Raw genomic sequence first — 288,358 nt, 5'->3', positions numbered from 1 at the left:
TTTTTTAACCAACACCATTCCTTTTATCTTAGGCCAGAAAGTACAAAGTATGATTTATAAGCAGGATTGAAACAAGTATACTTATTTCTAAATAAAGTTCGTCAAACAGGCAGCCATCAGTGACCTTCCCTACTTCCCTAAAGCTGGATCAGACGACACCACTTTGATGTGGCTAATTCCTGTCCTTGACATTACAAGTGCTTTCACACCATAAACTGATCCCACTCTCTAGTGGATGTGTTCTCTGCTTTAAATACCATACTCGGCCTATGCTTTGCCAGCTTACAACTGCATCTACATCGGATGGCTCCAATTTGAGAGAAATTTACATCAATATGATTGCTGGTATGGATTCCAGAGTCACTGACACTAAGCATTCCTGACCATTTTGATTTCTCATTTTATGAACAACAGCCCTCAATCTCAGACATCTAAATTACTTTGTTCTTGCCAAAGGCTTGTCTGTATAACTTGCTTTCATAAACTACTCTCTCCATTGCCCATAGCAAAGCCAAGTAATAATTCTTCTTCTTAGGCAGTCCCCTGGAGTCGAGGATGGCTTTCTTCCACACTAAAATGAGTTCTAAGGTGACTGATGAGACCAATGCGGGATCTACAAGTAAAAATGATGTAATGGTGAAGTGACAAATACATTATACTTCATTAGTTGGTTGTCCTCATCATTAAACTGTAACTATATATGTTGCACCGTCTCTTTAATTGCTCTATGCAAGAGTATTTGATCTCAAAAGTTACCATTTGTAATGTTATTTATAGGACAACTTGTGCAAAAGTGATGCAAATTTTTGGTGCAAATTTCTGGTGAAAGTGGAGTTTGGAACCTGGACTGTTGAAGACCATATTTATACTTTGGGGAGCTGGGGTTCAGGTGCTGGGGGGTTCCACGCCAACTCCAGGTGTGTTTCTACTCTGTCTTTAGAATTGATGGATTGCTAAAATTGGTGTACACATATGCCCTGAATATAATTAGGGCCTCACGTGAGTACCACGACTGGCATGGGAAATAGAAATTTGCACTGGTGCAGCAAAAGTGCTGTAGACATTGTCCGTGCTGTTCTGTTACCAACTATGAAGAGGTGAAATGGCCTTGGGTGGTTTGTACCAGATTATTCTCTTTCTCTGTGGGAACCTAGCAGGTCTCTGCTTCTAACCTCATAGATTTGAGACCCTCACCACATAGGAAGTCAAGAGTGTGAACCCTCATCCTAGTTCACTCTGTTAAAGTGTGGCAGTGCATTGATAGACCAGTCCAATGTGCCACCTAATCACAACATAATTGCTAATGATTAATTAGCATCTGTAATGATCACTGAGATATCCTCACCTTGACTCATTTCTATATGTTAACTAAAAGAAGTTTGTAGTGAGAAAACAGTGCAAAGTTTGTTAAAATACAATCTTTTGTAAAGATATACTTACTGGAATAGCCAGATGGATATTAAGGGAATCAAGGGATATGGGGATAGTGCAGGAAAGTGGAGTCGAGGTAGAAGATCAACCATGATCGCATTTAATGGCGGAGCAGGCTCGAGGGGTCGAATGGCCTACTCCTGCTCCTATTTCTTATCTTCTTATGTATAGAGGAAAATAGGTCAATGCCCCTCCCTCCAGAACCCGAGACATCGACATGATTGTATATTTACTGCTTCTATGAATTCTGTGTCTGTCCTATTCATGCTGGAAAGTGGGATTAGGCTGGACAGCTCTTGGTCAGCCGGCGCAGACAAGGTGGGCCGAAAGGGCCTCCTTCCGTGCTGTAAATTTCTATGATTCTATGCCTATCTCTGACCCTATTCCCCCAAAAACTGTTCTACCCCTGGTTGTTACTGGGATAATAGATACTTACTTTGTTTTAAAATGGTTGTAACATTAAAACCTGATGGTTAATGCTGTCCCACTGTATGTTATTGGAGTCAATGGGCCCAAGTTTCCACACGATAAAAAACAGGCGCCCCTCCGAGCTGGGCGCCCGTTTTTCGCGCCACAAAGTGCGCCTAAAAAAACCCTCCATATTCTCCACCTCCCTGCAGGTCCTCTGGCCCTCGGCGCGGCGCAGCAGGAGCTGTAGGGGGCGGAGCTAGGATCCTGCACCGAAAACAGTGCCGGGAGCTCTGCACATGCGCGCTACAGTGGGCACGCAAGTGCAGTAGCTCCAGGCGCCCGAAACTGTGTGGGAGGGGCCCGAAGCACGCAGCCTCTAGCCCTGGCCGAATGGCCTCACTGGGGCTGCGTGAATAAGGCTCCTCCCACGGCCAGCTCCTGCTTCCTGCCGACTCCCGCTCCTGCTTTCCACCCCCCCCCCCCCGGACTGGACCGGACCCGACTCGACCCGCCTGTCGCTGCCGCTCCTGCTTCCCCGCCGCTCCTGTTCTGCACCCCCCCCCCCCAACCCCACTTGACCCGACTCTACTCTCGCCCCCGGACTGGATCCGACCTGACCTCCCCCTACCCGACCTGACCACCCTCTCCCCGACCTGACCGCCCTCCCTCCCTCTCTCCCTCCCTCCCTCTCTCCCTCTCTCCCTCCCTCCATCCCCCTCCCTCTCTCCCTCCCCCTCCCTCTCTTCCTCCCTCCCCCTCCCTCTCTCCCCCTCTCCCCCTCCCCCTCCCTCTCCCCCTCCCCCTCCCTCTCTCCCTCCCCCTCCCTCTCTTCCTCCCTCCCCCTCCCTCTCTCCCTCCCCCTCCCTCTCTCCCCCTCCCTCTCTCCCTCCCCCTCCCTCTCTCCCCCTCTCCCTCCCTCCCTCTCTCCCTCTCTCCCTCCCTCCCCCTCCCTCTCTCCCTCCCTCCCCCTCCCTCTCTCCCTCCCTCCCCCTCCCTCTCTCCCTCCCTCCCCCGCTGACCCGAACCGAACCTCTCTCCCCGACCCGACCCAACGCCACCTACCTCTGGTGCTGGGGACGGGCCCTGCCCGAAATCTCGGGCACAGCCCATTCAGCCTTCGGTCCCGACGGCAAATCGCTTCCTAAAGGCCTGCCTGAAGAACTTTCACACAGGTAGGAACATGGTTTATTTAATCTTTTCTTTGCTTATAAATGTTTATTCAGGTTGGATTTATTTGTATAATATTTGTAGAAGTATAAATAAGGATTTATTGTAGAATTTAATGACTTCCCTTCCCCCCCGCCCCTCCCCCCACCTCGTTCTGGACGCCTAATTTGTAACCTGCGCCTGATTTTTTAATGTGTAGAACAGGTTTTTTCAGTTCTACAAAAATCTTCACTTGCTCCATTCTAAGTTAGTTTGGAGTACGTTTTCACTGTGGAAACTTTGAAATCAGGCGTCAGTGGCCGGACACGCCCCCTTTTGAAGAAAAAATTCTGTTCCAAAGTAGAACTGTTCTACCTGACTAGAACTGCAGAAAAAAAAATGTGGAACATTGCGATTTCTAAGATAGTCCGTTCTCCACCAGTTGCTCCTAAAAATCAGGCGCAAATCATGTGGAAACTTGGGCCCTATATTCCAGATCTAAGAGTTACAGCTGAACCATAAACCTTTAATACAGGGGATATTGCATTTTATTTGTTGTTTACTCACTCTTTTATAGTTAGTTGATATGAAAAAATGTAAAATAGAATTCAGCTATCAGAGATTCACAGAAATAAACAACATGAAGACTGCCACTTAAAACAAATCATGGGCTAGCGCTGTGAGGATATGGTAGCTTAATGGGAAGCATTTCGGCATATTACTGCTATCGACACAAATAAAAAAAGCTCTTAAAGGAAGCAATAGATCTTCATCTGCATGCTCAGTAATATGCATCTCTATCAGAGGATATTAGCTTTTGGCATAATGCTTCCATATTTCAACTAAAAATGTAAGGAGTATATTGATGGAAGATTATTTTCTACAATCACTTTCCAACAGTTCAAACTGAAATGTTCTGCTGCCTCTCTAAGGAGAGTAAAGATCCTCATATGTGTTTGAATAATCTATTCCTTTTATACAACATTAAGGTGATAAATAGTTCATTTTGAATCTTCAAAAGCAAAGCCACTTTCAGTTTAAGTAGCTTAAGAACTGAAAATAAAAGTTGCACTTCTATGCACTAACTATATTTTTCAGAGTCAGGTTACTAGGGTTACAGGTAGAGTTAGTAAGACATCTGTGTTTCTGCAGTGTCGGTTATAATTGACACACTATCCTCTTGTTTTTTCCGCTTTAATTTACATCTTTTACAAAATAAAAATTAATACAATTGTGACAATCTCGCAAGATACACAAATACAGCATCTACTTTAAAACCAGTCCTATGAACAAGGTGTTAAACTGAACAATAGTGCTCCTTGGAAAAAAACACCTCAGGAAATTAAGCATACTTGAAAAAGTATATATACAGATCTTTGAAACCTCTTCTACAGTCAATCACAATAGTGCTTCCTGTCAATCAAGGTCCATTATATCATTGCAAATCATATAATCGGTTTTGCCTTACACTTTTGAACGACCTGATCCGGTCAGCCCCAGGGTAAGGGTTAGAGCTTTCGATGGTACAAGTACCAAGCCTGTAGTGGTGGGTATTGAATTATTCCAGGTAATAGTTTCCTCACTTGCTTTTACTTGGTACTATTTAATTTTTCAAATATTTTAAAAATACCAGCTTCAATATAACCGTCTACACAAAGACAACACAAATGATCCCAAAATTGTAACACCGTTATAAATTCACTATTCCTGAACAACAACAACTTGCATTTATATAGCGCCTTTAGTATAGTACAGGTACAACGTCTGAAATCTGGAATCCTTGGGACTAAGTCCGTTCCAGTTTTTGGGTTTTTCTGGATTTCAGACAAGAAAATCAATCGTCTGAAATCCGGAATCCTCGTCCGAGTCTATGCCGGGCGGATTCAGTCGAGCATTCCGGATTTCAGACTTGATTTTCTTGTTTGAAATCCGGAATCCTCGACCGAATACGTGCCAGATTTGTGGTTTTTCCTCAAAAATGTCCGGTTTTCGGACAATAATTCTGGTTTTCGGACAATTCCGGTTTTGGGAGTTCCGGGATTGGGACGTTGCACCTGAATAACGTCCCAAGGCACTTCACAGGAGCAATTATCAATCAGAATTTGACACTGAGCCAAAATGGGAGATATTAGGGCTGATGACCAAAAGCTTGATCAAAGGGGTATGTTTTAAGGGGCATCTTAAAGGAGGAAAGAGAGGTGGGGAGGTTTAGGGAGAGAACTCAGAGCTTGGGGCCTTGGCAGCTGAAGGCACGACTGCCAATGGTGGAATGATTAAAATCGGGGATATGCAAGATGCCAGAATTGGAGGAGCACAAAGATCTCAGAGGGTTGTAGGGCTGAAGTTACAGAGAATGGAAGGGGCGAGGCCATGGGAGGAGTTGAAAGCAAGAATGAGAATTTTATAACTGCAGCGTTGCCAGACCAGGAGCCAGTGCAGCTCAGCAGGCACAGGGGTGATGGGTGGGTGAATGAAACTTGGTGCAAGTTCGGATAAGGGCAACAGAGTTTTGGATAAGCTCAAGTTTAAGGAGGGTGGAAGATGGGAGGTCAGTCAGGAGAGCATTGGAATGGTCAAGTCCAGAGGTAACAAAGGCATGGATGAGGGTTTCAGCAGCAGGTGAGCTGAGTCAGGGTGGTTTTGGGCATCGTCAAGTAGTTTGGGGGTTCATATTTTAAAGATATAGGGGTGAGGTTCCATGGGGGTTTCTCTGGGAGTTTTTGAGGATCTTCCGCCAAAGTTATGGAAATCAGGAGAATCCCCACGGAAATTCAACCCCTATATCTGACAACAGTGTCCCTGTTTGCTGGTTGTAAGAGTGCTATGTAAAATGCACTTGGACAATCTCAATCTAGTTCCTCGTGGGTGAAACTACTTCTAATTGACAGCAATTGACAATAATTTGGCAATCTCACGAAAAGAAGCCACAGAACAGCTGGTGTGACAAATGGAAAATATCAAGCTGGTGCAATGGGGATTCTCTTCTGAGATTAAGGCTGAGATATATTGTAGGGACAGAGTAGAGAGACTGTTACTCTGTATCTAACATTGTTACCCCTGACCTGGGATTGCTTGATACTGATACTGGGTGCCTGAAGTGGAAAGTGTTCCATTTTCTCATAATAACATTTCTCACCTTGATCGGCACAAAATTCACAAAAAAGTTAAAAAGAATGTGATATAGAGAGTTGGATATATACTTGAAAAGGAGAAATTTGAAGGGCTATGGCAAAAGAGCAGGGGAATGAGACTAATTGGGTAATGTAAGGAGCCGGCACAGGCATAATGGGCCGAATGGCCTCCTTCTGTGCGGTATGATTCTACGATTCTGTGAATTGCTCCTTTATCTTTATAGTGTAGAACTACTTATTAGAGGTCAATTTGTATCTGTGCTAAAGTATGTAAGTCACTCAGAGCTTTAGAAATGTGGCATCTTTATAAAATATATAACCTCATAAATGTCTTTCGATATAGAATTGATGGTAATATTTGTCTATGTGATTCCAGCAGCACTATGATAAGATATGTGCACTCCTCTGGCTTTGAGTACACATCGGATAGCTGTGAAATATTTTAGTCAAAGCAAATCCTTCTTTCAAATTCTGAGGGCTTGCCAAATCACATCCCTGGAACTTGGTGGCTGCTTTATTTGCTTCTTGTGCACTAGCAGGAAAAGATCATCATGCTGCCAAGGGAGATCTTTTTTCACCCCAGAGTGCTGTGCTGCATGTTGTTAGCTTTCAACTTTTTGTATGGAATTTCACAGTGTTTGCTAAACCATGGCAGGAAGTAGAAAAGGCTATCTTTGTGAAGTTGCCAGCAGTGGTTAATGAGTCTTCTCTCCCTTCCCAACAATTCACATAGAAGCAGTTGGAAACATTTTTATTTCTCAAACATTGAGATTTGAGGTACGAACCTCACATATGCCTGACATCTACGCAAATATCAAAATGTTAAACAGCACAAAGCCCATCCCTTGGCTTGCTGATTTGACTATTGTCCATGATTCCTTACCTTGGAATCTGGTGGCTTTGTAAGTACAAGAGTGTAGATTGTTGTCACAGCTGCTGTTAATGCCTGACTGACAGACACGCAGGCTCTTGATTACCTGAACCATTTTTACCAAACACCCGAGCTCGGTGGCAGGTGTGTGAAATCCAGTTATCTGATTCATTAATGGCAATTTAAACTCAATGCCCATGCTCATACTGAAGCCAGACGTAAACATCCAATATTTCAAATCCAAATCGTTATCACATAATACTTCTGTGAAGCGCCTTGGGACGTTTCACTACGTTAAATGCGCTATATAAATACAAGTTGTTGTTGTTGTTGTCTGCAACAATCAGGAACAAGGTGTAGAATCAATTTAATTTTTAGATGTTATTTACTCACCTCACAGCAGTTGTGATTCCCTGAATGAAGTTGGGGCATACTATCTGCGCCCCAGCTTATACAAATATAAGAGGAGTATTGGTTAACTTGCTCGCTGATATTTCTCTCTTCCTTTGAAATGTTTCATACATCTACCTAGCATTTCCCTGACAGTCCCGCAGAGCCTGGGAATTTACAGACGTGGAATTGTGGGGCCAATACCATCACTCCATGTAGAAATAACCACTACACTGATTTGCTGTACACTAGAATGCCTAAAATGTTCCCATGATGTTTCTGAATTATATTTAAGATTACTGTATGTTGAAATAAGTCTTACATTTATGAATGTTTGTAAATGTAATGAATGCATTGCACATTAGTCACCTCAAAAACTCCAGTATTTTGGGGGGATAGAATTTGTTATATGTTAAATTTTTCTTAGATTAAAATTACACAGATACATCAGTATTATAGAGAAACAAAGCTTCACCAAACCTGCAAGAGCAGCACTGTCATCAATGATTTCTGGATTGCAAGCCAGGAATTCATCAACGTCACTTGCTCATTCCATCCAAGGTAATTGCGTATGGAAAGTCTGCTCTGATTTTTTTTTTAAATCAGATAAATCTTACATTTTTAAGCAGTGCAGCCTTTAAACTGAAGCTTTGATACGAATGTCACTGTGCTTAACAATTATGATTCATTTTTTTGGCAGCAACCTTTTACAATTCTGGAACCAATTATAAAACCCAATATTGAAAAGTTGGGAGTCTTAAATCCACAGCTTAAGTTGCCATGTTCTTGTATGAATCAGTGATGTCATGAATCACAAGGTAATGAGATCAGTGTTTCAGACTCAGCTCATCCACAGTAGAATGAAACTCACGGTAAAACTCGAGTAATTACAGCATGGATTTCAAAGCCCTGAAAATTATAATTTTAATACGCAATCCATTCTTTCAAGGCTTTTTACACCATTACATCATTTTAATTTTTGGAGTAATACTTCACAAAACCATTAGTACTGTATGGAAAAAGCACCGTCTTTATTGAAAGGTGTTTACCAAACTTCTTTTGCTAATTTGCCAAATACTGCACAATGATGACACAATTTACATTAACGTGCCTCTATGCATTGTAAAAACATCACCAAGTCACTTGACTGGGACATTATTGCTATGACAATGATACATGACTGTTCTAGCAGCTGCCCCTCCACATGATACAGGCAATATCTCTTCAAAATTGTTAGGAGGGAAATCAGGAAGCAGTTTTTCAAATAAGTGTAGTAGAAATCTAAAACTTTCTCCCCCAAAAGTCTGTGGATGCTGGGACAATTGGAGCTTTCAAAACTGAGATAGCTAGATTTTGTTAGGTAAGAGTATCAAGGAATATGGAGCTAAGGCGGATAAATGGAGTTGAGGCACAGATGAGCCATAATCCGAGTGAATGGTGGGGCAGGCTCAAGGGGATGAATGGCCTATTCCTGTTCCTTTGTTCTTAAAATATATAATAGAATCTTTTATTTAATGACAAACAACCAGTTTAAATTAGCTGGAAGGAAAACTGTTTGAAAAAAATCATAATGTAAAGGTATGCGTTTGCATTATCAAATCAAGAATAAGTGGGCTTTTCATACCATTTGAGACCATGCTCTTTACTCTTATTTTTTTTTGCATACCAGTTTGTACATTACATAATAAATAAACAGTTTGTCTATATGTATAGAATCTTGTATTAATTTACTCCTCCAAGATTTACTTTAGGAGCACAAGTAAGCTGTCAAAACACCATTAATTCAGAATTGGAAGCTGAAAATATGGAACAAAACTGTCAGAACTCACATTCTCCAAGTGCTTCTGAACTATGTTTAGTAAAAAGTGTTTTTTGTTGCCACTCCAAGGGTATGCTTTGAAGTTTGGCTGTTTTAGTGTCACGGAACCTGAAGTCTCTCTTACTGGAATTCTCCTTTTCATTTCAAAGACAATATTGACGTCTAAACTTTATAGGCAGATGCTGTAAGATGAAGTACATGCTACTGACAATTGTTGAACAACTTCCAGTCAAAGAAAATGTACTTTAACTTGATAAAAAAAACAATTGATCCTCCTCTTTTGAACGATACCATTTAGTTAAGAAAAAAGGTGAAGACACATGACAAAATAAAAAAAGAACACCAAACAACTGTTAAACTAAATTTAAACACAGGACCTAAATGCACAAAGCTGGGTTGAACTCGGTTTCTTGTCCTTACATTAATCGGCTTTTCTGCACTCATCTCTAAGTTGATTCTAGGCAAAATTCCAAAATCTATTTTTTGCTGCACATGGGAGTAATTTTCCACTTGGGCGCCAAGTGGGCGAAATCTCGACGATGTGCCTGCATTATCCACCCATCGTGGCAATCGGAAGGCGCGAACAGTTTTTGGGCCTCATTAGCATTTTTTGGCACCAAACGGACCCTCCACTCCAGATCGCTGCTTTGCTGCTGTAGAAAATGAGCTGGCGCTAGCACGCAGCTGCCTGGTAGGTAAGGCCTGTTTGAAGAGTGGGGTTGTGGAGGGAAGAACAGGCTGACAGTGGGCCGGATGATTTATAAGGCCTGGAGGACTACTACTGATCCTCCTGGCCTCGCAAAAAATCCAAAGAACGTGGCTTTTTGGAGAGGTCACCAGTGGTCCCTTTAAGGATTAGAGAAAATGAGGTAGACTTTAACTTTCACTGCTGGACGAAAGTCTGATGGTGGCGGATTGGCTGCCCAGTTACACCCGGTCTGATTTTCCTTTTCATTTACTTCACAGAAAAGAAAATCAGGTGGGGTGTATAACAGGCGGCAGATCCACTACTGCTAGCAGTGAAGGTTAAAAGCTACCCTAGTGGGACTAGCATCCTCCATCAATTTCTCTACAAAAATTGCAATTGGAGCCCAATTTGTCTATTTAAAGGGTCTCCTGCATGTTCTGGGTGGGAGTGCTGGGCGCCCAATTAACAGCTTACCTGATGATTGATTCAGGCAGGCACATAGTAAGTATACAAGGTCGCCACCAGATTTTTCTCTGCTGGTCGACCATTTGTTTAGGCCAGAAATGGATTATCATCTTTTGTCCTCATTTTTCCCACTTTACTAATCCTCAGAAGCGATGTGCTTCCTGTTGTTGAATGCGCGCTGTTCAATTTTTCTTTGTCTCTGTTGTTGAAAGGTCAGAATGGGTGCCCTGTCCCTAATCAACAACCACTTATAACTTGAAACCAGAAGGCATGCAGGAGCTGCTGGTGGATGCTCTTGCTCTTGCTGTTGTTGAATGCGCGCTGTTCAATTTTTCTTAGTCTCTATATTGGAGATGTACTTCTGTACAACATCATGGCTCAGATCAGGAGCTCAGTGGAGTGCATGGTGTGATATCACATGATGTTGCTTTGATTCAGTGCGACATTTTGCCATCCCAAAATTCAAAATCATATAATCAAATATATCAATCCTTTTTATTAACCGCTTCATAGAATTTTTAAACAACATTTATATTATATTTATTAATAGATCTACACTATCTACTAATTACATATTGATTGAATATTAATTTGTAAAGAACTAAACATAAAATCACTGGAAAGTTAATCTTGTCTGTCTAAGAGGATTCTAGTTTTGTGTAAGATTCCTGTGTTCTATTCATTTTCAGCTGACCAACTACTAACTCTGAAGATCAATTGGAATCATGCTTATGTTAATAATGACGACCAAGCAAAGTACTGCGGATGCTGATGACGGACAGTTCAATTTTAAAGCAGAGTGCCAACATAAACTGTTTTAAACACACCAACCCATTATTCTTAGTATGTTTTTGTTAACAGTTTGAAAAGCCTCTTTCAGATTTCTGAATCTGCAATATTCCCTTTCTAATAACATCCTTCAGATGGTTAGCATTCATCATTATAAAACAAAATTAGTGAAAGACAGAACCATACAGCATTTAATCTATAAAGAAAGACTTGCATTCATATAGTGCCTTTCACGACCTCAGGACATCCCAAAGTACTTTACAGCCAATGAAGTACTTTATTTTTTGAAGTGTAGTCACTGTTATAATGTAGGAAACAAGGTAGCCAATTTGCGCACAGCAAGCTCCCAGAAACAGCAATGTGATAATGACCAGATAATCTGTTTCTGTTATGTTGATTGAGGGATAAATATTGGCCAGGACACCATGGCTAACTGTGCTGCTCTTCTTCGAAATAGTGCCATGAGATCTTTTACGTCCATTTGAAAGATCAGACGGGACCTCGATTTAACGTCTCATCCGAAAGACCGTGAGCGATATTAGCAGACCAAATCTGAGTTCTGTTTATACGTTTGTTTCTCTGCTCTTTAAAGTAGACATTAACCAATTAATTTTAAAAAGAGTAACTATTCCACTAAATAGCAGACAGAAGAATGTTACACGCGGTAAATGTCCATGTAATATCGTCAACAATAAGTTCCAAACTCATACTCTTGCAACAATAAATGTTTTATTATCGTCTTATTGCATTTGGGATGTTGCTACCAATTCAGTCTTCAATGGATTACTGTTTACCTCAGCCAGGTGCTGCTTTCTCCTGTTTTTATCCCCCTTCTAATTTCCTCCCCACTTCTCTTGAAGGTAATGACTCATGCTGGAGTACAGCTCCATGTGCACTAATCATTGTCTAGCACCTCACCCAGATGGCATGTCACACGCATGAGCCCAGACAGTCAGTGCCGATGGGATATTTTAACATGAAGGCATCAAACCTCAGTCCGATCCTGTCCTCACCTAGATGTTACCCACTGGTACTTCCCAGCAGATAGTGGTCAGGAGTGGGAAAGGCAGCCAATTAGTTTCTCCTATCTTTAGCCCAGTACTATGGGAGCCAACTGTCGCTCTGGCTGGAATCAGCTAACTCAGCATAGACACCACTCTTTAAATTGAGTTTGTCGTATGTAACAATAGGCAACAAAGTGATATCACTCACAAACATTTATTGATCATAGTTTCCCGGTTACATTCATCAATTTTCAATAGAGTATAATGAGACTTAACAACAATGGTTCAGCAAAAAAAAAATCACATCTGAAACATATTAGTGTTTATAGTCTATAGAAATAGAATGCTTTCACTGGAGAATTCAATACAACTTATTATTATGTGCTACATGTTCAGAAGGTAGATTTAATTAAAGTTAATAACGTGCGTTTGGACAGTTTGTTTTATCAAACTTTTGAAAGGCAGTCTGAAGAAGGATTGTGTTAATTTTTTAAGAATAAAACTGAACTGTTTACACTTAACTTGCCCACTTAAAGAAACAACTGCGTTGAAGCTCCTTCATATAAAACTATATTTTTATTGAAATAATGACACTTCTTGAAATAATGTACGTGAATAAATAAAAACAAAAATTCTTGAGATGCATCATTAAAAGTTTAACATGCTCTTTTAGTGAAATTAATACTTCTGGTTTCAGAAACTATTTTCTGGCCAAAACAGAATCAGTAATCTAGTATCTCTTAAAAAGGGACATGTCACATTATCGTATTTATTGAAAAAAAAATCATTGGGCCTCATTTGAATGAGAGTGTTGAGCTGCCAAATGGGCATCCCGAATTAGATTTCCGGTTAGGGTCCGACAAATTTCATCCGGCTCCTACGCCGAACTGGCCCACAGGTAGATCCGGAGAGACGGAAGGTGAGCCAGGCCCACCGCAGCCCACGGTAATTTTGTGGAACCTGGTGCATTAATCTTCTGGCTAATCGAAAATAGAACTTTAAATTAATTTCTTGAACCGCCTGCAGGGTTCTCTTTAAGCAAAAGCTCTGCCCACTTTAGCATGGACTTTGCATTATGGTCCTACAACCTGTGGTAGGACCCTGATTTGCATAGCAAAGTAGCTTTATGCCTTTTACAAGTGGGCAGGCTGCTCATCCATTCACAGGCCAGTCTGAATATGGTATCTGCCGGCCTTGGGAATCAATGGGGTCCATCCCGTCCCCCAATTTTCAACACCGTTTTTCAGGGGCAGAACAAATGTTGCATTTCCCATTTCAGTGAGCTCTCGTGCTGTAAGCTAATGTCCGAAGTTCACTTCTGATTTGTTACTAAGGAAAATAAGTATTTGTGTACTTGTGAAATCTGGAAGATATTCAGACAGCGCTACATTGTTGGGAAATCCAATAGGAAATTTGGGAGAAACTTCTTGGGGGAGAAATTCCCCAGCGCCCCGATTGGGGGTGCTAACCGATTCGGGGTGGGACTGCCGATGCCCAGTGTGGAAGTCCCGCCCTGGCTGCAAAATTGCAGTTACCGCCCCTCAGAGGAAGTGGAGCGCAATCTCGTGCATTCCTTCCTTTCTTGGGTTCTAGGGCACTACTGGGCGTGTTTGGTTAAAGGGCCGGGCCACTGCGTACTCTGCTCGACCTCTGATGGAATCCACTGGGTCACCTGGGCAGTGTGGTGCAGAGGCCACAGCCCGGCATCCAAAACACATTGCTGGGCTGCACGATGATGGCCCGGACCACGCAAGAGAGGCAGAAGTTGGGCCGACTTGTGAATTGCCCAAAGAGGTAAGATAGTGGCGTGGGGTGCTTCCGACCTCCCTTGTAACTTCCACCCCGCGAGCGGAGGTCGGCCGGGTTCAGGACCCGCGAGGTTGGTGCTGACATCGCTCATGACAGCCTTACTGGGTGAAGGGCATTATCTGCCGCGGGGCGGAAAGGGGTCAGTGCACGGTGCTATCATGGCAGTGCCTCCGCTAACTCCCGTGGTAGCGTCCCCCCCTCCCCCAGACGAAAACTGTTTCACGCCCCGTTAGCACCCCCAGAGGTGCTAATGGGCATCGCTAAACAGGGCGATTTTGATCCCCTTAATTCAGAGAATGGTGAGAATGTGAAACTCGCTACCACAAACAGTAGTTCATATGAATAATATTTAAGGAGAAGCTAGATAAACAAATGAGGGAGAAGGGAATCGAAGGTTATGCTGCTAGGGCTAGATAAGGAGCAGTGGAAAGAGACTCATGTGGAGCATAAAAACCAACATGGACCAGTTGAGTCAATGGCCTGCTTCTGTGCTGTACATTCTATGTACTTCTATATAATCACATAACTCTCAGTATAGGCAAAGGGGGCTTTTGTTCAGACTTATGGGCAGACACATACCCCAGAAAAGGTTAAAGTGACAACCCTAAACCATAGCCATTATAGCGACAATAAACTACCTCAATCAGTGAAGTAAGATGGTGGGAGATATACCCGACAGCACTCAAAGGCTGCAGGAAAAGAAATGAAAGAATTTTATATTTTAAGTCATGCAAAAAAATGTTCAGAATAGTTGAATTTTTTTTTTAAATTGAGCAGGTCTTGTGCAATTACATATTTTCTTTTGTGCACGCCTGAGCTCATCAAGCTGAGCAAACAGGCTGCACGCACAGTTGTTTGATCCTTACTGTTGTAACAGCTGTGAAGTTTAGACAAACTGACTTAATAAGACACTGAGTCAAAGACACAAAAGCAATCTGAAACAAGGACATCTTTCCACAACATATGGAAATGTTTGTGAAACATTCTCTATGCAACTTGTTTCCTGTATGCTTCAGTGAGGAAAAAAGTAATTTATTGAAAGCCCTACAGTAGAACCCTCTAATTTTTCAAAGAGATCGTGAAGCCCCTCAGGGTCAGGATGGTTTATAACACACCTATGGGTAATTCCAAATCAGCTCGGGCTCAGACAAAGCTGCATTTCTTGAAAGCTTCCTCTTGTGACATTGCCTTTGAAGGCAATTTTCCTCCATTCAAGCCTTTGTCGCAACATTGCTATACAATATCCATTTCCTTCTGATGACATTTCTATTTTCCTCCTAACACAAATTAAAACCTAAGAGGATTAAATGAAGTTTGAAGTTTAAAGCTATACATTGCAAAAAGGCATTGCTTTGAGCTACTCTAGGTGTTTAACCCTTGCAGCTTGCAAAATAAACACGATATGTTGGTAGTAGCTACAGTGGTAGTTCTGAAATATCAACGATCTCTGCTGAGGATTTCACAGTTCGCTGTAGGCTGATCCTGGGCAACTGGCCTTTGTCGAAGTGAGTGACTAAAAGCTGGCATTAAATAGCACGGGTATAAGTGCCCATCCCATGAACAAATAAAAGATATCGAGGGAAACTTAAGGGATAAAGTGGGGAGGGAAAGGAAACTGTGCAAAGAAATGACCATATAACATTTGTTTTAAAAGAAAAAGCTGTTTTCTATACATTTGTGTGCAACTTTTTCTAAAAGTAAAATTAGATAAATTGTGGAGCCATACACCATTTCTTCAGTTGCAATATTTACTGGACAAACTCCGACATCCATTAAGGTTAAGAAATAATCTGGACATTTTCAGCTTGTTGGAGAGATGGGGTTTGAGGAAAAGGATATGTTACTAAGGTGCTTCCTGACAAGCAAACAGGTGGGGACAGGGAACTTTAGAAAATCCATGTAATCTATATACACACATATGAGCCCTTTTATTCCCTTTTCGTTCTTCTTGTGTCTGTTTTGTTATCTTTAGTCTCTTCTTTCATTCCTTTTGTTTCTCCGCTCTCTTCTTTCATTATTCTGTCTCTTCTTTCTTTCAATTCTTTTTATCAGTCTCACTATTCTTTATTTGCTCTACCTCAGGATATCTGGAGATTTGGTTACTTGATCTGGTGAGTAGGAGAATAGGTTCAATATCTGAAGTCTCTGGCTACGAACTGGAGACTTGACACATAGAGAGGTTTACAATGAATCGTGCCTGTACAAAGCACATGTATACATGTAAAAGGAAATTGGCTGTACTCAGTAAGGCTTTTGAAATTTGGATAAGTAGATAAACGCGCTGTTTTCAACAAATGATAGAGACAAGAGGCTCAAGAAGCAACCAGCTTAGGAAATAGTCCTAAAGCACAATCTCTGATGACTGCTTGCTGCCCAGTTAAATTTCAAGGAAAAAAAGCTTTTCGTCACATCAGCTGGACCTTTAGTATCGGGTGATATAAACATTGTTGAAATCTGAAAAATGCATCATTGATTTTTTGGGAGCAGATCACCATAATGTTTGAATGAGTATGGCTATATAATAGTAGTACATGGGAAAGCCATCACTGAATTTTATACCTGGGTCAGGTACAGATTTATCCAAGCTCCACAATGCTAATAACCTCAAAATAAGTATTATGCTTAATTTAAAAAAAGGGTAGCATTGCTAGTTGGAATATTTGGCAGTTTTTCTCTTTCAAGATTCTCATCACTATTTCTGCTGTTAACAAAACACTAATGCGTTGTTGACTTTGTTGCACTGACTTGCGCTGGTGAAGTTATGTTGGCCAAAAATTTGCGGTGGGGATGACGCCGAATTGGCAGCATTCGCCATCATTCCGCCTTTGAAACTGACCACAACTTCAGGAGTTGGCTTCGCTGCTGCCCGCAAGTTCCAGGCCAATATAATCTAACCAATATAGAAGGAAGTTGAATATACACAGCACCTTTCATGAATTCGAGATATCCTAAAGTGCTTTACAGATAATTTTTTTGAAGTGTGGTCACTATTGTAATGTAGGGAAACATGACAGCCAATTTACAGCCAGCAAGGTCCCACAAACAGCAATGAGATTAATGATCAGATAATCTGTTTTGGTGACATTGGTTGAACATAACATAAGAAAAAGGAGCAGAAGTAGGCCATTTGGCCCCTTGAGCCTGCTCCACCATTCAATAAGATCATGGCTGATCTGCTCCTGACCTCAACTCTACTTCTGCACCCACTTCACATAACCCTTGACTCCCTTATCGTTCAAAAATAAAGGCTGGCCAGAACAACTGGAGGCACCCCTGCTCTTCTTCAAATAGTGCCATGGAATCTTTTACATTGACCTGAAACAGCAGACGGGGCCCCCTCAGTTTACTATCACATCCGAAAGAAGGCACCTCCAACAGTGTGGTACTCCCTCAGTACTGCATTGAAGTGTCAGCCTAGATTATGTGCTCAAGTCTCTGGGGTGGAATTTGAACCCACAACCTTCTGACTCAGAGGCAAGAGTGCTACCACTGGGCCATGGATGACACCTTGCACTTCCTCCATTTTGTCATGTTAACATACTGAATTTAAAATGGTTAATTAGAGCTAACAAAACAAAAAAAGCACTGTCACTCAAAGTTAGTGTAATTTGCCTTAGTTTAATATCAATAAAATATGGAGGATCTAAGCACAATGAATAGTATTCATCACAAGTCTAAGTTTAAATACTGTCCCCTGATTTGCACAAATGAGAATTCAGTCAACGAGTTTAAGTTTGAAGAAGTCACTGAGCCACATGACTGCTGGCATATCACTATGAATATCTGGCAGTACAGGGTACAGTACTCTTGTAGTGGCTTTTGCTCCCCCTTTATGGAAATGGGTAGAGTACTAGCAATGACAATCAAGGACCATTGCATGTTCCATGTTGTGCACGATATAAAAAGGCACAATTTCAAAATGATGGTGACATCCTAGGACCCAAGGAAAATTTGTCCAACAGTCTAATCAATCATGAATTATGAATCAAAATCAATTTGAAGTGAGTTGATCTAGACTGATTTCACAACCATTGGGATTTTTGCCCATTTTGGATCTGCACTATTAGGAAAATGAAAAGCGACATAAATTACGCAATTCTTTTGCAATATTTCGTCTGTTCAGTGAATGCGCGCACTACCAATGTTGGCAGAAACCCAAAGACACTTGGATGTGTTTATGTCTTATAGGATTCTAGTGCCAATGATTGAAAAGCAGTGAATGGCAGGCATTGTTAAAGTAAAAGGCTTGATTTTAGGAATTTATTTAGTCTTCTGTTTGTCTGTTGTAGTCAATTTAATTGCAACAGTTGTCTCATGGTAAATGTATTTGCAGGATTTATTTCTACAAGGGCTGTCCATGTAAATACTTCTATTCTCCTCATAGTGTTTTTATTAACCTCTCATTTTGGCTACAGAATTATTTTGTCTCAATTTTGCGGCTGAATCAATCTTTAACAGTACTCAGATATAGAATTATAACCTCCAGCGTACTTTTAAAAGCAATCATAGGGAACTTCAATGATGAGATAAAGTTAAAGCGGGAGTTAATGTACTTTTGTTTAATTTTAAATTTCAAATAAAAATACTAAAAGGTTATAAAGAAACCAATGAATCCTTGTTGTGTGTCTTTGCTTTCTTATTAGATTGAATCAAGATTGGTGAGTATAAATATGGGATTAAGAAAAGATGGTTCCAAAGGTTGAGCCACTCTCTCTGAGATATGCAGACTGAGCGTTACTGCTGAAATTGGTTATCTCAGCCAGGCAGTGATCTGCTGGTATGTGGCTGCGGGATGAGGGCATAAATCAGATTTGGCGGGGATGTCCCGTAGTGTTGGATAGTCCACTGGCGCTCTCTGTCAAAGCTCACAAGTGATAATGGCCACGTGGGTGAGGCACCGGAGGACAATTGCCACATGTGGACCCATAACTCAGTAAAAGGAGTCACAGCCTTCGGGAGAGAAAAACCAGAGAAAAGTGCATGCATTTCTGTACTATGTCTAGTGCTCACACACAAATTATACCCCGCTCCCCCTTCCACATGACGTAACAATATTTAGCATCTTGCAAATATTGATGGATGCCAAACAATTACCAAACCCAAAGGGTCACCAAACTAGGTAGCACTACGCAGTAATTGACAATTAAAACTTTATAGAAGAGCAGCAACAAGCTTGCCTTCCTATCTTTGAACTACTGCAGAAAGATGAGGATAGATGATCTCATCTGGCTACAGGCTGTCTGCCAGTGCATGTTCACAGATTCCTCTCTGGAGTCAGTCTGCCTCGCCACTCCAATTGTCCCCTGGTGCTTCATCTAAAGAAACACGTTGTTCACATACTGCTTTTGTGTTCCCCTTTGTCTGCTCTGACTGTATAGTCGCAGTGCCGGTATCTGCCTGTCCATCCACTCAATGCAAATAATACTCTCTGACAGCAACCACCATCTGAATCTGATCAGTGCTGCAATGCAGATTTCTGTCCCCTACATTAGGAAGGTAAAGACAGCTTTTCATCTGAAAAACCCTATCTGAGCTCCACGTTCATCTTTGTGTGTGATTAGGAATTTTCCCGATAAAGCTCCTTATCTTACAACCAGAGTCAGTACAAATTCCCCCAAAGATGTAGAGTACAGCATAGTTTAGAATTACCTTTTTACATATCAGATGCAAAACTGGCACATCAACAGGTAAGTCAGTGTTTTCTGCAAAGCAGCTTGTTCGAAAAGTCTTTATACCTGAAAACATTGAATTTGATTGTACTTTTACAGAGCGTTTTCTAAATTAATACAACATGGCGAAGTGATAGACTGAAGCTAAACTGCCAGCTATGGCCAGACATAACAGGACCAGTTAAATATAATGCTAGCAGAGAGCTGACAGAACAATCAACCCTGTTAATATATATATTTATAAAAATGATGTTAAAAAGACCCCAAGCGTGTAGTTTGTGCAAAGCTGAAGCAATTTGAGCTATTTCGTCAAGTATCACTTACTTAAATTTGATCTGGGTAACTTCTTACCCAAATTATACAATACAGTTTGGTGTAGTGCAACTGGTCCATGGAAAACAGATTAAAAAATATGAGTGGAGGGGAGGGGATTGTTGCAGTTCATGGAGAAATTGTGCGATAGGGCAAAGTCGATGAAAGTGAATCGACAGCCCGTTTTAGGTCTCTCCTGATTTTTATTTGCATTTCGCCAGAGAGGTGTAAAATGGGCTGCCAATTCACTATCACCTGTTTTACACTATCGCACAAAATTACCCCCTTTGTCTTTTTATTCTCTGCTACTCATCCAGTTGTAAAATGCAGCAAGTTCATGGTTCTGTTTATATGCTTGATATCATTGGAGAATGTACTTTACATATCAGAAGATTTGTATTCCTTTAAAAAGTAAGTTATAAATCAGCGTCAGTGAAAAAAAAATCAGATACCAAGGGCTCGAAATTCAGTATCGCCACAGTTGGGACGCTACCTTTTGAGAAGTTGCAAGTTTAGCGCCAGCCGCTAATCAATCTAGCTGCCTACTAAATTCAGTCTCAGTGCTCAAAGGGGAGCGATAAATCAAGCGCTAATGGCATAGATGAGTGGCGTTAGGCTCCAAGCAATAACGAATATGAGGTGTTGTGTAATCGGAAGTGAGCATTGGCGAAGACGCCTTCCAGCCATTAAAGGTGAGGGTCACTGGAGTCCGCACCCAGCCCCCAATGAGTCGGGGAGTGCAGAACGGCGATATGCTGTGGGATGAAATGCAAAGTTCTTTGACAGCCTGCTATTCTCCGGGGTCTAAGCAGCATTTATTTGGCTGCAGATACATCTTGCGCCCTCTGACACTCATAGCTGACCTTTTGGAACAGAACTTCCTTGACAGCTGGGGTGCATTGCTTTAAGTAGCACCCCTCCAGCAGGCTGGTTCATGCCTCCATTCCCTGGCGCTGTTGGCATGAGGCGGTATGGTGGGGCGCTACTGAAGTTTGCAGATCGGGCGTTCAGCAAGCGTTGCATGCTCGCTGACGTCACGATCTGTATGACAAAAGGTGCCAAGGTGCTAGCTGCTATCGCCAACACTATGTGGCCCTCACCAGGCGCTAACTGGGGGCGCTAACATGCTGAATTTCTCCTCCAAAGAATTATGATGAATTTTGACATCCTTTTGATTTCTCTATCTATTTCTATACTTCCAATAAAAATGTTTCTATATAATCAGTGAGTGTTTATGATATTGTGGCAAAACTAGTTCGAAGAGTAACTGCATGGAGAAGCTAATTTAATATTTGGACAAATGGCACCAATAGCCAGCGTACTTCAGTAATTGTGTTATTTCATCTGTGCCAATTATTTCACCTCAGGCTCAATATCTCCTCCAAGCCAGATCAGCCAAAAATACATAAGAACATAAGAACATAAGAATTAGGAACAGAAGTAGGCCATCTAGCCCCTCGAGCCTGCTCCGGCATTCAAAAAGATCATGGCTGATCTGGCCGTGGACTCAGCTCCACTTACCCGCCCGCTCCCCATAACCCTTAATTTCCTTATTGGTTAAAAATCTATCTATCTGTGATTTGAATACATTCAATGAGCTAGCCTCAACTGCTTCCTTGGGCAGAGAATTCCACAGATTCACAACCCTCTGGGAGAAGAAATTCCTTCTCAACTCGGTTTTAAATTGGCTTCCCCGTATTTTGAGGCTGTGCCCTCTTGTTCGAGTCTCCCTGACCAGTGGAAACAACCTCTCTGCCTCTATCTTGTCTATCCCTTTCATTATTTTAAATGTTTCTATAAGATCACCCCTCATCCTTCTGAACTCCAACGAGTAAAGACCCAGTCTACTCAATGTATTATCATAAGGTAATCCCCTCATCTCCGGAATCAGCCTAGTGAATCGTCTTTGTACCCCCTCCAAGGCTAGTATATCCTTCCTGAAGTAAGGTGACCAAAACTGCATGCAGTACTCCAGGGGCGGCCTCACCAATACCCTGTACAGTTGCAGCAGGACCTCACTGTTTTTGTACTCCATCCTTCTCGCAATGAAGGCCAACATTCCATTCGCTTTCCTGATTACCTGCTGCACCTGCAAACTAACTTTTTGGGATTCATGCACAAGGACCCCCAGGTCCCTCTGCACCGCAGCATGTTGTAATTTCTCCCCATTCAAATAATATTCCCTTTTACTATTTTTTTTCCCCAAGGTGGATGACCTCACATTTTCCGACATTGGATTCCATCTGCCAAACCTTAGTCCATTCGCTTAACCTATCTAAATCTCTTTGCAGCCTCTCTGTGTCCTCTACACAACGCGCTTTCCCACTAATCTTTGTGTCATCTGCAAATTTTGTTACACTACACTCTGTCCCCTCTTCCAGATCATCTATGTATATTGTAAACAGTTGTGGTCTCAACACCAATCCCTGTGGCACACCACTAACCACTGATTTCCAACCCGAAAAGGACCCATTTATCCCGACTCTCTGCGTTCTGTTAGCCAGCCAATTCTCTATCCATGCTAATACATTTCCTTTGACTCCGCGTACCTTTATCTTCTGCAGTAACCTTTTGTGTGGCACCTTATCGAATGCCTTTTGGAAATCTAAATACACCACATCCATCGATACACCTCTATCCACCATGCTCGTTATATCCTCAAAGAATTGCAGTAAATTAGTTAAACATGACTTCCCCTTCATGAATCCATGTTGCGTCTGCTTGATTGCACTATTCCTATCTAGATGTCCCACTATTTCTTCCTTAATGATAGCTTCAAGCATTTTCCCCACTACAGATGTTAAACTAACCAGCCTATAGTTACCTGCCTTTTGTCTTCCCCCCTTTTTTAAACAGAGGCGTTACATTAGCTGCTTTCCAATCCGATGGCACCTCCCCGAGTCCAGAGAATTTTGGTAGATTATAACAAATGCATCTGCTATAACTTCCGCCATCACTTTTAATACCCTGGGATGCATTTCATCAGGACCAGGGGACTTGTCTACCTTGAGTCCCATTAGCCTGTCCAGCACTACCTCCCTAGTGACAGTGATTGTCTCAAGGTCCCTCCTTCCCACATTCCTGTGACCAGCAATTTTTGGTATGGTTTTTGTGTCTTCCACTGTGAAGACCGAAGCAAAATAATTGTTTAAGGTCTCAGCCATTTCCACATTTCCCATTATTAAATCCCCCTTCTCATCTTCTAAGGGACCAACATTTACTTTAGTCACTCTTTTCCGTTTTATATATCGGTAAAAGCTTTTACTATCTGTTTTTATGTTTTGCGCAAGTCTATCTTTCCTTTCTTTATTGCTTTCTTAGTCATTCTTTGCTGCTGTTTAAAATTTTCCCAATCTTCTAGTTTCCCACTAACCTTGGCCACCTTATACGCATTGGTCTTTGATTTGATACTCTCCTTTATTTCCTTGGTTATCCACGGCTGGTTATCCCTTCTCTTACCACCCTTCTTTTTCACTGGAATATATTTTTGTTGAGCACTATGAAAGAGCTCCTTAAAAGTCCTCCACTGTTCCTCAAATTGTGCCACCATTTAGTCTGTGTTCCCAGTCTACTTTAGCTAACTCTACCCTCATCCCACTGTAGTCCCCTTTGTTTAAGCATAGTACGCTCGTTTGAGACACTACTTCCTCACCCTCAATCTGTATTACAAATTCAACCATACTGTGATCACTCATTCCGAGAGGATCTTTTACTAGGAGATCGTTTATTATTCCTGTCTCATTACACAGGACCAGATCTAAGATAGCTTGCTCCCTTGTAGGTTCTGTAACATACTGTTCTAAGAAACAATCCCGTATGCATTCTATGAATTCCTCCTCCAGGCTACCCCGTGCGATTTGATTTGACCAATCGATATGTAGGTTAAAATCCCCCATGATTACTGCCATTCCTTTTTCACATGCCTCTATTATTCCCTTGATTATTGTCCGCCCCACCATGAAGTTATTATTTGGGGGCCTATAAACTACGCCCACCAGTGACTTTTTCCCCTTACTATCTCTAATCTCCACCCACAATGATTCAACATTTTGTTCATTGGAGCCAATATCATCTCTCACAACTGCCCTGATATCTTCCTTTATTAACAGAGCTACCCCACCTCCTTTCACTTCTTGTCTATCCTTCCGAATTGTCAGATACCCCTGTATGTTTAATTCCCAGTCTTGGCCACCCTGCAACCATGTTTCTATAATGGCCACCAAATCATACCCATTTGTAATGATTTGTGCCATCAACTTATTTACTTTATTTCGAATGCTGCATGCATTTCGGTAAAGTGTTTTAATACTAGTTTTTAAACCATGATTTTTAGTTTTGACCCCTCCTGCAGTCCCTTTATACTCATACATATTGTCCCTTCCTATCACCTTGTGGTTTACACTTACCCCAGTGCTACTCTGCTCTGTTGCATCCTGCCTTTTGCATTCTTTCTTGGGGTCTTGTTCATCTGCGCTCTCACCCACTCTAACTAGCTCAGAGCCCTCTCCTGGGTTCCGAATACTCCTGGCATTGAGGCACCGAGCTTTCAGGCTTGCCTTTTTATTACACTTTGACCCTTTAGAATTTTGTACATTGGCCCTTTTCTTTTTGCCTTGGGTTTCTCTGCCCTCCACTTTTACTCATCTCCTTTTTGTCTTTTGCTTCTGTCTCCATTTTGTTTCCCTCTGTCTCCCTGCATTGGTTCCCATCCCCCTGCCATATTAGTTTAACTCCTCCCCAACAGCACTAGCAAACATATCGACTCTAAACATATCTCAGAATGAGAAAACAGGATTTGATGCAGCAATCCTCCCGCTTACACAGACTGGAGGTAATTAGCAACTTGCCACTTAGGTGGTAACCCTGATGGGGCAGATCCCCCATCCTTTATCGGTTCCACCTGATTTCAGTTCCATTGAAATCTATGACATGAAAATCAGGGGAGTTCTACAATAGTCAGGGTACCACGCAGGCAGAGAAATTGAAAATTACCACTGCTATGTGCAACCCATTACCTTCACTATGTATAATCCATTCTATCACTGATTCTACACATTCTATTACTTCTCCTGAACCCCAAAAGTAATCAGGCAAAACGCCAGAAAATTCATGCATCCTCATATCATCTTCATTCAACCATGGCTTGCTGTTCTCCACAAACACCTCCTTGCAGCAGAGAAACCAGCATTTCAAAACAAAAATAAATTAAAAATTGGCAGAAACAGAAAAAGGGTCAAGGTATATTAATCAGAATTTTTCTAACTATTAGCATTTTAAAAGAGTTTCTGATGGAGAAGGTCCCTCTTTAAACACATGACTGGAACAAACAAAGCAATGCTAAAATTTTTAATATATTACCAATCACTACAGGACTCTACCAGTTCCACTGAAGGCCATTGTTAACTACAAATACTATATATAAGAATTCAAACCTTTCCTATTATTCTTTAAACATGTGACAAGTTGGTGAAAACACCAAACTGATATTTCATATTTTGTAATATTGCTCCCCTGCTGTGATTATTATAACCATAGACGTGAGATTTTCACCACATAATTCCAGCTTTGAGAGAAAAATCTTGCAGTTGCTGCCTTATATTAATTGATGCATTTTATGAAGTTCTTCATTTTCTGGCAACAGAGTCCCAATATTGATAAAACCCACCACAACCTCAGACCTTTCCCATTTTCTTCCTGAAAATATAATCAGATCAGCATTTAAGCATCTTCCATGAGAAATGTTAATTCTGTCAATGCTATAAAATACAGGCCTAGAAATTTCTGAGTAATATTACCATCTGAATGTTTAATATGCCCATATACCATTTTTGAGGCATATACCCATTTATATTACCATGTTCTTAGAAAGTCTTGGTAAACCTTTATTTTGTATAACAAAGCACATAATATAACCACAAAAACCTCCATTTGTTGACTGTTGCCTAACAAAAGGTTTTCCATGCACATCTTCATATAGATGGTATCTATTTTATCATAAAGACAATCTGGGAGAGTAGGGTATGTGTAACGATGATGCTTTGAGGATAGAATGGCACAGAGTTAGACTGGTGGTTGAGTTTCTGAAGCTGTGGGTGTAGCGCAGGACAGTTTGTTATCTGTTGGCTGAGGGCTCGGAAGCAGTCAAAGATATTGGGGGAAAAATTTGCGTTGTTTATGCCTCCCATTAGCGCCCCCGGGGGGTGCTTATGGGGCCCAAATGACTTTTTGCCCGTGTACAATGCCGCTACCGACTCCCGGGAAATTTTGCAGGAGTTTAGCGGCGGCACCAACTGGTAGTGCCCCACTCCTACCGGTAGCACCCCGGGCTGCTGCGTGCAGCAACCCGTTTTCGCCCTGGAGCGAAAATTCGGTGGCGCCCCGTGAGGGCGCTCGTGGGGCGAAAATTAAAGGGGGGTGCAGCGCAGAAATTTTTTTAAATGGTCGACTTACCGGTCGAGGCCTTCTTCAGTGCAGATTGCAGGGTCCCTGTTGCGATCTTGCAGCCCGGTGCTCCGCTTGTGTGCTGGGCTGTTGCCATGGCACCCCGCTCCCTGGTGGTCCAGCGATGGCCCCTTCTCCCTCCTGCAGAGTTGGCAGTTTGGCCCTCCCCTTTAATAGAAGGGGAGGGCCCTGTCTTCCTGCCAGTGCTACGCACCCCTTCACATAGCGCTGAAAAATCTGCGTTGCTTAGCGTCCTTGGTCCCACCCCCAAGAGAAAGAGGAGCACGAGATTTTGCGCTCCACTTCCTCTCAGGGGCAATAAGCCCAATTTAGCTCATGGGGCGGGACTTCTGCGCCTGATGCAGGAATTCCTGCCTTTGGGGCGGTACGCAATTTTGCCCCGTTGTGCTGTGTGGTGGCTTGGTTTCAGTGCAGTGAGGCCACTGTTAGCAAGTATATGAAGTAGGCTTACAATAGTGAATTATTTATTGTGTTTGAAATAGATCTATAACTTATCACCCCCATCATATGTGATTAATTGAGATCAGAAATGTGAACCCTGGTATTAGAAAATCTGCACTGTCAGAACTGTAACAGATACTGAAAGGTTTAAACCAATAGAATCAGACAATTAATGGACTTAAAATCTAAAGAAAATTAAGAAATATTCTGCTGCTATGTTTAAGATAGCCAATTAAGTTATTTAAATTAATATCAAATTAATCTCTCTTGAAACATGAAACATGGTTAATAATAAATTTAATCGACTAAAATCTGAAAGTCTAATGATCCATATTCATAGAAATACTTCTGGTTTTCTCCAAGATTTTATTCTCCTTCACAAGGTATTTCTTGAAACCAAATTCCCCCTCCCCCGTCCTGTGTCTTCCATGAGGGTGTGGCAGTTCTGGCTGTGAGTATCTTCACAGCTGCTGTCAATGCTTCTGGGGAATGTAAAATAAGAGAAATAGAGATGGAAAGTGCCACTTCCCCTTCCCCTGCAGTGGAATACTACACCTCTGAGAAGCACTTCCCCAAGTGGTTCAGCTGAGAACAAATCAGAATCAGCCCTGGGGGCACACAAGGTTCAAGTATCAGGCCGAATCGAGACTTGAACCCACAACACCCTGGGCAGGGAGTCAAGTACTCAACTGCCTGAGGTGCCAGGCCAATCACAGGACATTTCTTAACTTCCTTTGTTCTTGGAATTAACTTAAAAACAAAAGTTCTGAAATATGTTTTCAATACAACTTTCATATGTTTGTCTTTTGAACTGTACATTACAAACAAAACAAACATTTTAATAAGGTGTGTACCAAAATCGCTATATTATTCCATAGTGTCAGCTGTGGCTCAGTGGGTAGCACACTCAACTATGAGTCAGAAGCTTGTGAGTCCAAACCCTACTCTAGGGACTTAAACACATAAATCTAGGATGACACCCCTGTTCAGTGCTAAGGGAGCGCTACACTGTTGGAGGAGCCGTTTTTCGGATGAAACATTAAACCAACGTCTGCTCTCTCACGTGGATGTAAAAGATCCCATTTCACTATTTCAAAGAAGAGCAGGGGAGTTACCCCTGGTGTCCTGGCCAATATTTATCCCTTAATCAACATAACAAAACAAATTATCTGTTCATTATCACATTACTGTTTGTGGGAGCTTACTGTGCACAAATTGGCTGCTGCGTTTCCCGCATTACAACAGTGACTACACTCCAAAAGTACTTCCTCAGCTGCAAAACACTTTGAGACATCTGGTGGTTGTAAAAGGTGCTATATAAATGCAAGTCTTTATTTATTTAATCCAAAAAATAAATCAAAAATTGTCATTTATAAAGCAGTAATGATTTGGAAACATGACCGTTAAACTCTTGATTGTGGTACAGTATTTCTTAACATTCAAAATGTCTGCTTGTAGTTTCAACTCTAACAAGCCAATTAAGTACAGAGACCTGCTTAAGGTGCCATGCAGATTGCAAACTGGAGTTATATTGCTGGCTCTGAATCTGGTTCTCGTCCAGGAAAATAGAGCTCGTCTTAGCCCAAAGATGGTTATATTTTAATGCTAAATAAGAGCCAATGGGATAGTTGAATCTGCTAACATTCAAATAATTATGTATAAATTTAAAACGTTTCTAGATCATCCAATGGATCAATGGCTTACAATGTGTAACACGTGATGACCGATTACTATCTACATAATAGCAGGGTGATCAAATAGCAGCTCTGTGGAGTGTTGTATTTTCCTCAGTACAATTAGCTGTGCTTTATGCAATATCAGAAGTTTGATATAAAAGCTAAGTGTTATATAGTCTAATGGGCACTGGCTGCTGACTTCATGTAGTTATCTAACTGTGTGCTTTTTAAGTGCTGTCACTCGCCAAAGGTGCTGAAGTCAAGGCTAACACTGTGGCATCAATTTGTTGGGAGTCTTTATCTTTATCTTAAGTAAAGCATGGAAAATAAAAAGCAAGCGGCTGTAATGGGGGAAACAATCTCTCCTTTACTGCATAAACTATCAAACCATCGGGTGTTTACAGAGATTTGCTGCCCATAATGTAATGTTCATGAGCATAATAGATTAATATGGTGGAAATTTTACATGCTGTTAAGCCATTAAGATACCAACTAGTTTAAACAAGAATAATAAACCCACTAAAAAGCAACTCCCACTTAATTCAGTCACATTGGCTCCTAATTATAGTACCATAATATACAAAGAAGCCTGTTAAGAACTTTTAATAATCAGCAAAACTAAAGTATCTCCTGCACAACTTTGTGAAACTTGATATTAAATGGAATTATATCTGTCACTGCTGCACGCCAACCCTGCCAGATCCTGCTAGCAAGCATCTGACCAACTGGGAATTATGATTTACTTTCATTTCACATGAACTGGAATTCCTTAATGGCATGTACAAATGAAAAAGACAGCAAACTCTACTGTCCCCAATGAAGCCACCATCAGTTGGAAGCCAGCAGTGACAGGAGCTGAATTCATCCACTTGCGAAATGTCACTTTTCACACACTAAAGTTTCAAATAACAAATTTTCAAACAAGTGAATGAGTTGGATAACATCAAAAAAAACTTCCCCCATCCGTTACCGTCTTCTCTGAATAAAGTAAACCAAATTATTTTTTTATCTCAGGGACAGCTTTGCGGCTTTTTAGACGTACAGTACAATCTCATTATTACAGACATGTTGGGGACTTGATAATAACTGTTGATCAGAACAGCAGCCAATCTTATTGAGGTTAAAACACCCAACCTGATAGAAATTTCTATTTTCAAAATTCTCATCCTTGTTTTCAAATCCCTCCATGACCTCACCCCTTCCTATCTCTATAATCTTCTCCAGCCCCTCAACCCCCCGAGATGTCTGCGCTCCTCTAATTCTGCCCTCTTCAGCATCTCTGATTATAATCGCTCAACCATTGCTGGCCGTGCCTTCTGTTGCCTAGGCCCCAAGCTCTGGAATTCCCTCCTTACACCTCTCTGCCTCTCTACCTCTCTCTCCTCCCTTAAGACACTCCTTAAAACCTACTTCTTTGATCAAGCTTTTAGTCATTTGCACTCATTTCTCCTTATGCGGCTCGGTGTCAAATGTTGTGTCTTATAATACTCCTGTGAAGTGCCTTGGGACGTTTCACTATGTTAAAGGCACTATATAAATACAAGTTGTTGTTATTGTTGTTGAGGGTAACCCCATCTTGCTCATCCCCATGTGTTCGTTGTGCGAACTGTGCAATTGCACATCAAACAAATCTTTGTGCCATACTGATAGATGCACTAGATACTTTGCCAGCTACTGCATGGCCTGTACATTATCCTCATGGTATAGAACAACAAACCATTGCAAAAATCTCATCAAGGCAATGGCAAGTTGTCCAAGAAACAAATTGGGAAAAGGTGGATAACATCAGTGCCTCCTTCTTCCCTAAATATTCAATATAACTATCCACATAATGCTCCATTTAAAAAGGACAGACAGAAGAAACAAAGACAAGACTACGGCCCTGAAATTATGCTGTGGGACACTATAAGCACATATGAGCACGTTTTAGATTAGATTTCTCTTTATTTTATTTTGTCAAAGGTGTTAAGCCATTTTGGTATAACACCTCTACTAATAAATTGGAGAATGGAATTTTAGACAAAGACATTAGGAAGATTTTCCTGGGTTTGCAGCCAGACACACTGGATCACCTGGGTACAGTGAGAATTGGAAAATTGGGCGTGCGCTCTGATCTGCCTGATTTTATGATGTTCGCTGTGCTCAGATGATCCAGTGCATCCGAGCTCCGACCCAGAAACAATCTGCCCTATTAGGCGCTTGTACATTAGTATCACATTGCGTCATTTCAATGCCTTTGAGTTTCGAACAACTCCGGGATTCAAACTCCTGAAAGTTCTGGTAGAAAGTCATGAACATTATTGAAAACATATAAATTATACTCTGCAGGTACATAAAATACTGGAGGCAAAATCTCTGCAGCTTCTTAACTGACATCAGTAAAGTGGTTACTTAAGAGTGGCACTTTATTGACTTTTATGTCGATCTACCCAGTTCTTACTTAATGTCAATTAAAGTTGCAGTCTTAAAGAGATCCACACCTACAATTTAGCAGAAGTATAGTAAACATTTTGGGGCCGAAATTGGTGAAACACATGATCCGCCCGTTTTACGGCGGTCCCCGGACGGTGCATCATTTTTTACCGCCCGGTACCGCTGGAGATGAGTGGGCGGGTATTTCATCGCACTTTTCTGTGCGGTAAGCCGAGCGGATTGCAGCGGGTGGGAGCAGAGCACAGTGGGCAGGAGCAGAATGCAGCCGGCGGTGTGTGGCGGAGGAGGCCTTTTGACTTGGGAATTTTCAGCTCCCGAGTTGTGCACACTCTCCACCTCCGCCTCCGCCCCCGCCCCCCCCCCCACCCCTCCAAGAGGCACCGACGAGAGGCCAGAGACTGCTGGCCTGACAGCGCTGTGGCGCGGCCTATCGCTGTGGGGGAGAGGGGAGAGATCGCTGTGGGGGGGGAAGAGATCGCTGTGGGGCAGAACAGATCGCTGTGGGGGCAGAAGAGACTGGGGGGGTGAGAGAGACCGAGGGGGTGAGAGAGACTGGGGGTGGGGGGGGTGAGAGAGACCGAGGGGGTGAGAGAGATTGGGGGGGGGGGGTGTGAGAGACTGGGGGGGGGTGGATGAGAGACTGGGGGGGGGTGGGGATGAGAGACCGGGGGGGGTGGGGATGAGAGACTGGGGGGGTTGAGAGAGACTGGGGGGGTGAGAGAGACTGGGGGGGGGTGAGAGAGACTGGGGGGGGGTGAAAGAGACTGGGGGGGTGAGAGAGACTGGGGGGGGGTGAGAGAGACTGGGGGGGGGTGAGAGAGACTGGGGGGGGTGAGAGAGACTGGGGGGGTGAGAGAGACTGGGGGGGGTGAGAGAGACTGGGGGTGTGAGAGAGAGAAACTAATATTTATATTAGTGTTTATTAATAAATGAGTCGTCATCATCATCATCATCATCATCATCATAGGCAGTCCCTTGGAATCGAGGAAGACTTGCTTCCACTCTTAGCATGAGTTCTTTTGTGGCTGTACAGTCCAATACGAGAACCACAGGTGAGGCAGATAGTCGTTGAGGGAAGGGGTGGGTGGGACTGGTTTGCCGCACGCTCTTTCCGCTGCCTGCGCTTGATTTCTGCACTCTCTCGGCGACGAGGTGTTCATTAATTAAGGAGTAAATATGGCTTCATTAGACCATTTATATAATTGCCTAACACGAGAAAATACTACAATCCATTTAAAAATACATCAAACTGTGGAGAACTATAAAAATCTGCGTAATATCAAACAAACCTGTCAGTTCTGTGTACATACCGCCCAATTGAGATCCACTTAAAAGCACCTTCTTCAGGATGGTATGTGTAAAGTCCTGTCCCTGCAGTACAGACTCACACGAGGCACATGCTGAAGTCAAGATCACTCAGGACCTGCACCTTTATTACACAGCTCTCGAATGCCACACTTGCCTGAGACCTGTCTTTATATACCTGTGTGGGACAGGTATATCCAGTGTCTCCTGCAAGTGCACCCCTGGTGGTAAGGTAAGCTTGTGGTTACAGGTCATATCTGGTTACAGTCATGTATAGCATGGTAAGATACAGTTATGTACAGTAGTGTGAGATACATGACATCACCCTCCCCCAAGGTCTTATTGTCTTTCTAGATTCAGTCTCTCAGGTGGTCTACGCTCTCGCGTGGAGCATCTTAGTTGTGGTTCAGTTGTTTGCTTTGTGCCTGTTTTTTGTTCGGTGTGATTGCTGGTATCTCGCCTGGGCTGTCTGTTTCGTTCAGTTTGATTGTTGGTATCTCGCCTGGACTGTCTGTTGGGATTGCCCTTTCCTCAGGTTGTTCCCTCTGTCTGTCCACCAGGTGTGGTGTGAGTTCCACATTGTAGTCTGCCTCTGATTCAGCAGTGTTGTTGATAAATCTACTTTTGACTTGGTCTACATGCCTCCGGCAGGTTTGGCCATTGTCCATTTGTACCACCAATAGCCTATTTCCTTCCTTCCCTGTTACTGTCCCTGCAAGCCATTTGGGACCCCTGCCGTAGTTTAGCACAAACACTTTGTCCCCTATCTCATTCCACCTCCCCCTCGAATTTTGGTCATGGTACTCAGTTAGCTTACGGCGCTTTGCCTCAACAATTTCATGCATGTCTGGGAGGATTAATGAGAGCCTTGTCTTTAAGGTCCGTTTCATCAATAGTTGCACGGGGGGTACTCCAGTTAATGAATGCGGACGAGATCTGTATGCCAGCAGCAGTCGCGACAGGCGGCCCTGCAGTGTGGGACCTTGGATTTTGAGCATGCCTTGTTTAATGATTTGCACTGCTCTCTCCGCCTGGCCATTGGAGGCCGGCTTGAATGGTGCCGCCTTAAAAGTGGTTTATGCCGTGGTCACTTATGAAATCTTGGAATTCTGCACTGGTGAAGCACGGACCATTATCACTGACCAATTTGTCAGGAATTCCATGCGTTGCAAACATAGTTCCAAGGCTCTCCACAGTGGTGGAGGTGGTGCTCGAGTTTAGAATAGTGCATTCGATCCACTTTGAGAATGCATCTACAACTATGAGGAACATTTTGCCCATGAATGGGCCCGCATAGTCTATGTGCACTCACGACCACGGTTTGGTGGGCCAGGGCCAGGGGCTCAGGGGGGCCTCCCTGGGGGCATTACTGAGTTGGGCACAAATGGTGCAACATCGGACGCAGAGCTCCAAGTCCGCGTCAATGCCAGGCCACCAGACGTAGGATCTGGCTATGGCCTTCATGAGAATGATCCCCAAGTGCTCGCGGTGGAGTTCCCGGACAAATGCCTCTCTGCCTGGCAGAGGCATAACTACTCAGCTGCCCCACATCAGGCAGTCTGCTTGTAGGGATAGCTCATGCATGCGTCTATGGAAAGGTTTGATCTCCTCGGGGCAGGCATCGCGAGCCTCTGCCCAGTCACCAGTTAAGACACATCTTTTTACTAAGGATAACATGGGGTCGCTGATCGTCCAGGCTCTGATTTGGCGAACCGTCATGGGCGAACCTGTGAACTCAAAGGCATTGATTGCCATGACTATTTCACAGTCCTGTTCATCAGACCCTTCCGTGGTCGCCAGGGGTAGCCTGCTAAGCGCGTCGGCACAGTTGTCTGTGCCTGGTCTGTGCCTTATGGTGTAGTCGTAAGATGCCAGCATGAGTGCCCACCGTTGAATGCGTGTCGAGGCGTTGCCGTTTATTGCCTTGCTCTCAGATAGTAGGGACGTGAGGGGCTTGTGGTCGGTTTCTAATGCAAACTTGGCCCCAAAAAGGTATTGGTGCATCTTTTTGATACCGTACACGCACACGAGCGCCTCCTTCTCCACCATACCGTACCCGCGCTCCGCTCGCGAATGTGACCTGGAGGCATAAGCTATGGGTTGTAATTTACCGGCACCATTGACATGTTGTAAAACGCACCCGACCCCGTACGCTGACGCATCACATGTGAGAACTAGCTTTTTACCTGGATCAAAGAAAGCCAAAACACTGTTGGAACACAGAAGGTTGCGTGCCTTATTGAAGGCGCGTTCCTGGGCGTCCCCCCAAAACCAATCGCACCCCTTTCTGAGTAGCATGTGGAGAGACTCCAGCAGCGTGGTTAAGCTCTGCATAAAGTTCCCAAAGTAATTGAGTAGCCCGAGATAGGCGCGCAGTTCCGAGACATTCCGGGACCTGGGTACCAGGCGAATTGCTTCAGTTTTGGACTCTGTTGGGCGGATTCCATCAGCGGCAGTCCTTCTGCCCAAAAATTCAACCTCGGGCGTGAGAAACAGGCAATTGGATTTCTTAACTCTTAGGCCGACCCGATCCAACCGCTTTAGTACTTCCTCCAAATTGCAGAGATGGGAGTCGGTGTCCCTGCCTATGATAAGTATGTTGTCTTGAAATACAACCGTCCCCGGGATGGACTTGAGCAGACTCTCCATGTTGCGCTGGAATATAGCAGCTGCCGACCTGATGCCGAATGGGCATCGATTGTACATGAAAAGGCCTCGATATGTGCTGATGGTGGTGAGTAGCTTAGACTCTGTCAGTTCTTGCGTCATATACGCAGATGTGAGATCTAGTTTTGAGAAAAGTTTACCTCCAGCCAGTATGGCAAATAGGTCCTCCGCTCTGGGCAGCGGGTACTGGTCCTGTAGGGAGACTCTGTTTATGGTAGATTTGTAATCCCCACAGATTCGTATGGATCCATCAGGCTTCATGACTGGGACGATGGGACTTGCCCAGTCGCTAAATTCCACGGGTGAGATAATGCCTTCCCGCAGAAGCCTGTCCAGTTCATGTTCAATCTTGTCCTTCATCGCATAGGGCACAGATCTAGCCTTGTGATGGACCGGTCTAGCATCTTGTGTGATGTAGATTTTGACTTTAACCCCTTTGAAGGTGCCCACACCTGGCTGAAAGAGATGTTCAAATCGACTTAGAACTGTTGAGCAGGAGGTCCGTTCCTCTGACGACATGGCGTGAACATCATCCCATTTCCAGTTTAGTTTTGCCAGCCAGCTTCTCCCCAGCAGTGCTGGGAGATCTCCGGGGACAATCCACAGGGGAAGTCGGTTCACTGTCCCTTTGTGTGTGACTGAGAGCATGGCGCTGCCAAGGACTGGGACGATTTCTTTGGTATAGGTCCTTAGTTTGGTGTCGACCCTTGTGAGTTTTGGTCTGTCGCTTTTGTGCGGCCACAGCTGTTCAAATTGTTGAGCGCTCATGAGAGATTGACTCGCTCCCGTGTCCAGTTCTACGTTGACGGGTATCCCATTGAGTAGGACCCTCATCATTATTGGAGGCGTCTTGTTGCAAGAGCAATGGCCATTGATCGTGTTGACCCACTGTACCTCTGTGTCCCGGGTACTGTCCCCACCGTCTTCTGGTCCGCTTTCTGACCCTTCCGATTCGTATCCCAGCCGAGCTGCCGTTTTTCTGCACATGCGGGCCAGGTGTCCTGTATAGGTGCAGTTTCTGCAAACGGCGTGCTGAAATCGACACTCCTTTGATGAGTGCCTTCCCCCACATCTCCAGCACAGACCGCTTCCATTGTTTCCAAAGGATGAGCTGCATCTGGCTGATCTACCTTGAGCTTCTCTCAGTTTGTAGTTGATTGCTCGCATTGTGGGTTGATGAGGTGTGAACGGCCATTCATGTGGCCCTTGATTGCTTCTGGCGCCACTGCCTGCTGTTGAGGAACTGCTCTCCTGCCTTTGTCTGTGTGTGGGGGTAGCAGCTTGTTTCACGCTGTGAACCCCTTGTTCCAATGTTTCGTTAGTTGTCGTACCCGCAGTGTAGATTAACCTCGTTTCTTTTTCTCCTGCCAAGAATGTCTGTGCAACCAGTGCTGCTGCCTCTAGGGTCAAGTTCTTGGTTTCTATGAGCTTTCGGAATATGCCTGCGTGGCCTATTCCTTCAATAAAAAAGTCTCTCAGTACTTCTCTCCTTAGTTCATCGGAGAACTCACATAAGCTAGCCAACCTCCGAAGTTCCGCCATGAAGTCGGGTATGCTCTGGCCCGCACAGCGTCTGTAGTTGCAGAACCTGTGGCTGGCCATGTGTAGGCTGCTTGCTGGCTTCAGGTGGTCTCTTACCAGTGTGCTCAACTCTTCAAACGACTTGCTTGCTGGTTTTTCGGGTGCCAGCAGGTCCTTCATTAAGGCGTTTGTTTTCGAGCCACAGCTGGTCAAGAGATGGGCTCTTCTCTTGTCTGCCTTATCATCGCCTAACCAGTCTTTGGTTACAAAGCTTTGCTGGAGCCTTTCTATAAAGTCCTCCCAATTATCTCCAGCATTGTATTTTTCATCAGAGCCATTGGTTGCCATTCTGTGGATTCTGTAATCCCGTAACTCGTCACCACTGTAAAGTCCTGTCCCTGCAGTACAAACTCACACGAGGCACATGCTGAAGTCAAGGTCACTCAGGACCAGCACCTTTATTACACAGCTCTCGAAATGTCACACCATCCTGTGACCTGTCCTTATATACTTGTCTGGGACAGGTATCCAGTGTCTCCTACAAGTGCATCCCTGGTGGTAAGGTAAGCTTGTGGTTACAGGTCATCTCTAGTTACAGTCATGTATAGCATGGTAAGATACAATTATGTACAGTAATGTGAGATACATGACAGTATGCAGTTCCGGTGGTATGTCAGTGGTATGTCATGAATTTTACACTTTTGGGTGGTATGTCGGCGGTCTGCATAGGGGGGCGGTCTGCATACCACCCGCTGGTATGTCACTGATGAATTTTCCGCCGGGTGGTATGTCGGCAGTAGGTGTTTTTTCATCAAAATTGCATTTTTGGGCAGTAAGCCGGCGGTATGTCGATGAATTTTGGGCCCTTTACATAGTATAACAATTCCTGTTCTTATAAAATAATGTATTCTTGACTTATCATGAGCAGTGGTACAGGAGATCGAGCCTCTAGTATAAAATGAACACTCCAGAGGTCACACATTGTTACACATGCAAAACAACCAGAAAGTGGCAAGCACCATCCAGTCTCTACAGTTCCCTAATCACACTTTGGTAGCAGAAGAATCAGTTGTGCATTACATGATATAACGCTCCTGTCCTGGTAAAACAGGGCATCCTTTGAGTTCCTATGAACAACGCCATGCACCTAGCACACTTACACCACATCATATATTCCAGAGGTGTCATGCCTCCAACGCTTTGTACGTCCATACGGCAAAAACATAATGGTTGGCTAAATAATCGCTTATATGTTAAGTTATTGATCAACTATTTAATAGACAAAATGTGAATGAATCAAAAAGTAGTGAAGAAAAAGTTAGAGAAACGAGTAACCTGCTGAAAACTGAATAGATTTCCCAAATTATATTTTTAAATGTGCCATTCATTAACCAGCAAGTACAGTCACTAAACTGACTAATCAAATAATTTATTCGCAAAACTTTTTGGTGTTTTTCTTTTTCACTCATACACTGAGCATATCTAGAAAGGCATTCTCAATGTAAATGCTGATGATTATGTGTGTGAGAGAGTGAGATAATGAGTGAGGAAGTGATGCATAGCGGGAGCGATAGTTTTCACCATGGTCCAGTAGACTAGAATACGTGTGTTTCACCAGGACAACTCCGTGTCCAGTAACAGCCAGGTAGCAGTGAACAGGAGAGGCATAGCTCTTAATAAAATGTTAAATGTGTGAGAGAGATGCAACATGAAAGTTCTAGTTTTCACCCTACTCCTGTGGAACAACACTACCCAGACAAACCAGGCAGAAGAATGATAAATAACGGAGAGATGTGAATAACATTGGGAAAAAAAATTAAATGTTTTTTTGAGCTTGCTATACAATTTAAGCCATTAACTAAAAATTCTGCACGAACTATGTTGTTTGGGATGAGTTTGTTTTTCGTGTTGCTGCGATATTTAGCCCGCAGTCAAAGGAGGATGTTTATGAAGTGCTTTAGTGGCGACCTCGGACATTGTGGCTGGCGTCAGTCAAGCAGCCAAGCCCAGACCATGGGGAATAAATAAAGGGCTTGCAACTTAAACAAGTCATGCAAACCTCTGTAAGATGTAGACCGAAAAACAATCTTATATGGTAAATAACTGAGAACATAAGGTTTCAGGGAAAGAATAACAACAAAGTGCTTGCATCTTAAAACATTTTCACAAAGTATTAGGTAAATAGCATTGCAACCATTAACTAAGTGAGACCTTTAACTTTCAGTATTAGTAAGGTGTGTGATATTTTTACTTCGATTCAGTCATGCAATGTATTGTTTTGGTAAAATGGTTATATTATAGCTGTTGCTACTCGGCTACAACTATTTTGGTAAGGGCACAAAAAAACACAAATTAACTAAATTAACTAACAAATATTAAAGGGAACCTTGACAAATCAAATTAAATTAAAATTTTCTTCCCTGTGAAATTATGTACTCCAGTCCCTCCGGTGCCCACCTCTCGCGGAAGGCCGCGAGCATACCGGTGGACATTGCGTACTCCATTTCCAAGGGCACCCTGGCGCAAACGTAACCGCGGAAGAGAGGCAGGCAGACAGGCTGAACGACCCCCTCAACTGCCCGCTGCCTGGACCTGTTAATGGCCACCTTGGCCAGGCCAGGAGCAGTCCTATGAGGAGATCCTCCGATCTGCCTGCGCCCCTCCGCACCGGGTGGCAACTAGGCTAGAGCAGGTGTAAACAAAATCTGTGTACTCTCGGGACTGGTCTACACAAGAGAAACACCAAGTGAGATCTACGGGCATATATTGACAGATATAAATGTATAGATATTTAATCCGTTTAATAATGACAATTAGAATTGGTTGTACTCCTTTGGGGTGAAAGTGCACTATGTGATGTCATTATCAACTTGTTAATGGATTCTGTCTGATATTTTGGGCCCAAGTTTCGGCCTCAGTTGCTCCTGATTTTTTGGAGCAAATGGTGTAGAACGAAGTAACTTAGAAATTCAAATTCTCGGCATTTACTTTGCTCCAGTTCTAGTCAGTTAGAACAGTTTCACTTTGGAACAGAATTTTTTTTCAAAAGGGGGCGTGTCCAGCCACTTACGCCTGTTTTCAAAGTTTCGTCAGTGAAAACTTACTCCAAACTAACTTAGAATGGAGTAAGTGAAGATTTTTGTACGCTCGAAAAAACCTTGTCTACACTTTAAAAAATCAGGCATAGGTTACAAATCAGGTGTAGGGAATGGGGGGGGGGGGTTTAAAGGGAAGTTTACAAACATTAAACACTTCAGTTTTACAAATAAAGAGCCATCATCAATAATAAATGATAAATACATCAATAAATCAACCAATAAATCAATCACAAAAAATTTATAAGAAATACATTTTTTTTTAAATCAATAAATAAAACATTTTCTACTTACCGACTGCAGCAGCGGGAGCCCTCCAACAGCGTGCTGGGATGCCCCACCCCCCCCCCCCCCCCCCGCAGTGTGTCTCTGTCAGTGTCTCTATCTCTCTGTCTGTTTGTCTGTGTGTGTCTCTCACTCTCTGTCTGTCAGTGTCTGTGTTTCTGACAGCGAGGGGAGGGGGAGGAGGTGGGTAGAGGGAGAGAGGGGGGGTAGAGGGTGGGGGGGCAGGGGGAGGGGAGGGAGTGAGGCAGAGGGGGAGGGGGAGAAGGGGGAGAAGGTGGGGAGAATGGGTGGGAGGGGAAGGGGAAGGAGAGGAGGAGGGGAAGAGGGGGGAAGGGGAAGGGGGGAGAAGGGGAAGGAGGGAGGGGGGAGAGAAGGGGAGGGGGAGGAGGAGAAGGGGGGGAGGGGGGAAGGGGGGGAGAAGGGGAAAGAGATGGGGGGGAGGAGGGAAAGTGGAAGGGGGGAGAGGAGAAGGGAAAAGAGAAGGGGAGGAGAAGGGGGAAAGGAGAAGGGGGGGAAAGGAGAAGTGGGGGAAAGGAGAAGGGGGGAAAGGAGAATCGGGGGGGGGGGAAAGGAGAAGTGGGGGGGGAAGGGAGAATCGGGGGTGGGAAAGGAGAATGGGGGGGGGAGGAGAAGAGGGAGGGAGGCTAAAACGGGCCCACGACTTCGGGCAGGGCCCGTCCCCAGCACCAGATTTACAGGTAGGTGGCGTTGGGTCGGATCGGGTCCGGTCCGGGGGGCGGGGTGGTGGAGGGGCGGTCGGGAACACGGGTCGGGTCGGGAGGGGGGGGGAGGAGGTCGGTCGGGTTAGTTTGCGTAGGGGGGAGGGAGGGAGCGCGGGACGGGTCGGTTCGGTTCTGGTCGGGCGGGGGGGAGGGGGCAGAGGGAGGTCGGGTCGGTTCGTGTCGGGGGCGGGGGGAGGGAGGTCAGGTTGGGTCGGGTCCGGTCCGGGTGTGTGGGGGAGGGCAGGGAGAGGGAGATCAGGTCGGGTGGGGGGTGGGGGGGGGGGAGCGCAGGTTGGGTCCAGTCCGGGGGTTGGGTCCGGTCCGGTCCGGGGGCGGGAGGGGAAGCGGGGGTCGGTGTCGTGGTCGGGTCCGGTCCGGGGGCGGGGGGGAAGCGGGAGTCGAGTCGGGTCGGGGAGGAAGCAGGAGCCGGGCGTGGGAGGCAACCTTATGCACGCAGCCCCAGTGAGGCCATTCGGCCAGGGCTAGGGGCTGCATGCTTCGGGCCCCTCCCACATAGTTTTGGACGCCTGGAGCTACTGCACATACGCGCCCACTGTAGCGCGCATGTGCAGAGGTCCCGGCACTGTTTTCAGCGCAGGGACCTAGCTCCGCCCCCCACAGCTCGTGCTGCGCCGCGCCGAGTGTCAAATGACCTGCAGGGAGCCGGAGAATCTGGAAGATTTTTTTAGGCGCACTTTGTGGCGCGAAAAACGGGCGTCCAGGTCGGGGCTGCGCAGTTCTAGGCGCGGCCCGAAACTTGGGCCCAATAATTCAAGCCTTAAATGTTTAAATAGCCATTGCTAAAATAGCAGTGGAATATCAAATGGAGACATTAAAATGTTTGCATGACAATATCAAAATTAAATTTCACCCTTCCTCTTGTTTACACAAATCTTTCTTTTTAGATTGCCTAGCCATTCACATTGTTTTCCATTCATGGGTGAAATCCTGATGGATTGTCGAAGGCCTGTTGTAAATCAGGACCTTGGGGAAATTCTTAATTTAAAACTTTCAGTTTTGAAAGCAAATCTTTTCTTAGCAAATCATACATTTAAAACTTTTGATCATGAGCAGTTTAGCAGGATTCCATGACAGAAGGTTGAAGTCAGTAATTCATCTGCAAGTGTTGCCAAAAGAAATCTCAAGGCCGTCCAGGCCTGCTCCTAATACACCTTAAAAACAATCCAGAATTTTTGGCCCCAAGTTTCCACATGATTTGCTCCTGATTTTTAGGAGCAACTGGTGTAGAACGGAGTATCTTAGAAATCGGAATTCTCGTCATTTAGTTTGCTCCAGTTCTAGTCAGTTAGAACTGTTTCACTTTGGAACAGAATTTTTTTTCAAAAGGGGACGTGTCCGGCCACTTACGCCTGATTTCAAAGTTTCGTCAGTGAAAACTTACTCCAAACTAACTTAGAATGGAGTAAGTGAAGATTTTTGTACGCTCGAAAAAACCTTGTCTACACTTTAGATTACAAATCAGGCATAGGGAATGGTGGGGGGGGGGGGAATTTAAAGGGAAGTTTACAAACATTAAACACTTCAGTTTTACAAATAAAGAGCCAAAATCAATAATAAATGCTAAAAACATCAATAAATCAACCAATAAATCAATCAAAAAAAATTAATAAGAAATAATTTTAAAAAAATCAATAAATAAAACATTTTCTACTTACCGACTGCAGCACCGGGAGCCCTCCAACAGCGTGCTGGGATGCCCCCCCCAGTGTGTCTCTGTCAGTGTCTCTATCTCTCTGTCTGTCTGTGTGTGTCCCTCATTCTCTGTCTGTCAGTGTCTGTGTTTCTGACAGCGAGGGGAGGGGGAGGAGGTGGGTAGAGGGAGAGAGGGGGGGAGCAGAGGGAGGGAAGGGGGAGGGATGGGGGAGAAGGGGGAGAAGGGGGAGGGATGGGGGAGAAGGGGGAGGGATGGGGGAGAAGGGGGAAGGAGGGGGGGGGGAAGGAGATTGGGGGGGAAGGAGATTGGGGGGGGGAAGGAGATTGGGGGGGGGAAATTGAGGGGGGGAGAAGGAGAAGGGGGAGGGAGGCTGAACGGGCCAGGCCCGAGACTTCGGGCAGGGCCCGTCCCCAGCACCAGATTTACAGGTAGGTGGTGTTGGGTCGGGTCGGGGGGAGCGCGGGTCGGGGGGGGTGGTGGGAGGGAGGTCAGTTCAGTTCGGGTTGGGGGGAGGGAGGGAGAGGGAGGTCAGGTCGTGGGGAGGGAGGTCAGGTCGGATCCAGTCCTGGGGCGGGTGGGGGTGGGGGGGAGCGGGAGTTGGGTCGGTGTCGGTGTCGGGTCCGGTCCGGAGGCGGGGGCGGGGGGGGGGTGGGGGGCGGGGAGTCAGGTCGGTTTTGGGTCCGGTCCGGAGGCACGGGCGGTGGAGTGGCACGGGAGTCGGGTCGGGTCCGGTCCAGGGACGGGGGGCGGGGGACGGGGGGGGGGACGGGGAGGCGGAAGCGGGAGTCAGGTCGGTGTCGGGTCCGGTCCGGAGGCGGGAAGCAGGAGTCGGGTCGGGTCGGGTCGGGAGGAAGCAGGAGCTGGCCGTGGGAGGAGCCTTATCCACGCAGCCCCAGTGAGGCCATTGGGCCAGGGCTAGGGGCTGCGTGCTTCGGCCCCTCCCACACAGTTTTGGGCGCCTGGAGCTACTGAACATGCGCGACCTCTGCAGCGCGCATGTGCAGTTGTCCCGGCACTGTTTTCAGCGCAGGGACCTGGCTCCACCCCCTACAGCTCCTGCTGCGCTGCGCCGAGGGCCAGAGGACCTGCAGGGAGGTGGAGAATACGGAGGTTTTTTTTAGGCGCACTATGTGGCGCCAAAAACGGGACTGCGCCGTTCTAGGCACGGCTCGAAACTTGGGGCCATAACGTCAATTTATCTATCTGAATAGTGGCAGATTTTTATGCTTCAGACTGTTGGATTTCTATAAAGCAGATGTTTTTTTTACAGACAGAAATGTTGTGATTTTGTATTGAGATGACAAGGGTTTTCTAAAAATGCGTTAATTGAAAATCTCATTTGTGCTTTCTTCTGAATGAATCTTGGCTGATAGATCCAGCAACAAGTCTCACTGACTAGAACACACTGTAGTGTACTGACAGGACGTGCCATCAGCGAACTGCAGCAGGCAAGACTCCATTCCTCAAAGATTTCAAGAAGATAAGGAACGCATAGAAAGTTATACTAGTCATTTTTGGGTGGGGGCTGCTTTCTTTTACTGCAGCAAGTCTGCACATCAAATGCCTTGTGACTTTATCACCAACTTCCAAAGAATGTATTTTACATCCTTATTGCGCCAATGTTTCACCGTCATGAGAACACTGCCACATTGAAGTTATGCTGGGGAAGGGGGATTAAAGAGAGAGCATGGTACTTATGGTACTTAGCCCTTTGGCTTGTACATTTCTGAGTTTTTTTAAGAGTCATCCTTTATATTTATTAGTATTTAAAATTTGAAGATGTTTTGAAAATGAGTTTTCATACTTAACCACAATTAAAATTTGGGAATTTTCTCATTTGTGTTTCATTAATCTCTTGTTTGAATTGATAACAGCATTAATTGTGAACGTTTTGTTGAGGGCTACAGTCCTAACTTGATGATTGACTGCCTTAAAATGAAGTTATTGTGACAGGTGCCTGGGACACAAGTGGTGAGTTGTATAATGTGTTGCTGAAGGCTGAAGCAGCTATACATTCAGAAAGTGAAATCCTTACCTATTCATGTAGGTAGTGGCATAGTTTGAGGCAGCGCAAAGGGCCATGTGGGTGCAATCTATAAACCTCTGGACTGGGAATCTTGCCACTCTATAAAGCAGCACAGTCCCCTCATACTACAGTCAATTGCCGATGGGAAAGGGGCTGAAATTGTGTGCCCAAGCAAACATAGCATTGGTAACTAGCTTTCCACAATAACAGACAGCTGATTGGATTAATGTTACCATGTCTCCATTGGGACCCAAAGCATTAAAGTTAAGGGCAATTCTGACTTTAACAGTCACTGGCAGTGCCATGCTTGTGCAGGAGTTTGGTTGCAGATCAGTTTGGAGCACCTGGCACATTTATGTCATGGAGTCCCCAAAGCTTCTGCGGGTACCGTTCCTTTGACAAATGGAGGAATGTGCACCTCTTCCGATAGTGTCAGAGTGGAGGCACTGGTGGGTGGATGTAGAGAACCTCTGGTGTAGCTTAACCTGCCTGGCATGCCTCCTCTTCTTCCTCTAAAAGGCACAGGTATTGGGAATTCCCAAGGGGAGACAATTGTGGCGCTATGCCAGCTGTTGGGAAAAAATGACTGTGCCATGACAATTGGAACAAAGACCCCATAATACCTAAGTGACAACAGTGGGAGAGAAAAAAAAACCCACAAGAAAAACATCAGAGAAATCGCCTGAATATTTGACAGTCTATCTGCTGGGGTTATTAAATTAACTTCCATATACAGCTCAGTCTTTAACAACCCTGGTAAACACGGGGTACCCATTATATTTGGGCAGGTAGATCACTCAATATTAGGCATGCACTAAAATCGAGAAAGTTATCAGGCTGACATTAAACTATTCAAGTTAAACTCCTGCCTATTTCAGATAAGAGCCTCCTGTGTCCATCAATTCCCCCACCAGAAATGCATGTGACACACAAAATGGTTGAAGATCTAAGGATAGAGTTTCCACGTGTTTCTGCTAATTTTGTGCTCAAATTGAAATGCAATCAGCCCAACCAGCGCAAAAGATCAGGGAATTTTAAATGCTGGTGAATTAGGCCCAAAACCACTTACTTTTATCTTTTCCGCGATATTTTACACTGGTTCAAGATTTAATTCACCTGAATCAGGCCCCGCCCACAAAAGTAGCCACGCCCCCAAGTCAAAATTGCGTGGTTCGGGAAGACTCTTCAAATTGTGCTTATTTTCTTCGATGCACAGACACTAGTAGGCACATTCTAAAAGTTTTTCATATCAAAAAATATTGACTTTACTCAGAGTCTTAATACTAATATTAAGCGTACATCAACGAAACTATTAAATGGTTCGGTATAGTTTCTTTTTAAGTCATTTTAAATCAAGTTACTCACAGGTGGAGGACTGGAAACCCTTATTAAAAAAGCTTATATTTGGTGATAAACCCATTGCAGCTGTATTAATAAAACTGCTCCAGGTTACCAGTCTTCAATACATCAAGGAATACTTATTAATGGAAAGAAAACAAAATAAACAATAATGTTCTATTACACTGCCTGATTGCACTGGTTCATGGAAGATTTTGGACGTGAAATTGCATACCGCTCCAGTTGGTGGTGGCAACAGCTGTGAGGCGGAACTTCCTGCGAAAGGTACAGTAATCCCACCCCGGCAGCGAAATTGAGGTTACCACCCCGAGAGGAAGTGGAGCGCAATGTCGTGCGCTCCATTTCCTCTCGGGGACGGGACTGGGGCGATAACATTGGAATTTTCCAGCACAACACGGAGAGGCAGGTAGCGCTGGCGGGAGCACAGGGCCCTCCCCTTCCATTAAAGGGGAGGGCATGCTGCGGACTCTGCATTGGGGAGAAGGGGCCACCGCTTCACCACTGGGAAGCGGGGTGCCGTGGCAGCAGCCGGGCACAGAGGCGGACTGCCGGGCGTCAACTTCGTGGCATGCACATCGCGATTTCAAGTGGGCGAGGCCGCGAGTGCGCCATTCTTAAAAATGTCGGTGCTGCATCCCTCCTTTAATTTTCACCCGCGAGCGGACTGAAGTCCGGTTTGCGACCTGCGAAGCTGGCGCAGACATTGCCCGTGGCAGCATCATAGGGCGCTACTGAATTTTCGAACCGGAGCGAAAACAGGTCGCTGTGCGTGGTGATGACATCGTCATTGCCGACACAGCAGCCTGGGGCGCTATCGGTTAGCACCTCTGCTAACTTCCATGGAATTTTGCGGGAGTCGGTAGCTGCCCTGCGCCCCGGGCGAGAAGTCATTTGTGCCCCGTTAGCACCCCTGTGTGCGCTAACAGGGTGCAAACAACCCAAATTTCTCCCCCTTTATGTTTGTTATTATGCAAATTAGTTTTAGCAGAAACTTGAACTGTAATGCAACCAGCGCAATTTCAAGCACATTTTGGGTGCAATTTCCCGATTCTGCCGAGTATACTAAATCCTTGTCCTATTTTCCCATTGGTAATATCCATTCCACATCCTTAAGAAACAGGCATCATCGGTCAGAACATTTGTTTGAAATGCTTAAAGACTGCTTATTTCACTTTGCTCTGTCCTTCACAATCAAGGCCCAAAATTCATCGACAAACTGCCCATTACCGTCCTCTTACCGCCCGTTTACTGCCCAAAAATGCAATTTTTATTGAAAAAACACCTACATACCACCAACAAATCACCTGCCGGAAAATTCATCAGTGACATACCACTGCGCAGTATGCACACTGCTCGCCCATGCAGACCGCCGACATACCACCAAAAAGTGCAAAATTCATGATATACCGTCCTGGAGGAGGTGCTTTTGTGGGCGGTATATACACAGAGCTGACAGGTTTGTTTGATCTTTATACTTCTTCACAATTTGGTGTATTTTTAAATGGATTGTAGTATTTTCTAGTGTTAGGCAATAATATAAATGGTCTAATAAAACCTTATTTACTCCTTTATTAATGAACTATAATAAAAATGTTATTAGTGTCTCTCACCCTCCAGACTCTCTCTCTCTCTCGCTCTCACATCCCAGTTTCTCCCACCCCACAGTCTCTCTTATCCCCCAGTCTCTCTCTCTCCCTCCCTCTCTTTCACTGTAGTCTCTCTCATCCCAAGTCTCTCTCTCTCTCACCCCGCAAGTCTCTCTCTCATCCCACAGTCTCTCACACCCCCCAGTCTCTCTCACATCCCCAGTCTCTCCACCCCCCCCCCCACAGTGATCTCTTCCCCCCACAGCGACTTTCCCCCCACAGCTATCTCCGCCCCCACACAGCGCTCTCAGATCGGCAGTCTCTGGCCTCTTATTGGTGCTTCTTGGGGGACGGAACTTGATAGTCGTGCGCGCATGCGCACGACTCGGGAGCTGAAGATTCGCGAGTCAAAAGGCCTCCTCGCCGCACACCACCGGCTGCACTACCCTCCCGCCCGCTGCACTCCACTCAGCTTACCGCCAAGAAAAGTACAGTGAAATTCCCGCCCACTCAGCCCCACCGGTAAAAAATGGCGCCGATAAATAGGCGGACCATATGTTTGACCAATTTTGGCCCCTCAGACTTTTATGCTTTAAAAAAAAGTCTTCAAATCAACAGCCAGATCTGTGAAATAAGACACTGCAGTAATTATGGGAGCAGGACCAAAATGCCACAAGGTATCAGCAAAAGAAAGCAGCTGTCAACTTTTCATGTTGTCTTCATAAAGGAGTGAAGGACAATAATTACAGTTTCACAGTTTTGCCAAATATAACTTAAATGAATGAATCTTTGTTTAAGACCAAAGTTACTCCCCATTTAGTGTTCGCTAATTTCTTTAAAATGGAATCTGTACTTCGGGGATTTACATTCTTTGCAGTTATGGAAAAGGATCAAGGAACTAAATGAATAAAGAAGCACAAAAATTAAAGAAAGTAAAATAAATGCACGAAAGAACTTGAGTTTTATCGGCCCAACTTTGTCCAACCCCTTTTTTCGGCGCACTTACCTTAATTGCGCTGACTTTTCACTCTGGAAACGGCGCCGGAAAAAAGGGGCCCCACCCTGGCCGCTCTTCCGAGTCCCCGGAGTCCAGGCATGGTATGCATTCTGAAGTGGGGGTGGAGCAACAGGCCAGTGCCGAAAACAGTGCCGGCACCTGCGCGCATGCGCAGTGAAGTCTGCACGCATGCTCCTGCCCTCCCGATCTCGCCGCACCCTATCCCCCGCTGAGTGGCCTTCCACACCAGCCGGCCGGCCCGCTGAGTTCCCGGGCGAGGTAGGACTTCGGTTTTATTTTTTATTTATTGATTGTGCTTGAGAGTTTTGATTGAGGTGGGGGGAGGGTGGAGGAGGAGGGTTTGTGGAGGGGGGGGGGAGAAAGAGAGAAAGAGTGTATGGGGGGGGAGAGTTTTAGTGGGGAGAGAAAGAGTGTATTGGGGGGAGGAGGAGAGTTTTGGTGGGGAGAGGGGAGAGAAAGAGTGTTTGGGGGGGGGAGAAAGAGTGTTTCTCTCTCTGGCTACACCCCACTCCCCCACCCCGGTGACATCGCAGCCAGTAGCTTGCATTTCTCCGGTCGCACTGCGTAGCGCCTCCCCCCACCCCACCCCGCAGGTGACATCGCGGTAGGATTTACTTCATTTTTATTAGCATTTTAATTGTTTGAGCTTTTCCTTGCAATGTTTTGTGCTTGGTTGTTGAGGTCCTCTCCAGCTCCCTTCCCTCCCCTATCCCTGCCATAATGTCTGCCGAATGTGCGCTGCTTTTTCTTCACTGCCTGCAAGGTTTCTCAGAGCTGGCCACATACGCTGACCTAAGTCGATTTGGAGTAAGCTTTTGCTGGCCAAAGTGGCATAAATGGCCAAAACTGGCGTAAGTGTCTGGGAATGCCCCTTTTGGAAAAAAAAACTGACCTAAAAATAATCGTCCCCAACTGACTTAATCTGGGGCAAATTTTGGGGGGAAAATGGCATTTTTTTAACACGCCAGAAAAACAACTTACTCCAAAAAAATTGATGTAAGTCATGGCCAAAGTTGGACCCTATAAAAGGTAAATAATGTTTTTGGAGCCTTTTGAACCCCAGGATTTATCTTTTTAATGCTTGTAATAAATCTGCACTCAATCCTATAAATTGTTCTGACATATTACAAAATTATTATTTTTGGATGATACTCATCAGCACTTTTCCTGAAGTTTGTACATGATTCAGTTACAATTGGAAGCTGTTAATTATGCAAACCTCATAAATTATTGCAAGCACTTAACAAAACACCTATGATGAAACTTTCAATGAGCTAATATTGGAATAATGAGTCTCCGGGACATGTTGTAATGATTCTCCTGGAAACACCTGACGCAACTGTTCTGATTTTCAAAATTGTTTGCACTTGTGAGCATTTGCATTTGTTTCTTACAGGTCCGCAGCAGTATTACAGGTAAGCTTGCTTTGGTAGCAACTGGAATTTAACTAAAGCTCCGTTTTATAGATCTCTTGCACAGACAGTGAATATAATGAAAATATTTGCTTACAATGGCGGGGTGCGGCAGGGAGTCAACCATAGCTCCAGCCTAGAGGAAATATCAACACTGCAATATCAGTATTAATCGCCCCAGGCCACCACCGTAAGGTACCCAGAAATAGTTAGACATCAGCTGTTTATTTTAGGATTACCTTGGTGTCCCCAATTCCCAAACTAAAATGGACCTTCTTGTGAAAGATTCTTGAAAAGAAACAAGAAACGTTAGTAATTTAAAGTGTTACCACACCGTTACAACTGAGAGTGGCCATACTGTGCAACATTTCTGGCTCCAGAGTAGTTCACCTTGGAGAAAGTAGGAGAGACACAGCAAAATCAGCTCGTTTAGTCCAGTACAGCTTTGTTGAGGTTAGCTCCAGTATTACCCCATCCATCAGTTGGAGCAGCGCGAGTCCGGGGTTGGTGAGGCCTATAAAAGGCCCAGCGGGAGAGTGAGGCGGCGGCAGTTGGAGCAGCGCGAGTCCGGGGTCGGAAGCCTATAAAAGGCCCAGCGGGAGAGTGAGGCGGCGGCAGTTGGAGCAGCGCGAGTCCGGGGTGGGTGAGAGGCGTGCTTGTGCAGCTACAGGGAGAAGGCAAAAAAGAAGTAAAAAATAACAAAAAGGTGACGTCACAGCCAAACGGGTAAGTGATTGGCTGGTGATTGGTGAGTAGTTTTTCTTTCTTCTCTTTAACAGTGATTAACTTTAACATTATTGTTGCCTATCTAAAGGTTAAGTCATGGCAGAGGAGCACGGTCGCGTGTTATGCTCCTCCTGTACCATGTGGGAACTCAGGGACGACTCCAGTGTCCCTGACGACTACGTGTGCGGGAAGTTTATCCACCTCCAGCTCCTGACGGTCCGCGTTGCGGAGTTGGAGCTGAAGGTGGATTCACTCTGGAGCATCCACGATGCTGAGAATGACGTGAGTATCACGTGTAGCGAGTTGGTCATACCACAGGAGAAGGATCCACAGCCAGATAGGGAATGGAAGATCAGCAGGAAGAGCAGTGCAAAGAAGGTAGTGCAAGGGTCCCCTGTGGTCATCCCCCTGCAAAACAGATACACTGCTTTGAGTACTGTTGAGGGAGATGACTCATCAGTTAGGGCAGCAGCAGCCAAGTTCATGGCACCGTGGCTGGCTCTGTTGCACAGGAGGGCAGGAAAAAGAGTGGGAGAGCGATAGTGATAGGGAATTCAATTGTTAGGGGAATAGATAGGCGTTTCTGCGGCCGCAACCAAGACTCCAGGATGGTATGTTGCCTCCCTGGTGCAAGGGTCAAGGATGTCTCGGAGCGGGTGCAGGACATTCTAAAAAGGGAGGGAGAACAGCCAGTTGTCGTGGTGCACGTTGGTACCAACGACATAGGTAAAAAAAGTGATGAGGTCCTACGAAACGAATTTAAGGAGCTAGGAGCTAAATTAAAAAGTAGGACCTCAAAAGTAGTAATCTCGGGATTGCTACCAGTACCACGTGCTAGTCAGAGTAGGAATCGCAGGATAGCGCAGATGAATACGTGGCTTGAGCAGTGGTGCAGCAGGGAGGGATTCAAATTCCTGGGGCATTGGAACTGGTTCTGGGGGAGGTGGGACCAGTACAAACCGGACGGTCTGCACCTGGGCAGGACCGGAACCAATGTCCAAGGGGGAGTGTTTGCTAGTGCTGTTGGGGAGGAGTTAAACTAATATGGCAGGGGAATGGGAACCAATGGAGGGGGACAGAGGGAAACAAAAAGGAGACAAAAGCAAAAAACAGAAAGGAGATGAGAAAAAGTGGAGGGCAGTGAAATGCAAGACAAAGAACAAAAAGAGCCACTGTACAACAAAATTCTAAAAGGACAAAGGGTGTTAAAAAAACAAGCCAGAAGGCTTTGTGTCTTAATGCAAGGAGTATCCGTAATAAGGTGGATGAATTAACTGTGCAAATAGATGTTAACAAATATGATGTGATTGGGATTACGGAGACGTGGCTCCAGGATGATCAGGGCTGGGAACTCAACATCCAGGGGTATTCAACATTCAGGAAGGATAGAATAAAAGGAAAAGGAGGTGGGGTAGCATTGCTGGTTAAAGAGGAGATTAATGCAATAGTTAGGAATGACCTTAGCTTCAATGATATGGAATCTATATGGGTAGAGCTGCAGAACACCAAAGGGCAAAAAACATTAATGGGAGTTGTGTACAGACCTCCAAACAGTAGTAGTGATGTTGGGGAGGGCATCAAACAAGAAATTATGGGTGCATGCAATAAGGGTGCAGCAGTTATAATGGGTGACTTTAATATGCACATAGATTGGGCTAACTAAACTGGAAGCAATACGGTGGAGGAGGATTTCCTGGAGTGCATAAGGGATGGTTTTCTAGACCAATATGTCGAGGAACCAACTAGGGGAGAGGCCATCTTAGACTGGGTGTTGTGTAATGAGAGAGGATTAATTAGCAATCTCATTGTGCGAGGCCCCTTGGGGAAGAGTGACCATAATATGGTGGAATTCTGCATTAGGATGGAGAATGAAACAGTTAATTCAGAGACCATGGTCCAGAACTTAAAGAAGGCTAACTTTGAAGGTATGAGGCGTGAATTGGCTAGGATTGATTAGCGAATGATACTTGAGGGGTTGACTGTGGATGGGCAATGGCAGACATTTAGAGACCGCATAGATGAACTACAACAATTGTACATTCCTGTCTGGCATAAAAATAAAAAAGCAAAGGTGGGTCAACTGTGGCTATCAAGGGAAATCAGGGATAGTATTAAAGCCAAGGAAGTAGCATACAAATTGGCCAGAAATAGCAGCGAACCCGGAGACTGGGAGAAATTTAGAACTCAGCAGAGGAGGACAAAGGGTTTGATTAGGGCAGGGAAAATGGAGTACGAGAAGAAGCTTGCAGGGAACATTAAGACGGATTGCAAAAGTTTCCATAGATATGTAAAGAGAAAAAGGTTAGTAAAGACAAATGTAGGTCCCCTGCAGTCAGAATCAGTAAAAGTCATAACGGGGAATAAAGAAATGGCGGACCAATTGAACAAGTACTTTGGTTCGGTATTCACTAAGGAGGACACTAACAACATTCCGGATATAAGAAGGGTCAGAGGGTCTAGTAAGGAGGAGGAACTGAGGGAAATCCTTATTAGTCAGGAAATTGTGTTGGGGAAATTGATGGGATTGAAGGCTGATAAATCTCCAGGGCCTGATGGACTGCATCCCAGAGTACTTAAGGAGGTGGCCTTGGAAATAGCGGATGCATTGACAGTCATTTTCCAACATTCCATTGACTCTGGATCAGTTCCTATCGAGTGGAGGGTAGCCAATGTAACCCCACTTTTTAAAAAAGGAGGGTGAGAGAAAACAGGGAATTATAGACCGGTCAGCCTGACATCGGTAGTGGGTAAGATGATGGAATCAATTATTAAGGATGTCATAGCAGCGCATTTGGAAAGAGGTGACATGATAGGTCCAAGTCAGCATGAATTTGTGAAAGAGAAATCATGCTTGACAAATCTTCTGGAATTTTTTGAGGATGTTTCCAGTAGAGTGGACAAGGGAGAACCATTTGATGTGGTATATTTGGACTTTCAGAAGGCTTTCGACAAGGTTCCACACAAGAGATTAATGTGCAAAGTTAAAGCACATGGGATTGTGGGTAGTGTGCTGACATGGATTGAGAAATGGTTGTCAGACAGGAAGCAAAGAGTAGGAGTAAATGGGGACTTTTCAGAATGGCAGGCAGTGAGTAGTGGGGTACCGCAAGGTTCTGTGCTGGGGCCCCAGCTGTTTACATTGTATATTAATGATTTAGACGAGGGGATTAAATGTAGTATCTCCAAATTTGCGGATGACACTAAGTTAGGTGGCAGTGTGAGCTGCGAGGAGGATGCTATGAGGCTGCAGAGCGACTTGGATAGGTTAGGTGAGTGGGCAAATGCATGTCAGATGAAGTATAATGTGGATAAATATGAGGTTGTCCACTTTGGTGGTAAAAACAGAGAGACAGACTATTACCTGAATGGTGACAGATTAGGAAAAGGGGAGGTGCAACGAGACCTGGGTGTCATGGTACATCAGTCATTGAAGGTTGGCATGCAGGTACAGCAGGCGGTTAAGAAAGCAAATGGCATGTTGGCCTTCATAGCGAGGGGATTTGAGTACAGGGGCAGGGAGGTGTTGCTACAGTTGTACAGGGCCTTGGTGAGGCCACACCTGGAGTATTGTGTACAGTTTTGGTCTCCTAACCTGAGGAAGGACATTCTTGTTATTGAGGGAGTGCAGCGAAGGTTCACCAGACTGGTTCCCGGGATGGCGGGACTGACCTATCAAGAAAGACTAAATCAACTGGGCTTGTATTCACTGGACTTCAGAAGAATGAGAGGGGACCTTATAGAAATGTTTAAAATTCTGATGGGTTTAGATAGGTTAGATGCAGGAAGAATGTTCACAATGTTGGGGAAGTCCAGAACCAGGGGTCACAGTCTAAGGATAAGGGATAAGCCATTTAGGACCGAGATGAGGAGAAACTTCTTCACCCAGAGAGTGGTGAACCTGTGGAATTCTCTACCACAGAAAGTTGTTGAGGCCAATTCACTAAATATATTCAAAAAGGAGTTAGATGTAGTCCTTACTACTAGGGGGATCAAGGGGTATGGCAAGAAAGCAGGAATGGGGGACTGAAGTAGCATATTCAGCCATGAACTCATTGAATGGCGGTGCAGGCTAGAAGGGCCGAATGGCCTACTCCTGCACCTATTTTCTATGTTTTTATCACTGCTGCAACATGTTCAGGTCTCAAAAAAGTCAAACTTATGAACTTTATCTATTTCCTTTTTGTTGTTTTTTTTTTCTATCTTCATTTAAAACATCACCATAAAGGCCCCCGAAAGAACAGCCACGCATCTACTGGCTTGGGTAGCTAAATAATCATGATAGTACAAATATGTATGGTACAACCCTGTCAAACTCATAAGTGAGGCAACACTTAGTATATTATGTGCAGCTTTAGGTACCCAACCTTTGTAAGGGCATTAAGACATTGTGGAGATGTCCTAGAAGAGGAATAAGGGTGATTCTGCAATTTGCGTTTCTGATTTATGAATGTCTCATCAAACTGAATTTGTTTTCAGCACAAAAAAAGTTGAGAAAGGACTTAATTTGCATTAAAGCTGCTATATAAATAAAATTTATTGTTATTTTTTTTTTAATCTCTGAGCTGACACAGATGTAAGCAGGCTATTTAACTTCGACTATGAGTACAGAATTAGAGGGTATGAGTGTGAAGAAGCCTCAAATAAAACTGGATGCTCGGAAAATTTCTGCCTTTCCTTTGGCTAACAAAGTCGAAGATATGTAGGATCCACTCTGTACAAAAATAATTGACACTATGGCCCGAAATTTGTTGCAACGGAGATAATGGCGATGAATGTCATAAATTAGACCGCTGAGCTCCCCCGATCCACCAGTGACAAATTTACCCCAACATTTTCTGGAGAACTGATTTGAACACATAATGGCGAATCAGAAGTGGCGCAGTCATTGCCTAATGTATAGATCTCATTGATTTTATAGTTTGTAAATAAATCTGATTGCTATATCCCTGAAGTATTAATATATGAATAGATTATAGTTATAAAGGTCCGCGCTCGTGGCAGATTGTAATATTTACCACCTCACAAGGTTAATTGCCTAAATGACCACAGATATTTTTGAGATTTGTTTAATTGTTTACGGTAAAACCCATTTTGAGGAACACCTGTAGCAGAACATGTAGCTTTGCCATAACATAATTCTTAACAAATCAATTTGTCTTTCTATGTGTATTTAAGAGCCATCAGAACATTATAGGCAGATTTCACTACCTCACTTAGCAAATGGAATGAGGAAAGTTAAGGAGATATATAAGAACCCATCGTTATTTTACTGCCATTCATTATTCACAATTAGCTTCCTGAACCAGATTATTATCTATTGACAAAGGTCAGGAATAAAACTATACACCGTAGTCCGTTTCAAATCTATGCTTATATGAACTATATCAGGATATCAATGTGGGAATAATTAGAATTTATGGCATGTATAGGAGGTAATCTAACAGTGCAATTTCTTTATTCTGGTAGATTGGTGATATCCTGGAGGTATGATCTATTACCTTTGGTGACTAGGGAGAAATTTCACATAGCTTTATCTTTTTGGAGGTGTGGCTTCCTGTGTTTAGTTAACTACTCCTCATGACATTGGTTGATACATTACTTTAGTCTTCTTCAGATTAATAGTAGGCCCATAGCTGGTAGCAGAAGCTGCAAATCTATCTATTAGCAGCTGAAGATCTTCAGAATGTGCAGTCAGCAGCACACAAAAGTTCTTGTATAATTTGTTTGGAGACCTTAGTTGATGCTCGCAGTCTTGATGGATTGAACAGTTTCCCTGTTGTACGATTCATATCCCAACTCCTACGTGAAGATCCATAGCTGCATCACCAGCATAGCTGCATAACAGAGTGTGAATAGAACAGGGCCCAGTATACACTGGCTTACATCCTAAGGTCTTAAAAGAAGTGGCTGCAAAGATAGTGGATGCATTGGTTGTAATCTTCCAAATTTCCCTGGATTCTGGGGTGGTCCCAGTGGATTGGAAAACCACAAATGTAACGTCCCTATTTAAAAGGCAGACAAAAAGCAGGAAACTATAGACCAGTTAGCCTAATATCTGTCATTGGGAAAATGCTGGCATCCATTATTAAGGATTCAGAAGCAGGACACTTGTAAAAGCATAATTCAATCAAGCAGAATCAGCATGGTTTTATGAAAGCGAAATCATGTTTGACAAATTTGCTGGAGTTCTTCGAGAATGTAACGAGCAGGGTGGATAAGGGGGAACCAGTGGATGTGGTGTAGTTGGATTTCCAGAAGACATTAGATCAGGTGCCACATAAAAGGTTACTGCACAAGATGAAAGTTCACGGGATTGGGGGTAATATATTAGCATGGATAGAGGATAGCTAACTAACAGAAAACAGAGAGTCGGGATAAATGGGTCATTTTCCGGTTGGCAAACAGTGACTAGTGGGGTGCCGCAGGGATCAGTGCTGGGTCCTCAACAATTTTCAATCTATATTAATGACTTGGATGACAGGACCAAGTGTAATGTAGCCAAGTTTGCTGATGATACAAAGATAGGTGGGGAAACAAATTGTGAGGACACAGAAAATCTGCAAAGGGATATAGACAGGCTGCGAGTGGGCAAACATTTGGCAGATGGAGTATAATGTGAGAAAATGTGAGGTTATCCACTTTGGCAGAAAAAATAGAAAAGCAAATTATAATTTAAATGGAGAAAAATTGCAAAGTGCTGCAGTACAAAGGGACCAGGGGGTTCTTGTGCATGAAACACAAAAAGTGAGTATGCAGGTACAGCAAGTAATCAGGAAGGCAAACGGAATGTTGGCCTTTATTGCAAGGGGGATAGCGTATAAAAGCAGAGAAGTCCTGCTACAACTGTACAGGGTATTGGTGAGGACACACCTAGAGTACTGCGTGCAGTTTTGGTCGCCGTATTTAAGGAAGGATATACTTGCATTGGAGGCTGTTCAGAGAAGGTTCACAAAGTTGATTCCAGAGATGAGGGGGTTGACTTATGAAGATAGGTTGAGTAGGTTGGACCTATACACATTGGAGTTCAGAGGAATGAGAGGTTATCTTATCAAAACATATAAGATAATGAGGGGGCTCGACAAAGTGGATGCAGAGAGGATATTTCCACTCATCGGGGAAACTAAAATTAGGGGAAATAGTCTCCGAAGAAGGGGCTGCCCATTTAAAACTGAGATAAGGAGGAATTTCTTCTCAGAGGGTTGTAAATCTATGGAATTCTCTGCCCCAGAGAGCTGTGGAGGCTGGGTCATTGAATATATTTAAGGCGGAGATAGACAGATTTTTGAGTGATAAGGGAATAAAGGGTTATGGGGAGCAGGCAGGGAAGTGGAGCTGAGTCCATGATCAGATCAGCCCCATGATCGTATTAAATAGTGGAGCAGGCTCGAGGGGCCAGATGGCCTACTCCTGTTCTTCTTTCTTATGGTCTTACACCCTTGCTTCTCTCCATTAAAAACAGTTCGGGCAACGTACTATCAATACACACTCTCCCATCTTGGAGCTGTTTCAGACAGACTGAAGTATTAAATAGGCCCCAAATTTGCTGTGGCAGGCCAACTAATGGCATCTGCCATTAATTAGACTAGCCCTTGCCCGTTTAATCTCCATGATATTTTGCGCTGCAAATTGCTTGAAGTGGTGCATCTGGGAACTGAGTGAATAGGGAAAGTAACTGTGTATCTCCTTAACCAATCAGATTGAAGGATTGTGAAATTAACAGCACAAGGTCTGAACAAGGAAGTATAAGTTAGAATGGTGAATTCAATGTCAAATCCAGACCAGAAAGAGAAATAAAGAGAGAGAGGGGAAGAAAATGGGATTAAGAGAGAGAGAAAAAAAGAGACAGAAAAAAAAAGTTGAAAAAAAAATTAAATTGAAGAAAAATCTCAAACAACAATTAGAACCTGAAGGAATGAGACTCCACACTTGTAAATTATAATTTTCCAGTGTCAGAGAAGTTGACTGATAGTAATTAACACTTATCATGGCGTTAAAAGGGTACTAAGGCTTAAAATGGTTTGACTTAACTTTCTTTGGCGAATTTACTTCACATCTACCATGCAAGTATAGGAACATCACACTGCGCAATGCATTTGAATGGGGAGCCAGACAATGAGATGCTGTTTTCGCTAAGCTAATGGCGGAGTGGCGCATCTCCAACAGCAACTTTTTGATTTCTGCGTTTAATTATGCAACTGCCCTCGTCTGAAGTTGCTGTGGCATTTGCACATAAATAACAGCAAACACCATTGACTTCACCATTATTTTGACAGCAGTTTTTGGGCCAAGGTAGCATTCTGCTCCTGGAAAACCTTGTATAAGAACATCAATCCCTATCGATGACAGTAAATTACATGCAGTCAAGGAGTTCATCTATCTTGGAAGTGCACTATCTGATGATGCAAGGATCAACAAGGAAGTGATGACTAGCATACAGAGAGCAAGTGTGGCTTTTGGTACACTCTCCTCGCATGCTTAGAATTAGCGCAGTATTAAGGTTGGCCTTAAACTGAGGTTTATAAGGTCATACCAATCTCCTGTATAGATGTGAAACATAGGCACTCTAGAGAAGGTACACTTAACAACTGGAAAGTTTTCACCAAAGAATCCTTCACACCTTACTTCATTTTAGATGGAAGGACAAGATCACTAATCATGCAGTATTTTACTGTGCATCAACATTGAGGCTATGATAACCAATGCTCAGCTCCATTGGGTTGGACATTGTGCTAGGATGGACGACGTACAGTTGCTGATGTAGATACTTTATGGAGAACTGCTGGTTGGGTGAAGGAAGCAAGGTGGACAATAAAGTCACTACAAGGACACACTAAAGGTTCAGTTGAAGCTGTGCACCATGGTTGTCAACTCTTTGGAAACCCTGGTAACTGGCAGACAGCAATGGCGTATTGAAGTAAAAGAACGAGTCAAGGCCTTTGAGCCACAATGCCGGGCCAGGGCAGAGTAAAATGCAAGAGATGGAAGAATTTGCAACATCACAAGGACCAACAGCAGAAATGTGATTATGTGAGGCTTGTGATAGACAATGTCTATATTGGCCTGTATAGTTATTAATGCACCCATTTATCATGAACTTGTGCTCCCTTCATTGTTGGCATCATCACCCTCAAATATGAAGCACATAATACTGGTACTATTACTTAGACCATTGAGTGAGTTCAATAGGTCCCAGGCTATATACAGGCATTGAAAAGAACAGACATTGAACTGAAAATTGTTCCTTATTTCAGACCATCTTTTCATATTCCTGTTAATCCCCTAAATAAAATATTCTCAAAACTCCCTTACTAATGGAGAATCCATATAAAAAACACTCTTAAATAACAGTTTTCCTTTATAATGCTTGTTTGCAAGGCTCCAAAAGGCTATGGAGACTGCCCTAAATACATTTTATTTCAACTTTTAATATAAAATTAGGATTCTAAGGTTAACCTAATAATGGATTTATAGCTTTACCCTGAATGACTCCATGGGTTAGAACCTCCACTTTTGTGCTTATCACCCAAAAATGGGCATTATTTCTGGCGTGGGAGCTAAAGAAGGGTTTTCAGATCGCCGGCTTCTCGCCCATTCTCAAAATACCTAATTTACATTTTTGAAAATGGGCGTTACCGTGAGCGATATCAAATGGGCGGTAGCGTTAAATTTTTTTGACCTACTGCCATAAAGTGTGTCCGTCCTTAGCAACGGCATGGCAATGCTCGATTCCCGCGATTCTAGAGGTCAAGGGTCACCATGACATGCGCAAAAGTGGAGACAGAGAGAGAGGGAGCTCAGAGAGACTAAAGGTGTGTCTGGCTGTGTGTGGCTGCTTTGGGAGGAAGGAGGGAGACTTCAGAGCTTCACAGCAAGAAGGCAAACAAAAAGTAGCTGTTACCAGCCACATATTTGACCGAATTTTCCCAATAATGGAGGGAGAGGAGGAAGCATCACAGCGCACTGTGGAGGCTGATGCTGGAGAGAGCAGTGAGGTGGGAGAGGAGACTATTGGGAGGCAGCAAAAGAGCCAGGAGGTTCTCGGACAAGGCAAATGCCTCCCTGCTGCAGGAGGTCGAGTCACGCTGGGGTAATTTGACACAGGGAGGGCATGGGAAGCCCACCCCAATGGCCTACCAGAAGATATGGATTGAGATAGCAGAGGTGGTCTCGTCAGCGACCAACGAGGTGTGTGAGGGCAACAAATGCCGCAAACGATGGAATGACCTTGTGGGATCCGCAAGAGTAAATATTACATTGATTTACATGTACTTACGTATTTATATAATTTGATTTGTAACAGTCATGAGTGACTATCAGCAGATGTGAGGTTTTGCACTTTTAATGGGAATGTTTTACTCAAAGCCTCTGGTCACGGTGTTCGTCTTTAGGTAAAGAATGATAATAATCATAATAATCATGATTACATCTGTCGGTTATGTGTTGTATCAGTCTCTGTGACAGTACCTAGCAATGATATCACGCAATGATCTCATGCCATGTCATCCTGTCACCTTTTACAGAAGAAGCTATCGATGATGAGGTCCATGCAGAGGCGAACGGGTGGGGGGCCACCAATCCCCAGCGACATCACAGAGATGGAGGAGCTAGTGCGAGCACTCATGGGGAAGCAGCCACGGACGCATCTGCAGACCCTGAAGTGATGCCACGTGAGTAAAGCTTACACCATTGCGTGATGTAAAGTCAATAGATGCCACACCAACTCATATCCGAACAATCATATATGATAGATAAGTTCTAAAAACGTCATAGAAATAATGCTGGTCTAATGAAAATTATTGCAATGCACAATGTGTTGATGGTCATGAAATGTGATATCTGCGATGATTTTGAGAGTGGTGCTGCTTTTGTCGTGCATATGCTGTGTGTAGCGCTGGACTCACCTTGTCACCCTAGCACCCCCTTCTCCTCTAATAACCTAATTTGTGTCTTGCAGCTCAGCCAGCAGCATGGCCCCAGGCAAGGCCACAGAGGCCAGAAGGTGGGGTCGCGGGGCAGGAATCGGCGGACGATCCTACTACATCTGGTGCTGAGAAGCTGCGATTGTCGCCCGTCAATCCGCTGGGTCTGTTCTCCATGGATGAGAATGCGGACTTCGAGGAACCTGCATCGGCACGCTCCAGAACCATTCCAGTCCAAGGCCATCTAGTGGTCCTCCGGTCATTCCCGTCTCCACTCTGGAGGTGCCAGCCTCAAGCACCTCTCCACAAGGCACCCATTTGTCCCCAGGATGGCGCCGACCCTGTGGAGGCTCCGTGGACGTGGCAGCTCTGTTCCACGAGCATGACATGACAGCAGAGAGATGGTACAGTTTTCCAGGAGGACTGTAGACATTCGTGACCAGCTCATCGAAGCTTTGGGGGGCTTATCCCGACACCTGGCCACCATGACCGAGGACATTCCGCACATGCCAGGAACATGCGATAGCCAGGAACACTGCTGCCACAGATCTCCCACAGATTCCACCCCTAGTTTCCGCACCACGACTGTGAACAACAGATGAGAGCGAGGACCAAGATCCTGCTTCTACATTAGAGAATGTTGCCCCTTCAGCAACCCCCGCTCCCGTACCCATGCAACCAATGCATCTGCCTTCATCCCCCCCCGCCGAATGAGGCATTGCCGGAGGAGCTCCTCGGCCAGGCGCCATGGAGTGAGGAGGGGAAGGGGTAGAGGTGGGGAGGAGAGAGGGGTAGGAAAGTGAGGTGCATGTGCGCAGGTGATGGCTGTGTTATATCTCCATCTGGGTGTATGTAATTTGTTGCAATGTAAGAGGCTGGGAACCACACTCCTGCTTTTCCTTTGTTGCTGGACATGTTGAAAATGTGATTTATGTCAATGTTGGAAAAAGTGGGTGTGGATGGGGGTTGGGTGATATTGGCTGTGATACTTATGATTTCAGACCAATGTTGGTATTAAACTTTTGTTATTGAACATAACCTTGTTGCGCATTGTCTCAGATAACTAGACTGTTACACACTGGTGATTCCTTACCATGAAAGGGTTAAATACAACTTAACATCAATCAACTTAAAATTTAACTGGCACCAAGTTGATGGGCACCATTGATGTCTGAGCTGCACACACACAGCAGTGTGTCAGCGTTGTCACTCACATCAGCACTCTATCAGTCAAACCTTTCCAATATCAGCTCCTCACATAAGAGTGGGATTTAATAAATGCCAGCCACACTGCTGACGTTAGTTCCAGTTAGTTCCACTTTTTGTGGGCGGTTTTTTGAGCGAGCGATATTGTGGGCGATATGTGTGCGAGGTTGTGAAATTGAAGATGGGCGATCTCCATGGTCGCTAGTTTGGGTAAATATGTTCTTTACGACTAAAAACAGTGGGCGGACGTTAATGTTGAATCTCGGCGTTAATTCTGTGCGGAAAGTATCGCTGTGTGATATTATGGACGTTGAATTCACCCATTCCGCTGATTCCACCCCAAAAAAGTGGGTGGGCGGTGATATTTTTTCTCGCCGTTAAGCCCATTGGGAAAATAATGCTTGCCGATAAGTCTCCTAAAAAAAAATGTCAGTTTCCATTTTGTGCCAGAATGGGCAATATATGGGTGTTATACGTCATTTCAGTGGTAAAATGGGCGTTAAGCATGCAAATAAAGTGGAGGTTTTAGCCCCATAACCTGCAGTTGGTTGCAGTTCTAAAGTCAATGCTGTTCCTGACATTTATGGAGAGTTATGATAAAATTATTAAAAGTAGAATATTCAAGTTAGCATTTAATAGCAAGGTATGTGGGAAAGTAGATGATTCAGAGAAAAGCGGCCCAATTCTAAAAATAAGTATGGTGATTTTGCAAATAAATGAACTGCAAATGGGATATATCACTGAAAAATGTAAAGTGACACATATTGATACTAAGAAAAGTAATTCTCATTTTTAATGAAGAGTGTCATTTAATATGGTGGGTTGTGATAAAGCTCTGAGTGTAATATTTATGTAAACACAGAATGTGTTGTCACAACATAGTGTGTCTTTTACAAAATCCCCCAAAATATTGGGGTGTATAAGTAAATACATGGAACAATAACCTCAAGGAAGTGGTGCTGACACTATAATTATCAGTTTAGAGACCACACATGAAGCATTCTGTCTGTTGTACTTTTCCAAAATATAGATGTATAAAAGGACAACATGATGCATTCCAAATTTTTAATCGCTGAGCTAATAAGGGTTAAAGAAGCTAAATCCATTATTCTTTGAAAAAAATAGATTACTGTTCCAAATTATGCTTAAATAATGAAATCATTAAATGATGAGAGGAATCAATAAATTAGAAGTAAAGAAATATTTTCTGCAAAACCAAACAGAAGAACCAGAAGATGTAAATCATAATTATAAACAAATTATAATTATAAACAAACGCTTCACACTTTGAGTAACTGAGGTATGGAATAGACTGCCACCTAGTGCATTAAATACTGACTTGGTTAAACCATTCAACAAGAATTGGATCAATTTATGTTTCAGCAAAGAGCAGAGGCATTTAGGTATGGGTTGAAAATTGGTCAGATTGGATTATAAAACTTGGATGATGGAGTAGGTTAATGTGTGGATTCATCTGTACTTATTCTCATATTTTTTACTGTGAGGAACGTTCCCGGCCTTTGTGTGTCACGTGTCAGCTATACCTAAAAGAGCAAGTGGGAAAATTGTTCCTAAGCCTGCACATCAGCAGGCTGCTCCAAGGGGCACACAGCAGCCCAGAAGTTGCACTCCCTTCAATTTTCCCTCCCTCGGCAAGGCAACAGAGAGCAGCAGCCCAGCAGAATGGAGAATCAAATCTGAGCATGATGCTGTTCCAACATAATGCACTACCTTGTTCCTACATTATTCTCGAGAATTTACACTTGTACGGACCTTGAACCCTTTAAATCAAGTTAAACAGCTACAGAACAAGGATGCCTGTGTAGGGATATCAAACAACCACGACAATCTCCCTGACTGCCTCAGGACAGATGAAATAGATTGAATTTGCAGCCGAAAAAATGAGTGTTCATATACAATACTAAACTGCAGCGTTTACCCTGCCAAGTTTTTTTTTCCGGAGTAGAGTCTGTACCTGTTTCATTCTAGTGCAAACTTGGCAGTGTAAGCGCAGGCTTAGATTGTGAATGATACGGTGTACATTTATTATAGGTTATTAACACATCAGCACATGTTTAGCACATGGTGAAGTGCTAAACTTGATAACAGGTTGCTAGCACCTATATAAAGGCACACCTTTGAGCTCAATATCAAAATGATGTTAGTTTTTGTTTAACATGCATTTTCCAAGCCTGTGTTCATAGAAATGTAGAATTATAGAAATTTATGGCACAGAAGGAGGCCATTCGACCCATCGTGTCTGTGCCAGTTGCAGCCACAAAAATAAAAGGTGGTTCTGATGCTGAGCCAAACCATATTCTTATCCTAGATAAATTCTCATCCTTATTTTAAAATCCCTCCAGGGCCTCACCACTCCCTATCTCTGCAATCTCCTCCAGCCCCACAGCCCCCCACCCCCCAGCACCCCGAGATGTCTGCACTCCTCTAATTCTGCCCTCTTGAGGATCCCTGATTATAATCACTCAACCATCGGTGGCCGTGCCTTCTGTTGCCTAGGCCCCAAGCTCTGGAACTCCCTGCCTAAACCTCTCAGCCTCTCTTTCCTCCTTCAAGATGTTCCTTAAAACCTCTCTCTTTGACCAAGCTTTTGGGCACCTGCGCTAATTTCTACCTATGTGGCTTGGTGCCAAATTTTTTATCTCATAATACTCCTGTGAAGCACCTTGGGACATTTCACTACATTAAAGGCGCAATATAAATGCAGATTGTTGTAGATTCACAGCAATTCCAAACATTTATCTATCGCAATCCATAATCTAAAATATATCTTGCCATTTGTAGTTATCTTCTAATTTGTAAATAAAATGCAAAGCATGTAACTGAGACTAACTTTTTATGCAATGCATAAACTTTAGAAACATCAAAGACAACATCATCAAAGAGGTCTGACTTGCAAAAAAAAATCACAGCGCAAATTCTTGGGCATGTTCTGCACACATATTTGGTGCATGCCAGAAATATTCAGTGTGATCAAATTCAGTGTAACTATGGGCATTGTTACCTGTTGAGAGTGACATGGGCTGACAGTGCAACTTTTGCTGGCAATTGCAGCTTATTGCCTGGCCAAGGAAAATGGAGCTCTGCACATGCATGTTGATTACCAATGTTAATGTTAGCAGAGAAAAATTGCCTTGTCAGCCCTCTATTAAGATTAAAAAGTTTTGACCTTTGTTCCTATGTGTGAGCCTTTGGTGCAGTGGGAACATATCCGTCTCTGGGCCAGAAGGTGCAGGAGTTTGAACCCCACTCCAGGCAGTCCCGGTGAGTGGAGTCAGAGTCTGGGCTAACATCCAGCAGGATACTCATGCCCTGTGGGTGCACCCAGCCCACCATCGTATGGGCTGTGAGAGCCCATAAAACTAATACAGTCTGCAAATCCTTCCACTACTTCACACTGTTCTCCAAAGCGTGAAGACACGAGAAAAAGAAAAACTGTGTACCTAAAGATTCAATTAAAGTTTTAATGATTGTTTTACACCTGTAGCAGGTGTGAAACTGAAGCAGTGGGAGATTACCTCCTCCTTTATTAGATCAGATCCAGACAACCTGGGCCCCCAATTACACCGCACAAATTTCACCAGTGCAAACCCAAGACTACTTCATGTCAATACAGACTGTATATAGTACCTATTACATAATATCATGTCTGGGAATATTCAGAAAGATTACACACTCTAGTTGATAAACACATAGGGCTACATACGATATACCGGACAGAAACAGGCCATTCGGCCCAACCAGTTTATGCCTATGTTTATGCTCCACTGGAGCCTCCTCCTGCCTTTCTTCATTTAACTCTATCAATATAACCTTCTATTTGCTTCTCCCTTATATGCTTGTCTAGCCTCTCCTTAAATGCATCTATACTATTCACTTCAACCACTCCCTGTGACAGCAAGTTCCACATTCTCACCACTCTTTGGGTAAAGACATTTCTTCTGAATTCCCTATTGGATTTCTTGGTGACTATCTTATATTGATAGCCTCCAGTTATGCTCTTCCCAATAAGTTGAAATATTCTCTCTGTATCCACTCTATCAAAACCTTTCATAATTTTAAAGACCTCTATTAGATCACCTCTCACAAGAGAAAATAGACATTTATGACATTTGCACTGAAAGTGTGATCGGCTGATATGATTTCTTTGATCATTTCAGTTCATGCACTTTAAATTAGTGTTAGCTAAAGTATGTTAATCGTGGGTAGCTCAACTCAAGTGAACAGTTGTTAATGTGTTGCGAGGTACTTGTAACACTGCACACGTTAGCTACATCAGCACCTACAACTTTAGCAGGGCGTGTGTGTGGGGTGGGGCTTGTTACCGCAGTTCTGAGAAACTATAACATCTAATTATAAGGCACGTGAAACACACCTTATAACAATACTGCTCAATAGTTTTTGTGTTGTACAATGAAGTCTTTGAGCAAGCAGGCGTCTCTATCATTTTCAAAGTGAGCTCGGTGACGCTTTGAAAACTTGCATTTTGAAACAAATCGGTCGAAGAAAAGGTTTAAATTTGAAGAATTATATTGGAAATCGGGGCTACTCAATATCCTTGCGACGTAGAGATTATGATTTCGATTTTTGAAAAAAATAACATTAATAAACTGAAAATGTAGGTGTTGCACACTGTCTATACATGTGCATTCACAGACACAGGTGAGCTAGACTGTGCCTGAAGCCGAAGCCATTGATTGATACGGTGTACGTGTGGTACCAAAGACAACTTCACTGATGTCTGTACATTTCCAGTGATTTCAAAGGAAATTCTCAAATATAAATTACAGCTATACATCTTCACTGATCTTGCTAGGCAAACGTCCAGCCTTTTGTCGCCCCGGGGCTGATTTATTCTCTTCCGTGCAAAAAAGCAGCAAATGTTTATTTAGTATATAAATCAGTGTGAACACGCTTCTAAAGTCGTCGTGTAAAATGTGTAAGTGTGGATGAGAAAGTTATCGGTCCGTAAGTCCGTCTCAATACATTTATGGGGAATCCAAACCATGGTTTAGGATAGTCTATCACACGGGGTTAAGAAATGACACATCCGTTTGATTACTTCAGTTCTTGCTCACTTTTAACTGTATAGTTTCCGGCGAGATTTTCTCTAGTGTTTAATGATACACTGTTCAAGACATGGATTTACATTTAGAATATGTTGTACCACACAAATAAAAAATTCACCCAAGTATCTATACTGAATCTAAGAGAGTTAAAATTCGCCTGATACTTAACCCTGCTATAATTCCGAATCCGAGATAGATTTGCAGGTGATGCCGCTGGAAGCTGCCCTGTGTTTCCATGTGTTAATCTTTACTCGCTGTAATTCAGTCTGCGTGCTGTGTATCTTTGATCAACCTGCTGTAAACGAGCAAGCACAGTTAGTGTGAGACTGCAGCTTGAAGACTACCTGTGAGGAAGCACCACTTGCTCGCAGCGACCGGTTGCCAGCCCCAGAAGCTATTCGGACCTCTGCTGCTTCGGCAGGAGTGCCCGGGTCCAGTGTGTGTTCCTCCCCGAGCAGGCTGACTGCAAAACATTCAGGCTCCGGCTTCAAGGAGCTGGGGATTTGCTGGTATCAGACACAGTGCGGACACTGGCGTGCTTGAAGTACAATTAAGAATCGTTTTGTGGTCAGTTTTACGAAAATGTTTATTGTACAAACACGACCATCGCGATTTAAACATTAACGAGAACGACAGCATATTGCCCACAGCGTAAAGGCAGGCGTTTGCGAGGATGCAGCGTTGCGCTTTCTCAACATGCTTTGGGGATTTGGACCACTGCTCCTCAGCAATGCAAAGAGCCGGATTAATATTCCTGGCAGGTGCAGCATTAAAGGCAATTTCTAAAAGCTTTTTGATGTGCCCGTGTATTTCTGAGCATGTCAGTATGTTGTTGTAGTGTGTTTGTCTTTCATATAAAGTTTCAGCCATTTAAAATTCTAAGCACAGCGGAAATTATCCGCCCCCCCCCCCCCGCCTTTCCCTTTTAACCAACCGGCGGAAGTGAGTAATTACTTTTTTTGGGGGAAACTTATTTTTTTGGCACAGGACACACTTCGGCTTTCGTGACAACCAGACCAGTAACGCAGAGTCTTACTGCAACAGGAATCTGTTTAGTGACAGCAAAACGGATACAACTGCAATGCTATTCTCGTGTGCCGCTACATTGGGTCCCTCAGCAAGGGTTCAGCAGACCCCTCAGCACATCGAGCGCGCATTCTGGCAGCGATGAGCCCCAATATATACAGGATTGGAATCGATAACTTCTTATTCACTCTGTTCCAGCTAAGCACAATTGATCTGATCTCTGATTTACATATGGCTGTTAGTGACCAAGATATCACTAGCTACAGTCAAGTGAGCACTCTCCATTATGAAGTCCAACTATGCAATACTAGTCGCAATGAACACACAGGCAAATATATACAGCGACAATTTCCTCGGATTAGATGAGATGACTACTAAACTCTTCGTTTTCTAATGCCCGATACAATGGTTCGGATCTTCGTACAATCAGAAGCAAACAATAATGACGTGTTTGCAATATGTAATATTTCTTATTTCCAAGACATTTTGCAGGGTAACTGGAAAAAAAACATCATTAAATCATATCGCACAGGAGGAGGTTATTCGGCCTATCGTGGCTGTGCCAGCTCTTTGAATGAGTCCCACTCTCCTGCTCCTTCCCCAGAGCCCTGCACCCACCCAATGCAAGTATATATCCAATTCCCTTTTAAAAGTTACGATTGAATCTGCTTCCACCATCCTTTCAGACGGTGCATTCCACCGTGCCCTATTTTTACATTGGTTCGCACATACACCATCATCACAACCCATGACTTCATTGTTTTCCTATCACATTAACGGAGCAGTGCGGTCGCCCATTCTCTGGACTGCAGCTTGCTACAAGGAATGATATGCGGCTGAAGGGATGGCAGTTCATTCAAACAACAGTATCTTCTCCCAATTGACGTGAGTCAATTTCGCAAGTTTAAACACTGATTTCCTCCCATAGTCTTTGGTTCTGTTACATTCTCCGCAAGAGTATTGGCGAGGGGAAGGGGGGGGGGGGGAATGCAACTTTAAATGAATCGATTGCTGTACAGTAAGACGTATAATCACAGCAACATTACATGCACTTACAGGTAAGACGTCAAGGGGCTTAAGTTTTCCGGCATCGTTGTAAGCCCGAGTTCTGAGCAATCGACCCACAGCAGAATGCCATCCTCCTCACAGTGGCACAGAGCTGGGCAGGAAGGACTGGTTGGCGCTTGGCTCGGGCAGACATACCCAAAGGCAGCGAGGGTCAGCAACAACCAAGGCAAGAGCATTCTCCTGTGATCTGAATGGAAACGCTTGGCGGCTCGGTGCAGATGTCAGTTTCAGCAACACACGTGTGTAGATGCAGATCTCTGCAAACTTCACTCCGCTCTCGCTGCCACCGCATCTACCTATTGTAGCTCAGGGCAAACACACGTTCCCCTTATTGGCTGGCGTCGGGGACTGAAGTTGGGTGATTGATCGCTGTGGGAGGAGCTACAGCTCTCTTCTTCAACACATGTAAGGATTTCTTCAGAGGTTGGTTCACCAATATCGAATTCGAAGTTACCTCCCAAATATTTTTCCCCTCTGTTTATTTATTCTGCAAAAAAAAATTATCATTCAGACCAGTTTCAATCTCTTAAATTAACTGATCTTATTATAATTTTTAAATGGATATGCTTTGACTGGAATATTTTAACCGCATATTTTATTGTTATTCAGAATCTGGAAAATTAGTTGTTTCAATTGTTATTTGAAAATCTTTTCTCAGGTCCACGCGTGAGTTCAAAAAGTTTTAAGACGCAAGGGAAGAGATTACATTGTCAGGTCTACAGATTCAAAACTGTACCTGAAAAAAAAACACCACAGAAGTTAAACATTAACCTCTCCGAGTGAATATACTTCGAAACTGTACGATTCAATTGGTGTATTATAGCAGGAATGGCACCAAATCATAAATACAGTAATAGTTAACAATTAAAAACTTGGTGATAAGAATGGACCAGTTGTTTCGTCACATCAAGTTCTTGGAACGCCGAGGTTTAGAAATAGTGCAATTTGTACACGTATTCTCAATATTCATAGCAGCATTCAGAACACGAGGACCGATCAGAAATGAAAATCTCCACAAGTGTACAATCAAAGCTTTCCATTCTGTATTTTGATTGAACTTTATCACGAGAAACGGAAATCATTATATAGATTAAAAACGTCACTTTTCCTCCTAAATTTAATAAAGGTTCTATTGAAGCATTCAAGATTTGAAACAATGAGCAGCGTTTCACAACCTAAGTGGTGTTGGCGCCTCTTTAATTATACAGTACAAGGATCTCGAAAAGTGACCAAAACCACACACACACTCACATTTCTATTCCGCGACAGGCCTGTGGTCACAAGTAGGCACACGGCCCGCTATTGGTTTATCTCCCACCCATAACATCCACGGCGCTTTCTGTCTCTTTCCCTTATTTCTCTTTTATTTTAGATTCGTTGTAGATCTCCCTCCCTCCTTATTTCCCCCGAACGCTCTCTCCTTTCACAAGCGTCCTAATAATACCCCTCCACCCCCCAGCTAGTGTACAGGAAGTAGTTGGAACAGCCTACCTGTTAAAAATAATCTTTTGAGCTCAGTCATTATTAAATTTTTTGGTATTCATTTCTCTTTTTTTGTCATTGTGAAAACCAGTCTACGAGGCGAGCAGATTTGTGACTTTTAGCTGCTGGCAATCACAGAGGAAGAACGAAGAGCCAAAAGAATAGGACGGTGGCATAAGCACACGAAGCAAATATTTCTGAAATGTATTTTGCTGCAAAAACTTGGGTATCATTGATTAAAAAAATAGTATGTACTGAGAGTTTTTTTTAGCAGTTAGATAATTTTAACCAGTATATTGTTTATTTGTGATGGAAGGGAAATTCTGGGGCACAGTATTGAAAAGTGATTGGATCCTTCCAGCAGTCAGTTGATCAGATAACTTGGGGATAATTCAATCACCAGAACTTTAGGCGACTGCTGACTGCAGGAGCAACTTAGCTTTTGGTTATACAATGCCACGGGGTAGAGTTTCCACTTTGGCCGCAATTGAGAAATTGCAATCAAATTGTGGTTGAAATTGCACAGATTAGGTTACACTTCAAGTTTCCGCTAAAATTAATTTGCATAATCACAAATGCAAAATTGTCCATGAACCAGTGCAATCTCACAGCGTAATAGAACTTAATAGATTCTTGTTTTCCTTTCCATTAAAAAAGCCTCGATGTATTGAAGAATGGTAATTTGGTGCAGTTTTATCAATACACATAAAAATTGGTTTATCACCAAAAATAAGGGTTTTAATAAGAGTGTCCAGTCCTCCATCTGTGAGTAACCTGATTTAAAATCACACAAAATTACTTTTAAAAACTATACTGAACCACTTAATGGCTCGGATTTTGTGGTCGATATGGTGGGGTACTTTTGAAATCCACCGCAAGGTTGTCATTTCTGCATGCCGTGCGAAATCCGGAACTTGCGGTCTGTCAACATATGCGGGCCACAAAAAAGCAATTGCTGGTACAGAGTTGGGTTATTTGCCCACTGACTGACCAGCAATTGTGCACGGAAATGTTACGCTTGAAGCGTGAGGGGATTTTTTTTTCAGTCATGATTGAAACATTTGCATATCGTAAATTATGCACATGCACTTTATCAAATGAGTTTCTGCAAATATTGGCCTGGATTTACATAGAAACATAGAAAATAGCGCGGGAGTAGGCCATTCTGCCCTTCGAGCCTGCACCACCATTCAATATGATCATGGCTGATCATGCACTTCAGTACCCCATTCCTGCTTTCTTTCCATACCCCTCGATCCCTTTAGCCATAAGGGCCATATCTAACTCCCTTTTGAATATATCTAACAAACAAGCCTCAACAGCTTTCTGTGGTAGAGAATTCCACATGCTCACAACTCTCTGAGTCAGTCCTAAATGGCTTACCCCTTATCCTCAGACTGTGACCCCTGGTTCTGGACTTCCCCAACATCGGGACCATTCTTCCTGCATCTAACCTGTCCAATCCCATCAGAATTTTATATGTTGCTATGAGATCCCCTCTCATTCTTCTAAATTCCATTGAATATAAGCCTAGTCGATCCAGTCTTTCTTCATATGTCAGTCCTGTCATCCCGGGAATCAGTCTGGTGAAGCTTCGCTGCATTCCCTCAATAGCAAGAATGTCCTTCCTCAGATTAGGAGATCAAAACTGTACACAATATTCAAGGTGTGGCCTCACCAAGGCCCTGTACAACTGCAATAAGACCTCCCTGTTCCTATACTCAAATCCTCTCGCTATGAAGGCCAACATGTCATTTGCCTTCTTCACCGCCTGCTGTACCTGTATGCCAACTTTCAATGACTGCTGTACCATGACACCCAGGTCTCATTGCACCTCACCTTTTACTAATGTGTCACCATTCAGATAATATTCTGCCTTTGTGTTTTTGCCACCAAAGTGGATAACCTCACATTTATCTACATTATACTGCATCTGCCATGTATGTGCCCACTCACCTAACCTGTCCAAGTCACCCTGCAGCTTCTTAGCATCCTCCTCACAGCTCACACTGCCACCCAGTTTAGTGTCATCTACAAACTTGGAGATATTACATTCAATTCCTTCGTCTAAATCATTGATATTTATTGTAAATGGCTGGGATTCCAGCACTGAACCTTGCGGTACCCCACTAGTCACTGCCTGCCATTCTGAAAAGGACCCGTTTATTCCTACTCTTTGCTTCCTGTCTGCCAACCAGTTCTCTATCTATGTCAGTACATTACCCCCAATACCATGTGCTTTAATTTTGCACACTAATCTCTTGTGTGGGACCTTGTCAAAAGCCTTTTGAAAGTCTAAATACACCACATCCACTGGATCTCCCTTGTCCAATCTACTAGTTACATCCTCAAAAAATTCTAGAATATTTGTCAAACATGATTTCCCTTTCATAAATCCATGCTGACTTGGACCGATCCTGTCACTGCTTTCCAAATGCGCTGCTATTACATCTTTGATAATTGATTCCAATATTTCCCCACCACCGATGTCAGGCTAACCGGTCTATAATTCCCTGTTTTCTCTCCCTCCTTTTTAAAAAAGTGGGGTTACATTAGCTACCCTCCAGTCCATTGGAAGTGATCCAGTGTCCAAAGAATGTTGGAAAATGACCACCAATGCATCCACTATTTCTAGGGCCACTTCCTTAAGTACTCTGGGATGCAGACTATCAGGCCCTGAGGATTTATTGGCAATCCCATCAATTTTCCTAACACAATTTGCTGATTAATAAGGATTTCCTTTAGTTCCTCCTTCTTGCTAGACCCTCGGTCCCCTAGTATTTCCAGAAGGTTATTTGTCTCTTCCTTAGTGAAGACAGAACCAAAGTATTTATTCAATTGGTCTGCCATTTCTTTGTTCCCCAGTATAAATTCACCTGATTCTGACTGTAAGGGACCCACATTTGTTTTCATTAATCTTTTTCTCTACGCGTATCTGCAGAAGCTTTTGCAGTCAGTTTTTTTGTTCACTGCAAACTTACTCTTATATTCTATTTTTCCCCTCCGAATTAAACCCTTTGTCCTCCTCTGCTGAATTCTAAATTTCTCCCAGTCCTCAGGTTTGCTGCTTTTTTTGGCCACTTTATATGCCTCATTTTTGGATTTAATACTATCCCTAATTTCCCTTGTAAGCCACGGTTGAGCCACCTTCCCCGTTTTATTTTTACACCAGACAGGGATGTACAATTGTTGAAGTTCATCCATGTGATCTTTAAATGTCTGCCATTGCCTATCCACCGTCAACTCTTTAAGTATCATTCGCCGGTCTATCCTAGCCAATTCATATCTCATACCGTCGAAGTTACCTTTCTTTAAGTTCAGGACTCTAGTCTCTGCATTAACTGTGTCACTCTTCAGCTTGATGAAGAATTCTACCATATTATGGTCACTCTTCCCCAAGGGGCCTCGCACAACAAGATTGCTAATTAATCTTCTCTCATTACACAACACCCAGTCTAGAATGGCCAGCTCTCTAGTTGGTTCCTCGACATTTGATTTTTAATGATGTTTAAAATTATTATAAAAAAATACATTTTTGTAAGTTTGGTGGAATGAAACTACTTATGAATTAAATTGTAATTAGATCAGATTTCAGGATTTCATTACATCTCATTATGGGATTCTCTTCAGAAATTGTTAAAATGGAATTCTGCTTTGTGATTGGAGGACAAGCCCCATGTGATCCCAGGTACGCTTCCGCACCGCCTGCCTCCTTGGGTTTGGTGGGCCATTACACGCTGCCCTCCATCTCGAGGCCCGAGACCACAAGTTTTCGTAGCCTCGCTGCCCGTAGGTAGGTTTGTAATTCTTTCGCTGGTCGGAGGCAACTCTGGAGGTATGCTTCCGTTTACAATTTTTGGCCCAATAGCTTAATTATTGTTTCTTAGTAAATTAAATATTTTTTTGATATGAAAATACATTGAAAACATGCCTACGAGTGCCTGTGTGCCTAAGAAAATGAACGCATATTGAAGAGCCTTCCCGAACCTGCGCCATCAGTGGAATCTTGTAATTTTGCCCTGGGTGTGTGGCCAGATTGTGGGTGGGGCTTGACTCAGATGAATTGAATCTTGAACCAGTGAAAAAGATTGCAGAAAACATGAGCGTAAGTAGTTTTGGGTGTGACTCACGTTTAAAATTTCCTGATCTTTTGTGCTGGTTTGGTCAGTTTTGCCCGGAATGTACTGCTATAACTAACGGAAACAAGTGGAAACTCAACCCCTACCTGTCTGAGGCCAGGAGCTGCAAAGTGCAGCTAGGACCAAAGTTATATTGCAAGCTATCCTTAGCTACAACTCAGTCTCTCCTGTGATGAAAGTGCTTGCTTGCATTTGCAAATCTTTCCACACTCTGTGGCTTTCTTCTTAATGTTAGGAGGGAGTGGACAACAGTGTCTGTGTTTTCGTAACATTAAGAAGTATTAATGCTAAGGGAGCATTACCCTTCTGGGGCCAGGACTTTCAGCGCCTGGTGCGGAGGTCCCGCCCCTGATGCGGAATTGCCCTTACCACCCCGAAAGGCGCTCCACTTCCTGTATGGATGGGTCCTAGGGCGCTACTGGGGAGTTGAAGGAAATGCTACGCTATGCTGACACTCTTCAATGCCCCTCCCCTTCGATTGAAGGGGAGGGCCGCTGCACACTCTGCATGGCCTCTGATGGCCGCCTTTGGTCCACCAGGGCAGCGTGCAGCCGGGCTGCATGATGGCAGCCCAGAGCACGTTATGACTGCCACGATCGAGCTGATCCGAGAGTCGGCCAATAAAAAAGATGGCGGCCTGGGGTGTGGCGCCCTGCTCTTTAATCACCGCCCGGAGAACGGATGTCCGCGCATCAGTCTATGCCAGCCTCCTGGCTATTTCTCCCCGCAGGGAGTTAAGGGATCGTTCTGGGGTGGCGAGGGGTCACCGCGTGGGGCGATGATGTCATCGCCGGTTGGAAATGGCCAGGTTTGCTATCCGCGGGGTACGGCGCTGCCATGCCAGTGCCTCTGCAACCTGTTGGGCAATTTCCAGGAGGTGGTGCGCCCCCCCCTTCCCTGGATGAAAACAGTGCTGCGTCCCGTTAGCGCTCCCTGGAGGTGATAACGGGGCTATAAAAAGGGAACATTTCATCTCCTAAGTCTCTAAAATGCCCAGAATAGGCAATAGACCACCCGAGGAAATTTAAAACCTTTTACACTGGAGTTATGTTCCCCCAGACAGTGTAAGATGGCTTCCTGGAACTTGGCTTTAATGTGCTCAGTTATCAGGACCAGAATGTTATTGCCGTTTTTTACATAGATGCACATACTAACCCCTTTAGCTCAATGCAAAAGCAGAAATGTAACTGCTGCCCTGGACTATGAGACTGAAAGTAGCATTCAAAATCTGAAACTTTCAAACATTGCAATTTTAATTTGATATCCATTAATAGTCAATATTTAATAAGTTTGCCTTTGGATTAGGGATTAAATTTAATAAATGCACTTAGCACACAGATAAACACACACTTTTGTTTCAAGTCACTATTGTTCAGATAATATTGACACCATTTTTTACATTATCACCAAGACTTAGGCCACAATTTTGCTGACCTCGTTGAGTCTGGAGCAGGCGACAACGGTTGATGAGTAATGGTGAAAGGCTTGGAAGAACTGTGACATACGGAATTGATTCCTTATAGAGGACCCACCAGAACAACCTGTAGGATCAAATCTTCCTCAGGTTTGACAGTGGACAACAATCATTCATCTCAGAACTGGTCATGGTAGGTGCTGCCAGCTTCTCCATAGACGGAAGATTAAAGCATTCCCACCATGCAACTGTGGAGCTCCTAATCAGACCCTGGAGCACATCACTGAGCACTGCCCTCAGAGGAAATTTGCAGGCAGCCTACAAGATATCCACGCTATTACACCGGAAGCTTTGGCCTCGATATCCAGCTTAGATATTGGACATTTGATTTGTTTTGCTACTACCATATAAAAGAAGAAGACTGCACAAAGGCACAGGGCTGCACCCAGGCTCTCCCATGACTCCCTCCAGATGCTTATGGAGGGAGTCAGAGCACGCAGGGAGATGCTCTTCCCTTCCAATGGGCAGAAAAGACCTCCCCAGGAGATCAACGGAGCGTGGTTGAACATTGCAGAGGAGGGCACAAGCAGGGATGTGGTCAGGAGGACCTGGCTGCAGTGCCACAAATGATCTGAGTAGATCACAAAACGTTAAAACAAAGCCACACTCATCCTCACCCTGCTGTGCCACTCATCACATCCCCATCACTCTGCCTTCCCTACCCTACTCTTGCACATTCTTACTCACACCAACATACCTGGCAACTCCCCCATCTCTCTCTATCAATATTATCACATCCCCATCTCACTAGCCATTGCTCACATTCACCCTCATCCTAGTGCAATCATACTAACTGATAACACACAAGGATGGGAACCTGGCTGTTTTGTGCAATGTTGATGTAAAGTTTCTGTTAATGTGGTGTCAAACATTGAAACCTTTATTTCCAACACTTTTTGTTCTTGGACAGAGTTGTGTTCACCTTTGGAAGTGGCTTAGTGAGTTGCAGTGAATGGTGAGACATAATGGTATCCCCCACAATGGTGATGAGTGTGAAAGGAATGGCCTGGGCATTGTAGAGATGCTTTATGGTGTTGATGTGGGGTAGTGCCAATCTGGTGCATCATGCGGCAGGGTGTACAGCCTCAAGTGAGTAAATCTGGCATTGCTGAGGTCATTCCTGGCCTCCTGGGCAGCAATGTCCTGTGTCCTGTGCAGCATCAGTTGAATGTGGAGAAGGTTAGTGTTGCTGTTGGTGCTGCTGGCTTGCCTGGTGCTGCTGGTATTGGAGATGATTGTAGTCGAATTCTGAGGACCAAGTTAAGAGAGTATAAAGGGCACCCATGCTGATGGAATAGGTGGCTGGTGAAGTAGAGATGACAGAAACGATATGTCAATGGTGACAAAGGTAATGAGGTCAGACTTTTTGGAGACTTGTGTAAAGCCTTGCAGCATGGTGAATCTATTGTGGAAATGCAGTGAGGAATAGCTTGTAGCTGAGGGAAGATGTCTCTGTAAGGTGGGAGCTCTAACTCTACCTTTGAAGCTGTCAACTCAGCAGTTGATTCGATGGTCACTGAACTCGTGCCTCAGCTTGACAGACTTTGTCCACAACCAGCGTAGACCCCAAGTGAGCTGCCAAATGCAAAAGTTAATCAGAAAGTCATTCTTAAGTGACTCTAAACAAGCTACTAATTATCTGAATTGTGTCACCCGCCTTGCCTGTCGGGTCTACTCAACGCGACAGACCCGACATTGGGAAAGGCACGTGGGAGCGAGTTGACAGCGGGTTCCTGACCCGGTGTCAAAAATATCAAATTTCTCACGCGCCCCGCCCCCAATTCCACCTGCTAACCCCCCGGGAAATTCCGTCCAAAGTAACTATTTTAGAATTAAGCAAGTGTTTTTTCTTCAAGAAGAAATGTAACAGTTTTACAACAGGTATTATATGTACTGCAAATATTAAATGTTTGTATTGCCTCTTCATATTTATGATACCAAAATAATAATTTCTCAAAACATACATAGTTCAGCAAAATCAATGTTTAATAAGTGGCTTAATTACCAAGACTCATATCCAGCAATGACTTAAGCGCTATACATAATTATGATTATCAGAGGAATACAATGTGTATAACGAGGAGAATGGGGTAATATTTGAAGTGTTGAACAAAACTATTCTAGCTTCACTCACCATTAAAATAATGATCAGGGTATTTGTATCAGCCTTGGCTCAATGCTAGCTCTCTTACCTTCAAGTTATGAATATCACAGGTAGAGGCCCCATTCCAGAGACTTGAGCAGGCAAACTTGGTTGATGATTCAGTATAACACTGAAGAGGAATGCTGCATTGTTGGAGGTGCTGTTTTTTTGATGAAATATTAAGCTAAGGTCCTGTCTGCCCTCTCAGGAAGATGTAAAAGACCTCATGGCACTATGTGAAGAAGAGCAGGTGAGATATCCTGGACAAGATTTATTCCTCAACCAACATGACTAAAGCAGATCATCTGGGCATTTATTTCAATGCTGTTAGTGGGACCTTGAAGTACATAAATTGGCCAAAGCATTTTCCTACATTACAACAGTGACAGCACTTCAAATATACTTCATTAGCTATGATGTGCTTCAGGATGTCCTCAGGTTATTAAAAGTGCGATATAAATGGATGTCGAAACCTTTAACATGTCTTTTGTCTTTCTCGATGCTGACAGACGTGTCCATCAGTTGGTTCTTATTTCAAATTTCCAGCATTTGGAGTTCTTTTTCTTTTATCCCCTGAGTGTCAGACTTAAAAAAGAAAAGCACTCATCGTAAGGTGATCAAAGAGCTTTATGAACATGTTGAATCCTTAAGTGGTAGTTGTTGTGCTAACCACATAGAATTCATTTTTGCGGCATCTCTTGTCCGAACCATATTCAAGCCCCTCTTCCCACACACAAGCTGGAGTCAGCTGGTTCGAGTTCCAGCTATTTGCACCTATTTTCTATGTTTCTATTACTCGGGGGATCAAGGGTTATGGCGAGAAAGCAGGAAGGGGGTACTGAAGTTTCATGTTCAGCCATGAACTCATTGAATGGCGGTGCAGGCTAGAAGGGCTGAATGGCCTGCTCCTGCACCTATTTTCTATGTTTCTATGTTTTCTATGCAGCTGACATTTTTCAGTTATATTTTTTCATTTCTCTGTTGGGTTGCTTGATGGGGGGAAGGGGGGCAGGGGTAGAGTGGAGGGGGTAATTTTGTCTTTTCCTCCCCTCCCTCCCTCCCACTCGGCTGCCCGCTGGTTGTAGAGAAGTCTGCAGGCCAGAGCGTTCCCAGACTTCTAGATTCAGAGTTGTGTGTGTGTGTGTGCTAGGCCCATGCAGCAGAGCCTGGTCTCCAATCGTCTTGGGTCCCCTTTGGACCAAGATCTTGCTCTGTCAAGTCTGTGTGGTAGCTGGTGTGCAACGGCCACCCCACGTTAAAAGAATTCATGCAGGCGTCTTCTACCCTTTAAAATGAAATTCAGGGACCTGGAACATCAGGACTCTCATGGACAACCCCATTTAGAACTCATATTAATGTGGAAGCAAGTCATCCTTGACTCTGGGGGACTGCCTCAGAGAAGAGGGAGAGAGTTAAATGGGTGTGCCTTCTTTACTTTAGCCTATGTATTCAGATGATTGTTGGAACAAAATGTTTTCTATATTGAAGTCTTCATAGGCCCGTGAAGAGGAATTCAGGAGATTGGCTCATTGCATTATTTACATTGTCTGATGCACAACGGCAGATAGATAATGGAGTATTATGCAAACTCACAGAAAAAAGACAGCAGAGCACAGAAGGGCAGAAATCAACAGGGAATAAAAGATGCAGAGAGGCAGTGAAGGGTAGAAACAAAGGGAACAACATCAAGTGATAGATCAATAATAGAGACACGGCGTTGAAGAAGAACGACAGAAGTGAGCATCAGAAATCCGGAGCTCTGAAATTCGGAATGTTCCGGAATCCGGACACTGGGCCGATCTGTGGCTGGGTTGTCCGGAATCCGGAAAATGTTCTGAAATCTGGACCCACCGTTGTCCCCTTCCCCCCACCTCCCACCCCGCTTCACCGTGGACTCCCCCGCCTTGGCCGCAGCCGATCACACCCCGCCTCGGGCCGCCGCCGGACTCCGGCGCCTCGGGTCGCCGATCCGCCCTCCACCACTCGGCCGTCCCCCCTTAAGACGTTCCGAAATCTGGAAATACCCGAACCTCGGCCCAGGCGTTTCCAGATTTGGGTCATCAGAAAGACGTTCCGAAATCCACAACTACCCGAAATCCGGAACTGCCTCGGTCCCGAGGTTTTCGGATTTCAGACACTCCACAAATAGAAATAAACAAAAGTTTGAAGGGGAAATAAAGGATGAGGGGAATTACGATATCAAGATAGAAATGAATGGAAAAAAAATGGAGAATAGAGGAAAATAAAAATTAATGGAGAATGAGAATTTAATAGCAAAGAAAGAAATAAAAACTTGGGGCTGGATTTTTGGTTGTCTATAGCCTCAGTTAACAGCCAGAGGGTGCGTTAATGCGAGCGTTATACCTTACCATCCGGGCGTGCAGCTTTTAGTGCCCTGACGGAAAATTCATTAGAGGTTTACTGAGTGCGCAAACCACTCATGCCCGCCTACTTAAAGGGATGAGGAAGTGCTTTCCTCGGAGGTCTGAGGGTGGATTCACTCTGGAGCATCCACGATGCTGAGAATGACGTGAGTAGCACGTGTAATGAGTTGGTCTTACCGCAGGTGAAGGGTCTACAGCCAGCTAGGGAATGGAAGACCAGCAGGAAGAGCAGTGCAAGGAAGGTAGTGCAGGAGTCCCCCTGCAAAACAGATACACCGTTTTGAGTACTGTTGAGGGGGATGACTCATCAAGGGAGGGCAGCAGCAGCCAAGTTCATGGTACTGTGGCTGGCTCTGCTGCACAGAAGGGCAGGAAAAAGAGTGGGAGAGCAATAGTGATAGGGGATTCGATTGTAAGGGGAATAGATAGGCGTTTCTGCGGCCGCAACCGAGACTCCAGGATGGTATGTTGCCTCCCTGGTGCAAGGGTCAAGGATGTCTCGGAGCGGGTGCAGGACATTCTGAAAAGGGAGGGTGAACAGCCAGTTGTCGTGGTGCACATTGGTACCAACGATAGGTAAAAAACGGGATGAGGTCCTACGAGAAGAATTTAAGGAGCTAGGAGCTAAATTAAAACATAGGACCTCAAAAGTAGTAATCTCGGGATTGCTACCAGTGCCACGTGCTAGTCAGAGTAGGAATCACAGGATAGCTCAGATGAATGCGTGGCTTGAGCAGTGGTGCAGCAGGGAGGGATTCAAATTCGTGGGGCATTGGAATCGGTTCTGGGGGAGGTGGGACCAGTACAAACCGGACGGTCTGCACCTAGGCAGGACCGGAACCAATGTCCTAGGGGGAGTGTTTGCTAGTGCTGTTGGGGAGGAGTTAAACTAATATGACAGGGGAATGGGAACCAATGGAGGGAGACAGAGGGAAACAAAAAGGAGACAAAAGCAAAAGACAGAAAGGAGATGAGTAAAAGTGGAGGGCAGAGAAACCCAAGGCAAAAAACAAAAAGGGCCACTGAATATAAAGGTGGTGCAGGAGGAGTCAAAATGAAAAATCATGGTTTAAAAACTAGTATTAAAACACTCTACCTAAACACATGCAGCATTCGAAATAAAGTAAATGAGTTGACGGCACAAATCATTACAAATGGGTATGATTTGGTGGCCATTACAGAAACGTGGCTGCAGAGTGGCCAAGACTGGGAATTAAACATACAGGGGAAAGATAGACAAGAAGGGAAAGGAGGTGGGGTAGCTCTGTTAATAAAGGATGATATCAGGGCAGTTGTGAGAGACGATATTGGCTCTAATGAACAAAATGTTGAATCATTGTGGGTGGAGATTAGAGATAGTAAGGGGAAAAAGTCACTGGTGGGCGTAGTTTATAGGCCCCCAAATAATAACTTCACGGTGGGGCGGGCAATAATCAAGGGAATAAAGGAGGCATGTGAAAAAGGAACGGCTGTAATCATGGGGGATTTTAACCAACATATCGATTGGTCAAATCAAATCGCACTGGGTAGCCTGGAGGAGGAATTCATAGAATGCATACGGGATTGTTTCTTAGAACAGTATGTTACAGAACCTACAAGGGAGCAAGCTATCTTAGATCTGGTCCTGTGTAATGAGACAGGAATAATAAACGATCTCCTAGTAAAAGATCCTCTCGGAATGAGTGATCACAGTATGGTTGAATTTGTAATACAGATTGAGGGTGAGGAAGTAGTGTCTCAAACGAGCGTACTATGAAACAAAGGGGACTACAGTGGGATGAGGGCAGAGTTGGCTAAAGTAGACTGGAAACACAGACTAAACGGTGGCACAATTGAGGAACAGTGGAGGACTTTTAAGGAGCTCTTTCATAGTGCTCAACAAAAATATATTCCAGTGAAAAAGAGGTGCGGTAAGAGAAGGGATAACCAGCCATGGATAACCAAGGAAATAAAGGAGAGTATCAAATTAAAAACCAATGCCTATAAGGTGGCCAAGGTTAGTTGGAAACTAGAAGATTGGGAAAATTTTAAACGACAGCAAAGAATGACTAAGAAAGCAATAAAGAAAGGAAAGATAGATTATGAAAGTAAACTTGCGCAAAACATAAAAACAGATAGTAAAAGCTTTTACCGATATATAAAACGGAAAAGAGTGACTAAAGTAAATGTTGGTCCCTTAGAAGATGAGAAGGGGGATTTAATAATGGGAAATGTGGAAATGGCTGAGACCTTAAATAATTATTTTGCTTCGGTCTTCACAGTGGAAGACACAAAAACCATGCCAAAAATTGCTGGTCACAGGAATGTGGGAAGGGAGGACCTTGAGACAATCACTATCACTAGCGGGGTAGTGCTGGACAGGCTAATGGGACTCAAGGTAGACAAGTCCCCTGGTCCTGATGAAATGCATCCCAGGGTATTAAAAGAGATGGCAGAAGTTATAGCAGATGCCAGGGGAGGTACCAGCGGATTGGAAAGCAGCTAATGTAACGCTTCTGTTTAAAAAAGGGGGCAGACAAAAGGCAGGTAACTATAGGCCGGTTAGTTTAACATCTGTAGTGGGGAAAATGCTTGAAACTATCATTAAGGAAGAAATAGCGGGATATCTAGATAGGAATAGTGCAATCAAGCAGACGCATCATGGATTCATGAAGGGGAAATCATGTTTAACTAATTTACTGGAATTCTTTGAGGATATAACGAGCATGGTGGATAGAGGTGTACCGATGGATGTGGTGTATTTAGATTTCCAAAAGGCATTCGATAAGGTGCCACAGAAAAGGTTACTGCAGAAGATAAAGGTATGCGGAGTCAGAGGAAATGTATTAGCATGGATAGATAATTGGCTGGCGAACAGAAAGCAGAGAGTCAGGATCAATGGGTCCTTTTCGGGTTGGAAATCAGTGGTTAGTGGTGTGCCACAGGGATCGGTGCTGGGACCACAACTGTTTACAATATACATAGATGACCTGGAAGAGGGGACAGAGTGTAGTGTAACAAAATTTGCAGATGACACAAAAATTAGTGGGAAAGTGGGTTGTGTAGGGGACACAGAGAGGCTGCAAAGAGATTTAGATAGGTTAAGCGAATGGACTAAGGTTTGGCAGATGGAATACAATGTCGGAAAGTGTGAGTTCATCCACTTTGGGAAATAAATCAGGAAAAGGGAATATTATTTGAATGGGGAGAAATTACAACATGCTGCGGTGCAGAGGGACCTGGGGGTCCTTGTGCATGAATCCCAAAAAGTTAGTTTGCAGGTGCAGCAGGTAATCAGGAAGGCGAATGGAATTGCGAGAGGGATGGAGTACAAAAGCAGGGAGGTCCTGCTGCAACTGTATAGGGTATTAGTGAGGCCGCACCTGGAGTACTGTGTGCAGTTTTGGTCACCTTACTTAAGGAAGGATATATTAGCTTTGGAGGGGGTACAGAGACGATTCACTAGGCTGATTCCGGAGATGAGAGGGTTACCTTATGATGATAGATTGAGTAGACTGAGTCTTTACTCGTTGGCGTTCAGAAGGATGAGGGGTGATCTTATAGAAACATTTAAAATAATGAAAGGGATAGACAAGCTAGAGGCAGAGAGGTTGTTTCCACTGGTCGGGGAGACTAGAACTAGGGGGCACAGCCTCAAAATACGGGGGAGCCAATTTAAAACCGAGTTGAGAAGGAATTTCTTCTCCCAGAGGGTTGTGAATCTGTGGAATTCTCTGCCCAAGGAAGCAGTTGAGGCTAGCTCATTGAATGTATTCAAGTCACAGATAGATAGATTTTTAACCAATAAGGGAATTAAGGGTTACGGGGAGCGGGCGGGTAAGTGGAGCTGAGTCCACGGCCAGATCAGCCATGATCTTTTTGAATGGCGGAGCAGGCCCGAGGGGCTAGATGGCCTACTCCTGTTCCTAATCCTTATGTTCTTATGTAGGTCACAGTCAGTGCAACGTTTACACAGAGCACGGTGCATGAGCCTCCGAGTTAGCAGCGGCAGATAGACATAACAATTCAGCTTGAGAAAAATTTATTTTGAAAACTTTAATGGGGGCATTACTAGTTCACCAGTGTCACAGTCTACATACTCTAGCAAGGCAGTGTCAAGAGAGAAAGGCTGTTAGCCATGTTGGCAGCGAAGGAAAAGAGCCCATAGACCTTACCCCTCACGGCTTTACCGGCGGTAACGCTCATACCGGGACCTCTCCGAGGAACAGTGTATCAGAACGCTGCGCTTCTGAAAGAAGGTCGTTACAGAGATATGCCATCTCCTGCAGGCAGACCTGCAGCCTTACATCGGCACCAGGACTGCACTGCCTGTTGCAGTGAAGGTAACGGTGACACTCACCTTTTATGCCCCTGGCTCCTCCCAGCTGCATCAGGGGACATAGGCAGCATCTCACCATTTGCAGCACATCTCTGCATCTGCAATGTCACACAGGCTTTCTACACATGTAGAATGGACTTCATTACCTTCCCGATGACCAGGGAGAAACAGGATGAACTCGCATGTGGGTTTGCCAGGGTAGGATTCAAGGAGTAATTGACTGCACGCACGTGGCCTTGCGAGCACCATTCCAGAATGCAGAGGTCTTCAGAAACAGAAAGTGATACCACTCCCTAAACGTGCAGCTGGTGTGCGACCACACGCAGTGCATCCTCGCAGTCAATGCTCGCTATTCTGGAAGTCACATGATGCCTTTATCCTGCGGGAGAGTACTATGCCTCGACTGTTTCAGTCACCATGGCAAGGCCGAGGCTGGCTGCTCGGGGACAAGGAATACAGCCTGGCCACCTGGCTAATGACACCCATCCGCAGCCCCACCACAGAACCAGAGGAAAGCTACAATGAGAGCCATACTGCCACCCGCAACATAGAGCAGACAATAACGCTGCTGAAGCAGCGATTCCGATGCCTGGACCTGCTCTGGAGGCAGCCTTCAATACTCCCCTCACCAGGTCTCGCTATTCATTGTGGTGTGCTGCATGCTGCACAACTTGGCTATCATGAGGGCCCAGGCCTTGCCAGTGGGGATCACAGGCCCACCTCAGGAGGAGGAGGAGGAGGAGTAGGAGGAGGAGGAAGAGGAACAAGAGCTTGGCGATGCCCCGAATGTCCAGCAGGATGACGAGGACCAGCAGTAGCCACGGAAGAGGCAGCGTGCCAATGCTGGCGGTGCCAGGGCTAATTGGTGATGGCTCATAAGGGATTGGTTTGTTTAAATGAAGGGAGCTGAGGGATGCAGCTAATAATGACCGCGCATTCTGCCACGATAAGGCCACATCTCAATCATAAGCCCAGAGGCTAAGAGAGACGGTCAAAGTAACAGTTTATTTTTCACAAATTGCTCAAGCAAGCCCAAAAACCCCACACTTGCACATAAAACACAATGGAGCATCCGCTCCTTCAAAGAACACAAACAAAGATGAGACTTCATTACATTTCTACAGATATCCCCTGGGGAGACATTTGCTCAGTGGGTCTTACTCTGACATTTCCCACCCCTCTGCCTCACCCCCCCTTCCATGCCGACTGCTCCTCAAGATAGCCTCAGTGCCTGCAGCAAGGCTGCTTGAGGGCTGCTGTGTGTCTGAGGGAGTCAGGACAGATGGCCTTGGTTGACGCCCTGGACCAGCTGTGGGCATGGAAGTGCCCGACTGCTGACTGCACCACCCCAGGATGGGCGGCAGCAGTGTCAGATGGCTGAGGTGCAGGCCGTGGCAGGTGTAGAGACAGACTGGCAGTGGCGGGAGCTGGAATGCTGCCATCGTGAAGAGTGACAGCACCTTCCAATTCCAATGGCACACTGCCACTCCTCTGGGGCGGTGCAAGAGCATCAGGAGCAATATGTGCCCCCACAGATTGCTGACCTGCTGCAGCACCGGTTGTTCCCTGTCCGACTGTGGGGATGACAGAGAGGATGGCATCACTCTGAGACTGCATAAGTGCAGACTATGCTTGAAGCGTTGCAGTCTAAGATTCCATGTCTGCATGACATCACAAAGACATTGTGTGGCTTCGGTCTGGGATGTCATGGCTGCTGCTACATCAAGCATGGCACGCACTATCATCTCTGTGACCCCACTGTCGCTCGTTGAGCCCGCTTCTTGGTTTAGCTGGGCAAGAATGGGATCAATAGACTGCTGAGAGGCATGGGCAAGGCTTGTGGGGGCCTCTGCCACACTCACAGCAAGTGCATCCACGCTCTGCGGCACCCTCTCCAATACACCCATAAGCTCACGGTGCATCTGCATGGACTCCCTGGACATAGCCTCCCAATCCTTGAGAAGGAATTTCTTCTCCCAGAGGGTTGTGAACCTGTGGAATTCTCTGCCCAAGGAAGCAGTTGAGGCTAGCTCATTGAATGTATTCAAGTCACAGATAGATAGATTTTTAACCAATAAGGGAATTAAGGGTTACGGGGAGCAGGCGGGTAAGTGGAGCTGAGTCCACGGCCAGATCAGCCATGATCTTATTGAATGGTGGAGCAGGCTCGAGGGGCTAGATGGTTTACTCCTGTTCCTAATTCTTATGTTCTTATGTACTTATGTTCTTATAATCCAGGTCCTCATCTGCCTGTCTCTGAGCAGGCCTCCTGGGCCGACTTACCCTTTGGAGAGCTGTCCCCTGAGCTTCCCCTTGTGCTGGGTATTGCTGCAGGCCACTGGGGCCAGGAGTGTCAGCATCTGGGAACCCTAGGAAGGTGGGCTCTTCCACTGCGCTGGTCTCCCCACTCACTGGCACTAAGGACAGGTCCTGGTCTGTGGCCACACATGTCTCCACGTTCTTCTCATCCTTCCCCTCATCTGATCTCGGCGACTGCTGGGCAGGCTGCAGCTCATCTGGCTCATCATCTGTAAGCACAAAGCAACACAAGTGTGGGTAGCAGTTGGGGAGGGGGCAGGAAGGCAAGAAGGAGAGGGCATTATTATTTTGGAGCTACATGTTGTAAGGTATGTGGGCTCAAGGGTCAGGAGTCTTACAGAAAACGTCCATCTCATTCAGAAACCATCACTGTCGAGTGGGGGCTCTGCTTCACCGGCCGCCATCGCCCCGACTGGTACGCATATAAGGGCGGACACCCGCTCCTTAATGACGGTAAGGTCCTGGGGGTCTGGCTCCCCTCCTCCCATCCACTCCTGCTCTCGACTGTTGTGGGCGAGTTTGGCCTGCAATGAGCAGAACAAGCAGTTGTCAGTGGGTCTGCAGCTCCTCGAGTGCCGCATGTGTCTGCAGTAAGTGACCGATAATAATGCCGTGAGGTGTGAATCTCTGCATCTCAGCCTGCGGGGCAGCACACAGTGGATGTGTCAAAGATGGGATTTGGGGACAAGGAGCTACGAGTAATATGAGGCTGAAGGCCTGTGACCCCATATGGAGAGTTAAAAGGTCTTGGCGAGTGTCCTCAGGCTGAGTCAGGAGCTGGAAGGTAAGAGACGCTTGGATGGGCGGGGCATGTCTGGTGAGGCGATAGAGAGCTTTTAGGTTGTCTCCAGCAACAAGGAGCATGTCCTGGTACACATAGAGAAGGGGTGTGCAGTGTAAAACCTTTACATTGTGTAAGACAGTGAGGCTCACATGAATGCATTGTGAAGTTAATGTAAAGGGTACTCACCCTGATGATCCTAGTGACGTCGTTGTACATCTTGCGACATTAAGTCGCTGTCCTGGTCACCGTGTCACAGGCAGAGATGTGCTGGGCCTCCACAGCCTCCTGAACACCCTTGGTGGTGACCTTCATCCCCCTCCAGGATGTAGGACATTGTTGCACCTCCCTACAGCCTCCAACAAAGCCTCAAGGGCTGTGGCCAAGAAATGGTGCACTCTCTGCCTTCTTCCCTGCTCCTCCATTTTCCTGCTCTCAGGTCAGTGAGGAGGTGGAGCTGCGCATGTGCATACTTATCTTGTCGTGCCTTTAAGACTTGGCTTTTCCTGGGATGTGAATTGGAGATCAGAGCATGCGCAATGGTTCGGAAAAATTTAACGTTAGCATTTTCGTTAGGGCCCCCCCTCCCCCAGGTCAGGCGTGTAACGACTGATTTAGCGCCCCCATCAGCTCTTCGTCCGATTCCGACAAATTTCTCGGCGGGAAGCGCAAACTTTTTCAAGGGGCTAAAGTTACCGCTCTGCCTGGGTTAACCCTGCAATAGAGGCACAGCCGAATTTCCACCCCTTGAATTTATATAGCGTCATTTGAAAGATGGCACCTCTGACTGTGCAGCGCTCCCTCAGCACTGCACTGGAGTGTCAGCCTGGATTTTTTTGTACTCAAGTCCCTGGAGTGAGAAGAGAAAGGGAACATTAGGGAGAAATAAAGTGAGTGGAAAATCTATAACTAAATGAAATTAAAAAAGTGAAAAAGCAAACATAAATGTTATAGCTGGGAGATAGATTAAAAGAATTGCATCTACTTGTGATAACAGTGAAACAATGGACCACTTCCTTCACCATTTCCTAGAATTAATGTAGAAATACAAAAGATTTGATTATAAATTAGAAAATACTGGACATTAAAGAAGAAGAAATAATGAATTAAAGCAAGAATTATACATAGACAATTAAAATATGAAAACAGAACATTCTGGAAATACCCAGCAGGTCAGTCTGCTTGTGTAAAGAGAAAAGAGAGGTTAACATTTCAGGTATGATCCTGCAATGCACTGGCAGAGGTGCCGTCTTTCAGATGAGACATTAAACTGATGCCCCGTCTGCTCTCTCAAGTGGACATAAAAGATCCCATGGCACTATTTCGAAGAAGAGCAGGGGAGTTATCCCCGGTGTCCTGGCCAATCCTTCAATCAACATAACAAAAAAAAAATAGCACATTGTTGTTTGTGGGAGCTTGCTGTGAGCAAATTGGCTGCCGTGTTTCCTGCATTACAACAGTGACTACACTTCAAAAGTACTTCTTTGGTTGTAAAGCACTTTGAGACGTCCGGTGGTCATGAAAGGCGCTACATAAATCCAAGTCTTTCTTTTCTTTTTCATCAGACGTTTATATTTAAAAGAACTGATGGACCTCATAGGGGGAAAAATCTATACTTTTTATGTTGTCTATTATATTTTGCCAGAAGTCACTAATTGATTTGATATATATTTTTCTCAAACTTCCCTTTTAAATCCTTTGACTAGTAATTAATGTTAAATTTCATGACCTAAATTCATTTCCATTGAATGGCACATACTGAAGCCTGGATTATTATCAGTCCAGTACACTGTGGATAAACTGCAAAGTTTTATTTTCTTCCCTTTCATTTCTTTAATGGAAAATATAGATGAATAAAAACAATAGCTTATTTAAATTCAGTATCATATAATGACAACCATATCACTCCAACAGTACTGTCCAGGCTCAGGGGACAGTTGAAAAGGTAGGTGTTACAGAATTTGCTCTGGGTCGCATTTTTCTTCCTTATACAACAAACAAAGGGTGTTTTGTATTACTTTACCAATTCGACTGTTAATACCCAACAGAAATGCAAGCAAGCCATCTGCTTCAAAGCGCAAAAGCGTTCAATTTCACTCATTGGATTTCATTGCGGAGGACTAGCTGAAGTTTTTTTTTAAGTCTCTGTAGACAGATCAAAGCAAAGTTAGATAGTAACTTGAAGGAAACAAAGCGGAAGTTCTAGAATGACCAATCTCAAGTCCGGTCTTAAAATACACCTGAGGCTATTGGAATCCCCAAATGGATTGAAATGAACAATCTCAGCCCTCAGCATCAAAGAAGCATAAGGTGATCACCAGAAATATCTTTATTTCTTTGGGCATAACGCAGCTTCCTGTACTTTCCGTTACATCTGTTATAATTATTATAATTTTTGTTTTCTGTGTCTTGCTTTTCCATCAACAGGCCCCTCACACACATCTCTCTTTAACTAGTTAGGAAGGCACAGGAAGGTAGGCAGACAGGTACCCGATGCACATCTGCTTTTGATGTACAGCTATTCTTTTTTTGATGCATAGTTATCTTTTTTACTCTCACATGCACGTCTAAACAAGTTGTGTGTATATGCAAGAAAAGGATGAACTAAACATAGTGCTTAGCTAAAGCTAAACATCATGGAAAGTACATCCGCTATTCTGATAAATAAACAAGAAAACAAAGAGACTTAAGCACTTTTGTTGGAAATAACTAAAGTCTGACTTTATGCACTTAAACACACCTGTCTTTACACTTACACAATGTGCACCTCTTGCTCCCTCTTGAACTGCAGGTTTGATTGTTAAGACTTAAGCATAGCAGTCTCTTTTAGCATCACACTCATCTCAAACTTGTAGCAACTAAAAACAGAAAATGCTGGAAACACTCAGCAGGTCAGGCAGCATCTGTGGAGAGAGAAACAGATTTAATGTTTCAGGTCGATGACTTTTCATCAGAACTGGCAGAAATGAGAGATATAACAGATTTTAAGCAAGCACAGAGATAGGGAAAAGGGAGCGAGGAAAGAACAAAAGAAAAGATCTGTGATAGGGTGGAAGGCAGGAGAGATTAAATGACAAAATGGATGATGGTGCAAGGCAAAAGGGGGTTGTAAGGGACAAGTAAAGAAATAAAATATGAGCCCAGAGCAACATTCCCCCTAATTGTTTTTGGGTGCATGGCCCCTTTAAAAGGCTGCCTGACCAATTCACAGTTTTGCACGACCGAAACTTAACATTGAAAAAGCCGGTCCCTGGTTGTATGGGATCGGCAGAGAGCTGCGCGGCCCAGAGAAGGTGTAACTGATAACAGCAGATATTACCAGTATCTGCTGCCTGACAAAATGGGACTTGAGGTTACGATCTGAAATGATTGAACTTAATGTTGAGGGCGGCATGCTGTAAAGTGCCTAATTGAAAGATGAGTTGCTGTTCCTCAAGCTTGTGTTGGGCTTCATTGGAACTGTGTCGGAGGCCGAGGACAGAGGTCAGAGTGGGAGTGGGGCAGAGAATTAAAGAGGCAAATGACCGGAAGCTCAGGGTCAGTCGAATGGATTGAACAGAAGTGTTCAGCAAAGCGATCACCCAATCTTTATTTGGTCTCCCCAGTGTAGAGGAGACCACATCGAGAGCAGCGAAAACAGTATACCAAGTTCGAAGAAGTACAAGTAAAATGCTGTTTTCACCTGGAAGAATCGTTTGGGGCCCTTTACGGTGGAAAGGATAGTTGTTACGTCCCAGTTATAATAGAAAGCAAAACACAAATAATCTCCATTCTGTCATTGTTCAGAGTTCCAGTGGGAATTAATTTTTTTCTAGTGGTGGCTAAGTCCTATCAATCACTGCCCATGCGAGAACATGAATTTTCTAATGAGCAGCAGTCAAATTTATCACCAGTTGTAAATTAGCATACTTAATCAGCTCACAATCATGATAGTCACATGCAGCTCCTTTAAAATGCTTCTTTGGAATTCTCTACCCCAGAGGGCTGTGGATGGTCAGTCGTTGAGTATATTCAATGCTGAGATTGATAGTTTTTTGGACTCAAAGGGATCAAAAGATATGGGGTTCAGGCAGGAAGGAGTTGAGGTTGAAGATCCGCCATGATCTTATTGAATGACGGAGCAGGCTCGAGAGGCTGTATGACCTACTCTTGCTCCTAATTCTTATGTTCTTATGAAATAAGCCTCGTGATCTTTACTCATCACCAGGTGGGCAATAATCCAGATATGCTGATTTTGAAAGTTCAGAATTGTTCTGCAGCGACCTGAAAGCCAAGGTTTATTGAGTTAGAACTGGCCCAGATCATGACGAGGCACTATTGAACAGAATGTTGACATTCAGTGCTAGAGTGCAGCTCCTCAAATTCACACTTGTCCCAGTGGAAAGAAATTACAAGACAACTGAACACAATCTTGACCAGAGATCAAGGTCATAAAATTGGTTCATAATATAAAGAATCCAGCTAATTGCAAAAGTCAACTTCCAGGCTAGTAAGATCAGCAAAGAAGGACCAGAGCACCTAAAATCAATGAGAATCCAGAAAAGGCTGTGGCCCAAACATTTGACCTCAAGTGTGAGATGGGGTGACAGAGACCGATACAGAAGGATAAGTTGTGCATGAACGCCTATGATCTGGGCAGCACCGTCTGGGAGAGAATTGACAGTTAAATCACCACGAGGGAAGTTTTCTCTGATATTGTGGATGTGCAATGGTCTGTTCTCAAATAACCGTGAGCAAAAGTTCACCACTAAAGCCTAAGTGGGGAATTTCATATTCAGGGGCATAGGAATTCTGGTGCACCATTTTGGGGCATGGTGGGGGAAGAGGGGTGGGGGGGCAGTGCAGGCAACAGTCTCTGTGCCTGAATGGAGATACTCGAGGTGCTTCAGGCCTCATTTCTATTGAACCGGCGAGCCATGGAGAGCGACAGGCACAACACTGGAAGATCGCAGTGGTCCTCAGCTAAGTGTGGAAGGGAAGGCAACTGGGAAGGGGGTGAGCAGAGGTCTGTGTCAGGAGATAGTGGAGATAGCGGCAGCGATTGGGGAAGTTGGGAATCGCTGTCCGGCAGTGGCCCATGTACTTTGAATGGGGGATCGGGAGAAGCACTTCTGTGCCTCCTTGTTCTACATTCAGGTAAATATATTTAGAAAAAACTTACCTTGTTGTTTGGTTGACAAACAGGCAGTCCTTTGAAGGACCATTGTAAAGCTACATGTAGGCCTGGTTTTCCTGAGTGCAGCCTAATATGTCCTTACACTACAGTATAAATGCACACGAGGCCCATACTTGAGAGAAGGTCACTCTGTGACCAGTAACTTTTATTAGCCAGCACTGAAGTGATGAAGGTGGGTAGAGCTTCCCCTTTTATACCTGAAAGTCCAGGTTAGGAGTGTCTCTCACAAGTTCACCACCTAGTGGTCAATGTTCTCACGGTGTACAACTTAGGTCAGTTTATACATGGGTTACAATGACAGTTGAATACATGACACAGCCGGTTGCCTCAGGCCAAACCAATCTTGTTGTGGGAGCCTCAAACAGGTGTTAGGCTCCTTGTTTGCATATACACGGGTCTAATGCCTCTTTCAGGCATGGGCACAGCACACCAATTATTTGGCCTTTACCAATATATTGGGAGGTGCACTTCTGGCTCGTAATGAGTGTGTGCTTGCTGCCCACCACATTAGAGGCTTAGGAGGCCATTTAGCACCTGAAAAACAGCGCTGCGTGGCCGAATTTCTCGACCAGGATGTCAGAACAAAGGCCAGCATTCTATCGCTGCTATCAACGAGCCTAGGCCACACATTCTCAGATGACCAACTGTCAGCTTCATTATGGCACATTGCATCATGATACTCTGCCTTCAGAGATTACTGCTGATATCTCCATCATCCTTTCACACCAAATTGAAGTTCCCCAGGTATATGAATCACTTTCCATCAGTGTGCTTGGTACCACATTGTGGAACACAGTGAGTAAGTATCTGTACAGATACATAGCCACAGAGCAAAAGAAGGTCACAAAGTACATAAATTAGAGATATATTTAGCACTTATTACACAACAATGAATTGATTCAAATAACCATCTTTTCCTTTTTTACTTCTGGTACTTATAACTTTGACTGTACACAAAGCAACAGTAAATTTATGTAATTAGAATGGATGGATGGGACAATAGGATAAAACCAACCTGTATTATGGCTGATAATTTACTTTATCCTGCTATTATTATATATAACTCAATGTGTAAACATTCATTTGGCCGCATGTTTGGTATAATGAGGTAGTACTGGTAAAAAGTGCATGAAGGTTTTTGCCTGGACGCAAGAGATTCCGTATCTGAAATGGGTGACAGGTATGGCCCCGATTTTAACTCCAGGGGGATTCCCCGCTCAGGCCTGAGTTAAAATTACAGTTGAGTCTCAATGATGTAATTGGGCCACAACATGCATATGTAAAGAAGGATACTGTTGGCTCTGGGTACGTGTCCTTGCTGACTGCTCAGGAGAGCAGGTTAAAATTGTAGATGTTGCGATTATGGTGGCTTTTGGACAGGTAAGAGCCAGGGCGATTTTAACTGCCCACCCGTCAGTTTTCTGCTGAGCAAGTAAGATTAAAATTGCCCCATTGTCTCTAACCTCCGATTCACCTATTATGTCCTCTGAGACTGCCGCAACTGAAGCAAATATGTTGCTATTCTCATGATGTATCCTGTTTAGTTCTGCTTTGGTATGACATATGTGCACAACATGTATATACCACATAACTACTTGCAAAATTCAGCGTGGTTAAAATAAACGGTGTCTACCCAATAATTGGTTTAATTGCTGTTGTTAACCCATAAGTGGAAGCATTTTAAAATTATGTCAAAAATTAAAAAACAGATTCACCACCACTAAAATTAGACCTTATGCTTAAAGTTGCATTCTCTGCAAGTCAAAATGTTGGCAGGTGGAAAATCATCCCCAAAGTCTTTTTAAAATGTTAATTTAATAGTCAGTAAATTCATCACAGATTGAAGAGCTTCTAATGTATTTTAAATTTTTGATGAGGTAAATAAAATTCTAGAGCTGTGCATAAGAGTATAACATTCAGTAACATTTCCCGAACCCACAAGGGATGAGGAATTTTTACAGTGGAACAACTGTCCGTGCTATCACAAATTAATTTTGGATAAAGGTTGCACCAAAAACCCTGAGTATTTCCACTAACAAAAGGGGAACAGAGTGAGCATCTCCATCCCAAAGATCTGGCAACAGGTCATGGTTAGACTTGAGCAACTTTGTAGGTTTTGGCACCTGATTTTCCCCACTTTCTTGCTGAGAATGGCAATGAAAATAGTGTAGAACACCAAATAAAAGGAAATGTATGAAGCAACCATTTTTGGGAAAAAAAATGACTCACTGATCTCCTCGAACATTGCTCATGGTAATTTGGGATCTGGAGCCCTCTACTGGGGCACCCAACAAGCTGTGTCCCTGCACAATGGGTCAGGAAACGAGGAATGCCTCCTTTCTGCCTCATTTGCCCACCTATGATGGGGCTGCTCCCAATGTGCAGAAAGGAGAAATAAAGTGAACAAATTGAATTGCACAAAGCATTTCTTGAAAAATCTCTGCCTCTTTTTTCTGTCAGCCAGCTGAGTGCAGGCAACGATACAATTTGTAATACAGCTAACATTTAAAAGTTTTAGCTTTAACTTAAAGTGAAACATACTTTAACTTAACTTACATAGAATGTTACAACACAGATATTCGCCATTTGGATCATCATATCTGCACCAGTATTCTTCTCCACATGAGCCAACCTGTCTAATCCTGCTCTCCTGCTCACTCCCTATCTAATTTAATTCAAACAATAACATCTTGCAATTATATAGCATCTTTAATGTAGAAAAACATCCCAAGGCATTTAACTGAGGTGTAACTGGACAAAATCTCAGACAAAACTGGATGCTGAACCAAAGAAGGCGAAATTAGGGCAGATCTTACAAGGAAAAAAATGGAAGTGAAAAGAGAGAGGGGTTTAGAAAGGGAATTCCAGAGACAGCTTAGATAATTGAAGGAAAGGCCACCAGGGATGAAGGGAAGTGGCAGGGGTGGGGAGAGGTGGGTGGGGGGGAGGGGAGCGAAAGAGAGGGGGGAGAAAGAGAGGGGGGAGAGAGAGAGTGGGGGCGGGGTGGATGGAGAAGAGCACAAAAGGCTAGAGTCAGATGAATACATTCTATAAAGGTTGGCTGCTGGCTTGTCCTTTAGGCTGTTTGATGATTTCTGAGCATTTTTTGGCTCATTTTTTTATCTTCTACAACTGAACAGTGACTTCTGCTAGCACGTTTTTGCTGGTGCTGGACTGCTTTTGGCTGCCTTCAAAACAGTTTTATTGCAGTCATGGGTGGTCTGGTAGACGTGCCTTTGAGGTTGGAAGATGAGGGGAACAGCAAAGAAGAAAGGAGAGTGTGGTGGAGCTGGGGGAAGAGGGAGGAGGAGAGCACTGTGCAGGAGGCCATAGCCACAGTGGGTCTTCAGGAAGCACTTCTCTCTCAACTTCACTGAGGAGCAATTAGCTCAGGCATGTTTGCTTCACCAAGAGGCTATCACCGAGCTATGTCAGCTGCTGCAGCCACAACTCAAACCAGAGCATTGACACCTCTGCCTGTGGCTGTCAAGGTCACCGTGGTTCTTAACTTTTATGCAACAGGCTCCTTCTAGGTGACTTCAGTGGCATCTCCCAGTTTGCTATATCCGGGACATCACAGAGACTGTCAGAAGGAACACCTACATCACCTTCCCAATGAACAGAGTAAAGCAGGATGAGAGAACATTAGGCTTTGCCCACATTGCAGGCATCCTCATAGTCTGCAGTTCAATAGACTGCACCAGTATTGCTTTCACTGCTCCCTATCACCATCCTGTCATCTTTGTCAATAGAAAGGAATTCAACTACCATCATGGGCCAGCTTATTTGTGACCACAGGCAGTGCATCATTCAAATCTGCGCCTTGTTTCTGGGCAGCAGTCATGATTCATTCATCCTGCATTAGTGCTTCATGCTGCCTTTATCCCAAACAGGTCGGCGTGTAACAGGCTGGTTGCTGAGTGACAAGGCATGGCTGATAACTCCTGTTAGGAATCTGGGCACAGCTGCAGAGGTGGCCTACTGTAACCAAAAATACCATTGAGTAGACTGTAAGAGTGGAGTAATTGATATATAAACTCGACTACTCTTTGACCCGGAATCAGCAGGCGGACACCTCGGATAAGTAAGAACACAAACTTTATTCAAGCCGGCAGGGGAAGCATCTCACTTCTCAGATCTCTGAGAACGGATCTTCGATGTGCAATACATTTCACGCACATTTTATACTGTTTTACCCGATAAATACATAATTACTGTTGATTAGTTTCCCATCGCGCATATGCATCATGCTCAACTGCCATAGGTTGTTACCTATAATGCGTTGCAGCTGTCTTTGCACAATTTCTGTTTTTTACAAAGGTTATCTGATCAAGGGGGTTTCCAATCTTGCACGGCCTCCGTGTTTGTTAATGTGGTTTAAAACTTAACAATGTCCAATGTATTACAAGACCTCTCGGTACATTAACATTTATATCTGTACCTTAAAAGAGGTTAAAACATAACATTGTCCAAGGAGTCACAAACCTCTCAGTACATTCCTATATTCATTCCCTGTTTATTTATTTTCTCTATATTCAATTTTATTCTAACATAGACCATCTGCGTGCTCAAGCACTGCTTCCGCTGCCCAAGGCATCCTGACCATGTATTCAGATTTGTGGTTGTCGGCTGCATAACTTCATGATAACACTCCACCAGTCATACCATTGCCTGTGCAGCAAGTAGTGCAGGAAGGAGGAAAAGCCAGAGCAACACGTGACCACCTGTTCCTCTAGCTGCGAGAGCACTTAGAGAGCAACTCACTCAAGAGCACTTCACATGTACCATTCTGTTTATCCCCTGTCCATCAATGAACCTGCAATCCTTATCAATACCATCCTTACTACCGAATGCCTTCCTTCAGTCCAGCCTTATGGGTCTTGCCCTGAACTTCACTACAAATATTAACTTCATTTCAATACTATCTGTGCACAATAGTTAACAGGAACAATGAAGAATCACGCTTCTGAAACCCCTTGGTGTTTGGATTGTGTGTTCTTTTATTTATCATAGTGCTGCTACAAAATATTTCCCCAGTGGTTCTGGCTTAGGAGGTGGAAGGCTGCTGAACTGTCACTGAAGATATTTCCGATGGGCATGGTGGGAGATCTGGCGCAGCCCTGGGCTTTGAAGGCTCGGCTGCCGACTGCAGCATCTCAGCATGAGCCAGGGCAATCTGAACCAGCTGGCTGTGTGGAACTAACCAGGGCGCTGGCAGAGCGGGTGGTAGAGAAGCAGGCATTTGTCCATCCTGAGAAAGGACAGCACGTGCCTCTACCATGGAGCCATGGCCACTCTCCTGAGACTGGGCCTCAGCCCTCCTTCGGCTCTATACAGGAACAGAATGCAGGACTGATGTGATGCTCTGGAATGCCCTGTCAACACTGGCCCCAGATCAAGATGGCAGCCGTTTGAGCTTCAATAACAGCAGCGAGCCATACCGTGGAACAACTTTGCAATGCTACCAAACCTTGGCAGACCACATAACTGCAGCAGCACCCTACAAACTCCTCATGCCTGATATAACTTTGAAGGTATGAGGCGTGAATTGGCTAGGATAGATTGGCGAATGATACTGAAGGGGTTGACTGTGGATGGGGAATGGCAGACATTTAGAGACCGCATGGATGAACAACAACAATTGTACATTCCTGTCTGGCGTAAAAATAAAAAAGGGAAGGTGGCTCAACCGTGGCTATCAAGGGAAATCAGGGATAGCATTAAAGCCAAGGAAGTGGCATACAAATTGGCCAGAAATAGCAGCGAACCCGGGGACTGGGAGAAATTTAGAACTCAGCAGAGGAGGACAAAGGGTTTGATTAGGGCAGGGAAAATGGAGTACGAGAAGAAGCTTGCAGGGAAAATTAAGACGGATTGCAAAAGTTTCTATAGATATGTAAAGAGAAAAAGGTTAGTAAAGACAAACGTAGGTCCCCTGCAGTCAGAATCAGGGGAAGTCATAACGGGGAACAAAGAAATGGCGGACCAATTGAACAAGTACTTTGGTTCGGTATTCACTGAGGAGGACACAAACAACCTTCCGGATATAAAAGGGGTCGGAGGATCTAGTAAGGAGGAGGAACTGAGGGAAATCCTTATTAGTCGGGAAATTGTGTTGGGGAAATTGATGGGATTGAAGGCCGATAAATCTCCAGGGCCTGATGGACTGCATCCCAGAGTACTTAAGGAGGTGGCCTTGGAAATAGTGGATGCATTGACAGTCATTTTCCAACATTCCATTGACTCTGGATCAGTTCCTATGGAGTGGAGGGTAGCCAATATAACCCCACTTTTTAAAAAAGGAGGGAGAGAGAAAACAGGGAATTATAGACCGGTCAGCCTGACATCAGTAGTGGGTAAAATGATGGAATCAATTATTAAGGATGTCATAGCAGTGCATTTGGAAAGAGGTAATATGATAGGTCCAAGTCAGCATGGATTTGTGAAAGGGAAATCATGCTTGACAAATCTTCTGGAATTTTTTGAGGATGTTTCCAGTAGAGTGGACAAGGGAGAACCAGTTGATGTGGTATATTTGGACTTTCAGAAGGCTTTCAACAAGGTCCCACACAAGAGATTAATGTGCAAAGTTAAAGCACATGGGATTGGGGGTAGTGTGCTGACATGGATTGAGAACTGGTTGTCAGACAGGAAGCAAAGAGTAGGAGTAAATGGGGACTTTTCAGAATGGCAGGCAGTGACTAGTGGGGTACCGCAAGGTTCTGTGCTGGGGCCCCAGCTGTTTACACTGTACATTAATGATTTAGACGAGGGGATTAAATGTAGTATCTCCAAATTTGCGGATGACACTAAGTTGGGTGGCAGTGTGAGCTGCGAGGAGGATGCTATGAGGCTGCAGAGCGACTTGGATAGGTTAGGTGAGTGGGCAAATGCATGGCAGATGAAGTATAATGTGGATAAATGTGAGGTTATCCACTTTGGTGGTAAAAACAGAGAGACAGACTATTATCTGAATGGTGACAGATTAGGAAAAGGGGAGGTGCAAAGAGACCTGGGTGTCATGGTACATCAGTCATTGAAGGTTGGCATGCAGGTACAGCAGGCGGTTAAGAAAGCAAATGGCATGTTGGCCTTCATAGCGAGGGGATTTGAGTACAGGGGCAGGGAGGTGTTGCTACAATTGTACAGGGCCTTGGTGAGGCCACACCTGGAGTATTGTGTAAAGTTTTGGTCTCCTAACCTGAGGAAGGACATTCTTGCTATTGAGGGAGTGCAGCGAAGGTTCACCAGACTGATTCACGGGATGGCGGGACTGACCTATCAAGAAAGACTGGATCAACTGGGCTTGTATTCACTGGAGTTCAGAAGAATGAGAGGGGACCTCATAGAAACGTTTAAAATTCTGACGGGGTTAGACAGGTTAGATGCAGGAAGAATGTTCCCAATGTTGGGGAAGTCCAGAACCAGGGGACACAGTCTAAGGATAAGGGGGAAGCCATTTAGGACCGAGATGAGGAGGAATTTCTTCACCCAGAGAGTGGTGAACCTGTGGAATTCTCTACCACAGAAAGTTGTTGAGGCCAATTCACTAAATATATTCAAAAAGGAGTTAGATGAAGTCCTTACTACTAGGGGAATCAAGGGGTATGGTGAGAAAGCAGGAATGGGGTACTGAAGTTGCATGTTCAGCCATGAACTCATTGAATGGCGGTGCAGGCTAGAAGGGCCGAATGGCCTACTCCTGCACCTATTTTCTATGTTTCTATGTTTCTATGTTTCTATACCCATTTATATCTTTCCAAACTGCTTCCTTTGTACCTTGGACTTTGAGAAATGGAAGCGATTACATTTTAATACAGTGGCAAAAGAATGTACACTATGGTTTTCACAAAAACAAAATAGAGACTAAATTCCCAAACATTAGCAATAATACCAGAACACCAAGTAAAAATGATTCAGCCCCTGTAACTCATTGGCGCTAATGAGACATTTTGTATATTATATAGCATAACACACATATCATTCTAAAGCAACATATCTTCCATTTCACCACGCCACAGGAGATGCACTGGAATATTGCAGAGGTGGCCAATTGCTTCCTTGTTGAAGCACAGTCTGCAGATGCGGAGTTCTGACAGTGCATCAACTTGTGGGGGAGAGGGGGGTGGTGGAGCAGTGGAGATCAGTCTCCGACCATGGTCCCTCAAGTGGTGTGCCTGCTCTCTCTGCTCTACCTCCAGGTCATCCATGATGGTCAAGAACAGGCAAATGTACAATGGATCGGCCATTATAATGTTTCCACCCTCCTCAAATGCCCATCACCCCTATGCTCACTGACCTACATTGGCTTCTGGTTAAGCAATGCATCGATTTCAAAATTCTCATCCTTATTTTCAAATCCCTCCATGGCTTCACCCCTCCCTATCTTTGTAATCTCCTCCAGCCCCACAACCCGCCGAGATATCTGCGCTCCTCTAAGTCTTCCCTCTTGAGCATCCCTGATTATAATCGCTCAACCATTGGTGGCCGTGCCTTGTTACCTAGGCTCCAAGCTCTGGAACTCCCTGCCTAAACCTCTCCGCCTCTCTACCTTTCTTTCCTCCTTCAAGATACTCCTTAAAATCTACCTCTTTCACCAGGCTTTTGGTCACCTGCGCTAATTTCTACCTATGTGGCTCGTTGTCAAATGTTTTATCTCATAATACTCCTGTGAAGCACCTTGGAACATTTCACTACATTAAAGGCACTATATAAATGCAGGTTGTTATTGAACGAGATGGGGATCATGAAATGAATTGCCTTCAGACACTAACAGGACTGTAGATGGCAAAACTAGAAAGAAAAGACTGCCAAACGAAGAACATTAGTAAAAGAAAACTCTTGAGAATAATTTCCAGATCGCTGGGATGAGTCTCCACAGTTTTAATGGGTCTTTTGTTGGCCTCCCAAGCTGAGAGTTATGTGAGGACCATAAATCACGCTAATATCTGTCACACATGCCATTACATTCAGTCCAAGTGGCTGCGGCACACATCCAGCAACTTAGTAATAGAAACAGAAAATACTGGAAATAATCAGCAGGTCAGGCAACATCTGTGGAGAGAGAAATGGAGTTAACGTTTCAGGTCAATGGACAAAAGGTTATTGATCTGAACCGTTAACTCTGTTTCTCTCCACAGATGCTGCCCGACCTGCTGAGTATTTCCAGTATTTTCTGTTTTTATTTTAGATTTCCAGCATCTGCAGTACTTTGCTCTGGCGAATTAGCGATTGCCATTGACTGCAAGGGTGGGCTGAGTGACGAGTACAAACTTTTATCAGCTTAGGTGAGGCATTCGCGGAGCGGCACAAATGTCCCAGCAAATTATGGTGCAATGCAAGTAACAGCAGCACTAACTTACTCCATTATTTCCTCGAACTTATACATAGCAACAATGGTGCACCCAGTCAATGCGGCATTCCAACAAATTCAGGCTCATTAAATTTAAGTGTGTGTACGGCACACTTACCTCAAGAGAGTTTCAGGTTTTATTCTCTCACTGGAGCAAACATCAAAAAGTACGATAATAGAAAACCTTTGTTTGAAGGTTTGATCCCCATCTGTTGTATCTGAGCCATATTATTACAATAGTAACCTTACAAACAGGTGGCTTTAATATGTAATACCTCTGGCCTTAAACAGCCATCACAATTATTCCCAAGCATTCACAGATGCTATACTCCAGCTAACTGCCAATCTCCAATATATTGAACTATAAGTTTGGGGCAGAGCTTGCTTGTGGTATTCTGTAAATCGTGCGAAAGAAACATATTCATCTGATGTTTGTGCATTCAGCAGGCTTGCTGGGTTTTTTTCTTATTCTCCTATAATTTCAAAGAAAGACAAAGGAAGAAAAAGAAAGAAAATGAAAGAAGTAAAGAAAAAGAGAAAGAAAGAAAAAGAAAAAGAAACAAAGAAAGACTTGCATTTATATAGCACCTTTCATGACCTCAGGAGGTCTCAAAGCGCTTTACAGCCAATGAAGTACTTTTGAAGGGTAGTCACTGTTAAAATGTTCTGAGCGAGATGATACTAGTGAACTAAAACCCTTCAATCCAATTCTATTTACAGTGGATCAGTTAGGATGACTATGGATGATGACATCCTACATTAGAAAGCTTGTTGTCATGGGGGCTGTAGATTGAAGAGTAAAGGCAGAGAAAGTGAGGTTTATAACGTGTAATCTGAAGAATCCAGGGAAACTATAGCATTCGAATAAATTATATGAAGTTGAGATTATAAGCTGCAATCAGAGTGTGGTGGTTGATGTCATATACTCTGCTGTACCATGGGCTGCATTGTTCACCCCAAGAGGTATCAAATTCTATCCACACTCCAGTCACCAATGGTGATGGAACCCAGCATGTGAGTGCAAACGACAAGGCTAAAGTGTTTGCAACCATCTTCAGCCAGAAGTGCTGAGTGGATGATCCACCTCAGCCTCCTCCTCAGGTCCTCACCAACATAGAAGCTAGTCTTCAGCCAATTCAATTCACTCCATGTGATATCAAGAAATGGCTGAGTGCACTGGATAGAGCAAAGGCTGTGGGCTCTGGCAACATCCCAGCTGCAGCGCTGAAGACTTGTGCTCCAGAACTAGTTGCGACTTTAGCCAAGCTGTTCCATTACAGCTACAACACTAGCATCTAACCGACAAAGTGGAAAATTGTCCTGGTATGTCCTGTCCACAAAAAAAATGGACAAATCCAATCCAGCCAATTACAGCCCCATCAGCCTACTCTCAACCATCATCAAAGTAATGGAAGAGATTGTCAACAGTGCTATCAAGCGACACTTACTCACCAATAACCTACTCATCAATGCTCAATTTGGGTTCCGCTTGGACCACTCAGCTCCAGGCCTCATTACAGCCTTGGTCCAAAAATGGACAAAAGTGCTGAATTCCAGAGGTGGGGTGAAAGTGACTGCCCTTGATACCACTTTGGCCGAGTGTGGCATCAAGAAGCCCTAGTAAAATTGAAGTCAATGGGAATCATGGGGAAAATTCTCCACTCGATACAATCATTCCTAGCACAAAGGAAGATGGTTATGGTTGTTGGAGGCCAACCATCTCAGCCCCTGGACATCGTTGCAGGATTTCCTCAGGGCAGTGTCCTAGGCTCAACCATCTTCAGCTGCTTCATTAATGACTTTCGCTCTATTATAGGTCAGAAATGGGAATGCTCGCTGATGATTGCACATTGCTCAGTTCCATTTGCAACTCCTCGGATAATGAAGTAGTCCATGCCCGCATGCAGCAAGACCTGCGCAACATTCAGGCTTGGGCTGATAACTTGCAAGTAACATTTGCGCTACACAAATGCCAGGCATTGACTTTGTCCAACAAGCAAGAGTCTAAGCACCACCCATTGGCATTCTACAGCATTACTATCATCAACACCCCCCTCCCCCCCCCACCATCAACATCTTGAGGGGGGTGGGGATCACCATTGACCAGAAACTTAACTGGACCAGCCACATAAATACTGTGGCTACAAGAGTAAATCAGAAGCTGGGTAATCTGCAACAAGTGACTCACCTTGTGACTCCTTCAGTTCAATTTTTGTATGCATTTTGTAAAAGCTAATAGAATATCTTGTTCAGTTCACCAGAATACTTATGCATGATTGTTATTGCGTTGGTAATCACATTGGTCACAATCTTTGTAGATGTGAGGTTAAAACCACTTATTTACATTTATTCTGTATCGAACCATATGATACATCGCATCAGTGGAAGTAAATGTAGACAAGATATTTAGCAATGATTGCTACATTATGTTGCAGAACTTTGCAGAAGGCAAATGGAATGTTGGCATTTATTGCAAGGGGGATGGAGTAAAAAAGTAAGGAAATCTTGCTACAACTGGTGAGACTGGGTGTTGGTGAGACCACACCTGGATTACTGCGTACAGTTTTGGTCTCCTTATTTAAGGAGGGATATACTTGCATTGGAGGCAGTTCAGAGAAGGTTCATTAGGTTGATTCCTGAGATGAAGGGGTTGTCTTATGAAGAAAGATTGAGCAGGTTGGGCCTATATTATTGGACTTTAGAAGAATAAGAAGTGATCTTATTGAAACATATACGATTCTGAGGGAGCTTGACAGGGTAGATGCAGAGAGGATGTTTCCCCTCATGGGGGAATCTAGAACTAGGTTCAGAATAAGGGGTCGCCCATTTAGAACTGAGATGAGGAGGAATTTTTTCTCTCCGACGGTCGTGAGTCTTTGGAATTCTCTGCCCCAGAGAGCTGTGGAGGCTGGATCTTTGAATATATTTAAGGTGGAAATAGACAGATTTTTGAACGATAGGGGAGTCGGGGGTTGTGGGGAACGGGCAGGGAAGTGGAGTTGAGGCCGAGATCAGATCTGCTATCGTTTTGTTGATTGGCGGAGCAGGCTCAAAGGGCCAAATGGCCTACTCCTGCTCTTATTTCTGATGTTCTAAGTACTTGTGGGTAATTGTGACTTTGGCCGAAAGTGTAAAATGCATGATATTGGATCAGTTGCCTGACTTACATCGCTCCCAATTTTCATTTCCATGGAAATGCTTGATATCTTGCCATAGTACAGACCAGCACTGTACACATATGTGGCCATACCAGTGCATTATACAGACTCACTCATGTGTATCCTGTGATGTTGCAGCCAGGGAGTGGCTCCTTGCTGGAAGGGCACAGACTTTGTGAATCAAGTAGATAGACCTCAGTCCATCTGGTGCTTCTGATATCTGGTAATTCTGTGGTAGGAAAAGGTTTGGCAGTTTTTGAGGCAGCGCTTCTAGCGTGCGTTGGCCTCATTAATGGCTACAAAATTATGTTAATTCGTTATAATTGATCCTACAACAAATTCTCTTTGGCATTTTGCGCTGCTGCTCCTAATTTGCTGAGCACGAGTAGAAAGCGAAGCCTGGGAGGGCATCCAAGTTCTTCACTTCATTATTAAAAGCTAACTTGACTAATTTTTAACGCTTGGATTTTTCCTGCTGTTTTTAAGTTGCTAAAGTGAACTTTATGCTTCTTTATCTTGCATTTAGTTTTTCTGCTATGTGCTGTTGTTTTTTTTTCTGCAATTCAGCACTCCTATGGTCCCCACAAATCGGAACAAATTATTTAAAAAAATGTCTGGAGAGACTACTCTACGCATCAGCAGGAAGACAGTCACAAAGTGTGCTATCTGCTAGGAATTGCCCTCATCCAGCACAGGAATGGCCCTGTTCAAAGTCATCTCCCTCTTTGAACTTTTATGCCACCAACTCAACACCACTGGCAACATGTGCCAGATCAGTCAGGTGTCCGTACACTGATGCCTCGAGCAGGTGGCTACAGCCTTTTTTTGTCATGTTCCCCAATGAAAGGAGGCAAAAACGTGAGGGTTTGTTGTTGTTTTCAGACCTTCACAGTCTTCCCCTTTGCAGACCGTGTGAAGTAGTGGAAGGATTTGCAGGCTGATTTGCAAAAAACATAAAAGGTCAGGGGCTAGATTTTACACTTTTGTGCAGATCACCCAAAAATGGGCGTTATTTCCGACGTGGGCGGTAAAAATGGGTTTTCAGATCGCCGGCTTGTCGCCCATTCTCAAAGCCCCTAATCTCCATTTTTGAAATTGGGCGTTACCGTGAGCGATATGAAATGGCTGTTAGCATTAAATCTCTCTGACCTTCTGCCGTCATGTGTCACCGACCTTAGAAATGGCATGGCGATGCTCGATTCCCGTGATTCAGGTGGTCAAGGGTCATCATGACATGCGCAGAAGAGGAGACAGAGAGAGAGGGAGCTGAGAGGGACTGAAAGCATGTGTGGCTGTGGTGTGTGCTTGTTTGGCTGTTTTGGGAGGCACAATGGAGATTCACCAGCAGCAAAAAGCCTATTAAGCACCAAAAACATAGTTGGCACCGAGTTTTTGTCCAACAAATAATATATAACATGGAAGGGATGGAGGAGGCCCTGGAGCTGGTAGCAAGGAACACTGGTGGCAGAGGGCTCCCAGTGGTCCCGGAGCACAGCACTGCACCCCAAGATGCCACACCTCCATTGCCAATGGCACATGAGCGCCAGGAGCAACATCTTGCTTCTGGCTTGAGCATGTTCCCACCTTGGGACCATCCTCTTCCTATCCGTTCAAGTAGTGGTTCAGCCGTCATCTCCGCCCCCTCCCCAACCCAATGAAGCATTGCTTGAGGAGCTCCTTGGCTTGGAGTCAGGAGGGGAAGGGGAAGGGATAGAGGTGGGGAGGAGAAGCAGGGGGGTGGGAGAAGAGTTGTTTTTTACAGAAATACTTATGATTACAGACATGTTTGGTTCAAATATTTTTTATTTAACAAAACTTTGTTGCGCTTTGGCTTAGATAGCTGCACCATTACATGCTGGTGATTCCTTAACATCAAAGGGTATAATGACAATTAACTTCAACTTAAACTTTAACTGTCTCCAAGATGATGTCCACCATGATGTATAACCTGCATACCCAGCAGTGTGTCATCCTTGTAAATAACACCAACGTTCTTTCAGGAAAAGCGCTCAGTGATGAGCTCCTGACGTAAGAGTTCTTGCAGCAATCATGCCACCACGGGCCCTTTCATGCGGTCTACAGGGGGGTGGGGGCATGGCTTCAGCATCAGCCTGATTGTCTGGGCTGATGTCAGCATCCACCTCCTCGTCCTCCTCTTCCTCGCCCTGGTGAGGTGGACTGTCAGACTCTTCAGGCAATTTTTGTCTCCTCCTGATAGCCAAGTTGTGCAGCATGGAGCACACCACCACGAATTGAGCTACCTGCTCAGGGTGGTATTGGAGCTCGCCTCCTGAGTGGTCCAGGCATCTAAAGCGCTGCTGAAGCACTCCAATGGTTTTGTCCATGATATTGCGAGTGGCTCTGTGGCTCTCGTTGTATCATCTCTTGGCTTCGGTGTGGGTGTCACGCAGGGAGGTCATCAGCCAGGTGGCGAGGCCATATCCTTTGTCACCAAGGATCCAGCATTGACCTTGTGGCTGATTGTTAAACAAATCAGATACAGTGCTCTCACACAAGATGTGAGCATCATGGATGCCTGGAAATTAAGTATTCACTGCCATAATAATTTGCTGGTGGTCGACAATGAGTTGCACATTCAGGGAATGGAATCCCTTGCGGTTCCTGAAAACCTCTGCATCCTGAAAAGGTGCCCGCATCGTCATGTGCGTACAATCTATTGCCCTCTCATCTTGGGGAATTTAGCAATTCAGTAGAATCCTAAAGTCCTCTCAGTCTGAGCCTCCCTGGTCATAGGGAAGCTGATCAAGTCCATCCTGCGTACGTACAGGGCTTCAGTGACCTGTCTAATGCAGCGATGTGCGGCATGCTGAGACAGACCGCAAATGTCGCCAGCTGAGGCCTGAAAAGAGCCCAACACATAGAACGACAGTGCCGCAGTGACTTTGACCTCGATGGACAGTGCATTACTGATGGTACTGGCAGACTGCAGATCTCCTCTTATGAGCTGGCATACCTGGAAGCGCAGTCTCCGAAGACAGGTGGTGCTGGGCAAGTTGAGGTAAGAATGCTTCTCCCTGTAATTGCGGGGGGTGTAACGTCTGGTCCTCCTCATCAGTCTGGCACATCTTACATTGGGCACATAATGCTGTGAAGCGTACCTTCTGCCATCTCGAGTCTGCAGCATGTAATTGGTCATCAAGAGAGGGTGAGAAAGGACAGGCCCCATTGCAATAGCTAACTGTTTTCCACTGATTGGTCACAAAGAATGAATGTCCCGACGAAGACTCCTATCAAATTCAAATCGCTCATAGTATGATAAAGATGTTTGTTCAGATGTTCACATCACCTCCAAAGACTTCCAGAGTACATCCGAACTCCCCTGAGCTTGAAGCAGAGCAGCCTTTTAAATGATCTGATATGTGATTTAGAACAAGGCGTCCATAATGCTGTGAGTAGTTCCGGTTAGTTCCACTTTTTCCGGGCAGGTTTTTGGGCAAGCGATATTGTGGGCGAGATGTGTGCGAGGTGGTGAAAGTGACACTGGGTGATCTCCTGGGCATTAGTTTCGGCAAATGTGATCTTTACGACAAAATAAAGTGGGCGGTTGGTATTATTGAATCTCGGCGTTAATTATGTGCAGAAACTAATGCTGGGCGTATTATGGGTGTTGATTTCGCCCATTCTGATGATTCAGCCCAAAAAAAGTGGGCGGGCGGTATTATTTTTTTCCCGGCGTTATGCACATGGGGAAAGTAACGCTCGGCGATAAGTGTCTGAAAAATGGGCATTAGTTTCCATTTTGTGGATAAATGGGCGCTATCTGGACGTTATACGTCATTTCAACGTTAAAATGGACGTTAAGTGGGCGTTAAGCATGCAAAAAAAGTGGAAGATCTAACCCACAGTGTAATTCCCAACAGGAAAAAGGTTGTACCTTGTGAATGAATGTGTGTGGGGGAGGGGGAGGGTTGCAGTGGTGGATGGTAGCCCCTCAGAAAATGACGTAAAGGCTGCTAACAACGTATTTGGCAAGAAAACAAAACACAATTGAAGCAAACAGATCAGAAGCTTTCTATAAACTGCTGCTATGAATGCATCTGTTGGGCTTGTTTAATGCTCTCTCACCTTCTCCAGAGCACTTACCTATCCCTGGTACCAGTTGTACCTGGGTGAGAAGAAGAAGCCACATAAATGAAGTGGAAAGTGGAGCACATGATGTCATGACATCATTTTCAACTCATCTGCATTGAATCACCCAAATACGGGTGGAAAATCTAGGCTATTTTATCTGACTTACAGGTGCCATGAATCTGTAATATAGATGCAAATTGGACAATATATCATCGTCTGTTAGCTGGAATGGTAGAGAAGATGACGTCTTTTATGATTTAAGTGAGTTAATACCACTAAATATCTTTGCTTTATTGACAGATCTGTTTCAAGAAATAAAAGTGATAATACCTAACAATCTTTTAATGAAGGGCACTTTATGTGATTGAGCAAGTAAAGAGAACGGCTCATCTGTTTCATCTTAACGAAATCTTCCGCCTCCAGAAGCTGTAAGAAAAGCTAAAGAGATTTTGTTGGACTGTTTGTTTTAGCTGGAGAAAGCAGAACATTTCAAAAGTGTAAATTAATTCCTCACAGATTGTTTCTTTGCTACTATAAAATATTCATTTGTAAATAAATTGGATTTCATTTATTTAGTTTCAGTGGAAAAGAACTTAGGATTTGATATTATTTACTTCTCAGATTGGCAGGAAGCGTAGTGAGAATTCTACACACATTCCAATTGAGTGTTACAATGAAGTAGGGCAAATGTTAGCTTTTGTGCTAGGAAATTGAACATGAATCCAACAATAACTTGAATCTATATAGCAACTTTAATGCAATAAAATGTCCCAATGTGCTTCATAGGAAAGTAATCAGACAAAAATAATTGAGACCGAGCAAAAGGTCAAAGAGGTAGGTTTTAAGGAGCATTTTAAAAGGAGGAGAGAAAGCTGAAGAGGCAGAGAGGTTTAGGGAGGGTGTAGCCCACTCATGGGTAGCCTGGGCCATTAGAACATAAGCAGTGTTCAAAAAGTCCAGCTGGAACAATTGAAGCTGCTGTAAATGCTCAAATTATCCATTATCTTGAAAACTCTAGCCTAATCCATGATCACTATTATAGTTTTAGGCATGGCCATTCCACTAGTGATCTTGTTGTCTATATTATACATCTCTTGATCGATGCTCTTGAACACTTTGATAAATTGTCGATCATTACCTTAGACACTGGCAAATTCTATGACAGAAGCAAGCACCAGGCATTTCTAAACAAGATGGCATCATATCATTTCCCTCTGAAGCTATGTTTATGGTTATCTACTTTCCCATAATAGTAATCTTTAATATTTTATCAAATTAATTTTCTGAAATGAAAATCATTCCGAAGAAAAATGAAAACAAAGTTATTAAAATAAAGAATCGGTATTTATAGCACATGACCAGGAAATTAATTCAAACTAGTGGCAGTGCTGTTATGTATGAAGAAAAAGTCTGACTGGATACTGTGAGCTCAAAGTAAAGTGTGACCGTAGTCTTTTATTGCAGGTCTCCAGAGTGCCTTTCCAGCCTGTGGGACCTCCTTAAGTATCTGTGCTCCCAAGGGATTATGGGATCCCTTGGGATTCCAGGGGATGAGCCCTCTGGTGTCTGTACAAAGTATATACAAGTTTACATATATAACAACATTCCCCCACCAAAGTCAACAGTGTAACTATTTACAAGGTGAGCCGATCTGGGGCCCTACTTTCCCTGGTTGATCGCCTCGGTGCAGATGTTGGTATTGGTGAACTGTCTGATGGGTCCTTGCTGGGCTGCTGTACAGCTGGCCTTGCTGGGCTGCCTGGTGTGGTGAGTCGTGTTGGGCTGCTGTGGATGATGGGTTCTGTTTCGTGGCCAACCGCGGTGTCGGTTGCCACTGGTGTGTATGTTGGGGGGTCAAAGAAGGTAGGGTGCAAAGTGAGTTGCTCAGGATAGTCCATGAACCTGAGTTTGATTTGGTCCAGTGTTTCCGGTGAATGAGTCCATTTGAAAGTTTGACCTGAAACACCCTGCTCCCCTCTTTGGCCACAACAGTGCCAGGAAGCCACTTGGGACCTTGTCCATAATTCAATACAAATACAGGATCATTGATTTGAATTTCACGTGAAACATTTGCGCTATCATGATATGTACTTTGTTGAAGCCGCCTGCTCTCTACCTGTTCATGTAGATCAGGGTGAACTAACGAGAGCCTTGTCTTAAGTGCCCTTTTCATGAGCAGTTCAGTAGTGAGCGAGTGGGGTCTCTTGCGGTAACTAAGCAGTACTCGGGATAGGTGAGTCTGCAGTGGGCCTTCAGTTACCCTCTTCAAGCCTTGCTTGATAGTTTGCACTGCTCTTTCTGCCTGACCATGGGATGCTGGTTTGAACGGGGCAGTTGTGACATGTTTGATCTCATTGCGGGTCATGAATTCTTTGAACTCGGCACTGGTAAAACATGACCCGTTGTCGCTCACGAGAACATTGGGTAAGCCATGTGTGGCAAACATGGCCCGCAGGCTTTCAGTGGTGGCAGCGGATGTACTTGCCGACGTTATCTCACATTCAATCCATTTGGAGTACGCATCTACAACCACAAGGAACATTTTTACCCAAGAACGGGCCTGCATAGTCGACATGGACCCTAGACCATGGTTTGGAGGGCCAAGACCATAAACTTAGTGGCACCTCCCTGGATGCATTACTTTTGCGAGCATGTGTTACATCTGTGAACGTAGGACTCTAAGTCCGCATCGATACTGGGCCACCACACGTGGGATCTGGCTATTGCTTTCATCATTACGATGCCTGGGTGGGCACTGTGGAGATCACTGATGAAGGTATCTCTGCCCTTCTTGGGAACCACTACCCTGTTTCCCCACAGAAGGCAGTCTGCCTGTATAGACATTTCATCTTTGTGCCGCTGGAATGGATTTATCTCTTCCTGCATTTTCACTGGGACACTGGACCAGCTCCCATGAAGCAAACAATTTTTAACTAGGGACAGTAAGGGGTCCTGGCTCGTCCAGGTTCTAATCTGTCGGGCTGTGACGGGTGATTGCTCACTCTCAAATGCTTCCATAACCATGACTAAATCTGCGGGCTGCGCTATTTCCATTCCTGTGGTGGGCAATGGCAGCCTACTGAGAGCATCGGCACAGTTTTCTGTGCCTGGCCTGTGGTGGATGGCGTAGCTGTATGAGCACAACGTGAGCGTCCATTTCTGGATGCAGGCCGATGCATTAGTATTTATCCCCTTACTCTCAGAAAACAGGGTCATCAGTGGCTTATGATCAGTTTCCAATTCAAATTTTAGCCCAAACAGATATTGATGCATTTTCTTTACCCCATAGACACACGCTAACGCTTCTTTTTCAATCATGCTGTAGGCTCTTTCAGCTTTGGACAGACTGCTGGATGCATAAGCAACCGGTTGCAATTTCCCAAAATCATTAGCTTGTTGCAATACACACCCGACGCCATACGACGACGCATCACACGCTAGTACCAAACGCTTACGTGGATAATGCAACACAAGCAATTTGTTTGAGCATAACAATTTTCTAGCTATTACAAAGGCATTTTCTTGGCTTTTGCCCCATACCCATTCGTCTCCTTTACGCAGTAAGGAGTGTAGAGGTTCTAACAACCCGGTAAGAGGTTACCAAAATAGTTCAGAATTCCTATAAACGACCGCAGCTCCGTCACGTTCTGTGACCTCGGTGTGTTCTCGATTGCCTCCATCTTTGAAAGGTGGGCCTGATGCTGTCCGCCGTGATTCTTCTCCCCAGGAATTCCACTTAAGGCACCAGAAAAACGCATTTCGAGCGTTTTAACCTGCGACCCTCACGGTTGAGTCGACTAAGAACCTCCTCCAAGTTCTGCAGATGCTCACTTGTGTCCCGACCTGTAACCAAGATGTCGTCTTGGAAGACCACCGTGCGCAGGACCGACTTCAGTAACTTTTCCATGTTTCTCTGGAATATCGCCGCCGCTGATCGAATTCCGAACGTGCATCTGTTATAAATGAAGAGACTTTTGTGTGTGTTGATGCAGGTGAGGGCCTTCGATGATTCCTCCAGCTCCTGCTTCATGTAGGCCGAGGTCAAGTCCAACTTCGTGAACGTCTTTCCTCCCACCAGCATGGCAAAAAGTCGGCGGCCTTTGGTAGTGGGTAAAGGTCCTGCAGGGAGAAATGACTGATAGTTACTTTGTAATCACTACAGATTCTGATGGTGCCATCTTCCTTGAGGACAGGAACGATCGGACTGGCCCACTCATTGAATTCGATTGGCGAAATTATGCCCTCTCTTTGCAGCCGGTCTAGCTCAATCTCTACCCTTTTTCTCATCATGTACGGTACTGCTTTCGTCTTGTGAAGAATGGGTCGCGCCCCCAGAATTAGGTGGATCTGCACTTTTGCTCCTTGGAACCTCCCGATGCCTGGTTTGAACAGCGAAGGAAACTTGTTTAAGACCTGGGTACACGAAGTGTCATCAGCGGGCGACAGCGCTCGGACGTCATCCCAGTTCTAGCGTATCTTCCCCAGCCAGCTCCTGCCGAGCAGCGTGGGACCATCGCCCGGTATCACCCAGAGTGGTAGCTTGTGCACCGCTCCATCGTAGGAGACTTTTACAGTAGCACTGCCGATTACAGGAATCAGTTCCTTTGTGTAAGTTTTTAGTTTTGTGCGAATTGGAGTAAAGACTGGCCTTGAGGCTTTGCTGCACCACAATTTCTCGAAAGTCTTTTTGCTCACGATGGACTGGCTCGCACCCGTGTCCAGCTCTATTGACACCGGGAGTCTATTTAGTTCAACCTTCAGCATTATTGGGGGACACTTTGTGGTAAATGTGTGCACCCCATATACCTCTGCCTCCTCGGTCTAAGGCTCTGGTTCGTCGTGATCCGCGGTGGATCTGTCCTCCTCTACAACATGGTGGTTTGCAGCGTTAACAGGATTTGCAGTTCGCCTGCACAAACGTTGGAAGTGTCCTATTGTTCCAAGCCCTTGCAAATGTACCCTTTGAAGCGGCATGAATGGAAATGATCATCACCCCCGCAATGCCAACAAAGTGTTAATGGCCTTGCATTCATCATCCTTGATGGTGGACTCTGAGTTATCTGCGGACGTGCAGCTGCAGGAATGTGGGGCCTGCCCTATACGTTGCGATTTCAAAACAACATCACTTTGTTCACAGTACTTCTAGCAGCACTCATGTGCTGAGAGATTTGCTTAGTATTGTCACTGGTGGCAATAAATGCCTGGGCTGTCGCTATGGCCTTACTCAAGGTTGGGGTCTCTACAGTCAAAAGTTTGCGAAGTATCATTTCATGGCCAATGCCAAGTACGAGGAAGTCCTTGAGCATGTGCTCCAAATGTCCTTCAAATTCGCAATGTCCTGCAAGGCGTCTCAGCTCGGCGACATAACTCACCACTTCCTGGCCTTCAGACTTTTTGTAGGTGTAGAACCGGTACCTCGCCATCAGAACGCTTTCCTTCGGGTTCAAGTGCTCCTGGACCAGTGTGCACAAATCATCGTACGATCTCTCTGTGGGTTTCGCTGGAGCAAGCAGATTTTTCATGAGGCCATACGTTGGTGCCCCGCAGACGGTGAGGAGAATCGCCCTTCGTTTGGCAGCATTCGCTTCTCCTTCCAGCTCGTTGGCCACGAAGTATTGGTCGAGTTGCTCCACAAAGGTTTCCCAATCATCTCCCTCTGAGAATTTCTCCAGGATGCCCACTGTTCTCTGCATAGTTGGATTTGTTATCTATATCTCGTCGCCAGTTGTTATGTATAAATAAAGAGTCTGACTGAATACAGTGAGCTCAAAGTAACGTGTGACCTTAGTCTTTCATTGCAGGTCTCCAGAGTGCCTCTAGCCTGTGAGGCCTCCTTAAGTACAGGTGCTCCCAAGGGATTGTGTTAGAAATGACTTCTGTGAGGTCACATAACTTAAGCTCACACGATTGGAGTCACCAGCATAACGGAACCTTTCTGTTTATTAACTATCATTAAAAACACACACCATGGGGAGAATTTAACATAAACTGAGAGCCCTCCTTATGTGGGAGCACATGAGCATGACTAACAATTGGGGGAAAACGGTTTTCACTCCCTAATAGATGCAATTTACTCGCCTAAGCAATTTCACACAGGATTAAAAACAACATATAAAAATCTGGAAAAGTTTTGCTTGGCCAAATATTTAGACCTTTAGCATAACAAATCTAAGTTTCTGACTACATAAGTTGGCACCATCCTACAACATTTGGAACTATTTTATGCCTGATGTGTGTAGTTTTTATTTATTTTTGCTCATTAGAGCAGAAATCAGAGACATTGGCTCCTTTGTAATAATCCCACTCACTGTCCACAACATTAATTGAAAAATGTTGCTAAGACTTTCTCATGACTCTAGTAAACAAATGCTTTTGGAGGTGACCCTGAACCTGAAAATTAATTGTGGATACAAGCAAATGAAACTTAGCACATTGATCTCAAATTCCCCTTGCCATAATTTTAATGGAGGGAGTTAATTCATTTATTTTAAACAGGTTAACACCTCTGAATGTGCGAGTATTTGTGTACTGATATCACATAGAGGCAGAGGACAAGGCTAAAGGAAACGGGTGATGTGAAGGGTACACTGAAAGAGAAAAAAAAAAAGAAAGACTTGCATTTATATAGCTCCTTTCATGACCACTGGACATCTCAAAGCACTTTACAGCCAATGAAGTACTTTTGGAGTGTAATCACTGTTGTAATGTAGGAAACACGGCAGCCGATTGGTGCAAAGCAAGCTCCCACAAACAGCAATGTGATAATGACCTGATAATCTGTTTCTTTGTTATGTTGATTGAGAGATAAATATTGGCCAGGACACCAGGGATAACTCCCCTGCTCTTCTTCGAAATAGTGCCATGGGATCTTTTGCATCCACTTGAGAGAGCAGACGGGACCTCGATTTAATGTCTCATCCAAAAGACGGCACCTCTGACAGTGCAGCATTCCCTCAGCACTGCTCTGGAAAGTATGGACAGGATAATAATAGACAGAGAAGACGTACTAAAAAGATTAGCATTACTGAAAGTTGGTAAGTCACCTAGTCCAGATGGAATGCATCCAAGGTTGCTGATAGAAGCAAAGGTTGAAATAGCAAAGGCACTTGTCACAATCTTTCACTCCTCATTGGAAACAAGGAATAGTGCGCAAGGACTGGAGGGTTGCCCATGTTGTACCGCCATTCAAGAGAGGAGCGAGGGATAAATCAGGAAACTACAGGCCACTCAGCCTAACATCGGTGGTGGGGAAGTTATTGGAAATCACTATCAGCAACAAAATAAACTTTCATTTGGAAAGGCATGGGTTACTCAAGGAGAGCCAGCCTAGACTTGTTAAAGGAAAATTGTGCCTGATTAACTTGTTTGAATTATTTGATGAGGTAACAGAAAGTTAATCAAATTAGTGCAGTAGATATTATATAAATGGACTTTCAGAAGGCATTCGACAAAGTGCCACAGAGGAGGCTTATTATGAAGATTGACTTATGAGGAAAGGTTGAGTAGGTTGGGCCTCTACTCATTGGAATTTAGAAGAATGAGAGGTGATCTTATTGAAACGTATAAGATTATGAGGGGCTTGACAAGGTGGATGCAGAGAGGATGTTTCCACTGATGGGGGAGACTAGAACTAGAGGGCATGATCTTAGAATAAGGGGCCGCCCATTTAAAACAGAGATGAGGAGAAATTTCTTCTCTCAGAGGGTTGTAAATCTGTGGAATTCGCTGCCTCAGAGAGCTGTGGATGCTGGGACATGGAATAAATTTAAGACAGAAATAAGTAGTTTTTAAACGATAAGGGGATAAGGGATTCTGGGGAGCAGGCGGGGAAGTGGAGCTGAGTCCATGATCAGATCAGCCATGATCTTATTGAATGACGGAGCAGGCTCGAGGGGCCGTATGGCCTACTCCTGTTCCTATTTCTTATGCTCTTATGTTCTTATAAGATGGAAGCCCATGGAATTAAGGGAAAGTGGTGGTATGGATACAAATATGGCTCAGTGACAGGAAGTAAAAGATGATGGTGGATGAATTTTTTTTCAGATTGGGATGTAGTTTGCAATGGTGTTCTCCACGGGTCAGTTTTGGGTCCATTACTCTTTCAATTTTTATAAATGACCTAGACTCAGATTTAGGGAGCAGCATTATAAAGTTTGCAGATGATATAAAACTTGACAAAGTAATAGAGAGTGATGAGGATAGTTATAGGTTTCAGGATGACATAAAGAGGATGGTGAAATTGGCAGAAGCATGGCAGATGGAGTTCAATGCGGAGAAGTATGAAGTGATGCACTTTAGGAGGACTAATATGGAAAGACGGTACACTATTTTGAAATGTGCAGATGAGCAGCGAGACCTTGGTGTCCATATACACAAATCCTTATAAGTGGTAAGTTGGTAAGGTGGTCAAAAAAGCTTTTGGCTTATTTGGATTTATAAATAGAGGAATAGAATATAAAAGCAAAGAGGTTATGCTGGAACTTTATAAATCACGGGTTAGACCTCAGCTGGAGTATTGTGGACAATTCTGGACATCACACTTCAGGAAAGATGTAAAGGCCTTAGAAAGGGTACAGAGGGGGTTTACCAGGATGTTACCAGGATGAGGGACTTCAGTTAAGAGGAGTGGTTGGAAAAGTTAGGACTGTTCTCCTTGGAACAGAGAAGGTTAAGAGGTGACCTAATAGAAGTTTTCAAGATGACCAGAGGTTTTAATATAGTAGATAGAGAAAATGTATTCCCTCTGGTGAATGGGTCAATAACCAGAGATTATGGGGCCGAAATTGCCCTTCGCCCCAAACGAGGCGCACCTACCATTTTTTTTGTGGATTCGCGCAGTTTGTCCCTCTTTTTTCCTCCGCCAGTGTTGGGATGGTGAAGTGTGGCTCCAGTGGGCGGTGAAGTGTGGCTTCGGCGGGGAGGAAGTCGTGGATGAGCGGGCGGGTGGTTGCACTCTCATGAGTGCGATGCTTATGACGTCAGCGCGACGTGGACGTGCCGTGTTGTGCTGACGCCTCTGTTAAAGGGGAGGGCCGCTGCTAGCACTGCAGCCACTTTAGTGATACCCACTGGGCCACCAAGGAGGGTTTTGGCTGGGCTGCCTGTTGGCGGTCCGGCCGAACCCGTGGCTGTCATTGTCGGGCTGACTTCAGAGTCGGCTGACAATTAAAATAAAATGGCGGCCGCGGTGGTGCACCCTCCCTGCACCGCGCAGTGACAAAAAGCTTCCCGCCGAGGAAAGCTGTCGGGGGCACCGATCTGAGCGCAATTTCCTGTGGGACAATTTCCCAAGTGGGCGGAAAGGTGGTTGCCGACTGGGCGGGAAGATAGCCGGGACAGTTCCGTAAACGGTTCCAAAAATAAGGAAGGGCAATTTAGAAAATGTCAGCCCTCTGCACCGACTGAGCGGTAAATGCTTCTGTACCATTGCCGCCTCAAAGAGGCGGTACTGGCTCTTAAAGAAAGGGGCAATTTTGGCCCCTATAGATTTAAAATAATTGGTAAAAGATCTAGAGGGAGAAATGTTTTCACTCAGAGTTGTCAGCATCTGGAATGCTTTACCTGAAAAGGTGGTGGATGCCTAATTCCATAAATAATTTTTAAAAAGGTGTTAGATAGGTACTTGAGGATGTGGAAATTACAGGGTTATGAACAAACAGTACGGATATGGGACTAAGCATGGCTGCTCATCCAAAAAGCCAGCACAGGCACAATGGGCTGAATGGCCTCCTGTGCTGTAGTTTTCTATGATTCTATGATAATTTCAGAACCTTTGAGAATAGCAGTACTTAATGTGAGTCGGACTGCTGTACAGTTACTATCTGTGAAGGTATTTGTAAGCTATGAGCATCTCAGGACTCCAAAGTAAATTCAAAATGTACAGTGTTGATTAGTTCTTCCATTTCTTTGCGTTAGTGATTGCATTTTGAATAAGACTCAAATAATGATAAAACTAATCTACCAAATGGTGAAACTGACAACTGTATTGAAATCTAGTTTTCTAATTTCTTTAAATGGCAAAACACAGCAATTCCGAGTGTGCTGATTGGTTTGGTGGCAGATACTTACAAGGCTCAATTCTAAATCTAATTTTAGTCCCAACTTTTCCTAATCACAATTGGAGCCTTGGATTATTGGATTTTAATACTAACCCCAATTGCTGATAAAAGCTAACCCTTCCTTATAAGTCTGGTTAGTCTTGTAGTCAACAACAATATCATAGGCGGTCCCTCGAAACGAATATAACTTGCTTCCATGCCAAAAAAAAGGATGAGTTCACAGGTGTTTCGAATGAAGAACCCGAACTACATCCTTAAGGGTGGAAGATACCTGTGTGTGGATTTTTTTAACGTGTGGTGGCCGTTGCACACCAGCCACCACACGGGCTTGACAGAGCTAGGTCTTGGTCCAGTGGTAAGGATTACCCAAGACAACTGGGGACGTGCTCTGCTGCACGGACCTAGTGCGCACACATATCACAGTGTGGGCTGGCCCACGCTGCTCCTGGGCCCCTGACCCCGAACTCACGCCTCCCCCGGACCTCGATCACATAAAGTGTGTATAGGAAACATTTATTTAAGCACAAAGTCTATTGCCCTGGTGGCTCAGCTGAGTAGCTAAGTCACACCGACCACTGATATCCCAGGTTCAAACTCCAGCCTAAGCCGAGTTGGCTGATTACAGTCAGTAAAATTGCCTTCAGTGCCCTTGGGCTGGGGAAGGGAAATCAGCCTAGTTTCTCACTGCAAATCATTATATAGAGCAATGTTTATTGAATGTGCATGATTGTGGATGTTGGGTTAGAAAACAATCAGGCCTGCGTAATCCACCCTCCAGTCAAATAGTTTGCTGACAGTCACTGCTTATGATCACACATGAACACTAATCAGAGGCCTAAGATATTGGAGGCTATCTGGCACCTATGGAACCATAGTTTGGCAAGGAGTCAACACCTTCAACAGAGGAGAAGGCAAGGAAGGGAAGAGAGAAAAAAATTGGCAGAAAAAGGGGGACGGAAATGAGAATCATGAGGAAACATAAATACATATTAATAAAGCTACTGCAACTTGATACAACTTTGAACAAAATAATACCAAATATAAAAATACATCATTTTATAGTCCACTAATTTACCAGCTGCAATCCTGGGTCACAGGAAAACAAAAACGGAGTCATAATTAAATCCAATTATTTTTGAAGTTTTGGGCTCCAGTGCTCCAATCACTAGATAAAGGGAATTTATTTTAAGAAAATAGACTAAATACCAATATTGCATTTTGAAATCTGCTGCAGAGACTGTGACATACTGTGACACTGGGCTGAAATTCTAAAAAGGCAGCTGTGATCATTTTTGGTCATAATCAATTATTCCAGTTGTTCACAGAGATTCTTTACAATATGATTTTTTTTTTCATTTGAAAAGATAGCTACTTACGTAAGAACATAAGAACATAAGAAATAGGAGCAGGAGAAGGCTGATCCGATCATGGACTCGGGTCCACTTTCCTGCCCGCTCTCCATAACCCCTTACTCCCTTATCGTTTAAGAAACTGTCTATGTCTGTCTTAAATTTATTCAATGTCCCAGTTTCCACAGCTCTCTGAGGCAGCGAATTCCACAGATCCACAACCCTCAGAGAGAAGAAATTTCTCCTCATCTCTGTTTTAAATGGGTGGCCCCTTATTCTAAGATTATGCCCTCTAGTTCTAGTCTCCCCTATCAGTGGAAACATCCTCTCTGCATCCATCTTGTCAAGCCCCCTCATAATCTTATATGTTTCGATAAGATCACCTCTCATTCTTCCGAATTCCAATGAGTAGAGGCCCAACCTTTCCTCATGAGTCAACCCCCTCATTATATAAATGTAGCCAACTTGTCCTGGTCGTTAATTAGGTTCATTGTTGTCAGCTGAATTCTGCATTTTTATTGTTATTTCTTATGCTGCGTGAGGCAATCTTAAATGTTGATGTGACAGACAGAATCAGGAATGATTCCATATTAATGCAAATTAAATATTTCCGGAAGTATTTTCTCAAATATTTTAAATGTCAGTACATTGATGTTTGAAATGAAAAAAAAATGTTTATTTGGGAATTGAACCTAAATGGAAAAGTTTTTCTTTTTATTGAAATATTCACTATTATTTCCCATGCCGAGGAACATAAGGAATAGGAGTAGGTCATTCAGCCCTGAGGGCCTGCTCTGCCATTCAATTAGATCATAGCGGATCTGCAGCTCAACTCCATTTCCTGCCTTTGTTCCATATCCCCTTAATATGTTTACCTGACAAAAATCGATTTATCTCAGTCTTGAAAGCTCCAATTGTCCCAGCATCGACAGCCTTTTAGGGGAGAGAATTCCACATTCCTGCCTTCCTCTCCTGAAGGAATGGTCCCATGCTGGTACATCATACCATCCTCATCATCATCATAGGCGGCCCTTGAATGAGGATGACTTGCTTCCACGAGTTCACAGGTGTTTCAATGAAGGACCCGATGTTCCAGTCCTGAACTCCAATTGAGGGGGTGGAAGATGCCTATGCGTGAATTTTTTTAATGTGTGGTGGCAGTTGCACACTAGCCACCACACGGGCTTAACAGAGCTAGGTCTTTATCCAGTGGCAAGGGTTAACCAGGACGACTGGAGGCCTGCTCTGCTGCTTAGATCTAGCTTGCACACATATCGCAGTGTGGGCAGGCCCATGCTGCCCCTGGGCCCTGGGCTCTTCTGGGCCCCGCACCATCATTTGCCGCACCTCTGCCACAATCTCTCGCCGCTCCTCCGTCAAACATTCGCCTCACCTCTGCCGCGCTCTCCATCGCTCCTCCGCCACGACCTCTTGCCGCACCTAGGCCACAAATTCTTGCCGCTCATCCGCTCCGACCTACCCACTCCTCTGTACCTGGGCCCTGCCGATGTTCATGCAGGTACATGGCTTCAGGGGCAGCAGAAGTCCTCTGGTACCTCACACAAGTGATTATTCTCCATTTTTGAGCCTAGACAGTAAGTGCTGCAACCTATTCAACCTTCAGAGCCTGACCTCACCCAATGTCAAAAAAGTTCCATTTCCCAGCATTGATCAGGAAAGTGATCAGGAGCACTGGTTACTTTTTCTCTTCCTACCATAGGGGTATCAAGGCTAACTGTAGTATCCTTACCACAACTCGAGCTGAAATCTGCTAACTCAGCACATGTAGGTATCGAACATAGGAACTTTCTGGTTTTTACGACTCAGTTTCACATTATAAGAACATAAGAAATAGGAGCAGGAGTAGGCCATTTGGCCCTTTAAGCCTCAACAGTACCTTGCCGCACAATGCGCATATCCCTTGATTCCCTTAATATTCAAAATTCTGGCGATCTCTGCCTTAAATAGTCTCAACGATTGAGCATCTACAGCCTCTGGGGTAGAGAATTCCAAGGATTCAACACCTTCTGAGTGAAGAAATTTCTATTCATCTCAGTCCTAAATGGCTGAATTCTAATTCTGAGTCTGTGACCCCCTAGTTCTAGACTCTCCATGCCAGGGGAAACATCCTCCCAGCAACTACCCTGTCAAGCCCTGCAAGAATTTTATACATTGTACTGCATCATCAGGAAAAAAATTAATATTTATTTTTCTGCCCAATTAATTACTGGGATATAAAAGCACAACACTGCGGATGCTGGAATCTGAAATAAAAACAGAAGATGTTGGAAATAGTCAGCCGGTCAGGCAGCATCTGTGGAGAGAGAAACAGAGTTAACCCTTTGTCAGAATTGGAAAAAGTTAGAGATGTAACATGTTTTTAAGGGACAGGGAAAGGGTTGAGGGGAGGAAAGAACAAAAGGGAAGGTCTGCTAATTGCAATTCCCTTTTGAAAATTAATATAGCACTATTATGCTTAGCAATCCATCCAATTCCATGGGCTAGATTTTACACTTTTGTGCATATCGCCCCAAAATGGGCGTTATTTCCGGCGTGGGCGGTAAAAATGGGTTTGCAGATTGTCGGCTAGTCGTCCATTCTCAAAGCCCCTAATCTCCATTTTTGAAATTGGGCGTTACCGCGAGCGATATGAAATGGGCAGTAGCATTAAATCTCTCTGACCTTCTGCTGTAAAGTGTTGCCATCCTTAGCAACGCATGACAACGATCAATTCCCGCGATTCAGAAGGTCAAGCGTCATCATGACATGCGCAAAAGAGCAGACAGGGAGAGAGGGAGCTGAGAGGAAGTGAAGGCGTGCGTGGGTGTGATGCGGCTGCTTTAGGAGGAAGGAGAGAGACTTTAGAGCTTTAGAGCAAATTAGGAAAAAAAAATTAGCTGTTACCAGCCAGATATTTGCTCGAATTTGGTGCCCATAATGCAGCGAGAGGAGGAGGCGACACAGCACGCTGTGGAGACTGACGCTGGCAAGAGAAATGAGCTGGGATAGGAGCATATTGGAGGCTGCAAAAGAGTGAGAAGGTTCTTGGACGAGGCAAATGCCTCCCTCCTGCAGGAGGTCAAGTTACGCTATGGTGATTTGACACAGGGAGGACATGGGAAACCCACCTCAAAGCCCTACCAGAAGATATGGGCCGAGATAGCAGAGGTGGTCTCATCGGCGACCAATGATTTGCGTGAGGGCAACCAATGCCGCAAACGATGAAACGACCTTGTCGGATCTTCAAGAGTAAGTATTACATTTATTTACATGTACTTATGTATTTATATATTTTGATTTGTAAGTGTCATGAGTGACTATCATCAGATGTGAGGTCCTTCACTTGTACCGGGAATGTTGTATTCAAAGCCTGCGATCAAGATGTACGTGTTTAGGTAAAGAATGATAATTATCATAATAATCATGATTACATCTGTCGGTTATGTGTTATGTATTGTATCAGTCTCTGTGACAGTACTTAGCAATGATATCATGCAATTATCTCATGCCATGTCGTCCTGTTACCCTTTGAGTACAGGGGCAGGGAGGTGTTGCTACAGTTGTACAGGGCCTTGGTGAGGCCACACCTGGAGTATTGTGTACAGTTTTGGTCTCCTAACCCGAGGAAGGACATTCTTGCTATTGAGGGAGTGCAGCGAAGGTTCACCAGACTGATTCCTGGGATGGCGGGACTGACCTATCAAGAAAGACTGGATCAACTGGGCTTGTATTCGCTGGAATTCAGAAGAATGAGAGGGGACCTCATAGAAACGTTTAAAATTCTGATGGGTTTAGACAGGTTAGATGCAGGAAGAATGTTCCCAATGTTGGGGAAGTCCAGAACCAGGGGTCACAGTCTAAGGATAAGGGGTAAGCTATTTAGGACCGAGATGAGGAGAAACTTCTTCACCCAGAGAGTGGTGAACCTGTGGAATTCTCTACCACAGAAAGTTGTTGATGCCAATTCACTAAATATATTCAAAAAGGAGTTAGATGAAGTCCTTACTACTAGGGGGATCAAGGGGTATGGCGAGAAAGCAGGAATTGGGTACTGAAGTTGCATGTTCAGCCATGGACTCATTGAATGGTGGTGCAGGCTCGAAGGGCTGAATGGCCTACTCCTGCACCTATTTTCTATGTTTCTATGTTTCTATGTTTACAGAAGAAGCTATCGACGATGAGGTCTGTGCAGAGGCGAACAGGTTGGGGGCCACCAGTCACCAGCAACATTACTGAGATGGAGGAGCAAGTGCTCGCATTTGTGGGGAAGCATCCCCGTACAGCCACGCAAGCATCTGCAGAACGTGAAATTATGTGATGTGAGTAAAGTTTACACCATTGCGTGATGTAAAGTCAATAGATGCCACACCCACTCCTATCCGAACAATCATATATGATAAATGATTTCTAAAATTGTCCTATAAATAATGCTGGTCTAATGAAAATCATTGCAATGCAGAATGTGTTGATGGTTATGAAATGTGATGTCTGTGATGATTTTGAGAGCAGTGGTGCTTTTGTCGTGCATATGCTGTGTGTAGCGCTGGACTCACCTTGTCACCCTAGCACCCCCTTCTCCTCTAATAACCTCATATGTGTTTTGCAGCTCAGCCAGCAGCGCGGCCCAGGCAAGACCACAGAGGCCAGAAGGTGGGGCACGGGGCTGGACTCACCAGCCAATCCTACATCTGGTGCTGAGGAGATCTGATTCTCGCCTGTCAATCCACTGGGTCTGTTTTCTACAGATGAGAGCGCGGACTTCGAGGAACCTGCATCGCCACGCTCCAGAAGCCATTCCACCCCATGGCCTCCGGCCATTCTCGCCTCCACTCTGGAGGTACTGGGCCAAAGCACCTCGTGACAGGGCACCCCATTTGTCCCCAGGACCTCGCCGACCCCACGGAGATTTCGTGTACGCGGCAGGTCTGTTCCACGAGCGCCACATGAGAGCGGAGAGATGGTATAGTTGTCCAGGAGGACTGTAGACATTGGTGACCAGATCCTCGATGCATTGGGGGGCATATCCTTACAGCTGGCCACCATGACTGAGTACATTCCGTGGATAGCGGAGACCCTGGAGGCTATAGCCAGGAACACTGCTGGCACAGGCCTCCCATTGGTCCCGGAGCATGGCACTCCACCCCTAGGTTCCGCACCACCGATGCCAATGACAGATGAGAGGCAGGACAAAGATCCTACTTGTGAATCCGAGAATGTTCCCACCTTGGCACCCCTCGCTCCTGTACCCATGCAACCAGCGCCTCTGCCTTCATTCCCGCCCCCCACAATGAGGCACCGCCTGAGGAGCTCCTCGGCCAGGCTTGTGGAGCGAGGAGGGAAGGGGTAGAGGTGGGGAGAAGAAGGAGAGGGGGGAAGGAAAGTGAGGTGCATGTCCGCAGGTGATGGCTGTGTTATATCTCCATCTGGGTGTATGCAATTTGTTGTAATGTATGGGGGAGGGGGCCACCCTCCTGCTTTGCCTTTGTATTCTGTGTTGCTGGACATGTTGACCATTTGATTGATGTCAATGGTCGAAAAAGTCGGGTGCGGTTGAGGTGTTTTTGTCCGTGATACTTATGATTTCAGACCAATGGTCGTATAAAATGTTTTTTATTCAACATAACCTTGTTGCGCATTGTCTCAGATAGCTGGACTGTTTCACACTGGTGATTCCTTAACATGAAAGGGTTAAATAAAACTTAACTTGAATCAACTTAAACTTTAACTGGCACCAAGGTGATGCCCACCATTGATGTCTGAGCTGCACACACACAGCAGTGTGTCAACATTGTCAATCACAGCAACGTTCTTTGAAGCAAATCGTTCAGTTATGAGCTCCTGATGTAAGAGTCTTGCAGCTATACAGCCACCACAGGCCCTTTCCTGTGGTCTGGATGGGGGCGTGGGCATGGTTGCATAGTCAGCCTGATTGTCTGGCCCGAGGTCAGCGTCCAGCCCCTCGTCCTTCTCTTCCTCTCTCCTGAAGTGGACCATCAGTCCCCTCTGGCAATTCTTGTCCCCTTCTGATAGCCAGGTTGTGCAGCATGGAGCACACAACCACAAATTGAGTTACCTGATCAGGGTTGTGTTGTAGCTCCCCTTGTGAGTGCTCCAGGCATCTCAAGCATTGCTTAAGCACAGTTATTATTTTCTGGACCACATTGCGTGTGTCTCTATGGCTCTGGTTGTATCTCTTCTTGGCCTCAGTGTGGGTGTCACGCAGGGGGGATAATCAGCCAGGTGGCTAGGCCATATCGTTTGTCACCAAACATCCAGCATCGTCCTTGTGGCTGACTCTTAAACATGTCAGAGACAGTGCTCTCACGCAGGATGTGAGCCTCATCGAAGCTGCCCGGACATTTGGCATTCATTGCCATTATTATCTGGTTGTGGTCAACAACGAGTTACGAAAAAGCTCTGGGTCCTGAGAAGGTGCCCACATGGTTATGTGAATGCACTGTATTGCTCCCTGCACCCTGGGGAACTTAGCAATGCGGTAGAATTCTCCGTAGGAGTCTGAGTCTCCGTGATCATGGGGAAGCTGATAAAGTCCATCCTACGCGCGGACAGGGCCTCCATGACCGCGAAGGCCCGAAAGGAACCGGATGCGTAGAACGACAGTGCCGCGGTGACCTTGACCTCGACCGACACTGATGTCCTGATGGTAGGGTGCATATGTTGCCTGATGAGCTCGCATATTTCAGGGATCACCACCTTATGGAAGCGCAGTCTCTGAAGACAGGTGTGCTCGGACACGTCGAGATAAGACCTCTTCTCTCTGTAAGTGCGGGGTGTGTATGCTCTGGACCTCCTCCTCATTCTGGCACGTCTTAGATTGGGCACATAATGATGTGCATTAGACATTGTGCCATTTGTACTCTGCAACATCTGTGTATTAATTGATCAATGCAGGCTGAGAAATGGCTGGCCCCATTCCAATGAAAATATAATAGCGATTGATCAGAAGCAATAATTTCCACACTAAAATACACCTGCAGTAAACCCCAATCATCCAGAGTCTGAAAAGATGTCAGTTGAGATGGTCACTTCACTGAGAAGAACTCCAGAGTCAATCCAAACTCCCCCGAAGTTGAAGCAGCCTTTTGAATGAAGCAATCTGCGATTTGAAAAATGGTGCCCACACCGCTGTGATTCGTGCAGAACAGTTCCACTTTTTCTGAGCGGTGTTTTGGGCGAGCGATATTGTGGGCGATATGTGTGCGAGGTGGTGAAAGTGACGCTGGGCGATCTCCTGGGTGTTAGTTTTGGCAAATTTGATCTTTACGACAAATTAAAGTGGGTGGTCGGTATTATTGAATCTCGGCGTTAATTACGTACGGAAAGTAATGCTAGGTGATATTATGGGCGTTGGTTTCACCCATTCTGATGATTCCGCCCCAAAAAAGTGGGTGGGTGGTATTTTTTCCCGGCGTTATGCACATGGGGAAAGTAACGCTCGGCGATAAGTGTCCGAAAAATGGGCTTCAGTTTCCATTTTGTGGCTAAATGGGCGATATCTAGGCGTTATACCTCATTTCAGCGGTAAAATAGACATTAAGTGGGCGTTATGCATGCAAAAATAATGGAAAATCTGGCCCCATAAAACAAAGTATGATGGAAAATAAATGTTATTGCTATAAACTGCAGTCTCCCTCTCCTGCATACATTCGATATAATGCATTGGCAACTGGAGAATTTATAAGACATAAAACCACAACTTGTGTGGTCTGAGATGTGTTTTTTTTCCTCACAGGTAAGATTTCACCTGTATTCCGAATCAGTCAGTACAATGGCAGCTGCCTGCTAAAACTTGACTTAGTTACATGCCAATGTATATTACGTATACAGACAGAACAAAAAAAAACAAATAGGGAGAAGGATGCCAAGTCGTCATTTTTTCTAGTTAATGCTCTTTAAGTTTAACAAATCTCACTAAATCTGTTTTACATTCTAGAATTGAGCCCTATCATATTGGGTCTTGCAATCAATTACCAAATTTAAAGTTAGACATGCCAAAATGTTCACGTAATGTACCCTCACAGATTCACATTGTTCTTGCTCTACTAGAATAGTCTGCTACATGGCAGACAGAGAGAAAATAATTATAGCTATTGACGTGTGTAGCTGTGTCACTTCCTATTGACACAAACAAACCATGTTGAAATACTCCTTCTGGTTCCACTTTTGCTGTCAACATAAAGAACTATTGAGCAACATTGGTTGCTTGAAACAATTGGTGCAATTAAAAATCTTGCTAGTTATGCAAAGTGTACATTTAACTTTAGCTTTACAAGTATGAAATATTCACAGAGCACAAGCACACACAGCTTCCTACATGGCAGGCAGCTCTCTCGGAAGCCTCTGGAAATCTGCCTGGTTCTGTTTAATCATTAACTCTGCACTTGCAGTACACAATACGTCCACATCCACATTGTGGAGCTACAAACATTACAGAGCTTACAGACATTACACTTCTCCCTCCTTAATGAAGAAGCCATCATAACAACCATCATACATAACTTTCATGTTTATACATAAAACAGGATATAGGGCCCAAGTTTCCACATGATTCGCGCCTGATTTTTAGGAGCAACTGGTGGAGAACGGACTATTTTAGAAATCGCAATTCTCCACATTTTTTTTTCTGCAGTTCTAGTCAGGTAGAACAGTTCTAGTTTAGAACATAATTTTTTCTTCAAAAGGGGGCGTGTCCGGCCACTGACGCCTGATTTCAAAGTTTCCACAGTGAAAATGTACTCCAAACTAAAGTAGAATGGCGCCAGTGAAGATTTTTGTAGAACTGAAAAAACCTGTTCTACACATTAAAAAATCAGGCGCAGGTTACAAATTAGGCGTCCAGAACGAGGTGGGGGGGGAGGGGAGGGGAAGGGAACTGATTAAATTAGACGATAAATCCTTATTTATACTTCTACAAATATTATACAAATAAATCCAACCTGAATAAACATTTATAAGCCAAGAAAAGATTAAATAAACCATCTTCCTACCTGTGTGAAAGTGCTTCACAGCCAGGGAGAATTCTGCAGCCGTTCGTGCCGCTGAGCGAGAGAGGGAGGGAGAGGAGAGGAGAGGGGAGAGAGGGAGGGAGAGGAGAGGGGAGAGAGGGAGGGAGAGGAGAGGGGAGGGGAGGGAGAGGGGAGAGGCGAGGGGAGGGAGAGGGGAGAGAGAGGGGAGAAGAGGGGAGGGAGGGGAGGGAAGAGGGGGAGGGAAGAGGGGGGGAGGGAAGGGGGGGAAGAGGGGGGGGTCGGGGAACAGGAGCGGGTGTCGGGTCGAGGGGGGGAGCGGGTGTCGGGTCGGGGGGGGGGAGCGGGTGTCGGGTCGGGGGTGGGGGGGGAGCGGGTGTCGGTCGGGGGGGGAGTGAGTGTCGGGTCGGGGGGGGAGCGGGTGTCGGGTCGGGGGTGGGGGGGGGAGCGGGTGTCGGTCGGGGGGGGAGTGAGTGTCGGGTCGGGGGGGAGCGGGTGTCGGGTCGGGCCGGGGTGGGAGCGGGCCTCGGGTCGGGTGGGAGCGGGTCTCGGGGGGGGGCAGCGGGTGTCGGGTCTCGGTCGGGGCGGGGGGGGGAGCGGGTCTCGGGTGTCGGGTCGGGGCGGGGGGGAGAGCGGGTGTCGGGTCGTGCTGACTGCGCCGAGTGCCAGTCGGTGGAGAATAACGAGGATTTTTTTAGGCGCCGTTTTAGGCGTGAAAAACGGGTGCCCAGCTCGGAGGGGCGCCCGTTTTTTTGCTTGTGGAAACTTGGGCCCATAGACTTTTTTTTTTCCATATTTGCAAATTTAACTTTACCACTTGTTTTCTGTTTCGAAGAGGATACCTTCGCTCTCGAACAGAAGCTTCCAAACATGGTGTCGAATCTAAACTCATTTGAGGCTCATCCTGAGGAATGTTTCCCTCCACGGAATTTCCTGATTTTCATTTGAACTCACTCTAACTTCAGGCTCTTTGTTTTTCTGACACGGACTCAGAATTTCATTCTGATTCTCTCCTGGATTTCTTTCCAGTACATTGGATTTAGGATTTGCTACTGGTGTATCAAAACTATCTGATGAGTCAGAAATAATTGAATCATTCCAACCTTCAACTCCTTCCATGTATGTAGGTAAAATATAATCAATATGAACAAACCTAACCTGTCCATTATCAAACATCTTTTCCAAATATGTGCGAGGACCACATATCTTCACCACTTTTCCTGGTAACCAATTTACCCATTCATGGTGATAGTTCTTCACTCTCATCTTCTGGTTTAATTTCACACTTCCCTCTTTTACTCTACCTCTATCATGATTCCCTTTCTGTCTTAATTGTGTCTCTTCTACGGACTGTGCCAAATTTGGCTTTAACAAGGAGAATCTGGTTCGTGTCTGTCGTTTGAGAAACAACTCTGCTGGTGTTCTACTAGTAGTTGTATGAGGAGTATTTTGATCAAAAAATTAGCCAATTTGTGATCCAATGACAAATGTCATTTCCTTGGATTTGGATCGAACATTTGTTTTATGAGGGCACATTTTACAATTTCTACAGTGCGCTCTGCTGCACCATTCGAAGCAGGATGGTATGGTGGAACCTTGGTATATTTCACACCATTTTTGCTCGTGAATTGTGCAAATTTTTCTGAACGAAATTGTGGTCCATTATCTGAAACAATCTCTTCAGGGAGGCCAAATGAAGAAAATAATTTTCGCAAAATGTTCAATGTTTTACTTGTTGTTATTTTCCACATTGGAAACACTTCAACCCACTTGGAATGGCTATCAATCACAATGAACAATTGTTGTCCTTCTAACTCAGCAAAATCAATATGTAGCCTTTGCCACACCCTGGGAGGCCATTTCCATGACTGTAATGGTGCTGGTGGTGGTTGCTTGCTTACCGATTGACATGACGTACACTGACTCACGATGTACTCTATATCTTTATCAAGACCTGGCCACCATAAATAACTGCGTGCAAAGCTCTTGGTCAAGCACATTCTCAGGTGCTGGTCATGAAGATCTCCCAATAATTTGGACCTGAATTTATTTGGTATAACCATTCTTGCACCCCACATGATACAATCTTTATCGACTGATAATTCATTCCTACGAATGAAGAATGGATATGTATCTTTGTCTGTTACCTGGTTTGGCCATCCATTTGCAATATACTCATACACCTTTGACATCACTGGGTTGCATTTGGTTGCTCTGCCAATCTCTTCAGCTGTGACTAGTTGTTCATCAATGTATGAAAAATAAAACACTTCTTCCCTATCCGGTGTAACTTGTGATGGGGAAGGCAATCGAGACATTGCATCAGCATTATAGTGATCAGCTGATCGTCTGTATTCAATATCATATGTATATGCTGACAAAATCAAAACCCACCTCTGCATTCGGACTGCAGCTAATGTTGGAATTGGGGACTTTGGATGGAGGATTGCTGTTAGGGGCTTATGGTCCGTAATGATGGTAAACTTATGGCCATACAAGTATTTGTGAAACTTCTTGACCCCAAAAATTAATGGCAAAGCTTCCCTTTCAATTTGCACATAATTACTCTCACTGGCACTGAGAACGCGTGAAGCAAAAGCAATTGGTCTCTCCTCCCCACTACTTGATACACGAGAGATCACTGCCCCAACTCCATACGGAGAGGCATCACATGCTTGCTTAATCTCCTTAGATATGTCATAGTGAACTAACATGGTGCTCTCTATCAATTTGCTTTTACACTCCTTGAATGCTGTATCGCATTCTTTTGACCACTTCCAATGGACCTATTTTTTCAAAAGTTCATTCAGTGAATGTAATACTGTAGCCAAATTTGGTAGGAACTTCCCATAATAGTTTAAAAGACCCAAGAATGAACAAAGTTCAGTGACATTCCTGGGAGTGGGCGCACTTCTAATTGCAACCAATTTTTCCATGGTTGGATGTAAACCATCTTTGTCTACTCTGTACTCTAAGTACTCCACTGAGTTTTCAAATAACTCACACTTACGAGCAGACACTCGTACTCTGTGCTTCTCTAGCTGTTTGAGGACTTCATTCAATATGTTATTATGAATTTGCCTATTTGGTGCTGAAATTAGTATGTCATCCAAATAACATACTACCCCTTCAATACCTTGCAAAATCTGGTTCATCACCCCTTGGAATATGGCAGGGGCAGAAGACACTCCAAACGGTAGCATATTAAATTGATATAGGCCTAGATGAGTATTTATAGTCAAACATGACTTGGACTCCTCATCTAGTTCAAGCTGTAAGTAGGCATTCGTAAGATCCAGTTTTGGGGAGATCTGACCACCTGTCAGTGTTGTGAACAAATCTTCTATATTCGGCAATGTATTGGGGACATTACCCTCTAAAACCTGGTTTACAGTTACTTTATAATCACCACACACTCTTACCTTACCATCGGACTTAGGTTCAACAACAATGGGTGTAGCCCAATTACATCGATCTATCTTATAAATAATGTTCTCAGTCTCTAGTCTTTTGAGTTCTTGCTCAACTTTCTCCTTGAGTGCATATGGTACGGAACGTGGCTTGTAGTAATCCGATCTAGTGTCCTTCTGTACCCTGACACTTGCCTTGAAGCCTTGGATCAGACTGCTCATTTCGCAAAACACCTTCAGATACTTCTTGATAACCTCATTCGTTGACGAAAATCTCGCTTCCACACAGAAAATCTTACTCCAATCCAGCTTCAGTGAGCTCAACCAATTTCTTCCGAGTAAGGCAGGCTTGTCTCCTTTCACTACTATTAGAGACTAGTTCTGAAATTGATCTTTATATTTCACCGGTACGGTGATACGACCTACCACAGGAATTTTCTCTCCCAAGTAGCCTCGCAGCTCTATCTTGGATTTCTCCAGTTGAAAATCACGCAATTTGTCACGGTATAGTGACTCCGGTACTACACTCATGGATGTACCTGTGTCAATTTCCATTGGTATCTTGAATCCTGCAACATCTATGTGAATTTTGATGCTTTCCGAATCGCTGTCCGTTAACCTCGTGCTCCTGATGACGTGTAACTCTAACATCTCCTCGTCCTGTTGTTGTCCTTCATGCTATGTAGTCTCTTGGGATTTCTACTCATAGCTTTGAACGCTGGACTCATAGCTTTGGAAGCTGGTTTACCCTTCAGTCGGCATACCTTCGCAAGATGTCCAGTCTTTTTGCAGAAGAAACACTCTGCCTTCACGTATGGACAACTTTGAGCAATGTGTTGTCCCAGGCACCTATAGCACGACTTCGACGCTCTGTTAGAATTTCCAGTTTCTGAGACTTTGGGCCCCCACCGTCTTTTACTTTGAACCTGCAGGTGATTCACCTCGGTTGACTGACGACTGTAATCATTATTTCATTCTCGGGAATATTGTTTGGCCATGCCCATTGACCTCGCTGACTGACAAGCAATCTCAAAAGTCAAGTCATCTGTCGTCAATAACTTCCTTCTGATTACATCATTTTTCACCCCACAAACAAAATGATCCCGTAATGCTCGGTTTTGAAAGTTTCCAAAATTACAGTGCATCGATAGCTTTTTTAATGCTACGATGTAATCACTGATATTCATCAGTCTTTTGATTCCGAATCCCGAAACGATAGCTTTCAGCAATTTCTAACGGTTTGGGGTTATAGTGCTGCTCCAGCTTTGTTAAAATCTCTTTAAGCGTTGTGTCCTTTGGCTTGTCAGGCACAAGCAGATTTACAAGGGTTTCGTATAATGCCGGACCTGCCTCCAATAAGAAGATCGCTTTCTTACGTTCCAACACAGCCCAGTTCTGGACTGCATTGTCTGGAACTTCAATTATGTTATTTGCCGTGAAATACATTTCTAGTCGATCCACATATGCTTTAAAATGTTCCCCCAAATGTCCCAATACACCTGCTATTTTAATCTCTAGCTGTTCACAACCTGTGCTGTATTTTATCTCGGATTTTGTAGCTTTTTTCCAAAGACAGAAACGTCCAAAATCTCTCTGTCGGCTGGTTGAATCCTTCACCAACAAAATTTAAGCTTTAAATCATCTGAAAAATCCCATCTCGCGCCAAATATGATATATTCACAGAGCACAAGCACACACAGCTTCCTACATGGTAGGCAGCTCTCTTGGAAGCCTCCGGAAATCTGCCTGGTTCTGTTTAATCATTAACTCTGCACTTGCAGTACACAAGTGGTCGGGGAGACTAGAACTAGGGGGCACAGCCTCAAAATATGGGGGAGCCAATTTAAAACCGAGTTGAGAAGGAATTTCTTCTCCCAGAGGATTGTGAGTCTGTGGAATTCTCTGCCCAAGGAAGCAGTTGAGGCTAGCTCATTGAATGTATTCAAATCACAGATAGATAGATTTTTAACCAATAAGGGAATTAAGGGTTACGGGGAGCGGGCGAGTAAGTGGAGCTGAGTCCACGGCCAGATCAGCCATGATCTTGTTGAATGGCGGAGCAGGCTCGAGGGGCTAGATGGCCTACTCTTGTTCCTAATTCTTATGTTCTTATGTTCTTAAGTAATACGTCCACATCCATAGTGTGGAGCTACAAACATTACAAGCTTACAGACATTACAACAAGAAGTTATTAGAATCAGCTGTTTACTCATAAAACCATATGGTATTAAATATTTGCCTGACACTATTAGTTTTTATATATCTCAAATATTTTTCTGTACAGGTCTGAAGAGAAATTGAATATAATTACCTTTTTCCACCAGACTATTTTCTGTTGATATGAATTTTTTTTAATGTAGATCTGAGCAAGGCTGGTGGAAAATGCCAATCAACTTCTTTTGTGTTCTACTGCTCCTTCGAGTCTTGCTACCAAGTTAAAATGTGTTTAGAGAAGTTAGGCCACCAACAAAAATAAGTTATTAAGGATTGTTAAAACCTTGTTTAAGAGCAATCAACATAAATATGGAGGAATTTTGTCATTTTCTGTGGGGGAATGTCGTGAAATATGAGAATTGAGTTCATTACTCTCAGTCAGAATTGAAAGTTAGTTGAGTAAATGGGAAGAAAGGGAAGGTTTCAGACTTCCAGCAGCATACGCTCAGAAACCGTGGCAAGATTTGGTGAGGGGGGAATGCAAAGGATGTAGCTGTATGCTCCTTGTTAAACTGAGTCCTGTTGGCAAGCCTGACTCGACACCTGGCAGCAACTTAAAGTTTATTAGCATGAGTGTGTGTGTTTTCAGATCTTAAACTCTAATGTATTACTCCAACTCATATACATGCCCTTCTGCTCCACATAAGACAGATGGCATTCCTTTCCTTACTATAATTGCCTTTTCAGGTAATGGTACTTTTGATGGCCTTCTTCAGGGTCTTTGTAGTAATGGAGTGGGAGCGGGAGATCAAGAGGCCCATAAAAATGGCGCGGAGTTCAGGAGGAGCCACAGCAGCGGGAGCGGGAGATCAAGGCTGAAAGTAAAAGAAAGAAGTAAAAAGAAATCGAAGTGTGACATCACAGCCAAGTGGGTAAGTGATTGGCTGGTGGATTTGTGAGTATTTTATCTTTTTCTTTTTCTTTTCTTATCAGTAGGAAACCTTTGGCATTGTTGCCAAATTAAGTTAATTTAAGGGTTAAGTCATGGCAGGAGAGCCCAGACCCATGTCATGCTCCTCCTGTGCTATGTAGGAAATCAGGGACACCTCTAGTGTCCCTGACTACTATGCGTGCGGGAAGTGTATCCAGCTGCAGCTCCTGTCAGACTGCATTGCGGCACTGGAGCTGCACATGGATTCACTCTGGCGAATCCGCAAAGCTGAGGATGTCGTGAATAGCACGTTTAGTGAGTTGGTCACACCGTAGGTAAAGGTTACACAGCCAGATAGGGAAAGGGTGACCATCAGGCAGAGCAGGAGTAGGAAGGTACTGCAGGGATCCCCTGTGGTCATCTCCCTCCAAAACCAATATACCACCTTGGATACTGTTGGGGGAGATGGCTCAACAGGGGAAGGCAGCAGCAACCAAGTCCATGGCACCATGGGTGACTCTGCTGCACAGGAGGGCAGGAAAAAGAGTGCGGGAGCTATAGTGTTAGGGGATTCTATTGTAAGGGGAATAGATAGGTGTTTCTGCGGCCGCAATCGAGACACCAGGATGGTATGTTGCCTCCCTGGTGCAAGGGTCAAGGATGTCTCTTAGTGGCTGCAGGGCATTCTGGAGTGGTGGGGGGTGGGGGGCGTTTGAACAGCCAGTTGTCATGGTGCATATCGGTACCAATGATATAAGTAAAAAACAGGATGAGGTCCTACAAGCTGAATTTAGGGAACTCGGAATTAAATTAAAAAGTAGGACCTCAAGGGTAGTAATCTCAGGATTGCTACCAGTGCCATGTGCTAGTCAGAGTAGAAATAGCAGGATAGTTAAGATGAATATGAGGAATGGTGCAAGAGGGAGGGATTCCAATTCGTGGGACATTGGAACCGGTTCTGGGGGAGGTGGGACCAGTACAAACTGGACGGTCTGCATCTGGGCAAGACTGAAATTGATGTCCAAGGGGCAGTGTTTGCTAGTGCTGTTGGGGAGGGTTTAAACTAATATGGCAGGGGGATGGGAATCTATGCAGGGAGACAGAGGGAAGTAAAATGGGTGCAGAAGCAAAAGGTAGAAAGGAGACACGGAAAAGTGGAGGGCAGAGAAATCAAAGGCATAAATCAAAAAGGGCCACATTACAACATAATTCTAAAAGGCCAAAGAGTGTTAAAAAAACAAGCCTGAAGGCGCTGTGTCTCAATGCGAGGAGCATTCGTAATAAGGTGGCTGAATTAACTGCGCAGAAGGCTAGGAACTCAACATCCAGGGGTATTCAATATTCAGGATGGATAGACAGAAAGGAAAAGGAGGTGGGGTAGCATTGCTGGTTAAAGAGGAGATTAACGCAATAGTAAGGAAGGACATTAGCTTGGATGATGTGGAATCTGTATGGGTAGAGCTGCGAAACACCAAAGGGCAGAAAATGCTAATGGGAGTTGAGTACAGAGCATCAAACAGGAAATACAGGAAATTAGGGATACGTGCAATAAAGGTACAGCAGTTATCATGGGTGACTTTAATCTAAATATAGATTGGGCTAACCAAACTGGTAGCAATAGGTGGAGGAGGATTTCCTGGAGTGTATAAGGGATGGTTTTCTGGACCAATAACGATTTGGATGAAGGAATAGAGTGTAATATCTCCAAGTTTGCAGATGACACTAAACTGGGTGGTGGTGTGAGCTGTGAGGAGGACGCTAAATGGCTGCAGGGTGACTTGGACAGGTTAGGTGAGTGGGCAAATACACGGCAGATGCAGTTTAATGTGGATAAATGTGAGGTTATCCATTTTGGGGGCAAAAACACGAAGGCAGAATATTATCTGAGTGGCGGCAGACTAGGAAAAGGGGAGACGCAATGAGACCTGGGTGTCATGGTTCATCAGTCACTGAAAGTGGGCACGCAGGTACAGCAGGCGGTAAAGAAGGCAAATGGTATGTTGGCCTTCATAGCTAGGGGATTTGAATATAGAAGCAGGGAGGTCTTACTGCAGTTGTACAGGGCCCTAGTGAGGCCTCACCTGGAATATTGTGTTCAGTTTTGGTCTCCTAATCTGAGGAAGGAGTTTCTTGCTATTGAGGGAGTGCAGCGAAGGTTCATCAGACTGATTCCAGGGATGGCTGGGCTGTCATATGAGGAGAGACTGGATCGACTGGGCCTTTATTCACTGGAGTTTAGAAGGATGAGGGGATCTCATAGAAACATATAAGATTCTGTCGGGACTGGACAGGTTAGATGCGGGAAGAATGTTCCCGATGTTGGGGAAGTCCAGAACCAGGGGACATAGTCTTAGGATAAGGGGTAGGCCAGTTAGGACTGAGATGAGGAGAAACTTCTTCACTCAGAGTTGTTAACCTGTGGAATTCCCTGCCGCAGAGAGTTGTTGATGCCAGTTCACTGGATATATTCAAAGCGAGTTAGATATGGCTCTTACGGTTAAGGGGATCAAGGGGTATGGAGAGAAAGCAGGAAAGGGGTACTGAAGGAATGATCAGCCATGATCTTATTGAATGGCGGTGCAGGCTCGAAGGGCCAAATGGCCTACTTCTGCACCTATTTTTCTACGTTTCTATGTTTCTATAATATGTCGAGGAATCAACTGGAGAGCTGGCCATCCTAGACTGGGTGTTGTGTAATGAGAGAGGATTAATTAGCAATCTTGTTGTACGAGGCCCCTTGGGGAAGAGTGACCATAATATAGTCAAATTTTTCATTAAGGTGGAGAGTGACACAGTTAATTCAGAGGCTAGAGTCCTGAACTTAAAGAAAGGTAACTTTGATGGTATGAGATGTGAATTGACTAGGATAGACTGGCGAATGATACTTAGCAAGGGTTGACAGTGGATAGGCAATAGCAGACATTTAAGATCACATGAATGAACTTCAACAATTGTACATCTCTGTCTGGCGTAAAAATAAAACGGGGAAGGTGGCTCGACCGTGGCTAACAAGGGAAATTAGGGATAGTCTTAAATCCAAGGAAGAGGCATATAAATTGGCAAGAAAAAGCAGCAAACCTGAGGACTAAGAGAAATTTAGAATTCAGCAGAGGAGGACAAAGGGTTTAATTAGAAGGGGGAAAATAAAGTATGAGAGTAAGCTTGCAGGGAACATTGAAACTGACTACAAAAGCTTCTATAGATATGTGAAGAGAAAAAGATTAGTGAAGACAAACGTAGGTCCCTTGCAGTCAGAATCAGGTGAATTTATAATGGGGAACCAAGAGAAGTCAGACCAATTGAACAAATACTTTGGTTCTGTCTTTACTAAGGAAGACACAAATAACCTTCCGGAAATACTAGGGGACCGAGGGTCTAGCGAGAAGGAGGAACTGAAGGAAATCCTTATTGTTCAGGAAATTGTGTTAGGGAAATTGATGGGATTGAAGGCCGATAAATCCCCAGGGCCTGATAGTCTGCATCCAAGAGTACTTAAGGAAGTGGCCCTAGAAATAGTGGATGCATTGGTGGTCATTTTCCAACATTCTATAGACTCTGGATCAGTTTCTATGGACTGGAGTGTAGCTAATGTAACCCCACTTTTTAAAAAAGGAGGGAGAGAGAAAACAGGGAATTATAGACCGGTTAGCCTGACATCGGGGAAAATGTTGGAATCAATTATTAAAGATATAATAGCAGCGCATTTGGAAAGCAGTGACAGGATCAGTCCAAATCAGCATGGATTTATGAAAGGAAAACCATGCTTGACAAATCTTCTAGAATTTTTTGAGGATGTAGCTAGTAGAGTGGACAAGGGAGAACCAGTGGATGTGGTGTATTTGGACTTTCAAAAGGCTTTTGACAAGGTCCCACACAAGAGATCAGTGTGCAAAATTAAAGATCATGGTATTGGGGGTAATGTATTGATGTGGATAGAGAACTGGTTGGCAGACAGGAGGCAAAGAGTAGGAATAAACAGATCTTTTTCAGAATGGCAGGCAGTGACTAATGGGGTACCGCAAGGTTCAATGCTGGACCCCAGCTATTTACAATATACATTAATGATTTAGACAAAGGAATTGAATGTAATATCTCCAAGTTTGCAGATGACACTCAGCTGGTTGGCAGTGTGAGCTGTGAGGAGGATGCTAAGAGGCTGCAGGGTGACTTGGACAGGTTAGGTGAGTGGGCAAATGCATTGCAGATGCAGTATAATGTAGATAAATGTGAGGTTATTCACTTTGGTGACAAAAACAGGAAGGCAGAATATTATCTGAATGGTGACAGATTAGAAAAAGGGAGATGCAACGAAACCTGGGTGTCATGGTACATCAGGCATTGAAAGTTGGCATGCAGGTACAGCAGGCGGTGAAGAAGGCAAATGGCATGTTGGCCTTCATAGTGAGAAGATTTGAGTATAGGAGCAGGGAGGTCTTACTGCAGTTGTACACGGCCTTGGTGATGCCACACCTTGAATATTGTGTACTGTTTTGGTCTCCTAATCTGAGGAAGGACATTCTTGCTATTGAGGGAGTGCAGCAAAGGTTCACCAAACTGATTTCCGGGATGGCAGGGCTGACATATGAAGAAAGACTGGATCGACTGGGCTTATATTCAATGGAATTTAGAAGAATGAGAGGGGATCTCATATAAACATATAAAATTCTGACGGGATTGGACAGGTTAGATGAGTAAGAATGTTCCCGATGTTGGGGAAGTCCAGAACCAGGGGTCACAGTTTAAGGATAAGGGGTAAGCCATTTACGATCAAGATGAGGAGAAACTTCTTCACTCAGAGAATTGTGAACCTGTGGAATTCTCTACCACAGAAAGTTGAGGCCAGTTTGTTAGATATATTCAAAAGTGAGTTAGATGTGGCCCTTACCGCTAAAGGGATCAAGGGGTATGGAGAGAAAACAGTAATGGGGTACTGAAGTTCCATGATCAGCCATGATCATATTGAATGGTGGTGCAGGCTTGTAGGGCCGAATGGCCTACTCCTGCACCTTTTTTCTATGTTTCTATGTTTCTATGGACTCCAAATTGACCCCAGCAGGGATAAACTTCGTAGATTTTTTTTCTTCCATAGCCTAAGATTTCCAATCATTTCGATCACACTAGCTTACAGCCTATCCCTGTCGCAGTCAATAAAACAAGCTTTGCAAAATCTTTATTGGACCATTTTCACTAACCTATGTGCACTCCGCAGCCTGATGAATAAAACATTCACCGTTAAAACCGGTTATATGTGATTGAAAAGATTAAGGAAAACATTATTACATGTGGTGTCCTGATTGGGCTGTTGCCTGTCATTAATGGAAACTTTGGAAGCAATGATGGACTTTCAACATCCTGATTTTGCTTCAAAATATTGATCATAATGCTTAAATATACCAAAGAGGTAGAATATATGTCAATGTCAATATTGGTTTGAAAAAGCCAGTCCATGAGAGTACACTGCTTTACTCAAAGCCTGTTGCTATTTCATTTAAACAGTTTTACACAGTTCTATGTTTATTTGATAATTTATAAGCCAAGAATCTGACAAATAACTATATAGAAAATACTCATTCAGTAGCAATGGAAACAGATTTTGTCACAGCATTGAACTCAATTCCACAATGCAGTTAGTGAAAAGGTTTCCAGGAATATATGCTGGTCCGTGTCATGAGCGGTTAAACATTGTGCATCATAACAGTTTCCCTACCTTCTTTAGGTACCGTGGTGGGCAGAGCGGTTTAAGCAACATTTCCGATATTCATTTTGTGCTTTTCCTTTTTAAACATCCTTCATAATGTGCTCCTTGGAATAGTGTAAAATCTTTCGAGGTACACGCTGTTCCACAAGTTGTCTCTGTACGCTGTAGGGGCATGCGGAGGTCAAATGATGGCATGTGTCTCCATATGAGAGACTTAGGCTTGGATATTAACAGAGGTGGGTTGTGTAGGCGAGTGGGCTATGTTTCAGATGGGAAACACGGATGTCTGGACGGAGCTTTAACTAAACAGTGTGCATCTCTTCTCATTGATAGGTTCCCTGCTGAGATGTCAGCATGATTGACAGGCTTGGCATCCAGTCAGGCAGGGAGGAATATGGAACAGGTTGCAGGTAGGCCCAATCTCCAACCTCAGGGGGTGGGGGGGGGCGGGGTGGGTCGGGCGGCAGCGATCCTTGTATTGTGCACTTATTGGCTCCTCCTGGCCCACAAGCAGTGTTCTAAATCTGTCCTCGCCTCCCTTCAGCAATCAGATTCCAGAGGGCTGCGATAATCTGGCCGGCCACTGTTAAACCTGCAAAGCAGGTTAAATCAGCGGCTGCCAGCCTCCTTATAATATTTCAAGTGCCAAACTGCCTCCTGGGAGTGGGATGGCTTCCACCCCTGTCCTGCCTCGGTTAAACCCGGAAATTGGAGGCAGGTTGGGGTTAGTTTGAGATTTAAAATTTTTAAACATTTGATCCGACCCCAATCCATCCGTTTTTGTGGGTTAAAATTCAACCCTTCGACTGTGAAAAAAGACATTGCTACTTTGTTCTGGGCAAAGAACCAAAAGCCTTATTATAGCTGCAATAGAATGAGGCTACTGATTCCAGACACCTGGAGTGCAGATATAATTGGAGGAATGGCGTTGTTGAGGGAAATGTATATCAGGAAGAGCTACAGGGGACCAACAAACTTGGCTAATGGGGAGAACCACATCTGCTTGGAAACTTGACTCTGGAGAGAAGATACTGCTGCACAGCTGCTACTTCAGTTTCATGGATAGACTGGACAAGTTGGGGTTGTTCTCCTTGGAGCAGAGAAATTTGAGAGGAGATTTGATAGAGCTGTTCAAAATCATGAGGGATGTAGACAGAGTAGATAGAAAGAAAGTGTTCCCATTGGCGGAACACAGATTTAAGGTGATTGGCAAAAGTACCAACGACGACATCAGAAAAATCTTTTTTACGCAGCGAGTGGTTAGGATCTGGACTACATTGCCTGAACAGGTGCTGGAGGCAGTCTCAATTGTGGCTTTTAAAAGGTAATGGAAAAAAAATTGCAGGGCTATGGGGAAAGGGTCGCGGGGGGGGTGGGGGGAGGTGAGAGAGGAAGCAGGTGGTGGGGGTGGGGGGTAGGGGGAGGGGGGGGATTAGCTGAGAGCCAGTACAGGCTCGACGGGCCAACTGGCCTCCTTTTGAGCTGTAACCATTGAATGATTCTATAATTCTATGCACAATACCTGAATCAGAGAGGTAAGCTGTAAGGGATCTGTTCTTTCAAAGAAAGCTGTTGCTGAGAGGAAACTAGCTTTCCTTATAGCTGACTGCTGTGTTGTATCTTTAGCTACATTTCTTTTGAAGTTTTAGCAAGTTTTTACTTTGTATATTTACAAATTTCAGTATTTGGGCCATTATGCCTGAATTGGGGTTTCCAGTATCAGCTGTGGCTTCCGAAAGTTGTGGGTTGAAATCCCCTTTCAGAGACTTGAACATATAGCTCTAGACTGAGACTGAAGTGCAGAGGTGAGGGTGTGCTACTGACGGGGGTGCCGTCTTTTGGATGAGCCATCTGCTCTTAGTTGGACAGAAAAGATCCCATGGCACTATTTTGAAGAAGAGCAGGGGAGTTATCCCCAGTGTTCTGGCCAATATTTATCCCTCAATCAACATCACTAAAAACAGATTATTTGGTCACATTGCTGATTGTGGGAGCTTGCTGTGAGCAAATTGGCTGCTGTGTTTCCTACATTACAACAGTGACTACACTTCAAAAAGCACTTTGGGACGCCTTGTGGTCATGAAAGGTGCTATATAAATGCAAGTGTTTCTTTTTATTCTAATGGGAGCTGTATACTCAAATCCCATTCCTTCCTCTTCTCCACATCCATTTATATTCTGTTGAATATGCATATGAAATGGTAATTTTCTATATTCTCAAGTTGTGATGTTTTCAGTTGAGGGAGGGTGGGTGTTGGGCCAGTTTGATGGGCTCAAGCCCTAGTAGGGACGGAGGAGGTGACTGGTAGCAGTAGTAGTTGAAGATTATGATATATTACTTTTTGAACACTGGGTTCTATGGCTGTGTATTCGTTTACAGGGACTTCTAAAAAAAAATAATCCTGAACAAGATATATCTGTGACACCACCTCGACACAAAACAGAGCCAAGGTATAGATTGGAATAAAGGTTGCCAAAATTCTATTAAAAAACATGCTGGGCCAACCAATACTGCATTTAAAACACACTTGAGCTTCATATTTTCCAGAACATAATACCAAATAAGGAGCTTTTCAATAAACAGAGGGTCAATGGAGGGGTGAAGATATAACTGATAGCGATTTAGTACTTCAGTGGACTTTGCACATTGAAACAAACCTTGCCTCAGAACAATTTCAGTTGCATCTGTTTAAAACCAGTGCAGTTGAAACTTCTTATATGTAAAAAAAGGGAAAGATGTGCGTGCAGAGGAATGGTCACATGCTCTTCAAGTGTATAAATGTATTCTAAAATTTAAACTATGGTGAAGTGTGTTCCATTTTATCTAATGTAAGCCTTTAATAATTATATATTTTCTCGTTACAATAAAACGTACAAATATCCTTAGATTTATTTAAACATTTTGACATTCACCAATTTCCTTTTATTTCTGATACACTGGGTTACGTATAACAAGCCAACCTCACCAACGTGTCTAAAATTCATCATGTTGTCCGACTGATTCATACATCTTAAATAGTGGCTGCACCAGTTGTTTTTTTATGATGGGAGGTAAAATTACTCAGGGCTGATTCTGGCACAGATGGATGATGTGGATGAAAGTTTATTGCTTTTTTTATTGGGTTCATATGTTGTTTTTTAACAAACAGTCAAAGAAAACTGAGGGAACAGAACAAATTTTAGTTCAGCTTGAATTAATTAGTTGTCGCTCTCACTGTGAAAAACAGTATGAAGGTCACGGATCCTAGTCCAGGTACCTCTGCAGAAACTCCTCTGCCTATGGTCACCAACACATAATGATTACAATGTGTTAAGCAAAATATGGTTACTTCCAGAGATTTAATAGGGAGCTGCACTTTCAGTCATGAAAGCAATTATATGCTGATTGCTCGAATCTTTTACAAAGCAGAGAATTAACCTTTTAATTGCAGATTCTGCTTTGCATGTAACTTCTGCAAAACATAATTAAAATTGGTTTCTAATCTTAGCAATTATAAATCAGAAGCAGAGAAATAGAATAGATTAAATTTCACATCGGTTTCAATAAGCACGATCTAATTGAATGGCGGAACAGGCTCGAGGGGCTGAATGGCCTAGTCCTGTTCTTATGTTCCTATGTTCCTAAGACAATGAGTATTCACTTATATGTTAATTACATATAGAACCAACAGAAGAAGTACTGGTAATACATTCAATTCAGAGACCAAGATGTAGCAGGAGTCATTCCGTAATAAAAGCATATTGTGGACAGCAAGTGCATAGCTCACAGGAAGTGCTTGCTCTGAACAGCACTACAGGATGAGTGGCAATGACAGGAAGTATTTATTGCCTGAGGCTTTTATAGAAAGTGGGATATCAATGAATAAGTTCAAGGAAATACTCTGCAAAGTAAAAATTGTTCTTCAGACGCGTTGTACTTGTGGGATAGCTGCTCAACTTGTAGTGAATGGCCATTCCCACCAGAACTTTGGCGTTTCTCTATCATTCAATGTTCAGGGTAAGCTCCTGTCCATGCAATGGATGCCTGTGGAAGTTTGCAGTCACAAGGAGCTGGAATTTAAAAGCTGGGAAAAAAAATACCCTGATACTAATGAGGTCAAGGGTAAGAAGAGCAGAAACGTTCTTCTTCAGGGGGCAGGCTATGTTAGATCTGGTCCTGTGTAATGAGACGGGATTAATAAACAATATCTGAGTAAAGGATCCCCTCGGAATGAGTGATCATGGCATTGTTAAATTTCAAATTCAGATGGAGGGTGAGAAAGTTGCATCTCAAACCAGCGTACTAAGCTTAAATAAAGGAGACAAAGTTATGAGGGCAGAGTTGGCTAAAGTGGACTGGGAAAATAGATTAAAAAGTGTAGGAAGGTTGATGAACAGTGGCGTATATTTAAGGAGATATTTCTCAACTCTCAAGAAAAATATATTGCAGTGAGGAGGAAAGGGTGTATAAGAAAAGATAGCCATCCGTGGCTAACTAAAGAAATAAAGGACGGTATCGAATTAAAAACAAGGGCATACAAAGTGGCCAAAACTAGTGGGAGGACAGAAGATTGGGAAGCTTTTAAAAGCCAGCAAAGAATGACTAAAATAATGATTAAGAAAGGGAAGCTAGACTATGAAAGTAAACTAGCACAAAATATAAAAACAGATAGCAAGTTTTTACAGGTATATAAAAAGGAAAAGAGTGGCTAAAGTAAATGTTGGTCCCTTAGAGGACGAGACCAGGGAATTAGTGATAGGGAACATAGAGATGGCAGAAACTCTGAACAAATATTTTGTATCAGTCTTTACGGTAGAGGACACTAAAAATATCCCAACAGTGGATAGTCAAGAGGCTACTATGGGGGGGAGGAACTTAACACAATCACAATCACTAAGGAGGTGTTACTCAGTAAGATAATAGGACTAAAGGCAGATAATAAGAACATAAGAAATAGGAGCAGGATTAGGCCATATGGCCCCCCGAGCCTGCTCTGCCATTAATACAATCATGGCGTATCTGATCATGGATTCAGGTCCAGTTCCCTGCCCACTCCCCATAACCACTTATTCCCTTATCGGTTAAGAAACTGTCTATCTCCACCTTAAATTTATTCAATGACCCAGCTTCTACAGCTCTCTGAGGCAGCAAATTCCACAGATTTACAACCCTCTGAGAGAAGAAATTCCTCCTCATCTCAGTTTTAAATGGGCAATGAGGAGGCGATTATTCTCAGATACTTTCGGCGCTAATGGGCCTCCAAGATGGCCAGGATAGAGTCATAAGCTGAAACGTCAGTTTAGCTCGTGTTTAGTGCAAGACGCAATCATGGTTGAAGCTTGCGATCGGAACGACTGCCTGGAGGACTGTTAAGCAGCTGATTGCCACTTAAATTGCCTGCTAGTACTCATTAAGAAGGCTGCATGGTATTTTGGTGGATAGCACTTGACCTAACGTCCTCTCCTTACAAAGACCAACTGATTGGGAGTAAACTAGTCATTGCAGAGGATTTCAAATGCTACTTAAAAGTATATCACCTTTTACTGTTCACTTGCTGCTGGAGGATTAAAGAGAACCTTTGAACCACATCGGGAGACTTTCTGGGACACTTTGTCAAGACCTCACCAACATTCTATCAACATTTATTCTGGAAATTCTCTGAGGACTTCACCTATAAAGAGTAGGTGCTGTGCTACTCTGCTTTTTTGGACAGCTTACAGGAGTCACCAGGAGAAAGGGAGTGCTTGTTCGGGGTCTACCTTGATGTGCAGAAGGACTGGGAGGAGGACATGAGGCCAGGCATAGTAGCACCAGCTGCTGCAGGAGTGAGGGACAGGGGGGCGAGGAGGTCTCCAGATTTGTGGTGATTTGCTACATGCTTCACAATGTGGCAGTCAGGAGCCAGCTGTTACCACCAGCAATTGTGGCAGTGGGTCCAGCTCAGGAGCCGCAAGAGGAAGAGGAGGAGGTTGAGGAGGAGAGTGGGACAGGAAGGACAGGAAGTTGAGGTAGGGTCCTTCCCCACTGCAGGTACAGGACATTGCTCCTCCTCTGGAATTCCCCCACCAGGACCTCCAATGCTGCATCCAAAAATCTCTGTGCCCTTTCACTTGGTCCCTTAGCCATCTTGCAATGTGCCGTTGTGTGTCAGCCAGAGCACTCCACCCCTCCAGTGGAAGTGGGTGCGTGGAGCCCACATATAGTGCTCCATGAAAATTGTATCAAACCAGCGCTGGAGTGCTAAACCTGCAGGTGTCTCTGTTTTAGCACCTCCAGGCAAGTTCAAATTATTAGAAGCAAATTGCATGCTAAAACCAGACTTTCAAACAGGTGTGTCTTATTAGCACAGCATCCACTTAGTGTCTGTTTTCACCCTTTCACCAAAATAACCCCCTGAGTTCCCATCTGTGCAGTCAATGGTTATGGGTAAAAAACCTAGAGAGAGCACCCATTTGTAACCATGGACACTAGTTGCATTTTGATTAGCATCAACAGCTACACTTGATGCAATAGCTAATAGGTTGATTGCAATCTGCAATTTCCAGAAGACGTTGTTTCAAATGGTACCAAGATAATGGAGCAACAGAGAGGAGAAGAATCCTCTTCTGAGAGGTCAAGGACACTGACCCTCTGTCTGTACACCCTGTTATGTGGGTAATGCTTCACGTAACCTCAATCCCTCTGTTACTCCCCACTCTGTTACTCCCCACTCTGTTACTCCCCACTCTGTTACTCCCCACTCTGTTACTCCCCATTCTGTTACTCCCTACTTGGTTACTCCCCTCTCCTTTGCCCCTCTCATTTGCCCCTCTCCTTTGCCCCTCTCTGTTGCTCCCTTCTCTGATGACCACCTGTAAGTCTCTCCATAGGAGGCTGCTGATGGTCATTTTGTTCCTCATCTGAAGTCCAATCTAAAGCAGGCATGGTGCCATCCCTGCTGATGTTCTTGGAATATATATATATTTATATTAGCTCCACCTAGTGGACTACTGTAGTAATGCAGCCATTGCTGTTTTCACAATAATAAGCAGTGCCTCGGAATCGAGGAAGACTTGCTTGCACTCCTGAAGTGAGTTCTTTGGTGGCTGAACAGTCCAATATGAGAGCCACAGTCCCTGTCACAGGTGGGACAGTCATTGAGGGAAGGGGTGGGTGGGACTGGTTTGCTACATGCTCTTTCCGCTGCCTGTGCTTGATTTCTGCATGCTCTCGGCGATGAGACTCGAGGTGCTCAGCGCCCTCCCGGATGCACTTTGTCGACTTAGGGTGGTCTTTGGCCAGGGACTCCCAGGTGTCAGTAGGGATATCGCACTTTATCAAGGAGGCTTTGAGGGTGTCCTTGTAACGTTTCCACTGTCCACCTTTGGCTTGTTTGCTGTGAAGGAGTTCTGAGTAGAGCACTTGCTTTGGGAGTCTCGAGTCTGGCATGCGAACTATGTGGTCTGCCCAGCGGAGCTGATCGAGAGTGGTCAATGCTTCAATGCTGAGGATGTTAGCCTGGACGAGGACTTTGTTGGTGCACCTGTCCTCAGAGGTGAGTTGTAGGTTCTTGCAGACATCGTTGGTGATATATCTCCAGCGATTTGAGATGTCTATTGTCCATGGGCCATGTCTCCGAGCCATACAGGAGGCCAGGTATTACTACAGCCCTGTAGACCATGAGCTTGGTGGCAGTTTGGAGGGCCTGGTCTTCAAACACTCTTTTCCTCAGGCGACTGAAGGCTGCACTGGCGCACTGGAGGCGGTGTTGGATCTCGTCGTCGATGCCTGCTCTTGTTGATAGGAGGCTCCTGAGATATGAAAAGTGATCCAGGGCCGAGCCGTGGATCTTGATGACTGGGGGGCAATGCTGTGCGGCGAGGACAGGCTGGTGGAGGACCTTTGTCTTACGGATGTTTAGCGTAAGGCCCATGCTTTCGTACACCTCAGTAAATACGTCGACTATGCCCTGGAGTTCAGCCTCTGTATGTGCACAGACGCAGGCATCGTCAGCATACTGTAGCTCGACGACAGAGGTTGGGGTGATCTTGGACCTGGCCTGGAGATGGCGCAGGTTGAACAGGTTCCCACTGGTTCTGTAGTTTAGTTCCACTCCAGCGGGGAGCTTGTTGAGTGTGAGGTGGAGCATGGCAGCGAGAAAAATTGAGAAGAGGGTTCGGGCGATGACGCACTCTGTTTGATCCCAGTCCGGATGTGGATTGGGTCTGTAATGGATCCATTGGTAAGGATCATGGCCTGCATGTCGTTGTGGAGCAGGCAGAGGATGGTGAAAAACTTTTGGGGGCATCTGAAACGGAGGAGGACGCTCCATAGACCCTCGCAGTGACAGTGTCAAAGGCCTTTGTCAGGTCGAAGAAGGCCATGTATAAGGGCTGGCGCTGTTCCCTGCATTTTTCCTGCAACTGTCGCGCTGCAAAAACCATGTCCGTTGTGCCTCGTAGGGGACGAAATCCGTACTGTGACTCCGGGAGGAGCTCCTTGGCCACGGGAAGAAGACGGTTGAGGAGGACTTTAGCGACGACTTTCCCAGTGGCTGATAGCAGGGAGATTCCTCTGTAGTTGCCGCAGTCGGACTTGTCCCCGTTTTTAAAGATGGTCACGATTACTGCATCTCTCAGATCCCCGGCATGCTCTCCTCCCTCCAGATGAGAGAGATGAGGTCGTGTATTCACGCCAGCAGTGTTTTCACAATAAAGCATCAGGGACAGGTCACCTGACAAATTCCTGAGTTAACAGCCACCTTTGGAGTCTGTGTGTGCTGTGAGGTCATGAGGAATATATCACATTGGCGATGAAGGACAGGATTTCTGGATTTCCCTAGCTGAACTTTTTGTTGGTGGATAATTCCAGCCAAACAACAGAGAAACTAGAGAGGTCCTTTGTTTGCAGAACAGCTAAAAATCCAAGGTAAATTAAAAGCACACTTGGCTGAACTGCCAGAGTCCAGATGGCCGCGCCTATGGGAATAATAGGGCACTTGGGTGAATTCCATCGTGAGCATGAGACTTTCAGAACGTATATGGAGCGGCTAGAAAGGCTTTTCACCGCAAATAGTATCATCGAAGTCCCCGATGGTGAAAACCGTAATCGGGTGGTGTTGGAAAGGAACGAGTCTCTCTTCATCCTGTTGCTTTTCTTCCATGCAATATAGTCTCTGGAGATTTCTACTTATAGCCTTGAAAGTTGGTTTACCCTTCAATTGGCATGCCTTCGCAAGATGCCCAGTTTTCATGCAGAAGAAACACTCTGCCTTCATATATGGTCAACTTTGAGCAGTGTATTGTCCCAGACTATTTTGCTGACTGAAGCTGGCCCCGAGGTTATGAAACCCTGAAAATGTTGCTTGTTCCCATCAAGCCAAAGGACACATCACTTATGGAGATTCTAAGGAAGTTAGCACTACAGTAGTGAGCCCCTGAAAATTGCTGAAAGTTATCGTTTTGGAACAGGTGATCAGTTAATTGACGAAAGAATCAGTGAGTACATTGTAGCGTTAAAGAAGCTATCCATTCACTGTCAATTCGGAAACTTTCAGGACCGAGCATTGCTTGACCACTTTGTTTGTGAGATGAAAAATGAAGCGATCAGAAGAAAGTTGTTGACAACTGCTAACTTGACTTTTGATTTAGCTTGTCAGACAGCTATGTCGATGGTCATGGCCGACCAATATTCCCGAGAATTTCATACCATTTCCAGTCATCAGACAACAGAGATGAATCGCCTGCAGGTTAAAAGTAAAAGGCAGTTGGGCCCAAAGGTCTCAGCAACTGGCCATGGTAACAATACATTGAAGTCATGCTATCGGTGTCTGGGACAATACATTGCTCAAAGTTGTCTATATATGAAGGCAGAGTGTTTCTTCTGCATGAAAACTGGGCATCTTGCGAAGTCATGCCAATTGAAGGGTAAACCAACTTTCAAGATTATAAGTAGAAATATCCAGAGACTATATAGCATGGAAGAAAAGCAACAGGATGAAGAGATACACGTCAACAGGAGCATGAGCGTATCTAACAGTGATTCGAAAAGTATCATCATCTAAGTAGATGTTGCAGAAGCCAAGGTACCCATAGAAATCGACGCTGGTGCATCCGTGAGCGTAGTACTGGAATTGCTATATCTCGACAAATTGCGTGATTTCCCATTGGAGAAATCCAAGATAGAGCTGTGAGGCTACTCAGGAGAGAACATTCCTGTGATAGGTCATATCACCGTACCGGCGAAATACAAGAGTCAATTTCAGAGCTTGCCTCTCTAAGTAGTGGCTAGAGACAAGTCTGCCTTACAAGGAAGACGTTGGTTGGGATCACTGAAGCTGGATTGGAGTGAGATTTTTCGTGTTGAATCGAGATTTGCATTGAAGGATGATGTCATCAAGAAATTAAATCAGAAGGTGAGAGTGAAGAACCATCACCATAAATGGTTAAAATGACTACCAGGAAGAGCGTTGAAGATATGTGGTCCTCGCACATATTTGGTCAAGATGTTTGATCATAGGCAGGTTAAGTTTGCTCACATTGATCATATTTTACCTACAGATGTGGAAGGAGTTGAAAGTTGGAATGATTTGATTATTTCTGACTCATCAGGTAGTTTTGTTACAAGTAGAATATCAGGAGCAAATTCTACATCAGGTGTACTAGACACAAGTCTAAGAGAAAGTCAGAATTTAAGTCTGAGTCCGAGTCAGGCAGACAAACAGTCTGAAGTTGAAAAGAGTTCAAATGTAGGTCAAAGGCATTCCTTGGAGACACATTCTCCTCCATAAGAACATAAGACAATAAGAACATAAGAACATAAGAATTAGGAACAGGAGTAGGCCATCTAGCCCCTCGAGCCTGCTCCGCCATTCAACAAGATCATGGCTGATCTGGCCGTGGACTCAGCTCCACTTACCTGCCTGCTCCCCATAACCCTTAATTCCCTTATTGGTTAAAAATCTATCTATCTGTGATTTGAATACATTCAATGAGCTAGCCTCAACTGCTTCCTTGGGCACAGAATTCCACAGATTCAAAACCCTCTGGGAGGAGAAATTCCTTCTCAACTCGGTTTTAAATTGGCTCCCCCATATTTTGAGGCTGTGCCCCCTAGTTCTAGTCTCCCCGACCAGTGGAAACAACCTCTCTGCCTCTATCTTGTCTATCCCTTTCATTATTTTAAATGTTTCTATAAGATCACCATAACCCCAGATCAACCTAGAATGAATCTAAGTTCGACACCATGTTTGAAAGGTTCTGTTCGAGAGTGAAGGTATCCTCTTCGAAACAGAAAACCAGTGGTTAAGTTTGATTTGTAAATATGGCAAAATAAGTCCATTATTTTTTGTTATATATAACCATGCAAGTTATGTATAATGATTGTATTTTATAATTACTTCTTCATTAAGGAGAGAAAAGTGTAATATATATATATAGCTCCACCAATGAACTACTGTGGTAATACAGCCATTGATGTGTTCGCAATAAAGCATCAGGGACAGGTCACCTGACAAGTTCCTGATTAACAGCCATCTTTGGAGTCTGCATGTGCTGTGAGGTCATGAGGAATACATCATAGTTCTGAATCTCAACACCTCCAAAATCCACAAATGAGCCTCTCACAGTAAGTACTCTCACCAATCCCTTTCTTGGTGGGAGGTAAAATAGCAGCTGTGAGCAGTGAGCCTTTAATGATCTCCGTATTTGTGCCTTTTAATTAGCCCCATGAATTACCATACAATCTTCTCGCTTTCCTGTCACTGGTGACTTTCAGAAAGCCCGGGAAACCCGTACATGTGTTGTTCCATTTAAATGCCAGTGAAAATCTTGCTCAAATCACCTAATTTAAATATTATAATCAGCAACCTGCCTCCCCGGAGGTAGTTATGCACACGCACCCTAGTTAAAAGCACAAGGTTTCGCGTTGGGCCCGGCTTCCAGTCACGCCCCAATTTCTGGCAAATGTAGAAACCCTCCAGAATCTTGACTGTTAAAATTCTCCCCATAGAAACTAGGCCTTTTTCTCAGCAAATAATCATAGATATTAAATAAGCTTTCTCAAAAATATTTATGTGCTTCCTACATGTTTCACATGTCCCCGAAAGATGCTGCTCAGTGCCGAGCTTACGGCTCGCAACTTACCATAAGCAACTAGGCCCATACAGCTGTGCCTGGTCTCCAGTCCTCTTGGACCTCCTTGCCACTGGATCAAGATCTTGCTCTGCTAAGCCCGTGTAGTAGCCGGTGTGCAGCGACCACCCCACGTTAAAAGAACTAACACACAGGCATCTTCCACCCTGCAAAATGAAATTCAGGACCTGGAACGTCAGGACCCTCATGGACAATCCCACCAGCGACAGACCGGAACGTCACACTGCTATCGTTGCCCAGGAACTCAGACGCTCCCACGTCGACATCGCCGCCCTAAGTGAGATCCGGCGGGCAGGGGAAGGCCAGCTCATATTTAGAGTACAAAATATACTGTTCTGAGCCAAATTGTACATCTGAAACAAATAGGCTAATCCATTGGGCTGGATTTTTGTACTGAAAACAGCAACACAAAACTCGAAAACATTAAACCAACTTACAGCTTTCTTGCTTCACCAATACCTCTGCGACAGGACTGATTGGTAGTAAAGAGCTCCCATTTATGTGCCTAAATGCAGATTTTTTAATGCAGACCTCTCCTCCTTAATTGAATGAAACTTACAGTACTCCCTCCTTTAAGTTAACCATTTCTTTGCTGTTCTTATTTATGTATTCTCTCTCAAACATGCATTGATATACATGAAAGAGTCTATTTCCCAAATCATTCAGAACACATTACAAAGCAAGCAAGCAACGCAACATTTTAAATGCAAGGTTTCACTGATGACAATTAGCAAGCATGAACATACTGCAGCATGGCACACAAAAAGACTGCAATTTACACCTGAATCTGTTATCACATTGAAAAATTAAAGGGAGTTTACTCAGGCAATCCTTTCAGCACACTTTAGCTGCATGGTGCCCAACCAGTTACTGATACACAAGATACACATTCTGAGGCTGAACTCCAGGATATAGTCGATGTATTTACTGAGGCATACAAATGCATGGGCCTTGCGCTAAACATCTGTAAGACAAAGGTCCTCCACCAGCCTGTCCTTGCTGCACATCACTGCCTCACTCCACCTGGTCATCAAGATCCAGGGCGCGGCCCTCTACAACGTGGACCATTTCCCAAACCTTGGGAGCCTCTTATCAACAAGAGCAGACATTGATGTGGAGATCCAACACCGCCTCCAGTGCATCAGTGCAGCCTTCAGCCGCCTGAGGAAAAGAGTGTTCAAAGACCAGGCCCTCAAATCTACCACCAAGCTCATGGTCGACAGGGCTGTAGTAATAACCGCCCTCCTGTATGGCTCAGAGACATGGATCATGTACAGCAGACATCTCAAGTCACTGGAGATATATCTGTAATGTACGTACATAAGGTCTGCCCACCACCAGGGGCAAGAAACAAAAAGGGCCACACTACGGCCCCAAGTTTCCACGCGCGGCAAAACAGGCGCCCCTCCGAGCTGGGCGCCCGTTTTTCGCGCTGAAAACAGCGCCTGAAAAAAACGCGCTATTCTCGAGCGCTTTGCAGCTCGATGTCAGCTTGGCGCGGCACGCAGGGGGCGGAGCCTACCACTCGCGCCGATTTTGTAAGTAGGAGGGGGCGGGTACCATTTAAATGAGTTTTTTTCGTGCTGGCAACCCTGCGCGTGCGCGTTGGAGCGTTCGCGCACGCGCAGTGTGAAGGAAACATTGGCACTCGGCCATTTTTGTAGTTCTTTGTAGCTGTTCAATTTTTAACATTTTTTAATAAAACCACATTGCCCTTCCATGATCAGCACTGAGGCTTCTTGCAGCAGTGAGAAGGCTGCAGGAAGCCTCAGAAGTTGAGGCAGCCGTTTCCCGACGGGCCCGACCGACGGCAGGGGGGCCTCTCCCCTCCCCTGCCGTCGGGAACGGCTGCTGCCGTCGGTCGGGCCCTCACTGCCTCCCCCCCCCCGCCGTCGGAAACGGCTGCCTCAACTTGTGAGGCTTCCTGCAGCCTTCTCCCTGCCTGAAAGGCCTGCCTGAAGCACTTTCACACAGGTAGGAACATGGTTTATTTAATCTTTTCTTTGCTTATAAATTTTTATTCAGGTTGGAATTATTTGTATAATATTTGTATAAGTATAACTAAGGATTTATTGTAGAATGTAATGACTTCCCTTCCCCCCACCCCACACCTCATTCTGGACGCCTAATTTGTAACCTGCGCCTGATTTTTTAATGTGTAGACAAGGTTTTTTCAGGCCTACAAAAATCTTCACTTGCTCCATTCTAAGTTAGTTTGGAGTACGTTTTCACTGTGGAAACTTTCAAATCAGGCGTCAGTGGCCGGATACGCCCCCTTTTGAAAAAAAAATTCTGTTCAAAAGTGAAACTGTTCTACATGACTAGAACTGCAGAAAACTTAAATGTGGAGAATTGCGATTTCTAAGATACTCCGTTCTCCACCAGTTGCTCCTAAAAATCAGGACCAAATCATGTGGAAACTTGGGGCCTACATCATAATTCTAAAAGGACAAAGGGTGTTAAAAAAACAAGCCTGAAGGCTTTGTGTCTTAATGCAAGGAGTATCCGCAATAAGGTGGATGAATTAACTGTGCAAATAGATGTTAACAGATATGATGTGATTGGGATTACAGAGACGTGGCTCCAGGATGATCAGGGCTGGGAACTCAACATCCATGGGTATTCAACATTCAGGAAGGATAGAACAAAAGGAAAAGGAGGTGGGGTAGCATTGCTGGTTAAAGAGGAGATTAATGCAATAGTTCGGAAGGACATCAGCTTGGATGATGTGGAATCTATATGGGTAGAGCTGCAGAACACCAAAGGGCAAAAAACATTAGTGGGAGTTGTGTACAGACCTCCAAACAGTAGTAGTGATGTTGGGGAGGGCATCAAACAGGAAATTATGGGTGCATGCAATAAGGGTGCAGCAGTTATCATGGGTGACTTTAATATGCATATAGATTGGGCTAACCAAACTGGAAGCGATACGGTGGAGGAGGATTTCCTGGAGTGCATAAGGGATGGTTTTCTAGACCAATATGTCGAGGAACCAACTAGGGGGGAGGCCATCTTAGACTGGGTGTTGTGTAATGAGAGAGGATTAATTAGCAATCTCGTTGTGCGAGGCCCCTTGGGAAAGAGTGACCATAATATGGTGGAATTCTACATTAGGATGGAGAATGAAACAGTTAATTCAGAGACCATGGTCCAGAACTTAAAGAGGGAGAACTTTGAAGGTATGAGGCGTGAATTGGCTAGGATAGATTGGCGAATGATACTTAAGGGGTTGAATGTGGATGGGCAATGGCAGACATTTAGAGACCGCATGGATGAATTACAACAATTGTACATCCCTGTCTGATGTAAAAATAAAAAAGGGAAGGTGACTCAACAGTGGCTATCAAGGGAAATTAGGGATAGTATTAAAGCCAAGGAAGTGGCACACAAATTGGCCAGAAATAGCAGTGAACCCGGGGACTGGGAGAAATTTAGAACTCAGCAGAGGAGGACAAAGGGTTTGATAATCTGGCTCATTATCGATTGACTCGCACCCGTGTCTAATTCCAAGGTTACCGGCACGCCATTTAATTTTACCTCCATCATTATCGGTTAGCTCTTTGTTAGGAACGCACGTACGCTATACACTTCCTCCTCGGAGCTCTCAAATGTCTCGGGCTGCATCGCCGATCCACGCTGAATTGATCATCATTCACGTGGTGTGTCGCAGCTCGCTTGCTTTGCTGTTGTCATGTCCGCTGAAGATGACCCGTCTTCGCACACTCTCTGCATGCATACTGCCTGAAGCGACACTGATGGGGTCAGTGATTGCCCCGGCAACACCAACACGTTGAGCTCGGATTTGCGCCCGATGGCGGGCTTTGAGCTGCTCCCGTTCTCACATACACAGTCGAGTAGGCCCTCGATGGCGAATTTTGAGTGGCTCCCATTCTCGCATACGCAGTCGAGAACTCCGTACTGTGAGCCAGTGACTAGGTGTAACCTGGTCAGTCTTTAATGGCTTCCAGAAGTGAAGGTACAAAGGTGAAGTTCAGGTTATATACCAGGCCCAGCACGAGTGTACCAATGACCCTAGGACATAGAAACATAGAAACATAGAAAATAGATGCAGGAGCAGGCCATTTGACCCTTCGAGCCTGCACCGCCATTCAATGAGTTCATGGCTGAACATGCAATGAGTTCATGGCTGAACACCCCATTCCTGCTTTCTCGCCATACCCCTTGACCCCCCCCTCCCAGTAGTAAGGACTACATCTAACTCCTTTTTGAATATATTTAGTGAATTGGCATCAACAACTTTCTGTGGTAGAGAATTCCACAGGTTCACCACTCTCTGGGTGAAGAAGTTTCTCCTCATCTCGGTCCTAAATGGCTTACCCCTTATCCTTAGACTGTAACCCCTGGTTCTGGACTTCCCCAACATTGGGAACATTCTTCCTGCATCTAACCTGTCTAAACCCATCAGAATTTTAAACGTTTCGATGAGATCCCTTCTCATTCTTCTGAACTCCAGTGAATACAAGCCCAGTTGATCCAGTCTTTCTTGATATGTCAATCCCGCCATCCCGGTAATCAGTCTGGTGAACTTTCGCTGCACTCCCTCAATAGCAAGAATGTCCTTCCTCAAGTTAGGAGACCAAAACTGAACACAATATTCCAGGTGTGGCCTCACCAAGGCCCTGTACAACTGTCGTAACACCTCCCTGCCCCTGTACTCAAATCCCCTTGCTATGAAGGTCAACATACCATTTGCCTTCTTCACCGCCTGCTGTACCTGCAAGCCAACCTTCAATGACTGATGAATCATGACACCCAGGTCTCGCTGCACCTCCCCTTTTCCTAATCTGCCGCCATTCAGATAATATTCTGCCTTTGTGTTTTTGCCCCCAAAGTGGATAACCTCACATTTATCCACATTATACTGCATCTGCCATATATTTGCCCACTTGCCTAACCTGTCCAAATCACCCTGGAGCCTCTTCGCATACTCCTCACAGCTCACACTGCCACCCAGTTTAGTATCATCTGCAAACTTGGAGATATTACACTCAATTCCATCATCCAGATCATTAATGTATATTGTAAAGAGCTGGGGTCCCAGCACTGAGCCCTGTGGCACTCCACTAGTCACTGCCTGCTATTCTGAAAAGGACCCATTAATCCCGACTCTCTGCTTCTTGTCTACCAACCAGTTCTCTATCCTCTTCACCCATTACCCCCAATACCATGTGCTTTGAATTTGCACACCAATCTCTTGTGTGGGACCTTGTCAAAAGCCTTTTGAAAGTCCAAATACACCACATCCACTGGTTTTCCCCTGTCTACTCTACTAGTCACATCCTCAAAAAATTCCAGAAGATTTGTCAAGCATGATTTCCGCTTCATAAATCCATGCTGACTTGGACCTATCCTATCACTGCTTTCCAAATGTGCTGCTATTTCATCCTTAATGATTGATTCCAACATTTTCCCCACTACTGATGTCAGGCTAACTAGTCTATAATTACCTGTTTTCTCGCTCCCTCCTTTTTTAAAAAGTAGTGTTACATTAGCAACCCTCCAGTCCATAGGAACAGATCCAGAGTCGATAGACTGTTGGAAAATGATCACAAATGCATCCACTATTTCGAGGGCCACTTCCTGAAGTACTCTGGGATGTAGACCATCAGGCCCTGGGGATTTATCGGCCTTCAATCCTGTCAATTTCCCTAACACAATTTCCCGCATAATAAGGATATCCTTCAGTTCCTCCTTCTCACTATACCTTCGGACCCCTCGTACATCGGGAAGGTTATTTGTGTCTTCCTTTGTGAAGACAGAACCAAAGTACTTGTTCAATTGGTCTGCCATTTCTTTGTTCCCCATTAAAATTCACCCGAGTCCGACTGCAAGGGAACAACATTTATCTTCACTAATCTTTTTCTCTTCACATATCTATCGAAGCTTTTGCAGTCATTCTTTATGTTTCCGGCAAGCTTTCTTTCGTACTCTATTTTCCCCTTCTTAATTAAACCCTTTGTCCTCCTCTGCTGTATTCTAAATTTCTCCCAGTCCTCCGGCTTACTACTTTTCCTGCTAATTTGTATGCCTCTTCCTTGGATTTAACACTATCCTTAATTTCCCTTGTTAGCCACGGTTGAGCCACCTGCCCATTTTATTTTTACTCCAGACAGGGATGTACAATTGCTGAAGTTCATCCATGTGATCTTTAAAGGTTTGCCATTGCCTATCCACTGTCAACCCTTTAAGTATAATTTGCCGTCTAATCTAGCCAATTTGTGCCTCATACCATCAAAGTTACCTTTCCTTAAGTTCAGGACCCTAGTTTCTGAATTAACTTTGTCACTCTCCATCTTAATAAAGAATTCTACCATATTATGGTCACTCTTCCCCAAGGGGCCTCGCACAACAAGATTGCTAATTAGTCCCTTCTCATTACATATCACTCAGTCGAGGATGGCCAGCTCTCTGGTTGGTTCCTCGACATATTGGTCGAGAAAACCATCCCTAATACACTCCTGGAAATCCTCCTCCACCGCATTGCTACCAGTTAGGTTAGTCCAATCAATATGTAGATTAAAGTCGTCCATGATTACTGCTGTACCTTTATTGCACACATCCCTTATTTCTTGTTTGATGCTGTCCCCAACCTCACTACTACTATTTGGTGGCCTGTACATAACTCCCACTAGTGTTTTCTGCCCTTTGGTATTCTATAGCTCCACCCATATCGACTCCAGATCATCCGAGCTAATGTCCTTTCATACAATTGCATTAATTTCCTCTTTAACCAGCAATGCCACCCCGCCTCCTTTTCCTTTCTGTCTATCCTTCCTAAATGCTGAGTACCCTTGGATGTTGAGTTCCCAGCCTTGTTCACCCTGGAGCCATGTCTCCGTGATGCCAATCACATCATACCCGTTAACTGCTATTTGCGCAGTTAGTTCATCCACCATAGTCCGAATACTCCTCGCATTGAGGCACAGAGCCTTCAGGCTTGTCTTTTTAACACACTTTGACCCTTTAGAATTCTGCTGTAAAGTGGCCCTTTTTGTTTTTTGCCTTGGGTTCCTCTGCCCTCCACTTTTACTATTCTCCTTTCTATCTTTTGTTTCTGTCTCCATTTTATTCCCCTCTGTCTCCCTGTATAGGTTCTCATCCCCCTGCCATATTAGTTTAACTCCTCCCAAACAGCACTAGCAAACACTCCCCCTAGGACATTGGTTCCGTTCCTGCCCAGGTTTGTACTGGTCCCACCTCCCCCAGAACCGGTTCCAATGTCCCAGAGATAAGGTCGAGCTCGAATTGGACAGGCTACAATGCGAGGGGGTCATCTCACCGGTCGAATTTAATGAATGGGCCAGTCCCATTGTTCTGATATTAAAGTGTGATGGCACGGTCAGGATTTGTGGAGACTACAAGGTCACGATCAACCAAGTTTCGAAACAAGATGATCAGTACCCGCTACCGAAAGCTGTTTGAATGCTAGCCGGAGGAAAATCGTTCACCAAATTGGATCTAACGTCGGCATACATGACACAGGTACTGGTTGAATCATCAAAGAAACTTACGTGAATGAACATGCACAAAGGACTGTTTATTTACAACAGGTGCCCTTTTGGCATTCGTTCGGCGGCAGCCATATTTTAGAGAAACATGGAGAGCCTATTGAAATCCATCCACAGAACCGTGGTATTCCAAGACGACATCTGAGTCACAGGTTGTGACACCGCCGAGCACCTGCACAATCTGGAAGAGGTTCTGCGTCGTCTGGACAAAGTGGGACTCAGGCTAAAATGTTCGAAATGCGTTTTCATGGCACCAGAGGTCGAATTCCTTGGACGAAAGATTGCTGCAGACGGAATCAGGCCTACAAATGCGAAAACAGAGGCTATCAAAAATGCACCCAGGCCCCAAAATGTGACGGAGCTGCGTTTGTTCCTGGGTCTTCTCAACTATTTTGGTAACATCTTACCCAAATTGAGCACAGTATTAGAGCCTTTGCACAAGCTGCTCAGGAAAGGAGATGACTGGGTGTGGGATGAACTTCAAGACAGAGCCTTTGAGAAGGCTAGAAATCTAGAAAGCTACTGGTACTGTATGACCCATGCAAGCGTCTAGTCTTGACCTGTGATGCGTCGTCCTATGGGGTCGGCTGTGTACTCCAGCAAGCCAATGAGTCAGGCAAATTATAACCAGTTGCATACGCATCTCGAAGCCTGTCCAAGGTGGAAAGAGCCTATGGCATGGTAGAGAAAGAGGCTTTAGCATGTGTTTATGGGGTAAAAAAAATGTACCAGTACCTGTTTGGGCTTCGCTTCGAGCTGGAAACTGATCACAGGCCGCTTATATCATTGTTCTCGGAACATAAAGGTATCAATACCAATGCGTCGTCCCACATCTAGAGGTGGGCGCTGACATTATCTGCCTACGATTATGTCATTTGCCATAGACCAGGCACCGACAACTGTGCTGATGCATTGAACTGGTTACCTTTGCCCACATCGGAGGTGGAAACGCCAATGCCCGCAGAGCTACTCATGGTCATGGATACCTTTGAGAGTGAAGGGTCGCCTGTCACTGCTCAACAAGTTAAGACCTGGACCAGCCAATATCCGACCCTATCGGTTGTAAAACGTTGTGTTCTTAACGGGGACTGGTCGACCATCCCCAAGGAAATGGGTGATGAAACCAAACTATACAGCCATTGCAAAGATGAGCTTTCCATCCAGTCCAACTGTTTACTGTAGGTAATTGTATTGTAATGCCCAAGAAAGGCAGAGCGAGATTTGTACGGGAGTTACATAGTACGCAGCCCGGTATTGTCATGATGAAGGCCATCGCCAGGTTTCATGTTTAGTGGTCTGGCATTAACTCTGACTTAGAGTCATGCGTGCATCAGTACAGCACTTGCATGCAGCTAAGCAATGCCCCAAAGGAAGCTCCGCTCAGTCTGTGGTCATGGTTATCCAAACCGTGATCTAGAATCCACATCAATTTTGCGGGCCCCTTCCTCGGGTAAAATGTTTTTGTGGTGGTGGATGCATACTCCAAATGGATAGAATGTGTGATCATGTCATCCAGCACTTCCACTGCCACCATTGAGAACCTGAGAGCCATGTTTGCCACACATGGTCTGCCAGACATTGTTGTCAGCGGCAACGGACAGTGTTTCATGAGCCTGGAGTTTCAAAAGTTCATGAAACGCAACGGCATAAACACGTGAGGTCAGCCTCGTTCAAACCTGCATCCAATGGTCAAGCGGAGCGGGCAGTTCAAACCATCAAGCAGAGCCTGAAATGCGTAGCTCACGGTTCTTGCAGACACGCCTATCACGCATACTGCTCAGTTACATGACAAGACCACACACGCTCACTGAGGTCCCGCCTGTGGAACTATTGATAAAGAGAGGCCTCAAAACCAGGCTCTCTCTCGTCCATCCTGACCTTAACGATCATGTCGAAACTTGACATCAACGCCAGCAGTGGCATCACGACCGCGCCGCAGTGTCACGTGACATATCTGTAAATGACCCAGTGTATGTACTTAACCATGGTCAAAGGCCCAAGTGGCTCCCGGGCAATGTTACGGATAAGGAGGGTAACTGGGTGTATATGGTTAAGCTCAACAATGGACAGATGTGCAAGAAACAAATTGATCAAATCAAGCTAAGACACACTGACGAACCGGAACAGTTGGAAGAAGACACCGCGAGCTTAGATGACCAACCGACTCACGCCCAGCCATCAGAAGAACCCACTGTGATCAACGCCCAGACCCTAGTCGTGAGAGACTCGGAAAGCATTGGGATTATACTGAGACGGTCAACCAGGGAGCGAAGGGCTCTGGACCATTTGAACTTGTAATATGGACTTGTGCCAAGAACTGGGAGGGGAATAATGTAATGCATGTACATAAGGTCTGTCCACCACCAGGCAGCACTATCGTCGGAGGTCCTAGGGTCATAGGTACACTCATGCTGGGCTCGGTATATAAACTGAACTTCACCTTTGTATCTTCACTTCTGGAAGCCATTGAAGACTGACCAGGTTACACCTAGTCACTGGCTCACAGTACGGAGTTCATTGTATCATTTCATACACTACAATGTCACCAACGATGTCTCCACAAGATCCTATAAATCCCCTGGGAGGATAGGTGCACCAACATCAGTGTTCTCGTCCAGGCTAACATCCTCAGCATTGAAGCACTGACCAGACTCGATCAGCTTCGTTGGACAGGCCACATAGTTCGCATGCCAGACATGAGACTCCCAAAGCAAGTGCTCTATGCGGAGCTCCTTCACGACAAATGAGGCAAAGGTGGACAGTGGAAACATTATAAGGCCATCCTCAAAGCCTCCAAAATAAAGTGTGACATCACCACTGACACTTGGGAGTCCCTGGCCAAAGACCACCCTAAGTGGAGAAAATGCATCCGGGAGAGTGTTGAGCACTTCGAGTCTCAACGCCGAGAGCATGCAGAAATCAAGCACAGGGAGCAGAAGGAGCGTGCAGCAAACCAGTCCCACCCACCACTTCCCTCAACGACTATCTGTCCCACCTGTGACAGGGTTTGTGGCTCTCGTATTGGAATGTTCAGCCACCAAAGAACTCACTTCAGGAGTGGAAGCAAGTCTTCCTCGATTCCGAGGGACTGCCTATGATGGTGATGACAGAAGATGGGCTGCAGGTCGACATCTTTGTCAGTGTTTGTGCTTCTCAGACTTACATCTCAAGATTGCTTCACTACTTACAGCACAAAATGGCAGACAATAAAATGGAAGACTCAAGCTGAAAGAAGACACAGAAATGACTTGCCCTTAATTGGCTTCAAAGTACTTCATTGGCTATGAGACATCCGCCTGTTGTGAAAGGAGCTATATAAATGCAAGTCTTTCTTTCTTTAACTCCCTTCGAGGAGGTGACCTTACAGGTGACCTTAGCCATCCTTTCTCTGAGAACACAGGCAGAGCCAGGAAAGTGAAGCTGAAGACCTCCCACCTATTGTTGTCAAGTCTTGTCTCTTGTCTCAATCACTGACACATAATCACAGAAACATCACACACCGTATTTTGCGATGTTGGCTCTATTTGAGGGGGTCTCTTGGGGGCAGCATTAAAACATATGTTCCCCTTCTGACTTATAGGGCTGGCTGTCAGGGGGCCCCAAGCATGCTTGTGCTTCACATAACCCTGCCTCACTCTCACCAATGTCTGCAGGCATCAACACAGCTCCTCAAACCCCGGAGGACACAGATAACAAGCTTTGGGTGAGTCCCAGAACACAGATAAGGAGGATCAAATGGTGCTGCCAGAGCAGGAGCAGGTACATGCTTGACAGGTACCCACAGGCCTATGATATCAATAACCTGTTATTCTTTGGAAAATCCATAAATCCAGCGAAATTGGGAAGCTTTTGTATGGGAAAGCTAATGAAAGTGTTGGTCCTGCTAAACAATGTATTCACTTGTTTGATACATCTGTAGAGTAAATTCATTGATGATCTCATACTAGCCTGGACGTGAATGCAGGAAATTTGATGGAGGAGCTGGCCATTGATAGGTATTGAAAGCATTTCTCATTGCAGCAGGTGGGTTAGCTCTACAACTGCCTCTCTGCTACACTGGAAACTGCATAGGAGGATCCCAATTGATTATTGTCAAATAGTTGGTTCTGGGCCTGCAGATACATCTTCTGGCATAATGGTGGGTATAGCCAATTAATGTCTGGTGCCACCTGATCTCCATGACATACCCTTCTTTAGTGCTCCTTGTCCTCTTGGATTAACAATCCAGTCATTTTGAAAGCAACCCCCACCCACCCCACCCATCGTGCACAGAATGCCAGGTTAAAAAAAAATAGACTGTGTACCTTTAATAGCTCCATTCCCAAACAACGGTAATTTTGCTGGCATTTAATGCCCATTTATTTTGAATGGGTGGATTTATTGCTTGGTGGGAAATAGGCAAGAAACCTAAGAACTTGAGGGCATTTTGTGTTAGTGTTTAATTCACTGCCAATTCTCTTCCAGGAATACCTACCTTCAAGAAGTTCTGTTCCCTCCAACAGGATTTCCGTTTCTCTCTTTACCTTTGTTCATCTTCATTGCTTTCTGTTTCCCTTCTCGTGTTTTCCCTTTAGTTCTTTCCTCCATTCCCCCTTTCCTTGCACCTGTCCTTGCTTAAAACCTGTTACATCTGTAACGCTTTCCAGTTCTGACTGCCTGGCCTACTAAGTTTTTTCCAGCATTTTCTGTTTATATTTTATGATGGTCTGGATTGGATGGAATTTCAATGTCTAATGAAGCTCTGACATTGTGCGGCAGATTTTGTCACCTGGGTATAAGACTGGTGCAGTGGACCATCCGCCCGTTATAGCAACTGCCTGATTTTTATTGCCATTGAAATCATTGGTGGTTGCAATAATGGATGGGTGATCCATAATCCCAGTTTTACACCCCAGCAGTAAATTGAAAATCTACACCTGTGTGTCAAAGTGAGCAACACTGGTGAGGAAAGCAAGCATGGAAAGCTGGGCAGTGCATGAAATAAGCAGAGAGCTGGTTATTACAATTTGGCCAGATACTTCTTTCTGTATACAGTGCAAAGAACCCTCACTCCCTATCAACCAAAGTCTAATTTCAGGCATAGCGGATCGGATAGTGTAGCATGTCAGGGGTAAACAATAAACCTCTTATGCTACTCATGAACTCACTGGAACTTGTATGAGGCACCTGGAATTGTTCTGTCCTCTCCAGTTGACAAGCAAGGAACACTTTGACAGACTGTGTATCTCAGATTGAAAACTACAAAACGGGTTTATGAAGAAAGAAAATTAGCAGAAGCAAAAATTAAAGAGCAGTAAAAAGATAAATCACAATAATTCACTCTGCAGGTGGCAAACATGCAAATAATTGCACACATGCTAAAAAGCACATATACACTTACGTTCTAATGTTCTTCAACCTAAAATGGATGCATACATCAAATTTTACATAAGCTTCAGGATTAAAATTGCTGATTTTGCAACTTCTATAAATTACTGCAAATAGAAAATGTGACCTGACCACAAGAGAGAAAAACCAAAAGATAACCGGAGGGCTTGTTTCATAACCACAAGATGAAGTAATATAAACTAAAGTTGAAATAACAATGATGGAGATGATAAACTCGTTGAAACATATGAAACTGTTGTTTTAAAAGTGAATGATAGAAATGTATTATGTCTGTATTAGATTATAGATTACTGATTTAATTTTTTTTACATGTCAGTACATGAGGGGTTAATACCTTAGGTTCGTACAGAAAGACTCCTGTTGATTCGATGCACATTTTCATTCTAGCAAGAGTAGGGTGAGTGTATCTGAAATTTGACTTCAGCCTTATTATGGGAAATGCCCATAAATAAATTATAAATTAGTCTGTAACTGATTCCTGTTAAAACAAAAGAGTGTCGTAATATATTAAGTGTGCTTTAAGATGTATCTGTTTTGCAGTGTCTTTGACAGATGCCTGCACAGTATTTTAATTATCAGACATTGCAGATAATACAAAGTATTTGGTACTGATGAAGGAAGCAAGCCATCCAGTTTAATTCCAAAACATTCTAGGTGATTGACATTCTGGGGGGTGGTGTAGAGACTTTGATTGACAGGTATATCTGCGTGGAAATGTAGGTAGAGCCAAAGATTTTTTGGTAACCCCTTTGATGGACATTTCTGGCGCCAGAAGCTTCTGTTTGTGGGTTTATCTGGTGAGGTTGCCTGCCCCGAGGTAGTCAGTCTACAGTCGCCACGACGTCTGAGGTAGTTTCAATCTGTGGTTACGAATGCCACGCAACAACTAAGCAATTATTTTCAAGGTTCATTGTATGAAAAGAGGTTACACAGGGAGAAGTGCTTTTATTGGTCTGATATTCCAATGAGGATAGTAAAGTTGCTAATTATGGTAGCACATACTGTTTTGCACTGCATTCTGTTCATTTATTTACTTTATTAAAATTAACTGTTTGTTGGTTTATAGCCAGAGTCTTGATCTAATAGTGTGTATATTCTATCCACCTACTGAAGAGAGAGAAACATATGGCAGCATATAATGCGTTCCAGTAAGCTGGTAGACAATGATAAGAACTCTGTTTGATTCCTGAGTCACACTGTTATTTACTCAGATATTTGGCCGGTAAAGGCATACTCTGGAGGTTCGCTTACACGAGTGATTAATGACGTGAAACCCAAATAGGATATCTAACATAAAACCCAGAATTGTAAGAGAGACTGGTCCATTTCAAATGGATCCATTTTGAAACAAAATGAATGACAGCTACCCCTTTAATAAATGACACTTAGCATATCTGCAATACGAAGTGGACCAGAATCAGATGAACCAAGTATAATCATGGCCTTGAGTGTCTAAACTACTCAGCCAAAGGACTAACCACCACATACTTCCAGGGCTTAAGTCCAGAGACACAACTATTTAAAAATAGCATGCAATATAAACATTCAGAATACAGACCACAAGAAATATCAGACACTGTCTAATTAATTTTCATGAAACCAAACACAGACACAGACACCAACAGGAACTAAACCTAAAATGGAACAACAATGAAATACGAAATAACAAAGCTGCAAGAATCTTGAAAATCTTACACAAAGAGCTAAAATAAACACAGCCAAAATACTCTTCAAACCATTCAGTCTGATACTTAATGACACAAATATTGGGAAGGGCCAAAGAGTAGAGGTCAACAGCATGAGCCTAAAATTGATCTGCTGTACAAAGACTTGAATATTTTTACATTGAATAAAACTGGAAATATATTTGTAATTGGGTAGGTTTCTTTATCACCTTATATGTAGGAAAAAAAGGAATACAGCCATCTATAGGCCATCTGCACTTTTAAATAGGAATACCATGTAGACTTGAATGCAACGAAGGAAGACAATCAACTTTCAGTTGAGTTGGGTACATGTCAGATCCCTGAGGGTTGCTTTTTATTGCACACTGCAGGAACTTTCTTGCACTGTTTAGTAAAATGTGAATGGGTTCTTTGTTTTAATGCACAAATACAACATCTTCTGTGGGATCAGATACGTTTTTGCATGTTCCTCTTTGACTAGTATAGCTCTGTTTGCTTGTGGTTGGTAAAGTGGGTAATTACTAGGTGCCATTGATTTTTTTAGTTGATATTGGGTTACTGTGTTGTGTTAATTTGCACGGGATTGGGATTTTTGCTTCAATATGCTAAGAAGTACTTTAACGTGTCATTACTATCTTTAAAGGGGGAAAAAAATTCTAGATTAGAACAACATTGCAAAAGTACGTCATTGGCCGTAAAGGGCTTTCAGACATCTTGAGGTTGTGAAAGGTGCTATATAAATGCAAGCTTTTTCTTTTATTTATTTGTAGTTTATTTCTTATAAAACTATCCACCTTCAGTAGGTCTCGACTGGAACTCCAACCAGTTTAATATTCTACATTGAAGTAATTGGTGCACTGAGTCAACATACTTTCACGGCATGTCAGTTGGTAGCGCCCGCATCTCTGAGTCAGAAGGTTTTGTGTTCAAATCCCACTCCAGGGACTTGAGCACAAAAATCTAGGCTGGTACTCCAGTGCAGTTCTGAAGGAGTGCTGCACTGTCGGAGGTGCTGCCTTTCGGATGAGACGTAAAACCGAAGCCCATCTGCTCTCTCAGGTGAACGTAAAATATCCCACGGCACTATTTCGAAGAAGAGCAGGGGAGTTATCCCCGGTGTACTGATCAATACTTATCCATCAATCAACATCATTAAAAATGATTAGCTGGTTATTATAACATTGTTGTTTATGGGAGCTTGCTGTGCGCAAATTGGCTGCCACATTTCTTACATTACAACAGTGACTACAGTTTTTAAAAAAGTACTTCATTAGCTGTAAAGCATTTTGGGATGTCTGGTTGTCGTGAAAGGCACTATGTAAATGCAAGTCTTGCTTTTATTTTCAATTCTGAGACCAAAGTTTAAATTCAAACCAGACTCATGGGCTAAAAGTCTTCACTATTTTGGCTGTAAGAGCCCTACATGAAATGAGCACAGATAGTCTCACCCCAATCTCTCATCAGCACAATATGCTAATTCACAGCACGGATACTGAATCATCCCTCAGAACCATCAATTATTATAAGTAACATGTTTTGTCAATTAAATGTGCTTTTTATTTGTTCTCAGGATGCGGGTGACACTGGAAAGGCTGCATTTATTGCTTATCAAGAATGGAAAGGGAAGTAAAGCGAATGAAAGAGAAGGGACAGAAAGAGAAGGGAAGGAAAGGAGAGGAAAGGAAAGGGAAGGGAACAAGGAAGGAAGGAATTGATTACATTTTGATAGTGCCTTCATGACCTCAGGATGTCCCAAAGTGCTTTATAGTAGTCTAAAGTCCCACAAACAGCAATGAGATAATGACTAGATAATCTGTTTTAATGATTTTGGTTGAAGGATAAATATTGGCCAGGACATCGGGAGAACTCCCCTGCTCTGCTTCCAATACAGCCATGGGATATTTTATCTGAGAAGGAAGACGGGATCTCGGTTTAACATCTCATCGGAAGGTGGTGGTGGGTCTTCTGCCATGATCCTTTTTACCACTGAGTGGTTTTGCAGACCATTTCAGAAGGCACATAGAATGATCTGTGTAGTTTTGGAAATGAACTCATGTGTAGGTCAGACTGGATAGGAATGGCAGATTCCCCATTCGTGAACCAGTTAGGTTTTTATGACAATCTGACAGTCTCACATGGTGGGAGCACAACAATTTTCCAGATTTCCAGATTATTATTTTCAAATTTCTTGCTAGCTTGTTCCTCAAAACATGGCACCCACATCTGGATTGGAGAATAAACTTTAACATATGGTGGGAAGGGGTAATAAACTCACTTTTTATGATTTCATTATTTCTTGTGCACAGAAGAAATCCCCCCACTCTAGATTATTAGTTGCGGAACATTGTACAATAATTTCTGTTGAAAAGCTTTCAATATTTTTAAGGATTTGTTTTACTGTTTCTTCATTCCAAGCACATTATTATTTTAGAAAATGTAAAGGGCGGAGGGTAAGGAGTGGAACTCATTTAAGGTTCCCTTTTATCTACTTTTTAAATTTCCTCAGTGATTTCCTTTTATATCCAGGACATTAAGCAAGAGTTTTCATGTCCCTACCTTTCATTGTCATTTAATTCCTGTAGTTACTGACTATCTGGTTGTAATCATGAGGTAATCTGGAGTTCTTTATCTTCCTAGCTATTTTTCATCATTCATTTTTGGCTTGTAAACATGAATGAGAAGCTTGGGGAACTTTAGAACTCTCAGGTTTATGTATTTAGTCAGAGGCTTGTCGCAGGTCAATTGAAGGGGACGTTCGATTAGTTCAGTCAGTATTAAAGAGAAAAAAGAAAGATTTGCATTTATATATCTTATTTCACGACCTCAGGATGTCCCAAAGTGCTTTAAAACCAATGAAGTACTTTTGGAGTGTAGTCACTGTTGTAATGTAAGATTAATGGGGCCTCAGCTTAACATCTCATCTGGAAGACGGCACCTCTGATGGTGCAGCACTCCCTCAGTACTGCATTGGAGTGTCAGCCTAGATTCTTTCACTCTAGTGAGGAAGTCCTGCACCGTCACAGGTGCCGTGGTGTTGGAAAGATGGAGAGCAGTTATTGCATCTGCCACTAAAGATTTTGATATCCAGTCCTTCTACATATACATAATGCATTTTTGCATCCATTAGAATGCAGCTATTCTACAGATACAAATATGTTTTGGGTGCCGATTTTAGAGTGCAGTGAGATGGACTGAGTTATACTGCCAGTTCTGCCCTGTTCTTTGGTCAGGGAAAATGGAGAAAATGAGAAATGGGAAAAGGTACATGGCTGTAAGTACACATGCACAGAGCTCCACTCACCAGTACAGGTGCAGTGCCTAAAATCTGGAACCCTTGGGACCGAGGCCGTTCTGGATTCCGGGCAACACACAAGGGTCTTTTAGTCAATGGTCATGTAGAGTTTCTGCTAATGTGTTGTCAAACATTGAAAACTTTATTTTGAACACTTTGCATAATGGTACCCTTCCCCCCCCCCCCCCCCCCCCACAAAGTTGATGAGTGTGAAAAGAATGGCTTGCACATTGCAGGGATGCTTTATGGTGCTGGTGTGGTGTGGTGTGGTGCCACCCTGGCGCATCATGTGGCAGCCACGGTGTACAGCATCAAGTGAAGTAAATCCCTGGCATCCCAGGTAGCAATGTGGTCGGATGCTGATGCCCTGTGTCCTGTGCAGCATCAGGTGATTGCGGAGAAGGTTGGTGTGGCTGGTGTACCTGGTGATGCTGGTGTGTTTAGTAATGTTGGTGTTGTGGTGGGATTCTGAGACTTAGATGAGATTTTTTCAAGGGAATGGATGCTGATGGAATAGAAAGCAGCTGAAGTTGAGATGACAGAAGCGATCTGCCAATGGTGAGAGAGGTTGTTCCAATGAGGTGACAGTGGATAGAGAGTTCACTGCAAACACTTCCAATCTGCATACAGCTCAAAATTGTGTTCCAATTCCTGAAGGCTTCAGCTTCTGAGATTGGAAAGTGAACAGCAGTGAAATGGTAGCTTTTATACCACTTCTGCAGCTGTCAACTAGTCAAAGCAATAGAGAGTCATTGAGAACCCAACACACTTACCGGGCGTGTTCCCCGAGGGACATGAACCTCTTAAAAAACTTGTTAAAATGGTAAGTATCTGGTAAAAATTATTTTAAAATAACTTTAAAGTATCTCTTAATGATGTTAATTGGCTGGCCCGCCACTTGATGTTGGGTCTGTGAACCGCAGCCAGACCCGGCACTTTGGAACCTTACAAGGAGGCGGGTTCAGAGCAGGATCCCGCTCTGCTGTCAATCACAGCCATTTTGACAGCTCACTGGAAGAATGACTGTGCAGGGGATGGTGACCGACACAATAGTTGAACAGTAGTGTTGCAGTGCTGAGACTGTCGTGATGTCCTGACACCATCTGATGGTCTGCAGAGGTGGGGAAAGTAGCAGATTTTGCAGCTAGTATTTTTTTCAATTTTATAAATCAATGTAAATTTTAAAAAGATGGATTTAGTTTTTGGCCATTGTATGGAAATAAAAAACAAACTTATCTAATCATATATGGTTGGCAATGAGCACAGATAAGGTACCCAAATGCTAATAGTTATTTCCTAAAACATGGAACACACACATGAACAAGTACACACTTTACAGTCGATTGCATACATCATTACTAACTGAATTGCGGTGCTAAACTGGGGAGCTGGGTTTCCCTGATGGCTATAAGAGTCCCAAGTGAGTGAAATTAGTTTGGGCAAGCCTGTTCCATAGTGCATGAACCCAATGCACAAAACCATCCATAATTCAACCCTAATTGCCCTTCATTGGAAATCATACTCACAGAGGATATAGTGGAAGTGGAAATGGAAATAGAAATATCACACTCATGAACTGCATGCTGTTTCCTTTTTAGGCTGAACTTAAAAGTCTAGTGTTACTGGATTATACATGTGGAACATTTTCCATCAAACTGGGGAGTGCACACTGCTGGCACGGCGAACACATTTGTGAGTTAATTTCGTCTTTAACTAAAAATTATAAGAATTAAAGTTTATCTTCCCTAATTAGTAAACTGCTAATGGAATCAAAGCTTTAAAATGTTCATTTTAAGAGAATGCAATTATTGTTTGCAGTTATTGGAGAAAATAGGAGTTTTTCCCATTATTTTGTTAAAATAGGAATTCCACCGCAAAGAATGGCAGCAATTCCCATTTTCCCTGACAATGGCACCCTGTAGCTTGAGCCCCCAATTCCTGCCTCCAAAAATAATAATGAACAATGTGAAAACATAACTCTGATGTAAAGTAATATATATGACAAGCCTCCGAACTAGTAAATCAAATTCTGAATTTCAGTTATGATTGATATTTGATCTCTGACTCTATTATAGAGTGTGTTTGTCAGTCTCAATTAAGCCTACAGCTACACCACATTGAGACTGGCAGATTCAATCAGGTCTCTTCTTGCATATCTGCAGGTACAGTTGATCATTTTTGACATGGGCTGCTCTGTCCATATCCCAGCTGAGTTAGATAATGTAGGGTAGGAATAAACTTCAATGCAGTCTCGGAATTTCTTTGTCATATTTCGATGTAATCGAAAATGTCTAGTTTGGCTCGATCTTAACTTCAGATGATCCATTCTGGCCATAATGCTACTATCTGATTCATCAGTAACTTCTGATAGTTGCCTGAATACTTTAAAGGTTTATATATATAATGATCAGAAAATATCAGTATCGCATTATTGGGGTGTTTTCATTTGTGCAATATTTCTGCTCGGACATTCCATGTCATAAAAAAACCTGTATGCAAATAATTTCTCTTAATCTTTCCCTTTGTGCTTTTGGTAATGATGTTACATTTATGCCTTGTAGTTAGTGACTCACTGTCCAGTGGAAATAGATTTTGCTTAGTAACCTCAGGAGAGAGAGGACGAGGACAACGAGTGGCTGGACACTGACCTAGGGCCAGATAATCATGCTGGCTATGCAACCATGCCCACGACCCCCTCTAGACCACAAGAAAGGGCCCATAGTGGCTACATAGCTGCAAGACTCTTATGTGAGGAGCTGATATCTGAACGATTTGCCTGAAAGAGCGTTGATGTGAGTGACAACGCCGACACACTGCTGTGTGTGTGCAGCTCAGACATCAATGGTGCCCATCATCTTGGTGCCAGTTAAAGTTTACGTTGATTGATGTGAAGTTGTATTTAACCCTTTCATGTTAAGGAATCACCAGTGTGTAACAGTGCAGCAATCTGAGACAATGCGCAACAAGGTTATGTTCAATAACAAAAATTTTATACCAACATTGGTCTGAAATCATAAATATCACTGGCAATAACACCCAACCCCCGTCCACACCTATTTTTTCTACCATTGACATCAATCAAATGTTCAACATGTCCAGCAACACAGAATACAAAGGCACAGCAGGAGTGTGGTCCCCAGCCGCCATACATTACAACAAATTGCACACACCCAGATGGAGATATAACACAGCCATCAACTGCAGACATGCACCTCACTTTCCTTCTCCCCACCTCTACCCCTTTCCCTCCTCACTCCATGGCGCCTGGCCGAGGAGCTCCTCAGGCGGTGTCTCATTGGGGGCGATGAAGGCAGATGAGGTTGTTGCATGGGTACGGGAGCGGGGATTGCAGAGCAGGATCTTGGTCCTAGCTCTCATCTGTCGTTCGCAGTGGTGGTGTGGAACCTAGGGGTGGAGTGCCGTGCTCGGGGACCACTGGAGGCCTGTGCCAGCAGTGTTCCTGGCTATTGCATCCAGGGCCTCTGCCATCTGCGGAATGTACTCAGTCATGGTGGCCAGCTGTTGGGATATGCCCCCCAATGTTTCGATGAGCTGGTCACCAATGTCTACAGTCCTCCTCGACAACTGTACCATCTCTCCGCTGTCATGTGGCGCTCGTGGAACAGACCTGTCATGTCCACGAGATCTCTGTGGGGTTGGTGCCGTCCTGGGGACAAATGGGGTGCCCTGTGGTGAGGTGCTTGGGGCCGGTACTGTTATGTATGTATAACATAAGTATATATCCTGAATACTCAATGTACAGTTACATAAGACCACTGGATGTATCTTCATACTTTATACACTATGCCTGTACCACCAGAGGGTGCAACTGGTGGAGACCCAGGGGTCACCTGTACTCTACAGGTAACTGTGATATCTTCATAGAGCACAGCACACACAGCTTCCTAACATGCCGGCTGCTCTCTCGGAACTCTCTGGAAAGCCTGTTCTGTTTAATGATTAACTATACAGTTGCAGTACACAATACGTCCACATCCACAGTGTGGAGCTACAAGCATTACAAGCTTACAGACATTACAGTAACCAAGTATAAAAAGGAGCTCACCATATTGTACTATCACTCAGGAGCTGCAATAAATGGACTAAGGTCACAACAGTTCAAGTACAATACCTTACCTCGTGGAGTCATTACTAGAGTGCTTGCAGACACAATAGGTACCTCCACAGTGGAGGTGGGAATGACTGGGGAACCACTAGATGGCCTTGGGGTGGAATGACTTCTGGAGCATGGCAATGCAGATTCCTCGAAGTCCGCGCTCTCATCCATGGAGAACAGACCTAGCGGATTGACGGGCGACAATCGGAGCTCCTCAGCACCAGATATTGGATCGTCTCGAGAGTCGGGCCCCACGCCCCCACCTTCTGGCCTCTGTGGTCTTGCCTGGGGACGCACAGCTGGCTGAGCTGCAAAACACAAATGAGGTTATTAGAGGAGAAGGGGGTGCTAGGGTGACAAGGTGAGTCCAGCGCTACACACAGCATATGCACGACAAAAGCATCACTGCTCTCAAAATCATTGAAGACATCACATTTCATGACCATCAACACATCTACATTGCAATGATTTTCATTATGCCATTATTATTTCTATAACACTTTTAGAAGTCATCTATCATATATAATTGTTCGGATATGAGTGGTTATGGCATCTATTGACTTTACATCATGCAATGGTGTAAGTTTTACTCATATGGCATCACTTCAGGGTCTGCAGATGCGTCCGTGGCTGTCCGGGGATGCTTCCCCACGAGTGCAAGCACCCGCTCCTCCATGTCAGTGATGTCGCTGGGGACTGGTGGCCCTCCACCCATTCGCCTCTGCACAGACCTCAGCGTCGATAGCTTCTTCTGTAAAAGGTAACAGGATGACATGGTATGAGATCATTGCGTGATATAATTGCTAGGTACTGTCACAGAGACTGATACAACACATAACCGACAGACATAATCATGATTATTTTGAAAATGATCATTCATTACCTAAAGAAGTGCACTGTTACCGCAGGCTTTGAGTAAAACATTCCCGGTAAAAGTGAAAGACCTCAGATCTGATGATAGTCACTCATGACTGTTACAAATCAAATTATATAAATACATAAGTACATGTAAGTCAATCTAATACTTACTCTTGCGGATCCCACAAGGTCGTTCCATCGTTTGCGGCATTGGTTGCTCTCACGAAGCTCGTTGGTCGCCGACGAGATCACCTCTGCTATCTCGGCCCATATCTTCTGGTAGGCCTTTGGGGTGGGCTTCCCACGCCCTCCTTGTGTCAAATCACCCCAGCGTGACTCGACCTCCTGCAGGAGGGAGGCATTTGCCTCGTTTGAGAACCTCCTAGCTCTTTTGCGGCCTCCAATGTGCTCCTCTCCCACCTCACTGCTCTCTCCAGCGTCAGTCTCCACAGCGTGCTGTGATGCCTCCTCCTCTCTCCATTATAGGCCAAATTCGGGCAAATATGTGACTGGTAACAGCTAATTTTTGTTTGCCTACTTGCTGTGAAGCTCTAAAGTCTCCCTCCTTTCTCCCAAAGCAGCCACACCTCACCCAGACACACTTGCAATATATATAATACATAAACAAAAATGTTATCTGAAATTGCTCTCTCCTACAATAAAATAAGTTTTATTCCCATGAACAAAATCTTCAACAGAGCATGTAAGCTCTGAGCACCCTCTCTCTCTGTCTCCTCTTCTGCGCATGTCATGATGACCCTTGACCTCCTGAATCGCGAGAATCAAGCGTTGCCATGCCGTTGCTAAGGACGACCAAACTTTACGGCAGAAGGTCAAAAAAATGTAACGCTACCACCCATTTCATCGTTGCTGTAACGCCCATTTTAAAAAATGGAGACTAGGTGCTTTGAGAATGGGCGAGAAGCTGATGATCTGAAAACCCTTTTTTATCACCCACACCGGAAATGACGACCATTTTTGGGCAATAAGCATAAAAGTGGAGGTTCTAGCCCTTGGTCTCCTCACATGATGGGTGATATTGAGGCTCTGGAAAGGGTGCAGAAGAGGGCCACCAGACTAATTCCAAGTCTAAAGCATCTTAGTTATCAAAATAGGTTAAAAGAGTTGGGACTCTATACTTTAGAGCAGAATATACTTAGGGGGGATATGATTGAGGTTTTTAATAGAATTAAGGGAACAGACAATGTTCTAGCTGACAGTTTATTTCAATTAAATAGGTTAGGCAGGACCAGGGGGCACAAATTTAAGTTGTATAAGGCTAGATTTAGGTTAGTTGACAGGAGGTAGTTATTTTCCCAGAGAATAGTAGGCCTCTGGAACAAGCTGCCCTCTCATGTGGTTGATGCAGACTCACTGAATTCCTTCAAGCGAAAGCTGGATTTGTTTCTGGCTGTGGCATAGATCACCTCTTACAGTTTGTAGGTACTGTAGGGAATTTAATGGCCAGAGTGATCGCCTAGATGGGCCGGAGAGGAATTTCCCATATTTTTTTCCCCAAATTGGCCTAGGTTTTTTAATCTGTTTTTTTGCCTCTCCCAGGAGATCACATGGTTTCTGGTGGGGTGGAGTGTACATGTTGTGATACACAAGGTATCGCAATTGTGTGGGGAAGACTTGATGGACCAGAGGGTCTTTACCTGTCTGTCTTTGTTCGTCTGTAACCCCTGGGCAACAATTTAATGTAAGCCACTAGGAAAGCTCAGTAAATATTCTGTCTCTATAACCACTGTAAAAGACGATAGTCTTAACGTGTGTCTTTTGATTATGCTAGAGATCAAAAGCATTGTTACTTAGTCAGCAGTGTCAGGTCTGGCCATGCGTTTAAGTATTCAAAGAAAAAGCCCATTGGATACTAGCTAAAAAAAAAAGCAGTGCCCAAATTGGATGGGTGGCATTGTTGCCATACATAACAATGGTCACTGCTTCAGAAGTAATTCATTGGATTAGAAATTCAATTCACCGCCTCCCGGTTAGTGCCTGAAGAACAGGTGGCCTGCAGTTGAAAATGATGGGGGGGGCATCTTGGCTTCCACTTTGATGCCAAGGCCCCACATGATACAATATTGAGGGAGGCCTGTAAATTGGGTGAGCAACTAATCTGTCTGAAGCAAGCTTAAATATGCAAAATGGGGTCCTACGCTGGTTGTAGAACCTGATTACATAATTCAGGTACAATTGAATGGAGCATGAGCTGTTTATGCTCCAGCCAGTTGTACCAGATGTTGAGCGGCCTGACCAGCAGTATTTAAAGGGACTGCCGGAGGCCGCTCAAAAAATGGCCTAGGAAATTGAGTTTTTATTTTTGTGAGGCCAGGGTAAGGGAGTCTTCCTCTTGGGCCCACAAAAGCTCCAGTCTACTCTAAGGCCATGTCAGGCACCCCCGCTCCCACAACCTCCCCCCCTCGAGTCATCTTTTCTCCACCCCCTCCAGGGATGACCTTGTCACCTCCTACTCCCCCACCCCCCGCGCCCAGCACATACCCCCCAGGTGGCTTGAACTGCTAGCTGGCTCAGCATGGGAGCACAGGGCCGCACAGCGCACTAAGGATCCCACACAGCCAGCATGCTGGCTTTTCAAAGCAAAAACCACGTTATTTTGAATGGCCTGCACAGCTCCTTAAAGGGGCCGCATGGCGCCAGTTGAAAAATACAGGGAAGATTGCGTGGGAGATGTCTGATTTCCTGCCCTCCCTCAATTGGTGAGTTGCAGTGACATGCTCGTTTGGTGCCAACAGTTCGCCGGAGGCATTTAAATGAGCACCAAACCAAAAATTGGTTCAGGTCTCATGCCGACACGAACTGGTGGGCGAAGGGACCACTTTGCTGACTTTGTGCCCGATTTGTGTGGAGATCGAATTTTTCAGCCATTATATTTTTCGGCACTTCAATGCAATAGATTGGTGCAGTACTGATGTTCTACCACTAGATATCACTGTCATGCTAATGATTCATACCACATCTGCAAAGTATCATAAAAATTTCTAGTGGTAAGAACATTACTGCACCAACTTTTATGCTGTTCTGATTCCTTTAATAGGGCTCTTGGCAATTGAGCATAGGAATATAAATGAATTCTCAGTAAAGACTCCTAGATCCATCTGTGACAGCCAGTCACAATGTTAACTCTAAAATATTAAACACCATTAATTATTCGGGGCTCATATACAGTTCAAGTTGGAAAATGTGCTGTTCAGGAAAGACCCAGGATTGATCCCTGTGTGTGCTTTGAGTTAATTAACTCAACCTTTGGATCGCTCCTTATCTAAAGAAGAATATACTTGCCTTCGAGGTGATGCAACACAGCTTCACTATATTGATTCCTGGGATGAGAGAGTTGTCCTATGAGGAGAGATGGACTAGACTGAGCTATATCCTCTGGCGTTTAGAAGAATGAGAGGTGAGCTCACTGAAATATAAAATTCTGAGCGGGCTTGACAGGGTAGATGCTGAGAGGCTGTTTACCTTGGATGTAGAGTCTAGAACTAGGGGGCAGAGTCTCAGGAGAAGGGGTCAGCCTTTTAAGACTGAAATGAAGAGGAATTTCTTCACTCAGAGGGGTGTGAATCTTTGGAATTCTCTATCCCAAAGGGCTGTGGATGCTCAGTTGTTGAGTATATTCAAGGGTGAAATCAGTAGATTTTTGGACCCTAAGGGATCAGGGCATATGAGGATTGGGCAGGAAAGTGGACTTGAGGTTGAAGATTAGCCATGATGTTATTCAATGGTGGAGCAGGCTTGAGGGGCCGTACGACCTACTCCCGCTCCTCATTCTTATGTTCTTGTAAAGAAACTGCAATTAGCTTTGGTGCATTTAAATTAGGGAAGGAATAAAAAAAATCAGTTGGGGTTCTCAACAGAGTTCCCATGAAGGTGTGGTGTGTGCAGCCACGCAATGGTCAGAGAGGTCCTGCACAGGCCGCTCACCAGCTTTTACATTGTAGATATTGCGCATGCGCAAAGATTTCAATGCACCGTGTATTGGGGGAGGCAGCCACGCAGGATGCCTAGGAGCTCCACTTGGAAAGCACATTGATGATGTTGTGAGGACAAGATCAGCCTCAGTTGTGATGTTCCTATAGTTGAATAGCTTACTGCTTCTCACTCTCTAAGGTCACAAATGTAGGAATCAGAATCAAAACTCAGCGGGGTTGATTTTAATTTGCAGAAATCGGCGTTAAAGGTGCGGTAACGGCCTCAAGATAGATCCAGTAGTTTGCCCACCTCATTAATGCTGATGTTTAGCCCACTGTCATTTTCGGTGGGGGGGCCTACCACTAGACGGCCAAAGCGCCTGAGTCTTCAGGCTGTAGGTTGCTCTTAATATGCAAATTGTGGTCATGTGACGTGCGTAGGACCCCCGATTGCCATTTTACGAAAGAACTGGTTGGAGCAGGTGCCACGTACTCTCCAACCGCTTTCACTGGTGATAGAGCCAAAGAGGTCATGTGGGGGCCAGGAAACGTGAATAATCTTGGCCACTGTCTCCCTAGGCCTTCCTGCCCTCCCCATCACCCTCTCCCAGTATTTAAATAACTGCCACCCTGGAGGCCTCTGGGCCACCCAATATTGGGCTGGCCTGAATCCAGTACATTTCATTGGGACATTGGAAACATTTAAATCAGTCCAGGACCTCAAAATGCTTCAATCACTTCGCCCCGGAACGAGCAGGCTGCCAGCACATTGTGCCACTTGACTATCCACAAGTTAAAGTAGACCTCAATAGACCACTGGGACCTGCAATGTCGTTAAGATAAACTCAATGGCCCGAAATTTGCAGTCAGCGGCAAAGTAAAGGCATTCACCGAGTTTCCCTGAAGAAAACTTCCCACAAAGGTCTCGCAATCACCATGGCGAGAAGTTTTGCCTTTTTCGACGTGCAATTGAGATCTATATAGTGTAGTAGGAATTCCAAGCTGCCGTGATGTAAACAAGCTGTCCAAGCAGCCAATCACAATGCAGAATTCTCACAGACCGGGAACCAGGAAGTAAAGGAGCTTCTTTTGTTCTAACTTTTTAAAATGTCATAGAGAGCAAAACAAAGATTGGGGCTCTCACATGGGAATAGGTAAACCTGAAATAAAGATGAACAAACTATAAAAAAAATAATTTAAAAAAAAGTTTCTTTAAAATTGTAATTTTTATTAAAATGGATAAATTTGACACGGCACAAAATTTAAAATTAGTTTTTCAGGGCCGTAACGTTTGTTTAGCAGTCAATATGCTATTAAAACCCCAGTTACACCTAATCCAATAAGGTCTAACTTTTAATGAGGTATTTAACAGCGATATTACCGCGGAAAAAGCCAAAGTCTTCGTCAATGTCACTGATTTCCCTGATTGCAATGATTGCCGGCTATGGGGAGTAGGGGTGGGCACAGTGCAGTTAGTGGTGAAGCAGTGAATGACAGACCGAAACTTCAGGATTTCTGCGTTAGGATGCGCATGCTCTACATTCTGATGTTTCGGTCAGTTTCAAAGGGGTAATAACAGCAAACGCTGTTCATTTGTTGTTATTACCCACCACAAATTCCAGGCCATTCTGATCAAATGTTTCATTCTTATTAATAAGTTTCTTATATTGAGATTTTAGCTGTTATTACCTGCGATGGAGTTCCTTGTTTGTTATAGAAGAAATATTTGGAATAAAGGAGTTTGTCATAAGTAACTTTGAAAAAGCCTAGGATATATTGACTCCTAAACAGTACATTTCAGAAGGCTTGACATGAATGGAAAAGATCCATTATGGTCTTTCACACAAGTGAAAGCAACTCATTAGCATTCAAAAAATAAGCGTGGCATTTAATTTTACAGGTCTATAATTTGAAAGTATCCCAGATTGTGACAGATGCTGATTGCTGTCTTTAAAATATATCTGATTAGATCTCGCACACACTTGACCATTATTGTTATCAATAGACAGTGGCATGTTGCATGTCATATATGGTAATCCAGATTTTTTTGTCTTTACCTGTAAGAAAAACACTTTACACAAAGAATCATTGTAAATGTTATTCTAATCCTAGCTGTCATTCTCAGTGTAATAATTTTTATTTATCGTATACCATTCTTGGAGGGAAAGCTCATGAAAATAAAAGTAAATAAGGGATTATATATGTGAATGCCAGGCAATATCTGTTAAAACAAGTTTATAAAACAAAGCACATGAAGTAACATCTCCCACATGTTATTTTTGGAAAACTGAATGGTCCCATATGTGAATATTGTTGACTTTCCATCATTTCACAAGACATGTACTGGATAAAGTTGAAACATTTAAATAATTTACTCAGTTTAATTTTAACATTTTGGCTAGAATGTGTCCATTAAACTGTATGAAATAGTCCTACTTCATAGAAACCACAAAGTAATATTACTTTAGCCTGAAGCCCCTTTCACTTTTAATTTATTAAAATGTTTGAAAATCTTAAGTGTTCTGCTTTGAACCATCTTCTAATGCGATAAATATGATCTCAATCCAAAGAAATTGGATACAATACTTCATTTTTCCACACTCAGTTGAGTTTATGTGGGTAGCACAACGTATTAAACACTGTTCTGTCTGATTAGTTCTTTTTGATGTGCTATTGTCTTAGGACCGCCTTTGAAGAATTAAAGAACATTTAGAAACCTCACTTAAACTTTATTTTTGCATTATTATGTTATATTATTATGTAGGAAAATATTATAATGAAATCCAATCATAATTCGTTCCTGTAAATAATTATTGACCAAAAATTCAACATTGCTAGTCTATACACAGAATCTGCTTCATTTCTTCCTTGCAGTTAGATACAGGAACTAACTATAAACATCCTATTGTGAGAGAAAAATTTTGGTTTTACTAAAATTTAAAATGTTTATATTTTCATATTGAACTCTGGGGGGGGGGTGCAGGGGGGAGGGGCGGGGGGGCAGTTTTAACCCTCTGAAAATCCTGAATGCTCCCCGATCCCCACAATCTAAAGAGTGTTGTGTGTTTTCTGTAAAATAGACCATGAGTTCAATGAAGAATTATACTCTTGATAAATAGTTGACCAGGCCCTTAATAGTTTTATATAAATGGCACCAAAGAATATCACAAAGTAGGTACACTGTGCTCAATTTTCCTCAATTATCTGCACAGTTGTTTTTGGCGTGCACTGTTTTTCTTAGGAGTAAACAAAAATCTCCAAGTTTCCCCAAAATTTCTGTGCCAGCATAATTCACTTAGGTACGATTTTTTTGCATCATCGGGGGCATAATCTGATGTCTGCACCAGTTTTTGACATTTAAGCAGGTTTGGACAATTTACATTTTTCCAGGCGTTCATACTTGCACCTGAGTGAGGCATACTGTGTGAGAAGGCTGCGTTTCCGCAAAGAAGTTGTAACCGAGATCTGTGTTAATAAAAGCAGACCTGCACCCTAGAAGCGTTACGAGGACTGCTTTATCACTTGAAGTAAAGGTTACAGCTGCACTTTCATTTTATGTATCTGGATCATTCCAGGCCACAGCTAGGGCTGTGTGTGCTATTTCTCAACATGCACACATATCTGCATTTGGCAGGTGACTGCTGCACTATATGCCCAGAGGAATGACTACATAAAGTTCCCCATGACTGCCCAGGCAATGTGGGCTTCTCCAGGATTGCTGGCTTCCCAAAGGTCTGCATACCGGGCTGCATTGATTGTATCCACATCACCTTGCGAGCACCTTTGGAGGATTCCGAGATGTACAGGAACAGAACAGGAACATCTTGTCTGTGACGACATGCACGCATCATGGCAATTGATGCGAGATACCCTGGGAGCACCCATGATGCTTTCATCCTACGCGAGAGTGCTGTATCTGCCATGTTTCAGCAGCAGCCAGAAGGACAGAGCTGGCTGCTGGGGGACAAAGGGTACAGCCTCGCCACCTGGATCATGACGCACCTGCACGTAACCCGGACAGAAGCTGAGTGGGAATACAACATGTTGCACATTGCGACGTGCTGCATAATAGAGAGGAACATTGGCATCTTAAAACAGCATTTCCGAAGCCTGGACCATTCCGAAGGCTACTTGCAATACTCCCCTGAGATTGTCGGTCAGTTCACTGTTGTCTGCTGCATGCTGCATAACTTAGCCATCATGAGGCAGCAGCAGCTGATAGTAGAAAACCCACCTGAGGTGAGAATGGCTGATGATGAGGAGGAAGATGCAGATGATGAGGAGGAGGACGAGGAGAACATGGAAGCCATGCAACTACCTGAACCCGGAGCACGATGGCGGAGGAGGACGGACCGTCGTGCCCCTTTAACGATTGCTCAAGCATTGCGCCATCCATGAAGGCTTTGATGCCTGAGGGCTCAGCGGCAACTATTCCACGTGGACCATGTTTAGTGTTTGGACCAGCTCCGTAATGTTGTGTTGTGTTAATAATGGAGCAAATAATGTAAATGATTCAGTTATAATTTAAAATATATATTTTATTCAAAATTTTAACACTTGTTTGTAATTAACTTAAATTTAATAAAAATATTCTTGTATCAAACTGTAAGTATTCAGTTAAGATCACTTACAAACTTTAAGATCACTGACAAACTTTTAAACTTGTAAATTTACATCACTTACAAAAATTTTTTAATTTGAGAACAGTTACAACAGTAACAACAACAACAGCAGCAAACAAAGGCTGCAACCATCTCTCCTCCACCTTGTTTTAAGATCGTCCTCGGCGCTTGGACTTGGTGATTCCACTCCTGCCCGCTGGCGGTGGCGCAGCGTTTCTCGGGTTGGTACCAAACTTTCGGGCGTCTCGGGTAATGCGCACTTCTTGTTGAGGGGCATGGGCAGGTGGTAATGTGGAAGGCCCGGCTTGGGCCTCTTTAGAGGTTGGACTGGGGATTGGTGTGGGAGTGGCAGTTGATTCTGTGAATGGCTGCGGGGTCTGGGTGTCTTCCCTTATTGCAGCAGCTACCTCTGACATTCCCTCCCTCATGAGCCCCAACAGTATTTCAACTACCTCCGACATTACCTCATGAATGTTCACCGACAGGGTATCAGGTACCTGCGACATTCCATCCCTAATGTGCCCAGACAGTATTCCCATTTCTTGCGAGAGTGTTGTTACTTCTCCCGACAGTCCCGATACCTCATCACCCACCCCACTGATGGTGTCCAGGAGTGATCGCGTAAGGCCGATCTCTCCCTGTTCATTGCCATCATCTGAACCACATCTGTTGCATCCTGGCTCTCGGGAGGGTGCTGTCGAGCTCTCCTTTCCCTCCTCACCCTGGTTGAGGCTCACTGCACCCCACTGTGACCCCCTCACCGCCATGCTCTTGATCTGGCCTCAATTAGTAACTCCACTTCGTCCTGTGAGAAATTCTTGGTCTTTGAGCCACATTGCAGCTCCGATATTTTCCACTCAGAATAAAAGTTCTCACACACAACTGGCTCTTTGAAAATGGCTGAATGTAGACCGGGCAGTGTACTGGGCATGCATGCCCATAGCAGTCACGTAACAAATGTCATTTTTTATTTCGCGCATGCGCTCCTTTTTCCAGGGCAGCCCTTGGGCTCCACCCACTAAAGGATAGGCTGCACGGCGCCAATCTCAAAAAATAAAACGGGGAAACTTTAAAGTTTTTTTTGGCGTAGTTGGACCCCAAAAAATTGGGCGTAACTCTTCACATACACCAAAAAACGGCATTGGGGAATATTGAGCCCACTATTACCACCAATAACCCATTTTCATGCAATACTACCGTATCACTGAGTGTGTGCATGGGGATGGGGGAGAAACCTTGCAGACATTATTCTTGTTATCACTTTTACCACCTTCTGAAACTGCTTGGTACCATTGAGAGAGTTACTGCTGATGTGAACACCATGAATACCTTGGAGCTGTGACTTTATGTGATCTGTCACACATCTGAATTATCAACAATTGAGGATAATTAATATTCCCAATTGATTGCATCCACATATCTTTGTTCAGCCCCATCCCCAGTATTCTCTATAAATTCATTTATGTTAAATACCGTGAATATTTAAGAAGTGTAATACTGCATCAACTTCCATTATTTTGTGTTCCCCTTACGCCCCCATCTCAATAAATTTTGAGCTTGGCACAATGCTGAGCTCTTTATCCTTCGCCTTCACTTCCGTGCCCACTTCTTTGGCCAGGAGTCTTCCCCCTGCTCAGCTGACCCTTTCTCCCGTTTTCAGAATTCTGGCTCTACCTGGACCCTTTCCTCTGGCCTCTTACCCTCTCTAGATCTCTTCATTGCAAACTGCCGATGGGACATCGGCCGTCTCAATTTCTCTGCTCCCCTCACTCACTCCAACCTACCACCCTCTGAACTTGCAGCACTCCACTCACTCAGATCCAACCCCAACCTTATCATTAAACTTGCCGACAAGGGTGGTGCAGTTGTTGCTTGTCGACTTGTCCTCTACCTTGCAGACGTTGATGGCCAACTCTCTGACACCTCCTCCTACCTCCCCCTGGACCATGACCCCACCACTGAACTTCAAGCCATCATTTCCCAGACCGTCACTGACCACATCTCCTCTGGAGATCTTCCCTCCACAGCCACCAACCTCATAGTTCCCCAACCCCGCACAGACAGCCTACTTCTATCTCCTTCCCAAGATCCACAAACAGGACTGCCCTGGTAGACCCATTGTTTCAGCCTGTCCTTGCCCCACAGAAGTTATTTCTTCCTATCTCGACTCTATTTTTTCTCCCATTGTCCACTCTCTTCCCACCTCCATGCACGACTCCTCTGACACCTTCCGTCACTAACAGTTTTCAGTTTCCGGACCCCAACTCTCTCCTTTTCACCATGGACATCCAATCCCTCTACACTTCCATCCCCCACCAGGATGGCCTGAGGGTGCTCTGCTTCTTCCTCGAGCAGAGGCCCAACTAATCCCCATCCACCACCACCCTCCTCTGCCTGGCTGAACTTGTTCTCACATGGAACAACTTTTCCTTTAACACCAATCACTTCCTCCAAATTAAAAGTATTGCGATGCGAACCCGCATAGGTCCTAGCTATGCCTGCCTTTTCGTGGGATAGGTGGAACATTCTTTGTTCCAGTCCAACTCGGATCCTGTCCCTCACCTCTTTTTCCAGTACATTGATGACTGTATCGGTGCTGTTTCCTGCTCTCTCCCTGAACTTGAAAATGTAATTCACTTTGCATCCAATTTCCACCCTTCCCTCACCTTCCCATGGTCTCTTCCCTTCCCTTCCTCGACTTCTCCATCTCCATCTCAGGAGATAGGCTTTCAACCAGTATCCACTATAAGCCCACTGACTCCCACAGCTGCCTGGACTAAACTTCCTCCCACCCCGCATCCTATAAGGATTCCATTTCACTCTCCCAGTTTCTCCATCCCCGTCGCATCTGCTCTGATGATGCCAGCTTTCACACTACTGCCTCTGACATGTCTTCCTTTTTCCTCAACAGAGGATTCCTCTCCACCGTGGTTAACATGGCCCTTGATTATGTCTGTTCTATTTCCCACACCCCTGCTCTCACCCCTTCCCCTCCCTCTCAGAACCATGACAGGATTCCCGTTGTCCACAGCTTTCATCCCATCAGCCTCCACGTTCAAAGGATCATCCTCCGCCATTTCTGCCATCTCCAGTGTGATCCCACCACCAATCACATCTTGCCCCCATCCCCCCCCTCCCCCCTCAGCATTCCAAAGGGACCGTTCCGTCTGCAATATCCTGGTCCATTCTGCAGTCACCCCCTCCCCTTCCCACGGCACCTTTCCATGCAAGCGCAAGAGATACACCACCTGCCCTTCCCTCTATCCAGGGCCCCAAATACTCCTTCCAGGTGAAACACCGATTTATTTGTACTTCTTTCAATTTAGTATACTGTATTCGCTGCTCACGATATGGTCTCCTCAACATTGGGGAGATCAAACGTAGATTGGGTGACTGCTTTTTGGAGCACCTCCGGTCAATCTGCAAGTGTGACCCTGAGCTTCCAGTCGCCTGTCACTTTAATTCTCCACTCCATTCCCACTCTGATGGTAGAAGACACTAAAAACATCCCAATCGTGGATAATCAAGGGGTTATAGGGAGGGAGGAATTTAATACAATCACTATCACTAATGAAGTAGTACTAGATAAAATAATGGGATTAAAGGTGGACAAGTCCCCTGGACCTGATGGCTTACATCCTGTGGTCTTAAGAGAAGTGGCTGCAGAGATAATGATTGCATTGGTTGTAATCTATCAAAATTCTCTGGATTCTGGGGTGGTCTCAGCAGATTGGAAAACCACAAATGTAATGCCCCTTTTTAAAAAAGGAGGCAGACAAAAAGCAGGAAACTATAGACCAGTTAGCCTAATATCTGTTGTTGGGAAAATGTCGGAGTCCATTATTATGGAAGCAGTAGTGGGACATTTGGAAAAGCATGATTCAATCAAGCAGAGTCAGCATGGTTTTATGAAAGGGAAATCATGTTTGACAGAATGGCTGGAGCTTTTGAGGATGTAACGTGCAAGGTGGAAAAGGGGGAACCAGTGGATGTGGTGTCTTTGGATTTCCAGAATGCATTCGATAAGGTGCCACATAAGAGATTATTGCACAAGATAAAAGCTCACGGGGTTGGAGGTAATATATTAGCATGGATAGAGGATTGGTTAACTAACAGAAAGCAGAGAGTCGGAATAAATGGGTCATTTTCCGGTTAGCAAACAGTGACTAGTGGGTTGCCGTAGGGATTGGTGCTGGGTCCTCAACTATTTACAATCTATATTAATGACTTGGATGAAGGGACCGAGTGTAATGAAGCCAAGTTTGCTGATGATACAAAGATGGGTGGGAAAGCAAATTGTGAGGAGTACACAACAAATCTACAAAGGGAAATAAACAGGCTAAGTGATTTGGGCAAAAATTTGGCAGATGGAGTATAATGTGGGAAAATGTGAGATTATCCACTTTGGCAGAAATAATAGAAAAGTAAATTATAATTTAAATGGAGAATAATTGCAAAGTGCTGCAGTACAGAGGGACCTGGGGGTCCTTGTGCATGAAACACAAAAAGTTAGTATGCAGGTACAGCAAGTAATCAGGAAGGAAAATGGAATGTTGGCCTTTATTGCAAGTGGGATAGAGTATAAAAGCAGCAAAGTCCTGCTACAACTGTACAGGGTATTGGTGAGGCCACACCTAGAGTACTGTGTACAGGTTTGGTCTCCGTATTTAAAGAAGAATATACTTGCATTGGAGGCAGTTCAGAGAAGGTTTAGTATGTTGATTCCGGAGATGAGGGGGTTGACTTATGAAGATAGGTTGAATAGTTTGGGCGTATATACATTAGAGTTCAGAAGAATGAAAGGTGATCTTATTAAAACTTATAAGATAACGAGGAGGCTCGACAAGATGGATGCAGAGAGGATGTTTCCACTCATAGGGGAAACTAAAACTAGGGGACATAGTCTCAGAAGAAGGGGCCACCCATTTAAAACTGAGATGAGGAGAAATTTCTTCTCTCAGAGGGTTGTAAATCTATGGAATTCTTTGCCCCAGAGAGCTCTGGAGGCTAGTTCATTGAATATATTTGAGGCAGAGATAGACAGATCTTTGAGCGAAAAGGAAATAGAGGGTTATGGGGAGCGGGCAGAGAAGTACAGCTGAGTCCATGATCAGATCAGCCATGAACTTATTGAATGGTGGAACAGGTTCGAGGGCCAAATGGACTACTCCTGCTCCTATTTCTTATGTTCTTATGTTCTCTCTGTCCTCGGCCTCCTACACTGTTCCAACGAAGCTCAACGCATCTTTCATTTAGGCACTTACAACCTTCTGGACTCAACATCGAGTTTAAAAAGTTCAGAGTGTAACTGCTGCCAATCTTTGGCTCCCTTCCCCCCACTGGCCGCCCCCACAGCCTGTTTCTTTCTTTTTTTTTCCTCCTTATCTCTAATGGCAGCTGATCATTATCCCACCATTCACGTTCTATCTTGACTAACGTTTTTCTAGCTCCTGGCATTACCATTTGAATTTGGGCCATCATCCCTTTTGTCTCTCTAATCTCTCCTGTCTTCCAACCGATCACAGACCTTCCCTTTTGTTTTTTCTACCCCACCCCCTTTCAGTGCTTGTTAAGAATCTGTTTTTTTCCGAACACTCTCCAGTTCTGCTTCCTCTCCACAGATGCTGCCTGATCCGCTGAGATTTCCAGCATTTTCTGTTTTTATTCCAGATTCCAGCATCCGCAGTATTTTGCTTTTGTATTCGTGTTTCTATTAACACTTCAGTAAACATTTAGAGGAAATCTATATTTACATTGGGATTTCTTAGGACTATAGAACAACAGACAAAATAAAATGGTTTGTGTTTTTCCCCATTTTTGGTTCTCTTTCTAAATGTCCGTCTCTCACAGATTCTGAGGTACAAACTAGAGCACAAACATTTCCCCTGTCTCATAACGTGATTTAAATAACTCTGATTGAAACTTTCTAAAACGCGACAACACCTGGCACAATTTAACTGGAACTTACCAGGGCACATTCAGCATCACTTTCCTGTATTTTTTTTTCAGCTTTAAACAATTTTCAAAATTAAAAAAAAAACAATGCTCCTTTTTGTTTCACCGGGGCCTAAAACTTGTTTGCTTTAGTCTCTATCCAGCGGCCATTGTACATGTGCTGCGCCTCCACCTGTGTTATTTCAAAGTGTGGCCGCTGCTCAGTCTGCGGGAATGGACTACACGTGTCTGGACCTTCGCACCTCTCTCTGTTCCTCTCTTTCTCTCTCTCTCTGTCCCTCTCTCTATCTCTCTCCCTCTGTCTCCTTCTCTCTCTCTCTCCGTCCCCTCTCCATCTCTCTCTCTCTGTCCCGTTCTCTCTCCCCAATCTGTCTCTCTCTCTCTCCCCAGACTCTCTCTCCCCCCAATCTCTGCCAGTCTCTCCCCACTCTCTTTCCCCAGTCTCTCACTCACTCTCCCCATCTCTCTCTCCCTCTCTTCCCTCAGTCTATCTCACTCTCCCCCCGACCCCAGTCTCTCTCTCTCTCCCGAGTCTCTCTTTCCCCAGTCTCTCTCTCTCTCAACAGTGTCTTTCTCAACAGTCTCTTTCTCTCCCCCAGTCTCTCTCTTTCTCTCTACCCAGTCTCTCTCTCTCTCTCCCAAGTCTCGCTCTCCCTAGTCTCTCTCTCTCTCCCTCTCCCTCTCCCTCTGCCTAGTCTCTTTCTCTCCCCAAGCTCTCTTTCTCTGTCTTCAGTCTCTCTCTCCCTACAGTCTCTCTCCCCAGTTTCTCTTTCTCCCCAGTCTCTCTCTGTTAAGTCCTGACTCTAATGTACTGACTCACACGAGACACATGCTGAAGTCAAGGTCACTCAGGACCTGCACCTTTAATTCCAGCTCTCCAGTGCTGCACTTGCCTGAGACCTCCCTTTATATACCTCAGTGGGACAGGTATGGAGTGTCTCCTGCAAGTCCACCCCTTGTGGTAAGGTATGCTTATTGTTACAGGTCATATCCAGTTGCAGTCATGTATAGCATGGTAAGACACAGTTATATACAGTAATGTGAGATACATGACATCACCCTCCCCCAAGGTCTTATTGCCTTTATAGATGCAGTCTTTCAGGTGGTCTGCGCTCTCGCGTGGAGCGTCTTAATTGTGCTTCAGTTGTTTGCCTTGGTGCCTGTTTTTCGTTCGGTGTGATTGCTGGTATCTCGCCTGGACTGTCTGTTGAGACTGCTCTTTCCTCAGGTTGTTACACCTGTCTGTCCACCAGGTGTTATATGAGTTGCACATTGTAGTCTGCCTCTGGTTCTTCAGTGTTATCAGTGAATCTACTTTCTACTTGGTCTACATGCCTCCGGCAGGTTTGGCCATTGTCCATTTGTACAACCAGTAGCCTGTTTCCCTCTTTGTCTGTTACTGTCCCTGAAAGCTATTTGGGACCCTGGCCATGGTTTAGCACAAACACTTTGTCCCCTATCTCATTCCACCTCCCCCTCGAATTTTGGTCATGGTACTCAGTTAGCTTTTGATGCTTAGCCTCAACAATTTCATGCATGTCTGGGAGGATTAACGAGAGCCTGGTCTTTAAGGTTCGTTTTATCAATTGTTGCCCGGGGGGAACCGCAGTCAACAAATGCGGACGAGATCTGTATGCCAGCAGCAGTCGCGACAGGTGGCTCTGCAGCGTGGGACCTTGGATTCTGAGCATGCCTTGTTTAATGATCTGCACTGCTCACTCCGCCTGGCCATTGGAGGCCGGCTTGAAAGGTGCAGTCTTAACGTGATTTATACCGTGGTCAACTATAAAATCGTGAAATTCTGCGCTGGTGAAGCACAGACCATTATCACTGACCAATATGTCAGGAATGCCGTGCATTGCAAACATAGTTCTAAGGCTCTCCACAGTGGTGGAGGTGGTGCTCGAGTTTAAAATGGTGCACTCGATCTATTTTGAAAATGCAACACTGACTACGAGGAACATTTTGCCCATGAATGGGCCCGCATAGTCTACATGCACCCGTGACCACAGTTTGGTGGGCCAGGGCCAGGGGCTTAGGGGGGCCTCCCTGGGGGCATTACTGAGTTGGGCACAAATGGTGCACCGACGGACGCAGAGCTCCAAATCCGCGTCAATGCCAAGCCACCAGACATGAGATCTGGCTATGGCCTTCATAAGGACGATCCCCAGGTGCTTGCGATGGAGCTCCCGGACAAACGCCTCCCTGCCTCGTAAGGGCATAACTACTTGGCAGCCCCACATCAGGCAGTCTGCCTGTAGTGAGAGTTCATGCATGCGCCTATGGAAGGGTTTGACCTCCTCGGGGCAGGCATCGCGAGCCTCTGCTCAGTCACCGGTTAAAACGCATCTTTTAACTAGAGGTAACGTGGGGTCGCTGGTCATCCAGGCTCTGATTTGGTGAGCCATCATAGGCGAACCTGTGGATTCAAAGGCATTGATTGCCATGATCATCTCACAGTCCTGTTCGTCGGACCCTTCTGTGGTCACCAGGGGTAGCCTGCTAAGTGCATCGGCACAGTTGTCTGTGCCTGGTCTGTGCCTTTTCGTGTAGTCGTAAGCCGCCAGCATGAGTGCCCACTGCTGAATGCGTGCCGAGGCATTGGCGTTGATTGCCTTGCACTCGGATAGTAGGGACGTGAGGGGTTTGTGGTTGGTTTCTAACGCAAACTTGGCCCCGAAAAGGTATTGGTGCATCTTTTTGACACCGTACACGCACGCGAGCGCCTTCTTCTCAACTTTACCGTACCTGCGCTCCGCCCGCGAAAGTGACCTGGAGGCATAAGCAACCGTCTGCAATTTACCCGCATCATTGATGTGCTGTAAAACGTACCCAACCCCGTACGCTGACGCATCACACGTAAGGACTAGCTTTTTACCTGGGTCAAAAAAGGCTAAAACACTCTTGGAACATAGAAGGTTACCTGCCTTTTGAAGGCGCGTTCTTGGGCGTCCCCCCAGAACCAATCACACCCCTTTCTGAGTAGCACATGGAGATGCTCCAGCAGCGTGCTCAAGTTCTGCATAAAGTTCCCAAAGTAATTGAGTAGCCCGAGAAAGGCGCACAGTTCCGAGACATTCCGGGACCTGGGTGCCAGGCGAATCGCTTCGGTTTTGGATTTGGTTGGGCGGATTCCATCAGCGGCAATCCTTCTGCCGAAAAATTCAACCTCAGGCGTGAGAAACAGACACTTGGATTTCTTAACTCTTAGGCCTACCCGATCCAATCGACGAGTACTTCCTCAAGATTGCGCAGATGAGAGTCGGTGTCCCTGCCATGATGAGTATGTCATCTTGAAACACAACCGTTCCCGGGATGGACTTGAGCAGACTCTCCATGTTGCGCTGGAATATAGCAGCTGCCGACCTGATGCCGAATGGGCATCGATTGTACACAAAAAGGCCTCAAAGTGTGTTGATGGCGGTGAGTAGCTTAGAATCTTCGGTCAGTTCTTGCGTTATTTACGCAGATGTGAGGTCAAGTTTCGAGAAAAGATTTCCTCCAGCCAACGTGGCAAATAGGTCCTCCGCTCTGGGCAGCGGGTATTGGTCCTGTAGGGAGACTCTGTTTATAGTAGACTTGTAATCCCCACAGATTCGCACGGATCCATCAGGCTTCATGACGGGGATGATGGGGCTTGCCCAGTCGCTGAATTCCACGGGAGAAATTATGCCTTCCCGCAGAAGCCGGTCCAGTTCATTTTCAATCTTTTCCCTCATCACATAAGGCACAGCTCTAGCCTTGTGATGGACCAGTCTGGCATTCTGTGTGATGTAGATTCTAACTTTAGCCCCTTTGAAGGTGCCCACACCTGGCTGAAAGAGATGTTCAAAACGGCTTAGAACTGTTGAGCTGGAGGTCCGTTCCTCTGACGACATGGCGTGAACATCATCCCATTTCCAATTAAGTTCTGCTAGCCAGCTTCTCCCCAACAGGGCTGGGAGATCCCCGGGGACAATCCACAGGGAAAGTCGGTTCACCATCCCTTTGTGTGTGACTGAGAGCATGGTGCTGCCAAGGACTGGGATGATTTCTTTAGTATAGGTCCTTAGTTTGGTGTCGATCTTTGTGAGTTTTGGTCTGTTGCTTTTGTGCGGCCACAGCTGTTCAAATTGTTGAACGCTCATGAGGGATTGACTGGCCCCTGTGTCCAGTTCCATGTTGACGGGTATCCTGTTGAGTAGAACCTTCATCATAATTGGAGGCGTCTTGGTGTAAGAACAGTGGACATTGATCGTGTTAACCCACTGTACCTCGTCGTCCCATGCACTGTTCCAACCGTCTTCTGGTCCGCTTTCCGACCCTTCCGATTCGTATACCAGCCGAGCTGCTGTTTTTCTGCACAAGCGAGCCAGATGCCCTGCGTTGTTGCAGTTTCTGCAAACGGCATGCTGAAATCAACACACCCTGGTTGAGTGCCTTCCCCCACATCTCCAACACAGACCGTTTCCATTGTTTCCGAAGGATGAGCTGCGTCTGGCTGATCTCCCTTAAGCTTCTCTCAATCTGTTGTTGATTGCTCGCATTGTGGGTTGATGAGGTGTGATCGGCCGTTCATGTGGCCCTTGATTTTGATGGCTTCTGGCGCCACTGTCTGCTGTTGAAAGCCTGCTCTCCTGCCTTTGTCTGTGTGTGGGGGTAGCCGTTTGTTTCACAATGTGAACCCCTTGTTTCGATGCCTTGTTGGTTGTCGTACCTGAAAGTATAGATCAGCCTCGTTTCTTCTTCGCCTGCCAAGAACGTCTGTGCGACCAGTGCTGCTGCCTCTAAAGTCAAGTTCTTAGTCTCTATAAGCTTTCAGAATATGCCTGTGTGGCCTAATCCTTCAATAAAAAAGTCTCTCAGTACTTCTCTCCTTAGTTCCTCGGGGAACTCACATGAACTAGCCAGCCTCCGAAGTTCCGCCACGGTCGGGTATGCTTTGGCCTACGCAGTGTCTGTAGTTGTAGAACCTGTGTCTGGCCATGTGTAGGCTGCTCGCTGGCTTCAGGTGGTCTCTCACCAGTGTGCTCAACTCCTCAAATGACTTGCTTGCTGGTTTCTCGGGTGCCAGCAGGTCTTTCATTAAAGCGTATGTTTTCAAGCCACAGCTGACCAAGAGATGGGCTCTTCTCTTGTCTGCCTTATCGTCGCCCAGCCAGTCTTTGGTCACAAAGCTTTGCTGGAGCCTTTCTATAAAGTCATCCCAATTGTCTCCAGCATTGTATTTCTCATCTGAGCTGTTGGTAGCCATTCTGTGGATTCTGTGATCCCGTAACTCGTCGTCACTGTTAAGTCCTGATGTACTGACTTACACGAGATACATGCTGAAGTCAAGGTCACTCAGGACCTGCACCTTTAATTCCAGCTCTCTAGTGCAACACTTGCCTGAGACCTCTCTTTATATACCTCAGTGGGACATGTATGGAGTGTCTCCTGCAAGTGCACCCCTGGTGGTAAGGTATGCTTATTGTTACAGGTCATATCCAGTTACAGTCATATATAGTATGGTAAGATACAGTTATACACAGTAATGTGAGATACATGATACTCTCTCTCTCCCCCAGTCTCTCTCTCTCTCTCCCCCCTCTCTGTCCCTCCCCCCCACCCCATCTCTCTCTCTCTCTCTCCAAGCTCTCTTTCTCTCCCCAGTCTCTTTCCCCAGCCTCTCTCTCTCTCTCATCCCAGTCTCTCTCTCTCTCTCTCCCCCCAGTCTCTTTCCCCAGCCTCTCTCTCTATCTCTCTCACCCCAGTCTCTCTCTCTCTCTCTATCTCTCTCTCTCTCTCTCTCCCAGTCTCTCTCTCTCTCCCCAGTCTCTCTCTCTCTTTCTCCCCAATCTCTCTCACTCTCTCTCTCTCTCTCTCTCTCCCCCAGTCTCTCTCTCTCTCCCCCAGTCTCTCTCGCTTCCCAGTCTCTCTCTCTCTCCCCAGTCTCTCTCTCTCTTCCCAGTCTCTCACTCTCTCTCACCCCCAGTCTCTCTCTTTCTCCCCAGTATATCTCTGTCTCTCCCAATCTCTCTTTCTCTGTAGTCTCTTTCTCCCCAGTCTCTCCCCCTCTCTCTCTTTCTCTGTAATCTCTCTATCTCCAATCGCTCTCTTTCTCTCTCTCCCCCCACTTTCTCTCTCCCCCCACTCACTCTCTCCCCACTCTCTCTCTCCCCACTCTCTCTCTCGGTCTTACTCTTTCCCTCTCCAGTCTCTCTCCCCAATCTCTTTCTCTCTCTCTCTTCCCAGCCTCTCTTTCTCTCTCCCCAAGCTCTCTTTCTCTCCAGTCTCTCTCTCCCCACAGCCTCTCCCTACCCCCAGTCTCTCTTCTCCCCAGGCTCTCTCTCTCCCCAGTCTCTCTCTCCCAGGTATCTCTCTCTCTCTCCCCAGTCTCTCTCTCTCTTTCCCCAGTCTCTCTCTCTCTCTCTCTCCCCACAGTATCTCTCTCCGCAGTCTCTCTTTCTCCCCAGTCTCCCTCTCTCTTCCCAGTCTTCCCCCCAGTCTCTCTCTCTCTCTCTCTCCCCAGTCTCTCTCTCTCTCACTCTCCTCAGTCTCTCTCACTCTCTCTCTCTCCCCAGTCTTTCTCTCTCTCTCTCTCCCCAGTCTCTCACTCTCTCTCTCTCCCTCTAGTTCTCTCTCTCTCTCTCCCCAAACTCTCTTTCTCTCTCCCCAAGCTCTCGTTCTCTCTCTCCAGTCACTCTCTCCTCACAATCTCTCTCTCTCTCCCCAATCTGTCTCTCGCTCTCTCTCTCTCTCTCTCCTCCCAGTCTCTCTCTCTCTCTTTCTTTCATTTCTCTCTCCTCAGTCTCTCTCTATCTCTCTCTCTCTCTCTCTCTCTCTCCCCAGTCTTTTCTTGCTCGCCCACTCCACCCCCTGGAGTCTTTTTATTTACATCAGAGGGTATACCAATAGGAATCCTCTAAGCTGACATATTCAGAGGAAAAGGAGGAGCTTCAGAAGGATGTCAGAAAGCTTATTCCCCCTTCCCCTCACGTTTGGTTCAGACCCCTCCTGCTGACATCGACGCCCTGGCATCTACTCGCTTGCGCAGTTGTGGTGTTGGTGGAGGCTGCTCTTCTCAAGGAGAATTACTTCAAACATCCCAATGAATCTTGAAGTTCTGCTGGAAGGTTCAGAATTACCTCAATTAGAGCATGTCATTGTGATACTTCCCTTTGATTGTCCCTTCCCTATAAATTTCATCTGCATGCAACGTTCCTGTCCTACCACGCGCGTCATCCTGTTACCAAACTGAGTTTGCATCTGGAGTTGTGAGTAATTATGTAAATGAGCTTCGACCAGAATATTGAATGTTATTTGCATTTGAGATGCAGGCAGGTATAAAAGCAGTACGAGACAAATTAGAACTGATTAACACCTGAAGACGAACATTGGCCCTAGTATCTGCAGAAACACAGAGGAAGCTGTTTCCTAACATGTTGATGAAAGAACATTGGAAATTGATGTGTATTTGTTGCTGGACGATTCAGTTTCACTTAATACAGACTATCTTATGCACGCTTCATTCAGGGACAGTTACATAAAGTAGAAAAGACTGCAGTGCTAACCAATACTGATGATCACATTATTAACAAGTGATCGACTTTAAATTTATATTTAGATTTGTTCCACATGAGCAGAGTTCTGAGGTGTACTTATTACATGCTATTATTGAATGTCTGTAGATATTTTTAGTGTATTTTTAAATATATTAACTAGAATCACTATTTCAGAGTCACTCCATGATCAATTTGCACGTATGAAACGGTATATAAGCAATGCAGGAAAATTATATAGCATTTCAACAAGATTTTGGACATTATGATTGCATTCTGTAAAACATATCTCCCATGCATGTGTGCAGGTATATATATTGATCCTAAAGAGGGGAAAATAGAGAAATTAGATAATGTGAGTTGTCAGTTTACATTTTTTGATTTACACTTGTCTTAGTCTTGTGAACAAAATGAAAATTGTGAGAAATAATGCTGCAGAGCCCTGTGCCTTTAGGCCAGTTTCTGCAGTTAGCAGCCAATTCACAGCACTTTACTCTTGGACAATACAGGTGCCCAGTGGCATCATCTATTGTGTGTGATAAGCTCATAATAAAGGATGAAGCTGAGTACTGTGTACAATGAGCAAGTGTGACCTTAGCTCCTTTAATGAGACTCCAGAGTGCAGGTACCTCGTGGGTGGCCTGCTTATATACCGTGCTCCCAAGGGATGCTGGGATCCCTTGGGACTCCAACAGGTAGGCCCTCTGGTGGTAGTGTAATACAGGTTACAAGGGGTTAAATACATAACATCACTCTCCCGTGAAGTCAATAGTACACTTATTTACAAGGTGAGACGATCTGGGGCTTTTCGCTCCCTTGTCGATCGTCTCGTTGCAAATGCGGGTGTGGAAGAGTTGGTTAGTTCTTCACTGGGCTGCTGGGCAGCCGACCTTGCCGGGCTGCTGGGGATGGTGAGTTCGGCTTCGTGGTCAACCGTGATGTCAGTTGCCACTTGTGTGTGTGTTGGAGGGTCAAATTTGGTGGTGTCTTCTTCGGGTTGTTCGTAGCTGTTGGTGAACCGCAATTTGATTTGGTCCAAATGTTTTCTGTACATTTGTCCATTGGCCAATTAGACCTGAAACACCCTACTCCCCTCTTTGGCTGTGACCGTGCCAGCAAGCCATTTGGGACCATGTCCATAACTGAGTAAAAACACAGGATCATTGATCTCAATATCGCGTGACAAATTTGAGCGGTCATGGTACACACTTTGTTGATGTCATGGAGATCAGGGTGGACAAGAGAGAGCCTTGTTTTTCATGCCCTTTTCATGAGCAGCTCGGCTGGGAGGACTCCGGTGAGTGAGTGGGGTCTGGTGCGGTAGTTGTTGCAGCACTCGGGACAGCCGGGTCTGCAGGGAGTCGTCCGACACACGTTTCAAGCTTTGCTTGATGGTCTGAACTGCCTGTTCTGCCTGGCCGTTAGATGCGGGCTTGAACGGGGCAGATGTGACATGTTTGATCCCATTGCGGGTCATGAATTCCTTGAATTCAGCACTGGTGAAGCACGGCCCATTGTCGCTGACTAAGACATCACGTAGGCCGTGCATGGCAAACATGGCTCGTAGCTTTCAATAGTGGCCGTGGACGTGCTTACAGACATTATCACACATTCAATCCATTTTGAGTAAGCGTCCACGATAATCAAAAACACTTTGCCTTGAAATGGGCCCGCATAGTCCATGTGGATCCTCGATCACGGTTTGGAGAGCCACGACCACAAACTTAGCGGTGCCTCTCTGGGTGCATTGCACAGTTGAGAGCAAGTGTTGCACTGGTACACGCATGACTCTAAATCTGAGTCGGTGCCGGGCCACCACACATGGGATCTGGCTATGGCTTTCATCATTACAATGCTTGGGTGGGTGCTGTGCAGTTCAAATTTGAATGTGTCTCTGCCTTTCTTGGGCAAGACCACGTGATTGCCCTACAATAGACAGTCCGTCTGCAGGGACAACTCATCTTTGCGTCTGTGGAACGGCTTAATCGCTTCCTGCATCTCCATTGGGACACCGGACCAGCTCCCATGGAGGACACAGTTTTTTACTAAGGACAGGAAAGGATCCTGGCTGGTCTAGGTCCTGATCTGGTGGGCCGTAACAGGGGATTTTCATTTTCAAATGCCTCCATTACCATGAGCGAGTCCGCTGGCTGTGCCATTTCTACCCCGGTGGCGGGCAATGGCAGCTGACTGAGAGCACCTGCGCAGCTCTCTGTGCCCGGTCTGTGGCGGATTACATAGTTGTATGCCGACAGCGTGAGCGCCCATCTTTGGATGTGGGCAGAGGCATTGGTGTTAATCCCTTTGCTCTTAGAGAACAGCGATATGAGCTGCTTGTGGTCAGTTTCAACCTCAAACTTGAAGCCGAATAAGTACTGGTTCATTTTTTTACCCCGTAAACGCATGCCAGAGTCTCTTTTTCAATCATGCTGTAGGCCCTTTCGGACTTGGACAAACTCCTGGATGCATAAGCGACCGGTTGCAAAAATCCCGATTTGTTAGCCTGTTGTAACACACACCCGACCCCGTATGACGACGTACTGCAAGCTAATATTAAGCTTTTACAAACAGTTTGTTTGAACACAACAGATTTCTGGCTTTCTTAAAGAAAGCCTCTTGTGAATTTCCCATACGCAGTCGTCTCCCTTTCGCAGGAGCGCATGTACGAGCTCCAGCAGGGTGCTTAATCCAGGTAAGGAAATTACCAAAATAGTTAAGGAGTCCCAGGAACGACCGCAGCTCCATCACATTCTGTGGTCTTGGCGCGTTCTTGATCGTCTCCCTCTTGGCATCACTGGGTCTGATGCCGTCTGCTGCGATTCTTCCCAAGAACTCGACCTCCTGCGCCAGGAAAACACACTTCGAGCGTTTCAACCTGAGCCCCACGTGATCCAACCGACTAAGAACCTCTTCCAGATTCTTCAAGTGCTCAATGGTGTCCCGACCTGTAACCAGTATATCGTCCTGGAAAACCATGGTGTGAGGAACAGTCTTTAGCAGGCTCTCCATGTTCCGTTGGAAGATTGCCGCGGCCGACCGAATCTCGAATGGGCATCTGTTATAGATGAACAGACCTTTGTGCGTGTTGATGCAGGTGAGACCTTTCGAAGACTCCCACATCTCCCACGTCATGTAGGCTGAGGTCAGGTCCAGTTTCTTGAACGTCTTCCCTGCAGCCAGGGTCGCAACTAGGTCATCTGCCTTGGGTAATGGGTACTGGTCCTGTAGCGAAAAATGGTTAATCATTACTTTATAGTCCCCACAAATTCTAACCGTGCTGTCCTCTTTCAATCGGACGAGCCCACTCGTTGAATTCCACCGGCGCGATGATGACTTCTCGCTGCAGCCCGTCCAGCTCAATTTCCACTTTCTCACGCATCATTTACGGCACTGCTCGTGCCTTGTGGTGGATGGGTCGTGTACCGGGAACCAAATGGATCTGCACTTTCGCCCCCGAGAAGCTTCCAATACCTGGCTCGAACAACGATGGAAACTTGCTCAGAACCTGGGCACTTGAGGCGTCGTCGACGGACAAAAGCACTCGGATGTCGTCTCAGTTCCAGCAGATTTTTCCCAGCCAGCTTCTGCCAAACAATGTGGGGTCATCCTCTGGCACAATCCACAGTGGCAGTTCATGTACTGCTCCATCATAGGAGACTTTGACTTCTGCACTGCCAATTACAGGGATTAGTTCCTTAGTGTAAGTCCTTAGTTTGGTGTGAATGGGGCTGAGCTTGGGCCTGTGTGCCTTGTTGCACCACAGCCTGTCGAAAACATTTTTACTCATTATGGACTGATTCACACCCTTGTCCAGTTCCATCAATACTGGAATTCCATTGAGTTCAACTTTCAACATTATTGGTGGACATTTCGTGGTGGATGTGTGAACCCCGTACACTTCTGCCTCCTTGGTTCGAGTCTCCGATTCAGCCTGATCCACAGTGGATCGATCTTCCTCTGCAACGTGGTGGTTTGCAGGGTTTGCAGGGTTTGCAGCTCACCTGCACATTCACTGGAAGTGTCCCATTGTTCTGCAACCGTTGCATGCATAGTGCTTGAAGCGGCATTGATGAGGCCGATGATCACCTCCACAGCGCCAACAAGGTGTTAACTGCCTCGCATTAACGATTGATGGCGGACTCTGGGTCATTTGAGGTCAGGCAGCAGCAGCCGGCGTGTACGTTCTGCCATGTATATTCCTGCTCGAAAAAGACATTACTTTGTTCACTTCTTTTTGCTGTAAAATCTGTTTGGTGTTGTCGCTGGTGGACATAAATGCCTGGACTATCATTATGGCTTTACTTAGATTCGGAGTTTCAAAGGTTAACAGTTTGTGAAGGATTACCTCATGGCCAATGCCCAGTACAAAAACGTCTCTAAATATTTGTTCTAAGAATCCCTCAAATTCACAATGTCCTGCAAGGCGCCTTAGTTCGGCGACATAGCTCGCCAGTTCCCGTCCCTCTGACTGATATCTCACCATCAAAATGCTTTCCTAAGCATTTAGGTGCTCCCGGACTAGCGTACACAATTCTTCATAGGATTTAGCTGTTGGTTTTGCCGGAGCTAGGAGATTCTTCATGAGGCCATAGGTTGTTGCCCCAAAGACAGTTAGGAGGATCGCCCTTTGTTTGGCAGCGTTCTCATCCCTTTCCAGCTCGTTGGCCACAAAGTATTGATCGAGTCTCTCCATGAAGGCCTGCCAATCATCTCCTTCTGAGAACTTCTCCAGGATACCAATTGTTCTTTGCATTTTCGCGCGATTGTTCGTTACCTCATCGCCAATTGATAAACTCATAATAAAGGATGAAACTGAGTACTGTGTACAATGAGCAAGTGTGACCTTAGCTCCTTTAATGAGACTCCAGAGTGCAGGTACCTCGTGGGTGGTCTGCTTATATACTGTGCTCCCAAGGGATGCTGGGATCTCTTGGGACTCCAACAGGTAGGCCCTCTGGTGGTAGTGTAATACAGGTTACAAGGGGTTAAATACATAACGGTGTGTGTGCCATGGAGCAGTAGGGCACAGATCCAGCACATGCTTCATTTCCTGCCGGGCTTCCAGTCTCCACTGCGCCATCTGTGGAATGTGCCGTGCGGGCACAAAACTACACCAGTGGGGGTTTGGGGAAGATGAGGGCATGTTCTCCAATAGCCAACTCAAGAGTCGTATTGGCAGAGGCTTGACAGTTTTTGTTTATCCTTCTCCTCAGTCAAGAAAAACTAAGGAGAGAAAATAATCAGCGAAAGATGGTGAAAAATTGTGACCATTCTCACTACATGTATTTTAATCAGTGTGATCTACATAAAAGAAAGATATCTGACAGTATAGTAACATTGAAAAGTACTGTTATGCTACGACCTGCCATTTTCTAGGGAGGAGGGGGTTGACACCCGTGGGCCGACCGGCTTCTGACTACATTATAGCACGGTTTGAGAGCGGGTGAGGGTGGGGAATAGATGTGCCCCACACCACTGAAGAGCCACTTTTTGAGGCCTGCACCCGCTGACGAGGACTCTCTACTGCTGCCCCTGTCTCCATCATCTGCTCTTGGTCACTTGTGATCTGTAAGACACCAGGTGACAACACTACTCTATGCCTCGCTGGACCCACCGAGGTGCCCCTATATGTGCTGGTGCTGGTTGCGCTTGGGTCTGGTGACAGTGCACTCTCTGAGGAGTCGTCTTCCTCCTCCAGCTGGACATGAATTGGAATTGGAATGGTAAGAATGCACAACATTACTATTATGCACATGATGATCTTTCACAGGCTGCTGACATCAAATTACCATGAGTGATTGTTGTATGGCATGTGGCTGTATGATATTTAATTCTGTCACCAGGTTGCTGGGAGGTCCTCCTCTCTCCATCTCCCATCGCCAGAAGCTCTGCAATTCAAGTGATTTGTAGCACCTCTTGCTCTGCTGGATTCAAGTTGGTGTAAATTAGAGGGCCACCTCCAGTTAGTTGTCTCTCCCTGTTGTTCTGGGCTCTCTTCTCCTGCAAGGATGGAAAGAAGAGCCTCAGATGGAAAATCTTTCATTTCTGAGCAACCTTCTCTTCTTCTTCAGCAATCCCTCGAATCGAGGATGACTTGCTTCCACGCCACAAAGAGATGTGTTCAATGAGTTCACCGGTGTTTCAATGAAGGACCTAATATCCAGGTCCTGAACTGCATATTGAAGGGTGGAAGATGCCTGTACATGGATTTTTTTTTTGTGCGGTGATGTCCGTTGCACACCAGCCACCACACGGGCTTGACAGAGTTTGGTCTTCGGAAGGGTTAACCAAGACAACTGGAGACCAGCTGTGCTGCATGGACCTAGTGCACACACATAACCACACTTCTGCCAAAGAGCTCTGATCCTCCTCCAACAACCTTGTGATATGTGGAAGGTCCCTTTAAGTATCTGAGCTCAAGATGAGTCATCGATGATGTCATCAGAACCCGTTCGATTTAATTGGCCAGGAAACCCGCAGGCCTAACTTAATTGATCCATTTCAGTCAAAGACAAGGTGGACAGAGTGCTGCCAATGGCTGCGTGAGGCCGACCCACTTTGCACCCGACTCGCCTCATAGGTAAGAATTCCGGCCTTGTAGGTTTAGCACGCAAGTGTTAATGAGATGCAATTTTCGTGTAGCACTATAGGTGGGCTTCTCGCACCCACTTCCACTGAAGGTGTGGAGTGCTCTGGAAGTCCTGGTGGAGGAAATCCAGAGGTGGAGGGATGTTCTATACTCACAGAAGAAAGGAGTCCACCGTGCCCTCCTGTCCCTCTCTCCTGCCTGGCCTCATGTCCTCTTTCCATTTCTCATCCAGTCCGAGGGGGACCTCTAGCAAGATGCCTGTGACCAAACACTCCTTTTCTCCTGGTGACTCCTATAAGGTGTCCAATAAGGTGCTGTAGCAAAGCACTTACTCTTTTTAGGTGAAGTCCTCAGAGAATTTACGGCATAAATGTTGCTCCAGTGTTGCTGAAGTCTTGACAAAGTGTCTCAGAAAGTTTCCCGGTGTCTCAGAGGTGCTCTTCAGAACACTAGCAGCAATGAAATGGTGAATATCCCTTTAAAGTAGTGCTTGAAATCGACTCCCAAACAGCTGGTTGCTGTTAGGAGAGGGTGTTAATTAAAGCACTTTAATGGAAGTTAGAAAGAAAGAAAGACTTGGGTTTATAAAGTGCCTTTCACGAACACCGGACATCTCAAAATGCTTTACAGCCAATGAAGTACATTTGGAGTGTAGTCACTGTTGGAATGTGGGCAGTAGGCATTTTAAGTTACAATCAGCTGTTTAACTAGCCTCCGGGCAGCCATTCATAACGCTGGCATCAACTCCTTTACCAAGATGGTGTCTTACGCTAAACATGGACTAAACTGGCATTTCAGCTCAACACCCCAACTTGGCCACCTCAGAGGATTGTTAGTGCCTCAACACACTGCCGAAAATTGCTCTATCCACTGGTATAAATATGGTGACAGCCATGGAAGGAGTGCTCATGTTACAGTCCATTTATTAACCTGCAAATCCTTCCACTACTTCATGCTGTTCTCCAAGGGAAGATTGCGAAGGAACAAAAACAACCACCACCACTGTGGGAATGTCATTGCTTCTTCCCAGACAACAGTGAAATCTGACAAACAAGATGTTATTGCAGCCAGCATGAGCATGTAGAGGTGCACTAAAACTTTGCAGAGAACTTTGGCTCAGAAACAAGACAGATATTTATGAGCTTTTTTTATGAGTCAGAACTATATTGAATGCTTTTTTTTAAATAGTGCAACCACAGAGTACAATCTGGTTGTAATGAACTTGTTCTTAGAACGTGTTGCAAGAAGAATTGACATTGAGCGTAATGAATGTCCCAGTGATGTGATATGATACAGAACTGTTCGTCTAAGGCTGAAATTGAAAAGTATTATGACGGCAATCTTGTGGAGCCTTTGCAGTGTCTCTCCATATTATATCTGACCTGTGATTGGAAACATATTGAACTGAGAAGCGTGAGATAAACTGCTGGACAGCTTAATGTTTTACCAGCAGCTGGTTACAGTAGCAGTCAATGTGAATTGATCACAATTAATAATGCTAAATTTAAAATATTTACATACTCTCAAAATGGTTCAAGAACAGTGCTTATGGAGGGAGTCACAGCATGCAGGGAGGTTCCCATGGGCGGACGAGGCCTCCCCAGGAGATCAACACAGCCTGGTTGCACATTGCTGAGGAGGGCACAAGCAGGGATTTCATCAGGAGGATCTGGGTGCAGAGCCGCAAATGATCTAAGTAGATTATGGAACCTTGGTACAAAGCCACACTCAACCTCATCCTACTTTTTCATCACATCCACATCACTCTGCCTTCCCTACCCTACTCCTGCACATCCTTGCTCATACCAATTTAACTTGCACCTTCACCCATCCCTCTCTGTCTTTATTATCACATCCCCATTTCACTAGCCACCCCTCAAACTCATCCTCGTCCTAGTGCAATCATCTAGAGCTGAAAACAGATTCAGGGGAAAAACTGCAGGCGCTTGGACAAATGGAGCATATAGTACAATACCAGGAGCAATAAGCAAGATTACCTATTATTATAGCAAATTAAGTCAATCGGCCGACACTTATGGGCAAATTTTGGCTCAGAGTGCTTTGTTTGGATTGGTACAGCGTCTGTAGTATAGAAATGGTTAAGTTTCGGCTAGATACTCTGCTGGAGAAATATACTAACATGTTTGAGGACTCATACGAGGGCATCAAGGGATACAATGCACATCTTCGGATTAGGTCAGATGTCAAACTTATTTTTTGTAGACGGTTGCATATGCATTAAAATTGCAGGCTGAGTAAGAGCTTGATAAGTTGCAGAAAAACTGAGTTTTAGTGAAGATTGACAGGAGTGACTGGGCCACCCCGTTAGTTATAGTTCCGAAGGCAGACGAGGATTATAAAATTACCCTGAATTGAGCAGTTGATGATGAACAGTACCCTTTACCGAAATCACAGAATCTGTATGCAGAACTGCGGGTCCCATCCAGGCGATCAAAACTAGTCCAGGAGATCACCCTGGCCGTATTTGATTCCCTGCAGTACTTACCATTATATTTGCGCCGGCGAACAAGAGGTTATCCAGTCTAATCCCAATTACCAGCTCTAGGTCCATAAACCTGCAGGTTATGGCACTTTAAGTGCCCATCCAACCGTCTCTTAAAAGTGTTGAGGGTTTCTGCATCCAGCTCTTCCAGGCAGCGAGTTCCAGATCCCCATAACCCTCTGAGTAAAGAAGCCCCCCCTCAAATCCCCTCTAAACCTTGCACCAACCAGCTTAAAACTATGCCCCCTCATAATTGACCCCTCCACCAATGGAAATAGGCCCTTACTAGTCACTATGTCCAGGCCCCTCAATATTTTGTATACCTCAATGAGTTCTCCTCTCAACCTCCTCTGTTCCAATGAGAACAAACCTAGTCTATTCAATCTGTCCTCATAACTAAGATTCTCCATTCCAGGCAGCATCCTAGTAAATCTTCTCTGCACCTTCTCTAGTGCAATCATGTCCTTCCTATAATACGGCGACCAGAACTGCACGCAGTACTCCAGCTGTGGCCTAACCATAACTTCCCTGCTCTTATATTCTATGCCTTCTTAACCACCTTATCCACCTTGCCTGCTACTTTCAGGGATCTGTGGAAAAGCACTCCAAGGTCCCTTTGTTCATCTACACTATTAAGTGGCCTACCGCTTAATGTGTATACCTTTTCCTTATTAGCCCTCCCAAAGTGCATTATCTCACACTTCTCTGCATTAAATTCCATTTGCCACTGCTCTGCCCACCTAACCAGTAGATTGATATCCTCCTGCAGCCCATGACTTTCCTCTTCATTATCAACCACACAGCCAATTTTAGTTTCATCTGCAAACTTCTTAATCATACTTCCTATATTCAAATCTAAATCGTTGATATATACCACAAAAAGCAAGGGACCAGTACTGAGCCCTGCGAAACCCCACTGTAAACATCCTTCCAGTCACAAAAACATCCATCAAACATTACCCTTTGCTTCCTACCTCTAAGCTAAGTTTGGATACAACTTGCCATTTTGCCCTGTATCCCATGGGCTTTAACCTTCGTGACCAGACTACCATGTGGGACCTTATCTGTTTTGCAGGGGGATGACCATGGGGGGATGACCGCAGGGGTCCCCTGTGGTCATCCCCCTGCAAAACAGATACACCGCTTTGGGTACTGTTGAGGGGAATGTCTCTTCAGGGGAGGGCAGCAACAGCCAAGTTCATGGCACCATGGGTGGCTCTGCTGCACAAGAGGGCAGGAAAAAGAGTGGGAGAGCTATAGTGATAGGGGATTCAATTATAAGGGGAATAGATAGATGTTTCTGCGGCTGCAACCGAGACTCCAGGATGGTATGTTGCCTCCCTAGTGTAAGAGTCAAGGATGTCTCGGAGCGGGTGTAGGGCATTCTGAAAATGGAGGGTGAACAGCCAGTTGTCATATAGGTACCAACGATATAGGTAAAAAATGGGATGAGGACCTACAAGACGAATTTAGGGAGCTAGGAGCTGAATTAAAAAGTAGGACCTCAAAAGTAGTAATCTCAAGATTGCTACCAGTGCCACATGCTAGTCAGAGTAGGAATCCCAGGATAGCTCAGATGAATACATGGCTTGAGGAGTGATGCACAAGAGAGGGACATTGGAACCGGTTCTGGGGGAGGTGGGACCAGTACAAACCGGACGGTCTGCACCTGGGTAGGACCAGAACCAATGTCCTAGGGGCAGTTTTTTGCTAGTGCTGTTGGGGAGGAGTTAAACTAATATGGCAGGGGGATGGGAACCTATGCAGGGAGACAGAGGGAAGTAGAATGGGGGCAGAAGCAAAAGATAGAAAGAAGAAAAGTAAAAGTGGAGGGCAGAGAAACCTAAGGCAAAAAGCAAAAAGGGCCACATTACACCCAAATTCTAAAGGGGCAAAGTGTGTTAGAAAGACAAGCCTGAAGGCTCTGTGCCTCAATGTGAGGAGTATTTGGAATAAGGTGGACGAATTAACTGCGCAGATAGCAGTTAACGGGGATGATGTAATTGGCATCACAGAGACATGGCTCCAGGGTGACCAAGGCTGGGAACTCAACATCCAGGGGAATTCAACATTTAGGAAGGATATAAAGAAAGGAAATGGAGGCGGGGTGGCATTGCTGGTTAAAGACGAAATTAATGCAATAGTAAGAAAGGACATTAGCTTGGATGATGTGGAATCGGTATGGGTGGAGCTACAGAATACCAAGGGGCAGAACACGATAGTGGGAGCTGTGTACAGACCACCAAACAGTAGTAGTAAGGTTGGGGACAGCATCAAACAAGAAATTAGGAATGCATGCAGTAAGGGTACAGGAGTTATCATGGGTAACTTTAATCTACATATTGATTGGGCTAACCAAACTGGTAGCAATGCTGTGAAGGAGGATTTCCTGGAGTGTATTAGGGTTGATTTTCTAGACCAATATGTCGAGGAACCAACTAGAGGGCTGGCCATCCTAGGCTGGGTGATGTGTAATGAGAAAGGACTAATTAGCAATCTTGTTCTGCGAGGCCCCTTGGGGAAGAGTGACCATAACATGGTAGAAATCTTTATTAGGATGGAGAGTGACACAGTTAATTCAGAAGCTAGGGTCTTGAACTTAAGGAACGGTAACTTTGATGGTTTGAGGCGTGAACTGGCTAGAATAGACTGGCAAATGATACTTAAAGGGTTGATGGTGGATAGGCAATGGCAACCATTTAAAGATCACATGGATGAACTTCAGCAATTGTACATCCCTGTCTGGAGTAAAAATAAAACGGGGAAGATGGCTCAACTGTGGCTAACAAGGGAAATTAAGGATAGTGTTAAATCCAAGGAAGAGGCATATAAATTGGCCAGAAAAAGCAACAAACCTGAGGACTGGAAGAAATTTAGAATTCAGTAGAGGAGGACAAAGGGTTTAATTAAGAGGGGGAAAATAGAGTATGAGAAGAAGCTTGCCGGGAACATAAAAACTGACTGCAAAAGCTTCTATAGATATGTGAAACGTAGAAAACATAGAAACAAGAGAAAAAGATTAGTGAAGACAAATGTAGGTCCCTTGCAGTCGGATTCAGGTGAATTTATAATGGGGAACAAAGAAATGGCAGACCAATTGAACAAATACTTTGGTTCTGTCTTCGCGAAGGAAGGCACAAATAATCTTCTGGAAGTACTAGGGGACCAAGGGTCTAGTGAGAAGGAGGAACTGAAGGATATCCTTATTAGGCAGGAAATTGTGTTAGGGAAATTGAGGGGGTTGAAGGCCGATAAATCCATGGGGCCCGGTAGTACTTAAGGAAGTGGCCCTAGAAATAGTGGATGCATTGGTGATCATTTTCCAACAGTCTATCGACTCTGGATCAGTTCCTATGGACTGGAGGGTAGCTAATGTAACACCACTTTTTAAAAAGGGAGGGAGTGAGAAAACGAGTAATTATAGACCAGTTAGCCTGACATTAGTAGTGGGAAAAATGTTGGAATCAATTATTAAGGATGAAATAGCAGTGCATTTGGAAAGCAGTGATAGGATCGGTCCAAGTCAGCATGGATTTATGAAGGGGAAATCATGCTTGACAAATGTTCGGGACTTTTTTGTGGATGTAACTAGTAGAGTGGACAAGGGAGAACAAGTGGATGTGGTGTATTTGGTCTTTCAAAAGGCTTTTGACAAGGGCCCACACAAGAGATTGGTGTGCAAAATCAAAGCACATGGTATTGGGGGTAATATACTGACGTGGATAGAGAACTGGTTGGCAGACAGGAAGCAGAGAGTCGGGATAAACAGATCCTTTTCAGAATGGCAGGCAGTAACTAGTGGAGTGCCGCAGGGCTCAGTGCTGGGAATCCAGCTCTTTACAATATACATTAACGATTTGGATGAAGGAATTGAGTGTAATATCTCCAAGTTTGCAGATGACACTAAACTGGATGGCGGTGTGAGCTGTGAGTGGGACGCTAGGAGGTTGCAGGGTGGCTTGGGCAGGTTAGGTGAATGGGCAAATGCATGGCAGATGCACTAAAATTATGGATAAATGTGAGGTTATCCACTTTGGGGGCAAAAACGCGAAGACAGAATATTATCTGAATGGCTGCAGATTAGGAAAAGGGGAGGTGCAACGAGACCTGGGTGTCATGGTTCATCAGTCATTGAAAGTTGGCATGCAGGTACAGCAGGCGGTGAAGAAGGCAAATGGTATGTTTGCCTTCATAGCTAGGGGATTTGAGTATAGGAGCAGGGTGCCATTGTACAGGGCCTTGATGAGGCCTCACCTGGAATATTGTGTTCAGTTTTGGTCTCCTAATCTGAGGAAGGATGTGCTTTCTATTGAAGGAGTGCAGCGAAGGTTCACCAGACTGATTCCCGGGATGGTAGGACTGACATATGAGGAGAGATTGGATCAACTGGTCCTTTGTACATTGGAGTTTAGAAGGATGAGAGGGAATCTCATAGAAACATATAAGATTCTGATGGGACGGGACAGGTTAGATGCGGGTAGAATGTTCCCGATGTTGGGGAAGTCCAGAACCAGGGGACACAGTCTTAGGATAACGGTTAGGCCATTTAGGACTGAGATGAGGAGAAACTTCTTCACTCAGAGAGTTGTTAACCTGTGGAATTCTCTGCCGCAGAGAGTTGTTGATGCCAATTCATTGAATATATTCAAGAGGGAGTTAGATATGGCCCTTACGCCTAAGGGATCAAGGGGTATGGAGAGAAAGCAGGAAAGGGGTACTGAGGGAATGATCAGCCATGATCTTATTGAATAGTGCTGCAGGCTCGAAGGGCTGAATGGCCTTCTCCTGCACCTATTTTCTCTGTTTCTATGCTCATCAAAGGTTTTGCTAAAGTCCATATACACAACATTGTACGCACTACCGTCATCGACCCTCTTGGTTACCTCTTCAAAAAATTCAATCAGATTAGTCAAACACGATCTTCCCTTCACAAATCCATGCTGACTGTCCCTAATTAATCCTTGCCTTTCCAAATGTAGATTTATCCTGTCTTTCAGGATGTTTTCCAATAATTTTCCCATCACTGAGATTAGGCTGACAGGCCTGTAATTACTCAGCTTATTCCTTTCTCCCTTCTTAAACAAGGGTACTACATTAACAGTCCTCCAATCCTCTGTCACCATGCCCAAATCCAAAGAGGACTGGAAAATGATGGTCAATGTCTCTGCTATTTCCTCATTTACTTTGCTCAACAGCCTGGCCTAATGGTAGTAATTCCATCTATGGAGGCTTCCAGGATGCATTGATGGGCTATTTTATTGTCTCAGTACGATTACAAAATCAAGTGTCGCACGTCGAAGCAGAATGCAGTGGCAGATGCTCTTTCAAGGTTCATGAAGATTTTGAAATTGCCGCGAACACTCTAGATGTCATTGATGAGGACTTTTTGATCTCCAACTCTGTTATTGCAGAGCACACACAGAACGATGCCACGTTGCAGCAGGCCTATGAACACACCCTGCAAGGGTGGTCTGTAGATCAGACGTCTTTAGGCAAGGTGATCAAGCCCTTTTATCATCGTCGGCCTGAATAATCATGTTAGCAGGGATGTCTAAAATGGGGCCTGAGGGTAGTAATTCCCAGTGCACTACCGGCCAAAGTGTTGACGGAACTTCACGGTGAGCATACAGGCATCGTAGTCATGAAAGCGATGGCCCAAAGTTTTATTTATTGGCCTGGGTTGGATAAAGACTTAAAAGTATTAATAAGCAAGTGTGCTATCTATGAAGACTGCAGGAACTTGCCAGCTAAAACACCACTGCAAACATGGACTTGGCCAACGAGATCATTCCAAAGAATACATATTGATTTTTTGCGAGAGGGGCAGTGATAATTTTCTGGTTCTAATCGGTAACCATTTGAAATGGCTGGAGATACGGCGTATGGGGTCATCTACGACTACAGAGTGTACATTGGATGAATTACGGGATATTTTTGCATGCCATGGCCTACTCGCAGAAATGGTGTCAGATAATGGGCCCAATTTCGGTCCTCACAATTTGCGAATTTTGCCAGACACGACTATGTCAAGCACATATTGGTAGCACCTGCTTCGAATGGTGCAACTGAAAGTTCAGTCAGGATTGTCAAGGAGGCTTTGCGGAAACAAGTTCTACAAACTGGATCATTGGTGAGCATGAAGCACAGGTTAGAAAACTTTCTTTTCAAACACAGAACTACACCTCATTCTACAACAGGATACACACCTGCTGAATTATTGATGAAGCGTAGGCTGAGGACACATTTCAGTTTATTGCAACCAAACTTGTCTGATAAGATAGAGAAGAAACAATTGGTGCAGAAACGTCATTATCATTCCACTGAAGAGCGGTGTTTTCGGAAGGGTGATCAGGTCAGAGTTCTCAGTCCGTCGAGAAGGGCAAGTTCACGCAAATGAGACATTGGTACAATTATTCAGGTATGTGGCACCAAACAGTACTTGGTCAAAATTAGTGAATACATCAGGTAGGTTCATGTGGATCAAATGTTTCTAGCGAGTGATGCATCTTTGGTACCATGAGTAGATGATTATAAGCCTGACTTGACGATGATCAGAGTGAGTTGGCAGGTCCAAGTACTACAATGGACACAGTGGTCACAAAGTTCATATCCCCACCAGCTCAGATGCAGCTGACCGAAGGCGCTTCTGCAGGTATAGGACAAGCTCGCAGAGACTGTATCTTCCGAGGGGGGGAGGTGAAGTTGGGGTTCAGTTGAGAAGATCAACAAGGAAATGCAAACCAACTAGACAGGATATTGATAACTGGGAATATCAAGATCTTAGGAAGAAAGCTAACACTAGGACTGATGTAAGGGTTCCTAGGAAACTCAAGAGGACACAGGAAGATAGAGGTCAGGAATCGTGGGCTACATGCCCTGAAAACAGAAATTCCCCAAGATGGTCCCCTGAGTAAAATAAGAATATAGAAAAAAGGCATAGCCAACTGCAAAGAAATGGAGGTCGGAATAGGAGGAAGCTAAAGGCTTACATAAAGATACTCAGGCCCAGCAGTTGAATTTGTGAAATTGTAATCATGATAAGTAATCCTTTGAAATATTGTATAAATACCTTACTTTCTAAAAAAGGGGAAGCGGTGTAATGTATGCACCTGTGAGTAAGCTCACAGGTTTGTAGAGCTGCTGAATCACGGGCTCCCAGGCCGCCTGCAATTTCTGCGGTCTGGAGGAGTCTGTGTTCCACGTTTTTATCGAATGCACGAGGTTGCAACCCCTGTTTCATTATTTAAAGGGGCTGCTCCTCAATTTCTGGTTGCACTTCAGTCCCACACTCCTGATCTTTGGGCACCCTGTGCTGAGGGGAGCGGGTAGGTCCGAGGGCCTTCTCGTAGGACTGCTCCTGGGCACGGCCAAGGTTGCCATCAGCCGGTCCAGGCAGCGGGCGGTCGAGGGGGTCGTTCAGCCTGACTGCCTGCCTCTCTTCCACGCCTACATCAGGGCCAGGGTGTCCCTAGAGATGGAGCATGCGGTGTCCACCGGTACGCAGCGGCCTTCCGCGAGAGGTGGGCGCCGGAGGGACTGGAGTGCATCGTTACCCCCGGCAAGCAAATTTTTATTTGATTTTATATGTTTTAAAGTTTAATTTGTTTTAATTGCCGAGTTTTAGTGTCCCCCTCCCCTTTTATAGGGGGCACTTGTAAATTATATGATAATGCCCAAAAAACCCCACAAAAAAAACAAAAAAATAAAAATTAAAAAAAGAGGGCAGTTAAAAGTGTTTGGAGTGTCCCCCACATTGGGGGGCACTCGATCTAATGTTTATTTTGTCCCCCCCCAAAAAAAAGAGTTGTAGAGCTGTTGAATCACAGACTCCCAGGCCGCCTGTAATTTCTGTGGTCTGGAGGAGTCCGTGTTCCATGTGTACATTGAATGTCTTAGGTTACAGCTGTTCTTCATTTATTTAAAGGAGCTGCTCCATAAATTCTGGTTGCATTTCAGTCCCACACTCCTGAGCTTTGGGCACCCTATGCAGAGGGGAGTGGGCAGGTCGGAAAGGTTCCTCATAGGACTGCTCCTGGGCACGGCCAAGGCGGCCATCAGCCAGTCTAGACAGCGGGCGGTCGAGTGGGTCGTTCAGCCCGACTGTCTGCCTCTCTTCCGCGGTTACATCCGAGCCAGGGTGTCCCTGGAGATGGAGCACGCAATGCCCACCGGTACGCTCGCGGCCTTCCGTGAGAGGTGGGCGCTGGAGGGACTGGAGTGCATCACCCCTGTCAACCAAATTTTAATTTGATTTTATATGTTTTAAAGTTTAATTTGTTTATTGTGCCGGGTTTTAGTGTCCCCATTCCCTTTTAGCCAGGGGGCACTTGTATAATTTGTGGTTTTAGTGCCCCAAAAAACCCACAAAAAAACCCCACAAAAAAAACACAAAAAAGGGCACTTGAAAACTGTTTGGAGCGTTCCCCCCCTTTAATCAGGGGGCACTTGATTTAATGTTTGTTTTGTTCTCAACAAAAGAGTTGTAGAGCTGTTGCATCACGGATTCCCAGGCCGCCTGTAATTTCTATGGTCTGGAGGAGTCCGTGTTCCATGTGTACATTGAATGTGTCAGGTTGCAGCTCCTCTTCAATTATTTAAAGGAGCTGCTCCTTAAATTCTGTTTGCACTTCAGTCCCACGCTCCTGATCTTTGGGCACCCTATGCGGAGGGGAGCAGGCAGGTCGGAAAGCTTCCTCATAGGGCTGCTCCTGGGCATGGCCAAGGGGGCCATCAGCCGGTCCAGGCAGCGGTGGTCGAGGGGGTCGTTCAGCCCGACTGCCTGCCTCTCTTCCGCAGTTACGTTCAAGCTAGGGTGTCCTTGGAAATGGAGAACGCAGTGTCCACCGGTACGCTCACAGCCTTCTGCGAGAGCTGGGCACCAGAGGGACCCTGGAGTGCATCATCACCCCTGGCAACCAAATTTTAATTTGATTTGTTTACTGTCAAAAGTTGAATTTGTCGCTTTTAGTGGCCCTTTAAGAAGGGGGCACTTGAATTATAGTTTTACCAAACTAGTTGTAGAGCTGTTGCATTTTGAGTGGCTTAGCTAGTCACGTGATGTTCACAAGCCTCAATAAAACGCCAGTCAGCTGGGTCTAGGTCATCCACGATGAGACATGCAGTTGTGAGCCAAGTGGATGAACTGGTAATGTGTCGTGTGATTGTTAAACCTTTGTTAATAAACCAACTAGTTCTTAATAGCAATGTGTTACTATGAATTATTAAGCAAAGAGCTCATGAAGCAAATACATTACACCACCCTGCCCGCTGACCCCTCAGAAGATTCTGGCCATTAACTCTGTTTCTCTCTCCACAGATGCTGCCTGACCTGCTGAGTATTTGCAGCATTTTCTGTTTCTATTTCAAATTTTCAGGTTCGTTGTGTCTCTTCATTCCAGTGGGACAATGGCAAATGCATTTGAACAAACTACACTAACCACCATGCTATGTTAAAATGCTCAATTAAATGGGAAGAAAAAACTTGAACTTGAGGGGTTCTTAATTGTCTTTGGTGTTCAAATCCAGCAAACATAATCTACTTCATTGTAACCTTTTTAACACAATGGGTTGTAGAAATCTAAAACTCGCTCCCTCAGAAGGTTTGGTCAATTGAAGCAGTCAATACTGAAATAGATAGATTTTTTTAGTTAAGTGTTGCAAGGGGTAACGCAGCAAAGGTGGATAAATGGAAGTGACGGTAGATCAGCCATGATCTAATGAATGGCAGAGCAGGCTTGAGGACTGAATGGCCTGACACCCATAAGACAAAAGTCCACTACCAACCTGCTCCCACCACACAGCACTGCCCTCCAATTATCAAAATCCACGATGAGGCCGTGGACAAGGTGGAACATTTTCCTTACCGCGTGAGCTTACTGTCAACAAGGCCAGACGTCGATGACAAAGTCTAACAGTCTAACAGTGTGCCAGTGCAGCCTTCGGTCACCTGAGGAAGACCAGGACCTCAAACCCAGCACCAAGCTCATGGTCTACAGAGCAGTAGTGATACCCACCCTCCTATATGCTTCAGAGACATGGACCATGTGCAGCAGGCAGCTCTAAGCAGTGAAGTACCATCAACGCTGCCTCTGCAAGATCCTGCAAATCCATTGGCAGGATAGGCGCACCAACATCGGTTTTCTCGCTCAGCCCAACATCCCCAGCACCGAAGCATTGACCATGCTCAATCAGCTCCGATGGATGGGCCACATCGTCCGCATGCCTGATACGAGACTCCCAAAACAAGCGCTCTACTTGGAGCTCCGACATGGCAAGCGAGCCCCAGGTGGGCAGAGGAAACGCTTCAAGAACACCCTCAAAGCCTCCTTGAAAAAGTGCAACATCCCCACCGACACCTGGGAATCCCTGCTCAAAATAGAGGAGAAGCATCTCGAGTCTCTTCACCGGGAGCTAGCGGAAGCCAAGCGCAAACAGCGGAAGGTGTGCACGACAATCCAAGCACCCCACCCACCCTTCCCTTCAACCACCATCTGCCCCACCTGTGACAGAGACTGTAGGTCCCACATTGGACTCATCAGTCACATTAGAACTCATATTAGTCACGAGGATGCCTCATAGCAAGTCATCCTCGACTCCAAGGGACTGCCTAAGAAGAAGAGAAGACAGTACTGTGATCATTGTAACTCGGTCACTATGACCAACGAATTATCTGAGAGATTGGTATTTGCATCCCTTCAGTTCATAATTGGATGGTTGTCTATTAATCTTTGAGCATATCCTCAGTAAATATAGTGAAATATCTGTATATCTGCTCTTCTCTTGAGCATTCCCGATTTCCTTCAGCTGCCAAGGCCCTAAGCTCTGAAATTTCCTCCTTAAACCTCTCTACCTCTCTTTCTTCCTTTAAGGCGCTTGTGAAAACCTACCTGGTTGTCCAAGCTTTTGATCATCTGTCCGAATATCTCCTTATGTGGCTCAGTGTCAAATGTTGTTTGATAATGGTCATGTGAAGCACCTTGGGATGTTTTACTATTTTAAATGTGCTATATAAATGTAAATTGTTGTTATATACATTTAAAATCTTCATGTATTACAGGTATTTATATTGAGACAGTTTGTTATATATTGAAATTATGCATCCTTAACAGGTGTCAGCCATGGTTCAGTGGTAGCACTCTCTGCTTTCACTCGGAGGATTGTGGGTTCAAGCCCCACAACATTCCAGAGTCGTGAGCACATAATCTGCGTTGTACTGAGGGAGTGCTGCACTGAAAGGTGCCGTCTTTCAGATGAGACATTAAACCGATTCTCTGGGGGAACAATTTGGGTCGTTTGCGCTTGTGCCACTACCAACTCCCGCGAAATTCTGCAGGAGTTTTGTAGCGGCGCTTTCTGGTCGCGCCCCGCTCCTATTGGTAGTGGCTCGAGCTGCTGCGCCAGCAGTGACGATGTCATCACCATGCACAGTGACCTGTTTTCACCACGGAGCGAAAAACTGGAAGCTTCGCGGGGCTGCAGGCCGCTCACGGGGTGAAAATTAAAGGGGAGGTGGGCAGTGAAATATTTTAAAGTAGCCGACTCACCGGTTGCCTTCTTGATTGCAGATCGCAGGGTCCGTGCCACGATCTTGCAGCCTGGCACTCCGCGCGTACGCTGGGCTGCTGCCACGGCACCCCACTCCCTGATGGTCCAGCGATGGCCCCGTCTCCCTCCCGCAGAGTCGGCAGCTTGGCCCTCCCCTTGAATGGAAGGAGAGGGTCCTGTCTTCCCGCCAGCGCTAAACGTCCCACCGCGTGGTGCTGGAACATTCGTGTCCCTTTGCACCCCAGTCCTGCCCCCAAAAAGAAGTTGTGCTCCACTTCCTCTCGGGGGCAGTAAGCCCAATATGGCTCACGGGGCAGGATCTCTGCGCCTGGTACAGGAACTCCCGCATCGCAGCTGTTATGGAGCAGTACCGAATTTCTGGCCATCTGTCTTCCCTCTCAGTTGGATGTAAAAGATCATCTGACACTATTTAAAGAACAACAGAAGTGCTCTCATGGTGTTCTGGCCAACGTTTATCACTCAATAAACATCACTAAAACTGATTATCTGTTCACTTATCGTATTACTCTTTGTGGGCACTTGCTGCGTGGAACTGGGCTGCTATGTTTCCTCACATTACAACAGTGACAATATTTCCGAAGTACTTCATTGGCTGTGAAGTGTTTTATCATAAAAGGTGCTACATAAACACAAATGCTTTCTTTTCCACTTTCTCTCTTTCTCTTTCTCTTTCTATTGCTCTCTCTTGCTTTCTCTCTCCCATTCTGTCTCTCTCTCTCTCCTTTTCTGTCCTTCTCTCTTTCTTTTTGTCGTTCTCTCTCTTTCTTTCTTATCTCACAACACTATCATTGAGCACATTTTCATTTAAGACTACTTGAAAATGAAACTCCTGCCCTAATTGCTAAAAGACCAGGGGCCCGAATTTGGTGGACTTATCGCTGGCTGCCGCTGACAGACATCATTTTAAGATAGTTTACAACATCAGGGTATGGCCAGAATTTTGCCTACCTAGGTGGGTCTGCTGTGGCGGCTTGCGACCCCGCTGCTGGAAATGAACTTACCTTAATGGGGCCTATTAAGCCTGCCCAATGCCTTACCCGGCCTCCAATTAGATGGAGCGGGACTGGTGATGTCTTTCATGACGTTTTTTCAACCAGGATCCTTAAATGGACCCTGGCCATTTGGAGGTCGAAATTCGGTTTCTTACACCACTCGTTACCACCGGAGGGTGGTGGCTAACGGACGGCTAAGTACTTACCATCGACGCCGACTGGGTTCCTGGCCTCACGCTAAATATATTTGGGCGGTGGGGGCGGTGCCAAGATGTACCGCTGCGCCCTCGGCCGCCACCCACGTGCTGACATCATCGAGCGTGCAATGCCCCCTTGCCGCCTTTGCTCGGAAATTAGGTGAGTATGGTGGACTTACCGGCAGGCGGCCGTACAGCATGGGAAAGGTGGTGGGACATCGGGGCTCCTGGGGCGGTAGCATTCAGGGATCAAGGTAAACGTTTATGTTTTTTTGTAGCATTTAGGGATTAATGGGACCAGTGGGGAAGTGTGGCTGTGGGTGAGGGAAGTGTTGGAAACTTATTTTTTCATTTCTTTTTACTCGCATGCCGGAAGCCTACCGTCGGGGCATTCAGTCGGCCTCCTGTGATGCCGCTCCGTTGGCGCTCGAGGATGAGTGTGCAATGCCACTTTTAGCGCTGCTCCCTCATCTTTAGGCGGTTAAAATTAGCACCCAGCTGATGTCACCACCTCAAAAACGGCAGGACTGAATTTCGACCCCTTGAAGTTTAATCTAACAAAGTAGATGTTGAATCTTTACTCTACACTAATATAAAAATTATATATGAGTGACAAAAAAAATTGAAATAATATTATCATTATGTAATATGACGCCATCTACAAATACGATTAAGAACATAATTTAAAAAGTACATTAATTGGGAAGTTATTGGTGCTTTAGTCACAAATCTATAGACTTTTGTATCAGTAACTGGGACAACTAAAAGATGTGTGTGTATAGGTACTATATAAAATTAAGCAGATTTTAAATGTAATTGTAAAGGGGTGGATTTACAATCTTATGCAAGTTTTGTGGAAGTTCTGCGGAAACTCTGACAAACAGTGTAAGTGGTGCTTACAATATGTTTCTGGGATTTCTGCAGTTCTTTCATTGAAGTTAACAATGGACAAATGAGAGAACCTCTGTAGAAATACACCCTAAAGTCTCAGACTGAAAAATTAAATGAGTCATATTCAGGGACTGAAAGCAAATTGAACCAGTGGAATGAGTGATGGGAATGAAATTGTTACGGTTGATGACTTGACTTAATGTGTAACTGAACAATCACGGTATACTGTGAGAAAAACCTGACCAGAAACAACGCAAACATTTATTTAAATGGTATATGTCATTTTTTATAATGCCAATCAATTCACTGCAATTATTGTTGAGTTGGAAGGCAACAACCGAGAATGGTCAGTGAAAAATGTATTTTTCTCAGCATCCAGGGTAAGATCCAGGGCCTTCAACACTCACACCCTTCAGGAATTTCTGAATTAATATTTACCAGTAGCTTTTCAAGTAGAAGAGAATTGCCATCAATCTGTTAGCTGATGTAATCAACATGTTTTTGTTTTGGTTTGTTTTTCATCCTGTCAAGTAATAAGCTGGAGCAATGACCACGGAACTCACGCCTCAGGTTAACAGACGTGGTTCCCGAGCCGCATGAATCCCGTGGCCATGCAGGGAAATTTAAAATGTAAGTGGGAAAAGGTTCTTGAGTGCCTTTCAACTACCTGATAATGATTTCAGCTGGGTCACCTGCCGCTGCCAATCAGTTGGCACCGTGATGACAAACGCACCTGTGGGAAAGGCATGTGGGAGCGAGATGACAGCGGGTTCCCGACCTGACCCACCACTGATCTCACCCGGTACCACCCCGGAAAATTCAACCCAATGTCCTAGTAACAAAACATCCTGTTAATATTTCAGTGCTCCTCATCTTTATTGTACCAAATCCTGATTTTCTTCTCTATAACCAGCACTGTATATAATTGACAAACAGTATTCACACAAAACAAATAATGTTATTTTACATAGAAATAAATTAAATTTGTTGAATAGTTTTGTAGATTATTGGTTATTGATGCTTGAGCCTAAGTTACCTTTCACTTTGATGTTCAATTTTCCTTTCCTCCCAACTCTAAATAGCCATTCAATTTCTTTAAATGAAAAGTCATATTGAATGCATGAGTATGGGGAAGTGTAATAAAAGTCTCTGGCACTAAATATAAAGTAGATGATTGTGTTTGCTTTGGGGAGAGTGGCTGTATTAAACTAAAAGGGGCCTAAATTGCCCACCGCTCAAAATGGGGTACATCTACCCTGCTTCTGTTGTTTTTACCTGCGCGGTGGATGCAGTGGCCTCTTGAGCGATATTCCACTCTTTGGCTTTTTTTTTAAGCGGACCGGAAGTCGGTCTTAATGGGGGCGGATATGGGGCGGTAAGCGGAAGTTTTCAGTCTAGAGGGGCGGAAGTTGGGGGTGGGTGTAGTGACCGCCTCTGTCAGTCATCAGCGTCACCATGGCTCTCCCCTTCACTTAAAGGGGAGAACCTGCGCGATTCTTTAAGTTCGGTCCATCGGCCAGACCCGGGGGGCATAATTATTGGCCCGACATGGCAGTCGGCCGACAAAAAAAAAACATGTGGCAGTGGCAGTAGGACCTCCCCTTTAATGGGAGCCGCATCGCCCTTTTAGAAGGACTACAAGCTCAGTGCACCGGCACAAAAAGCTGCCCATGGCACCGCACAGTGGGAGCAAGATATTTTCGGCGGACTTTTGGCATTGGGGGGGGAACATTGGCGGTTCATGCTCTGATGACACAATTAGGACAGATTGGCAGCAGTGGGTGGTAGTCGGAGGAGCAGGTCACCGCCGGGATACTGCAGGAGTGGAATTTTCAAAATGGTAGCCATTACCCGAAAAGTCAGCAGCCATTGCACTCTGCAGCGTGGCCGCTGATTTCCGCCGGTAACAGGCCTTAAGGGAAGGGGAAATTTTGGCCCCAGAGATTCTACCTAAAATGTTGTTATTGAAGTGACAAAGAACTAGATTTGAAATCAAATTTACATTAATCAGCTTTTAACATGAAAATTACATACATGACAAAAATGACCCAAGATTTTTTTTTTTACAGACCAATGCTTCATTTCAGGTATTCTACTATCAAGAACATAAGAACAGGAGTAGGCCATATGGCCCCTCGAGCCTGCTCTGCCATTCAATAAGATCATGGCTGATTGAAGCAGGCCGGGAAGAGGAAGGAGCAGTGTGGCGGCATACCACTCCAGGGAGCAGCACGTGCTGCAGTAGGAGAGCAAAGGCAGTGAAAAGGGACTTCACCAAGGTCCAGGTGGTGAATGGAGCATGGGCAGATACAGCAGGAGCAGCGAGGTCGGGGCGAAGGAGCGGCGAGAGACTGTAGTGGGATGTGATCAGAGCCCAGGAGAGGCGTGAGTTCGGGGCCCAGAAGAGGCGAGGGCCCAGGGGCAACCCGGGCCAGCCCACACTGCGATATGTGAGCGCACTAAGTCCGTGCAGCAGAGCTGATCTCCAGTCGTCTTTGTTAATCCTTGCTACTGGACCAAGACCTAGCTCTGTCAAGCCTGTGTGGTGGCTGGTATGCAACGATCACCACACGTTAAAAAAAATCCAAGCCAAGGCATCTTCCACCCTTCAAGATTCAGTTGGAATTTTAGGTCCATCATTGAAACACCTGTGAACCTTTTGACGTGGAAGCAAGTCATCCTCGATTCGAGGGACTGCCTATGATGATGGCTGATCTGATCATAGACTCAGCTCCACTTCCCTGCCCACTCCCCATAACCCTTTACTCCCTTATCGCTCAAAAATCTGTCTATCTTCACCTTAAATATATTCAATGACCCAGCCTGCACAGCTCTCTGGGGCAGAGAATTCCATAGATTTACAACCCTCTGAGAGAAGAAATTTCTCCTCATCTCAGTTTTAAATGGGCGGCCCCTTATTCTGAGACTACGTCCTCTAGTTTTAGTTTCCCCTATGAGTGGAAATATCCTCTCTGCATCCACCTTGTCGAGGCCCCTCATTATCTTATATGCTTCAATAAGATCACCTCTCATTCTTCTGAACTCCAATGTGTATACGCCGAACCTATTCTTATAAGTCAACACCGTCATCTCCGGAATCATTCTAGTGAGCCTTCTCTGAACAGCCTCCAATGCAAGTATATCCTTCCTTAAATACGGTGACCAAAACTGCACGCAATACTCCAGGTGTGGCCTTACCAATAGCTTGTACAGTTATAGCAGGACTTCTCTGCTTTTATACTCTATCCCCCTTGCAATAAAAGTCAACATTCCATTTGCCTTCCTGATTACTAGCTGTACCTGTATACTAACTTTTTGTGTATTATGCACAAGGACCCTCACTTTGCAATTTTTTTCCTTTTAAATTATAATTTGCTTTTCTATCATTTCTACCAAAGTGGATAACCTCACATTTTCCTACTTTATACTCCATCTGGCAAATTTTTGCCCATTCACTTAGCCTGTTTATATCCCTTTGCAGATTTTTTGTGTCCTCCTCACAATTTGCTTTCCCATCTCTCTTTGTATCATCAGCAAACTTGGCTACATTACACTCTGTCCCTTCATCCAAGTCATTAAGATAGATTGTAAATAGTTGAGGACCCAGCACCGATCCCTGTGGCACCCCACTAGTTACTGTTTGCCAACTGGAAAATGACCCAGTTATCCCGACTCTCTGTTTTCTGTTAGTTAGCCAATCCTCTATCCATGCTAATATCCCAACCCCGTGAACTTTTATCTCATGCAGTAACCTTTTATGTGGCACATTATCGAATGCCTTTTGGAAATCCAAATACATCACATCCACTGGTCCCCCCTTATCCACCCTGCTTGTTGCATCCTCAAAGAACTCCAGCAAATTTGTCAAACATGATTTCCTTTTCATAAAACCATGCTGACTCTGCTTGAATGAATCATGCTTTTCCAAATGTCCTGCTACTGCTTCCTTAATAATGCACTCCAGCATCTTCCCAATGACAATGTTTACTTTTATATTTAGTAAAAATGGTTTCATACTCACATGCATAATCTTTAACTTGTTGTCGAATGTTCATCATGAATGTTTTTTGATATCACTTGAATGAGAATATTACAACTACAACAACAACTTACATTGATATCGTGCCTTTAACATAGCAAAATATCCTAAGGCACTTCACAGGAGCGTTATCAAGACAAAACCAAAACATTGCCACAGCTGTCAGCATTTTTGTCTGGCAGCCATTATCTTATATCTCTAGGTTGAATATAGATCAAATAAGTCACTTGACATAAATTGTAACCATTTTATTTTAAGGGATGACTCTTTCAGCCATTTTTTTCTCATCCAATGGTAGCATCAAGCATGCACTGGTGATGAACAGAATGGGGTCATTGTAGTGTTGATGTTGATCTTCCCCTCAACCATCTCCAAAATGCACCTTAACACCATGTTGGGGGAGCACTTCCTATTACACCAGTGCAGATATCAAAATGCAATGATGACTACTGAATTTCCCATTTCTACAGTGGACATACTGAGCAATGTATTTAAGAGCTCATAGGGATAATCTTCCATCCTTCCATCCAGTTCTGGATGAGCAGAAATTTTCTCCAATTGAATATTGGGAAGACTGAATGCATTGTTTTCAGTCCCCGCCACAAACTCCGGTCCCTAGCCACTGACTCCATCCCTTTCCCCAACTCCTGTCTGAGGCTGAACCAAACTGTTCGCAACCTTGGTGTCATATTTGACCTTGGAATGAGCTTTCAACCAGCATAACTAAGACCGCCTATTTCCACCTCCGTAACATTGCTTGTCTCCGCTCTTGCCTCAGCTCATCCGCTGCTGAAGCCCTCAGCCATGCCTTTGTTACCTCTAGACTTGACTATTCCAACGCACTCATGGCTGGCCTCCCACATTTTACCCTACATAAACTAGAGGTGATCCAAAACTTGGCTGCCCATTTCTTATCTCACACCAAGTCCCGTTCACCCATCACCCCTGTGCTCGCTGTCCTACATTGGCTTCCAGTTAAGCAATGCCTCGATTTCAAAATACTCATCCTTATTTTAAATCCCTCCATGGCCTTGCCCCTCCCTATCTCTGTAATCTCCTCCAACCCCACAACCCCCCGAGATCTCTGCGCTCCTCTAACTCTGCCCTCTTGAGCATCCCTGATTATAATCGCTCAACCATTGGTGGCTGTGCCTGGTTTTGACTAGGCCATAAGCTCCGGAACTCCCTGCCTAAACCTCTATGCCTCTCTACCGCTCTTGCCTCCTTCAAGACACTCCATAAAACATAGCTCTTTGACCAAGCTTTTGGTCACCTGCGCTAATTTCTACTTATGCGGCGTGGTGTCAAATTTTTATTGCATAAAACTCCTGTAAAGCGCCTTGGGACATTTCACTATGTTAAAAGCGCTATATAAATACAAGTTGTTGTTGTTGTTTGCATTCTTGGAGGGGAGCCGAGAATAATTTTAAATGATTGGATAATATGCACAGCGCACATCTGAATTTTTGATATGTGTTTCTGATAGATAAGACTTCGCACCAAGAGCACAACTTGGGAAAATTACCCCTCGTGTCTCCATAAATATTTTAATATTGGTACCAACATGCATGGAAGTAGAACAATGCCCGAGTCAGTTCCCTGATGTGTTTAAGTGCTAACCATTGCTATGATGTCTCACAACATAACAATAAATCGGTCCTCACCTTCCTTACTATAATAAAAGTAATGCATGACTAAGGTCTCAGAGATGCATGTCAAGCTCATAATGTTCTGCTACCTATCTCTCTCTCTATATATATATATATATAGTTGTTGCTGTTAACTTCCACTAGATATTTTCTGCATATGTTTTTTTAAGTACACCCTGTCCATGTGAAGTAGACTCTGGACTGATGGTTTCTTCATTTTCCATATACTACAATTCAATGCTTCTTGTAAACCAATATAAACAGAGTTTTGGGGGCAGACTGTTTTGGCTATTCCAAGAAGCAAGACTGACAAAACACTCCCTGAAAATGTTATATGTTTAATACATAAGCCTTAGTTGATTTATCTTTTATCTTTGACTCGTCTTTAGCCTTATAAGGTGAATTACATCATCAGATTAGGTCAAACCCCAGAAGGACAACCAACTGCCCGACAGGGAACAGCAGCGATCAGCTGTATAAGGTATTTGCTTTTTGGGTTCTTTGCTTCAGAATTCATAGCAACACATTGGGCTAGACTTTCGCCTTCATTGTCGGCGATTTTCTCGGTGGTACAGCTGTTTTTCCGCCTGCCGAAAGTTTCCACTTAAGTTTTTCAATGTTATCGGCCACTTCTGAACACGCCCGCCGGGATCAAACCGCCCGCGTGCAACGGCGAGAACAACCGCCAGGGCGTAAGTTTGGCCTCAACCGTCGACATCCGGATCGCCGAGGGAACCGCCCTGTTAAAGCTGCTTAAAGAGGGTGGTAGGTGAGTACTTTGCAAAGAAAGGTAAGTTAAAGGTTCTTTATTGATTTTTTAAAACATTTTAAAACAGCGATTAGGTATAAAACTATATTGGGAATGCTTTGTACGTTTTAATTTTTTTTTAATTGACATTTTTTGTTAAGTTTCCCCCCCCTCCCTAGGCCCAACCGCAGCCTCGGATTAAATTTTAGTACTCACCGTCCATTCCGGTAATGACCGCCCATTTTACTAACCTTCCACTTAACCACCGAGCAAACCGCTGATAATGAGTGTGCAACGCCCATTTTTTCACCGGGCGATTAGTTTTAATTACTTTAAACATAAAAATGGAAATTCTCGCCAGCATTACTCAACAAACGTTAGTGGTTCTTCTCAGCGGGCATTCGGGCATTGAGGGGCTTTAGGGACAGTCTAGCCCATTGCCATTAAGAACTAATTGGTATATTAGCAAAGGTTTAACAATCACATTACACATTACCAGTTCATCCACCAGGCTAACAATCACCTGCCTCATCGTGGATCCCCTGAAGCCAACTGGCTGGGGTTTTATTAAGTCTTGTGACCATCAAGCTGTCCAGTCCATGTCGGGCAGCACCCATAGTTTCCTAGGTGCGGAGTCATGACTGGGGAGATTTGACAGTAAATCCAGTTTATTACTGAGATAAGGTCAATTTTCTGCAGTAGGCCATCGAATGGCATCTGCCATGATTTAAGCTTTCCCCTGCACCATTCAACTCAAAACATTTACATCCTCAAAGTTGCTGAACGTGCGAGCTGATAATGGCACAGCGAGGGCAACAGGGCACCTGGAATCTGAGTGAACAGGTAAAGCAACAGGGTGTCTCCCTAACCAATCAGATTTAAGGATTGAGAAATAAACAGCGCAAGCACTGAGAAAGCAGTGCAAATTAGAATGGGTGGATTCAACGTCAAATCAGGTGCAGATAGAAAAATAATGGGAGGGAAAGAGAGATTACATTAAGAGCAAGAGAAAAAAAAGAGACAGAAAGGAAAAGTAAAAAAAATTTAAACATTTTAAATTTGACTTTTTTTAAATCTCCAAGAATGAATACGAGAAGTAATAAAGCAGTCCATGCCCGCATGCAGCAAGACCTGGGCACCATTCAGGCTTGGGGTGTTAAGTGGAAAGTAACATTCATGCCATACAAGTGCCAGGCAATGATTATCTCCAACAAGCGAGGTTCTAACCATCGTCCCCTGACATTCAATGGCATTCCTGGAACTCCCTCCCTAACCACATGGACTGCAACTGTTCAAGAAGACAGCTCACCACCACCTTCTCATCGGCAATTCGGGATGGGCGATAAAAGCTGGCCTTGTCAGGGACGTCACATCCTAGGAACAAATTTGAAAAACTCCACACTTGTATTCAATTTTCAGTGCCAGAGAGGTTAATCTACATATCGATTGGTCAAATCAAATCGCACGGGGTAGCCTGGAGGAGGAATTCATAGAATGCATACGGGATTGTTTCTCAGAACAATATGTTACAGAACCTACAAGGGAGCAAACTATCTTAGATCTGGTCCTGTGTAATGAGACAGGAAAAATAAACGATCTCCTGGTAAAAGATCCTTTCGGAATGAGTGATCACAGTATGGTTGAATTTGTAATACAGATTGAGGGTGAGGAAGTTGTGTCAGAAACGAGCGTACTATGCTTAAATAAAGGGGACTACAGTGGGATAAGGGCAGAGTTGGCTAACGTAGACTGGAAACACAGACTAAACGGTGGCACAATTGAGGAACAGTGGAGGACTTTTAAGGAGTTCTTTCATAGTGCACAACAAAAATATATTCCAGTGAAAAAGAAGGGCGGCAAGAGAAGGGATAACCAGCCGTGGGTAACCAAGGAAATAAAGGAGAGTATCAAATTAAAGACCAATGCGTATAAGGTGGCCAAGGTTAATGGGAAACTAGAAGATTGGGAAAATTTTAAACAACAGAAAAGAATGACTAAAAAAGCAATAAAGAAAGGAAAGATAGATTACGAAGGTAAACTTGCGCAAAACATAAAAACAGATAGTAAAAGCTTTTACATATATATAAAACGGAAAAGAGTGACTAAAGTAAATGTTGGTCCCTTAGAAGATGAGAAGGGGGATTTAATAATGGGAAATGTGGAAATGGCTGAGACCTTAAACAATTATTTTGCTTCGGTCTTCACAGTGGAAGACACAAAAACCATGCCAAAAATTGCTGGTCACAGGAATGTGAGAAGGGAGGACCTTGAGACAATCACTGACACTAGGGGGGTAGTGCTGGACAGGCTAATGGGACTCAAGGTAGACAAGTCCCCTGGTCCTGATGAAATGCATCCCAGGGTATTAAAAGAGATGGCGGAAGTTATAGCAGATGCATTCGTTATAATCTACCAAAATTCTCTGGACTCTGGGGAGGTACCAGCGGATTGGAAAGCAGCTAATGTAATGCCTCTGTTTAAAAAAGGGGGCAGACAAAAGGCAGGTAACTATAGGCCAGTTAGTTTAACATCTGTAGTGGGGAAAATGCTTGAAACTATCATTAAGGAAGAAATAGCGGGACATCTAGATAGGAATAGTGCAATCAAGCAGACGCAGCATGGATTCATGAAGGGGAAATCATGTTTAACTAATTTACTGGAATTCTTTGAGGATATAACGAGCATGGTGGATAGAGCTGTACCGATGGATGTGGTGTATTTAGATTTCCAAAAGGCATTCGATAAGGTGCCACACAAAAGGTTAATGCAGAAGATAGAGGTACGCGGAGTCAGAGGAAATATATTAGCATGGATAGAGAATTGGCTGGCGAACAGAAAGCAGAGAGTCGGGATAAATGGGTCCTTTTCGGGTTGGAAATCGGTGGTTAGTGGTGTGCCACAGGGATCGGTGCTGGGACCACAACTGTTTACAATATACTTAGATGACCTGGAAGAGGGGACAGAGTGTAGTGTTAACAAAATTTGCAGATGACACAAGGATCAGTGAGAAAGCAGGTTGTGTAGAGAACACAGAGAGGCTGCAAAGAGATTTGGATAGGTTAAGCGAATGGGCTAAGGTTTGGCAGATGGAATACAATGTCGGAAAGTGTGAGGTCATCCACCTTGGGAAAAAAAACAGTTAAAGGGAATATTATTTGAATGGGGAGAAATTACAACATGCTGAGGTGCAGAGGGACCTGGGGGTCCTTGTGCATGAATCCCAAAAAGTTAGTTTGCAGGTGCAGCAGGTAATCAGGAAGGCGAATGGAATGTTGGCCTTCATTGCGAGAGGGATGGAGTACAAAAGCAGGGAGGTCCTGCTGCAACTGTATAGGGTATTGGTGAGGCCGCACCTGGAGTACTGCGTGCTGTTTTGGTCACCTTACATAAGGAAGGATATACTGGCTCTGGAGGGGGTACAGAGATGATTCACTAGGCTGATTCCAGAGATGAGGGGGTTACCTTATGATGATAGATTGAGTAGACTGGGTCTTTACTCATTGGAGTTCAGAAGCATGAGGGTTGATCTTATAGAAACATTTAAAATAATGAAAGGGATAGACAAGATAGAGGCAGAGAGGTTGTTTCCACTGGTAGGGGAGACTAGAACTAGGGGGCACAGCCTCAAAATACAGGGGAGCTAATTTAAAACCGAGTTGAGAAGGGATTTCTTCTCCCAGAGGGTTGTGAATCTGTGGAATTCTCTGCCCAAGGAAGCAGTTGAGGCTAGCTCATTGAAGGTATTCAAGTCACAGATAGATAGATTTTTAACCAATAAGGGAATTAAGGGTTACGGGAAGCGGGCGGGTAAGTGGAGCTGAGTCCACGGCCAGATCAGCCATGATCTTGTTGAATGGCAGAGCAGGCTCGAGGGGTTAGGTGGCCTACTCCTGTTCCTAATTCTTATGTTCTTATGTTCTTATGTTGACTGGCAGTAATTAAAAATCATCACGTCCTTAAAAGGGTGCCTAGGATTGAAATGACTAGACTTAACTTTACGTGGCGGGTTTAATTTGTATCTACTGTGCATATCCAACAACATTCATGACATTCAATGCATTTCAATGGTGAGATAGACAATGAGAAGACTATTTTGTGAAGCTAACAGAGGTGCAGTGCAGCATGGATTTTGGACATTTGGATATTGGTGTTTAACCGTCTGAGTTTGTTGTACCATTTACACATAAATAACAGCATGCGTCATTCGCCTCACCATTATCTCGACAGTAAAATCTGGCCCATATTTTGCTTATTTTACCATCCTTTACAACTATACTTGATTTTATGCATTCACTCATCCTATTGGTACCTAGCTTCCACTTCCAGCCCAAACCAAGAACTATTGCAGGTTGAACACAAAGCTAAATGCAAGGGAGCGAAATTCGGTAGTGTCCCGTCTAGGGTGTTAACTTTTAACTTTTTGAAAAGATAGCACCCGGCGAAATGGCTTGCAAAATTGTGGAAAGTTGGGCATTTTCACCGCATGAGTAAATGAGATGCTAATGGTCTTGGTGGAGCACTGCAGGAGTGCAATTTGCCAGAGAGTTATGCAATTTCAGCTGACTTGCATTCAGCAAGCTGCCTTCAATCCTTGCCTCTAGCTCATTCCAGCTCTTGAAGACGTCTCATCAACTGAGACACATTTGTGTGATGGTTGGTGCGAATCCTGCTTCAAGGGTGAGGGTCACACACTTTAATAGTGCGGTGTCGAGACATTGGTGGACTCAATGGAGAGAAGGAAGGAGTCGTTGTTCCCTGCATCAGAAAGGAGGCCATCGCCACAGGTATTCAGGGATATGTGGCAAAAAGTGGACGAGGGGATATCGGCCAGCACTGTGGTAGACAGAATCCTGACACAGTGCCGTAAGAAATTCAATGACCTCAGTCGGGTGGTGAAGGTGATTTCAAGCACTGCTTCATTGCATCTCTCACCCGCAGGCACCAGCTCAGATACGCATGCGTTAGAGGTTAGGTTAGTAGAGGGGTCTGCATTGGGTGATGCACCGCAGAAGTGCGGCGTAACCTCTTAGCGCCTCCGCAAAAGCCTCACCCAATTTTGCAAGGGGCGAGCGCTGTTCTCGCCGTGCCTGGGCGAAAACCTATTTGTGCCCCGTTAGCGCTCCCCTGGAGACAATAACTGCAGGTGCACAGGAGCCCAATTTCGCCCCCTGGAAATCTATAACAAAATCTGAAAATGCTGGATACACTCAGTAGGTCAGGCAGCATTTGTGGAAAATGTGAGAACTCTTCATCGGAGCTGTTAAAAGGCTGGATGCTGCTGTGAGTTAAAATACTGCACTTTCACCTCATGCTTAGGTTCAAATTAAGTTCACATTGACAAGTTAAAAACCCAATTTCTCTGAGAACTAACTGTAGGCAGTTTTAGTCTAGTTCTCACCAACACAAGCTCTTAGCACTAAACTGACCATAATTCAGCAAAAACGATGCTCTGGAAACAAATATTTTACACTAGAATAATAGGGTTTACTCTAATGAGATCAACAGCTTTGCTGTTAAGAGTAAAGCTAGATTCTGCTGCATCGAACCTGTGCTCTATCTGCCCAGAGAGTTCATGATACTGATACTGGATCCCCAGTACTGACATGTGTCCACTCAATGAGCACCACTTCGATCCCAGTATTCCAGTTCTGATGAAAGGCCGACCTGCAACAGTCCACTCTATGTGGGCCAGTAGTATGACATGTGAAATAGTCTGGTTTGTCAGTTAACCTCTTCAATATTAGCAAATAACCAAGGCCGGAATCTTGCCAGCCCTGCGATTGCGGGTTTGGAGGCGGGTCTGCTGTCAAAATGGCCGTGATTGACAGCAGGGCGGGATCCTACTCTGAACCTGCCTCCTTGTAAGTTTCCAAAGTGTCGGGACTGGCTGCGGTTCACAGAACCGACACCAAGCGACGGGCCAGCCAATTAACATCATCAAGAGGTACTTTAAAGGTATTTTAAAAGAATCTTACCAGGTACTTCACATTTTGCCAAGTTTTTAAGAGGTTCATATCCCTTGGGGAACATGTTAGGTAAGTGGAGTTGAGTTCTCAATGACTCTCCATTGCTTTGACTAGTTGACAGCTGCAGAAATGGTATAAAAGCTACCATTTCACAGCTGTTTACTTTCCAATCTCAGAAGCTGAAGCCTTCAGCTTCTGAGATTGGAAAGACACTTTTGAGCTGTATGCAGGTGGGAAGTGTTTGCAGTGAACTCTCTATTTACTGTCACCTCCTTGGAGCAACCTCTCTCACCATTGACAGATCGCATCTGTCATCTCAACCTCACCTACCATTTATTCCAGCAGCAACGGTGCCCTTTGGTCCTCAGAATCCCACCATAATCAGCCCCAACACCAACATCACCAGGCACACCAGCAGCTCAAGGCACACCAGCAGCACCTACAACACCAACCTTCTCCGCAATCACCTGACACTGTGCAGGACACAGGGCATCAGCACCAGACCACATTGCTGCCCGGGACAGCAGGGATGGCCTCACCATGGTCACATTTACTTCACTTGAGGCTGTACAGCCCAGCTGCCACATGATGGCACCACCCCACACCAGCACCATAAAGCATCCCTGCAATGCCTAAGCCATTCCTTTCACACTCATCACCATTGTGAGGGCTACCCTTATGTCTCACCATTCACTGCAACTCACTAAGGCAATTGCAAAGGTGCACACAAATCTGTGCAAGAATGCAAAGTGTTCAGAATAATGTTTTCAATGTTTGACAACACATTAGCAGAAACTCTACATGAACATTGGCTAAAGACCCAAGTGCCTACCCTTATGTGCTGCTGGTTGATATGATTGGACTAGGATGGGGGTGAGTGTGAGGGGTAGCAAGTGAGACGGCGAAGTGATAATGCAGATAGAGAGAGAGGGATGGGTGGAGGTACAAGGTAACTTGGTGTGAGTCAGGATGTGCAGGAGTAGGGTTGGGAAGGCAGAGTGATGAGGATGTGATGAGTGGCACAGCAGGATGAGGTTGAGTGTGGCTTTGCAGTACCGTTTCATGATCCACTGAGATCATTGAAAGGCTTGCACCACTTCAGCCAGCTCCTCCTGACAACGTCCCTGCTCGTGGCCTCCTGTGCAATGTGCAACTCTCCTGGGGAGGTCTCTTCCGCCCATTGGAAGGAAAGAGAACTTCCCTGTGTGCTCTGACTCCCTCCATAAGCATCTGAAGGGAGTCATGGGAGAGCCTGGGTGCAGCAGTGCTTGTCAGTTCAATGCTGTAGAACTCTGACAGAACAACTGTCAAAATTAATGTGGCCATGGTCCCTTTAAGGAAACCGGCTGATGACCCGTCATCAAATGACGTCATCAGACCCGCTTCCTATTAATTGGCCAGGAACCTCGCAGGCCGGGCTTAACGAGCCCAATCTCGGGAAGATATTTCTCACAGTGCGGGCTGGAGCCAGGAGTGGGTGGCCACCCGCCACTGACCCCAGCCGGCCAGGAGAATTCGTGGCCTTTGCTTCTCTCTCCACAAATGCTGCCTGACTAACTTGTTACACAGCAATGATTGTACTACTAATTGCACAAATTGCATGATCCTGGTCACCTGAATTAGAGAGAAAATAAAATATCTTACATGGCACCAGATCTCTGTAACTGTTCTTCTGTGCATTGTTTAGCGGCAGGCCTGCATTTCCTGATTGGTCCTTTCCTACCTTCAGAAGAGACTGCAGAGGAACCAAAATAAATATCATCCTAGGATGAAAGTAGTGCCATCTTAAATCATCCATAATTCTATAATATGACAATAAGAAACTAGTGAGGTTAAACCATGTAGTTGTTGTGTTTATTTTCTTTTTATTAGTTTTGTTATTAATCATTACCACACAACATCGAATTTCATGATTTATATGCATTTATTTTTGAAATATGTATTGTCAATTTGTAAAGTATTTAAAACTTTACCGTATAATATTTTGGACCAAAAAAAGTGTGATTTTCAACCAAGTTATTGTGAATACCTGTATAAAGGGGTGAGAAAGTAAATCTATACTTCACACACTTTCAAATTTGAATTTGAGCAGTTCTTGTAAAACAAATGCAAATGTGCACTCATTTGTTCATCATTTAGTCATCTTCTTTCAATCATGCACCATTTCCCCCGGCTGAGAAGGCAAGACTGCCTGCTGCTCCCAGCTCTCTGAAAGTGCCAGTCTCTGACCAGCCGCTGCTTGGTGGACAAGAGCCCATCGATTGATCCTTTCTTTATCCTGATGGGAACATTTTCAGCCTATGCTTGCCATTTCCTGCTGTGGTGCATCTGATGTCAACAGCTATTATGTGAAGAAATTGTTCTTTACCACTTAAGTGTTACATGTCATAAGCTGACTTAGTACCACTCAGTGGCACAGTGTGGAACCACCGATCTGTCTCTTCATTCACTTTTGAACATCCAGCACAGAATAAGGATATTTACACAGCCATGTTAAAATTGCACAAATTCTAAGCTTGAAAATGACTCCTTTCCCAAAAATAATGTTTGCGTGAGTCTATTCTATATCTACGTTTAAACATAGTTATAAATGGTACATTATTTTCACGAATTTATAATATATTTAAATGTACATTTCTTCTCTATTTATACAAACACTATTGGATTATGAACTCACTATGGGTCCATCCAAAATATGCAATAGCTCCACCTGGTGGAATTACTCAGAAACCACAACTGCCACGCACGAAAGCTGCTTTGAAACCAGTTATATCATTTGATCAATTAATTCTAAAATGAAAGGAGATAAAGATATGAAATATTGACCAAACATTTGGTTTCAAAAGCATATAGTACAATATATCTACTTTTTTCAAGTAACTTTTATAGATTGTCCTGGTTGATCAAAGTCAACTTCACATGCTCCAGTTTAAAAAAAACATCACTCTCAGGATGTAAGTGTCACTGGTAAAGCTAGCATTTATTACACATTTGTAGTTGCCTTGAAAGCAATTTGATAGTGTTTTCCAGGTGATTGGCAAAAGAACCAAAGGCGACATAAGAAAAAAACTTTATATGCAGCGAGTAGTTAGGGGTGTGGAATGCACTAATACAGAAGCAAAATCCAGCGGATGCTGGAATCTGGAATAAAAACAGAAAAAGCTGGAAATCTCAGTGGGTCAGGCAGCATCTGTGGAGAGAAAGCAGAGTTAACGTTTCGGGTCGATGACACTTCGGCTGACGAAGGATCTTCAACCTGAAACGTTAACTCTATTTCTCTCCACACATGCAGACTGACCCGCTGAGATTTTCAGCATTTTTTGTTTTTATTGTGGAATGCACCGCCTGAAAGGATGGTGGAGGCAGACTTAATCACGGCTTTCAAAAGGGAGTTGGATAAGTACCTGAAAGAAAAGAAATTGCAGGGCTATGGGGAAAGATCGGGGAGTGGGACTGGCTGAAGTGCTCTTGCAGACAGCCGGCACAGGCCCGACAGGCCGAATGGCCTCCTTCTGTGCTGTGACCATTCTATGATTCTATGATACAACTGAATGCCTTACTAGATTACTTCGAAGGGCAGTTAAGTGTCAAGCACATTGGCGTGGAAGTGGAGTCACATATAAGTATAGCGGGTTTCTTTCTCTAAAGGACATTATTGAACCAGTTGGGTTTGTTTGACAATCTAATAGCTTCATGGTTACTTTTGCTGTTACTACTTTATTATTTCCAGATATTTTTAACTGAATTCCATTTCTCAAACTGACATGGTGGGATTTTAACTCAGTTCTCTGGCTTATTAATCCAGGCCTCTGCATTGCTAGTCCAGTAATATAACCACCACACTACTAGAGCATAGTAAAATATCAGTTCTTAAAATAGTAAAATACGAGACCCTGAGCAGCTTGGATCATAGAAACATAACATAGAAAATAGGTGCCGGAGTAAGCCATTCGGCCCTTTGAGCCTGCACCACCATTCAATATGATCATGGCTGATCATGGCCAACCCGTGGTGGGGTCGTCCGGAAATGGGAAAATATTCCGAAATCTGGACTCCCCTGCCTCGGCAGCTAGATCTCCGGCCGCCCAACCTTTTGACGCCATTTAAATTTCAGCTTTGGAGCATTCAGTCATAAATGTGTTTGTTCATCCACAGTCAAAAGCTTAAAACATGACAAAATACATAATTGAACCCAACAAATGTACTTGTGTTAACTTCAGAAGAGAAGCTCATACTATGATTAGTATTCCAAAAGGTAGATAATTACCTAAAAATTAGTCCCACATGATGCTTTTGAAGTGGTATAATTAAAAAAAGATGTTTACATTTACGAGACTCACCTGTGGAGTCCCATATCCTAGTTCATTTTATTCTATAAAAAGAGGTACAATTGAAAGGGTTCCCCTCCATGTACATCCAGTCCAATACATTGATATCAGTAGGTTTGGTCTCTTTAGGAAGGGATGTTGGACCATCTCTGTTAGATGTTGCAGTATCTGCAAAGTGTGATTAAATACTAATTACATGAACAGAGTGCAACACTGCTAGCATTCAGGTAAGTTTTTGATGTCATTTACAAAGCATTCATTCAATTACTGAAGTCATAGCAAAATATAAATCTACTTCCTTTTGGGACCAGTAAAACATATCATTATAGGCAGCTTTGGCAAAATGTGTGTCGATGCTTTGATGGAATTGACAGGGGTCAGCTTTCTGGCCAGCTGGCATCCAATTCTTAGTAGTAGAGTATAGGTCCAATATTTGGCACAATATAGGTCTAATTGCTGGTGTCAATGGCAGATTATGAGCCCAGTTCAATGTTTAAGTTTGATCTCTGCTAGTGTGGTGGGAACGGAGGATCTGTGACCTTGTGCTTGGGGTGCATTCAATTCATATGTCATGTGGGTTTGTGGCGTTAATATATGTTTGATATTCAAGGCAACATGGCAGTGCTGATTACTCTAAACTTTATCATAGGTGAAACTGTTCTATAACATTATGAGCCCAAATTTCCCCATGAGTTGCACCTTTTTGTTGGTGTAACTTGATTTTTCTGGTGTATCTTTTTAGCTGCAAATATGGCCATTTAATTTGCGCCAGTGTAAGTGAGTTAGTTAGGATTTTTGTTAGGTCAGTTTTTTTTTCAAAAGGGGACGTTCCCAGCCATTTACGCCAATTTGGCCAGAAAAAAAGTTGTACTAAACTAACTTAGAGCAGAGTATGTGTCCATTTTTGGCCGAACAGAAAGATCTTTTATACAGTTAAGGAATCGGCGCAAGTAACTACATTTAAAGCACCACCAAGTACCAAACAAAGCACAAGCAGTAATAACAATTCAATAAAAAATAAAGAAGTGAAGTAAATAATTAAAGTAACAAATAAAAGTACTGCATCAAATCCTACCTTAAACTGAATGGGCAATTCAGAAATCGGCGCAGGTAAGTAAGTAAGGACCTGCACCCAAGCACCAAACATTGCAAATAAAAGTTTAAATAACTCATTAAAAATAAAGAACTCAGGTAAACAATTGAATAACAAATAAAGGATTGTAGTAAATCCTACCTTGACTTGAACTTGGCTGGGAAAGGCAGCGGGCCGGCCTGTACGGGAGGCCATTCGGCCTGGGAAAGAGGCGGCCGTCAAAGACGCATCAGGAGGCTGACGGGAGGGGGAGGAGAGGCTGGCTGGGCTCGGCACGCAGCGGCAAGTCCTTCGGCCAGGGCTAGGGGCGGGTAGGGGGGGTGGGGCGGCGTGCGAAGCAGAGCAACCGAACACGGCATTGGTAGTGCAGTGGTGGGAGCGGGGGGGAGGAGGGGAGAGAGAGAGAGAGCTGCTGGATGGCCTTCGGGAGGGGGGGAATCTTAATTTGCATACAAACAGCAACACAGGCAGGATACTGCTGCAAGTTTTGGCGCTACTGCGCATGTACAAACACCGGACCCGATGCCACTGCGCATGCGTGACACTGTTGGCACTGATTTCGGCGCTGGGTTGTAGCTCTGCCCCCCCACTCTTTAATCTGCCCGCGCCAGGGCACGCCAGACTCTTCAGAATCGCCGTTGCCAGCGCACAAAAACGGCTCATAAAGGGTAAGTACGCCAAAAACGGGTTGGCCAAAATTAGGCCCTATATTACATTCTCGAAAACCGCAAGGCTGCTTCACCTGTGCTCAGAAGAATGGGTTAACTTTTACCTTTTGAACTGTACACAGAGGTTTTAAAATTTAGATGTTCTCATTAGGATCACCATAGAAGAACTAAAATTAGCCAGAATTTACATTGCTGAGCACATACAGCAAAATATAGAGGAACACGCTGATGTATCACATATATAATTGGTCTACTGGTCTACATGATGTAGGCAGTAACTTCCAATGTTGGCAGAGGGTAGAAAACTGCCGGCATCGGTCTGCCCAAATTTGATATCCATTGTGGCCAATTTTAACCTGGCCAAATTGGAGCCAAATGGGGTCGAGGTCGAAGTTCCAGCTGCCGCCATTATTAAAGGGACCTAATGCCCGATATTATGCCAGCCTGAGTCCAACGAGCTGCATTACGATGCCTGTTTTGGTGAAGATGACTTGCCCTTTCATTCTAAATGAGGCCCAAGCTTTGAAATGGCTTTGGCCTCTTTGTACCCTGCACAGTCGGCTGTTGGCGCACTCTGCTGTTCAGCCGCCTAAAAGTTAAAATGGATCCCATTGACGTCAATGGAAAGGAAAGTCAGGTGGGATGTATAACATCTGGCGGGCCCAAAACTGCCAGTTCTCCACCCCCAGCCGAAGTTGAAAGTTAACCCTGTAGTCCATCTCTTATTTTCCCATTGAGAAGATGATAGTGTGGAGCCAAATAACTAAGAAAAATCAGAACACCTGCAACACTAAAACCGTTGCAGAATTTTACACAACCATAAAGAGGACATCATTTTAAATTAACTATTGATATTTAGGCAATTGAAATCCAGCGATACAAAAATTGCCATTTTGCTAGCGAGGCCTGAAAAGATTCACTACTAAGTTTTATTATCTGTATAATTTATGTAAAATAATACAGTACTATAGAAGGCGGGGGCTGCATTGATCGTGGTAATCAGGTTGGAAAATGGAGACACATATACAGCTGGCAGATCAGAGAGGTGATGAGGAGGGAGAGCAGAATCAAGAGATCTTTGAGACGGAGGAGGAAAAGTCTGAAGAGATTGTTAGGAGATCAAAGGGGCAGAGTTGAGAAATATTCGGAGGTGGTATTGAAGATCTTGGGTATATAGCTAATAATCAAAAAGATGGACTTAAAGGAGGTTGATCAGCGGTGATCCCATGCTTGTCTTTCTGGTAGAGCACTAGCAACTCTGTAGGTGATGGGGTCAGTAACTAAAAGATTACTCTTGAAACAACTCCCAAGTGTAATTTAAAATTCCAGTCACTGCAGAAACTCAACTCCATCATCATAGAGGTCACAGTGAATATCGGCCTGGATTTTCCAGGGCCTATGACTGCGTACGCACAGTGTATGTGGCCAAAAGTGCCCCGCAAGTGTCGGGTATCCACATGCGATGCGCAGGCACGAAAACCTGCAACTTGCGATCTGTCAATTTTCAGCTTATCAGATTGTACGAATCCGAAGGAATGGCCATTTGCTGGTGCAAGGTTCGGCTATTTGCCTAACTACTGCCCAGCGAATGCCCACAAAACTCTTAAGCCTGGAAAAAGTAGGCTTAAGAGTTTAAAATTAGTTTAGGTTATTTTGTCTCCTTTAAAAATGTTTAAATTACTTTTTTTTTTCAAAAAATGAAATTTTTGTTTTAAATGTTTAATCATTTTAATTTTAATTAATTTTAAACATGTGATGATTTTTTAAATTTAGGTTGTGTGAAAATGTATTGTTATGTGATTCCTATTAATCATCATCATAGGCAGTCCCTCGAAAACGAGGAACACTAGCTTCCATTCTAAAAGTGAGTTCTCAGGTAACTGAACAGTCCAATACGGGAATTATAGTCTCTGTCACAGATGGGATAGACAGTAGCTGAAGGAAAGGCTGAGTGGGGGAGTCTGATTTGCCGCACGCTCCTTCCGCTGCCCGCACTTGCTTTCTGCATGCTCTCGACGACGAGACTCAAGGTGCTCAGCGCCCTCCCAGATGCTCTTCCTCCACTTTGGGCGGTCTTTGGCCAGGGACTCCCAGGTGCCGGTGGGGATGTTGCATTTTATCAAGGAGGCTTTGAGGGTGTCCTTGAAGCATTTCCTCTGCCAACCTGGGTTCACGTGCCGTGTAGGAGTTCTGAGTAGAGCGCTTGCTTTGGGAGTGCGAACAATGTGGCCCACCCAACGGAGCTGGTCGAGTGTGGTCAGTGCTTCGATGCTGGGGATGTTGGCCTGATCAAGGACGCTAACGTTGGTGCGTCTGTCCTCCCAGGGGATGTTCAGGATCTTGCGGAGACATTGTTGGTGGTATTTTTCCAGCAATTTGAGGTGTCTACTGTATATGGTCCACATCTCTGAGCCATACAGGAGGGCGGGTATCACTACAGCCCTGTAGACCATGAGCTTGGTGCCAGAATTAAGGGCCTGATCTTCAAACCCTCTTTTCCTCAGGCAGCCTCGCCCTTATGGGGATTCAGTATGTAAATAGAATCTTGTATGTCTAAGAATTTGGTATGTTTCAATGAGATTTCCACTCGTTCTTCTAAACTCTAGAGAATATAGGCCGAGTCTACTCAATCTCTCCTCATAGGACAATCCTCCCTATCACAGAAATCAATCTGGTGATCCTTCGAATGGTCTACTCCTGCTTCTATTTCTTATGTTGTTATGTTCTTATGTTCTTTGGAAGACAAAACTTTTCAACTCATTTGTAACAGAAAAGGAGACAATGCTGAAAGATACAAAGAAAATGCTCTTTTACAGCAAATTGGTCACTGTCTCATTATTTTTTTTATAACTTAAGATTTTTTCATATGTTAAAGTCATCCAAAAAGCATATGTTTGAATTTGAAGACACCTTGGCTGTGATTTCGCCTACCAAGACGAGACCGACCCCACTCCTGTCTCCAGCCCGGCCTCCCACACGACTTTCCCCTAGATTGGGCTTATTAAGCCCGTCCAGCAAGGTTCCCAGCCAACTAAAAGGAAGTAGGTCTGATGACATCATTTAATGACACTTTATCAGCCGGTTTCCTTAAAGGGACAGTTGTGCTGTCAGTGTTCTGCAGCACTGAGGTGCTGCAAACACTGACAATCACTGCACAGAGGTGCACGGCTGCACCCAGGCTCTCCCATGTCTCCTTCCATAAGCTTATGGAGGGAGTCAAAGCATGCAGGGAGATCTCTTCCCTTCCAATGAGCAGAGACCAATGCAGCCTGGTTGCACGTTGCATAGGATGGCACAAGCATCCTGTGCAACATGCTGTTGTCAGTACAGTGGCACAAACCTTTCAATGATCTCAGTAGATCAAGAAATGTCACTGCAAAGCCACACTCAACCTCATCCTGCTGTGCCACTCATCACATCCCCATCACTCTGCCTTCCCTACCCTACTCCTGCACATCCTTACTCACACCAACTTACCTCCACCCATCCCTCTCTATCTACATTATCACATCCCCATCTCACTAGCCACCCCTCACACTCACCCTCATCCTAGGGCACGCATACCAACTAACAACACACAAGGTTAGGAATGTGTGTTTTTGCCAACGTTCATATAAAGTCCCTGTTAATGTGCTGTCAAACATAGAAATCTTTATTTTCAACACTTTACCTTCTTGAACAGATTTGTGTGCACCTTTGGAAGTGGCATAATGAGTTGCAGTGAAGGTTGGGACATAACGGCACCCCCGCGCAATGTTGATGAGTCTGAAAGGCATGGCTTGGGCATTGCAGGAATGCTTTATGATGCTGGTGTGGGGTGGTGCCAACCTGCCGCATCATGTGGCAGCCAGGGTGTACAGCCTCAAGTGAAGTAAATCTGGCCATGGTGAGGCCATCCCTGGCATCTCGGGCAGCAATATGGTCGGGTGCTGAATGCCCTGTGCCGTGTGCAACATCAGGTGATTGTGGAGAAGATTGGTGGTATTGGTGCTGCTGGTGTGCCTGGTGCTGCTGGTGTTGGGGTTCATCGTTGTGGCATTCTGAGGGCCAAGGTGACAGAGTGTTAATCGTTCCCATCCTGAAAGAGTAGATACCAGTTGAAGGTGAGATGACAGAAGTACTCTGTGAAAGGTAAGAGTGGGTGCTGCAATGTGGTGAGTCTGGCTGGAGAATTGCAGTCTGCATAAAGCACAACCTGTGTCCCAAGGGAAGAAACAAAAGAGCCTCCGGGTTTGGAAAATGAGCAGGTGTAAATGGTGAGGGTTTATACAAGTTTTAACGCTCTCACCAATCAGCTTCAATGGCCACTCAACCTCCGCCTCAGATGAACAGACGGGGTCCAGGAGCAGCGTGAAAGCCATGGGTGACCTGGTAAGGTTAAAAGGTGAGCAAAATATCACTGTTAAGAGCCGCTAAACAAGCCAGTAGTTGGCTCAATTGCCTCCCCCACCACTGCCGGGCGGATCTGCTCAATGCAGGCAGACCCGATATTGGGAAAAGGGAGTTCTTACGAGTCGACACTGTGTTCCGGACCCGCTGTCAATTTCCCAGCCAACCCGTCCTCAGTCCTGCCCAGTGAGCACCGGCGAAATTGCGATCCTTTTTATAATGTTGCAGAAGCTGATTCAGCATTTCGTTCTTCAAAAGAAATCAATTAGATATCTGTAAAGAACCGCCCAAATGTGGCAACATTACTTCAAATTGCTATTAAAGATAATGAAACATCAAGATAAGGCATAGTAACCTCCCAGCATTATTAGATATTGTAATCTTTCCAGTTAGAGCCCATTTTTTTAGTGTTTTTGTCTGGAATATGAATTATTCTCAAGACTTAGGGGTCGAAATTTGGTATGACCGTTTTTGAGGCGATGTCACTATCTATTTTAGCGCCAGGCATTAGGTGCAGGCTCCAATTGCCAAATTCAGTTTTGATGGTCAAGGATGAGAGAGCAGCGCTAAAAAGTGGCGTTGCACACTCATCCTCGAGTGGGAGTTCTGGAGACCTACTGAATTTCACATCGGAAGGCTGCCACCATGTTGGCTTGTAAATGGGAAGAAAAGGGAATAATGAAAAATAACCTCAAACTTCTCCAACCCACACACAAACTGCCCCACTGTTACAACTAATGAAAAAATGCTCCCTGCCCACTCAGGTAAGTTTATTTTAAATCCTAATTACAAAACTTTAAAAAAATCTGAAAAATATATATTTTTTCTATCACATTTATTAACTTTAATTTAAATTAATATTAGATATGTGGGGTGTTTTTTGAATTTCTATTTGTTTTCTTTGGAACAGAGGAGGCTGAGGGAAACCGAATTGAGGTGTATAAAATTATGAGGGGCCTAGATAGAGTGGATAGGAAGGACCTATTTCCCTTAGCAGAGGGGTCAATAACCAAGAGGCATAGATTTAAAGTAATTGGTAGGAGGTTTAGAAGGGATTTAAGGATAAATATTTCCACCCAGAGGGTGGTGGGAGTCTGGAACTCACTGTCTGAAAGAGTGGTAGAGGCAGAAATCCTCTAAAATCCTTAAAAACTACTTGGATATGCACTTGAAATGCCGTAACCTCAAGGGCTATGGACCAAGAACTGGAAAGTGGGATTAGGCTGGATGGCTCTTTGTCAGCCGGCATGGACACGATGGGCCAAATGGCCTCCTTCTGTGCTGTAAATTTCTATGATTCTATGACAGGATAATTCCTATTATATGATGACTTTCTTGCATTAATTTAGTTTGACCAGCAGTTTATGCATGTTCTTTATACTCACTATCCAGTTATAGCCATCAAAACTGAAATATGTAATTGTTATGTGGAGGTTGGGGATGGAGATTGGGCTAGGCTATGCTGCTCCCTGCTAAGGTTAAATAGCTTGCTAAATAATGTTATCTGAGTTTACACATAGAATGGACACTTGGATGACATACAGTAGGGTATCTCGGCCTGTAGAACTGTGCTTCAGCATGAAACAAGGCCTTGAGGAAAGGAAGCGAGGACATATTGGCAGAATCAAAAGAAAAATAATATTGTATAAAGTACTAAATTTCAATGTTCAATGCACAATGTAATTTGCATTATGCTGATGGATCGAGTATTCCTCTACCTGCAGTATATCACTACGGGTCCAAGCCATTTGCACTTTTTGTACATTTTCGAACAACTTATGCAAAGTGACTTTGTCCAGAGCACCATGATCAGGCCAAACAGTAAAATGGAAATGGAAAATGGTCCTTTTTGGCCAGCCTGCATGAGAAATAATAATTTAGTTACCATTTTGTCCCTAAATGAACCTGGATATATAATGTCCAATGTATGTTTTCAAATTTGTGGCTAATAACAAAACTCCTTCTTCTAAATGTGCCGACTCCTTTATTTTATGTTGACTCCCTCCCTTTGATGTGTCAATGATATAAAAACAGAAAATGCTGGAAATACTCAGCAGGTCAGGCAGCATTTGAGAAACAGAATTAATGTTTCAGGTCGATGACCTTGCGTCAGTACAGGATAAAGTTAGAGATGTAACAGATTTTAAGCAACTGCAGGGGCAGTGGAAGGGGAGAGGGGAGGAAAGAACAAAAGGGAAGGTCTGTGATAGGGTGTAAGGCAGGAGTGATTAAATGAGTGTACAAAGCAAAAGGAGATGGTAATGGGACAAGTAAAGAAACAAAAGTTGGTTCTAGAAGAGATGTAAATAGATATAGCAGAATCATCAACAGCTGCCATCTGAAAAAAATATGGGCAGAGGTTATGGTCTGAAATTGTTGAACTCGATGTTGAGTCCTGAAGGGTGTAAAGTGCCTAATAGAAAGATTAGATGTTGTTCTTCGAGCTTACGTTAAACTTCATTGGAACAGTGTAAAAGGCCAAGAACAGAGAGTATGAGTGGGAGTGAGCAGAGATTTAAAGTAACAGGTGACCGGAAGCTTGGGGTCACGCTTGTGGACTGAATGGAAGTGTTCCACTAAATGGTCACCGAATCTGAGTTTGGTCTCCCCAATGTAGAGGAGACCGCACCGTGAGCAGCGAATACAGTATACTAAATTGCAAGAAGTACAAATAAATCGCTGTTTCACCTGGAAGAAGTGTTTGGGGCCCTGCACAGTGGGAAAGGAGGAAGTAAAGGGACAGGTGTTGCATCTCGGGATTGCTACCAGTGCCACGTGATAGTCAGAGTAGGAATCGCAGGATAACGCAGATGAATACGTGGCTTGAGCAGTGGTGCAGCAGGGAGGGATTCAAATTCCTGGGGCATTGGGACCGGTTCTGGGGGAGGTGGGACCAGTACAAACCGGATGGTCTGCACCTGGGCAGGACCGGAACCAATGTCCTAAGGGGAGTGTTTGCTAGTGCTGTTGGGGAGGATTTAAACTAATATGGCAGGGGGATGGGAACCAATGCAGGGAGACAGAGGGAAACAAAAAGGAGGCAAAAGCAAAAGACAGAAAGGAGATGAGGAAAAGTGGAGGGCGGAGAAACCCAAGGCAAAGAACAAAAAGAGCCACTGTACAGCAAAATTCTAAAAGGACAAAGGGTGTTAAAAAAACAAGCCTGAAGGCTTTGTGTCTTAATGCAAGGAGTATCCGCAATAAGGTGGATGAATTAATTGTGCAAATAGATGTTAATAAATATGATGTGATTGGGATTACGGAGACGTGGCTCCAGGATGATCAGGGCTGGGAACTCAACATTCAGGGGTATTTAACATTCAGGAAGGATAGAATAAAAGGAAAAGGAGGTGGGGTAGCATTGTTGGTTAAAGAGGAGATTAATGCAATAGTTAGGAAAGACATTAGCTTGGATGATGTGGAATCTATATGGGTAGAGCTGCAGAACACCAAAGGGCAAAAAACGTTAGTAGGAGTTGTGTACAGACCTCCAAACAGTAGTAGGGATGTTGGGGAGGGCATCAAACAGGAAATTAGGGGTGCATGCAATAAAGGTGTAGCAGTTATAATGGGTGACTTTAATATAGATTGGGCTAGCCAAACTGGAAGCAATACGGTGGAGGAGGATTTCCTGGAGTGCATAAGGGATGGTTTTCTAGACCAATATGTTGAGGAACCAACTAGGGGGGAGGCCATCTTAGACTGGGTGTTGTGTAATGAGAGAGGATTAATTAGCAATCTCATTGTGCGAGGCCCCTTGGGGAAGAGTGACCATAATATGGTGGATTTCTGCATTAGGATGGAGAATGAAACAGTAAATTCAGAGACCATGGTCCAGAACTTAAAGAAGGGTAACTTTGAAGGTATGAGGCGTGAATTGGCTAGGATAGATTGGCGAATGATACTTAGGGGGTTGACTGTGGATGGGCAATGGCAGACATTTAGAGACCGCATGGATGAATTGCAACAATTGTACATTCCTGTCTGGCGTAAAAATAAAAAAGGGAAGGTGGCTCAACCGTGGCTATCTAGGGAAATCAGGGATAGTATTAAAGCCAAGGAAGTGGCATACAAATTGGCCAGAAATAGCAGCGAACCTGGGGACTGGGAGAAATTTAGAACTCAGCAGAGGAGGACAAAAGTTTGATTAGGGCAGGGAAAATGGAGTACGAGAAGAAGCTTGCAGGGAACATTAAAGTGGATTGCAAAAGTTTCTATAGGTATGTAAAGAGAAAAAGGTTAGTAAAGACAAACGTAGGTCCCCTGCAGTCAGAATCAGGGGAAGTCATAACGGGGAACAAAGAAATGGCAGACCAATTGAACAAGTACTTTGGTTCGGTATTCACTAAGGAGGATACAAACAACCTTCCGGATATAAAAGGGGTCAGAGGGTCTAGTAAGGAGGGGGAAATGAGGGAAATCTTTATTAGTCGGGAAATTGTGTTGGGGAAATTGATGGGATTGAAGGCCGATAAATCCCCAGGTCCTGATGGACTGCATCCCAGAGTACTTAAGGAGGTGGCCTTGGAAATAGCGGATGCATTGACAGTCATTTTCCAACATTCCATTGACTCTGGATCAGTTCCTATGGAGTGGAGGGTAGCCAATGTAACCCCACTTTTTAAAAAATGAGGGAGAGAGAAAACAGGGAATTATAGACTGGTCAGTCTGACCTCAGTAGTGGGTAAAATGATGGAATCAATTATTAAGGATGTCATAGCAGTGCATCTGGAAAATGGTGACATGATAGGTCCAAGTCAGCATGGATTTGTGAAAGGGAAATCATGCTTGACAAATCTTCTGGAATTTTTTGAGGATGTTTCCAGTAAAGTGGACAAAGGAGAACCAGTTGATGTGGTATATTTGGACTTTCAGAAGGCTTTCGACAAGGTCCCACACAAGAGATTAATGTGCAAAGTTAAAGCACATGGGATTGGGGGTAGTGTGCTGACGTGGATTGAGAACTGGTTGTCAGACAGGAAGCAAAGAGTAGGAGTAAACGGGTACTTTTCAGAATGGCAGGCAGTGACTAGTGGGGTGCCGCAAGGTTCTGTGCTGGGGCCCCAGCTGTTTACATTGTACATTAATGATTTAGACGAGGGGATTAAATGCAGTATCTCCAAATTTGCGGATGACACTAAGTTGGGTGGCAGTGTGAGCTGCGAGGAGGATGCTATTAGGCTGCAGAGTGACTTGGATAGGTTAGGTGAGTGGGCAAATGCATGGCAGATGAAGTATAATGTGGATAAATGTGAGGTTATCCACTTTGGTGGTAAAAACAGAGAGACAGACTATTATCTGAATGGTGACAGATTAGGAAAAGGGAAGGTGCAACGAGACCTGGGTGTCATGGTACATCAGTCATTGAAGGTTAGCATGCAGGTACAGCAGGCGGTTAAGAAAGCAAATGGCATGTTGGCCTTCATAGCGAGGGGATTTGAATACAGGGGCAGGGAGGTGTTGCTACAGTTGTACAGGGCCTTGGTGAGGCCACACCTGGAGTATTGTGTACAGTTTTGGTCTCCTAACTTGAGGAAGGACATTCTTGCTATTGAGGGAGTGCAGCGAAGATTCACCAGACTGATTCCCGGGATGGCGGGACTGACCTATCAAGAAAGACTGGATCAACTGGGCTTGTATTCACTGGAGTTCAGAAGAATGAGAGGGGACCTCATAGAAACGTTTAAAATTCTGACGGGTTTAGACAGGTTAGATGCAGGAAGAATGTTCCCAATGTTGGGGAAGTCCAGAACCAGGGGTCACAGTCTGAGGATAAGTGGTAAGCCATTTAGGACCGAGATGAGGAGAAACTTCTTCACCCAGAGAGTGGTGAACCTGTGGAATTCTCTACCACAGAAAGTAGTTGAGGCCAATTCACTAAATATATTCAAAAGGGAGTTAGATGAAGTCCTTACTACTCGGGGGATCAAGGGTTATGGCGAGAAAGCAGGAAGGGGGTACTGAAGTTTCATGTTCAGCCATGAACTCATTGAATGGCGGTGCAGGCTAGAAGGGCTGAATGGCCTGCTCCTGCACCTATTTTCTATGTTTCTATGTTTCTATCTCCTATGATTAAGAACATAAGAAATAGGAGCTGGAGTAGGCCATTTGTCCCTTCAACAAGATCATGATTTTCTACCTCAACTCCACCTTCCTGCATTATCCTCATATCTCTTAATTCCCTTAGTTCCCAACAACTGAGCATCCACAGCTCTCTGCTGCAGAGAATTCCAAAGATTCACAACCCTTTGAGTGAAGAAATTTCTCCTCATCTCAGTTGTAAATGGCCAACTCCTTATTCTGAGACTGTGACCCTGTGTTCTAGATACCCCAGCCAGGGGAAATATTTTCTCTGCTTTAATCCTGTCAAGCCCCTTAAAAATGTTATATGTTTCAATTAGTTCACCTCCCATTCTTCTAAACTCTAGAGAATATAGGCCTAGTCTACTCAATCGCTCCTCATAGGTCAATCCCCTCATCCCAGGAACAGTCTAGTGAACCTTTGCTGCACTCTCTCTAAGGCAAGAATGTCTTTCCTTAGGTAAGGAGACCAGAACTGTACACAGTGTTATAAACTAAAGATGCCTAAAATTGTATAAAACTGATTCAAATGCTGTGTTTTAAATCATTGTTTAGAACTGAAGATGAATTGTCTATTCAGAATGCTTAGAAATGCTAATGTTTTGGTACACTGCTGAGATTTTATAGCATTCTACACTTTGACAACCATTAGCTTTGGTTTTCAAGTTAAAGCTTCAGGTTGTTTATGTATCTTTAAGACAATTTGTATAGAAAGATTTAGAATGGAAGGAAGTTTGTAGGAATTAACGTAAACACAAGCAGTTTGCTATGTCGTAAAGAGGTTAATGACTGGTTAAGGCGAGGAAGCTCTGGTTTGGCTTCATCAGTTGAAAGGATAGAGGACTAAGCTTTGTATTAATTGTACCTGAGAGATTAGGGACAGAGCGAGATGAAAGTATTTCCACAGAAAAGCGTCTTCAAGAAGGTATAAATGAAGACATGCAGCCATAATCTTTATGGCAGGTTCTTGAAACAAGAATTGAGACAAAGAACACAATATGGTATTGGATAGCAAGTTTTTAGGGGAACCTCTATAGGTCAAAAAGTCTTGTCAATATTCTTGGTTCATATCCACCCTTAAAAATAGGTTAAAAGTGACCTCCCGGAAGGTGGTACTCACAGACAGAAGAAAGAGAGAGAGAAGTAGGCACACAGATGGAAGAGATAAAGAAAGAGAGAGAGAGATAGAGAGGGAGTGAGTGAGTGAGTGAGTGAAGGAAGCCCCAGATGAAAGGAAGGACAGAATTGCTCACGTATGTCAACCGTCTGTCTGATCGGAATCGATTTCAACCATTGTTACGGTCATATGTTTTTGCTTTATAACTAATGTGTTACATTCCGTTTTAAACTTTGATTAAACACAATGGGGTTGAAATTACCCCTCTCCTTAAGGCCTGTTATCACCGCAAATCGGTTGCCACGCTGCGGAGTGGAGTGCCGGCGACTTTTCATGGAATGGCCGCTGATAGCCCAATTGCCCTCCCGAGGTTTCCTGGCAGTGCCCCGATCCCTGTCGCCCCCCCCCCCACCGCTCTGCTGCTGCTGATCCGTGGTAAGCGCGTCATCACTGTGTGCACCGCCGATCTACCGCCCTGACAGCGACATTCCCCTCTGAAAATCTTCAGCCCACCCGATGGTGCAAAAACTTGCTTTTTCCTGGTGGTCCAATGAGGCTGTGGCCTTCTGCAAAAGCAGTGTGGTTTCCCTTAAAGGGGAGGTTGCACTGCTGGTGCCGCCATATTTTTTTTTGTTGGCCGACTGCCAGGTCGGCCCGACCATTACGTCCCCAGGTTCGGCTGGGCCACCAACAGGCAGCCTGGCACCCACTTTTAAGCAAAAAGAAAGACATAATGGAAGCATTAGTTTGGGAGATGGCATTGTCAGAACAGATGCGACGCAGACGAAGAAACTGGGAGAATGGAATAGAGTCCTTACAGTAGGCGGAATGGGAGTAAGTTTAGTCCAGGTAGCTGTGGGAGTCAGTGGGCTTATAGTGGATACTTGTCGATAGCCTATCTCCTGAAATGGATACAGAAAGGTCGAGGAAGAAAAGGGAAGAGTCGGAGATGGACCATGTGAAGATGAGGGGAGGGTGGAATTTGGATTCAAAGGGAATTGCATTTTCCAGTTTAGGGCAAGAGCAGGAAACTGTACAGATACAGTCATCAATGTATTGGGCAAAGAGGTGAGGGAGGCGACCTGAGTAGGACTGGAAAAAAGAATGTTCCACATATCCTACGAAAAGGCAGGCATAGCTAAGACCGATGTGGGTTCCCATAGCAACACCTTTTATTTAGATAATGATGTAATGGTTGAGTTAGAGCAGAATATATGGTAGACTCAACTACTCCAATGGTTTCCTGGCCAGTCTGTTATCGTCCACGCTCTGCAAAGATCAACTCATCCACATTCTGCTGCCTGCATCCTAACCTACGATAGATCCCTCAGAGCCATCACCTCTGTCCTTACTGACCAACAATGGCTCCCAGTCTCCATGTTTAATTCCTCTCATGCCTCATCCCACCTCCACACCTCCCCACCCCTCGGCCAGCTCTGTAACCATCTCCAACCCTCCAACCTCCACGTGCTTTTCATTCCTGTGAATCTGACACCTCACATTTCAATAAAAATTGAAACCAGGAACTTTCTGGAAACCAATGAATCGTCCCATGTAGATAGCTATACCATAACTTGTGGCCAATTAGTTTCATTGAATTTCAGTTTACTCAGTATAATTTTATTAAGGCAGTCATTGAAATATTAGCCTTTTAAGTGGTACGGGTTATTATTTCTGACTAATCTAAACCCACCCTTGCTCACTGGAAAATCATACCCAATGTATTAACACAACATTCTAACGAATTTGCCCTTTTTTATAGCTGCCTCCGGGGGGCGCTAATGGGGCGTAACAAGATTGTCGCCCAGGGGAAGGGATCGATAGCACCTCCGGGGAAATTGCCCCGGAGGTTTGGCAGCCATTGTGCCAGTAGCGCCGCGCCCCACGATTTTCGGCACAAAACCTGGTGCGGGGCAATTTCGGACCCCAAATGTTTTTTTTATAATTTCCATGGAAAAATCTGAGCAAGCAGGAAATAGAAACAGAAACTCTGATCCTTTTCTTAGGACAATATGAAAAGTGAGGTAAAAAAAATCTATATTGCCGGCCATTCTAGTTGTTTTCTTTGAAATTGGCTTTAACAGGAGAATCCACGCAAGAAAGCGTATTGGATGGGGAAGAGGCACATTGCCATAAGGAAATATCATTTTCTGAAAAAGTTATTGAATAATTATTGGGGATAAAATGAAACTATTGGGGGTATAAAAGAAAGGAAAATCGAATGGGCTGTTTAATGGGGACCGACGCACCACCACCTGTTTCGCGCCCCCTTTGAAATTGAATTTTACCTCCATCAAGTGAGAAATAACATTGCAATCAACTTTGTTTTTTGTAGGCTGTTATTTTCCAGTAACTGTTATCCTACAATGTCCTTTGATCAAATAATATAAAATTCGCTTTTCACTTTCAATCATTTTTATGTGCCAAACATTACAAGACCTGATCACTAAGAAGCAGAATTGAACATTCTGAGGTTCTGGAATATTCTGCCACCTACTGGTAATTTGCAATTATGACAACACTTCACTGTTATTCAAAGATTTTTTCGGGCTCTTGTTTAAATCGTTGTAACGAAAAGTACTCTTTTTGGCATCAATTATCTAAACTTCTTAAATACTAACACCCAATTCATTAATCATAGGTTTCTTGAAAGTGACTTTAGATTTTGTACAAAATGTATAGATTTCATTTTAATTATGAGAAAAAGCAAAGAATGTTGAAAGATCTATGTCCTATAATTTAAAATTGGTTGTGATGTAATGATAATGCAATTCCTGGTTAAATCTATATGAAATAAAGGTCGTATCTTTATAAATCTTTAATAAAAATCTTCAGAGCAAATATTTTAGTTGATCCTCCATTTTACTTTCTGCAATTATTTTATCCCTTTACATCTACGCACTAGAGAAAGTACAGAGGGGAGCACTAGAGGGTACAGTGGAGAGCATGAGAGAGGGTACAAAGGAGGGCACTAGAGAGGATACATAAGAGAGCACTAGAGAGGGTATAAAGGAGAGCACTAGAGAGGATACAGAGCAGATTTATGAGGATGTTGCCTGGACTGGTAAATTTTAGCTATGAGGAAAGATTGGATAGCCTGGGGTTGCTTTCTTTGAAACAGAGGAGGCTGAGGGCAGACCTTATTGAGGTGTATAAAATTTTGACGGGCCTAGACAGAGTGGAGAGGAAGGTCCTATTTCCCTTAGCAGAGGGGTCAACAACCAAGGGACACAGATTTAAAGTAATCGGTAGGAGATTTAGAGGGGATTTGAGGGGATTTTTTTCATCCAGGGTCTGGAACTCACTGCCTGAAAGGGTGGTAGAGGCACAACATTTAAAAAGTACTTGTATATTCACTTGAAGTGCCGTAATCTACAAGACCAAGAGCTGGAAAGTGGGATTAGATTGAATAGCTCTTTGTCGGCCAGCACGGACATGATGGGTCGAATTGGTCTCCTTCCGTGCTGTAAATTTCTATGTTTCTATGGGCCCAAGTTTCGGGCCGCGCCTAGAAAGGCGCAGCCCCGACCTGGACGTCCGTTTTTCACGCCACAAAGTGCGCCTAAAAAAAACTTCCAGATTCTCCGGCTCCCTGGTGGTCCTCTAGCCCTCGGCGCGGCGCAGCACGAGCTGCAGGGGGCGGAGCCAGGTCCCTGCGCTGAAAACAGTGCCGGGACCTCTGCACATGCGCGCTACAGTGGGCGCGCATGTGCAGTAGCTCCAGGCGCCCAAAACTGTGTGGGAGGGGCCCGAAGCACGCAGCTCCTAGCCCTGGCCCAATGGCCTCACTGGGGCTGCGTGCATAAGGCTGCACCTCCCACGCCCGGCTCCTGCTTCCTCCGGACCCAACCCGACCCGACTTGACTCCCGCTCCCAACCCCCCCCCCCCACCAGAACGCCCCCCCGGACCCGACCTCCGCTTCCCCCGCTCCCCTCCCTTCTCACCCCCCTCCCCTCCCTCCCTTGTCACCCCCCTCCCCACCATCCCCTCTCCCCAACTACACCCCCTCTCCCCCACTCCACCACCCCTCCACCCCTCCTCCCCCTCCCCTCCACCCATCGCTGTCAGAAACACAGACACTGACAGACAGAGAGTGAGAGACACACACAGACAGATAGACAGAGAGATAGAGACACTGACAGAGACACACTGGGGGGGGGGGGGCATCCCAGCACACTGTTGGAGGGCTCTCGGTGCTGCAGTCGGTAAGTAGAAAATGTTTTATTTATTGATTTAAAAAAAATATATATTTCTTATTAATATTTTTTGATTTTATTGGTTGATTTATTGATGTTTTTATCATTTATTATTGATGATGGCTCTTTATTTGTAAAACTGAAGTGTTTAATGTTTGTAAACTTCCCTTTAAACCCCCCCCCCCCATTCCCTACGCCTGATTTGTAACCTACGCCTGATTTTCTAAAGTGTAGACAAGGTTTTTTCGAACGTACAAAAATCTTCACTTACTCCATTCTAAGTTAGTTTGGAGTAAGTTTTCACTGCCGAAACTTTGAAAACAAGCGTAAGTGGCCGGACACGCCCCCTTTTGAAAAAGAAATTCTGTTCCAAAGTGAAACTGTTCTGACTGACTAGAACTGGAGCAAACTAAATGCCGAGAATTTGAATTTCTAAGATACTCCGTTCTACACCAGTTGCTCCAAAAAATCAGGAGCAACTGAGGCCGAAACTTGGGCCCTTTAATTCTATGTCACTGGCAGTGAAGAGGCACAATTCAGATCTGAATTGGCATTAGCACTTTAAAAACACCTGAAACTCAGTCTGCTGTTTTCCAATTAAAAGATTAGCAGCCCTGGAAACAGAGTTCATGTGCTGTTGGTTTAGCATTACTACCAGCTCTGAAATGTTTCTGTTGAGATCTATTATTTGGTTGAATTAACCCTTCTCGAAATTATTCATTGGAGTTGGGTGCCTGGAGTTCCTTTACAAACACATTAATATCCCAAACAGCACCAAAAGCTAATCTCTTACACGCCCATACTATTTAGAAGGTTATTGAAAAGTCATTCAATCATCTTCATTTAACTTCTATAAAACTTATTTACAGACCTGTGAAATCATTGTTACTTATATATCTAATATCGTTTGCTGTCAGGTTGAATGGATTTGCTCGTAACTTTCTGGTATTCAGGAAAAAAAGGGAGCTTGTGAAACATCAAATAGAAAAATTGGCAAATCAAAATCAAAGCAAAGCAAATGCCATAATATTTTTGCACGCGATATGAGAGATTTGGAAAATTGGCACCATCATTTTCTGAATTAAGTCACAAAATGTGACATTTAATCCCTTGTTTTCTTCCGTAACAGACACTGAAAGTTAACTCAAGTTCAGTGATCTTGCAAAGTTTTAAGGTACAGTTGTACTGCAATGTTTGCATCCCTGCAAAGTGGTTCTAACCTGATTCCAGAGCAGAATGTTGTCAACGCACTTCCAGGAGGCATTTCATACCATTTGGGCTCGATCCTGCACATTCTTTGGAACTCCTGGCATTTCAGTTTACAAAGAGCTGTTCTAAAATTTTTGAATTATTACTCATACTTTCGAAACATAAAGGGTGGGAGCAGAGCTTTGTGCAAGTTATTTTTAATATGCCCAGTATTGTCCTGGTACTGATAATTTGATTTGCAACCAGACAGTATAATGAGATTATGTCAGAAACATATTCTATAGCAACTACAGAGGAATCTCCCTGTTATCAGCCACTGGGAAGGTCATCGCTAGAATCCTCCCCAACCGCCCTGTGGCTGAGGAGCTCCTCCCAGAGTCACAGTGCGGATTCTGTCCACTACGGGGTGCAACGGACAGATCTTTATGGCGCGAGAACTGCAAGAGAAATGCAGAGAACAGCACCAACCCTTGTACATGGCCTTCTTTGACCTTACAAAGGCCTTTGACACTGTTAACCACGAGGGACTATGGAGCGTCTTCTTCCGTTTCAGCTACCCCCAAAAAGTATGCCGCCATCCTCCGCCTGCTTCATGACGACATGCAACCCGTGATCCTGACCAATGGATCCATCACAGACCCAATACACGGCCGGACCGGGGACAAGCAGGGCTGTGTCATCACGCCAACCCTCTTCTCGATCTTCCTCGCTGCAATGCTGCACCTCACACTCAACAAGCTCCCCGCTGCAGTGGAACTAAACTATAGAACCAGTGGGAACCTGTTCAACCTTTGTCGCCTCCAGGCCAGATCCAAGACTGTCCCATCCTCTGTTGTCGAGCTACAGTACGTGGATGACGCTTGCGTCTGCGCACATTCAGAGGCTGAACTCCACGTCATCATCAACATCTTCACCGAGGCATATGAAAGCATGGGCCTTACACTAAACATCTGTAAGACAAAGGTCCCCCACCAACCCGACCCCGCCACATAGCACTGCCCACCAGTCATCAAGCTCCACAGCACGGCCCTGGACAACATGGACCACTTTCTGTTATGTCTTGAATAAAGAGTCAGACTAGACACTGCAAGCTCAAAGTAAGTTGTGACCGTAGTCCTTTATTACAGATCTCAGACTGCTTCCCCAGCCTCTGAAGCCTCCTTATATACCGGTGCTCCCAAGGGATTGTGGGATCCCTTGGGACTCCAGGGGATAAGCCGTCTGATGGTTAGACATGGTATTTACAGGGTTACATACATAACAACACCGCCCTCGCCCCCAAAGTCAATAGTGTAACTATTTACAATGTGAGTCGATCTGGGGCTTTCCTTTCCCTGGTTGATCGTCTCGGTGCAAATGCTGGTTTTGGTGAGTCGTTTGTTGAGCCCTCGCTGGGCTGTTGCGCAGCTGGCCTTGCTGGGCTGCTGAGTCCTGCTGGGCTGCTGCGGGTGATGGGTTCTGCTTCGTGGTCAACCGCTGGGTCGGTTGCCACTTGTGTGTGTGTTGGAGGGTCGAAAAAGATAGAATCTATTGTGGGTTGTTCTGGATAGTCCGTAAATCTGAGTTTAGTTTGGTCCAAGTGTTTCCTGCAGGTGAGTCCATTTGAGAGTTTGACCACAAACACCCTACTCCCCTCTTTGGCCAAAACAGTGCCAGGAAGCCACTTGGGACCTTGTCCATAGTTCAACACAAATACTGGATCATTTATCTCGATTTTGCGTAGCACATTTGCGCGATCATGATATGTATTCTGTTGAAGCCGCCTGCTCTCTACCTGTTCATGTAGATCAGGGTGGACTAACGAGCAGTGTCTTGAGTGCCCTTTTCATGAGCAGTTCAGCGGGAGGGACCCCAGTGAGCAAGTGGGGTCTTGTGCGGTAACTAAACAGGACTCACGATAAGCGAGTCTGCAGTGAGCCTTCAGTTACTCTTTTCAAGCTCTGCTTGATTGTTTGAACTGCTCATTCTGCTTGACTGTTGGACACTGGTTTAAATGGGGCAAATGTTACATGTTTGATCCCATTGTGGGTCATGAACTTCTTGAACTCGGAACTGGTAAAAGCACGGCCCATTGTCACTTACAAGGACATCAGGCAGCCTGTACGTGGCAAACATGGTCCGTAGGCTTTCAATGGTGGCAGCAGACGTACTTGCCGACATTATCACACATTAAATCCATTTGGAGAACGCATCTACAGGCACTAAGAATATTTTTCCCAAGAATGGGCCTACATAGTCGACATGGACTCTGGACCACGGTTTGGAGAGCCAGGACCATAAACTTAGTAGCGCCTCCCTGGGTGCATTGTTTAACTGTGAACATGTATTAAATTTAGGTACGCAGGACTCTAAGTCTTCATCGATACCGGGCCACCACGCGTGGGATCTGGCTATCGCTTTCATCATTACGATGCCTGGGTGGATGCTGTGGAGATCACTAATGAAGGTGTCCCTGCCCTTTTTTGACACCACTACTCGATTACCCCATAGGAAGCAATCTGCCTGTATAGACATTTCATCTCTGTGCCGCTGATGTGGCTTTATTTCTTCCTGCATCTCTAACAGGACACTAGACCAGCTCCCGTGGAGCACACAGTTTTTTTACTAAGGACAGTAAGGTGTCCTGGCTCGTCCAGGTTCTAATCTGCCGGGCGGTAACAGGTGATTGCTCACTCTTGAATGCTTCCATTACCCTAACTAAATCTGCAGGCTGTACCATCTCCACCCTTGTGGTGGGCAATAGCAGCCTACTGAGAGCATCGGCACAGTTTTCTGTGCCTGGCCTGTGGCGGATGGCATAGTTGTATGTGGACAACGTGAGTGCCCATCTCTGGATGCGGCCGATGCATTCGTATTTATCCCCTTACTTTCAGAAAAGAGGGATATAAGCGGCTTATGGTCGGTTTCCAATTCAAATTTGAGCCCGAACAGATATTGATGCATTTTCTTTACCCCGTAAACACATGCTAACGCTTCTTTTTTGATCATACTGTAGGCCCTCTCAGCCTTAGACAGACTTCTGGATGCATAAGCAACTGGTTGCAATTTCCCAAATTCATTAGCTTGTTGCAATACACACCCGACCCCGTACGACGACGCATCACATGCTAGTACCAAACGCTTACATGGATTGTACAACACAAGCAATTTGTTTGAACATAACAGTTTCCTAGCTTTCTCAAAGGCATTTTCTTGGCTTTTACCCCATACCCGTTCATCTCCTTTATGCAGTAAGGCATGCAGAGGTTCTAACAATGTGCTAAGACCCGGTAAGAATTTACCAAAATAGTTCAGGAGTCCTAGAAACGACCGCAGCTCCGTCACGTTCTGTGATCTCGGTGCGTTCTTGATTGCCTCCGTCTTCGAATCGGTGGGCCTGATGCTGTCTGCCGCGATTCTTCTTCCCAGGAACTCCACTTCAGGTGGCAGGAAAATGCACTTCGAGCGTTTTAACCTGAGCCCCACACGATTAAGCCGACTAAGAACCTCCTCCAAGTTCTGCAGGTGCTCGACGGAGACCCGACCTGCAACCAAGATGTTGTCCTGGAAGACCACGGTGCGCGGGACCGACTTCAGCAAGCTTTCCCTGTTCCTCTGGAATATCGCTGCGGCCGATTGAATCCCAAATGGGCATCTGTTGTAAATGAAGAGATCTTTGTGCGTGTTGATGCAGGTGAGGCCTTTCGACGATTGCTCCAGCTCTTACGTCATGTAGGCCGAGGCCAAGTCCAGCTTCATGAATGTTTTCCCTCCTGCCAACATCGCAAATAGGTTGTCTGCCTTTGGTAGCGGGTATTGATCCTGCAGGGAGAAACAATTGACAGTTACTTTGTAGTCACCATAGATTCTGATGGTGCCGTCTCCTTTGAGGACTGGAACAATCGGACTGGCCCACTCATTGAATTCGATCGGCGAAATGATGCCCTCTCATTGCTCGATCTCCACCCTCTCGATCTCCACCCTCTCTCTCATGATGTAATGTACCGCTCTCGCATTGTGATGGATGGGTCGCGCCCCCGGAATCAAATGGATCTGCATTTTGCTCCTTGGAACTTTCCAATTCCTGGTTTGAACAGTGAGGAGAACTTGTTTAGGACCTGGGCACATGAGGTGTCGTCGACGGACGAAAGCGCTCTGACGTCATCCCAGTTCCAGTGTATCTTTCCTAGCCAGCTCCTGCCGAACAGCCATCGCCTGGTACCACCCAGAGTGGTAACTCGTGCACCGCTCCATCGTAGGAGACCTTTACGGTAGCACTGCCGATTATGGGAAACAGTTCCTTTGTGTACGTTCTCAGTTTAGTACGAATGGGAGTCAGGACTGGCCTTGAGGCCTTGCTGCATCACTATTTATCGAAAGTCTTTTTGCTCATTATGGACTGGCTTGTGCCAGTGTCCAGCTCCATGGACACCGGGAGTCCATTTAATTCAACCTTAATTCAAGCATTATTGGGGGATACTTTGTGGTAAATGTGTGCCTCCCATAGACCTCTGCCTCCTCGGTCTGAGGCTCTGGTTCGTCATGATCCACCGTGGATCTGTCCTCCTCTGCAACATGGTGGTTTGTAGGATTAGCAGGGTTTGCAGCTCGCCTGCACATAAGTTGGAGGTGTCCCATTGTTCCACAGCCTTGCAAACGTATCCTTTGAAGCCGCATGAATGGAAATGATGATGACCCCCGCGGCGCCAACAAGGTGTTAATGGCCTTGTATTCACCACCCTTGATGGTGGATTCTGAGTCATCTGCGGACATGCAGCTGCAGGCACGTAAGTCCTGCCCTGTACACTTTGATTCGAAACTTTACTTTGTTCACAGTACTTGCAGCAGCACTAATGTGCTGAGAAATTTGCTTGGTATTGTCACTGGTGGCGATAATCGCCTAGGCTATTGCTATGGCTTTACTCAAGGTTGGGGTCTCTACAGTCAATAGTTTGCGAAGTATTACTTCATGGCCAATGCCAAGTACAAAGAAGTCCTTGAGCGTGTGCTCCAAGTGTCTTTCAAATTCTCAATGTCCTGCAAGGCGCCTTAGCTCGGCGACGTAGCTCGCCACTTCCTGGCCTTCAGACCTCTTGTATGTGTAGAACCGATACCTCGCCATCAGAACGCGTTCCTTTGGGTTTAGATGCTCCCGGACCAGTGTGCACAACTCATCTTATGGCTTGTCTGTGGGTTTCACTGGAGCGAGCAGATTTTTCATGAGGTCATATGTTGGTGCCCCGCAAACGGTGAGAAGGATCGCCTTTCATTTGGCAGCGTTCGCTTCTCCTTCCAGCTCATTAGCCACGAAGTATTGGTCGAGTCACTCCTCGAAGGTTTCCCAATCATCTCCCTCTGAAAATTTCTCCAGGATGCCCACAGTTCTCTGCATTGTTGCAGTGGGGTTCGTCATCTGTATCTCATCGCCAGTTGTTATGTCTTGAATAAAGAGTCAGAATAGATACTGCAAGCTCAAAGTAAGGTGTGACTGTAGTCCTTTATTACAGATCTCAGAGTGCCTCTCCAGCCTGTGAGGCCTCATTATATACCGGTGCTCCCAAGGGATTGTGGGATCCCTTGGGACTCCAGGGGATAAGCCCTCTGGTGGTTAGACATGGTATTTACAGGTTTACATACATAACACTTTCCATATCTCGGGAGCCTATTATCAGCAAGGGCAGACATCGACGACAATGTTCAACACCGCCTCCATTGCGCCAGCGCAGCCTTCGGTTGCCTGAGGAAAAGAGTGTTCGAAGATCAGGCCTTCAAATCTAGCACCGTTTATGGTCTGCTAGGCTGTAGTGATACCTGCCCTCCTGTATGGGTCAGAGACATGTACTATATACAGTAGACACCGCAAATCGCTGGAGAAATACCACCAATGATGTCTCCGCAAGATCCTGCAAATCCCCTGGGAGGACAGACACACCACCGTTAGTGTTCTCGATCAGGCCAACATCCCCAGCATTGAAGCACTGCCCACACTCGACCAGCTCCGTTGGTCAGGCCACATTGGTCGCATGCCTGACACAAGACTCCCAAAGCAAACGCTCTAATCGGAACTCCTACACGGCAGGCGAGCCCGAGGTGGGAAGAGGAAATATTTCAAGGACACCCTCAAAGCCTCCTTGATAAACTGCAACATCGTCACCAACACTTGGGAGTCCCTGGCCAAAGATCGCCCTAAGTGGAGGAAGAGCATCCGGGAGGGCGCTGAGCACCTTGAGTCTCATCGCTGAGAACATGCAAAAAACAAGCGCAGGCAGCGAAAGGAGCGTGCGGCAAACCAGACTCCCCCACCCACCCTTTCTTTCAACGACTGTCTGTCCCACCTGTGAAAGAGACTGTAATTCCCGTATTGGACTGTTCAGTCACCTAAGAACTCACCTTTAGAGTGTAAGCAAGTCTTCCTTGATTTTGAAGGACTCCTATGATGATGCATTTGATTCGCAACCAAGACAGTATCATGAGATTCTGTCAGAAATATATTCTACAGCTGTTGCTCTGAGACAGAAAGAAGCCTCTTAGCAAGGAAATGTTTACTAACTCATTCAAAGGAAAACCTTGGTTCTGAATATTATTGGTAAAAATATTTGTTGATAGGAAAGAGAAACAGAATTTATGGCATTGCTTTTCTGCTTCACCTGGTTGGTCAATAAATGGTTCATGGCACAGGTGGAATAAAAAGAGCAGAAGATAAAGGAACATATATCCATTATTCAGTCGAACAATTTAAATGAATTAATATAATGGATTGATCTTGCAACATCAGGGCTTTCAAGAGACAATAAATTTTAATTTACTGTAATTTATTTGCATAATAATTAAGAAATGCAAATAATCAGTATATTGTACCTGGCTTCTGGCGTGTTTACTTTATCCACCAAGACCTTGAAGTAGATTGAGAGCTGCTTCATTTACCCATAAAACAAGGTATAGGTGCAGGGTGTACTTCACTGATGAGCTCAAGTGGAAGTTCACATTACTGCTTACAGAGTGTGTGCTCATTGGGGCAGATTTTGCTGTCGGCAGCGTACCTATGGAGTACACAACTGGCTTCTGAATAGAATGCGCACTTATCTGATGGGGACCTTCCTTCACGAGCTTGCTGTCTGATGCTGCGCACTGGAGGGCAATATAATGGATCCCAGGGGATCAGCGTGTGCGGAAGTGTACCTGGGATCACATGGGCCTGGTGCTCCAGTCAGTGGAAGCTCCGAGTTTCAGGCTTTTACAGTTAATTGTTCAACGAGATACTGGTACACAGGGGAATAAAGTTACAGAATAAGGCAACAGAGGGGAAAAGAGGGTGCAGACTGGCACCTGACCCACTGAACCACTCACAGAATGGGCACAGTCAATGACAACAGCACCGTACGGTGACTTTAAAAGCTTTAATGTATAAATATATAATTAAGATTAAAATGTTGTTCTTTATTTTGGATTTAGTCTCAGTTGAATTCAGATTGCCCCACACAAAAATGACAGCACCAAGATTCAACATCAGGATTTCAATAAAAGGTGTAGACAAAACAAACAAACTATTTCACTTTTATGTGAACTAAATAAGCTAAATACATGCTGAATCAAGCTTTGGATCTTTTGAGGTACCCCTTATGCTGATGCAAATAGGCTCTGCACTGTAAAATTTCCGTACTTAAGTGCTGCGCAGTTGGTGTGCAATAAGCCCAACTCTGCACCAACAATTGGGACTTCCGAGGCAGAGCGGATGATCTATCAAGTCGTAACTTGACAGATTGCAAGTTTGGGATTTAGCACATGAGGTAATCCTGAACTTGCGGTGCATTTCACAGGTGGTACAATGGCGTGACTCAAAGAGTACGCCGTCAGACCCACCGCATGTTCTGGCGCATTGCTTTCTACCGAGTATTCTCATAACTTGACAAAACACTAAAGAACAATTTTTAACAGATGCTTTTAAACCTCTGCTGAATCCAACCTAGGCAAAGCTAAGCTTTATATTTAATATTTATATGTATGTAAGGAACAATAACTTGAATTTATATAGTGCCTTTAACATAGCTGAATGTCCCATGGCGCTTCACAGGAGTGTAATTAAAAACCAATTAATAGATGCAATCAACTTCAGAAGCATGATATCCTTCAAATAAGGCTATGAAGAGAATATATACAAATTTTGTGTAAGTGATACAACTCTGGCTGTTAATTTTGATTAATGATTTATGAATCTGTAAGAAAAGAATTGCATTTTCTCAAAGATATTTATAATAGAGTTGGTGAAATGGCTCACCTAATTAAATAGACAGTTCATGCTATTAGGTTCAAGTTTAATTGATCGCAGTGACTTGAATTCAAGAGAGCCTTCAATGCTTATTGGACAATTATTGAAAATAACATTATGCTAAACTGTGAAGAAATAATACAGCAAAATGATTCATGACAGCTTTAAATTTAATATAAAAAAGAAAATTCCCCCAACAACAAATGACCATTATTTTATTATTGCAAAAAAGCAAACGCAAGTACATTTTAATTTCAATAGCTGAACTTTCCTTTTCGGATAATATTTAAAACATGTCTCAAATATAAATCTCCTACTTACCCCTCAATAAATAGTGGGCCGAAAATTGCGGCCTTGCCGGGTGCGTATGAAGTGTGCAATGCGCATGTGCCAAGAACCAGCTTTTCCAATCTATCAAAATTTCTTGAGACAGATTCTATGTTTCTGTGTTGTGTTTCTTGTTTTAGGGGGTTGTTCTCATTGATAGTAATGGGAGCCCGTACAAACTGAGTTCCCATTATTATCAATGAGAATACCAGATAGTGATTGGTGGTCCAGGCCCAATTGATTCCAGCTGATATCTTCGTACGTGGAAGACATGTCCCCGTGCGGTGCACAGCGAATGAAGGCCTCCAACTGGAATTTTACATTCCTCCAGGACCAACAGGTAGTTTGGTAGATTTTTGGGGGGGTCAGAGGCAATCGTACGAAGGAAGCTTCCGACTGCAATTTTCGGCTCAATGTTTTGCTTACATTTATTCTTCAGTTATATAAAAAAATTATAAATATTGCAATATATTGTCGCTCCCATATAAACAGTATCAAAGCTTTCTGAGACTAGAAAACAGGTATCTACTCTGGGAGATGGGATAGCAAAGGGGCAGATCAGTTTTCGATAGTCTGAAGAACAAAGTTAATTTATTTTCCAATCAGACATAAAGGAGTATATTTTCATCTTTCCTTCCTGGGTCTAAAGCATCATTTGAGCAAAGTACAAAGAGGAAAGTCAGGTGGGAGAATTGTACACCTGTAATGGATTCTTTCTAGTTTTCCTTTAACGAACGGAAGGAAAATTCAGCAGGCACTGCCACGGGCATGCGACCTTCCTCACTTGATTTCCCTCCCCGCACTTCACACTTGCAACACTTTACGCCCAGATGGTGAAGACAAAAACCGAGCTCATGTATTTTTATTATTTGTCTGTAGGAGTAGGAAATGCAAATGCTTCGAGCAATGAATTATATTTATCATTCAATTACTCATTTCATCATGCTGTCCTCGATATGTACTCACAGCAGAGCTGGCTTCTGGCAAGGGCTTGTGCCAGGAATTGGAGCTGCAATGATGGGTGCCATTGTGGGCCTCAGCCGCTAGGCTCGGGGCCTACTGGCGCAAGGCCCAACACGCAACACATTAATCAAGAAGTTATGACAAACATTCAACATGTTCATCTGATTTTTCTCTGTCTGCTTTTTAAAGTTCATTTTAAATGGATAGTCTTCACTGAAATAGATAAAAGAAAAGAAAGACTTGGAATCATATAACGCTTTTGGAGTGTAGTCACTGTTGTAATGTGGGAAACGCGGCAGTCAACTTACGCACAGCAAACCCCCGCAAATAGCAATTGATAATGACCAGATCATCTGTTTTTGTTCTGTTGATTGAGGGATAAATATTAGCCAGGACACCAGGGATCACTTCCCTGCTCTTCTTCGAAATAGTGCATTGGGATCTTTTACGTTCACCTGAGAGGACAGATGGGACCTTGGTTTAACATCTCTTCCGAAAGATGGCACCTTTGACAATGCAGCACTCCCTCAGCACTGCACTGGACTGTCAGCCTAGATATATGTGCTCAAGTCCCTGGTAAAGGAAGGTAAAGGAATGTCGCACAAACGCATTGGCCCCAATAGTTGTGGGGATGCAAGGAGGGTGCAGGGGAGTGCGGTAGCAGGGGAAAGCCCAAGGGCATGTAGGTCCTGCAGGTATTAATGGCAGGACCTCATCATTGTTTTCTCCTTCCTATTTCCCACCCAGCAGCTGGCGAGTTTGACAGGCTGGTGGGCGGGTAAACGAACAACAGGAGGCCACAACCAGGGGAGAGATCAAGGCTGGTGGGGCGGGGGGAAGGGGTACGGTTCCCAACCCTTCTGGGATGACCAGGAGTTACCCAGATTTGGGGATTCCTCCCGCCGGGTGCTGCCTCTTGCAGCCTGGCAGAACAGCAATTTAAAATTCCCGTTGCCCCCACCGCCCCCACACCAAGCCCCCAGCTCCGTGACATCACAGACTGCTGCTCACAGAAGAAAATGGCTCGGTGATGTTATCCGAGCACTTCCACAGAGTGCCGCAACCGGCTGATGTGTGGTCAGGACAGGGCTGGGGAGTCGGGAATCGGGGGGGCGGCATTTGGGGAGAAATTGGGGAGGGAGGCGTTTGGAAATCAGGGAGGGGGATATCTGAGATTGGGGGGGGGTATCTCTGAAATCATGGGGGTCCCTGAAATCAGGGAGGGGTAACTCTGAAATCAGGGAGGGGTATCTCTGAAATCAGGGAGGGGGATATCTGAAATTGGGGAGGGATATCTCTGAAATAATGGGGGGCCCTGAAATCAGGGAGGGTATCTTTGAAATCATGGGCGGGCGGAGATGGTCCCTGAAATCAGGGAGGGGTATTTCTGAAATCGGGGGAAAGAGAGGGAGACTGGGCAATGGGGGCTCAGAGAGACAGAGGGAGACTGGGCGATGGGGGCTCGGGGAGACAGAGGGAGAGTGGCAATGGGGGCTCAGGGAGACTGGGCAATGGGGATTTGGGGGTAGAGATGGAGACTGGGCAATGGGGGCTCAGGGGGTAGAGATGGAGTCTGGGCAATGGGGCCTCAGGGAGACAGAGGGAGACTGATGAATGGGGCCTTGGGGAGACAGAGGGAGACTGATGAATGGGGCCTTGGGGAGACAGAGGGAGACTGATGAATGGCCGCTCGGGGAGACAGAGGGAGACTGATGAATGGGGGCTCGGGGAGACAGAGGGAGACTGATGAATGGGGGCTCGGGGAGACAGAGGGAGACTGATGAATGGGGGCTCGGGGAGACAGAGGGAGACTGATGAATGGAGGCTCGGGGAGACAGAGGGAGACTGATGAATGGGGGCTCGGGGAGACAGAGGGAGACTGATGAATGGGGGCTCGGGGAGACAGAGGGAGACTGATGAATGGGGTGGGTGTGGTGCCCAGCATTTCCTGCAGAGCCGGGAGCATCAGGAGCAAGGTGGTTAGACGGAGTGGCACTGAGAGAGCAGCGGCCATTACAGGGATAAGTGAGACCTAGGGACCTTACTGAGGGTAAATAGCGAAAAATTATTTCTATAGGTGTGCAAATGGGGAACTAGGGAACAGGAAACAAGGATTCTCCCTGGAAGAAACAAAGGGAAAACGAGGAGGCAAGTTCCTGAACTGAGGGCTATTATACTTAAGAATTTGGTTTGCCCAGTCTACATTTAGGTTAAAGTCCCCCATGATTACTGTATTGCCCTTGTTACATGCACCTCTAATTTCCTGATTTATACTGAGCCCTACATTACCATTACTGTTTGGGGACCTATAAACAACTCCCACCAATGTTTTCTGCCCCTTGCTGTTTCTTAGCTCCACTCAAACTGATTCTACTTCTTGATCTCCCAAACTACGATCCTTTCTCGCTACTGTCTTTATCCCATCCTCTATTATCAGGGCTTCCCCTCCTCCTTTTCCATTTTGCCTATCTCTTCGAAAAGATGGCATGCCCATCACCCTTTGTGTCAACATCTCCCCATAGAGGTCTTCATCTGAGTCCTCTGCAGCAGAACTCACGTGTGAACTCGCCCTCCGGGGAGATGGCTCCCGAGCTTCCCTTTCCCCTTGACCGTGCTGCAGCCCACTAGGCCCTGGTGCATCACCCAGTGCAGACCTCTGCCCTAAACTAACCTCTACGGACTGCGTAGTGCCAGTATCTGAGCTGGTGTCTGCGGGTGAGAGAAGCAGTGATGCGGTGCTTGGCTCCTCCTCCTCCTCCCCATCCTTATCCTCCACCCCCTCTTCTCCCTCATGAATGGGTTGGGGGGGGGGGGGGTGTTCAGGCTCATCTGCTGGCTGATTATCTGAAAGCATGAATGGCACAAAAGTCATGCTAAGATGAGGGCAGGGGGATAGAGTGGAGCTGGAAAGTGATAAGGCCTTCTGGTTTAATGGGGAAGTCAATGAGAAGAAGACATAAAGATACCATTGCTGCCCCCAGCGGGCTAAACATCTCCATCACCTGCAGGCCAATGAGCCGCATCATTCGCTCCTCCAGGTCAGAAAGCTGACACAGTTCAGCTTCCCCCCCATCCTGTCCACTGCTGCTCCATCCTGTTGTGAGTCATCTTTGCCTGCAAAAGAAAGGAACCTGTGTGAGTAAGAGTTTAGTTATGTATGTGGAAGATATGCCTGCCATGATTAAATAGCTGTGAATGTAGTTAAGGTGTGAAATGAGGCTGTTACTGTGAGTAAGCACAGGTGTTTGGTGGTTTCCTGTTGGGTTAAGTGCTGGTTTGCAGAGTGTGCACAGACAGAGGCTCTGAGACAGGTATGTAAGAATTGTGGAAATATATACTCACCTTGACTACTCGACTGAGTACACTGAATTTCTGTGTAGGGCTTCTATCCATCGGAATCGAGGAAGACTTGCTTCCACTCTTGAAGTGAGTTCTTTGGTGGCTGAACAGTCCAGTATGAGAGACACAGACTCTGTCACAGATGGGACAGATAGACGTTGAGGGAAGGGGTGGGTGGGACTGGTTTGCTGCACGCTTTTTCCGCTGCCTGTGCTTGATTTCTGCATGCACTCAGCATTGAGACTCAAGGTGCTCAGTGTCCTCCCGGATGCACTTTCTCCACTAGGGCGGTCTTGGGCCAGGGATTCCCAGGTGTCTGGGGATGTCGCACTTCATCAGGGAGGCTTTGAGGTTGTCCTTGTAATGTTTCCGCTGCCCACCTTTGGCTCGTTTGCCGTAAAGGAGCTCCGAGTAGAGCACTTGCTTTGGGAGTCTCGTGTCTGGCATGTGGACTGTGTGGCCTGCCCAGAGGAGCTAATCGAGTGTGGTCAGTGCTTCGATGCTGGGGATGTTGGCCTGGACGAGGACACTGAAGTTGGTGCGCCTGGCCTCCCAGGGGATTTGTAGGATCTTGTGGAGACATCGTTGGTGATATTTCTCCAGCGACTAGATGTGTCTGCTGTACATGGTCCATGTCTCTGAGCCATACAGGAGGGCGGTATTACTACAGCCCTGTAGACCATGAGCTTGGTGGCAGTTTTGAGAGCCTGGTCTTCAAACACTCTTTTCCTCAGGCAGCTGAAGGGTGCACTGGAGGCGGTGTTGGATCTCGTTGTCGATGCCTGTTCTTGTTGATAGGAGGCTCCCAAGATATGGGAAATGGTCCACGGTGTCCAGGGCCGTGCTGTGGACCTTGATGACTGAGGGGGCAGTGCTGTGCGGTGATGACAGGCTGGTGGAGGACCTTCGTCTTATGGATGTTTAGCGTAAAGCCCATGCTTTCGTATGCCTCAATAAATACGTTGTCTATGTCCTGGAGTTCAGCCTCTGTCTGTGCGCAGACGCAGGCGTCATCCATGTTCTGTAGCTCGACGACAGAGGTTGGGGTGGTCTTGGACCTGGCCTGGAAACGGCGAAGGTTGAACAGGTTCCCACTGGTTCTGTAGTTTAGTTCCACTCCAGCGGGAAGCTTGTTGACTGTGAGGTGGAGCATGGCGGCGAGAAAGGTTGGGGTGATGACGCAGCCCTGTTTGACCCCAGTCCGGATGTGGATTGGGTCTGTGATGGATCCGTTGGTAAGGATCACGGCCTGCACGTCGTCGTGGAGCAGGCGGAGGATGATGACGAATTTTTGGGAGCATCCGAAATGGAGGAGGACGCTCGATACACCCTCGTGGTTGACAGTATCAAAGGCCTTTGTAAGGTCGAAGAAGCCCATGTATAAGGCCTGGCGCTGTTCTCTGCATTTTTCCTGTAGCTGTCGCGCTGCAAAAACCATGTCCGTTTTGACCCGTAGGAGACGAAATCCGGCAGGAGCTCCTCGGCCACGGGAAGAAGGTTGAGGAGGACTCTAGCGACGACTTTCCCAGTGGCTGATAGCAGGGTGATTCCTCTGTAGTTGCCGCAGTCGGACTTGTCACCTTTTTAAAAGATGGTCACGATTACTGCATCTCTGAGATCCCTCGGCATGCTCTCCTCCCTCCAGATGAGAGAGATAAGTACATTGAATTTCTTGCAGCACTGAGTAGGGCTTCTATTCACCACCGTGCTGGCCAACACCTCCACAGCCGCCACTGCCCACATGGTCCTAAAACCGGTGGAGTGGGCCTTCTCCCAGATGGAGGGAACAGTGCCTCCCTCCTTCTCTCCACTGCCCTCACCAACTTCTCCAATGTCAGGGCATTGAAATGAGTGGCCCTTTTATGAGGTCTTGGAGCAGCCATTGCAGACCTTCCTTGTAGCTCTCAGTCAACTCCAGAAATGATGAGAATGACCAGGTTCTGCCTGAAACGTCATCCGCTTTAAGAACGGGAATGAAGAGCAGGCTGATTATCTTTGGATGAAAGTCAGCTGAAATCGGGTGCAGGCCTGGTAGTAGCACTCCTGCAGTGCTCCACTGAGGCCACTAGTGCCTCAGATACTGCCTCGCTGCATTTCCGAGGGAAAAGTGCCCAATTTCTCACAAATTTGCAGCCCATCGCGCCGGGCGCTAAATGTTCGAACATATGCAAGTTAGCGCCCCAAACACGGCGCCACTGAATTTCACCCCCTAAATCTGCATTTCAAAGGGAATGGAATAAATATTGGAAAAGGAGGAATTTTAAAAGGTCTGGGGCTGGGGAGTAAGCGGTTCCAGGAGAGAGTGCCAGCACCGGGGGCCAAATGGCCTCCTCCTGTGCTGTAATTTCTATAATTGTATGAAAACTTTCCTTTATCGAGTCTGAACTCAGGGAGTAGTTTAGAAATGTTGGTGCTGAGTTCCATTTAGGACAACATGCCCTGTGGGAAGTGCCCCAAACACTGATCCCGCTGCCTTTGTGCGATCTCGTGTTTTGGATCAGGTCGGTCTGCGCCGGCTGGTTTTGACGTGAGATGTCCAAGTACAGATCAGCTCTGACTTAGGTTCCCAATTCAGTGTTGCCACCTTCACATGGAACCAGAGTCCAAGGAGATCATGTATGTAACCTCTATGTAACACCACTGCAATACTGCATATACTTAAGCAATGCACACCTTGACCACAGGGGGTGAACTTGTGGAAGACACTCCTTACCTGGTCATCCAGGTATATAAAGGGAGGTCCCACGCAGGGTCATCACTTCTTGGTCCTGTGAATAAAGGTTCTGGTCATAGAGTGACCTTGTCCTCGTGTGGGTTTTGTGCCATTGAGTAAGGACATTACATTGGTGACGAGAAACAGGAATCAACGATCCACGAGGATGGCCACCGGTAGCACAGAGGAACAGTACTGTGTTGGTGAGGACTAGGACGATTTCATTGAGAGGCTCCAGCAAAGCTTTGTCACGAAAGAATGGCTGGGAGATGCAGCGGCCGACAAGCGAAGGGCCCATCTGCTGACCAGCTGCGGACCTAAGACTTACGCGCTCATGAAGGACTTACTAGCACCCGAAAAGCTGGCGGACAAAACCTTTGAAGAGCTCAGCAAACTAATCGGTGAGCACCTCAAACCGGTGAGCAGCATACACATGGCCCGACACAGATTCTATACCCACCGGACTTGGTTGCGGACCTCCAGCGTTTGGCTAGCCTCTAAGTTCACAGATGCCTGCAGGGGGGAGATGTTAAGGGACTTCTTTATTGAGGGCATTGGGCATGCGGGGATTTTCTGAAAGATAATTGAGACCAAGGGCTTGACTTTGGAAGCAGCGGCGTTGGTGGCTCAGACTTTCATGGTGGGGGAGGAGGAAACCAAAATAATATACACGCGCAATTCTGCCTCCAACGCGGCGGGGGATCAGGGAGTCAATATCATAAACGTGACTCAGAGCCCCGCAGGCAGGCAAGGCAGTTCGACACACCCCAGGCAGCAATAGACCCCAGAGTAGGTTTTCAATAGAGACAATGGCAGGCTGAATGGACATTTACGCCATCACAGTGGACAATGCGGTCTGGGATGGGGCCATTGACACCCACTAACAGGGTACCCAAGAGCAGTCAAAGCGACAATCAGCGATGAATGCCGGGTCATAGCTCCTTTGTTCATAACAATGGGAATCTCAGCTTATGCTGGAGGTGTGACGGCAAATACTCTGCCAGGACTTTCAGGTTTCAACAATTTGTCTGCAGCAATTACAACCTCAGTGACCATTAAGCTCGAATGTGCAGGAAGCCTATAACCAGGTTAATTTACGAGGCGGATGGACCAGAAGAGGGGTCTGTGAGGCAGAATGACTCTTGGGGCAAGTCAATGGACGCTGAAGTTCAGTGTGTTCATGTGGCAAACATTCACAGCTCATATACCAAAACGCCACCAATGATGATGAAGGTTTTATTAAATGGCATCCCTGTAGGCATGGAGCTGGACACGGGGGCCAGCCAGTCACTCATGAGCGTTCAACAATTCGAAAAGCTATGGCCACTCAAAGCCAGTAGACCCAAAATAGAACGCATTGAGACACAATTACGGACGTATACCAAAGAAATCATTCCAGTACTAGGCAGTGCAATGTTGGCGGTCACACACAATGGATCAGTGAACCGGCTACCGCTCTGGATTGTCCCGGGCAATGGTCCCGCACTGTTGGGGAGGAGCTGGTTAGCTGAGATGAACTGGAAATGGGGGGATGTGCATGCAATGTCATCTGTGGAGTGAAGTTCGTGCTCACAAGTCTTACAACAATTTGAGTCACTATTCCAACCTGGCGTCGGGACGTTCAAAGGTACCAAAGTAGTGATACACATCACCCCAGATGCCAGACCAGTGCACCACAAAGCCAGAGTGGTGCCATATGTGATGCGGGAGAAAATTGAGAGCGAATTGGACCGTTTGCCGAGAGAGGGCATCGTCTTGCCTGTTGAATTCAGCGACTGGGCGAGCCCCATCGTTCCCATCCTAAAAGCGGATGGTTCTGTCAGGATCTGTGGCGACTACAAGGCCACTATCAATTGGGTGTCCCTACAAGACCAATACCCGCTCCCGAGAGCAGAGGATCTTTTCGTCACGCTGGCAGGTGGCAAACTGTTTACCAAGTTGGATCTCACTTCAGCCTACATGACCCAAGAACTGGCCGACGAATCTAAACTACTGATCACCATCACTACACACAAGGGACTGTTCGTTTACAACAGGTGCCCATTTGGCATTCGATCAGCAGCCGTGATTTTTCAAAAAAACATGGAAAGCCTGCTCAAATCCATTCCTGGAACAATCGTATTTCAGGACAACATCCTCATCACGGGTCGTGACACCGAGGAACACCTCCACAACCTGAAGGAGATGCTATGCCGACTGGACCAGGTAGGCCTGCGACTCAAGCAGTCTAAATGTGTGTTTTTGGCTCCTGAGGTTGAGTTCCTGGGCAGGAGGGTTGCTGCAGATGGGATTCTGCCCACCGAATCCAAAACAGAGGCGATTCGATGAGCGCCCAGGCCCGGCAACACATTGGAGTTGCGTTCATTTCTGGGACTCTGGAACTATTTCGGGAACTTTCTGCCGAACTTAAGCACGTTGTTGGAGCTACTACATGTGCTCCTGTGTAAGAGTTGTAATTGGCTTTGGGGGGACTGTCAAGAACGGGCTTTCAATCGGGCGCGGAACCTACTTTGTTCAAATAAGTTATTGACCCTGTACGACCCCTGTAAGAAATTGGTTCTGACATGTAATGCATCGTCCTATGGGGTTGGATGCGTGTTGCAGCAGAGTAATGCTGAGGGCCAAATACAAACTGTGGCTTATGCTTCCAGGTCGCGCGCTCAAGCAGAACGGGGATATGGGATGGTTGAGAAGGAGGCACTCGCATGTGTCTATGGTGTAAAAAAAATGCATCAGTACCTTTTTGGCAGGAGGTTCGAATTAGAAACGGACCACAAGCCTGTTGTCAGACAGCAAGGCTGTCAATGCCAACGCGTCAGCTCGCATACAGCGATGGGCTCTCACGCTGTCTGCTTATGACTACTCCATCCGGCACCGGCCTGGCACCGAAAATTGCGCTGACGCGCTCAGCAGGCTTCCACTTCCACCACCGAGGGGGCAGCAGAACAAAGAACTGAGATGGTCATGGCCGTTGATGCCTTTGACAGCGCAGGCTCCCCCATCACAGCCCGCCAGCTCAAAATCTGGACAAACAGAGACCCCCTCCTATCTCTGATTAAGAAATGTGTCCTGACTGGGGATTGGGCGCCCGCACACAGAGCATGCCCTGAGGAGGTTAGACCATTTCACAGGCGGATGGATGAGCTCTCCATCCAAGCTGATTGCCTACTATGGGGCAGCCGGGTAGTCATGCCCCAGAGGGGCAGGGATGCATTCATCAGGGAACTCCACAGCGAGCATCCAAGCATCGTGCTGATGAAGACCATTGCCCGGTCACATGTTTGGTGGACGGGAATTGATTCAGACCTGGAACACTGTGTTCGCAGGTGCACGACGTGTGCCCAGCTGGGTAATGCCCCCAGGGAGGCCCCGCTCAGGGAGGCCCCCGCCCTGGCCCATCAGGCCATGATCACATATTCATGTAGACTACGTGGGCCCGTTCATGGGGAAAAATGTTTCTCATTGTGGTAGATGCATACTCGAAATGGATCGAGTGCATCATTTTGAATTCGTGCACGACATCCACCACTGTGGAGAATCTACGTGTGGTCTTTGCAACCTACGGCTTGCCGGACATCCTTGTTAGCGATAATGGCCCATGTTTCACGAGCTACGAATTCCGGGAGTTTATGTCGGGCAATGGCATCAACCATGTCAGGACAGTACCGTTCAAGCCGGCCTCCAATGGCCAGGCGGAACGTGCGGTCCAAATCATAAACAAGGTATGCTCAGGATTCAAGAACCCACCCTTCAATGCCGCCTATCGCACCTCCTGCTGGCCTATATGTCCCACCGCACTCGCTCACGGGGGTCCCGCCCGCTGAGCTACTTATGAAATGAACACTCAAAACTCATTCACCCAGCCCTGACCGGCATAGTTGAGGGCAAGCTCCAGTCCCAAAATGAGTACCATGACCGAAAGTCAGGGGGAGATGTAAAGAAATAAATAATAAGAACATAAGAACATAAGAATTAGGAACAGGAGTAGGCCATCTAGCCCCTCGAGCCTGCTCTGCCATTCAATAAGATCATGGCTGATCTGGTCGTGGACTCAGCTCCACTTACCCGCCCTCTCCCCATAACCCTTAATTCCCTTATTGCTTAAAAATCTATCTATCTTTGACTTGAAAACATTCAATGAGCTAGCCTCAACTGCTTCCTTGGGCAGAGAATTCCACAGATTCACAACCATCTGGGAGAAGAAATTCTTTCTCAACTCGGTTTTAAATTGGCTCCTCCGTATTTTGAGGCTGTGCCCCCTAGTTCTAGTCTCCCCCACCAATGGAAACAACCTCTCTGCCTCTATCTTGTCTATCCCTTTCATGATTTTAAATGTTTCTAAAAGATCACCCCTCATCCTTCTGAACTCCAACGAGTAAAGACCCAGTCTACTCAATCTATCATTATAAGTTAACCCCCTCATTTCTCGAATCAGCCTAGTGAATCGTCTCTGTACCCCTTCCAAAGCTAGTATATCCTTCCTTAAGTAAAGTGACCAAAACTGCACGCAGTACTCCAGGTGCGGCCTTACCAATACTTTATACAGTTGCAGCAACACCTCCCTGCTTTTGTACTCCATCCTTTTCGCAATGAAGGCCAACATTCCATTTGCCTTCCTGATTACCTGCTGCACCTGCAAACTAACCTTTTGGGATTCATGCACAAGGACTCAAAAGAGTTTCATGCACAAGGACCCCCAGGTCCCTCTGCACCACAACATGTTGGAATTTCTCCCCATTCAAATAATATTCCCTTTTACTGTTTTTTTTCCCAAGGTGGATGACCTCACACTTTCTGACATTGTATTCCATCTGCCAAACCTTAGCCCATTCGCTTAACCTATCTAAATCTCCTTGTAGCCTCTCTCAGTCCTCTACACAACCCGCTTTCCCACTAATCTTAGTGTCATCTGCAAATGTTATTGCACTACACTCTGTCCCCTCTTCCAGGTCATCTATGTATATTGTAAACAGTTGTGGTCCCAGCACCGATCCCTGTGGCACACCACTAACCACCGATTTCCAACCCGAAAAGGACCCATTTATCCCGACTCTCTGCTTTCTGTTCGCCAGCCAATTCTCTATCCATGCTAATACATTTCTCTGACTCCACGTACCTTTATCTTCTGCAGTAACCTTTTGTGTGGCACCTTATCGAATGCCTTTTGGAAATCTAAATACACCACATCCATCGGTACACCTCTATCCACCATGCTCGTTATATCCTCAAAGAATTCCAGTAAGTTAGTTAAACATAATTTCCCTTTCATGAATCCATGCTGCGTCTGCTTGATTGCACTATTCCTATCTAGATGTCCTGCTATTTCTTCTTTAATGATAGTTTCAAGCATGTTTCCCACTACAGATGTTAAACTAACCGGCCTATAGTTACCTGCCTTTTGCCTGCCCCCTTTTTTAAACAGAGGCGTTACATTAGCTGCTCTCCAATCCGCTGGTACCTCCTCAGAGTCCAGAGAATTTTGGTAGATTATAACAAATGCATCTGCTATAACTTCCGCCATCTCTTTTAATACCCTGGGATGCATTTCATCAGGACCAGGGGACTTGCCTACCTTCAATCCCATTAGTCTGTCCAGCACTACCTCCCTAGTGATAGTGATCATCTCAAGGTCCTCCCTTCCCACATTCCTATGACCAGCAATTTTTGGCATGGTTTTTGTGTCTTCCACTGTGAAGACCGAAGCAAAATAATTGTTTAAGGTCTCAGCCATTTCCACATTTCCCATTATTAAATCCCCCTTTTCATCTTCTAAGGGACCAACATTTACTTTAGTCACTCTTTTCCGTTTTATATATCTGTAAAAGCTTTTACTATCTGTTTTTATGTTTTGCGCAAGTTTACCTTCGTAATCTATCTTCCCTTTCTTTATTGCTTTTTTAGTCATTCTTTGCTGTTGCTTAAAATCTTCCCAATCCTCTAGTTTCCCACTAACCTTGGCCACCTTATACGCATTGGTCTTTGATTTGATACTTTCCTTTATTTCCTTGGTTATCCATGGCTGGTTATCTCTTCTCTTGCCGCCCTTCTTTTTCACTGGAATATATTTTTGTGAGCACTATGAAAGAGCTCCTTAAAAGTCCTCCACTGTTCCTCAATTGTGCCACCGTTTAGTCCTTGTTTCCAGTCTACTTTAGCCAACTCTGCCCTCATCCCACTGTAGTCCCCTTTGTTTAAGCATAGTACTCTCGTTTCTGACACAACTTCCTCATCCTCAATCTGTATTACAAATTCAACCATATTGTGATCACTCATTCCGAGAGGATCTTTTACGAGGAGATCGTTTATTTTTCCTGTCTCGTTACACAGGACCAGATCCAAAATGGCTTGCTCCCTTGTAGGCTCTGTTACATAATGTTCTAATAAACAATCCCGTAAGCATTCTATGAATTCCTCCTCCAGGCTACCCCCTGCGATTTGATTTGACCAATCGACATGTAGGTTAAAATCCCCCATAACTACTGCCGTTCCTTTTTCACATACCTCCATTATTCCCTTGATTATTGCCCGCCCCACCATGAAGTTATTATTTGGGGGCCTATAAACTACGCCGACCAGTGACTTTTTCCCCTTACTATCTCTAATCTCCACCCACAATGATTCAACATTTTGTTCATTGGAGCCAATATCATCTCTCACAACTGCCCTGATATCATCCCTTATTAACAGAGCTACCCCACCTCCCTTCCCTTCCTGCCTATCTTTCCGAATCGTCAGATACCCCTGTACGTTTAATTCCCAGTCCTGGCCACCTTGCAACCATGTCTCTGTAATGGCCACCAAATCATACCCATTTGTAATGATTTGTGCCGTCAACTCATTTACTTTATTTCTAATGCTGCGTGCATTTAGGTAGAGTGTTTTCATCCTAGTTTTTAAACCATGATTTTTAGTTTTTACCCCTCCTGCAGCCCTTTTATATTCAGTGGTCCTTTTTGTTTCTTGCCTTTGGTTTCTCTGCCCTCCACTTTTACTCATCTCTTTTCTGTTTTTTGTTTTTGTCTCCTTTTTGTTTCCCTCTGTCTCCCTGTATTGGTTCCCATCCCCCTGCCATATTAGTTTAACTCCTCACCAACAGCACGAGCAAACACTCCCCCTAGGACATTGGTTCCGTTCCTGCCCAAGTGCAGACCGTCCGGTTTGTACTGGTCCCACCTCCCCCAGAACCTGTTCCAATGCCCCACGAATTTGAATCCCTCCCTGCTGCACCACTGCTCAAGCCACGTATTCATCTGTGCTGTCCTGCGATTCCTACTCTGACTAGCACGTGGCACTGGTAGCAATCCCGAGATTACTAATTTTGAGGTCCTACTTTTTAATTTAACTCCTAGCTCCTTAAATTCGTCTCGTAGGACCTTATCCCTTTTTTTACCTATGTCGTTGGTACCAATGTGCACCACGACAACTGGCTGTTCTCCCTCCCTTTTCAGAATGTCCTGCACTCGCTCGGAGACATCCTTGACCCTTGCACCAGGGAGGCAACATACCATCCTGGACTCTCGATTGCGGCCGCAGAAAAGCCTATCTATTCCCCTTATGATTGAATCCCCTATCACTATCGCTCTCCCAATCTTTTTTATGCCCTCCTGTACAACAGAGCCAGCCACGGTGCCATGAACTTGGCTGCTGTTGCTCTCCCCTAATGAGTCATCTCCCTCAACAGCACTCAAAACAGTGTATCTGTTTTGCAGGGGGATGACCACAGGGGACCCCTGCACTACCTTCTTTGTACTACTCTTCCTGCTGGTCTTCCATTCCCTAGCTGGCTGTGGATCCTTCTCATGCGGTAAGACCAACTCACTACACGTGCCACTTATGTCATTCTCAGCATCGTGGATGCTCCAGAGTGAATCCACCCTCAGCTCCAATTCCGCAACACGGTCCATCAGGAGATGGAGGCGGATACACTTCTTACACATGTAGTCGTAAGGGACACCGGAAGCGTCCCTGAGTTCCCACATGGCACAGGAGGAGCATATCACGTGACCGATCTCTCCTGCCATGTCTTAACCCTTAGATACCCTTAAATTGGTAATAACAATGCTACAGTTTACTTACTGATATAAAAATAAAAAGAAAAGCTACTCACCAATCACCAGCCAATCACTTACCCCATTGGCTGTGACGTCACCTTTTGATTCCTTTCTACTTCTTTTTTGCTTTCTCTCCCGCTGTAGCTGCACAAGTACGCCTTTATAGGTCGCTCCGACACTGCTCCCACCTCTCGCCAACTGCCGCTGACTCTCGAGCTCCCGCTGGGCCTTTATAGGCCACTCCGACGCTGCTCCCACCTCTCGCCAACTGCCGCTGACTCTCGAGCTCCCGCTGGGCCTTTATAGGCTGCTCCGACGCTGCTCCCACCTCTCACCAACTGCCGCTGACTCTCGAGCTCCCGCTGGGCCTTTTATAGGCCGCTCCGACGCTGCTCCCGCCTCTCGCCAACTAAATGACCCCGTATTTGTCCTCAATCACGCCGTGGGGCCCAAATGGCTTGAGGGTACTGTAATAGACAAAGAGGAGAACAGGGTCATCGTGGTTAAACGTAACAATGGACAGATATGCCGTAACCATCTGGACCAAGTAAAAAAAAGGTTCAGCATGGACACTGAGGAACCCGAGGAAGATCATGAGATGGTATTCACACCACCGCCAGTGAACGAGCAACAAGAACATTCAGCAGCATGCACAGGCCGGAATCAACACAGGTGACAGACACTCACGTCCAGGCTCAACAACGAGAGCCCCAACTGCGGCGCTCCACGAGGGAACGTAGACCACCTGAAAGACTTAACCTATGATCCCAATAAGACTTTGGGGGGGAGGTGATGTCATGTATGTAACCTCTATGTAACACCACTGCAATACTATATATACTTAAGCAATGCACGCCTTGACCACAGGGGGTGAACTTGTTGGAGACACTCCTTACCTGGTCATCCAGGTATATCAAGGGAAGTCCCACGCAGGGTTATCACTTCTTGGTCCTGTGAATAAAGGTTCTGGTCTTGGAGTGACCTTGTCCATAGAATGTGCCTCATGTGGGTTTTGTGCCAGTGAGTAAGGACATTACAGGGAGAGAGATTGGACCTGTTAAAAGTGACATTGACTGGGGTGTTGACCACATCTTGTACAGCGCAAGGGGATTCTAGCTTCTGGTTTCAGGGTGAATATCAGCAGATTATGACTAGTCACAGGTAGGATATCGGGGCATTACACATATTACTACCAATTACTTATAGACTATCAGTGATTATTGCTGTTGGTTATGAGGAGAATTTATGTGTTACCACTATTACTATTAGTTATCAGTGCAATGTCAGTGAGTTACCATTAGTTACTTGTGGAATCAAGGTTCCTCCCACTTCTTGTTTCTCTTCTGCGAATCACTCCCCTGCCTCTTGATTCCCCTCTTCCCCGCCCATGGTTCCCCTTCTACTCCTTACTCCTGCCCATGGTTCCCACCTCTTCCCTGCCCTCGGTTCCCCCCTCTACCCGCCCTCGGTTCCCCCCTCTACTCGCCCTCGGTTCCCTCCTCTACCCGCCCTCGGTTCCCCCTCTACCCGCCCTCGGTTCCCCCTTTACCCACCCTCGGTTCCCCCTCTACCCACTCTCGGTCCCCCCTCTTCCCCGCATACGGTTCCCTCCTCTACCCGCCCTCGGTTCCCTCCTCTACCCGCACTCGGTTCCCCCTCTACCCGCTCTCGGTTCCTATTCTTCCCTGCCCATCTGCATTGTGGGAGCCTGATTTAAATGTGTTAATGAAGTGTTCCACCTCTTCAAAACGGGACACATGCACACTACGATATCCACTGCCGTAAACCGACAACGGGGGCGGGGGGGTTATGCGGTGGGCTGGGGATGCGTTCCACAATTTTTAATTCTTAACTTTCTCCTGATCGTGGGGGGAGGGCTTGGGGTTAATATGGAGGCAATTAACTGCCTGTTTTATGATATTGCCAAGAACCATTTTTAGCTGTGCTGGATGAATACCAGATAAAATGGACAGTACCTTTATCATCTTAGGAACTGATTGCTACCAAAAGAGCACAGTGAGGAACATGAGTGATAGCAGGAATGATAATTCTTGACACCTAGTTTCCTAAATGTTCAGGTTCAGTAATTCAGCCAATAAAAGATCATTTGAAAACATGCAAATAATGTTTTATTAATCTGTTGATTGGTTCTCTAAACTGCAGAGGGCAGATACATTCAGGACAGTGGAACAAACTCTGGTAATGGAAGAAATTAGTCATCACAGCATGTTTCTTCCAGCTTGTTGCATTACCTGGAATCCTACAGAAAGGAAACGGTGGAATAATTAGAAGAAATTAGCCAATTTCCAAAAATTATTCTCTTTCACTGTATTTCCTGTCACCACTTTACTGTGCGATATGTAATATTTGATACAAAGCTGAATTATTTCACTGTCGTCAGTATTGAAAGCTATGTTAAAATGACAGATTTTCTTTTAATAATAAGGTTTCTTTTCATGTTTTCACCTCAAACCAAATGCTTGCTTTGAACATATAATTGATGGCTGAATATAAATTTGGACAGCTTTTCTTTCCTTCCGGCTGTTGAAGAATGCCTTTCAGCTACAGCACTGCCTGAACTTGTACAATTAAACACAACTGTCAGAACACACTGCTGTGGAGGAGTTTGCATGCTTAATATGATGTGATAATCTGAGCACATTCATTCCTCAGGCGAGACTTAGTCAACCAAGAATACACCGTAATCCCTTGAAACACAAAGCATTTTCTAATTATTATTGATGTTCATATGCTCATGCAAGAGTTCTGGTGAAGTAAATGTGAATTTATTCTGATTGCATTGGATTGAATTGTCTAACAATGTTGTATGTTTCTACAAATGACTTTTGGCAGATTATTCTTTTTGATGCATCAACATCTTTCCACCATATAATCTAAGCATTGTGTTGTCTGAATTCTGTGCCTGAAATTTGAAAGATTATATTGGAACTTGGGCATAATGGTTCCACATTGGTGCCAGCTCTCCCATTTTAAGTGTTAAACTACTAGTTTCTCGCTTTGGCCATTTATGATCTTGCTTTACAAACCCAGCAATTTTCTCATTAACGTAAAAAATTTTAAATTGTTCATAGGAATCACTACGATGAACAGGACTATGGGTGAGGAGCTCCTGGTAAGTTACCTGTTCAATACACATACATTTAGTTTCACATCACTGTATCATGTGCTTCTGTTTCGGAATCGTCGCTACCAATTGTATATTTCTCTGTGGAATATTTGGCAAATATGAAGAAATGTTTCCTGATGTGGTTCTGATCTCTATGCAGAGATGATACTTTTGAAATTGCAGTATTTAAATATCCATTTATACTACCACATGTCCATCCATGCCCATCAGTGTGAGACAGCTTTCTGAAGGTCATTTGTACCTCAGCGCCTTAGCATGCAGGGTAGTTTTCTCAGTGATGCTGCCACTTTTGCATAGATGTGCATAGATACAGAAATGGCATCACTGGGGAAACTAGCCAGCATGCGAAGGCCCTGAGGTGCGATGGTCTTCAGGAGGCTGTCTCACGCTGATTCGAGTTTCCTGTAGAAATCCAGCCTCAGTGTCAGAGGTCTACAGAAAATTCCATGTTTCTTTCTTATTATTTCTTTGTCTTTCAGTTCTTCCGGTAATGTGGATCAGTATCTGACCAAAAGGGCAGGCACTGGCACCCAGGGCTTTGCCAATGCCACTCGATAACTGGCTTTTGAAGTGACCCAGTTACCTCAATTGCCATTACTCTCACTCTTTGGGAAAAAGCTCTTCCTCATGTAGAGAATCACTGGCGTATACACTCCTCAACACACGGACCACACTACTGCCTGTCAAGGAATAAACAACTTCACATTGATGGAAAATAAGGCAGGAACCATCTTGATAGCAGGGGAGATATATCACACTAAGGCAGTTCCACACAAGGCAGTGCATATACCTACTGGGACATTGGAGGAGTTCATAAGTCTAATTGAAGTTGATTAAAGGCAAGTTGCTTTTGATGGTAACTTGGGATCTGCAATAAAACACTTGCAGTGTGCAACTGCTAATATTGAGTAATTTGACGTGTCATAGAGGTGGCTGTTAAGGATAACTAACATGAATAATAAATAAGGATAATTAGCATGAAGTAGCATTTCCTAGGGCTAAGAGAATTCAGAGAAGTTATAGCTTAAAAAGGCCTCATCCCACAGACAGCACTGCAATATCCCTGCAGCTGAGAAATCCTGCTCACTGTGTGATTCAAATGATGTGGCCGATGGTCTGTTTGTCTTACTCACAAATACCACAGGCTCCAGGAGCAGATGTTCTGTGCTCTCTCACTAAACAGCAATTTTCACACCCTGTACCAGGGAAGAATTAGTTTTACTTCTGTCTTGTTCAGTCCTGCATGATTCAGAGCATTGTCAGCATTCAGTTTCAGTTCCGCTGCACACAATCATTTCACCAATAAAATAAAAATAAATAATTCTTGCATTTGTTTATTATGTTGAAAGGTCTATAAGTGTGTCACACAATTCATTTCTTTTTGATATACAGGGACTTATAGGTAAATCTGTAAGCAGAATTAAATGTCAAAGTGCTTTATTTTGGTGGTATTGATTGAAGAAGGAATATTAGTCAGGCTCCACATTCAGAGCTATGTGACTTACCTATTTTGCTGCAGGTGTTCTGTAGAGCTGGTTTCTATGAGTGCAGCTGGCGATGGTACTGGCTGTCACAGAGCAGACCAAAGTTGGAGCGGGGACTTCAAGCAGGTGTTAGGCCCTTTATTTAGGTATGTAGAGGCCTAATGCCTGCTTCAGGCATGGTTAAATGAAGCCCTTTGTCAGTCCATATCCATTATGGTGGGTTGCGTACATTTGGCAGGTCATGTAGTGCCTGCAGCCCAATTCTCAGGCCATTGTTTTTTGTTTGGAAACATTCAGATGATGTGGGCTAAATAGGGCTGTGTAGCACCCTTTTTTTAGGTGCTATGTGGCCACCTAATGCTTAAAAATGGAATCCGAGATGCAGGCACACATTTCCAATAGGAAGTGTGCCAGATGGCATCTTGGTAAAGAGGATTGCGTGTGTGCACCTAATGACCACCGGTAACATGCAGAGGAGGCAGATCATGATGCGACTCAGTGTGCAATGCTGATTTGACGTCACTGCCGCCATTTTCGAACACCACTGTCCTCAGGATGGGGGCAATAACGGGAGGCGCAAACTATGCAAATTTCTCCCACTTAACGTATTTATAATTTAGGATATTTCAATTACAATTATTGAAGTATTGATACTAAAAGTAACCAGAATTATGTAATTGTCTTGTCATTTCTTGTTCCCTAAAGTGTTTACCTTCATTACTCCTGATTGGCCAGAGCAACAATCTCAAAAGCCTCTCACATCAAACAGTGAGCAAAATCTTCCCAAATGCTTCTTTGACCTTTTTAAAAGTTCACCTTTTAAAAAAAATCTCTTCCTGTCCTCTCACACCACAAAACTTTCCAATCTCCCACCTCAGGAAGTAAAACTTTCAAAGTTCTATTTGATTCTCTCATTAGTCCCATTAATGTTATGGTTTCCCCAACCTTGGTGAGTTGGAGAGCTATGGTATATGTCCCATTTCTTGAATTTCACATTTTTTTATTATTTGGAGAGAGCATTTGGATAGAAATAACACACGCACAGTATTTTGTGTATGTGAGGGTAGATATTACACAGACCCATGCATCCCCTGGAGCAGTCCGCAGGTAAGTCCTGGAAAGGTCGGGGGGGAGGAGGGGAAGAAGTGATTGGGAGGGAGTGGATCGACTGGAAGAGGGAGGTGGAGGCAGCGATCGGGAGATGGCTGAGCGGTAGGCCGGCAACAGTCGTCGGAACTTCAGTAGAGCTGGAATGAATACCCCTGCTCCTGTTGACTCCACATTCAGGTAAGTATATTTTACAAAACATACCTGTTTGGTGGCGGCCAGCAGTGGTCCCTTTATGTACACCATTTACTAAACACAGCCGGCACGATGCCAGCTGTATTCAGGGCAAATCAATTTGGTGAAAGGGGCATCAAGCAGGCGTTAGGCCTCTTATTTGCATATGAAAATGAGCTAATGTCTGTTTTAGGTGAAGGCGCCGGACATCTCTTAAACCAATATGGCAAGCGGTGCAGTTCAGGCCCCGAGTGTGCAATGCGCACGCCACTCGCCATATTGGATGCATTTGCACCCATTTCACGCCTGTAAAATTAATGCACCATAATCAAATTTCTAGGCCATTGTGTTTTTTAAGATTTATTTGACTCCTGTGAGACAACTGGATTTGCCCTACAGGTCAAAGAAACATAGAAACATAGAAAATAGATGCAGGAGCAGGCCATTCGGCCCTTCGAGTCTGCACCACCATTCAATATAGTCATCGCTGATCATGCAACTTCAGTACCCCATTCCAGCCTTCTCT

Source organism: Pristiophorus japonicus, chromosome 17 (assembly GCF_044704955.1).
Source record: "Pristiophorus japonicus isolate sPriJap1 chromosome 17, sPriJap1.hap1, whole genome shotgun sequence".
In the NCBI taxonomy this organism is placed as follows: domain Eukaryota; kingdom Metazoa; phylum Chordata; class Chondrichthyes; family Pristiophoridae; genus Pristiophorus; species Pristiophorus japonicus.
Note: the sequence above shows the minus strand (reverse complement) of the source record.